The 268266-nt window shown below is 45.8% G+C and overlaps 2 protein-coding genes and 4 long non-coding RNA genes across 13 annotated transcripts; 4 read left to right on the top strand and 2 right to left on the bottom strand.

The window, feature by feature from the left end:
- The first annotated feature begins 453 nt into the window (after positions 1–453).
- On the top strand, positions 454–13629 carry LOC139074832 (uncharacterized). The gene is made up of 2 exons (XR_011524682.1): positions 454–1118; positions 11135–13629. It is a non-coding gene; the product is annotated as an uncharacterized lncRNA (long non-coding RNA).
- Positions 13630–22143: 8514 nt separating this feature from the next.
- Positions 22144–134651, bottom strand: SMURF1 (SMAD specific E3 ubiquitin protein ligase 1). Of its 6 annotated transcripts, none has more exons than XM_070567476.1 (19): positions 134191–134651; positions 53739–53777; positions 52480–52588; positions 51137–51270; positions 50921–50986; positions 49608–49683; positions 47836–48077; positions 47037–47121; positions 46341–46418; positions 45301–45447; positions 44033–44231; positions 42150–42253; positions 33977–34091; positions 32574–32752; positions 31271–31408; positions 30172–30292; positions 28930–29131; positions 27185–27269; positions 22144–25487 (listed from the first exon to the last, which is right to left on the bottom strand). In XM_070567476.1, exons 1-19 carry the CDS (start codon positions 134243–134245, stop codon positions 25388–25390), a joined length of 2274 nt encoding a protein of 757 aa, XP_070423577.1. In that variant the 5' UTR covers positions 134246–134651; the 3' UTR covers positions 22144–25387. The 6 variants fall into 6 exon arrangements, with proteins under 6 accessions (XP_070423577.1, XP_070423572.1, XP_070423573.1 ...); XM_070567471.1 differs by having other exon boundaries at positions 27185–27260; positions 134191–134385; XM_070567472.1 differs by lacking the exon at positions 134191–134651 and adding an exon at positions 132981–133038.
- LOC139074834 (uncharacterized) lies at positions 39237–42776 on the top strand. The gene is made up of 2 exons (XR_011524684.1): positions 39237–39400; positions 41770–42776. It is a non-coding gene; the product is annotated as an uncharacterized lncRNA (long non-coding RNA).
- LOC139074833 (uncharacterized) lies at positions 48989–50285 on the top strand. The gene is made up of 2 exons (XR_011524683.1): positions 48989–49116; positions 49448–50285. It is a non-coding gene; the product is annotated as an uncharacterized lncRNA (long non-coding RNA).
- A 20005-nt stretch (positions 134652–154656) lies between the features above and the next one.
- On the bottom strand, positions 154657–181363 carry KPNA7 (karyopherin subunit alpha 7). Its single transcript, XM_008516060.2, has 11 exons — positions 181301–181363; positions 179517–179649; positions 178033–178034; positions 169809–169891; positions 169111–169379; positions 167697–167779; positions 165342–165605; positions 163730–163963; positions 161778–161960; positions 157025–157171; positions 154657–154900 (listed from the first exon to the last, which is right to left on the bottom strand). Exons 1-11 carry the CDS (start codon positions 181361–181363, stop codon positions 154823–154825), a joined length of 1539 nt encoding a protein of 512 aa, XP_008514282.1. The 3' UTR covers positions 154657–154822.
- Positions 160596–165776, top strand: LOC139074698 (uncharacterized). 3 transcript variants are annotated; one of them, XR_011524341.1, is made up of 4 exons: positions 160596–160716; positions 162568–164817; positions 165117–165440; positions 165567–165776. It is a non-coding gene; the product is annotated as an uncharacterized lncRNA (long non-coding RNA). The 3 variants fall into 3 exon arrangements; XR_011524340.1 differs by having other exon boundaries at positions 165117–165776; XR_011524342.1 differs by having other exon boundaries at positions 165292–165776.
- Positions 181364–268266: the final 86903 nt, after the last annotated feature.

The raw sequence follows: 268266 nt of genomic DNA on the forward strand, positions 1-268266 counted from the left end.
GCTTTCTCAGGCCCTCGACTCTCCAAGGCCACCCCTGTCACCCCCGTTGTCCCAGGCTAGCACGGGCTGACGCCTGCAGCTGAGTTCACTCAAATCTCACGCCAAGTCCGGTCCAAGGGGCTGGAACCAAATGCACTAGAAGAGGGTGGCGCTGCATTATGGCCGGGATGCCAGCCCCTGCGCAGTGCGGGGGACTGCTGGCTACAACCTGAGGTCTTCATGCTGGTCCCCAGTCCTCAGGCCAGGGCGGCAGCCCTCCACTTTACAGAGAAGGGGTTTCCAGCTCAGAGAGGTCGAGTAGCTCGTCCCAGGTCCCAGAGCCAACTGTGGAGAAGCAGATGGAATCCTATGACTCCAGTGTGTCCACAAACCGTGCTGGAGGCCAGGGCCAGGCTTTGTCCAGCTGACTGGAACCTTCTGTTCTTTCTTTGGAGCTAATTGTAAGTTATTCTATTTCTTAGAGGGCTGTCTTTGTGAAAAAGTGCCTTGGATTCTGGAAGGACAGGAGCCATGTACCTAAATGGCAGGTGATTGCAGACTGGCAGCTAATGGGTGTTGTCATGCAGCCGACAGGCCGGAGTGTGGAGGGCGCCCCTCTGACAGTCCTGGCGCTGTGTGTGACAAGGCCTCGCAAGCCTGGGGTCACGAGTCGTTCAGAACAGAAGCCTGAAGTTGCCTTCGTGCTCTTGGCAGGTCGGCGTGGTGCGCGGTGGTTGCAGAGGCGTGTGGCTGGTGTCGGGAAAGGAACGTGTTGCTCAGCCTGGATGGTTGGCGTCCGGAGTCGGTGTACTGGTTCCACGAAGGAAGGGCCGGGGTTCACGCCGGGCTCACCCACACTCCCGATCCTGGTGTCCAGGAAAACCAGCCTTGAACAGCCAGGCAGGAGAGAGGCCCCGGGGGAGATCCAGCCTCTTCGGAGCTCCATCTGCAAGTGGAAAGATCAAGGACCTGAGTCGGAGAGCTGAGCCCGCGCCTCCGTGACCCTCAGCCTCGGCTTCCTCACCCCGATGTGACATCACCAGGCGCTGGGCCCTCCGGAGCCGAGGAAGCTCAGAGAAAGGGCTCCTTTATGGGGCCACACGCGGTATATGCCCCGAATCTCCAAACGCTATTTCAAGGTAAGTACTGTGAAGTTTATTTTCTTCTTGTGGTAAAACATACGTAACAAAATTTACCATTTTAACCATTTTTAAGTGTACGGTTCAGGGGTATTAAGTGCATTCACGTCGTCGTCTAACCATCGTCACTGTCTGTCTTGAGAACGTTTTTCATCGTCACGAACAGAAACTGTGTCCCCATTAAACGCTACTCATTCCTCGCTCCCCCAGACCCAGGCAAATGCCCTTCTCCCTTCTGTCTCTCAGTTTGCCCACTCTAGGGCTCTCGTGTAAGTTGTAAGTGGAATCACACAGTCTTTGTCCTTTTGGGAGTGGCTTCTTTCACTTCGCATAATACCCTCAAGGTCCGTCCATGTTGTAGCATGTGACAGAACATCCTTCCTTTTTTTTTTTTTGAGGAAGATTAGCCCTGAGCTAACAGCTGCCAATCCTCCTCTTTTTGCTGAGGAAGACTGGCCCTGAGCTAACATCCATGCCCATCTTCCTCTACTTTATACGTGGGACGCCTACCACAGCATGGCTTGCCATGCAGTGCCATGTCCGCACCCAGGATCCGAACTGGTGAGCCCCGGGCCACTGAATCAGAACATGTGAACCTAACCGCTGCACCACTGGGCTGGCCCCGAATTTCCTTCCTTTTTAAGGCTGAATAATATTCCATTGCATATATATACCATATTTTGTTTATGCATTCACCCATCTATAGACACTTGGGTTGCTTCCATCTTTTGGCTATTGTGAATAATGCTCCTATGAACATGGGTGCGCAAATGTCTGTTAGACTCAACTTTCATTTCTTGTTGGTTTATACACAAAAAAGAAGTGGAATTGCTGGATCCAGCAATTTTTATTCTATTTTTAATTTTCTGAAGAAGCTCCATACTTGGGGGCCGGCCTAGTGGAGTAGTGGTTGGGTTCACGTGCTCCTCTTCGGCAGCCTGGGGTTCACAGGTTCAGATCCCAGGGGTGGACCTAACACCGCTTATCAAGCCATGCTGTGACAGCAGCCCACCTAAAATAGAGGAAGATTGGCACAGATGTTAGCTCAGCAACAATCTTGAAAAAAAAAGAAACTGCCATACAGTTTTCCACAGCAGCCATGCCATTTTATGTCCCCACCTGCAGTGCATAAGGCTTTCAGTTTCTCCACATCCTTGCCAACACTTGTTTTCTGATAAAAGCACTTGTTTTTTGAGAATAATCATCTTAATGTGTGCAAAGTGGTATCTACCCATTGTGGTTTTGTTTGCATTTCCCCCATAATGAGTGAAACTGAGCATCTTTGCATGAGCTAATTGACCATTTGCGTATCTTCTTTGGAGAAATGTTCCCCATTTTTTAATTGAGTTATTTTTTTAAGTTGTGGGTGTTCTTTCTATGTTCTGGATATTAACTCCTCATGACATATATGATTTGCAGATATTTTCTCCCATTTTGGGGGGTCGCCCTTTCATTCTGTTGCAAGTGTCCTTTCTTGGACAAGTTTTAAATTTTGATGTAGTCCAATTTATCTAGTTTCTCCTTTGTTACCTGAGCTTTTTGGTGTCATACGCAAGGAATCAGTGCCCAGTCCAAAGTCGGGAAGCTTTGCCCCTGTGTTTCTTCTGAGAGTTTTGTAGTTTTAGTCCTTCTGTTTGTCTTTGATCCATTTTGAGTGATTTTTGTTATGGTTTATTTTCTTAAGGGTTTGATTTCCTTCTTTTGCACGTGGCTATTCAGTTCCCCAAGCACCATTTGTTGAAAAACTATCCTTTCCCCATTGAGTGGTCTTGGCACCCTTGTCAAAAATCATTTGGCCGCCACATGTGAGGGGGTTTATTTATGGGTTCTCTATTCTGTTCCATTGATGTCTATGTCTGTCTTTCTGACGACCACACCATGCTTATTGCTGTAGATTTGTAGAAAGTTTTGAAATCAGGAAGTGTGAGACCTCCAACGGTGTTCTTTTTCAAGGTTGTTTTGGCTAATTGGAGGTCCCTGAGAGTCCATATGAGTTTTAAGTGGATTTTTCTATTTCTGCAAGAGCGTTGTTGAGACTTTTATAGGGGTCGTGTTGAATCTGTAGATGATTTTGGGTAGTAATGAGGTCTTAACGATATTAAGTCTTTCAATCCATGAATCCGGAATGTCTTCTCGTTTATTTTTTGTCTCTTTCAATTTCTTTTTTTTTTTTTTTTAAAGATCGGCACCTGGGCTAACAACTGTTGCCAATCTTTTTTTTTTTTCTGCTTTATCTCCCCAACACCCCCCCCCCCATACACAGTTGTATATCTTAGTTGTGGGATGTGGGACGCCGCCTCAACGTGGCCTGACGAGCGGCGCCATGTCCGTGCCCAGGATCCGAACCCTGGGCCGCCGCAGCAGAGCACGCGAACTTAACCACGCAACCACCGAGCCGGCCCCATCAATTTCTTTCGTTTCATAGTTTTATAGTTTTCAGTGTACAAGTCTTTTATTTTCTCAGTTAAATTGCTTCCTATTTTATTGTTTTTGAGGCTACTGTAGATAGAATTGTTTCCTTAATTTCCTTTTCAGGCTGTTCATCGTTGGCAGATAGAAACACAACTGATTTTTGCCTGTGGATTTTGTATCCTGCAACTTTGCTGAATTCGTTTTTTAGTTCTAACAGTTTTTTGCGTGTTTGTTTTCATCAGGACGTAAACCATTTACTTTAAAATAGTGTCAGCAGAAATTTTCTTAGGGAGAAAACCATTTTACTTGTTGGAAAAACATGATTAAAAAAAGTGTGAAAAGATAGGCCTCAGTTTGGTTTCTTGAAGCAAAGGTAAGAACTAAGGGCTCTCAGAAACGCTTCACTTGAAAAGAGGATTGTGGGAGATAAAGGATAGAGTTGGGTCTCATGGAAAAGGTGGGGTTCAAGAAACCTGGAAGATGGGGGGACAAGGAGACCAACTGCAGGGGTAGTGGGCGCTTCAGGAGGGCAAAGGGTATTTTGAGGGACACTCGGCCCCCCTCTGGCTGATGAACGAGCTAATGGGGGGAAGAGGGTGAAAACCAGGGGTAGCAAACATTGGATCACGAAGCACTGGGAGCTGGTGCTGAAGTTTTCACCCATCAGGAGAAAAATGAGAAAAGTCGATGCACCAAAGGGAGGTTTTCGTAAAGGACAATCAAAACGATAGTCTTTTATTGTGAAAAGTTTTGATGTTAAAATGTCCTTTTTAAATGAAAAGCTAGTAATACAGATGACTGCTATTAATTTTTTTAATGTCATTCTTGGCAAAGTGAAAAATTAATAACTATATACCAGGCTATACAATCAGGTCAGTATATTATTGGTCTGTAACACAGAAAAGTTTGGGAAATACGAGTCTAAGCATCTCATGGTCATATGGGACTCCTTAGAATAGTGTGAGATACTTTTCATCTTTAGCTTATATTTAATTCTAAAATTTAATGAGCTTTAAGAAAAAGTATGGACCTATATCATGTCTACATATTAAAGAAAAATCTTTAATAAAATGCCGCCAAATATGGTTCAGTATTATTTTAACTCCTACGCCTTATGAATGTGGCGTGATAAAATATTTGTGTGTGATAAAACCTGGTGATGCTCTGTGATCCTTTTTATCTATTTCTGGATAACATGTGCATTCTTTTTAGTGAATTATCTAGCGTTACTTTATTCATTTCGAACTTATGAGTCCACCTTCAAATGATATTATACCACCTCACCTATGATCTAAGAATCTTACAGCAAACAGTAACTCAAATTTCTCCCCTCCCATCCTTTGTGCTGTTAATGTCATATATCTTATCTCTACGTATGTTACTTACTCCACAATACACTATTATTATTCTTGTGCTAGATCATGCTTGCTTTTTTTTTTTTTTTTAAGATTTTATTTTTCCTTTTTCTCCCAAAGCCCCCTAGTACATAGTTGTGTATTTTTAGTTGTGGATCCCTCTAGCTGTGGCATGTGGGACGCCGCCTCAGCGTGGCCTGATGAGCGGTGCCATGTCTGTGCCCAGGATCCGAACTGGTGAAACCCTGGGCTTCTTCTGCTGAAGCAGAGCCGGTGAACTTAACCACTTGGCCATGGGGCCGGCCCGCTAGACCATGATTTCTTAACAGGAATGATATTGTTCCCTTTTTGAGGGGGTAATTCGATAAAAATGCTTAAAAAGGCCCCTTAGGAATGTGGTATATATTCGTTTTGTAGTTCTAACAGTTTTTTTGCATACATTTTCTTAGGTTTTTCTATATATGAGGCCATGTTGGGTAGAGGGTTCTGGATGGGCCTGTCAGGTCCAGTTGGCTTATAGTGTTGTTCAGGCGCCCTGTTTCCTTCTTGATCTTTGGTCTGGTGGCTCTGTTCCTATTGAAAGCGGAGCACTGCAGTCTCCTGCTATTCTTGTAGGGCTGTCTGCTTCTCCTTTCAATTCTGTCAATGGTCGCTGCATGTATTTAGGAGCTCTGATATTTGGCACATGTATGTTTATAGTTGTTCTATCTTCCTGGTAAATTGACCTTTTTATCATTATATAATGCCCTTCTTTGTCTCTTTAGTAGATTTTGTCTTAAAGTCTATTTTGTCTGGGGCCGGCCCAGTGGTGCAGCAATTAAGTGCGCACGTTCCGCTTCGGCAGCCCGGGGTTCACCAGTTCAGATCCCGGGTGCGGACATGGCACCGCATGGCAAGCCATGCTGTGGCAGGCGTCCCACATATAAAGTAGAGGAAGATGGGCACGGATGTCAGCTCAGGGCCAGTCTTCCTCAGCAAAAAGAGGAGGATTGGCAGATGTTAGCTCAGGGCTAATCTTCCTCAGGAAAAAAAAAAGAGAGAGAGAAAAAAAAGTCTGTTTTGTCTTACATTAGTATAGTTACCCCTGCTCCCTTTTCATTACTATTTACACGGAATCTTTTTCTGTCCTTTCACTTTCCACCTATGTGTGTTCTTAGATTAACGTGAGTCTCTTGTAGACGGCATATAGTTAGATCCTGTTTTTTAATCCATTCTGCCAGTCTATTTCTTTGGTTATGGAGTTTGATCTATTTACATTTAAACGAACTACTGGTAGAGAAGGACTGACTTTTGCCATTTTGTTATTTCTTCTCTATGTCTTCGAGGTTTTTGCCCTTCATTTGATCTGTTACTGCCTTCCTTTGTGTTCATTTGATTTTTTTTGTAGTGACATTTTGATTTCCTTCATTTACTTTCAGGTATATTCTACATATATTTTCTTTGCGGTGCCCACGGGGATTACACTTAACATCCTAAAGTTATAAGAATCTAATTGGAATTAATACCAACTTAACTTCAATCACATATGAAAACTCTCCTCCTTTACGGCTCTGCCCACCCCCCAGTTTGTTACTGTGTCTCAGATTACAACCTTATACGTTAGGTGCCCATGAACATAGATTTATATGTTTTATGCACTTGCCTTTTAAATCATGTAGAAAATTAAAAGTGGAGTTACAGAACAAAATTACAATATTTGTCCATGTATTTACCTTTGCTGGAGAACTTTATCCTTTCATGTGGTTTTGGGTTACTCTCTAGCATCCTTTCATTTCAACCTGAACACCTACCTTTAAGCATTCCTCGTAAGGCACGTCTAGTGGTAAGGAATTCCTCCAGCTTTCATTTATCTGGAAACGTCTGAATTTCTTCTTCTTTTTTGAAGGGCGATTTTGTCAGCTATAGAAAACTTGGTTGACGGGCTTTTTTTCTTTCAGCACTTTAATTATGCCACTGCCTTCCAGTCTCCAAGGTTTCTGCTGGTAATCTTATTCAGGATCCCTATACGTGCGGAATCCTTTTCTTGCTGCTTTAAAGATTTTGTCTTTGGCTTTAGACAGTTTAATTATAATGTGTGTCAGTATGTGTCTTTGGTGTTTATCCTACTTGCAGTCCTTGAGCCTCTTGGGTTTATGGATCCATGTTTTTCCTTCTGAGAAGTTTTCAGCTATTATTTCTTCAAATAATCTCTCCGTTCCTTTTTTTTTCCTCTCTTTTCCTTCTGGGATTCTCGTAATGCATGTTTTGGTCCACTTGATGGTGTCCCATAAGTCCCTTAGTCTTTCTTCGCTTTTCTTCATTCTTTTTTCTTTTCTCTCCTCTGATTCAGTGATTTCAAATGACCTGTCTTTTTTTTCTTAATATGTAATTTTTTTTTTTTTTGGAGGAAGATTAGCCCTGAGCTAACATCTGCTGCCAATCCTCCTCTTTTTGCTGAGGAAGACTGGCCCTGAGCTAACATTTGTGCCCATCTTCCTCTACTTTATATGTGGGATGCCTGCCACAGCATAGATTGACAAGCGGTGCATAGGTCCGCACCCAGGATCCGAACTGGCGAACCCCGGGCCGCCGAAGCAGAACGTGTGAACTTAACCGCTGCACGACCGGGCTGGCCCCTCAAATGACCTGTCTTCAAGTTCACTGATTCCTTCTTCTGCCTGTTCAGGTCTGCTGTTGAACCTTCTAGGGAACTTTTCAATTCGCTTACTGTAGTTTCCATCTCCAGAATTTCTATTTGGTTCTCTTTCTTTTTTCATATAATTTCTCTCTCTTTGCTGATATTCTCCTTTTGTTCATATACCATTTCCCTGATTTCCGTTAGTTCTTTGTCCATGTCTTCCCTTAGCTCTTTGAGCATATTTAGGACAGTTGTCTTAAAGTCTTTGTCTGATAAGCCTGACGCTGATGTTTCATGGTTTCTGGAGATTTGCTTTTTTCCTTTGTGTGAACCATGTTTTCTTGTTTCTTTTTATGCCTTGTGATCTTTTGTTGAAAATTGAGCATTTGAAAAAACAGCCACCCATCCCCTTCTGCAGACTGGCTCCGTGCAGAAGACAACCTTTGCTGATCTGCCCAGTGTGAAGCTTAAGGTCTTCTCAGACATTTTCTGGGCATGTCCCCTGCATGTGTGCTTTAGTCTAATTCCCCCGTATACACAGCTGCTTTTAAATGTCTTAACTTTCCTAAGAGTGTCACCCCTGTCTTCTTGGGGCCTCAGATGTCCTATTGTCTTCCTGCCCCAGGTGTCTGCAGGTGACCCCCTTGCAGTTTTCACAAGCCGTGCCTGCAGCCTCTCACAGCCCCCTCTCCTCTGAGACTCAAGCTGTGCTGCTTTTGGCTGTTTGAGCTCCAAGTGCGGCAACACAGAGACCGGTCCCTCAGGCAGCCCCTGACAGGTTAGGACGTTGCAAATTCGAGCTGCTTTGCTCTCTCCCGTTTGTGAGAGGGATCTGGGACCAGGCTGCCACTTCCCCCAAAGCATGCTGTGCTCTGCCACAGGGAGGGTAAGTGAAAACACCTTGAAATTTCCTACGGTTCTGAATGTAGCTTTTTCTTGATTGGGTGTTTGCCTGATTGCTGTCAATGTTTGATTCCCAGAGCTCCTGGAAAGTTATTGTAGCCAGTCTTTAGTTGTTTGCTTCATGTTCCATGGGGATGAGGACCTGGAGCTCCCCAGTCCGCCATCCTGCTGATGTCACACTCTAGGCATTTCATTCAAATTTATTTTTATGTTTTATTGAGCTATAATTTTAAAAAGTGTAAATTTTTTAAATTGTAAATGAAAAATCATTTATGTAAACACATTAGTCTTAAAAACTAGACTAAATCCAGCCTTTAGTTCACAGACACGAACTCTGAGATCCTCAGGTACACTCAGTCCAGGTCACGTCGTGAGTGACATGGCACCAACCGGAAGTCTGTCCTCCCACCCTCACATTGTCCAGACACAGCAAAAGAGGAAACTGTTACTCATGAAATTCACTTTTCAATAAAGTGCAATTTTAAAGTAAGCCCCAAAGGATTGTAACTGTTGTCAGGTTTCCATTTGAGCACTTAATCACTTGACTACATCAGTGAAACTAAATGAGAGAACATTCTACATTGCCTTAGAGGAGAGATAAGAAATTGCTCTGTTTCTGGGCCAGTAGAAGAAACTTGTTAAGTAGCAGAACAAAAGTACTACTTTTATACTAGCCAGAAGCCAAATAAGATAGAAATAAATTTGTGATGTGACTCACATTTTTATAATGTACATTTATAAATCGTATCCTAAGAATTCGAGTGTTACGAAGCTTTCGTTCGAACTATTGTGTAATCACTTAACAGCAATAAAACCCAAAAGAGAAAACGGTCAAAATTATTTTAGAAGAAAGACAAAAAATTAGTGCTGTGTTTATGGATTATTTCAGCGGACTTGTCAACAACAAAAATTCTGTGTTAATACTACCTACAAATAGAATGAAGTGGCAGCAATTATAAGATTCATATTTAAATATTCTTCAATTGTTAATCATTATTCTAAGAATAATTCTGTCAACATTCTAATTTAAACCACCGTATAATCTCTGAACTAAAAGCTAAAAGAGAAAAAAAATTAGTACAGAGATGAAGGTGTCTAGCTGACATTCTGGATCTTCCAACTGGCACTTTGGCAAATGACTGCCTCAGGCTGTGTAGACAGAAGGTGGAATCTGGCACCTGGTGTAGACATTTCTGTTGATAGTGGAGTATGTGTTGGGCCAACAAAGACCACTGGAGGAGAGAATTCCAGGGGGGCGTCATCCTCATTTTCCTGAATAAAGGGGAGGACAGGTGGTGCCAGGATTGGGTCCTGGGACCTCTTGGCAACATCTGAGTCTGAGGGGAGGACCAGAGTCAGTGGTTCTGGGCAGGTGAGTGGCCCGGTGTCTGGGCTCTGCCTGGCCATCAGGAAGATGGACACAGCCAGTGGAGGGTCCCTCTCCAGAGGGCCTGGGGCTGTGCGGGACGTGGGTCGCACCCTGGCTCCCTGCACCATCACAGCTCCACGTTCCTTCTTCCTCAGGAATCTGGTTCCAGAAGCTTCCCTGACGGGCCTCCTGGGCCTCTGCCAGATGCTTTGCCTGAAACATCGGGGACATATGTTAAACCTGGCATCCCTTCTGAGTCATTTTTCTCTGAAGTCTGCGTTTTCTTTTCCTAAATTGCTGCGAGTGTTTCTCTCGTGGGAAATGAGCTGGCCTTGAGAATTGGCCATTAGGGATTTCTGATGTTTCTGGAAGAGTTTTGGCCTCTTTACCGGGTCCCAGCTCTTCACACGCATGTCGGCTCTTTCAAGTTGCTTCAGAAAGATTCTCCTCTCTTTTCACAGGGAATTCATTCTTGACTGAATATTCGGTAGAAATTCATTTCTTTATCTCAGTGCAGTTCCTGCTGGCCCGACTTCCTTTCATTTGTCACTGTGTTGTCTTTTTTTTCATTGTAGAGTCATAAAGGGAAATAGGAAATTGATAATATCCAGGTCCTATTCCTGGCACAAGCTTTCTTAGTTACGTGCTCGGGAGTCACCGATAAATAAAGATTCTTTCCCTCAGATAAAGAAGCTCCCTGACTCAGGAATTAGAACCTGATGCCCGGACAGCTGCAAGAATGACTCAGAGTCCTCCATCCCTTCGGGTAAATGCCGAGCGCAGACACAGAAGGTCCTATAACTTTCATGTGTGAATTATCATTGATACATTTCTAAATGATTTCTAACTTTTAACTTTTTTATGTTTGTGAATTTTATTTTTTCCAGTTTTACTGAGATATGATTGACTTACAGCAGGGTATTAGTCCAAGGTGTGCAACATAACGATTTGAAATGCATCTATAGGGACCGGCCCAGTGGCGCAGCAGCTAAGTTCGCACGTTCTGCTTCGGTGGCCCGGGGTTCACTGGTTCAGATCCCAGGTGCGGACATGGCACTGCTTGGCAGGCCATGCTGTGGCAGGCATCCCACGTATAAAGTAGAGGAAGATGGGCATGGATGTTAGCTCAGGGCAAGTCTTCCTCAGCAAAAAGAGGAGGATTGGCAGCAGTTAGCTCAGGGCTAATCTTCCTCAAAAAAAAAAAAAAATTAAAAAAATAAATAAAAATGAAATGCTGTTTCATTTTTATTAAACAGAAGAATGTGTATTTTTTCAAACTGTGGTGAAATGTTCCCTATTTGGAGTTTTTAATGTGATCTTTAAGGGCACTGATGATTTTTATCTTTTTTTGCTACTTCAGCATACATCTGGTTCCATCTTTCTTCCGGTGTTTTCAAACCTCAGCCACCTCAGTCCGTTTCTTCAAAAATCCTTCCAACTCGCCTTCGGAGGGATCTCCATTTCCCAAGGGAGCATCGCATCCAGGGCCGGCTCCCCCTGGCCATGTCTCCTCCACGACGTGGGCCGAGCCGCAGGACTGGCCCAGGGGCAGCTGAGCTGGGTGAGGCTTGGCCGCGTCTCACCTACAGCAGGACGGACCCCGACGCTAGGCCAAGCCTCTGGTGTCACCCAGCGTGCAGCCCCTGTGTCCCCCAGGCTTGTCTGACACTTCGCTCCGTTCCCTGTGCTGATCCACTGTCCTGCCCCGTCCTTGGCCTCTCCTGAGAAGGGCTGTAAGCTTCACTGGAGCTGAGGATTGTGCCCCAGGGCATTTGCAGTGCTACCTGGAGTTGTCCTTCGTGCTTCCGGTGCATTCCGGAGGCTATTTCAGTTGTGGTTCCTTGACACGGGCTGTGCTTCAAGGCATCGCCTACAGAGGGAGCCATTTCCTTACATCAGCCGTCAGCTCAGCTCTTTCCTTAGGTTTCGCGTTCTCTTTGCTTAGTTCATTTGTAAAACTCTCGACGTTAAGCCTGAGTCAAGAGTGGGGCTTTCCGGGTCTTTATTAATGGCCTCCAGATTTAGTTCATTTTTCTTCCAGTCTGGCTTCCATTAACGTTGTCCCAAGGCCTCCAGATTCTTTTTGTGTCAAGCTCGGGTGCATGCCACCTGTCCCCAGTAGGGCCGCCACCGCTGGCAGCTCCTTGTCTGGTCTGCACAAAGCAGCCGTTTCACGATGACAGATCGTGTATGACCCTGCCGCCATCACGGATTGTCACCAGCAACTCGTGGGCGCAGAGCCTGGTCTCAGGTCCCCTGCAGCAGTGTCACCACTTGGCACGACGTCCAGCACTGCAGCCATCAGCAGGCACCTGGGGCCCACAGCACGAGGACAGTCAGAGGCGTTCCCGCCTGTCCTCCCCTGGGTGAGGCTCCTGTCCCGTGGCCCCCAGGACTGGTGGACAGGGCCACTGGGGCCAGAGGTAGTTCTTGGGGTTCGGGTCACTGGCCCCCCCCCAACACCCAAGAGCTAAGGACACGGATGTCTAGACCCACCGTGACCCCTGGGGGCAGGGGAGCAGGCCCCAGTGCTGGTCAGCGCTCTTCCTTTCCTTGAGTCACTCTGTGCCCTGAGGCCTCGTCCACCCTGCAGAGGTCACAGCAAACCCCCTCCTCACAGGTTCTTCCCGGTGCGGGTCTGGCTGGCTTTGAGGAATTGTGGGGACAGTGGTGGGAGGAGTCATGGAGGATCCTGCACAGTGACTCAACTTCCCTCACTACCCTCCCCTCCAAAGCCAGCGGGACTTTCAGTGCCCACGTTTCGGGAATGTGTGGTCCAACTGTGAGCAAGGAGACAATCCCAAACCCTTCCTGCAGCCAGTGCCACGCTCAGGTCAGAAGCCCTTCAGGACACTGATGTCAGAACGGGGATCCTGGGGGTGGAGCACTCCTCCTGGGGCCAGGAGGGCTGGGGGCTCTGAGCCCAGGGGGAGGTGGTCCTGGGGTCCCCAGCTGGCTGGCTCCAGTGGCAGCTCCATGTGGTTAACAAGTCTCTGCAGGTCACCCGAGGTCATCTGGGCTTCCCGGCCAAGCTGCAGTGCTGGCCTTGCAGGCTGGTCCCGCATGCGCCCGTGCCCGTCTGCCCCAGGCGTCCCTCCACCCAGGGGAAGGGAGTACACGCCCCGCAGTGGCCTTCCCACCGGCCGCCTGCGACTGCTATGTGGTGAGTGGAAGAGGGGGCAAAAATGGGAGAGGGGAGCCCAGCCAGAGGGGGGACATGCGGGTGCTTGGCCTGCCCTGTGTCTGGCCTACCCCTCCCTCCCTGCGCCTAGCTCAGAGGACACTAGGGGCCAGAGAGCGAGCCTCGGGAATGGTAGCTGGGGGCTCAGCGCAGGGAAGGGCTGGGGCGAGGGGAGCAGACAGAGAGCCACAGCTGGAGAGCTTGCCCGGCCCATGCGGAAAACAGAATCTTTTCATAATCAGAGAATTGGGGGGGGGGGAGACTAACAGACAACATGGGGGTGCACAGGCTCCCCCGAGTCACTCAGCGCTGCCCAGGGTGTGAGGCAGTGCGAGGCACTGGGCAGGCGTTGGGAGCTGGGGTCCCAGCCCTCCCGTGGAACGTGGGGCAGGAGACGGCAGACGTCCCTTGGGTGGTCTCTCCTCTCGGGCTGTGGCTGCAGCTTTGAGCGTGGGCTCTGCGTCTGTTTCACCTGGGGAGCAACTTGCTGATGGTTTATATCTGTATTCACTCATTTACCACCACCCAGACCAAGGCACCACGCACTTCCAGGGCCCCGGAAGGCTCCCTTGGGCCCTTCCCGGCCATCGGAGGGTAGGACTGTTCAGACATGATGTCACTTTGTCTGATTCCTTTGTCAACATCTTTAAGAATCATCTGTGTTGCTGTGTGTATCAACGGATCGTTTTATTTTAATCTAATTTTACCTTAAGGGAATCGAGGCTCAGGAGTTAAGTAATCCCCAAGTGTCACCTGGCCGTGGACTGTGCAGCCGGATTCCAACTCAGGATTCTCCCAGCTCCTCCTAATCCTGCCCCGTCTCCCGGGAGGTCAACTAGGGCTTGTCTTTGCCCAGAGCCCCAGAAGATGGTTGGAGAGTGTGTCTGAAAAGTGCCCGCCCAGCGCGCCGGGCCGCAGGGCGCCCTCAGCCGGGTCCCCTGAACTTCCGGGCGCTGCCAACTGCCGTTTTGCAGCCAAGGCCGCTCCTGGTTCTCAGGACGGCTCCTGGCCGGATGGGGGAAGAGCAGCAGCTGGCCCCCTGTGCTCGAGGCGTGCTGAGGGGAGCAAGATGTGGAAGGTGAGCAGGGCCCCTCCGTGGGGAGGAGCGTGGTTTCACACATATGTTGCGACAGGACAGTGTGAGCCGTGATGATGCAGCGCTTCGTGTCTGCCTGGAACACATTTAAAGGCCACGATGCCACTGGGAGGAAGCTGCCGTTATCTCCAATTTACAAATGAGTAAACTGAGGCACAGGTTAGGTAATAGGCCCAAGGTCAAGTTACAAAGCCAGGATTCAGTCTCAGGTTCTGACTCGACTCTGAACGATGCCATCCTGCCTCGTGGCATTTTGTATACGTACAGTTACACATCGCTTAACGACAGGGGTATGCTCTGAGAAATGCGTTGTTGGGTGATTTTGTCATTCTGCAGACATAATAGCGTGCACTTACACACACCTGGATGGTATAGCCCACCATGCAGCTAGGCTCCATGGTACTAATCTCATGGGACCACCATCGCATATGTGGTCCCTCATTGGTCAAAGCATTGTCATATGGTGCACGACTATAACATATCTGTTTCCAGTCGCCAGGTAAATATGGAAGACAAGCGAGCTGTGAATGTGGCTACCTGAGGGAAAGCCAGTGCCTGTGTTGGTGGAGGGGAGGAAAAGGGGCAAACAAGAAAGTTTCAAAAGAGTAGAGTTTAAAAAAAAAGTCATCCCGGGGCCAGCCTGGTGGTGCAGTGGTTAAGTTCGCACATTCCGCTTTGGTGGCCTGGGGTTCGCTGGTTTGGATCCTGGGTGGGGACCTGGCACCGCTTGGCAAGCCATGCTGTGGCAGGCATCCCACATATAAAGTAGAGGAAGATGGGCAAAGATGTGAGCTCAGAGTCAGTCTTCCTCAGCAAAAAGAGGATTGGCAGCAGATGTTGGATCAGGGCTAATCTTCCTCAAAAAAAAAAAGTCATCCAGAGAGTAGGCAGTGCAGGGGTGGGACACAGGTACACTGACTTGCTTAAAGCCCCAGTTAATTACCTGGTGCTAACCTTGAGATGAGACCTGAAAGTATTCTGACGGTGACAGCAGAAAAAGCTCTGATGAACCAGACTCAGTTCCCACCCTGGGGGGCCATGCCCCTCACAGCCGGCAGAGTGCAAGGCTGCTGTGTGTGTGTGTGCCAGCCACAGACACACCCTGTGTCCAGTGACTGTGACAGGCTGGGAAATAAAGACAGTATGGCCAGCGCGATGCCAAGGAAGATGGCAGGGTAGGAAGCACTAGGGATCCTCTCTTAGACAAAAGCTGGAAGGGCAGAATCTGTCTGATGTAACTATTTTGGAATTCTGGAGGCTATTGGAACGCTGGCAATTTCCAGGGGAAATCCTGGCTGGTAAATTGTGGTTCGCGTTGGTCAATTCCAGTCAATTTCAGCTTTTCGTGTGGTAGCGGCTGCCCCTCCCGCACCCCCAGCCCTGTGGGAGGCGGCCCTGCCTGTGTTCCTGGTACCACGTGCCAGAGCCCAGGTAGGCCACAAGGGGTTTCCAGCTGTTGGGTTCTGTGTTCTGATCTGACTGCTGCTTCCGATGAAGAAGGTGCAGACACAGAAACAGGCATCCACTGTCGCACCCCACACTGGCTCAAGTGGCTTCCAGGGGAGTTAAAGGAACAGCCTCAGTTGTTTTGTTACTTTTTTCCCCTTTTGAGAGCCAAACAAACATTTAGGGATTAGGACATTCAGAAGCAACTGCATGAACAATCTCTATGGTCTCAGGATGGCCTCCAGCCAAAAACTAGTAAGCCAGGACCCGCAGTCACAAAGGTGCAAGAAAATGAATTCTGCCAACAACCAGAAGGAGGTGAAAGAGAATTCCTCCCTGGTTGAACCTTAAGAGGAGAATGCAGTCTGGTGACACCTTGATTGCAGCCTTATGAGACCCTCAGCAGAGGACCAAACTAAGTTGTGCCAGGAGTCCTGATGAATGAAAAATGTGAGTTGATAAACGTGTTTGTGTGAAAAAAAAACAGAAAAGCAACCGTGTACACTGAGGAATTTAGAAAGCCACATTCATGCCCAGGGAGAGACACAGGCTCAGGAAAGACCTGAGAAGACCTTAAACTTTCACCTCAGGCTGATCAGAGGCACCTTCAAAAGTCGGAAAAGACAAACCAACCCTGGTTCCCCAGAGGAGAATATGATTGCCAAATTTACATTATATGATCCAGATGTCTAGTTTTCAACAAAAAGCCACAAGGTATACAGAAGAAACCAGAAAGTATGGTCCATTCAAAAAAACAAATTAAGTCAACAGAAATCACCACTGAGGAAGCACAGACAGCAGACGTACTAGACAAAAGTTTAAAACAGCTGTCTGAAAGCTGCTGAAAGGGCTGAAGGCAGACACAGACAAGGACGGGAAAACAATACCTGAACAAAGTAAGAGTATCAATAGGACGGAAATCATAAAGAGGAACCAAGAAGGAGTTGTGGAGCTGAAAAGTGCAGTAACGGAAATGAAAAATTCCCTCGGGGAGCTCAAAAGTATATTTAAGTGGGCAGCAGAAAGAATCAATGAACTCACAGGACAGTTAAAATTACTGAGAACAAAGAATGAAGAAAAGTATACAGAACAAAAGGGACCTGTGGGGAAACTATCAAGCAGACACATGCATTGTGGGAGTCCCAGGAGAACGGAGAGAGGGGGGCAGAAAGAATGAAGAAGTGATGATTGCAAACTTCTCAAAATCTAATGAAAGACATGAATCTATAAATCTAAGAAGCTCAACAAACTCCAGGTAGAATAAACTCAAGGACACTCCAAGACACAAAGAATCTTGAAAGCAGCAAAAGAAGTGACTTGTCACATACAAGGGATCCTCAAGAAGATTATCAGCAGACTTCTCATCAGAAACCTTGAAGGCCAGAAAGCAGCAGGTTGACTTATTCAAATTGGCGAAAGAAAAAAACCTGTCAGAATTCCACATCCAGCAAAACTGTTCCGCAAAATGAGGAAGAAATTAAGCCATTCCCAGATAAATAAAAGCTCAGGGAGTTTGTTGCCAATAGACCTGCCTTGTAAGAAATGCTAAGGAAACTGCTTCAGTTTGAAATGAAAGGATGCTAGACAGTAACTCGAAGCTGTAAGAAGAAATCGAGATCTCCAGAAAAGGTAAATACATGGGCAATTCTAAAAGCTGGTATTATTGTAATTTTGGTTTGTAAATCCACTTTTAATTTTCTATAGGATTTAAAAGGCAAATGCATAAAAAAGCTACTAATCTATATTATTGGGCACACAGTGCATAGAGATATAATTTAGGATGTCAATAACAGAAGGGGGAGATGGAGCTGGAGAGGAGCAGAGTTTTTGTGTGTTACTGAAGTTAAGTTGGCAGAGATTCACATTAGATTGTTATAACCTTATAGTCAGGTGCAGTCGCAAATATCTATAGAATACACACAAAAGGAAATGAGAATCAAATATGTCACTATAAAAAGTCAAATAAACATAAAAGAAGGGATAGAGAAAATGAGGGGTAAAAAGCTATAAGGCATACGGAAAATGAATAATAAAATGGAAGAAACAAGTCCCTCCTTATAAGTAACTATTTTAAATGTAAATATATTAAACTCTTTAATCAAAAGACAGAAATTGGGGGCCAGCCCCATGGTGCAGTGGTTAAGATTGCACGTTCCACTTTGGCAGCCCAGGGTTTGCCAGTTTGGATCCCGGGTGTGGACATGGCACCACTTGGCAAGCCATGCTGTGGCAGGTGTCCCACGTATAAAGTAGAGGGAGATGGGCACGGATGTTAGCTCAGGGCCAGTCTTCCTAGCAAAAAGAGGAGGATTGGCAGCAGATGTTAGCTCAGGGCTAATCTTCCTCAAGTGAAAAAAAAAAAGAGACAGAGATTGAAGATGGCAGGCTAAGAAGCTCCTTATTACCCCTGTGAAAACATTTAAAAAATAAAAACAACAGCTAGAGACTGACTAAAATAACTCTACAGGACCTCTGGAAACCAGTCAAAGATGTACAGCAACCAGGTAAGTGCCTAGTCAAAAAAAGCAACATTCAAAACGGTAGGAAATTTTGTGGCATTTTAACTTCCCTTTGTCCCAACCCTTCCTGGCACAACTCTGGTTGGAAGGAAGCAGCCCACTTCCTGGTTTCCTCCCTTGGCCAGAAGAGCTCATTGGCAATGTTCTGACCTGTCTGTGGACTGCCTAAGGGGCTAGTTTCTTTCTCGCCTGACGTGGAGCTCAGACAGGGAAAGACAGTGCAGTTCAGATCTCGGGCTGGCAAAAGCCATGGAAGGCAGCGGCAGGCACCACGTGTAACAGCTGCAGGTGGAGTGCAGACCTGTGGATGCCTGGGACAAGACAGTATGGGCAGAAGAATACAACAGAACATCTAAGGCCCCAAGAAGAAGCTGGGGCGAGACTCTTTGGGAAATTAAGACTTTTTAAAATCAGTCATGTATATGGGGAAAAGCAAAAGTACATAAATAGGCCCAGGCAGGACACATGCCCAGAAAGGACTTGAGTCCTAAGCCATCACCCTGGGTCGATCACAAGTCTTAGAATGTGTTCTAATTAGTGGTCCTCCTGCCACTCTGCAAAGACTGGAAAGACACAGCTGTTTTTTCAAAGGAGTAATTTTCAACAAAGGATCTCATGGCATACAAAGAAAAAGAAAAACATGGGCCATTCAAAGGAACCAAATATATCTTCAGACACCATCCCTGAAGAAATATAGGCAGCAGACTTATTAGAAAAGACTTTAAAGTGACTGTCTTCAATATGCTCAAAGAGCTAAAGGAAAACGTGAACAGAGAACTAAAGGAAATCCAGAAAATGATCTATGAACAAAAGGAGAATATCAAAAAGAGTGAGATATATATTCATATATATATTCATTATATAATATAAGGACCAAATAGAAATTCTGGAGCTGAAAAATACAGTAACTGAATTGAAAAACTCAATAAAGGGGCTCAGCAGCATACCCAAACAGGCAAAAGAAGCCGTGAACATGAAGACAGGTCACTTGAAATCATCGAATCAGGGAAACAAAAAGAAAAAAATGAAGAAAAGTGAAGAGGGCCTGAGGGACTTCTAGGACACCAGCAAGCAGACAATATATGCATTATTGGAGTCCCAGGAGGAGAAAGAGAGAGAAAGGGGAGAGAAAGGACAAAAATTTCCCAAATTTGAGGAAAGAAATGGACATACAAATTTAAAAAACTCAATGAACTTCAACAAAGATAAATCTAAAGAGACTGCAGCAAACACTGAAACACTGAAGGGCAAAACAGACAGCTCTGTAATAACAGTAGGAGACGTCAATACCTGCCTCTCCATAGGTTAGAACAACCAGCCAGAAGATCAGTAAGGAAACAGGACTTGAGCAAACACTACAGACCAACTGGACCTAACAGAATATACAGAACCCGCCTGCCAACAACAGCAGAACATTCTCCTCAAGTGCACATGGAACATTCTCCATAATAGACCATATGTGAGGCCATAAAACAAGTCTCAAAAAATTTAAAAAGACTGAAACCATACAAAGTATTTGCTCTTGCCAGCATGGAATGCAGCTAGAAATCAATAACAGAAGGGAAATTCATAACTATGTGGAAATTAAGCAACACACCACAAGGGAAATCAGAAAATATCTTGAGACAAATGACAGTGAAAATACAGCACACCAAAACTGTGAAAGCAGTGCTAAGAAGGAAGTTTATAGCTGTAAATGCTTACATCAGAAAAGAAAATGGGGCCGGCCCCGTGGCCGCGTGGTTAAAGTTCTGCGGGCTCTGCTTCAGCGGCCCGGGTTCGTGGGTTCAGATCCCAGGAGCGGACCTACTCCACTTGTCAGCCATGCTGTGGCAGGAACCCACATACAAAATAGAGGATCATTGGCACAGATGTTAGCTCAGAGCAAATCTTCCTCACAAAAAAAATTAAGAAAAAGAAGAAAGGTCTCTAATTAACAATGTACTTTACACCTTAAGGAACTAGGGGGAAAAACAGAAAAACTAAACTCAAAGCTAGCAGTAGGAAGAAAAGAATAAATATTATAGCAGAGATAAAAAAAAAAAGATAGAGAATAGAAAAAAAATCAATGAAGCCACAAGTTGGTTCTTCAAAAAAATCAACATGATGACAAACCTTCAGCTAGGTGACTAAGGAAAAAACAAAAAAGACAATGACAATGACAACTAAAATTAGAAAAGAAAGGGGACATTTCAGCAAATTTTACAGAAATAAAAAGGATTATAAGAGAGTTCTATGAATAACCGAATGCCAACAAGATGGATAACCTAGATGAAATGGACAAATTTCCAGAAAGACATGACCCAGCAAGACTGACTCATGAAGAAACAGAAAATCTGTATAAACCTACGACTAGTATGGAGAGTGAATCAGGACTCAAAAACCTCCCAGCAAACACAAGCCCAGGATCAGATGGCTTCACTAGTGAATTCTACCAAACATTTAAAGAATTAACAGCAATCCTTCCAAACTCTTCCACAATCTTGAAGAGGAGGGAATGCTTCCTCACTCAGTCTGTGAGGCCAGCGTCACCCTGATACCAAAGTCAGATAAAGATATTACAGAAAACGGTAGGTCAATATCCCTCACGAATATTGATGCAAAAATATTAGCACACTGAATCCAATAGCATAATAAAAAGATTACACATCATGACAAAGTAGGATTTATTCCTGGAATGCAAGGATCACCCAACATACAAAAATCAATCAAGGTAATATACCACATTAACAAAGGAAAAAAAAATCAAATGATTATCTTAATTGATGCAGCAAAATCATTTGACAAAATTCAACACCTGATTTTCCTGATAAAAAACACTCAATCAACTAAGAATAGAAGGAATATACCTCAACATAATAGAAGCCGTATATAGGTCCCACATCTACGTATATGACAAGCCACCATCATACTCAATGGTGAAGGACGGAGAGCTTTTCCTGTAAGATCAGGAACAAGACAAAGCTGCCCACTCTCACCACTTAAATTCAACATAGTCCTGGAAGTCCTAGCCAGAGCAATTAGGCAAGAAAAAGAAATAAAAGGCATCAGAATTGGAAAGGAAGAAATAAAATTATGTTTGCAGATAACATGGCCTTATATGTAAAAACCCCAAAGATTGCACACACACTATTAGAATAAATGAAATCAGCAAAGTTGGAGGATACAAAACCAACACACCAAAATCAGTTGTGTTTCTATACACTAACAATGAACGATCCGAAAGGAAAACTAAGAAAACAATTCATTTAAAATAGCATTAAAAAGAATATAATACTCAGGAATCATCTCAAACAAGGAGGCAAAAGACTTATACAGTGAAAACTACAGAACACTGCCCAAAGAAATGAAAGAAGACGCAGATACTGGTCCTTGATGTCTTTTCTGGGTACTATGGCCTAGTTGACACACAAAGTTAACTGTCACATCAAGTGTCCATCAAATGAATGGGAAAACAAAATATAGTGTGTTCCTACAATGGAGTACTATTCAGTCATGTAAAGGAATGAAATGTGATATATGCTCCAGCATGGATGGCCCTTGAAAATGTTACGCTAATTGAAATAAGTCAGACACAGACGGCCAAATGTTTGATGATCACTCTTTGGTGAAGCACCTGGAGTGGACAAATTCATAGAGACAGAAAGTGGAACAGAGGTGACCGGGGTGGGAGGGAAGGAGCTATGGGGATTACTGGTGACTAGGCGGGACTTCAGTTTGGGAAGATGAAAAGGGCTGCGTACATATAGTGGTGATGGTAGCACAACACTGTGAGTGTCTCCAGTGCCACTGAACTGTACACTTACCAATGGTTAAATTAATATGTGTATTTTACCATGATAAAATATATAAAAAAGAAAAATAAAGACCCAAACCAACAAATATGACCAATGTGTGAAGAAGTCAGCAGACTCGAAACTTTCTCAATCCCCCAGTTTTTGCTGGCTAGGGCACTTCAGACTGACGGCCATGTTTCCATTCGTTCCTTCCGCAAATCTATTCTTAAGTTTGTCTGTTTCCCTCGGAAGGCCCTTGCCAGCACTTCTGACCACTGACTTCCTTTCTACTGGGGCTGTAAAAAAAACTGCAATCTCATTTCCACACCGAAATCACAGATACCAAAAATGTAAAGTCGTGAGTTTATTGCATATGTAACAAAATGAACCTGACCTCCCGGGTCCAGCCTGCTGTGCAATCACTGTTTGTTTTGTGTTTCCAGCTGGTTCCATAACCACATTAAATAGAACTAGTATTTCTTTAAATACTTTTGATTTTGACAAAACAGAACATTAGTGTACAACTTTCACAAAATAAATCAGCAATAAAAACAGTGGGAAGGCTAACAGGGATAGCAGCAATACTTGAAAACAAGACATTACAAAATAAATTAAAAAATACATTATAAAGTGGTTGAGAAACAAAAATAAACAAATTTTAAAAATTCATACTGCGTTTCGGGAAGGCTGCCGTGTGGCACCCACCTGGCTGCGGGGGGCGGGGCGGGGCATTTTCTCCGCAGAAGGCCACTCCTGCCAGCTCAGACGGGAGGACCACCTACCCTGAACTTGGGACCCTCCGGCTGTGCCAGCCGAGGGGCCACGATCCCATCAGGCGGGCAGACTCCCCCTTCATTAGTCAAGGGAGCTGCACTTGCTGTCACCAGGCAGCCCCTCTGTCCCCCGACCTGAAGCCCTGGCAGAGCGGTGATTCGCTACGTCCCTGAGGGTCGGCCGATGACCGCTGGGGAGGGCAAGCCTGACGTCGGGCCCCTGAAGCGTCTGGGCGGAGAGGCAAGGGGGACCGTGGGTGGTCTGGGACTACCAAGAAGGGCGACAACTGAGAGCACGCGTGGACGGGTCTCGCGGACCCAAGAAGAATCATCGGGAGCCTCCACCGACTGCTTGCCATCCTGTTCTTTGGGGTGGTTCCAAGGCCCCGTCCACTGTCCCTATTTAAGGTTCTAGAAGCACAGTGCCACTGACAGGCCTGTTGGCAAGAGTAAACCGGGGCTCTGGAAAGTTCTGCCCTTCCAGGCTTTGATACACTCACACAGCTGAGGCGCGTGCAAGTGTAAGTGGAGAAGCAGAGCCCCGGGCCTCAGGGACGGGTGACTCATGTCCTGAGCACGCAAGGAGCAGCCAGGACACGACCCTCTGGATCTTGCTGAGGGGACACCTGACCCGAGAGCAGCATGGGGCTGGCAGGGGCAGTCTAAGGCTCGCTCCCTCCTCCTCAGGGCAGGAAGGTGGCTTTAGAGGAGTCAAGTGCAACGTAGACCCTCGCTTCCTTCCGAACTACTGCAGATTTTGGCCAACACCACAGGAAAATCGGGTGGGTCTTCCTACTTCGAGCGTGAGGTCCCCTGAGTTCTCTGACGGGTGTCGTCTCCTCCTCCCACGGTTTAGGTCCATGGTAGGAAGCAGAGCTCTCTAGGGGGTGTCTTTCATTTTTTGTTTCCTCACTCTTCCAGAGGAAGATTATGAGGGAGGCCCGGATGGAGTCACCGGGGAGCCAGCTTCTAGAACGCCCTCAGAAGGTATCATGGTAAACGAGACACAGGAGAAGCCCAACCGGGGCAAGGCAGAACTTTTGAAAGACTAAGCCCACAGTTTGGCCTGGACTTTTTGAATGGACTCAATTTTCCTCTGCAGCCAATTGCACTTGACGTCCTTCCATCCTGGAACCTCAGTGAGTGCCCAGAAGCGTGGCTCTCTCACAGCCCTGAGAGCCCACAGCCGGCAGTCCTCGGCCACCAAACCGGGCAAAGCTCTCATTCGTGGGGAGGACACATGTCCTAGGAGGTCCGAGCTGCTCCCCATGCCAAACTGCAGACTACTTTCGGGCCAAGCCAAAGAACCCCAGCAAGATGCACAAGGGCAAGGATGCCTCCGACCCCCCCAGTCTGGAGGTACTGGTGACAAAAAGAACAGGTCAAACGGTCGGCCGAAAGCGCCACCCGGACCCACCTCAGACCCACAGCTGGATCCCAACGCTGAACGCGGAAACTTCCACAACGAAATTTCAACAGGGAAATGTCATGTTAAGGAATTGCCCTGCGTTGCCCCCGAAACAAAAACAACAACTAAAAACCAGACGGGAAAAGTTGCTTCTGCTGCCGTTTTTCACTGAAGCTTAGCTACCCGAAATCAAGCCACTTGGTTGAAATACTGTTTGAACTTCTGTGCAAATTGGAAAATGGTGGTAGAAACTCAGGGTGGAGGCTCGCTTTGGCCTTGCTCGTCATCTGAAGACATCTGGGCAAGTGCACTATGGAGCGACTGTTAGTGTCGCCATCTGACGGGGGGAAATGGGCCGAATGGGTCAGGATGGAACTGCCCTGCTGTCGGTGCTACTGCGTGTCAAGCAACCACCTGGGGTAGATTCAGGTCATCGAGGTGACCCGTCCCCCTCTCCCCTTGAACCTAGTTTGCACAAAGCCAGCAGCTGCAATAAGAGAATTTTGTCTTGTTAGTCAGCTCTTAGCAATTTCCGCATCATCGCTGTTAGTGACCAAGGGACCCAGGTGACGCTGTTCTACGCACACGTGGAGCCACCGCCTGCGACTGGCCGCGCGGATCTGCGGCTGGTTTTCGTCTGTTCTTCTATCAGTTCCGATATGTGGTGGTGTCACTGAAAAAAATATTTCGAACTGGACAGATAATGTGGCAAAAGGGACTCTTAAAAGGAAAAATCATTTTTCTCTATGCAAAATGAACTTTTCAGCCAGGATGCCCTGAAAAGAAAGACCCCAGGCCTCCAGCACCAGCTGCCCCATTCCTTTACCTCTCCAAAAGGGAAGTACGTTTGTGACTCGAGCTTCCTGCCGTGGCAGAACTCTAATAAGCATGTATCATACAGTTATTTTTCAGTTAGAAATTAATCTGCTCCCCAGAGCAGGCTGCGAGGAGGTGCGATTTGGAATTTGAGCCACTGGACTTGAAGGGGGCCTCAGGACGGCTTTGAGACAGAATAGCTGGCATCGCTACCTGTACGAACCCTCAGTCAGCCAGGCCCAGGTCCACGACTGCGGCTTGAGGCTCCTAGGAAGACACAGGGCAGAGCCACCGCCCTGTGTTACAACCGCAGCGGAATATCCTGTGTGACCGAAGCCAGTGCTAGACCTGGCTGCATTTTATTGGATGGGTGATGGAAGGGGGCGGGAGTACTGTCGTGAAGGAGGAAAATGTGGGTGGGAGCCACCGACCAAAGTCCCCCCGCCCCCCTCGCTCCCCCAATGAAAAGGAAGGGAGACAACCCTTCCCTCAGGTCATCTAGAACTCGGCGCCTCAGCCAGCTCGCGGGAGGCGCACAGAAAGCTCTGTGCTTTGGGTCTGGTGTCGTGAGCTAGAATCCGTGGCCTCTGGTTGCCGCTCACTCCACGGCAAAGCCACAGGTCTCCTCCACCGCCGTCAGCAGCTTCTCATAGAGCTTCTCATACGACTCATAAGGCGGAATGTCGATCCGGTTAAAGCTGGAGCAGGACAAGAGAGCGACAGTCACTGCTGGGGCCGCCTGGCCCTAGGACCTGCTTCGAGGAAGGGACAGGCAGGAGCAGCAACAAGCCAGTGTGTGTGTGTGTGTGTGTGTGTGTGTGTGTGTGCACGTGCACATACGCACATGTGTGCATGTGCGTGTAGGGGGGATGGGGCCAAGAGAGGGGGAAGCGCCTCGTCGCCTCGTTCTGGGGGCAAAGGAAGATGGAGGGGCGTTTTCCTCGTCCCCCTGGGGCTTTGCTGCTTCTAATGCAAAGATTTTTCAGTCAACACACAACAAAATAAATCTTAAGATCTTTAAAACCAAAATAAAACCAAATTACCATTTACTGGTTATATTAGGACAAACCTCTCAACTTGTTTTTTGTCTTTGGGAGAAATTATTTCTCTGTACCAGGAACGCCCTCTTTGCGGACCACCATAATCCAGCCTGGCCGGCAGTCAAATCACCACTAACAATTTACGGCATGCTATCTCAGCCTCTGTGACCGGATCTGAGACCAAAATGGGGCAGTCTGGAAAATTCCATTTCAAAACTAATAAAATGTCAAACCCCTGGTAGATGAAATAAATATTAAATTTCTGACTCAATATTTCCATGGGGAAATTCATTTCCAACGTTTGCACAAAGAAAAAGAAACCTTTTAAGAAGCTATTCTCTCAAAAATAAAAATAACAAAACTGTGACCCAGAGTGACCTGTTGAATTATAGGGGGCAAGCAATTAAGGATGGTTTTTGCCAAGAAAGAGTTGAAGTAAATGGCACGCTGTCTTTTTGGGGAGCTTTGGCCTCAGAGGATATTTCTCATCTCCATTTCACTCCAAGCACTGAACTATGAAAGGACACAGCCTCAGGAGGACAGAGCCACCAAGCGTCAACACGGTGCTGTTCCCATAGCGGCCATGCTGGGGGCGGGGCTCGGCCCCCTGGCCACAGTCTCAGCAACAGCTTTAGTAGCTGACTTCACAGGTGTGGAAAACCTAGTTAGCATATCAAGTAAGTTGCCCAAGGTCACAGAGGAGAAGGTGTCACAGCCCACGTTTGAACCCACATCCTCGGGTTCCACTCAGGAACCTTCCATTACATCACGATGCATCTCGACATTGGGAACTGGGTCTCCTGGACTAGACGTGGCTGTTCCTTTCAATAAGTGGTTCCGAGACAAAGGGTATGTAAGTGATTTGACTTTTAAACCACAAAGGAAGTAGTCCACTACAGATAATAGTTAAGTTAAAATTTAGGGAGGAAACATTTTTCAATACACAAGGTACGTCTGTCACAAGCAAAGTTTCCAGAAGGAAAATGGGGCCCCAGGAAGACTAATAACCCTAAGTTAAAAACTACGATTTTCCCTACTGTCGTACACACATGCACGCGCACACACACACACACACACACACACACACGTGGCAAGACCCAGTGAAGTGAACACTGGAGCCACTGGAGTAGGAGCCAACATGAACGACAAAAGGACAAAACTGGTTTCACCAGCGGGCCTTCTGACAACCCTCATGTGTGACACACTCCCAGAGCTTGTCCCCTTGACACTGCTGCCACTGTGGGGCTACCCATGACTCTGCATAAATGAAAGGCAGAGGGCGCCAGATGGGAAAGGAGCTCAGGAAGTCCCGTGCTGACCGCGCACGGGGACAGGCCCGGGGCCGGCGTCCTTACCAGGTGTGGGCCTTCGGGAGGTTGTCGGTGTTGGCGTCGATGAGGTGGATGGTGAAGAGCCGGGGCCCTGCCGCGCCTGTAGAACCTTACAGGACAACATTCTAGTTAATGCACTTCAGACGCAGAGGCCGGGCCCACTGCCCGCCACCCCCTCAGCCCCGAGGCCTCAGGCTATCCTGCCAGAAGGTCGCGAGTTCCCGGGGCAGCATGAGCCCTGCCCAGCTCAGGACAGGCCTACGGCGGCCACCAAGTGACTGAGGCCAGACAGTGCCGAACATCACAAGGGCGGAACAAAGGGCGGGGAACTTGCCTGCCGCCCTGACCGTGAGCCCACTCAGCCCCGGGGGGGGGAGGGGGGTGTGAGGGGCCAATCCTGACATCACCAGGGATGGTTTTTTGAGCAGAAATGTTTAGCAAGCAGGCCCACTGTTGGCAGAGGCCAGGAGTGTTATGAGAAAAGGCGGGACAGAGGCACGAAACCTCCTCAGGCAGAGGCATGATGGGAAAGATGACAGCCTAGGACCAGAGCCCAAGGGAACGGAAGTCACTTCTCTCACTGAAAGAGGCCCTTAAAATGAGGAAAAGTCTACAGGGAACTTTCTAGACATGAAATACATCTGCTATCACCATTGATATGCAAAGTTCAATTTACTAAATTTTAACATATTAATATTCTTTACCTTCCTCCTTCCAGTTCTCAGGGTGATCAAGAGACACAAATCTGCAATTTTACAAATCACAGGGCCAGGGGGAAGCCGGCGAGGACCTCCCTAATTGGCCATGGCTGACCAGGAGCCCCTCCGATCCCCTCATGAGGTACAGAAACTTCAGCGTCTACAGATTTCTACCTCCCCCTCTCCACCCCCCAGCTCCAGACTTGAGTGAGCCAGGGACCAGTCAGGGCTGGAAGGGACGAGAGAAAGGATGGGTACCTAACTGGACTGTGGAGCAGTTATCAGGCAGTCCACTTGTATAGATGAGGAGACTGAGGGCCAGAGAAGACCCCTGGAGCTAATGACCCACATGGTAGCGGCAGACTCAGTCTCCTGATACTTAGGCCAGGCCCCTCTCTCCCGGGTCCCAGGTCTGCAGTTAAAGAGCTGCTATCAGAAGATTCAGAAGTGAATCCATGGGACACTTTAAAAACTCTGGTTTTTGTTCCCAAAGCCTTGTTGCTGTTTCTCCCCTCCCTGTCAACCAACTCTGTAGGGGAGGCGGAGGCATCGGGCTCAGTGGGCCCTTCCTGGCTCAGGTCTTTCCAAACTCAGCCCCGACTGGCCACCAGGCCAGCCAGCAGCCGCCACTGCTGCTGCAAGGACTTGGGCCAACCCGAGGACGTCCCACCGGTGGATGCCCGTGGCCCGCAGAGTCCCTGGGAAAGGTGGGGCGGAGGGGAAGTTGGCTTTGGCTGATATTCTCGCCCACGTATTTAGAGAGATTTTCTTTTAACTTGGGTAAAGGACAGCAGAGCCTTGAGCCCCGGGAGCCGGCAGAGAGGGCAGCATCATCTTTCATGGAGGGAAGAGGGTCCCCATGGCCACCAGGAGTGAGCGCAGCCCGTCCGCCAGGGGGCGCCTCCGCAGGGCTCAGCAATTGTTAGGACAGCACATCCCCCACATCGTTTTCTAGCCGACGACATCTCAGAAGAACCCCCCAGCACATTCCAGTTCTTCCGGCCCCGGCATGGTAGAGACCAGGCCCCCTGCGGCGTGCAGTGCCACCAGCCCCGCCTCCACGTCAGTCACCTTGCAAAGCCTTGAAGCCTTGGAGAGGGACTCGAGTGGACCCGGTGACAAACTGCAGGAGCCGGGCCCTCCTCTCCTCATCGAAGGTCTCCACCGCCTGCCAGAACCAGCGCACGATGTTGCTGTCGGCCACACAGTGCTTGAGCCGAGTGTTGGACTTCCAGTCGTTCAAATCGATTTTATCCAGGCCGCCGATGATCAGCTGGGGAGGTGGTGCAAGGCATGTTATTTCTACCGGTGTCTACACCAACGTCACGACAAGCCTCCCAGGTTCCCAGTGTGTGAAGGGAGTTAACTCAGTTCCCAAAGCAAAGCCGCAGCTCTGTCTGAATAAACTAGACACGTATTTAGACGAGAAGAGGAGGACACAGGACGCCTGAGACACACGCTCTGTCTGTCTGCCCCTCGGGCTGGTCCCACCCCCGGGCCCACGGTGCACAGCGATGTGACACCCAAGTCTTACACCCAAGTGTGGGTCTGTGTGTTCGCACTGCACTGGGGAGGAAAGAACCAACGTACAGTGCTCGGAGCTGACTGGAAAATGGGGCCGCAGCCCCGTGATCTCTTGGGGACAAAGACACGTGGGGTTTAAAGTCTGACGAGAAGGGAATGCAGCAAGAGTCACGTACGTATCTCTGCAACTTGCTTACAAAGTTCCCTCCGGAGCCTCTGCTCCAAGAGGGACGCTCTGCTCGGCTCACAAGCTCTTGGCGGCTCACTGGCGGCAGAGGCTGGGAACAGTTTTAATGGCCTGAGCTATTTGGCACCAAATAGAGACGGATAAGAGATGAATGAATCACTGTGTTCAAGTACATGAAGTCTGATTAGAGAAGACAGTGACACTTTGTTCTGAGCCTAATATTAGCCAGAATGAAAACAAAAAGCTGACACTGTGGGAAAATCTGGTCATAAATGAGAGAATTTCCTTGATCTGAGGTGAAGACACAGGAGGGGCTAGAACTCTCCACTGCTGGAGATCCTGGAAAACAGGGTAAGCCACAAACACCTTGAACAATGTCTTGAGAACAATCCACATTCGCTGCTGCCAAGTGGACACCCGGCATGTCATAAACAGGCTCAAACATCCTCACTGCCTTCTCCCTCTAGCCCGGACTCTGCTCCTCGAGGGGCCCAACAAACTCCTAGGCTCGCCTCACTCTGCAGCCGGGTTGTGAATTGAGAAAACACCCATCACATTGGAGCCCGTGGATGCTGACGTGGCTTGGCATGGGGGGCACGTACCTCCAGTTCCTTCTGGTCAAAAGGCTTCAGTAAGTGTTGGGGAATGAGCTCATTAAACCCTTTCTGAAGAGCTAAGAACTGGGCTTCAATTCCTCTCATAAACCTCCAGTTTACATACAACCTGAAAGACAAATTCACAAGTTGGAAGCGACACCAAAAGGCGCGTGAAACAAAGCTTTTCTCCATCAGTAGCTTCTGGCATCTGCTGAGCCTCGCACCCTCCCCGCCTGGCCTCCCTGGAGGAAAACCCCACCAGTTGGTAGCACGTAGCCTAAGTAGCAAGTCAAAAATAAACCAGCACATCCCCTTAGACATGATTCTTTGCTAAAAATAGCCGTAGGATTTAACCTGACCTGTCCCAACAACCGACACAATTTAAAAGTATATTTGAGGGGCCAGTCTGTGGCCGAGTGGTTAAGTTCGCACGCTCCGCTTCAGCGGCCCAGGGTTTCGCAGGTTTAGATCTTGAGCGTGGACCTAGCTCCGCTCATCAGGCCACGCTGAGGCGGCGTCCCACACAGCACAGCCAGAAGGACCCACAACTAGAATATACAACTATGTGCTGGGGGGCTTTGGGGAGAAGAAGAAGAAGAAAAAAGTATATTTGAAAATAAAATGCAGGACAATGTGAGAACTACACAGCAGTGTGACAGCCTAAGCACAGGCATGCCCACGTGTTTCTAAATTTCCAATGTTAAGTGACTAGTCATTTGTTGCCCTAATGAGGTGGAAAAACAGATTATACTGGAATAGACTTCCTTGAGACTGATCTCAAGGAAGGTTCCAGGCCTCCTCCTCTCTCCTGTGCTTGCCACCTTCACAGCCAGAAGTGGGCAGTCACTTAAAGTCCTTTCCCACCCCCCTCAACAGGTCAGCCCCTGTCATATCAGGGTCCTCCACACAGAGCTCCCACCGTTGAGCCCGATGGTTTCTGGGGGTCTCTTCCGTTGATGTGATTGTGTCACAGTGCTGGCAGGGACAGGCAAGCCTCTCACAGCAGAGGAGCCTCCGCAATCTAAACAGGGACCTCGCCTTGCCCAGGACGGGGCCAAGCACCTCGTGTCCCCACTGGCGACCAGCAAGTCTCCCGGAACCTTACCGTACATATTCCTTCTTGTTATCCTCTGTGACGGGAACATTTCTGCCGTTGGGTTTCAGTTCATGCTGAAGAATCCTCCCGAAAGCATTGTGTTCCACACAGAAAGTGTGGTCCAGCACAGGGGTGATGTCGTTCTCTCTGCGGAAGTCAGGACAGAAGACGGATGGATGTCAGACCTTTCTCACCACAAGGGCAGTGAACGAAACATTAAATGGAACAATCCAGTAGAGAGAGAGACAGGATTCAGTGACTGCCAGACCCAGGGCTGCAAGAGGAAGACCCAGAGCTCATGTCGGGGCTGGACGGGGCTGGTTCTGGCAAGAGCTGGGAGAGCACAGCTCCAGATGTGTCCTCGACTCTCGGCTTTCTCACTCACAGAAGGAGGGTGACGGTAGCTGCACCATTCTGTGATTTGATGAGACACAGCAACGTGATTGCTTGGTAAACCGAGTCTCGGAGCAGAAAGGGGGGAACCATCAAGAGGAAGTGAGTCTAAGAGAATCGGCGTGCAGACAGCCGCACGATGGAAATATTGTTCCCCCTTTACGGCAGCCCTTCCAAGTGTATCCATTCAAACAGAGCAGCACTTGAAAGTTACGACTGGCTCCTTAATCGGCCACATTTCTTGAAACACAGATGGAATGGAAGATTGTCTACAGGTTGAAGGCCCTAAGCCCCACCGACCACCATTTCGAGTTGGGACGTGGGTATGAGGCCGACCAGACACGGCATACAATCGGAGGCCTGGCTCGTGGTCAGTTCATCAGCTTGTCCTCCCTGCACCAGCTCCTGGATCTGCCTGTCGCTCCCATGGAATCGGCTCATTCCCAAGGACCCGTGACACCTGCGGTTGCCATGTTACTGTGCCTGTTGCTTTTAAGAGAGTTTTAGGATAATTCTAAAACAAAAGTGACTGAACACTAACTTCGTTTTGGTACTTTCTGGGCCCCTCTAGAGACTGGCTGGAGACACCCTCGAGTGTCAGAAACCAACCACCCACCGCCAGGCCTGGGGATTAACATCCACCATCACACCGTAATAACTCAGGGAAGGAGCAAAACGACTAGTCCGTGAAGAGACAGCGGCCGAACACGATGAGGAAAACAAGCCAATTAAGTATTTTTGTGAAATCTACTTCTGTGTTTCTGGTTGTAAAACAATAGTTTATTTCTCTTCCCTAATTTCACACCCATCCCCTAAATATATACGTGTGTGCACACACACAAAACAAGTGCATCCGGCGTACACTAAGACGAGTGACGATGCATGAATTTCCAATGAACTGAGGTGAGTCAATACTTACAGAATCCACACTAAGCTCTTATGGAGCTCTGGGTCCACCGATTCCAAGTCCGAGAGCTGGATGGGCTTCCCCAGGAGCTGCTTATAGAAGGGGACCGTGAAGCCCCCGTTTATGTAGTGTCCGTGGAACACAGCGAGACCCATGATCCGACCCACAAAATGGAAGTAAGACAAGTGGTCCTGTAGGGGGCACCAGAGAACAGGAATTCATTAGAAACATGACCAGCCAAGACGGCTATCCTGTGCTTTTTCCAAGCTTCTTGGGGAACAGTCTGATGGGCAACCAAACCCTGAATCAGTCACTCACAGGGTGTGCTCATGACCCAGCAAGAGAAGGCTGCTAGGGTGGTCGAAGCTGAGAGCACGTCTTTGGGACAGATCATCTGAACGACACTTTACATGCTCTCAGTCCGAACACTTCTCAGAACTGCTAGATAATTTGCGGGACCCAGCGCAACATGAAAACGCAGCGCCCCTTATTCAAAAGTTAATTTTCTCATGGTGACAGCAGAGAAGGCAAGCAAGTGTGGGCCCTTCTGAGCGCAGGGCTTCAGGCTCCACTCAGGTAGACGGGCCAGGGAGCCACCCGCTCCGCCTTCGCAGCGCACTACACACAAAGGGCAAGCACCCCTGCTCCTCTCCAACCAGCCCTCACTCCCACAAGAAAGAAGAGAAGAAATCCAAAGAAGGAGAGAAAAAGAACACAGAGGAAAATAAGTATGAACAACCTGAGTAAAAGAACCACTCTAAACCCAGAGCTGCTGTGGTTTGTAACTAGGGAGCCCACACTTCTACTGGCAGGTTGCAATTCTATCAGAGAATGAGTCAGAGCTTTGTTTCCAGGTTGGAAAAAGGTTCTGTCCCATTTGAATGCCTGCAGAGTCCAGCTCCTCCCGACTCCGCCTCAGGGACCAGGTGCACGGCTGGCCTACGACACAGCCCCATGGGGAGACTCCTCCACTCGTCCGCTACCTGTCGCTCAAACACTCTGTGCTTACGGCCTCATCTAACGAGCAGCTAAGAGTGTCAGCACTGGTGGCCAAGAAGGCCAGTTACAGAAATATTTCAGTTGGAAGGAGGATGGACTTTGTAACCCACTTCTCAGAATGACAGTCAACAAATACGGTCGTCACACCAGAGTGTCCCCAAAGGGGAGTAAAGTGCTTTGAGTCTATGAGCAGCTCAATTTCACTCTTGTTCTCCTTGAAAACAACATACCCCATCACTAAAAGTACAGAATTGAAGTCATCCATCTTAATCCAGTTCTTACTCTACCTTTCAAAGTTTTACCATCGTCTTTGAGTAAGTCTCTAATGAATAGACCACGAAGTGAGATCGAAGCTGAAAATCCGTTTAAAAAAGTCTCCCACTGAATTCCCTACCTCTTTATGCATCAATACTTACAGGGTTGATTGAAGAATCTGGGTTGATTTGCAACATGTAAATATTGTCCGTAGAATATTGGAAGAGTCCATAATACGGATTCAACATTTCATGGCACAATAAATAAAGCCACTCCCTAGGGCCAAGGACAACAAAAAAGCATTTATATGGGCTAAAACTTCTAGTTTTAGATCTTAACAAAAGGATTGATTTGTCATACCCTCGGAGGCCAAAACAGTACAGAGTGAAGCGAGCAACTGTGAGGATTCCTGGCTCTGAGAGAACATGATTTGTACAAAGGGGGCAAATAATCTAACGAAGTAAAAGCTTGCTTCTGGGAGTATCAGAAATGGCTTTTCTGGCCCAAACGCCAATAGCTCTGAAGCTGAGAAAGAACTGGGGCTGACCAGAATTAGCGTCATCTTAGAAGTACAGTATTCTTGGCAGGTTACTCGTTGGTTTACGCGCACCCCAGCTAAGGTTTTCTTGGCTACTTCGCAAAGATCAAAATCTCAGGTGATGATGTTTATGATGTAACTGACAAAAGTGCGATCAAAAGCAGTGTGACCCTACTTTTATTCAGAAAGTGTGTGTGTACATACACACATACACAAAACAGAAAAAATATATACGTGTAGCACAGAAAAAGATGGGAAGGAGGTACGCCAACATGTTGACAGTAGTGAATGAGAATTAGCATTCTGGGGCATTTTCATTTTTCCTTTTGCTTCTTTCTAGTTTTAAAATTTCCAACCATAACATGTACTATGTTGTAAATAAGGAGAAACCATTTCACAGCCCAGGGAGGGCAGGGCTTGATCAAGAACAACTTCTGCCCTTCATCATTTCTGTCCTGTTGAATTCTTATTTTTTTACCGTAAACATTTATCATGTTTATAATATAAAAAACTTGTTTAAAACTTAAAAGTATTAACTGTAAGAGTTTTAAAATCTGGGTGAGGTACATAGTGATGAATATGTTTGAATCATTTCATTTTAAAAAGCCCCAAATCAAAAACAGCATTCTAAATAGAGTCTGTATGATTCAAATGCCACAGTCAGTTGTAAGCCCAGGTATGGGGGACCCTATGCAAATACCGGTGACAGTTATATAAATAGCCTTTTATTTTTTCTACTCAAAATTCCTTTGAAGTGAATAAAGCTCATTAATATAGCACCCCCAAATTTTATTCTGGAATTTCTTACTCTTTCAAGTAGAAAAGACAGAGAATTGAGAAAGAATACAAAAAGATAAGCACACATGGACAGCTAATCTTCGACAAAGGAGCAGAGGGCCTACAATGGAGAAAAGAAAGTCTCTTCAACAAATGCTGCTGGGAAAACTGGACAGCCACATGCAAAAGATTGAAAATTGACCATTCTTTTTCACCACACACCAAGATAAACTCAAAATGGATCAAAGACCTAAAGATTAGGCCTGAGACAATAAGTGTTTTGGAAGAGAATATAGGCAGTACACTCTTTGACATCAGTTTCAAAAGAATCTTTTCGGACACTATATCTCCTCAGTTGAGGGAAACAATAGAAAGAATAAACAAATGGGACTTCATCAGACTAAAGAGCTTCTTCAAGGCAAGGGAAAACAGGATTGAAACAAAAAACAGCTCACTAATTGGGAAAAAATATTTACAAGCCACTTATCCGACAAAGGGTTAATCTCCATAATATACAAAGAACTCACACTGCTTAACAACAAAAAAACAAACAACCCGATCAAAAAATGGGCAGAGGACATGAACAGACATTTCTCAAAAGAAGATATGAATATGGCCAATAGACACATGAAAAGATGTTCATCATCGCTAATCATCAGGGAAATGCAAATCAAAACTACACTAAGATATCACCTTACACCCGTTAGATTGGCAAAAACATCCAAAACCAAGAGCGACAAATGTTGGAGAGGTTGTGGAGAAAAAGGAACCCTCATACACTGTTGGTGGGAATGCAAACTGGTACAGCCACTATGGAAAACAGTATGGAGATTTCTCAAAAAGTTAAAAATAGAAATACCCTATGAGCCAGCCATCCCATTACTGGGTATCTATCCTAAGAACCTGAAATCAGAAATCTCAAGAGTCCGTTGCACCCCTATGTTCATCGCAGCATTATTTACAATAGCCAAGACGTGGAACCAACCTACATGCCCAGAAACTGATGATTGGATGAAGAAGATGTGGTATATATACACAATGGAATACTACTCAGCCATAAAAAAAGACAAAATTGGCCCATTCGCAGCAATGTGGATGGACCTCGAGGGCATTATGTTAAGCGAAATAAGCCAGTCAGAGAAAGACGAACTCTATATGACTCCACTCATAGGTGGAAGTTAGTATATTGATAAGGAGATCTGATCGGTGGTTACCAGGGAAAAGGGGGGGTGGGGGGAGGGCACAAAGGGGGAAGAGGTGTACCCACAACATGACTAACAAAAATGTACAACTGAAATCTCACAAGGTTGTAATCTATCATAACATTAATAAAAAAAAAAAAAGATAAGCACAAACGCAAATAATTTATCCCCCAAAATTGTGAGAACACACAATAAATGATTAGGCCCAAACACAGTTACATATCGAACTCAAAAGAACAGAAAGGAACCGCCAGAGAGATGAGACCCCGGATCTTATCAAGTCTCTTTACTCGAAAGGCAAAATTACCCAACTCCAATATAGTACTTTGATTCATCCCCAAGTTTTGGAGTTTGGATTTGAGAAGAATCATTTTCGCAAAAGCCACAGACCTGCAACTGTCTAGACGGGAAGTGACTGAAATACAAGCGAACACTGTGACCGAGCATGGACAGGGTAAACGGGCACCTCGGCACAGCCCGGAAGTGAGAAGGGAAGAGAGAACTAACTACACACAGAGAGAGCGGAAATGGTTCAGGGCCAAACACTGGGAAAGAGAAGGCAGACTGACTCTCATTGACCAGATAACAACACACTCATACACACGTGTGTAACTAAAATCTCTCCCCAGCTCTCCGAGATAAGTGTGATCCCGTTTACACAGGAGGAATAATCCAAGGGTGAAATAACAATGTGAGATCAAACCTGAGGCAGCAAGACCAGGATTCCCAGCTCTTTCCACTCCAGCATCATGTCAATCAAGGGAGCTACTCCATGTGGAAGCCTTGATAACTTGGAAAATGCAGGAGGAACAGAACTCTTACCAAACCAAGCTATTCATCTGCATGCCTAGGATATATAATACCAGTCGTGCAAAGGAATAATGGTAAATTGAAACAGTTTGCGATACTGAGCTCTTGAGATATCTTGAGACTACAAAGGAAATAGCATAGAAGAGAAAACTGACGTCGCTCGATTTGAATTGTTAGGTCAAATATGACTAAGTAGGAAGATTCTCACCTGAGAAGACAGACAGAAGCCTAAACCTCTGGCCAGGAAATGGAATTAGTGTCATCAAGGGCAAAGAGAAGTTACACTAGCCAAAAGAAAGAATTTCTAGAGGTTTCTAGAGGTTTCTAGAATCGAGATCGAGAAGATCCAGGAAGAAACTTGGGACAATCTTGAAAGGAAAACGATTTCCTGTGGAGAGGCAGTCCAACGTGAGCTCACTGTGAGGAAAATGCAGGCCTTTCCGCGGGCTTCATCCCAGAGAGGCTCAGAAGCAGCCGAGGGCCAGGAGGCGAGACAGAGGACGAGAGAGTGATGGGGAGAAGTCAGAGGAAGGAGTCTCTTCTAGGGCCAAAGGGCACACTGTGACTTCTTTCTTTCTAATTCTTTTCTTTTGACTGCTGAAAAAAAATCCCAACTCTACCCGGAAAAGGAATGAGACCACATAAAGCTCATCGGAACAGAATTTTCCTTGGGATAGCCGCTGTAGGGCGGAGAATTTGCTTGTGTTTTCTAACTGTGAAGGTCTGAGGCCCCGAGACAGGGCCACTACGACACACAGGCTCTCCTCTGGAGCGCAACCCAAGCTGTGGCCTGACAGTCACTTGTGTAATTCTTTGATTAATGTCTGTTCCTCACCGGACTGAGAACTCCTTTGCGTGGGGAGTTTGCAGGGGTGAAGGTGGCAGAGAACAATTTACTTTGCTCACGACTGCATCCCCCGAACCTAGTAGATGGCAGAGTCTCAATATTTAATGGTTAATGAACGGACATAATTCTCACAAGGGCATACAAATTATAGGGGTGTTCCCCTTTAAGAAGATGCCGTGTGTGATAGATATATTATTTATTTTCATTCTTTCATTTTACATTTTATTATAATAGAATTCAATGAACGAGTATGTTATGGCGATTTAAGAGACAAGATACAAACTATTGAAGCCTGGAAGACAAGGTGAGGAAATCCCCCAGAAGTAAAGGGAAAAAAGCGAAGATGGGAAATAAAAGAGAAAAGATGAGAGACATAAGGATCAATCCAGGGAATCCAACATCCGAGTAACAGGCGTTTCAGAAAGACTAAAGAGAGGAAATTCCCAGAGGAAAATTCACTCACTCAGCAGATATTTATCAAGATGAGCGTTCGCCATGCGTCAGGTACTCTAGGAACAAGGACTCAGCCGTGCACAAGACAGAGCTCCTGCCGGCCACAGTTCGTGTCCAGAGACGCAGATACGAGGGAGCAGCTCACACAGCCCAAGAGGCCAGCTGAGAAGGCTCCTTCAGAGCCGGCCAGGACAGGCCTCCTGGGGGCACCCGTGAGTAGGGACCTGAGCGAACGGATGGAACAAGCTACATGAGGACCTTGGGAGGAGTTCTAGCAAAGGGAACATGCAAGGCGGCTGGCAAAGCTGCTGCGGGCTGGGCAGGGCTCGGGGTAGAAACTTGGAGGGGCCGCCAGGTGGATGGGGATGGGGGCTCAGGAACAGGGGGGTGACAGAGCTGAGTTTTCAGAGAGATCACAGGGGCTGCTGCTGGGAAACGGCGTGTCAGGAAAGTGAGAAAGCAGGAAGGGAAGTGAAGCGACTACTGCAGCAGCCAGGAGCGAGAGGGGAGGGGCTGGGGGCCTGAGCCGCTGGGGTCGGAGGGGATGGGAGGTGGAGGGGATGGGAGGTGGAGGGGATGGGAGGTGGCTGGGGCGGGACTCTCTTCTGAACGTAGAGCTGTGAGGACCACGATGGACTGGCTCTGGGAGGTAAGGACCACTCCACAATCTGAGCCAGACAAGCTGAGTGGGCGGTTTAGTGAGGTGGGAAAGGCTAGGGAGGAGCTGGTATGAGAGAGGAAGTCAGAAATTTTGGACTGTTACGTTTAAGAGGCTTTAGAAATATCCAAGGAGAGATGAGAGGCAGCTGGGTAGCAAGTGTGAAGTTGCGGGGAGCAAAGGGGCAGGAGGCACACATTCAGGAGTCGCCAGCATGCAGAGTCTGACGGCCATGGGACTCGGAACCCATGCACCTAGGAAACTCCAGGACCCAGCGTGGAGGCCCGCCAATGTCCCAAGGTAAGGAGAGAGGGAAGCACCAGCAAAGGGGACCGTAGTGAGCCGGAAGGAAAACCAGGAGAGTGTAGTGTCCCAGAAACCAAGTGGACAGAGTGTTTGAGAAGCAGGGAGCGGCCAATTGTATCAAGTGCTGCTGACAGACCAGGTGAGAGAAAGACTGAGGCGGCATCACTGGGTCCAGGGAGACGTAGGTCATCAGAAACCTGGACACAAAAGGCTTCACAGGGCAGAAAGATCAGCTTGGCAGGGGTTCAAGAGAGAGCGAGGGATGTGGAAGCAGAACAGAGATGCACACCGCTCTTTTGGGGGGTTTTGCTATAGAGAGAACAAAGAAACAAAGCAACGCTGAGAGTTAAGCATTCTTGAACAAATTTTTGTTTTTCCTGGAATTTATAATTGTTTTTCTTTTTACTTTGCATTATTTGCCTTTCTTGCTTCCTTTTATCTTAGACAGGAAGAGGATATAGTGTCCAGGGCAGACTAAGGGGGGGCACGGTTGTTTCTTTAAGCGACTTGTAGCGCATTTGTACGCAGACAAGGTTGACCCAAGAGAAAGGGACATTTTACTGAAATGAGAGAGACGTGAAACAGCAGCAGAAGCAGCAGGGCCCGGGGTGCACTGTGCAAGGGGGTGCTGCTCCTCCACGTGAGCACGTGTGGGCCATCCAGGACCCCGCAGGGAAGGTGGCATGTGGGTCCAGATACTGGCAGGTGGGATATTCGGTGGTGGCGAGGAAAGACTCTTCAGATTGTTTCTGTTTCCTCCGTTAGAGAGGAAGCAAAGCCAGCAGCTAAGAGTGAGGATGGGGGCAGTGAGGCCAGAGAGCCGAGAAGGAGGACAGGTGGGGTGACGAGAGAACCAAGGAGAACCACAGCAGGTGCCACAACCCCCCTGCGGTTTGGGTTTGTGGCTGTTGACGCAGAGAAAGGCCAGCAGTGGGGAGGCGCATTTTCTTCCAGCCACAGTCAGCTGCCCAGGTGAGGCCCGGAGCAGCCTGAGGACGGGACTCTTCAGGGCTGGGCTTCTGCTGGGCAAGGACAGCAAACGGAAAGAGGAGCAGGGAGTCCAGCGGAGGTGCAAGGGGATTGTGATGGCGGGTTACAGGTAAGGAGGAAGTGGGGATAGGATGGGGGTGAAAAACAAAATAGGTGGTGGAATCTATGGATGGGTGGTTGTGGATGGCGTCAAATAAGTTCTGGTGAAGAACTGACTAAAATCAGACTGTCATCGGACCACTATTCAGTGGCACCGGGTGCTAGAAGACAGCACAGCAATGCCTTCAAAGTTCTGTCTGAATGAAAATTATTTTCTTCTTAGAGGTCTATAAAAAGCCAAACTATTAGTCAAAGTGAAAATTAAAAGATATTTTCATACACAAGATCTTGGAAAATTCACCTCCCACACACCGTTTCTAAGAAAGCTACTTGAGGATATAGTCCAGGAACACAAGGAAGTAAGCCAAGAAAGAGGAAGCTATGGGATCCACAAGAAAATGGCTCTAACCCAGGAAAGCAGTGAAGTCCCACGATGACAACTGTCCAGAAACCTAGAGAATCATCAGTCAGATGGGCAGAGTCGCCGCAAGGGAGAACACGGAGGGAAAAGGGTGGGTGGGGGATGGCAAAAGATGAAGTCTGATTGCGTAATAAAGACAGAGTATGGCTTTAAAAAGAAAAAGAAGGAATTCCTGGAAAAATTAAAATTTGCTCAAAAAGATAAAATAAATTACAGAATACCACTTAACCCCTCAGCGAACAATATTTACATTGTCATAATAATGTAAACAGTGTTGATTTTCAGCTCTTACAAATAATAAGAGACAAGCACAGGACACTCAATTTTGGTTACAGAACAGAATATAAATCTTAGTCTCGACAATATAAAAGTCATATCATAGATGACAGAAGGTAAGAGGCAGAAGGAATGCTGAAGGGAGAGTTAGGAGTGTTAATATTCTTTTCTTATGAAAAAAAGAGGTCAAGAGAGAATGTCGCTAGTTGACGAATCAAAAAATAATGGTAAAAACACATTATGTAGAGTTACAAAGACAATGATAAACGATCTAAAAATACTGATATGACTAAACTGGGACGTCAAAGTATTAAATTCGATTCTCAAAACCATTATCCAGTCTATCTGTATCTATGATCACAAATCATGAAATTAAGAGATAATAACTGAATTCAATCATATAGTGATACACAGATACCTATTAAAGAAACAGTTAAAAGAGCAAAAAAGCAGTTGTCTTGAAGGTAAAACGAGGTAGAACGGGAAATGGTAGCTTTTCATTATCATATTCTATTTCTAAAATCATTTGCATGAATTATTTTGACCACAATTTCATTTTACACAATTCCTTCGACAGAGATGCAATTTACATGCCTTCCTGCCGCCCCTGAAAGTCCTCTGATGACAAAAGCAGGCTGTCCCCCAGAGCAATTCCAGGAGCAGGTCATTCACGTTTCAGGTTCAGACACGTCAGGTGAAGAAGGGGTGAGTTTAAAAGCTGAATTCTCGCTTTACAAGAAGTAAATGAGTGGCGAAGAGCAGGGACACGTACACGAAAGGTGATGGCAAGATGCCAGGGCCACGCGCTCTGAGGAGCCTTATTCTAAGAAAGCTCGCTGAGGTCCTGACTGCTCCAGGACAAGCCCGAGAAGGGCAAACAACTTCCCTCGGACAATACTTTATTCCAGTTCTGCCGGAATCCACGCGGCAGAAAGGGCGGGTAAGTCAGCGCCTCACCTGGCCACGCCACCGTAATCCAAACCCTCCTCTCCGCGGAATTTCACCATCAGTCGCTTTTTCAAGTCTTTTGGCCGCATCTTCATTATCTGGCGATAAGACTCCTACGTATCAAAATTACAGTTTCAGAGAAAAGAACTTTTCTTATTCTTAAAGTTATAACAAGATTAAAGGTTACTGATATTGGAACCCAAATAAATAATTCATTCAAATCTGAGTTCTATCTGATTCCTATTCAGAGGGTTTATCTGGCATCTAGCACATCGCGGCCGCTGTCATCTTTTCTCCCACTGTCTCTCTCAGAAACAACAACAAAGCGAACACGCACCCGGGGATCCGGCACCTAAAGGAAACACGTGGATCTGTTTTCAGCCCAATCACTAATGATTTAAGAACAAACTGGGGTCGGCCCCGTGGCCGAGGTTAAGTTCGTGCGCTCCGCTTTGGGAGCCCAGGGTTTCACCGGTTCGGATCCTGGGCGTGGACATGGCACTGCTCATCAGGCCATGCTGAGGTGGCATCCCACATGCCACAACTAGAAGGACTCACAACTAAAATATATATACAACTATGTACTGGGGGGCTTTGGGGAGAAAAAGGAAAAATAAAATCTTAAAAAAAAAAAAACCAATGTCCTCACTAGAGTGGATTTTCTCCACACAGATTAATTTTAACGTGTCCATACTATGAACGATTTATATATTTTAACCAAAAAGAAGTTCCTAGAGAGTCTGAATATTGAAAGAATTCTGAGCCTGTTTCCATATCGGAAGCGAAAAAATCACATGATTCCCACTGAGTCAAAAAGCAAACAAGATTTTGTGTAAGACACAAAGAGCTTACCCAAAACACGGAAAACCTGTGGCCCTCAGCTTCCACATTTTCAGGGGAACTAGCTAAACGTCTCTAGATACTTCTAGTGATGAGACACTTAAGGCTCTTTTCATGCTTTAAATTTAAGGTAATTCAAACCCTACCACCCCAAGAGGGAAAGCGGATGTTGAGTGGAAATGCTCTGGCAGCAGTGTCAATAATTCAGCTCTTTCCTATCCCTGGCAACCCTTCAAACTGCTCAACGGGCCACACTGGGGACTTCAGCTGATCCAGCCACTCAGCTGGCGCCAGCGGTGCACGAGCGCCCCGCCCGGCCTGGGCTGCCTCAGTGCCCCCACTGCGAAGACGGCGCGGGGCTCACAGCCGGGCCTCGCCCTGCCCCTCCCTCAGCTGCGGGAGCCCAGTGAGAATCTGGGTTCAGTTCTCACCCAGGCTCATTCGATCACTCCTGCCAATGATTCCACAAAGGCAGGCAAGATGTGGCCCAAACAGCTGAGATTTACCTTATGAGCATATCTTCCTTGAGAAAAGGGCCACGTCTACAAGAAAGCCCTGCCTGTTGAGGGACCCTGACCCCACAGGGGAGCTGTCTAAAGGAGAGAACCCTTTCCAGGAACCATCTGATCTTCCTACTTCCAGAAGAGACACGAGGGTGGCCTCTTGGCCACTAAACTTCTCTGAGGAGGCAGCGCCATTAGATGAAATTCCGCACGAGGCGCCAGCAGAAGGGATGAATGACTGGTTCTGAGGAAGCGTGTAGACTGCAGGAACATATAATCTGCACAGTGCAGACTAGGGGATTTACAATATTAATTAGAACTAGATTCTGTACAAATTTCTAGGGTTTCACCTCAGAAGCTGTCTAATTTTCAACCTTTTACCATAGGAGGAAATAGTTCCCTGTGTCTACGTGGCCTTTGGTCCTGATAAACCCCTGCCCTTCAGTGAGTAATAAAATCGATACCTAAAATAACAGACAGAAGAACTCGCTGTCTGTTCACAGGGACGAAAAGTCTAGGCCTGACGTGCTAGTTGCGCTGGTTCCATACCTCAAATATCTCTTCTCTGGATACTTCGATGCGGCAATGGCCAGCTTGGGGCTGCTGAAGTGACAGTTCGTGTCTGAGGACCTTCAGTTTCTGGACTAAATCTCTCTCGTATCTCTGGGCGGGAAGCTCCTCGTCTTCCACGGAGCCCTCGCTGGGCAACGGCAGCGGCTGGCTGGGCTCCTTGAGTTGGCACTGGTGACTTGAGAGGAACAGAAGCACCATAGTCACTCCGAAAGCAGCGGCCAAGGGAGCTGCAAGCCATGCCCTCCCCACCCCCACCCCTTGCCAAACGACCAGACGAGAGTTCATTACACAGAACCTTCTCTGATGACATAACTGTGCGCATAGATATGTAAAAACTATAGCCTAAATATAGGCCTAGGATAAATAAAGGAAATAGCCCAGTTCCAAGCAATGGCTTACCGCATACATTATCGCTGCCATAAATAAAACCAGAAATTGCCATCATTCATCATGCACCTCGTATCTATGGATGAGACTGACCAGCGCCCTATTAGATGCACCTTGACGGTTAGCATGAAATGGAGTTAACGCGAAAAATTTTTAAAGCAGATTATCGCAGAGGCGGGCGACAGGCACAGAGCAAAGAACTCAAGTGCTATCTAATGGTAACCATTCCTCGTTTCCGTAACCACGAGATTTCCAAGCCCGCTCATTAAAAGCAGAATTCCAGTAAGATAAGGGGACTAGGAGAGGGGCAATGTGACACTGGTCTTGCTCAAGTTTTCACTAATGCCAGCGTCAATGACGAGAGCTGGGTGGGCTTCTGTGTTCTGAGAACACCACACACCTGGAACACTGAACGTGGGATCCCAGATAGTCCCCAGGTCCCAGTGATCCAGGAATGATGCAGCAAAGGCGCCGGCAGGCAGCAGTATGGACAGCCGAGCCCTTCCAGACAGCGATGACGGGCACTAAGGACAAACCTCATTTCACTGCTTCTCCCTCTAAGGGCCACACATTTCATCAGGCGCTGCGTGCGGAAGCTCGTTAAGAAGCTGCCAAACGCTGCCATCTCTGTGAATTGTCTTTAGGCTGCGAGCAAGGACAGCGTGACAACGACATGTGCTCCGGGACCGCTCACAGCTCGCTTGAGAGTTTGCAACATGCAATTGCCACCAAATATTTAGCATATTTTGCTTATGGTTTTTCTCCACTAACAAACAATACGGCAGATAAACGAAGACACATTAGAAAACATTAAATGATAAATGTAAGAGGTCAACAAAGATTTTGTAAAGTCTTACTTCATGATGTGGTGTAACCTTGGGTCGGTGAACTGGGTTGTTCGGTTATTATGATCTACAAAATATATCCGCCCAGACACTGTACTTCTGACTTCCCAACCTGGTGGCAGCGGTCCAAGTTCATCACAGTTCACACTGTTAAGGTCTCTACCAAAACGGAAGACACAGAGAGGTTTGTCCCTCTGAGTATGGAGGCATAAGACCGAAACTTCAGCGAGAGGAACCACAGGAGCCCCTTATCAATGTGGCCACGTCCCAGTTCTGCTAAAGGGACGGTCACGGTGCTACTTACGCCAAACTCCCACTGAGTCCAGGCCTCTGTGCCGCCAGTGGCGGCAAAAACCAACAGATAAAAACCGCCTTTCAGAGCCTATAACCACGACACAGAATGTGGTCTACCGGGAACATCATTTCTTACACGCAAGAGGGCCAAACTAGCAGGAAGTATAGGAATGCCTCCTGAACGGAGTTAAATGAAATGCTCAAGGTCAGAAAGGTTTCTTCATTGAAGAGCTCCCAGACAGCACAAGTGTTTTAAAGCTGAAGGGGAGGTATTAACATGCACTTGAAATCTCACATTTGCAAACAGTTGCACCGGGAAAAGGCATTCTTAATTTTAGTTGGCTTGGCGAAGCAAGTATTTCTAATTCTACCCCTTGATTAATTATTTCAATACAATCTACAGTCATATGGGAGCAGAGCATTACTGACCAAGATGCTTTTCTAATTAGCACAAAAGCCTGACAGTTCTTACAGTGGGTACTAAAGAGACACCTCATTCATTTGCAGGTACTATTTCCATTCTAATTATGGATACGGAATCGTAAATTCAACATAGACTTGGAAAATCAAAGACAGGAAGCTTGTTCTCAGATGAAACAAATTATGAATAAAAAGGTAATGAGCATTACTAAAAATGTTATTAGGTAGTAATGCTATTCTAAAACACAAAAATTGAAAGAAAAAAAAAAGGAAAGCAAAAGCAAAGAAAAAAAAGAAACTTAACTCCATTATGGGGTGGGGGTGGGGATCTCTCTGACCTGGGCTCAGATGTTTGGCCTTGTAGAAGGAATTCGTATAGAAAAGCTTCATCTCCCCCAGGAATGGTCCCCAAGGGGCTGAGGCAATAGGGACAGTAAAGTAGAAGAGAGAAAGGGTAATAGAGTCTTTATATTTCCTTTTTAACTTTTTATTATGGAAAATTGTAAGCATATAAAAAAGTAGAGAGACCACAATGAATAACCAGCTTCAGCACTCATCAACTCATCATCAACCTGTTTCAAATATACCCCATTCGCTCCCCCACCCCAATTACTTGAAGCAAATCCCAGACATCCTATCATTGTATCGATCAATACTTTTAGTTTAAAATGAGAGCAACCCATCTTGAATGGTTTATTGGCTTATCAAGTCAGAGCACATTGGATCTAATTTAGGGGTGAGGGGCTTTTGCAGTCACGTGATCTGATTTCAAGACACAGGATTGCTTCCTCAAGGACCACTTGCGTTATAGGAGCTGCCGGTTTACCAGGTGGAGAGTGTAGGGGGCAGCAGAGCTGGGACTCCGGGCAGAGGGCCTGAGGCCGAGACCCCTGGGACAGACGTGCTCTTTGCACTGCCACTCTTCCAAGCTTACAGCTTCAAACCTAAGGGGCTGTATCATCCGCAATCGGACGGGGGGGTCCAGGCAACCGCTGGAAAAACGCATTCGAGGGTGTGAGTTTTAGAAAACCTACCTTGGTATCCTGGGGTCGTGCCACGTGCTAACTCCAGTCTGCGTGTGCAAAAAGTACACTTGGCCCTGCACTGTTGTTCTTTGCTCTGCATAAGAAATCGGGGGACGCGATTAGTTCAGTTCAGTTCCCAGGAGAGTTTTCAGCCAATCCTCTAAGCACGGAATCTAAGCTTCCTTTCAACACTCTTTAAAATCACTGAAAGAAGGATTTGCAAGGGCAGCGGTTAACCTCTGCCTGACCTCCTCACCTCACAAGCCCTATGTAAACGTTTGGGCGGACTGACTTCCTCCTGTTCACTCCTGGACAGGCGGGGCTCTCCTTACTCAGCGATCTGCACCCCAGGACTGACCTCACCTTGACCTCTGTTACCTCCGTATGCTCTTTCCTCTGGTATGATCTGCCTCCGTCATTTAGGTTCTCCCTCTGTGGTTGTGAAATATTCCCTTCTTTTCACTTCTACCCCATGCTGTCCTCGCCACATTCAAATTACAGAGCGCTACAAATACCCTCAACTAGCCCACGCATCCTCTTCGCTTTCTTTGGTATTCATTTGCCCAAAATTTTCACACAATTGCTAAACTGAGAGATGGGAACAATTGCTGACAAATTCATGACAAGCAAGATTCAACACCATCTTTTTCCAGTTCCTGGTCTTTACACTGACACAACCATCATATGGCACAGCTCTGCCAACACCAGCAGTGAAGGCATGTACAAGTTACTAAAAAAAGATGTTAAAAATCAAAGCTCTCTGACACACTCCAGATAACGCTCAGGATGGCAGGGTGAATTCTCTCACCATAGCCTTCAGGCAGTTCCGGTGACTGGTGGCCATGGGGTCGGTTCTGAGGTGTCTGGAGTGACCCTCGGACCTCAGGATTCCGCAGTCGCTGTGCCTGAAGTCTTTGATCTTGACTTGGGGATTCCACAAATCTGCAGTTGCCTCCACCAGCAGCAGCACCAGTACTGTCTGTGTAAGGGGCTGGTTCCTCCATGAAGCAGCTGAGTGGCCTTCCAGGCCCTGAGTCTTCATACACGGTTCTGGAAGGGAGGAGAACACAGCACACATGGGAACACCGGCCCAAGACGAGTACCTTCAAATTCAACGCGATGCTCTCACATCTGTTTATTTGGCTTTTCTCGAACAATATAGAGCATCCCAAGTGCTTAGTCTCATAAAATTCATCCTGTCCTAATTAAATAGATAGACTTTTTCACGAGGCACAAGTGGCCAAAGGAAGCCATATGTAAAGTGCCACGGAGGCCACCTATGGTATTTCATCCTTGGGTAGAGCTGAAGGACTGGAAAAAAATCAGCTTTGCATTATAAGGAGCCTGTGAAATGAGGTTTCATTTTTCTTGATTTAAATCAAATCCAAATACTCCATTTGCCTTGTTATTTGATTCTATAACAGAACTTCTAGTTACATAAAACACTGCAATGAGTTTAAGTTCTCTTTCACACAAATCTTCACGTCCCTGAATAACTGAAGACAATTGACTAGGCTATTTTCCTTTATAAGCAAGTGCTTTTCAAAAACATTTCACACTGAAACACTTCAAATACATACACCAATTGACAGCCTGGTTCAATGAACCCCCGACTCCTCACCCAGCTACACAATGATGGTCTCGTGGCTACTCCTCCAATTTCTCCCTCCACTGGATTATTCTGAAACTAATCCCAACAATTTACCATTTCATCCTTAAATATTTCAGCATCTACCTCTAGAAGATAAGGACTTTCTCCGTTATCACGACTAAAAAAAAATGTAAATCAGTTCTTCTAATATCGTCAAATATCAGTCAGTGTACAAATTTCTCCAGTCAGTTCTCATTAATCAGGATCCAAAGGAGGTCCACACATTGCATTTAATAGGTATGGCTCCCAAGTCTCTTTTATTATTAATTTATAGGTTCTCTTCCTTCCTTTTCATTTATTTTTCTTCCAGTGTATTCACTGAAAGACACTGGGTTGTGTCTTCTACACTTTACAGAAGGCCCCCCTCCGGATGGCGCTTATTGCATTCTCTCGGGGCTGTGAACACGTTCATTCCTCTGGCCCCTGCATTTCCAAGAGGTATGTCAGTGTGAGATTCTCTCTCTTTTGTGATGTTGTTAGCAACCATTAATGGTTATCGCCCAGCTCCAATTAATCTATTGGGGATCACAAAATTGTGATAAGGACCAATGAGAGTTTTTGATGGGGTTCTTTTTTTTTTTTTTAGTGTTTTAAGTTTTTTTCCTCCCTGCATCATTATGAACTCGAAGATTTTTAATATATTTGATGTGTTTCAATCCATTGCAGTTGTAATTCTTATTGATGCTCAACGTGTCCCATCTTTGGCTAGTGGGACCCTCTTTAAGTAGGATCCTGAGTCTTTGGGGCACAAACCCACTAGTCTTTACAGCTTCCTTTAGAGACAAGGAAACCGGATCCTGGTTTTATCCCAAAGTCATCTCCTGCACCTCAAGCATTCAGCACAGAGAAAAGGCGTGAAGGACACTTTCACACAGAGCGAGAGCCCAAGGCAGCAGAGAACTCCGCCGCATCGCCACGGGGGTACGTACCCTTCATTCTCTAACAGGCCTCTGCAGTCTACCACAGACCCTCCAGTGCCTATTCTGTCTCGTGTCTGTAAACCGACTAAAAGAGAAAAGAACGCCTTGCATTAAAATCCAGTGGTATCTTACACAATTGTAACACAGTGAGCCATTGCGAATGTATAAGTTACGTACACTATTATGAAAAAAGCGAGGCATATGTATACACATACACACATATATTCCTATGCTTTCAGGTAGGAAGCGTTTTATTCCAGTAGTTGCACACCACCGCACACCGCTTGGAACATTCCTTGTGAATGTGGAGCAGAAAGAGGTGCTGCGTTTTCATGCTCTCCATAAAAATAACAGAACTCGATATTCACTTCCTCTAAGTTACCTTTTTAAGAAGCTTTTGACTTATGTTCAATAAGGACAGAGAGAGCACTTTCAGCATTTGCGAAGTCTACATGGATCTAAATATTTATTTTCTATCTCTGCCATGAACAACAAAGACATTTATGAAGTTGCTTCCAGTTATTTGTTCTTCCCTTTGACGGCCTTCCACAGAGAAAAGAAGAAATCAGAAGCAGAAGAGCATTAAGCGAGAACATTTTTTCACTCAGGAATTATGATCGTTTTCAGGATGTATATCCACTGTTCATTTATCTTGGGTCAAGTCTACATAAGACAATATCTAAAACATTTGGGGTCATGAGTCACTCTGGTGTGCCGCTGAAATAGTATGTTTTGATTCTTTGCAACACATACAATCAACGTCTGAGTTGCCCTAAAATGCTAATAAAAATGGGATGGATAATAGGATGAGCTACTTAACAGATAAATCACTTCCAATGGAACACCTCCAGTCGACACTCTGTAACATTAGCACACTTTATTTTTCATTCTAAATAATTCAATCCTCTGACTCTATATTACATGGAAGTCTTCAGAAATCATCTTTGCCTTTTACATATGTGACGGGTCTTCCTGAAGAAACTACTTCTCAACTCTTGCATATGTGGCCACTATTCTTAACACCTACACTTGGATAATACACTGACAAATTAATTGTCCATTAATGCGATGGTTAAAATTATAACCCTAAATCGTTTTGTCATTTTAACTCAACTTTGAATGACAGGATGATGGGAATTAGGTTAAAATAATAAGAACCACACAAGATGAAACGTTTTAGTACTGAAGAGATGGCCCTGTATGTGGTTTGTCCTTCCAAGTATGTCACCACTGTCAGTGCCCACTTGTGTTTTCGCAGTGCTGAGGAGTTGAATGTTAAGCTCTGTAAAAGCATCTCTTTATACAGATGAGAAAGTTCTTACCCACTATTTGGCCACGAACTGCATCAGTATCTGAGGGACTTAGTTTGCATAGATCCAAACGCTGGTCTGCAAACAAACAATTCAAAACTTAACCCAGGGAAATGTTAACTAGGGAGGAAGGCAGGAATTCTGTATTCAGCATTAAAAAAAACATAGGTGCCTCATAATAAGCCTTCTTCAGTTGCATTAGGAGGCAGCAAAGCGTTTGGTTCTTACATCCAGTATCTTTTAATCTGCTGATGGCATTGGAGAGCAGCCGCACACAGCCCAGGAAGCCAGCTCCCTGCTTCTTGTGAATTTTCTTGTGGTTCCACACGCTGATAGTTATAGAATCGGTTTTCCCAACATATCTGAAAACAATAGGCAAACTCATTTTAATCGTATTTCTGAATTACGAGAGCACACGGAGATTTTATCTGACTTGTTAGTACAGAAGAATCCTGTTAAGATAATGTTGGCTCCATATTGACATGCAACAGGTAATCCATAAATACAGGTCTACTAACTTCAGTGGGCTGGGAGAAGGACTACAACCAACCATGTAAGAAGCAAATATAGACGAGCACATGATGATGACAAGCTTGTGGCAGAGAATTACTATATTTTAATCATTCCAAACGTCGATGACATGATTCATAAATTCCCCCCAACTACACTTAATATAGAATGCTAGCTTGCAACAAGGGGCTGCTTATAAACCCAGAGATCCATCCAAAGTACACTAAAGGGTACTAACTCAGATAGTAACCCCCCACATCCTCTCCAGGCAAGTCAACCATAGTGGGGAGCTTTCAGGACAAGGACTGACAACCACTGTCCAGGTTGGAAGTGGCACAGTCCAGGCCACTTACAATACGTCAGTGTAACTGAACTTGAGTCTGAGAACCCAACTACTAAAACTCCCACCCAAACCCAGTACAATTTGTGCTGCTAAAAACCAATAATCACTCAGTATTACTTTGACGAAAATTTCTTAACAGGGACATGAAAACATAAAACAGTGGTTTTCAAAGTGCAGTCCATTTTATGAATGAATATAAGAAACTATCTGATTGTACGTCGGCTTATATACATTCAATCACACCAAACTATATTTTCTCTTGCAGAAAATATATTTGTACTAAAAGGCAAAATTTTAAAAAATCAACAGAAACACATATAATACTATATATTTGCATAATAAATATGGATAACAATAATTCATTTTTAAAGTAAAAACTCTAGAGCCAGGTTTAGGGTTTCACTGAAAAATCAGTAGCATAGCGAGGACCTGAGCTATGGCCCTTTTTTCCTGTTAAAACAGCCAGGAGATTGAAAAGTTTGAGGATGACAGTTACAGAAGCAAATCATAAAAATCTATGAAAACGTCAAATGCAAGGACTTCCAAGTAAATGAATTCTAGAATTAGGCAATAGGTCTTCATTTGGCCATCCACTTTTGTTATCAACAAGAAGTGAGTAAACCCTTTTTACATTTTTATTCTTATTGACTTCTTCTCCTAAAAACTAGATACCCACTTTCCTACCGCTCCCCAATGGCATATATAACATTCCACTCACAGATCGTAGTGCTGGTTCCACTTTGGGTCCAATGTGTTTTTCACAGTGTCCGTTGAGTGGCACTGCCCAGATCCGTCCACGACAATCTTTGCAAAAGGGTCAGGGAGTCCTAGCGGAGAGGGGACAGCCACACCTGCATGAGACTCCAGACCTATCACTGCGACACAGAACACAGTCCTGCAGGCTAAAGAGAGCTTCAACATCACCTAATTTGGTAAAGAAGATTATCCTGGTACATTTTATTCTCTAACTTAAGGTTAGTTTCGATCAGCAAAATAAGATAATTCCATTTAGGTTTCTAAGAAAGGCAAGCCAGTATGACATCACTGTCCGATTTTTAGAGGCTATAAAACAATAAAAATAGGCTTAAATTCGAATTTCCATTTCTGATGATCACTAAGTGGGGCTAATTAAGTGGAGGAAAAACTGTCTATAATTCATTGTATTTATACTTTCTACAAAAGAATAATACCTAGAAATCTTGTTTACTCATCTTTATCTAAGGAAGCGAGTATTCACCAAGTCTTAATTCGGGAAGTTCCTAAATGCTGGAGCGTGAATCAGGCAGGTTTATGAGATCAGAGGGGTAGCCTGGGGAGGGTCTGAGGGACAGACCTGGCTGTGAGCCATGGCCCGGATCTTCCTAGCTGCTGGCACAAAGCCTGTGAGACTGAGTTTCCTCATCTCGAAAGTGCGAATAATACCACTTAAGAATGAGCAGCATTCCTGCGGGGATCAGAAAGAGCATGCAGAATTCCACGCTGCAGGCACCTACTTTCCAGCGGGCAAATTTCCTAAGTCAAGGGGTGATTCCCTCCTTGAGAAAAAAATCCTCTATTTTTCACAATTCCTTCAATTATAAGACTTTTAAAATGCGATTTAATTTGTAAAATCTGACTAACAATTTTACTCAAACCCAGCTACTTGACCGAAAAATGCCTTATCTGTATTTGAGTTGAGAACACTTCGTCCAGTAGAAAGCAATATATGAATGGGTGGGAAGACAAAACACCGGGTGTGGCCAGAACAGGGGGCGAGAGAGAGCTCCTCTCGTATGAGCTCTAAATTCTGGCCCTCGAGCTAAGGAGCCTGTCTGCTGCAGTCAACTGGGAAATGAAGTTTGTCAAACCATAACTTCTATTCAGCAAAGGGCAGGACTTTCATGAGAATACACCTAGTGTTTTTTAAAAAGTTCAACATTTCAGAAAGATGTGAAGAATATTATTATTGTAAGAGAGCAAAAATGGGTGTTTACTTACTGAAGAAGTCTTTCTTTGCAAGGTTCTTGGCACATAATACTAAAACAAATAAAAAATGCTAGGGTTAGCATTTATGGACGAGATTTTCACCAGAGCTAGCTGCTAGGGACTGAATGGCGCCCTCGCCTCCCGACCCCCCCACCCCAAATTCCTATGCCAAAGCCCTAACCCCCCCACCCGCCTGCCATGGTATTTGGAGGGAGGGGCTTCGGTTTCGAGGAGGTCATGAGGGTGGGGCTCTCAGGATGGCACTGGTACCCTTAGAAGAGACCATAGAGCTTGCTCTCACTCTGCGATCCGTGTGAGGACACAGCAAGAAGGCAGCCGCCTACAAGCCAGGAAGAGGGCCCTCACCAAGAACTGAATCTGCGGGCACCTTCATCTTAGGCTTTTCCAGCCTCCAAAACGTTGAGAAATAACTGTTTGTCATTTAAGCCATCTACTCTATGGCATTTGTTATAGCAGCCCCAACGGACTGAGACACTAGTCTATATTTGCAACAGAAAAAAAAATTCTAAGTTATCTTTGCCGATGATTGTCTTTCAAATTTAGTACTGCATTAAGCAAAAATCTGACAAGTAACTAAAAAGTGTTTTCTCCTCCAACTGGGAATTGACCATAACAAATATAAAATGTGTTAGTTTCATTTGAAAGTCTCACTTAAATATAGACAGATGGATTTATCGATAGGCTTTTTTAACTGCACAGGATCACAGAAATACCAATTCAAATTAAGACCTACAGTATTTACCTTTACAGCTACTGCTAACAACAAGAACAATAAAAGGAACTGGGCATTTGTGATATTCTGATAAACAATACAGTTTTGTAAATGTAAACTTTGGTAGGTTGGAGAATAGAAAGCAAGGGGAGAGTGACAGAAGATATGGGGCCATCATGAGGTGTTGTGAAAAATAAATGACAAAACGCACGTTAAGAATTCAACACAATGTTGGCACAGAGAAGAGAGGCAATAAATGCTACTGATGATATGATTTTATCAATGAGGTGGTATCAATTACTGCTAAGAAATTTTGTCACCAGACCTGTTGCATGATTAAAACTACTATATCAAGGGAAAATTTACCAATGTCTCTTTTCCACTGCTTCACAAACTTTGCTAATTTTTAATAGGTTTATTAGGAACTTATAAATATATTATTTACAAAAATATATTCATATATGGTTCTGCAAACTTTTCACTTAGTATATTTTAATATATAACAGCTTTATCAAGATATAATTCATATATAATACAATTCATCCATTTAAAGTGTATAATTCGATGGTTTTCAGCATATGCACAGGGTTGTACAATCATCACCACAATTGATTTTAGAACATTTTCATCATCCCCCCAAAAAAATCCTGCACCCATTAGCAGTCACGCTTCATTTAACCTCACATCCCACCACTAGGCAATCATTAATCTACTCTCTGTTTCCATGTCTCTGGGGATTTGCACATTTCATATAAAGGAATCATCCAATATGTGGTATTTTGTGACTGGTTTCTTTCAATTAGCATAATGTTTTTCAAGTTCATCCATGTTGTAGCATGAACCAGTACTTCATTCCTTTTCATAACTGAGTAATATTCCATTGTATGCACATACCACATTTTCTTCATCCATTTATCAGTTGGTGGACATGTGGGTTGTTTCCACTTTTTGGCTCTTGTGAATAATGCTGTACAAGTTGTTACGTAGACACAGATTTTATTTCTTGCTGTAAACCTACGAATGGAGTTGCTAAGTTAGATGTTTAACATTTTGGGAACTGCCAGACTGTTTCCTCCAGCATCTGCGCCATTTTATATTCCCACCAGAAGCGTATGAGGGTTCTGATTTCTCCACATCCTCACTAAGACTTGTTATTGTCTGACCCTGGTTTTAATTTGCATTTCTCTGATGACTAATGATTTTGGGCATCTTTTCATGTGCTTCTAAGCCATTGGTATATCCTCTTTGGAGAAATTTCTATTTAGATTGTCTTGCCCATTTCTTAATTGGGTTATGTGCCCTTTTATTATTGAGCTGTGAGAATTCTTTTCTACTCTATATAGCCCTATCTATAGAGATCTCTCTCTATATAAATATCTACATATCTATAGACAAGATATCCTTATCAGAGACATGATTTAAAATATTCTCCCATTCTGTGGTCTTTTCACTTTTTTTTTTTTAAGATTTTATTTTTCCTTTTACTCCCCAAAGCCCCCCAGTACATAGCTGTGTATTTTTAGCTGTGGGTTGTTCTTGTCGTGGCATGTGGGACGCCGCCTCAGCGTGGCTTGACAAGCAGTGCCATGTCCACACCCAGGATTCGAACCGGCGAAACCCTGGGCCGCCGAAGCAGAGCGCACGAACTTAACCACTCGGCCACAGGGCCAGCCCCTGTCTTTTCACTTTCTTGATGGTGTTCTTTGAAGCACCAAAGTTTTTAATTTTGATGAAGTCCAATTTATCTATTTTCTTTGGTTGCTTGTGCTTTTGGTGTCATGTCTAAGAAGGCTTTGCCTAACCAAAGGTCTTAAAGATTTACTCCTATATTTTCTTCACAGAGTTTTATACTTTTAGCTTTTTTATACTTTTAGCTCTCAGATAGACATTTAGGTCTATGATCTGTTTTGAGTTCATTTTGGTGTGGGATATGAAGAAGAGGTCCAACTTCGTTCCTGTGCAGGTGGCTATTCAGTTGTACCGGCACTATTTGTTGAAGGTCTATTCTTTCCCCATTGACTTGTCTTCACACCCTTGTTGAAAATCAACTCACTGGAAACGTGAGAGCTTATCTGTGGCCTCTCAATTCTATTCTACTGATCTCTACGTCTCTCCTCACGCCACGACCACACTGTCTTGATTACTATCTTAGCCTGTTAGGGCTGTTATAACAAAATACTATAGACTAGGTGGCTTATAAACAACAAGCATTTATTTCCCACAGTTCTGGAGGCTGGAAGTCTGAGGTCATGGTGCCAGCACGGTTGGGCGAGCGCTCTCTTCCAGGTTGCAGACTTCTTCTTGTATCCTCACACAGCAGAAGGGGCTGGGGACCTCTCTGGAGTCTCTTTTATAAGACACCAGTCCAACTCATTAGGGTTCCACCTCCCAAAGATCCCAGCTACTAATACCGTCACCTTTGGGGGTTAGGATTTCAATATATGAACTTTGGGGGGACACAAACATTTAGACCATAGTAACTACCATAGCTTTGTAGTAAGTTTTGAAATTGGGAAGCACGAGTCCTCGTACTTTGTTCTTTTTCAAGATTGTTCTGGCTATTCTGGATCTGTTAAATTGTTGTATGAATTTTAGGATCAGCTGGTCAATTTCTGCCAAAGAGCCAGTCAGGATTTTGATAGGGATTTCGCCAAATCTGTAGATGAATTTGGGGAGTATTGTCATCTTAACAATATTAAATCTTCTAACCCACGGGCATGAGGTGTCCTCTCATTTATTTAGGTCTCCTTTAATTTTAACTTTGTTTTGTAATTCTCAGAGTATAAGGTTTGCATTCCTTTTATTAAAGTTATTTTATTTTTATTTTACTCTTCTTGATGCTGTTGCAAATGGAAGTTTCTCAATTTCATTTTCCGACGGTTCATTTCAGGTGTACAGAAATACAACTGATTTCTTTATATTCGACTTGAATCGTGCACCTTCGTTAAACTCATTTATTAGCTCTAATATCTTTTTTTGCATTCTTTTGAATTTTGTTACTATCATGAATGTCAGGACTGTTCCTTTCATTGCATTTTCTAATTGTCATTTGGATATAGCAAAGCTATTACTTTTCTTAAGTTAATTTAAAGTCAGCCATCTTTTTCAACGCTCTTCAAACAGGCCTGTGTTGTTCTCTTTCCTTCAACTTTGCTTTTCTTTCCCACAGCTTTGAAAGTCTCAAAGGCTCTCAGATTAAATTCAAAGTGTCCAAAACTGAAGTTAAAATCTTCCTACTCTGCTTAAGTGACCCTGGTCACTTCAGGATCATCAGCAACACCCGTCAACTGCACAAGCCAGAAATCTACATGTCATCATCCTTTTACTTCTCAGTCTCTCACGTGTTGACTTCTTACCATCTCCACCCTTGCCAAGCTCCCAACCATCAGCCATCACCAAGGAATCTGTTCAAAATTTAAATCTCCTCATGTCTCTTTCCTTTAAAAAATTCCACAGTCGCGTCCCATTGCAAAACTCTAGACCTGTCACGCTCTGCCCCCAACCAACCTCACCTCCCCAGCCTCAAAGATTATCCACCACCTCTGGGCCCTAGTTTTTCTGAAGTGCTGGTGCTAGGTTGCTCCTGACTGGAAGAATTCTGGTATCATCTCAAAAAGACTAATCTTTGTTCATATTTACAAGACTAGCGATGTTTTAATTTAAGGCTCATTCCAGTGGAATCTGCTTACATCATAAAGTGGAGAAGGTCTCAATAGTGTCAGCACAAAAAGAAATTTGCCTCAATTTTGTGCAAAGATCATTTGGGATCATACTGAATCTACTTTAGTTAATGGGATATAATTTCTCCTACTAGAATAATTTTAAGATCTTGAGATAGAATTCTCTTTGTCCACTCTAGGAGGTATAATGATAAAAGGTCATTCATTACACGCATAAAATCCAATTCTGTCTAGATCTACCATCATTTTTAAACAAACATGTGATACACCAATTATGAGTGAGGCTCTGGGAAGACCACAATGAACAAAAAAGACATTTCCAGAAAACGAAGCTTATTTTTTCAGTGTAGGCCACAGCATGGTTCCTTCAACTCCAGCTCTGAAGTGCCCTCTACTTTGGACAAATCACGTCTCTTACATCCCATAATTTCCTAAGCACATACCAGAGTTTCCTCACGTTGGGGATAAAGTAAGAGTAAATTGCATGATGTTCACTTCACATCTGAAAATACACGGAAGCGCAATGTTTTGCTCACTTGAGGTTGACGCAATCAGTAAGACAAGCTTCTTTGGCAGGACCCTGACAAAAGCACAGGGCCCGCAAGATCCCATTGGTGCTTCCACCCACTCTGTCGACACAAATTTAGTATTTTATTATATCAACTTAAGAAATTTTTGTTGTTTTTTTTTCCGCCAGTTTTAATGAGAAATAGTTGACATAGAAGAAATTTTCTAATTTGTGTCAATACTTCACTCTTTTTCTGTTCTCCAAAGCTAGAAACTTTGGCTGTAATTTTTATTCCTCCCTCCTATTTGTGTGTCAGCACATCCTACTTCTCTTTCTTCTAAATGTCTCCCTGAACTCGTCCTTTCCCCTGCTTTTCTACCCACTCTCCTCGTTTTGGCTTCACCTACTCACAGCTTAACCCCAGAGCACAGCGCCCTCCCTGACTCGAGCCTCCCCATTCACACTACCCTTAGCCACCAGAACCACCTTCTGAAATGCCATTTTCCAGTCCTGGAGCTCAAAAGACGCCAGTGGCTCTCTTGTATTTACTGCAAATCTAGGTTTCTCCCTGGGTTTTAAAGCGTTCCATCCTCTAGTATCACTTTCATCTCCCACTTGTCTTCAAAGTGTAGTTGGGTTCGCTCCCCGCTCCTCTCCGCCCCACCCAGGGCTACCGCTGGGCAGTAATTCCTGCTCCTCAACCCACTGGAGAGCCCCTCCCTCCCTCTCTCTGTGCTCCACCGTTGGGGCCGGGTGAGGCCCAGAGTCTCAGGGAAGCCTCACTTCAGCCAGTGCCTCCCAGATCTGACTCTGTGATAACATTTCTACTGGTGCCAAAATGAAAACAAAAGGACAATGCGGTGGGCTTTTCACAAAACTGAACTAATTCATTTTAAACACTCCCATGTTATGTCTTTTCTACTTTTTTCGCATTAAAATGTCCTATCTTTAATGAAATGAGGTAACAAAAAATAGTGATAGTTTCAACAGTGACTTGGCAAAATAAAAAGTGGGCAAGTTTACGTGGATAGCCTCATTTACATAAATGTGTTTTCACTCATCTGGGAATCGCTACTCTAACCGCCAGCAATCTGTTGCCTCTTTTTATTCCTATTTACTGTAAGAGTCACACAGTTCAGGGCTCGATCACCCTTCATATAGGTGGCTTCGCCCCCAAACTAAGTTCAGTTCCTCTGAAGTCCCATCTAAACAGCGTGGTGCTGGTACAAAAACAGACACACAGATCAATGGAACAGAACTGAAAGCCCAGAAATAAAACCACACTTCTGCGCAGAGCTAACCTTCAACAAAGGTGCCAAGAAGGTACAATGGAGAAAGGAAAGTCTCTTCAATAAATGGTTGGGAAAACTGGACAGCCACGTGCAAAAGAATGAAAGTAGACTATTATCTTTCACCATGCACAAAAATTAACTCAAAATAGACTAAAGACTTGAAGGTAAGACCTGAAACCATAAAACTCCTAGAAGAAAATATAGGCAGTGCACTCTGTGACATGGATCTTAGAAGGATCTTTTCAAATACCGTGTCTACTCAGGTAAGGGAAATAAAAGAAAAAATAAACAAATGGGGCTTCATCAGAGTAAAGAGCCTCTGCAAGGCAAAGGAAACCATGAACAAAATGAAAAGACAACCCACCAACTGGGAGAAAATATTTGCAAATCATATATCTGACAAAGGGTTAATCTCCAAAATACATAAAAAAACTCATACAACTCAACAACAAAAAAACAAACAACCTGATACAAAAAAAAATGGGCAGAAGAAATGAACAGACATTTTTCCAAAGAAGATATACAGATGGCCAACAGGCACATGAAAAGATGTTTGACATCACTAATCATCGAGGAGCAAATCAACACCACAATGAAATATCACCTTACATCTGTTAGAATGGCTGTAATCACCAAGACAAAAAATAACAAATGTTGGAGATGATGTGGAGAAAAGGGAACCCTCATACACCACTGATGGGAATGCAAACTGGTGCAGCCACTATGGAAAACAGTATGGAGATTTCTCAAAAAACTAAAAAAAAGAATTATCATATAACCCAGCTATCCCACTACTGTGTATTTATCCAAAGAACATGAAATCAACAATTCAAAGAGACTTATGCACCCCAATGTTCACGGTAGCATTATTCACAATAGCCAAAAAGTGGAAGCAACCCAAGTGCTCATCAACTGATAATTGGATAAAGAAGATGTGGTATATATATATATACACACAACAGAATACTACTCAGCCGTAAAAAAGACAAAATCGTCCCATTCACAACAACATGGATGGACCTTGAGGGTATTATGTTAAGCGACATAAGCCAGACAGAGAAAGACAAACACCGTATGATTTCACTCATTTGTGGAAGATTAACTAACACAATGACAAAGAGAACAGATTCATGGTTATCAGAGGGGAAGGGCGTTGGGGGGTGGGCATAAGGGGTAAAGGGGCACATATATGCGGTGACTGACAAATAATAATGTACAACTGAAATTTCACAATGTTATAAACTATTATGGCCTCAATATAACTAAAAAAAAAGAAAAGAAATGTTTGTTGAAATAAATGAATAAGTGCTTGAATGAATGAATGAATGAGACAGCTTTGCTAGCGCTCCACTGCAGTGTGTCTGACCCCCACCCCACACTCCACCAGGAGCCGGGGCCTGGCAGCTTTGCACACATCACCACCTGACAGATCTTCTTTAGAACAACTGTATGCTATTTCTTAACATATCACTAGTGACATTTGGTGGCACTAGGGAAAAAAACGTTCCCGTGAATCAAACCAGAGGTAATATCACAATGCAGGAGGAATAAGTCCACGTCAAAAAACAAGTAATAAAGTCCAGAGGGCATCTGGAACTTTTTATTTGAACAAAGCCCTCGTTAATGAACACATTCATTACATCATAAGGACGATTTCCAGGGACTGATCAGGCCATTACCTTCCAAGTCAGTCTGTAACTGAGGGACATTTTTAATTTTTAACTTTTCATCCTAAGATGCTGCTTTTCTTGACACCCTGGATTTGTCCCGCAGAAGCTACAGTAGGAGCACTTCTTGCAGATGAAGCAAGAAGACAGGCCTCCCAGGAAGCGACTTCCAAAGCTACCGCTGGCTTCGGTCTGATTTCTTCCCAAGTATTCCAGGCTAGACGCCTCTGCCTTGGAAGACAAGGAAAGTAGTATCTCATTTAAAGTCGCTGTCTTTAATTTCTACCTCCTGATCTCCTGTCTCCAGTTTCTGTCTTAAATAAACCAAACGGAATGTTTTCCAACCATGTGAGAGTGGAACAGAGGCATGAAGAGTCAGGGTGATGTTACAGGTGACGCATATTTCCTTGCCTTAGAACACAGGAAAATTCAAGTTGTCATTAGAGAAAGTTTTAGCTAAATATTTCAAGCTATATTCCAAAAGTAATCAGTTCCCAGATCAGTTACTTATAAATGTTGTCTCCTTAAACACGTTTATTTTTCCTTTCAAACCCATATGCAATGGCAATGTTTATTACTAACTCCAACACTCCAGCCGGGATGTCTAGTATCTCATCTGCTGCACAGCGAGCGCATGGTGACGGGACACCAGGAACCAAGGAGCGGCTACAACTTGAGCTTCCCAAACCGCCCTGGAAGCTGACGGTCTCCCAGGCAACCAGCCGAGCGACTGAGACATCATCAGCCAGAAACATCTGATGAAGCCCATTGATGGAATCACAGTGGACAGCCTGGAAGCCTTGTCATTATTTTGTGAAACTTTAAAACTACAATCTAATTCCGAGTGTAACTAGCAACAGCAGCCCAAAGTCAGTGAACGCCTACAAGGTCAGTGGGCACTATACCGAGGGAGTATCCGCCATTGTGATTGCGTTCATTCGACACCACACTCTGCGAGATAGTTACTGTTGTTATACTCATTTTCCTGATGAGAAAACTGAGGCTTTAAAAGGTCACATAACTTGACAAACCAAGGTCAGTGAGTAATAGCTGCTGCTTCTGAGTACTGAATGTCTTCCTCCATTTAACAAGCCTTGTTCTAAACTCAGAGGATCCATGAAGAACAACAAAAAATGGTGCTTGTCCTCAGGGTCCTTCCCATGCCGGAGGGATTTTTAAGGAAACTAAACTAAGATCATGCTTTTTTTTTTTTTTTTTTTTCTTAAACAACTGCTTCAAATTGACTTCTCCAGCTTGGACTGTCTTCCTAAGGTTATACACTATAAAATAAAACTCAACTGTGTCAGGAAGGAAATGAATTCTGACCCCCAAAAGCCAGTCATTAAGTAAATTCTATTTGATTGTCACCCTCGAAGGAACCTGAATGGACTCCATTCATGGAGGTAAGCCGGGGAGGAGATGAGAGGGAGGGGATCCCGCATAAATCCAAATGGCCTCACCCCCTGACCTCCTGAAGACCCGGTCATATAAATGAAGCTGTGTTCTTCTGATGAAGCCAGTCTAAACAAGGTGACAACTGCTGAGGGGTAAAGGGAAACTGACGGATTTGATGGGAAGAAAGCTAGAATTAAGCAAACTTGTCTGCAACGTGATAATCAGACCAGACCTACAACAATTAGGAAAGGGAAAAAGGTAATAATGAATAAATTAACGGAGTTCTGTCGGTATTTTCTCTCCTTCAGTTATTGAGCTGACAAATGAGGCCTTATTAATTTGATGCATAGAAATGTCAACAGAAAACACAAAGGTGAGGACAAAGTTTAGCAAGGTGACACACTGCAAACACCCTCACACATGGTTGTGAAAAAAAAACATAATATACAATCTTCTAGAACAAAGTCCCTTATAATTTCCTCCCTATTTGTCATTTTATAGTGCTAGGTTCTACAGCACTGAAGTATTTCAAGGTATTATTTTGCATGGTTTTATCATAAAATCTTTTATAATTATTTAGCTAATCATTATTCACATCATGGTGTAAATCAGGGTAAAATCATCATGCTCAATTTAGTCGAGAAAAACAGAAGCTGAGGAGATTGAATAACTTGCTCACGGTGACCTGGCAAAGTTAGTGATGGAGATAAGAACTTTATCCATCCATGAATGAAAAGCACAGAGTTCAATGAATTATGCTCCTTCATTAAGACAACCGAGTGTTAAGAATGAAACAATTTGTCACAACATTAAAAATTTCAAATCAATGTGGCCAGCACTGGATTCATAAGATCATTCAAATTAAAAAAAAAAATTGGTCATGATCCAGCAATTCTACCCGCAGGTGTGTAATCAACAGAAATGCACATATACATATGTTTACCACATAGTAGAATGGTTATAGCAGCACAGTTAGTAATAGCCAAAGACTAAAAACTATTGAGATGCCCGTCAACAGTACAATGAATAAAAAGGCTGTGGTATTCACAAAACGGAATATTATACAGCAATGAAAAAGCAAACTACAACTACACACAAAATTATGAATGAATCTCATTAGCATGATACTCAACAAAAGACATAATATATATTGTACAATGTCATTTATATAAAGCACAGAAACAGGAGAACAAATGTACACTGTTGAAGTCAGCTAAAATTATCCTTTAGCAGGACAAGGTATGACTGGAAGGAACCATGAGGAAGGTGTCTGGAGAACTGGTCAGGCTCTGTTTCTTGATCTGAGTGCTGATTACACATGCGCATGTTCAGTTTGTGAGAATTCAGTGAGCTATACACTTAAATATTTACAAATCAATCATAAAAATCAACAGAACAGAATAGAAAGTCCAAATATAGACCCACAGGTCTAAGGTCAATTGATTCTCATCAAAGGCACCAAGATAATTCCATGGGGGCGGGAGGAGGATAGTCTTTTCGAGACTGGAAAATGGGATGGCTATCTACTTGAGATAAACGGGATATCCTAAGGAGGAAAAATAAATAAACTTTCACCTTACCTCACACCATACACAAAAATTGACTTGAAATGGAGCACAGACTTAAACACAAATACAAGGTACCATTAAGAAAACAAAAAGGCAAGAGAAAATTCTCCCAGAGGGGAGAAAATCTCCACAATACATATATCTGAAAAAGATTTGTATGGAGGATATATAAAGAACCCTTACAACTCAATAATCAAAAGAAAAACAACCCAATTTAAAGATGGGCAAAAAAACTTGGACATTTCATTGAAGAAGACATCGAATGGCCAGGAAAGACATGAAAACATGCTCAACATCACTAATCATCAGTGAAATGCACGTGAAAGCCATAATAAGGTACCACTACACAGCCACTAGAACAGCTAAAACTAAAAAGACTGACAATACTAAGTGTTGGTGAGGATGCGGGGGAACAAGTCTCACACATCACTGCTTGACGTATAAAATGGAACAGCCACTTTGGAGAACTGTTTAGTACATATTGACCCCATGACCTAGTAATTCTACTCCTAGGTTTTGACCTGAAGAAGCGAAAACATAAATCCACAAAAAGGTGTGCATAAAAGTTGACGGCAGCTTTATTCATAAGAGCGAAAAATGATAACCCAATATCCATCGACAAGTGAATGGACAAACAAATGGTGGTGCATTCATGCAATGAATACAACACAGTAATAAAAAAGAATAAGCCACTGGTACATGCAAAAACGTGGATAAACCTCAGAAACATTAACAAACACTGAGGAGTCCAAACTATATGAATGCATGTAAATAAAACTTTAGAATAGGCAAAATTAATCAATATAAAACGAAAGTCACTAGTGGACTGGGCCCAGGAGTCAGGCAGGAAGACTGACTGGAAAAGGTCATCAGGAACTTTCTGGGGTGATGGAAATGTTCTGTATCTTGACTTGGGTATTGGTTACATGAGTGCCATACATTTGTTACAACTCATTGAACTATACACTTAAAATGAGTACATCTGAGGGTCAGCCCCACCGCATAGTGGTTAAGCTCGGCATGCTCTGCTTCCGTGGCCTGGGTTTGCAGTTTTGGATCCCAGGCACAGACCTACAACCCTGATTAGCCATGCTGTGGCAGTGACCAACATATAAAGTGGCAGAAGATTGGCACAGATATTAGCTCATTGCTAATTTTCCTCAAGCAAAAAAAAGAGGGAGATTGGCAACAGATGTTAGCTCACAGCGAGTTTTTTTTTCTTTTTGAGGAAGACTGGCCCTGAGCTAACATCTGTGCCCATCTTCCTCTACTTTCTATGTGGGACGCCTACCACAGCATGGCTTGACAAGCGGTGCCATGTCCGCACCCGGGATCCAAAGCTGCAAACCCCAGGCCGCCAAAGCAGAACATGTGCACTTAACTGTTGTGCCACCGGGCTAGCCCAGTAAGTTTATTTTAAAAGTAAAAAAAGTCATAGGGCTGTACAAGAATATATAATGACGTGAGATGATAATAGATATATATAATGAATTGGGAAAAGGTTTACATTTCTAATATCATCATCCACTAAAAGGAAAAAGGGCTCCATGGGGAAACAGATGATTCTAGGACTGGGACAGGTAATATACAAGATGAGCATCTTGTAGTCAGAGAAGGTAAGGAAATGCTAAAAAAAAGAAAAAATCCCACCACATTGATGGGGGTATGACAAAGGGGACAGGAGACAACTGATAGAGCTCGAAATGGCCAAAGCTGGCACATTTTGAGCAACAAAATAAGTCAAGTAGTACTGAGTTGTAACCCCAAGCATAAAATCAATATTCATGAGCCCATACTGATATTAACAAATAATTGAGTCAATTAACGACAGGAGAAAAGAGACAAATCTAACGTGCTGAAGAACTCCAGGTAAATGATGACACTCCACCCTGAGGAAGGGGGAGCAGAACCCCCACTCCTTCAGTGGGGGCTGCACACAGTGACCTCCTTACAAAGAGCAGACAATGGAAAGGAGGAGCGAGAGGAAGCTTACAGGGGAGAAACCTAACCAACACGACCTCAGCCAGGTGATCAAGGTCAACATCAACAGTCATAACTCATGCGATAGCGTGGACTTTCATATGATCTGATGAGAGTGGCACTTTATCTCTGTGGTCTTCCTCCCCAAATGCAGAATCCCAGCCTAGCCACGAGAAAAACATCGGACACATCCCAACTGATGGACAGTCTACAAACACCTGAGCAGTAGTCCTCAAAACTGTCAAGGCCGTCAAAAATAAGGAAAGTCTAACTGTCACAGCCAAGAGAAGCCTAAGGAGACGTGACAGTTAAATGTAATGTCATATCCTGAATGGGATCCTGGAACAGGAAAAGGCATTAGGTAAAAACTACGGAAATCTGAAAAAAGCATTCAGTTAATAATAATACATTAATATTGATTTGTTAATTATGACAAATGTACCACATTAATGTTAGATTTTAATAACTGGGGAAACCGTAGGCAGGTGTGTGGGAGGGAACTCTACTATCTTTGCAATAATTCTGTAAATCTAAAACTGTTCTAAAAAGTAAGGTCTAGGAATAAAAATATTAAAAACAGGTTACAGAACAAGTAGCATGTACAGGATGACTCTTTTGGTAAAACTGTGTGTGCAAATAATACGTATTTAAAAGTCTGGAATGATATAAACTAATATGGTATAATGTATTTTCTTCTTTTTGTTTGGCTATAAACTTTAAATTTTCTGAAAAGAATGACTATATGGACAACATTCATAAGGAAAAAATAAAATCTTACTGGTTTTTTTTTTTGAAAGATTTTCTTATTTTTCCTTTTTCTCCCCAAAGCCCCCTGGTACACAGTTGTGTATCTCTAGTTGTGGGTCCTTCTAGCTGTGGCATGTGGGACGCCGCCTCAGCGTGGCTCGATGAGCGGTGGCATGTCCGTGCCCAGATCTGAACCGGCGAAACCCCAAAGCAGAGTGTATGAACTTAGCCACTCGGCCACAGGGCTGGCCTCCTAAATTTTACTTTTTAAGTTAAAAAAAAATCAACGACTTTGTGAGAAAGACTGTAATGTCAGCAAAGATTCTTAATCCACTTCTCAGCTTAGTCAGTAACACTACTTCCACTTTCTCTTTTTTTAATTTTATTTTTATTGTCATTTTTTATTTATTTATTTATTTTGAGGAAGATTAGCCCTGAGCTAACTGTTGCCAATCCTCCTCTTTTGGCAGAGGAAGACTGGCCCTGAGCTAACATCCGTGCCTATCTTCCTCTGCTTTATATGTGGGATGCCTGCCACAGCATGGCTTAACAAGCAGTGCCATATCCACACCCGGGATTTGAACTGGTGAACCCCGGGCCACAGAAGTGGAACATGTGAACCCAAATGCTGCACCACCGGGCTGGCCCCATTCTTTCTTTCTTTAAGGTATGCTTTTTGGCAAGGAAGATTGGCCCTGAGCTAACATCTGTTGCCAATCTTCCTCTTTTTTTTTGTTGTTATGTTTTTCTCCCCAAAGCCCCAGTGCATAATAGTATATCCCAGTTGTAAGTCATTCTAGTTCTTCTCTGTGGGACACCACCACAGCAAGGCTTGATTAGCGGTGTGTAGGTCCGCATCCAGCATCCGAACCAGCAAACCCCGGGCCACCGAAGCGGAGCACACAAACTTAACCACTCAGCCCCGGGGCTGACCCCTTCTTCCACTTCCTGTTCTTCATCCAGATTATTAATCTGCCATTTATGATTTCCACCATCAGGCAACTCATAGGGCTGGAAATGGCCCATTTTTCCAGGTTGGAACACAAACATGTTAGAAGAGACAGGAGCAAATGGAAAAGGGACATCACTAAAGTTAGTAAGAACACAGAATATAAAGCTTTGAAGATTATCCTGAGGGTAAACTTTTCAAAAATTAATTCACAAACAAAATGGTTTTCACAGAGCCCTGAAAGTGGTCAATTACTCCGCTCTTTCCTATCTGAAATCGTGTAGCTTTTCATTTATTTAAAATAAAAAATAGTAGCACTACACTGATCTCACTTCCAAGTTGAATGAAGCTGACAGGTTATTAGGTTTCTAGACTCCCAGGCTGACGACCGGCTGCTGTCTGCCCCTTCCTCAAAAACCAACGGGAACGGTAAAATGGAAATTCAAGACAGATGTACACACAACTCTGCTCACAAATTAAAGGAACCCCTAGAAGATGGAGAGCAAACAAGGCGAGGGACACCTTAGCTACAAACAGACGGCACAGCCACATGCAGGCACGGGCGACTGCAGAAGGGGACACCAACACTTGCGGCGTTCCAGGTGTGGGAGCGAGGAAATGAGGCCCAGGAGAGGCCACTGGAGCAGTGAGCTGGGGTCTGAAAGAGCTATGTAGTAGGTGTGGCCACTGTCCAATGGAGGCCAGCGACCCAGGGCAAGGCTCTGCCTCCAGCTGCAAGACTGAGCATAGCAGCGTGGCTCTGGGACACAGCAGTGTCGTGGGTGGGGAACGGTTGTGAGCTCACGCACTACACAGACTAACAGCCCCTCCCCGCCCCACCCCTCTCGCACCTTGACTGAGAAACTGGAAATCCCAGCTGCAAGATTGAATACATAACTAAGAATCACCAAAGGTTCACAGGAAGCCACATCACGAGAGAGCAAAGAAACTCAATAAAACTGCTTTCCTCCCAAAGCAGAGATTTACACATTCTTTTCAAACATGCATGGAATTTAGAAAAGCTGACTACGTACTAAATGACAAAGGAAACTTAAACAAATTTCCCAAATTGATAAACAGTCCATATTCACTCATTAAATGTAATCAAAATTCTACAGCAAATATAGATCCTAAGTAAATCCACACATCTGGAAAGTTTAAAACCTATTTGTAAATAACTCATTAAAAAGAAAGTCAAAGTGGAATAAGAAACTACTTACAATCAAATGAAAACAAAATATACTATATATTAAAATGCATGGGGGGCCAGCCCAGTGGCGTAGTGGTTAAGTTCGCTCATTCTGCTTTGGTGGCCCGGGGTTCACAGCTTTGGATCCTGGATGCAGACCTACACGTTGCTCATCAAGCCATGCTGTGGAGGCGTCCCACATAGAATAGAGGAAGACTGCCACAGATGTTAGCTCAGCGACAGTCTTCCTCAAGCAAAAACAGGAAGACTGGCAACAGATGTTAGCTCAGGGCCAACGTTCCTCACCAAAAAAATAAATAAATAAAAAAGCATGGGCTTAACTTCATTCATTAAAAATCCAGAAAGATGGAAAATATATGAACTAAGCTTCCAACTCAACAGAGACAAATAAATAAAATAAGTCTGCAGAAAGAAGGGATTAATAGATAGCAAACATTTATGAAAAAGTAAATAGGAGAGTTGTCAATAAAATCCAAAGCCAGTTCTTTTAAAAGATGATTTTTAAAGAGTGAACAAATCTTTTATAAATCAGCTCAAGAAAAAAGAAAGGCAACACAAATAACCCACGCAAAGACAAAAGCAGGAGATAACACAAGAACGAATTTTACAAATTCTAAGAGTGTATCACAGGGACAACTTTAAAACAATGACCAAAATGAAAATTTGTCTAGAAACATCTAAATTGCCAAAATTGGCCCCCAAAATAGTGAAACCCTGACCAGTAACCATAGAAGATGAAATGGTAATTGAAAACCTACCCACAAAAATAAGGCACCAAGCCCAGATAGTTTTACAGGAGAATTCTACCAAGATTTCAGGGTAGAGATAATTCCCACCCTATAAAACAAATAAAATAAGGGAAGCCACTCCGACTGAGTTTATGAAGCTGACATCAAAACCAGAAACTACAGGAATAAAAAAGCAAATTACAAGCTGTGGAGGAGCTCCCTAATGCTTCCAATATCTAGTTCTCTTCTCCTTCAAGGCAAATGCAAGACTGTGCTTCTCAGCTCCCTTGAGTTTGCCGGGATCATTTGACTGTAGTACTTGGAGCAGAAGTGGTGGGTGTCATTTCTGGGCCAGAGTACAGAACACAACGTAAGAGACGTCCCTGCCTCCGTGAAGCCTGACGCCAAGGCTTGAGACGGTGGACCAGCAGAAGCCCTATCCGCCCTGATGTCTGAATGGCTTACATGGAAAACAGCCCTCCGTGACTCACAACGAGCACGTGCAAAAATTGAATACTGGTTACCTGGGGAAACGGGGGAGGCATGGAGGGGAGGGTATAGACGGAGGGTGCAGGGAGAACACCAGGCTGGGAACTGGTGGACAATGGGGACTTTAGCCTAACATTTTTGTTCTTCCACAGTGAAAATGTATTTATTTATATATTGCTTCTTAACTAAAGATAAATCTCATAGGTCCAAGACAAAAAGAGAGAAGAAAAAGAGAATGAACAGAAGAGAGGGAAAAAGGAAAACTTGAAAGAGGGAAGTCAGTTAAGGGGGAGGGAGAGAGCGAAGAGATTCATTTAAAATTTACCATCTGGAAACTGATGATTGGATAAAGAAGATATGGTATATATACACAATGGAATACTGCTCAGCCATAAAAAAAGACAAAATTGGCCCATTCACAGCAACGTGGATGGACCTCGAGGGTATTATGTTAAGCGAAATAAGCCAGTCAGAGAAAGACGAACTCTATATGACTCCACTCATAGGTGGAAGTTAACATGTAGACAAGGAGAACTGATCGGTGGTTACCAGGGAAAAGGGGGGGTGGGGGGAGGGCACAAAGGGGGAAGAGGTGTACCCACAACATGACTAACAATAATGTACAACTGAAATCTCACAAGGTTGTAATCTATCATAACATTAATAAAAAAAAAAATTTACCATCTGGAGAAAAATCTCACAGTATTTGTACAATCTTGAATTGGAAGAGCTGTTCAGACCACCCTTTTGACAGATATGAGACCATCTAAACTATTTACTGGTGCATTTTTTTTTCTGTTTATCTTCTTTTTAAACCAGGGGAAAAATAAACATAAGATTTATTTTTCAAAAAAGTTTCCAGGTTTGATTTTGTAGGAAGCAGTGGCCCCAATATGGACAGATACATCTGGAGGGAGATTTAATAATTATTAATTGTAAAGCTAACAATAGCAATTGCTAATACTTATTAAGCTTGGTCTGTGCCAAACTATTAACAGCACATTCCAGATTATATCTTATCTAGTATCACAACAGAAAAAGAAATGAAGGTTACGTGAGATTGTTACTCGCCCAAGACCACACAGCCTGTAAGAGGGAAACCTCGAGTCTGTGGGACTCCGGAGCCCACGCTCCATGCTGCGCCATACTCCAAACTGTGTTTGGAAAAGGTATAATTATGGTGACAAGTTGACATACAACATAAGGAAGCCAGAATACTCTAGAGAAACATGTATTTTTAAAAAAGCAAACAAACATGACAAAAAAAAAACAACAAAAACAGAACTCTACTAGATCCTGCTTCTAACTAGAGAATGAAAAAAAAGGGAAAATAGTGGTAACTCGTTAAGTATACATTTTAAAATACAACAACCTAAGATATAACTCACAAACCATAAAATTGAGACTTTTTAAAGTGTGAATACAATTCAATGGTTTGTAGTATATTCGGACTTGTACAACCATCACGACTAGCTAATTTCACAATTTTCATAACGCCCCAAAGAAGCCCTGTAGCCATTAGCAGCCACGCCCCATCCTCCCCTCCCCCCAACCCCTGGCATCCACTAATCTACTTTCTGTCTCTAGGTATTTGCCTATTCTGGACATTTCACATAAATGGAATCATACAATACGTGACCTTTCATGACTGGCTTCTTTCATTTAGCATAACGTTTTCAAGGTTCATTCATGTTGTAGCAAGTATGAGTACTTCATTCCTTTTCATTGCCAAATATTTAGTTATATGGATATACCATATTCTGTGTATCCATCCATCAGATAATGGATAGTTCCATTGTTACCATATTTTGGCTACTGTGAATGATGCTGCTAATGAACGCTCATGTAGCAAGGTTTTATGTAGATATACCTTTCAATTCTCTTGGTTATACTCCTAGGGGGAGAACTGCTGGGTCATATGGTAACTCCATGTTCAACATTTTGAGGAACTGCCAAATTGTTTTCCAAAGTGGCTGCACCATTTTACATTCCCACCAGCAATGCATAAAGGTTCCAATTTCTCCACGTCCTTGCCACCACTTATTATTATCTGTCCCAGCACCATTTGTTGAAAAGACTGTTCTTCCCCCCATCTAACTACCGTGACATCACTGTCAAAAATCAATTAGCTGTAAATGTGAGAGTTTATTTCTGGACTCTCAATTCTATTCCATTGATCTACGTGTCTATCCTTATTGTCAGTAACTCTGTCTGGATGACCACAGCTTAGTAGTAAGTTCTGAAATTGGCAAGTGTGAGCCTCCAACTCTGTTCTAGCTTTTCAAGACTATTTTGGCTATTCTGGATGCCTTGCATTTCCATATGAATTTTAAGATCAGCTTGTCCAATTCTGCAAATAAAACCTCCTAGGATTTTGATAGGTAGGTACTGTGCTGTATATCTGTAGAGGAGTCCAGGGAGTACCGCCATATTAACAATGTTAAGTCTTCCGATTCATGAACATGGGATGTCTTTCCATTTACTTAGGTCTTCAATTCCTTCTGACAGTGTTTCGTAGTTTTCAGTGTACAAGTCTCGCACTTCTATTGTTGAATTTATTCCTAAGTATTTTAATTTTTTGATGCTATTTTAAAAGGAACTCTCTCTCAATTTCTTTTCCAGTGGATTAGCAGTTGCATATGGAAGTGGAGGATGAGGGGATTTGGGGGTTGATAGCTAAGGGGTACAGGGTTTCTTCTTGGGGTGATGAGAATGCTCTACAATTGATTGCTGTGATGGTTGCACAACTCTGTGAATATACTAAAAAACACTGAATGGTACACTTAAAAGAGTAGATTTTACATATGTGAGTTATATTTCAATAAAAACATTACTGGAGGGCCAGCCCCAGTGGCCTAGTGGTTAAGTTCAGTGCGCTCCGCTTTGGTGGCCTGGGTTCGATTCCTGGGCACAGACATACACCAGTCTGTTAGTGGCCATGCTGTGCTGGTGGCCCACATACTAAAAAATAGAGGAAGATTGGCACACATGGTAGCTCAGGGCAAATTACCAAAGAGAGAGGGAAAGAGAATGGGGGAGGGAGACAGACAGACAGAGAATGAACCCCAACGAGTAGATGAAACAAACTCTGAGCATTTTGTACTTTTTCACTTATCTCAATAGGAAAGAGGTTCCACTTCCCCAGGCCAATGTCAAAAAGACACTGTTAAGACACGGGTGATTTATGGGAAACATTAACTCCTGTTAAATTAGTCTGAAATAAAGTTTGATATGACTGTCACAATGTTAAACGAGAGGAAGAAAAATAATCTGCTGTTACGTTTATAAAGTTGGTCAAGTACTTCTTTTTTTGAGGAAGATTAGCCCTGAGCTAACATCTGCCAATCCTCCTCTTTTTTTTGCTGAGGAAGACTGGCCCTGAGCTAACATCCATGCCCATCTTCCTCTACTTTATATGTGGGACGCCTGCCACAGCATGGCTTGCCAAGCAGTGCCATGTCCACACCTGGGATCTGAACCAGCAAACCCAGGGCTGCCGAAGTGGAACGTGTGCACTTAACTGCTGCGCCACTTGATCGGCCGGCCCCGATCAAGCACATTTTAGATTGACAAATAAATAACCTGCCCATTAAACAAACCAACTAAAGGCTGCTGCAATGATTTCAAAATTATTGAAACAGTCTCTCAGCTGAAATCTCTGCTTTCATTGATTCAAATCCAAATTACCCTTAAAACATTATCGAAATCCTTTTTGATAATATCTCAAGGTCTCCACTGCCCTACAATCTGTTTTCTTTGGAGTTCAAAATACAATTTCTCTTGATCTACTTTACCAACTATAAGTCACCCAAATATAGCTTACTTTTAACTGTTCCCATACAACAGTGTAGCAATTCTTACCTCTGGGCCTTTCCTCGTGTTCCATGTTGTCCTCTTCATTTTTTTTTTTTTTTTTTGGTGAGGAAGATTCGACCTGAGCTAACATCTGTGCCAATCTTCCTCTATTTTGTATGAGGGTCATTGCCTCAGCATGGCTAATGAGTGGTACGTCCGCGCCTGGGATCCGAACCCATGAACCCGAGTCGCTGAAGTGCAGTGTGCTGAACTTCACCATTACGCCACAGGGCAGCCCCCTGTTGTCCTCTTTCTATGACATCTAACCACTATTTCTTGAGCTAAAATGTGGGCTCAACAATAGCACATGGCACATGGTAGGTGCTCAATCAATATTCACCAAAGGGCTCTATTTCTTATTTTATGCCAGACTCTGTGCTAAGCACTTCACGTCCGTTATCTCCCGTAATCCCTCCACAAACCCTATGAAGAAACTAAGGGTCTGAGAGTTTACTCGCCCAAGGCTACACACATCCAACCACTGTCCGGTGATTGAAATTCAATTATTCTTTGGGTTACAGCTCAAATCCTATCTCTTTCCTGTTAAGCCAACTGTGATTTCTCCTTTCTCTGAACTTCTAAAGTACTTCCTGCCTCTGACACATAAATCTCTACTGCCTTGAATTATATTTTCGAAGTAGACTTTAGTTTTTAGAGCCACAGAAAAATTGAGCAGAAGGTACAGAGATTTCCCATATATACCCCCTTCCCCCACACAAGCACAGCCTCCCTTATCAACATCCCTTACCAGATACTATATTTGTTGCAATCAATGGACCTACATTGATGCAACACTGTCACCCAAAGTCTACAGGTTACATTAGGGCTCCTGAGTGCTGTACAATCTATGGGTTCTGACAAAAGTGTAACGACATGTATCCACTATTACAGTATCACACAGAATAGTTTCACCACCCTGAAAGGCCTCTGTGCTTTCCTTGTTTGTCCTTCCCTCCCCCTAACTCCTGGCAACCACTCATCTTTTTTTAATGTCTCCACAGTCTTGTCTTTCTCAGAATATCATATAGTTGGAATCACATAGTAGGGAGCTTTTTCAGATCGACTTCTTTCACTTAGTAACATGCATTTACAGTTCCTCCATATCTTTTCATGACTTGAAAGCTCATTTCTTTGTAGTACTGAATAATATTCTGTTGTCTGGATGTACCACAGTTGCCTCCAAGTTTTGGCAATTATGAATAAAGCTGGTATAAACATCTGTATGCAGGTTTTTGTGTGGACATACGTTTTCAACGCCTTTGGTTAAACACCAAGGAGTGCAATTCCTGGATCATTCGGTAAGAGTGTTTAGCGTCATAAGAAATTGCCAAACTCTCTTTTGCATTCCCATCAGCAATGAATGAGAGTTCCTACTGCTCTGTATCCTTGCCAGCATTTGGTGTTGTCAGTGTTTTGGATCTTGGCCCTTCTAATACGTAGTGTGTAGCATCTCGCTGCTGTTTTAATTTGTGTTTCCCTGATGAGATAAGATGTAGGATATCTTTTCGTATGCTTATCTGCCATCTGTATATCTTCTTTGGTGAGATGTCTGCTCAGGTCTTTTGCCCACTTTTTAACTGAATTTTTTGTTTTGTTTTCTTTTTTTGTGTATGAGGAAGATAGTCGCTGAGCTAACATCTGTGCCAGTCTTTCTCTGTTTTACGTGGGTTGCTGCCACAGCGTGGCTTGATGAGTGGTGTGGAGGTCCGTGCCCGGGATCTGAACTAGTGAACCCTGGGCCGCCGAAGTCAAATGAGTGAACTTAACCAGTATGCCACAGGGCCAGCCCCTCTGTTTTCTTATTATTGAATTTTAAGGGTTCTTTGTATATTTTGGATTAACAGTCCTCTATCAGATACATCCTTTGCAAATATTTTCTCCCTGTCTGTGGCCCTTGCATTATTTTTTATTTTTCACATTTTTCTGTCTTACAAAATTGGGCTTAAACACATCAAAGTTATTTTGAGTAGCCATACTGCTCTCCTTGGGAAGTAATACCACCTAATGTTTAAAGTAACTTTAATGAAAATTTCTTATCATCCAGATAAAAGACAAGGGTGGCCTTTCCATTTGGTGGCAGCCATCAGTTAAGCAGGTGGGTGACTCACAGTACACCAGGAGCTGCAGTGGAGAACACAGACTCATGTGCTGCACACCAGCCCCCAGTGCTCCCAAACCCCTCTAACCCCAATGTCACCCAATCAACCAAACAGCCTGGGTATGAGGCTAGCATGGCTCATGCCATTTATCAGATTTGTGTCTGCTGTGGTGGATGCAAGTACCTGGGCCCCTAAAGGTGCAACCCACGACAAACCTAGCCATCATGGGTGCCAACCAACTGCAGTTGACATGTAGCCTGAACTGGACACCACTAGGGCCCTAGGAGTCTTGAACTCTTACTAGGTGGGTGAAAATTCCATACGCAAATCCTTTGAAGTTATCCTCACTGATGCAAACCATAAAGTTATCAGAAGAACTCAGGGGTATCACTAAGCCAATTCATAAACACAGGAAGATACGTGTGGTGACATCTCCTGGCTGCAAATACTGTGGCTTTGGAAAGGACCCCAAGTTTCATGACATTATCAGTTGTTCTCACAGTGTTGCTCGAAAAAGTCCCAAAACTCTCCAAATCTACAATCAGCACTAATTTAAGCAATCTCTGTAAAATTCAGACTCAATCAACAGCAATTGTTATTTAAAGTTCATCTGTTAAAACAGTAGATGTCAGCACCTTATTTCATGAACGTGCTTTCAAACTTGTGAAAATTAAAATTTAATGGTGGTGCTGAGCCAGTTCAATCGGAAGAGAACAGTCTTTTCAACGAATGGTGCTGGGACACCTGGATATCCACAGGCAAAACAATGAAGCTGGATTCCTACCTCACGTCATAGACAAAAATTAGAAGGAATCATAGGCATAAATCTTCATGACCTGGGCCCAGGCAGTCGTTTCTTAGATGTAGCACCAAAAGCACAAGCAGCAAAAGGAAAAATAAATTGGACTTCATCACAATTAAAAACTTTTCTGCTTCAAAAGACACTATCAAGAAAGTGAAAAGACAGACTACAAAATGGAGGAAGATACTTGTAAATCAAATATTCGCAAATTCTGGTAAGCGACTTGTATACAGAATTTATAAAGAACTCTTACAAACCAACAATAAAAAGATAAATAACCTGAATAAAATATGCACAAAAGATCCAAACAGATATTTCTCCAAAGAAGATGTACAAATGGCCAATAAGTCCCTAAAAGATGCTCAACGTCTTTAGCTGTCTGGGAGAAGCAAATAAAAACTACAAGGAGATGCCACTTCACACTCACTGAGATGGCTAAAATGAAAACGATGGACAAATGCAAGTGTTGACAAGGATATGGAGAAGGCAGAACACTCATCCATTGATGGTGGGAACGTAAAATGGTAGAGTCACTTTGGAAAACAGCTTGGTAGTTCCTCAAAATGTTAAGCATAGAGTTGCCACATGAACCAGCAATTCTACTCCTGGGTATACTCGAGAGAACTGAAAACAAAATCTTATACACAAAGCAGCATTATTCATAGTAGCCAAAAAGTAGAAACAACCCAAATATCTATCATAAAGAAAATGTGGTATATCCACACAATGGAATATTATTCAGCTGTAAAAAGGAAGAAAGTACTGATATATATGCTACAGCATACATACACCTTGAACGTATTATGCTAAGTGAAAGAAGCCAGACGCAAAGAACCACATATTACATGATTCCATTTATATGAAATGTCCAGAACAGGCAAATCTGGTGCTATAGACTGAACGTTTGTGTCCCCTCAAAATTCCTATGTTAAATCCTAAGCCCCAGTGTGATGGTATTTGGAGGTGGGGCCTTTGGGAGGTGATTAGGTCATGGGGTGGAGCCCTCACGAATGGCATGAGTACCCATATAAAGGAGACCCCAGACCCCAGAGAGCTCCCTTGCCCCTTCAGCCACGTGAGGACACAGTGAGAAGACAGCATCTATGAACCAGGAAGTGGCCCCTCACTTGATCTTGGACTTCCCAGCCTTCAGAACGGTGAGAAATAAATGTCTGTTGTTTATAATCCACTCAGTCTGTGGCATTCTATTATAGTAGCCCAAACAAACTAAGGCATTTACAAAGTCAAAAAGTAGATTAGTGGTTCCCAGGGGCTGGGGATAAAGGGAAGAGGGAGTGACTGCTGAAGTATGAGGGGGTTTCTTTTGGGGGTGATGGAAATATCCTGAAATTAGACAGTGATGGTTATAGACTCTGTGAATATACTAAAAACACTGGATTGTACACTTTAAAGGCTAGACTTTATGGTATAATAGCTATATTCCAATTAAAAAATTTAAATGCAATAGTGATTTGAAGACTAATATAAGTAGTGCTTGTTTCTCACAAGACAAACCCTTCAGTATTAGCTTGATCTTATTAGCGAGTTGTAGGTCACTGTTTAAAGTGCCAGGCCGTGTGGAATAAGTGGTGCCCAATAAACTCTTTAAACAGGAATTAAGAGACAAGGGCACCTACTTCAAAAGGAGTGAAAAATGTAGTGTCTGTCCCAAAAGAGCTTACACTTTAGCTCGACAGACAAATGCACAAGAAAACCACACCACCGTGCAAAGCAGATGACTTGTGCCAACCACATTCAATTACTCATCGAGTCATGTCAATTCATCTTTTGTAGTATCTTAAATCTATTCTTTCCAGTCCCACTGCTATTGCTCAATTCCAGGCAACTCTTGTCTCATGTCTGGATTATCACAATAGGCTCTGGCATCTCCTTTCTCTCATTCATTTTCATCATGAAGTAATTAGTTGTTGGATGAATGAATAAAACACTTCATTATGTAACTCTCCTACACAGAAACCTTTGAGCTTAGCACCACTTCCAAAATGAAATATAAATTCCTCCCTGTTCCCTGAAAAAGAGAGAAAATATAAATTCTTAGCATCTAGCATCTAGAGCTTGCCATAATCCCGTCGCCCTCGCTTTCTGGTCGTAGGACCTTCCACCCCATCAGCGGTCAGACCAGGCCCTCCCTGACTCCCAGACCTCCCAGCGCCCCCCTCCTCCTCCTCGCCCACCCAGATCTCTGCTTCCAGGCCTCGTTCAAGGCTCCCTTCTTCTATCATCTGTCCCCTATCCTTGACTGCCCTGTAGAGTTAGACATTTTTTATTACTTATATAATGCTCCAAACAGATTTTAAACTCACTGAAAGCAGGATCCATGACACGTACATGGAAGACTAACATCTCCCTCAATAAACACCCCCATACGGAACTGAATTTCAAAATGAGCAGTATGGAGAGATTACAAGAGTTCAGAGAAACAGAATACTATTGTGAGGATGCCTAGAAAGCTTGTTTTTGTTTGTTTGTTTCTGAGGTGAGACAAGTTGGGTTTCAAAGGGCGGGGAGGTTTTGCACTTACCCAGAGGAAATATTGCCAGAAATCAGACAGGGGGGTGGGGGGGGGGGAGGGATATTGCCACATCCATGTGTCAATTGCTTGTATCTTGCAGGGAGGATCCAGACACAGATACAAATTGAATCTCCAAAATACAGTGATTAGTTGCTCTGCTGCCTTTCAAAATTTTATGCTATTCACCAAAATAATGTTGGAAAGTAAACTAGCGCTGATCCACTCGAGGTTTGCATGACACAGTCGGAAGTCTGTGTTTTCAGTCTGGGACTCCCCGGTAACAGATTTGGGGTTAACTTTTCTGCAAATCCACCTGCATGGATCTTTTAACCACACGATTTTCTGCTCACTCAACCTAAATCTCCAAATAGAGAGAGTGTGTGTGGTAGGAAGGGGCTCATTTTCATATTATAACATTATCACAAGTGCTTAAAGGATGTGTGGCCTTCATACGACAGCACATAAAAGAAAAGGATTGAGGTCAGCCCTGTGGCCAAGTGTTAAGTTTGCATGCTCCGCTTCAGCGGCCAGGGGTTTGCTGGATTGGATCCCAGGCGCGGACCTACACACCGTTCATCAAGCCATGCTGTGGTGGCATCCCACATAAAAGAACTAGGCTGACCTACAACTAGGATGTACAACTATGTACTGGGGCTTCGGGGTTGGGGGGTAGGAGGAAGATTGGCAACAGATGTTAGCTCAGGGCCAATCTTCTTCACTGAAAAAAGAAAAGAAAAGAAAAGAATTGACCTCCTGGGGCAAAAGAAAAACCCAACCATGAATTTACGAAGATTGGCAACTACAGGAAAACACACTTTCATGGACATGAATTAGTAGAAGTCAGTTTGGAAAGGGATAGTGGGAAACAGACGGATAATTGTTGATGCTACTTGACATGCACTATTTTTCCCAGCAGAAGCTGCACACAGACGCTGCGACTCCTCTGTGGCCTGGACCAGGTGACACAAGGTCCCGGGATAATCTCAAGTGTTTTGAGAAGAGGCATTAAAATAAAGCTCTTTAGAAACAGATCCTCCGCTAACTGGTCATGATCAAACCAGCAGGGAGGCTGAACAAGTTGACCATGGGTTGAGAGCCGTCAGCTGCCCCTTTGTTTCCCCACAGCTTACAGCTACCTCAGGGTCAGAGGCGGTGACATCTTGGGTCAGGACCCCGTTGTCTCTTCCTCCCCTAAAATCCATGTCCCCTTATAGTCACCTTCTCCAACCAATATGGAGGAGACGGGGAGAGGGAAAGAAGGAAAGGGGGAGGAGAGAGACAGAATGTGTTACATTTTAGGGGAGAAGAACAAATTAGCGATCTCTGCCTTCTACCCTGGGATGTTACATACCCCCAAATTGATCACAATACACAATTTGCAATGGAAGAAAAACTAGTATGAGGTGAGCTAGCAGTCAGAGATCTTGGTACTTAATTCCAACTTCCTTTCCTACCACCAAGGAAAAAATGTTCAACGAACTTAATACCTTGGTATTAGAATCTTTTTCTCAAAGCAAAATTCCTAAGAGATGACAAGTTTCTATACAACATTACTTTCACTGCCCAGGGTTATAACACAAACTTTAAAATGCTGCACATGCACAATTCTGCTAGGGTTTAACCGTACAAAGAAGGTAGGAAGGTCTTAAAGGAACTGCTCTGCTCTAGGTCAGGGGTTGGAAAACTGCTGCCTGTGCGCCAAATTTTGTAAACAGGCCTACTGCCTATATTTGTAAATAAAGTTTTATCGGAACGCAGCCACACTCATCAGTGTACTTAGCGTCTACGGCTAAAACGGCAGAACTAAATAGCTGGGACAGAGACCATATGGCCCACAAAGCATGAAAAATTTACTCTCTGGGCCTTTCAGCAGAAGGCTGCAGGTGCCTGCTCCCAAAGTACAGTAGAACCAACTATATAGACATAATAACCCCAGTGGACGGACTTCTTGAGGATTCATGAAATAAGAATAACACGTCGCCAACATCCTACCCTGGCGTTTGCCTACTTACTCATTTATTTATATGGATGTTAAACACAATTTGGTGAAATCCATGCAATGCATACCGGCCAAATTTGAACCAGATGTAAGGAATAACCATTCCACGAGGACAGCATGAAGCATTCCTCTCCAACTGCTATGCTGTAGTCTCCCGAAAACTATTTGCAGACACCAAGTAGGAAATGATAGAACACTGCCATGAGTCTCTCTGAGAGTCTGGGCATTCACGACACTCTGCTCAGCCGTGGCTCAGGAAAATCTCTACGCCGGTGTCGGGAGGGAAAAGGAGAAAGGGCCCTTGGGAGGCCTCTACTCGCCAAAGGGCAGACACTTCGGGCTCCGTGAGAACTGGAGGGCTCCCAATTCACTCCATCTATAGACATGTTTGTGTATGAGAAGCCCTTCTCCAAAACCACCCAAAGAAAGGACCCATCTCTAAGCTAAGACTCTGAGGGGTCTGACCACTGTCAAGCCCGTCATTGGGATACCTGAGCAACAACTTTCACAACAGCTTTGACTTGTCTTAACAACTGCTACTAATTCCGCTACCACCACTACCACAGCTCGTCAAGGACTTACCATCCGTCTGGCAATGTGACAGCGACTTTCCTCAATAAATTCGCAAACTTCTGAGTTATGTAATATTTGTCCCCGTTTTACAAAGATGGAAACAGACAGCGAGGTTAAGCAACTTGCTGAAGGTAAAGCATTTATTAAGCGGTGGGTCAGGACTCCAATCCTACTCTTTCAAGTACAGTCGATCCTCATTATTCGTGGATTCCGTATTTGTGAATTCGCCTCCTTGTTAAAATGTATTTGTAGCCCCCAAGTCAACACTCACAGCACTTTCCCAGTCATTCACAGACAAGTCAGAGTGACAAAAGACTTGAGTCATCCAACGTACACGTTCCTAGCAGTGGTCGAACGGGGCGACATTCTGCCTTCTTGTTTCAACTCTCACGCTATAAACACATGTCCTCTCTGTGGTCTATTCAGTGCCACTTTTTTCACATTTTTGTGCTTTGTTGGTGATTTTGCTATATAAAATAGCCCCAAGTGTAGTGTTGAAGATCTGTCTAGTGTTCCTAAATTCAAGAAGGCCGTGATGTGCCTTACGGAAAAGATACATGTGTTCGATAGGCTTCCTTCAGCCATGCCTTACAGAGCTGTCGGCCCCGAGTTCAATGTTAATGAATCAGCAATATATACTAAATAAGCTGTCTTTACACAGAAGCACACATAACACAAGCTTATGTCTTGATCAGCTGACAAAAATGTCACCAGAGGCTCACAGGAACAGAATCCTGTATTCCCTAGGGAGAATGGTTCAGTATCCACTAATTCAGTGTTTGTAGTGATAATAGAGAATAGCTACCGCGAATAACAAGAGTCAACCCCACATCCTCTTTCTATTGACTGTAAGGTCTGGTATTATCCACACCTCAGACACAAACACAGACTCACACCGGAAGTTTCCACTCCCACTGCCTACACCACACCATTCATCAGACACATCGATGGGGGGTGGGGAAAGAATTGGCGTAGGAAGGAACGAGAGTAAAACGAAGAAAAGATGTAGCAATATGGCATTCCAAGCATCTTATTCATCAGAAAGTGAGAGGGGAGAATGCAAGTTACACACTAAAAACATACAGTGCTAACTCTCTGCTCCTTCCTACTTCCAGAATTATAAGAAGCTTTGATAATCTCTGAACTCCCTATATTCAGAAAGCGTTTCCAAAAGCGAATTACAAATTACTCAAATTAAAAGCTGCCTTCAGGGGCCGGCCCCGTGGCCGAGTGGTTAAGTTTGCGCGCTCCGCTGCAGGCGGCCCAGTGTTTCGTCGGTTCGAATCCTGGGCGCGGACATGGCACTGCTCATCAAACCACGCTGAGGCGGCATCCCACATGCCACAGCTAGAAGGACCCACAACGAAGAATATACAACTATGTACTGGGGGGATTTGGGGAGAAAAAGGAAAAAAATTAAATCTTTAAAAAAAAAAAAAAAGCTGCCTTCAGTCTGGCATTCTTGATAATCAAATTTCCTTTCCTCTCATTTCAAAGACACACTTTTACTCTGTTTTCCGCTCGAGCTATAGAAATTAGGTGAGAATATGGACAGTATTATAGATTTATTATGTTTTGTCCCGGAAATAAAGATTCTCCTGGAATTTACTGCCAAAAATTCAATAAAAGGCACCAGAACAACCACCCCCAAATGACATGACCTTATTACCAAATTGCCAGAGCCCCACAAAATGGCACCCAAATCCTGAGGAGTTTTCGCAGTTTTGTTCCTAAAATTCTTACACAAAAATCATTTTATGCCAAGCTAAGTGTAGTTTATGATTTCTTTTCTCCTTATAGAGGGTTGCTCTTTAAGATATTTTCTTTATTTAGAAAAATTAATCTACTCCAATGTATATCGTCCTACATGTGCCCTCTTCTGTATGTACATTCCAATTTTTTTAAAAAGCCAAGTAAATATCCCCAGGTTGAATTGAGATAAACCAATTTTTCAACTATAAATTGATTATAAACAGTTTGCTAAAATAAAAGATTTGCTGTCTAACTATTAAAGTTTTGACAAATAAACAGACTTTCTACATTGTGGTACATTAATTTGAATTTTCAAAAGTAACAGATAGCAAAAACCAAATTGTAAGTTTCATTAATAGCTCAGTTGAAATTTATGCACAAGATTAAAAATAATTGAAAGAGACGTTATTTGAAAGCATATATATATAATATCTCAAAATTAAAATCCAATAACTGTTATCCAAAATTAACTTTAAATATTTCAGGACAGCAAACTAAAAATACTAGAAATACAAATGGATCAAACTGAAAAATCATAAATAATCCCTTTTGTAAGGAACTCAACAGCAACAATGAATAGCTTTGTATTTCATAAACAGATTATCTCCTATTAACTGAAAATGTTAAAACTAAACAAGTTTAGGGCAATATTTATGATCTTAATTTTTAAATAACTCCACAACTAATTTATAAAATACCTCCAGCTCTGACTAAATCTATGTCTTTTAAGTCACTTAAATTTAACATGAGCAGCTACGCAGGAGATTAACAGCTGAATTTGAAGAGTACAAAAGGGAATTCAGTTCGATCCAAATAGCATCTGTTCTGCTCTGACTTTCCGTAACACAGAGGAGCTCGTGTTTGATTGGTAAGTGGCAATGACATCATTAGACGCGGAAGTCTCACTGATTCATTTGTGAGTTTCCAAAGCGAAGAAGTGGAGGGAATGGAATTATCTGAAATCTTAGTCAAGGAAGGAAAAGGCCCTCACCTAACTTGGCCTTAACAAGAAGCTGTATTTTAAGAATGCTGTCATGGGGCCCACCCGGTGGCACAGTGGTTAAGTGTGCCCATTCCACTTTGGTGGCCCAGGGTTCACCGGTTCGGATCCCGAGTGCAGACATGGCACCGCTTGGCAAGCCATGCTGTGGCAGCGTCCCACACATAAAGTAGAGGAAGATGGGCACGCATGTTAGCTGAGGGCCAGTCTTCCTCAGCAAAAAGAGGAGATTGGCAGCAGATGTTAGCTCAGGGCTAATCTTCCTCAAAATAAATAAATAAATAAATAATGAACTATTTAAAAAAAAAAAAAAAAGAATGCTGTCAAAGAGCCTGCACCTGGGTCTCACTCCCCAGGTAGACCCAGGCTGCACCCACACCAGGCCGAGGTCTCACTCAGCTTGCTGTTGCCCTGGCTCCTTCAACGCTCACCCTAACAGCAGCCCCACTGGCTCAGAACTTCACTCCTATTTGCATTGTCTCAACACCCACCATCCATGTACCAATTCAAGCACTGCTAGAATTTCCCCTTTGCTGTTTTTGTACATTTTTAGTATCTATTTTAGCAGCATCCAGCCACACTGAGATGTCTGCGCAGGTGGCCCATGTAATCTCCTGAGGTACCAATGATTGCTTTTGCACAGATTTTCAGAGATCCGCCACAATCTTATTTTTCTCATAAGACACTATTTTTAGTGCATGATTTGCAGAATGCAAGGTTTTTTGGGAACATAAACATTTACCGAGTGCCTACCTACTGGTACAGGCAATGGGCTAGGTTCTTAAAGTTCAACTTAAGGACCTAAAAGAAGGTATTTTCTTCAAGATCTCAACTTAGAGAAATAACCCCTCTTCATTAGTTTGCTAGGGCTGCCATAACAAGGTCCCAGCTACTAGGTGGCTCAAAACCAGACATTTATTGTCTCAGTTCTGGAGACTAGAAGTCCGACATCAAGGTGTCGGCAGGGTTGGTTGCTTCTGAGGGCTGTGAGGGAGATTCTGTTCCGGGGCTCTCTCCTAGCTGCTGGTGGTTCGCTGGCCATCTCTGGGGCTCCCTGGCCGACTGATGCATCAGCGATCTCTCCCTTCACGTCCACATGGCATTTCCCCTTCATGTGTGGCTGCGTCCAAAACTGCCCTATTTGATAAGAATACCGGTCACTAGAGAAAGGGCTCACCCTATTCCAGCATGACCTCATCTTAACCAATTTCATCTGCAATGACACTATTTCCAAACGGGATTGCATTCTGAGGTACTGAAAATAAGAATTCTGGAGGGACACGATGCAACCCATCACAACCTCTAATTCACAAACTGGAAAATACCAAAAATTATCATTACTTCCAGCTCCTGGTAATGGCAGATGCAGTCAGTCAGTCAGCTGAAAACAACAAAAGCTGAAGGAAATACAACAAGCATCCTCCTAAAAGCACCAAATAGCCAACGAGGTAGTGAGGATGTACTGAGCCCAGATCTGGGTCAGCACCTAAACCTAGAGAGAACCCAGAAGTCCAGCTGCTTTTGCCATGGGGTCATTTGCTGAGAGGTGTCTCTAAAGGGCTTGGAGGATGAGGGCTGGAATCTGCTACCTGCCAAGAACGCAGTCCTGCTGAACTCTCAGTGTGGGCTAATCCTCAAGAGGCAGCACGCTGCGGGTGGGGGTTCACACGGCAGCCCAGCTTTGTATCAGCTGGGCGGCCAAGAAAATCTCAAGCCTTGATTCTGGACTACTGCGGATAACTTTCAAATATAAATGTCCAGCACATCTGCACTCTGGGGAAACCACTGACCAAGCTCCAGGGGACCACTAGTGGCACACAGATAGGTCAGATACAAATAACACTGCAAAGACTATGAAAACAGAACCGACATTGAAATCACCACCCACAGAAGGCTGGTTAGAACACACACCCTGAACCCAAGTAGGTCAATGATTGCTCGAACAAATACATCAACATTCACCAGAGGATTTAAACAAGACGCAGAGTCTCCTAACATAATATTTGAAATGTCCGGGATATAATCCAAAATTACCCAGCATACAAAGAACCAGGAAAACTGCAACTCACATGGGGAAAAAAGATAAACTACACAAACCCTAATCATAAGAAGGCTGGCATGGCTGTGTTAATATCAGGCAAAGCAGACTTCAGAAAAAAGAAAATTGTAGGGGATAAAGAAGGACACTTCATAATGAAAAAAAGGTTAATTTGCCAAGAAGACATAACAATCCTAATTGTGTATGCATCAAACAACAGAGCTTCAAAACACATGGAGTAAAACTGACAGAAGTGAAAAGAGAAACAGAAAAATCCAAAATCACAGCTGGAGACGTCAACACTCCTCTCGGTAATCGAGAGAACTAGTAAAAGCAAGGATATAGAAGGATCAAATGCCATCAACTAGCCGTACCAAACTGACACTTACAGAACCTCCACACAACCACAGCACTATACATATTCTTTTCAATACACATGAAACATTTATAAAACAAATCTTAACAAAGAACTGAAATTGTACAATGCAGGTTCTCTGATCACAATGGAATTAAACTAGAAAGCAATACAAAAAGACAACAGGAAAATCTCCAAACACCTGGATGGTAAACACACAGTTCTCAATAATCCACAGGAGAACAGGAAGATCTTCAGGGAAATTAAAGAACGTTTTGAACCGAAAGAAAATTTTTAAAGTAATATATCAAAATGGGTGGAATTCAGCTAAAGCAGTACTTAGAAGGAAATTTATAAGATAGATTTTTTTTTCTCTATTTTTCTAATGTAAAGGGCACAGTAGAGACATATCTGAAAATTAAGCTTTAGGCACTTTCTGGGAGTTGACAGCCAATACGGTGAAAGTGCGCTGAAGACCCACCAGTAGGTAACCACATTAAGACTAAGAATCAATAACCACCAACTCGGATTTAAGCTGCACTTCTATAATCTCTCAAGTCATTAATAAACCAAAGTTACTAAGAAAAACTATAACAAAATGTTTAAAGTATCTTTTTTTTGCTGAGGAAGATTGGCCCTGAGCTACATCTGTGCCCATCTTCCCCTGTTTTGTATGTGGGACACCACCAGAGCATGGCTTAATGAGCAGTGTGTAGGTTTGTGCCGAGGATCTGAACCTGTGAACCCCGGGCCACTGAAGTGGAACCCATGAACTTAACCACTACGCCACTGGGCCAGCCGCTAAAGCATCTTTTTACGTGTGCCTCAATGTCCAAAGAGTGTCCTGACCAATCTGGACTAAAATTTTCAACTCAAGTATTTAATAGGGTATGTTTCTAATTAAACTAAATAAAATTAACAGACTAAAAGTGATAGGAAAAGATGGTACAGCAGTTCTGAAAAAAAGTCTCAATTAGCTAGCTTATTTTGATAAAATGTACAAAATAACAAATTCACATCTCTTAAAATATATTAAATAATTAGCAGTCAAGATATTTATCCATAAAATGTCACATATAAGATTAAAAAATTTCGTTAGAAAAGTTGCAAATGAAAATCTAACTTTATTTCTCAAGATATTAGAAAAAGAAGAGCAAAATAAACTGTTACAGTAAGATACTCCAATTTCAGTTTAACTGGAGTTCCAGAAAGAGAAGAGAGAAAGGGGCAAAGAGATCCTGGCTGGGAATTTTCAAGAAGTGATGAAAAACATCAATCCAGGAGGCTGACCCTGTGGCCGAGTGGTTAAGTTCACTCGCTCTGCTTCAGTGGCCCAGGGTGTTGTGGGTTCAAATCCTGGGTGCAGACATGGAACTGCTCATCAAGCCATGTGTGGCGGCGTCCCACATGCCACAACTGGAGGGACCCACAACTAAAAATACACAACTATGTACCGGGGGCTTTGGGAGGAAAAGGAAAAATTTTAAAAATTTAAAAAAAAAAAATCAATCCATTAATTCAAAAAAGCCCAAGCGGAATAAATAAAATGAAACACACACCTGACTATATCACTGTGAAACTGCAGAAAATGAAAGACAAAATGAAAAATCTTAAAAGCAGACACAGAAAAAGGAAAGGTTACTTTCCAAGTACTGATGGCTAACTTCTCAAAAGCAACAACAGAAGTCAGAAGGCAGGGGGATATCTCAAAAAAATAAATACCAACCTAGAATTCTCTACCCAGCAAAAATACCTTTCAAGAATCAAGATGAAATAAAGATCTTTTCAGACAAACAAAGCTTGAGTTAGCCACCAGAGAAACTGTCATTGTTACCATCACAAGATGCTTTTATTTAAAATACACGTAAAAGAAAAAACAAAAAAGTTCCCAATCAGCGAAGTTTTTATATAAAATAATTACACATAAAGCTAAATTTACCATAAGAATAAATAATCTAAGAATAGATAATCTACCCTCTTCACCTTATATTCAGGAGTTAAATCTGATCCTCAAATTTAAAATAAAACCTTATTTTTTTTTTAGAGAGATCATTCTTTTTTTTTTTTTTCCTTTTTCTCCCCAAAGCCCCCCAGTACATAGTTGTATATTCTTCATTGTGGGTCCTTCTAGTCGTGGCATGTGGGACGCCGCCTCAGCGTGGTTTGATGAGCAGTGCCATGTCCGCGCCCAGGATTCAAACCGATGAAGCACTGGGCCGCCTGCAGCGGAGCGTGCGAACTCAACCACTCAGCCACGCGGCCAGCCCCTAACCTTATTTTTTGGTAAGGTAAAGAAACTGAAGTGGGGGTAAGGGAAACTATAATATAATATTTTAATCCCCAAATGAACATCTTCTTAGGGACATCACAAAAGGCAATGGAGACAGAGGGATCTCTGTCTATGAACTTGGTAATCAGAGAGAGAGCGCCAGCGAGACAAGAACAAGACACTGAATGCCAGGTGGCCTCACGATACAGGGAGAATACTTTTTTTTTAAATCTGACATGACTGCCTATAATGTAGAACAGTCCACTTCCTCATTTTTGTCACTAATTGACTCATATTTCTGCCCTGTGTCACCACACAGCAGCCCCCTATTCACAGGCACTCTGCCCGGAGCTTTACTGAACAAAGGTCAGCAACATAGCACCTAACACGGAGCTCGAGAAAGGCACAGAACATTAAGCCATATGGATGATTATCTATTTGTACCAGATCTGGTCAAGAGAAACTGCAGAATCTAGCTGAATAATACACTGTTTTCCATTCCACCACACACTCGTGAGTTTCAGCCCTTTGACCATCTTCCCTCCCCATTAGACTGTCAGGTCCTTTGAGCAGGTACTCAACCTCATTCATTTAAAATAGCACTTGAGAACTCTTGGCCAAGCCCTGCGCCCCTGGAGAAAGAGAGATGATTGAGTCTCTGCCTCTCATCTTTGGCAGCAGCAAAGACAAAGAAATGAATACGAACGAGGTTCTGAAGACACTGCTGTGGGAAGACTAAAAAGAGCGGCCAGCCCCTGCCAAGCAGCAAAGGCAGCGGGAGGTCAATCGACAGAGAAGAAACATGTATGAAGACATGTGCAGAGCCACGGTGCATGCAGGGGGACATATGCTTCCAGCAGATGCTTGGTTCAGGAGCAAGACGAAAGGCTAGAGCCAGACCAGGAAAGGTCTCGTGTGCAACGCTCAGGAACTGGACTTTACCCTGTGGACAAGGAGAAGCCAAACAGGACCAGACTGGCTTTTCCAGGAAGCTACAAACTCTGGCTCTGGAGTAGACAGCGCGAAGGAATGGAGAGAGGCAGGAGGCAGGAAGATGACCTATTCGGAGGTTGTTTCAACGGTTTAAGGAGGTCTCAAAGCAACTTCCTCCCCTGCAACAGCTAGCACAGTGCCTTCCGCGTACTAAGAGAACAATCATGCTGAACGAACTGAATTGATTCTAAGAGAAAATAACTAAATTTCTTACAAAGTGCTTTTCTGCTTTCTAAGGCAATTCCTTTCTCAAGATAGGGAAAAAAACTAAAAAAGAAGCCACATCATGATGACTCTGATAAGACCACCAATGTCTTTCATGCTAGGCTAACATACTGGCAAGATCCTGAAGAATCTTGGTTCTCAGGTTTCCCGTGTCTTCATTTTTTCACCTCTTCACTGATCTCCAAACATTGGTGGGAAGAGTTAAAAAACCTGCACAGCAAGTACCCTGAGCAGAGGATGCCACGTATACATTTTTTTTTAATAATGAAATCAAGGAAAAGGGTCAATAGATAGATAGTGCCCATCCAGTGTTTCCTCAAATAATCTAGTTTTGGATTTGCATCAATTTATCTCCCAAAATACAAATCTATGCATACTCCCAATCGCTGAGATGTGTTCCAGAAGTTGAAGGCAATCAACAGTAAAGATTTGGTCAAATAAGATGGCACCCACTTGACGCAGTCCCTATCAAAATTCCAGCTGGTTTTTTTTGCATAAATTGACAAGCTGAACTTAAAATCCATATGGAAATTCACAGGACCCAGAAGTCAAAACAGTCTAGAAAAACAGAACAAAGTTGGAGATTCACACTTACCAATTTCCAAACTTAGAACTAAGCTATGGTAATCAAGAGGGTATGGTACTGGCATAAGGACAGACACATATAGAGATCAATGGAATAGAAATGCAAGTCCACAAATAAACCCTTACATTTATGTCAACTGATTTTGGACAAGAGAGCCAACATAATTCAATGGGGAGAGAACAATCTTTTCAATAAACGGTGCTGGGGCAACTAAATATCCAAATGCAAAAGAAAGATGTTGGAGCCTTTCACCAACACAAAAATTAACTCAAAACAGATCACGGACCTAAATACAAGAGATAAAACTATAAAACTCTTAGAAGAGGGGCTGGCCCAGTGGTGCAGCGCTTAAGTTCGCACATTCTGCTTCGCCGGCCCGGGGTTTGCCAGTTCAGATCCCGGGTGTGGACCTACGCACCGCTTGTCAAGCCACACTGTGGCAGACGTCCCACACATAAAGTAGAGGAAGATGGACACAGATGTTAGCTCAGGGCCAGTCTTCCTCAGCAAAAAAGAGGATTGGCAGCAGATGTTAGCTCAGGGCTAATCTTTCTCAGGAAAAAAAAAAAAACTGTTAGAAGAAAATATAGGAGTGAGTCTTCATAGCCTTGGGTTTGGCAGTGCTTACTCAGACCTGATGCCAAAAGTGTAAGTGACAAAAGAAATAATATATAAATTGTACTTGATCAAAATTAAAAACTTTTGTATTTCGGGGGACACTATCAAGTAAAAAAGCCAATCCAGAGCCTACTTCAAACTATTTGAAAATATCTGAGAAGGGCCTTGTATACAAAACATGTAAAGAACTCTTACAAATCAACAATAAAAAGACAACCAATTTAAAAATGGGCAAAGGATTGGAAGAAATTTTCTCAAAAGAAAATATACAAATGGTCAATAAGTATATGAAAAGATGCTCAACATCATTACTCATCAGAGAAATGCAAATCAAAGCCACAGTTAGATCCTGCTTCATACCCATTTGTTGTTAGCGCCATCAAGTGGACTCAACTTCCAGCACCCCTGTGGACAGCAGGGCGAACCCTCCCTGGTCTTTCTGTGCCATCCTCTCACCTTCCAGGTCTTTCTGTGCCATCCTCTCACCTTCCAGCGCTTTATCAGACAATGCTCTCTTGCTATTCACAAGGTTTTCATGGCCAATTTTTTCAGAAGCGGGTGGCCAGGTCCTTCTTCCTACTCTACCTTAGTCTAGAAGCTCCACTGAAATCTGTCCACCATGGGTGACCCTGCTGGTATTTGAAATCCCGGTGGCATAGCCGTCAGCATCACAGCAACACGCAGCTGTCACAGTATGACAACTGACAGACAGGTGGTGTGGTTCCCTGACGGGGAAATTAACTCAGGCCGCAGAGGTGAGAGCCGAATCTTAACCACTAGATCATGCAGTCATACTCATTAGCATCATTAAAATAAATATGACAGTAACATGTATTGGTGAGGATGTGGAGAAATTGGAACCCTTAAACATTACCGGTGAGATTGTAAAATGGTTCATCACTTTGGAGAACAGTTTGGCAGTTCATGAAAATGTTGAACACGGTATAGTTGCAGATGACCCAGCAATTCCACACTTAAGTATATACTCAAAAGAACTGAATATATATGTCTACATAAAAACTCGGACATCAATTTCAATTAGCAGCGTTATTTAGAATAGCCCCAAAGTGGAAACAATTCAAATGTCCATCCACTGAGGAACAAATTAACAAAATATGGCATATCCATACAAGGGAATATTATTCTATTATTCAGCATTAAAAAGGAATGGAGTGCTGATACATACAACATGAATGAATCTTGAAAACATTATGCTAATTAAAGAAAGAAAAGACCACATATTGTCTGACTCTATTGATATGAAATGTCCAGAATAGGCAAATCCATAGAGACAGAAAGTGGATTAATGACTACAGGGGCTGGGGGGAGGGGATACAACTGAACTCTGAAGGGTACAGAATTTCTTTTTTAGAGCGATGAAAATGTTCTAAAATAAGAAAGAGGTGACGGTTATACAACATCGTGAATATACTAAAAGTCACTGAATTGTATACTTTTAAAAGGTGGGGGGCTGGCCTCGTGGCCGAGTGGTTAAGTTCGCGCGCTCCGCTGCAGGCGGCCCAGTGTTTCATTGGTTCGAATCCTGGGCGCGGACATGGCGCTGCTCATCAAGCCACGCTGAGGCAGCGTCCCACATGCCACAACTGGAAGGACCCACAACGAAGAATATACAACTATGTACCGGGGGGCTTTGGGGAGAAAAAGGAGAAAATAAAATCTTTAAAAAAAAATAAAAGGTGAATTTTATGGTATGTGAATTATATCTTAATAAAGCTGTTTTATATATATATATATTTTTAAAGATGGTACCCACCTATTGTGTATCAACTAAACTGTTATCTATTTTGATGGGTTATTTTTTATTCTAAAAACAATCAGCTAAAAATTATTTGGAAAAATACTGAACCAGAAAATCATCACAAAGGTGGGCTGAACATCAAAGAGACAGGACTCTATGAAAGATTTTGTAACCTTAAATAATGCCAACATGCTATACTTTTTCTAAATGTACAGGATAAGATCTACTTAAAAACTGTCACCTTAATCTCTTCAGTGCAATCAAGAGTCTCTGTTTTTACAAAGTTCAGAGCTATTCAGGCATGTGGGCTAAACACCACCAAAGGGGGAAAGGCACCTGACAAAGACACGGGCTGACACAACTTAATCGCTTGGGACAGAATGGAAGAACAGGCGTTGATTTCCTCTGTTCAGAGGGTTTGAAGCAAATTATGCTTGAAACTACAAGAGACTGTTTTGTATTTTAAATAATTGGTCTAGGATGATTAATAATAACTGAGGCTTATAAATACTCAAATGTTCACTTAAGTACACTGAGGTTAACAATAGGCCAGATGACAGGAAATCTACGAATTTAGCGCTGGAAAGACGTTGCACTCACTGTATCTAGTGAAAAAGGAAGAGAGCAACCAGCACCTCAATTTAAAGATGCAGGTGCAAGTTCTCAGCCCAACACTCTGGAACTATATATCCGCCTTCCCAGGTGATGCGTGGAAAGATGCACAGTTATACAAAGCAGTTTTATATCTTTCTTAGAACAATGATCATTAACTCAGTCATAGTTTACAAGCTGATTCTGGAAACAGTCTATCCAGATCAAACTGAGAGTGAAAACAGAAGACCAGAGAAGGAAGATTTCAGGATATGGAGAGAAGAGATGAAATTTACACCGACTCTGTGAAGCAACAAGAATATTCAAAGCCAAAGAGACACACAAAATAATCCCCATCAAATTTTAAAATCAAATTCCAAAAAACAATGGCTAGAGATAAACCTAGCAGGAAAAAGAACTCTACTTGTGATTTTGAGACTTTCTTTTTTCACTAATTAGTGGAAGAGGTAACCAGTTTTTAACCACATAATAAATTTTTCAGCCATTTATTTTCATTTTAGAACTCAGTTCAATTTTCTGAAAAGTTATCAATGAAATTGATTCCTGATAAGGAACAATGCTATTATTACGTCCTGAAGAAATGAGGGGTTGGGAGAGTAGTGGTAAGAATGTCCCATCAAGGTAACATGCAGTTTCCACTCATTTAAAAACTGAGATACTATATTCCTGGCTCATGTTTGGAGCGCAGGTTTAGCCACAAATAAATATTCTATAGGAGACATGCACAATTAAATTTCAAACTGAAACACAATACGTATATTTTATTTATTGTATGATGTGCAATCAGTTTTTGTAAATGGAGATGGGCATTCCACATCTGAAGGTCCAGACATTTCAACCTCACACTAAAGGGGAAAAAATGATATATACAAAAATACACAATAATCTAGTGTTCCTTATTTTGCATTTCCATCCCTAGCAAGCTCAAGGACAATTTTAATATGGTATTTGGGAGAGCAGGGTGTCAGGGGGAATAAAAAGTATGATATTATGGTGTGCATATGAAATTTGAAGACGAGAAGGCATCATAAGTTGGCCACCCTTTTATAGGAGCATGCCGGGATTCTGAATTTTGATCCTATTTAAATCTATACTCTGCGCAAAATATAAGCAAAATATGATCCTCTATAAAAAGCAGCTTGAAATTTTTAAAGTTTATTCTAAAATCTCACTAACATTTTCACGGAATCATCTCAGTATTTTCCTGTTCTTTGTATGTATTCCTAACATCCTATACATCTGTCTCTAAAGAGTTTCTGTACTCAATAGTCACACCAATATCCTAACAAAGGCATGGTGTATGATGAGGGAGGAGGGTATATTCCTAGATTCACTGGTTAAAGAAACCAAGGAATAGAAACAGGTCTGAGAATGGCTATAATAACAAGACAAAAATAACAAATGTCAGAGAGGATGTGGAGAAAAGGGAACCCTCACACACTGCTGGTGGGGATGCAAACTAGTGCAGCCGCTATGGAAAACAGCATGGAGATTGCTCAAAAAATTGAAAATAGAAATACCATATGACCTAGGTATCCCACTACTGGGTATTTATCCAAAGAACGTGAAATCAACAATGCAAAAGATCTATGCACCGCTATGTTCATTTCAGCATTATTCACAATAGTCAAGACAGTGGAAGCAACCCAAGTGCCCATCAACTGATGCATGGCCAAAGAAGATGTGGTCTATATACACAATGGAATACTACTCAGACATAAAAAAGACAAAATTGTCCCATTTGCAACACCACGGATGAACCTTGATATTAAGCAAAATAAGCCAGACAGAGAAAGACAAACACCATGTGATTTCACTGATATGTGGAAGATCAACAAACACATGGATAAAGAAAACAGATTAGTGGTTACCAGAGGGGAAAGGGTAGCGGGGAGGGCAAATGGGGTAAAGGGGCACATACGGATGGTGACAGAAAAAACTAGACTACTGGGGGTGAGCACGGTGCAGTCTATATGGAAACTGATATATAACAATGCACACCTGAAATTACACAACGTTATAGACCAGTAAGACCTCAATAAGATAATTTTTAAAAAAAAAGAAAAGAGAAAGATCTGAGAGAAGGTCAATAACAGAGCACGGACTCTGCCCTGGTCGAACGTGCAGGTGACACTTATGAACAAAAGTGGGTGAGGACAGTGACGCAAAAGTTAAAACGACAGATGCCAGCTCTCTTCTAACAGAATCTATGCAAACCTGGAAGTTCTCACAGCATACTTACGCTGTTCTGCAAAATTAAGGAAACGCTGGAAAGTGTATTTGTATTATCTGGAGTTACCAAAGGAACTAAAAATAGAAACTCAGGGGAGTGGAGAGAGGAAGGGAAAGAGTGTCAATTTTTCATTCTAATCTCTTCTGTACTACTTTACTTATTACCATATGCAGGTATTTAAGACGAAAATAAAAGGAAGTTGCTAGGTCTCCTTACATATAGATCTGTTTCTAAATTGAAAAAAAATTAGAAAACAATGTGAGTATGATCCCACGACAACAGAATATAATGACAATAAAATTATAGCAATAAATGTTGATAGAGGGGCCGGCCCGGTGGGACAGTGGTTAAGTGCACACACTCTGCTTTGGCGGCCCAGGGTTCACCGGTTCAGATCCCAGGTGCAGACCTATAGACCGCTTATCAAGCCATGCTGTTGCTGGCGTCCCACATATAAAGTAGAGGAGGATGGGCACGGATGTTAGCTCAGGGCCAGTCTTTCTTAGCAAAAAAAGAGGAGGATTGGCGGCAGATGTTAGCTCAGGGCTAATCTTCCTCAAAAATTAAAAAAAAAAGGTTGACAGAGGCACAAGACAAAATCTGTTCATTCATATTCCTAATTCTGTACCCAATAGTTAGTTATCTTATGGGTTAATGTGGCAGAGAAGGGGGACCAGCAAGCAGGCTGCTTTCACTTTCTATAGGAAATAATTCTGTAATTTAAAAATTGAGTGTATACTACTTTTGTCAGGGATCCTAAAGATAAAGAATATAAACTAAAACATACATGCCTGGAAAAACGACTGGAAAAAAATTCAGAGTAAAAGATTAATATTAGTATTACTGAGAAAAGGAGAATGGCAGGTTATTTTCTCCTTCCTATTTTTCTGGTTTTTTCCAAATATCATACAAAGACGATGTATTCCTTTATACCGAGAAACTTTTTTTTTTTTTAAAGATTTTATTTTTTTCCTTTTTCACCCCAAAGTCCCCCGGTACATAGTTGTGTATTCTTCGTTGTGGGTCCTTCTAGTTGTGGCATGTGGGACGCTGCCTCAGCGTGGTCTGATGAGCGGTGCCATGTCTGCGCCCAGGATTCGAACCAATGAAACACTGGGCCGCCTGCAGCGGAGCGCGAGAACTTAACCACTCAGCCACGGGACCAGCCCCAAAACTTTTATTTTTTAAAAACGATTTTTAAGAATACATTCAGATGAAAATCTCCTAATATAGGCATGCTGACTCTCTACATCCTTAAAGGTATTCAGCTTTATGGAATATAAAAATACAATATGTCACCCATTCTAAGAGCTGCATTCGAACATCTCTGAAATCGAGATGCATCTTACAGCCAGCCAGTCACAGCTGGGATGTGGTTGTCACTGCCTGTGTGTGTGTGGAGATCAAAAGTACCAGCGTTAAAACTCAGAGAGAGGACAAAAAGCTAAACACAGAATTACCACATGACCCAGAAATTCCACTCCTAGGTATATACCCAAAGGAACTGAAAGCAGGGCCTCAAAGAGATACTTGCACACCCATGTTCACTGTAGCATTAATCACATTAGCCAAAAGGTAGAACTAGCCCAAGTGTTCATGAACTGACTAGTTGATAAACAAATTATATTACTATATCCATACAATGAAATATTATTCAGTCATGCAAAACTGAAGGAAATTCTGACACATGCTACAACATGAATGAGCCTTGAAAACATTATACTAAGTGAAAGAAGCCAGACACAAAAAGACAAATACTGTATGATTCTACTTTTATGAAATATCTGGACTAGGCAAATTCACAGAAAAGTAAATTAGGGGTTCCTGGGGCTTGGGAGAGGGAAAATGGAGAGTTATTACTTAATGGTTACAGAGCTTCTGTTTGGGGCAATTAAAAAAAAGTTTTGGGGAGGCTGGCCCAGTAGCATAGTGGTTAAGTTCACATACCCGGCTTCAGCGGCCTGGGGTTCACAGGTTCGGATCCCAGGGGCAGAACTAGCACCACTCATCAAGCCATGCTGTGGCGGCATCCCACATAAAATAGAGGAAGATTGGCACAGATGTTAGCTCAGCAACAATCTTCCTCAGGCAAAAACAGGAAGATTGGCAACAGATGTTAGCTCAGGGCCAATTTTCCTCACACACACACAAAGTCTTAGAAATAGATAGTGGTGATGGTTGCACAATATTATGAATGCAATTAATGCCACTGAATTGCATATTTAAAAATGGTTAAAATGGCAAATTTTGCTATAGTTCACAATTTCTGCAAATTAATAATGTAATATACCAAAACCCACTGAATTTTACACTTAAATGGGTGAATTGTTTGGTATGTGAATTATATCTCAACAAAGTGGTTTTTAAAAACTTACAAAGAATGGACCACTCTTCTAAAAAAGTTGCATCACCAACACTTTTTATGGCATGATATGTGGAAATACACAAATATCGTTGATTCTGTGTCAAACAGTTGACTCAAGAGATGGACAGTGAATGTGAAGATATTTTAATTCTTTCATCTATTTTGCTTATACTTTCTAATGATGATGCACAAGAATACTACATGATAAAAATCTATACTTGTCACTCTCAATAGTATAAATAAAAATTATTTATAATAAGAAAGCCTTGTCATCATTTAATTCATAGCATTTTTCTCTTCTGGTGGTGCCTACAATGGCACATCTCACATTCAATGTGGTTTTAGATTTGAGTTGAGACTTAATAAAAAGGATAAGGAAATGGAGACGTGCAACTTTTAATTTGCAAACAACTATGCAGACACTACTCACAGTGCCATATATGCGGGCCTATGAGCATATACACACGGGCCCTTTTCCTAAACTTTCCATGAAGTCAGACAGCAATTTTCACTCTAATAAAGTAATTTCTGGAAAGTAATAAAAAATATTTGGAGGGATACTTAAAATGAATACCACCTCGCCAATTCAAAGTGTTTGCTATTGCAAGTACTAAAATAAATGCACTGCCTTCAGGTTAAGCTATGACAAAGCAGAAATCCGATATAGATATAACGTCTCTTACTCATTTGAATCCATGACTCAGAGTATTTTAAATATACATATGGAAACCAGAGTCTTTTCATAGTCAGACTACAAACGAGAAACGCGTGCCAAGACGTGACAAACACAAATCTTAAAAAGCTTCACAGATTTCAATCTTCCATTTAAAACACCAACTATTTGAAAATGCAGCAACACTGAGTTTAAAATCCCAATAACATTTTCTGCTTTTAACAATGGTAATCACACACTGTATGACACATACAAGTTCAAAGAGGAAATTCATATACTACAGAGATAATTACTGGGATTTCTTGTTACATATGAAAAGAAATTTGCAATGAATATCTCTGGACACGTAACTTTCAAACGGAAGAAAAGTATTCTAAAACTTTAAATTTTTACACTAACTTACAAGTTAGCCTGGTCACTAAGTAACATATGCTTATTGTAGAAATCGGAGTAAGTAACAAAAGAACCCATAATCTCACCATCTAGCTATAACTGCCACTACTGTTTTCATCTAGAACGTTCTGTCTCTGTCAGAGAGTGTGCAATGAAGTGGCTAAGGGCCCCGTTCTGGAGCCTAACTCCCAGATTTAAATCCTGCCTCTTCCACTTACTAGCCACGTGACCTTGGGCAAACTAGTCAATAGCTCTTTGTCTGTCTGTCAAATAGGAATAGTAATAGTAGCTACTCCATTGAATTTTCAAAGATAATTATCCTACTCATACAGTTTTGCTACCTGCCATTTGCACTTAATAGAATGTGTCAACAGTTGCCATGTCATTACATGTCTTTATATAAAATGTTTAAAGGCCACACTGTATTCCATTACATGGCTGGTCCACAATGTATTCTGATCCCTATTGCCAGGCATTTAAAGTGTTTCCAATTTTTTGCTCTTACAGCGGGGTCTTTACAACAGGAGACGAGGAATGGTTGGCAGGTGGATGTCCTAAATCACAGTGACGGTGACAAGGGCTACACACAGGCTACTGCCTATGAGATGGCTGGTGTGCTTCCTGGCCGCCTGAGCTATCTTAGTTCTTGCCTTTTCTCAAGCCTGGTGCCTAGCCTTCGCCATTCTAGGAGTTCCCAACAGCCTCCCAATACATTTTCTCACGCTTAAATTAGCCCAAGTCAGTTTCTGTTGCTTGTAACCAAAACACCTGACCGATATACAAGGTCTCATTCTCTTCCATAATCTTCTATTACACACACACAAACGATAAACCACACAACCAACCAACCTTCACAATCTGCTACGTCCCAGGATGCAGTCAGTAAAAGCAGACAGCTGCAATGCCAAGCACCAAGGTTCTCAGAACGAAAGACATTTGCAGTATTCCAATGAACATTCTACTATGAGAGTCTTCACGCACTTATGGGATGCCACGATTTCACTGATGCAAAACCACACAGAATAGATTATCTACAGAAAAACTAATCTAATCCTTCTCAGAAAAAAAAATCAAGTTGCACATTACACCCAAATCCTAATACTATTATTACTCCCACTACTCCTACTTCTAACACTTATATACCACTCTGCTCAATGCCACGCACTGTTGTAAATACTTAACGTATCAGCCATTTAATCCTTGCAATACACCTGTAAGTAGTTACTGTTATTATCCCATGTTATATGTAAGGAAACTGAGGAATCAGAGAGATCAAGTAACTTGCCCAATGTCACACAGCTATTCAGGATGTGAACCCAGGTGATCCAGCTTCAAAACGTGTTCTTAACCACCACATATATACTGCTTCTTGATTTTTGCCTTATGACAGAGTTTTAAATTCTGATCGCATATTACATTTCTATTATAACGTGTCACAGTTGGTATCTAAAAGGCAAGAGGATGTTTACCACACAGCTGGACTCCAATAAATACCTCGTCTTCTTCTACAGCTTCTCCCACTAAGACTACGAGCCCAGAACACAGAACAATGGACCATTCTCCTTCCCCAACACAGGCCAAGTGCTGCTCTATTTCCAAGCCTTCCCTCGAGCTAGTTCCATCATTTAAAATGCCCTCCCAACCATCACCGGTCCACCTACTTCCATCCAATAACGCAATGCGAAGGTCAACACCACATCCTCCACACACTCTCCTCACACCCTCCCAGACGGAAAGACTCTGCCTGCCCCTATATTCCTGTGATTCTGTTTACCTCCGGTGGAGCGTGCATTGCAATCTGCCAGTTTTCTCCCCCCTCCCCTCCTTCCCAATGTAAGATTCCTGAAAGCAGGGACTACATCGGATAAATTCCCTTCTTTTATTTGCTGTCGTCCGCTGTATAGAAAAAGGTTACCGCAAGAAGCAGTTGCTCAATTAATGCCCACTCAGGTGAAGGAAATGAGGGTGTTGCAGACTTCTCTTATCAAGATGGATTGCTCCAAGGAAGTAAACCGGGAAATATCAAAGGCTTAGAAAAATTCAGCCTATCATTAAACTACCCTAAGCCCCTGTAAATCTCAATCTAAAAACCTGTCATTAAGAGACACTATCATTTGTGGAATTTTAACATTTATCTCAATAGGTCCTTTTACAGCCTGAGTGCGCACACTGTGGGAAATGAGGGAGGAAATTTTTTGGAAAACTATTTAAAATATTTGGTAAACACTGGGAACCCAAGGTCACATGAACCACAAGGAAAAAGCCTCAAGTCCGGCGGCCACTACAGCAAGGAGGGAGGGTCATGACTGCAGGAAAATGGGACAGGTGGCGAGCTCTCCTTTCGGAATCCCATTGCCTTCTGCCATCTCTCTTCTTCCTTCAGTTGGTTTTCCTCCAGTGATTTAGGGATTCAGTCAAAGTTAAGAAAGCTCGTCTGACTGCCTAACACACTGACCCCTCTGCCACCAGGAGGAACCCTCACAGGCAGGAGCACCTCAAACAGCACATTCCTTTCAAAAACTAAAGCTTCACTTGGAAAAATATGAAACCTTGAGGTCTTTCTGATGGGGCTTGGTTGATTCCTATGATCGAGACTCATTAAAAGTTCCCGGAAATCCCTTGGACTTAACACAACTAACAACGAGGCAACAACTCTTCTTGGACACAGAGAAAGTTGGGTAACAACCTCCAGTAGTCCCCAGTGGAAACGATCTTTCTGTCCTATTTGCGGGCTGCCCTGTGCCAAGCAGCATGCAGTTACAGGGAGCGAGCAATGGGAAGCCGGTCCCCGCCTTCCCAAAGCCAGCCCCAGGTGGCATCAAATGGCATTCCTGGAGAAACGAGGCTACCCTTAACCAAATCTCACTCATTCTTTTGAGTATCAGTAACAACACTAGGGGAGTGAGACATTTCATTGTTCACCTCCCCAGGAAACTTCTTTGCATTTATCCACACCCGTCCCAGAAGATATGACAAATATCCCAAAGGTGTGAAAAGGATGAAAAGTGAGGTTGTTAACCTAATCTGCCTAAGTGACAACACTTTCAAAAGTCATTCTTCTTTAAAAAAACCATTCATAACAGCCATCTTCAAACTCACTCAAAAGTTTAAGAAAATCCCTTGAAAGGCACTAACAGAGCAGATCTAATCAAACCATAATGAAATTCACATCTTACTCACAACCTACAGAACACTTGGCCATTGTTGTGTGTGGAGTCTTAGCAGCTAGCCCATACCAGGCAATCCCTGTTACGTCCTTGTATCCAAGACTTTCAGTTTAAAAAAGACTAATAGGATGTCTCATCTTGAAAAGAATCATTCCTTTAATAACAACACAATGAGTTCGCATATATGAGTGTTGGCCCTATGAAAGCACATATGTTGAAGACACTGTATATTACGTCTATGTATCTACTATCCACACATGCCTTCAGTCGCGGGCCCTTTTGTAAACCCCAACCCCACACTCTAGCCTCTCTCTGTATGACTTCTTCACATGGTGACCTACGACACAGCTAAACATCTGAGAGGTTCAGTTTTAGAATTTCTAAAAATAGAACCACACCAAGAAGATGGCTTGAACAGCACTCACATAGGTAAGTTTTACATCAAGTGACCATATCAACCAAACCAGGGCACTTTTCAGAAGAAGAAAGGGTGCTATTACAGTCACCAGGACAACAGGTTTAAAACAGAATTGTTCCAGGAAGAGTGGAGAATATGGCCACTCTAGAATATGCCCACCAGATCAAACTTTTTTTCCAGTTCCAAGAGACATTTCTACTGTTCTAAAGATGCCAAAGCATGCAATAAGTCACTTCTTCTTAGGCATGCTATTTGATAATGGTGGAATAATAGGAACTGGGGGAAAAAGGAAAGATAAGATATGGCTAAGACTTGAAATACTGAAATACATTGTTCGTTCAATAAACTAATGCAGGAACTGACAGCATTCTTGCTCATCCAACATTTGAAAAGGACACAGCAGCACTGCCCATCAGATGCACAGCGCTTTCCAGAGCCATTTTTTCAATTCAGTCACTAGAGAAACAACTGCAAGCCTAAAGTAATATGCTCACCTTAAATCAAGGGAGAAGGTTAGTAAGAACCACGGATGGGATTCAGGATCTAAGGATTAACAAATCTGTGATGTGACCAGTAATATAGGAGAGATTTACTTCTCCTAATATGATATTAAGAAGTTACATTAAATTAATTTTAAGAAGCTGAAAATCAGTCTGTACATTTGGAAACATGACGTTAAGGGAATATGATGACTTCTTACGTGCAATCGTTCACCCATGTTCTCTCTCCAAGCCCAGTCCGCTAGACTCTACTCTGTGAAGCTGGGGCTAGAGCTCCACAAACTCCATTTCCCAGACCTCATGCTGGCTGGCTCCTCATTCACTTCTGCCAATGGGAAGTCTTAGAGAGAAGCTGAAAGAGGAGAGGACAGAAAAAGGGGCTTGCTCCCTATTTTCATATGCCTGTCAGCATCACTCCAGCAGCAGCTGGATTTCCAACAGTAGAAATTTATCCACAGATGTGCTAGCAGATATGTAAAACGACACATATTCAAGGACATTCACTGCAGCATCACGTCTAAAAGTGCAAGACTGGACACATCCTATGTGTCCATCAAAGAGAGCCAGTTGATTTAACACAAACAAGGCAGTAATGGAGGAATAGGATAACCAACAAAGGACGTAGGACATATAGAAAACAAACATCAAAATGGTAGAAATACTTCCCTATGAACAATTACATAAATGTAAATAGGTTAAACTCTTCAATTAAAAGGCAGAGATTGACAGAATGGATAGAAAACACGACCCAACTATATGCCATCTACTAGACATTCACTTTAGATCCAAATACACAAATAAGTTAAAAGTGAAAGGAAAGAAAAAGATATTTCATGAAAACTAACCAAAAACAGCTGGAGTGGCTATATTAATGTCAGATGAAAGAGACTTTAAGACAAAAAATTGTTAGAAGGGACAAAGAAAGACCTGATATAATGAGAAAAGAATTGATTCATCAAGAAGATCAAACAACTATAAACATATATTTACGCACCTAACAATGGAACCCCAAATACATGAAGGAAAAACTGACAGAATTGAAGGGAAAAATACAAAGTTCTGCAATAATAGTTGGAGGCGTCAATATATCTCTTTCAATAATGGATAGAACAACTAGACAGAAGATCAACAAGGAAACAAAAGATTCAACACTATAACTGAACTAGACCTAACAGACACATATAGAACACTCCGTCCCACAACAGAAGAACACACATTCTTCTCAAGTGCATGCGCAAATCTCTTCCAGGAGAGACCATATATTAGGTCACAAAACAAGACTCGATAAATTTTAAAGGACTGAAATCATTCAAAATATCTTCTCCAATGACAGTGGAATGAAATTCGGAATCAATAACAGAAGGAATTGTGGAATTCACAAATTTGTTGAAATTAAACTACACACTTTAAAAAAAAAAACAGTGGATCAAGAAAAAATACTACAAGGCAAATTAGAAAATAGTTTGAGATAAATGAAAATGAAAATACAAAATATCAAAATGAGATGCAGCAAACACTGAGTGCAAAGAGGGAAATTTATAGCTGTAAATGCCTACAGTGAAAAAGGAGGATCTCAATTAATAACCTAACCCTCCATCTAAAGGAAATAGAAAAAGAAGAGCAAATTAAACCCAAAGCAGGAAGAAGGAAAGAAATAATAAACATTAGAGCAGAGACAAGTGAAATAGAGAATAAAACAATAGAGAGAATTAACAAAACCAAAAGTTGCCTCTTTGAAAATATCAACAAAACTGACAAACCGTTAGCTAGACTGACCAAGAAAAGAAGAGATGGTTCAAATCACTAAAATAAGGAATGAAAGTGGGGTCATTCCTACCAGTCTTACAGAAATAAGGAGGATTATAAGAGAATAGTTTGAACAATTGTATGTCAACAAATTAGGTAACCTAGATGCAATGGACAAATTCTTAAAAACACATAAACCGCCAAAACTCACTCAAGAAGAAATAGCAAATCTGAATAGACCTACAATAAATAGAGATTGATTACTCCAAAAAAGAAAAGCCCAGCACCACTGGGGAGTTCTATCAAACATTTAAAAAAAAATGAACACCAGCCTTCATAAATTCTTCCAAAAACAGAAGAGGAAGGCACATGTCCCAACTCATTCTGTGAGACCAGTATCACCCTCACACTAAAGTCAGACAAAGACATCACAGACCAACATCCCTTGTGAATATAGATGCAAACAATCTTCAATGAAATACCAGCAAATTGAATACAGCTGCATATTAAAAGGATTATACACCATGACCAAGTGGGTTTTATCCCAGGAATGCATGGGTAGTTCAACAATCAAAAAATCAATCAATGTAATATACAGTCATGCATCACTTAACAATGGGGATATATTCTGAGAAATGCATTGTTAGGTGATTTTGTCATTGTGCAAACATCATAGAGTATACTTACACAAACCTAGATGGTACTACACACCTAGATTATATGGCTAATCTTATAGGACCACTCTCGTATATGCGGTCCATCGTTGACCAAAATGTTATTATGCAGCATATGAATGTATCGTATTAATAGGATAAAGGGAAAAAAACCACAATTATCATCTGAATTGATGCAGAAAAAGCATTTGAAAAATTCCAACACCCTTTCATGATAAAAAGAACCACTTAACAAACTAGGGACAGAAGGGAACTATCTCAACTGGATAAAGGTCATCTATGAAAACCCACAGCTAACATCATACTTAATGGTGACAGACTGAATGGTTTCCCCCTAACAACAGGAATAAGACTAGAACGTCTGCTCTTGTAAAATAAAAGCCATCCAGACTGGAAAAGAAGTAAAACTATCTCTATTCACAAATGGCATAACCTTATATACAGAAAACCATAGAGAATCCACATAAAAACGATTAGAGCTAACAAATGCGCTCTGCAAAACTGTAGAGTACAACGTCAACATACCAAAATCAACTGTATTTCTGTACAATAGCAATGAACGATCCAAAAACGAAATGAAGAAAACAATTCCATTTACATTAGCATCAAAAAGAATAAAATACTTAGCAGTAAATGTAATCAAAAAAGCACAAGACTTTTGCATTGAAAACTACAATACACTGTTATAAGAAATTTTAAAAGAACTAAATAAATAGAAAGGTACCCCCATGTTCATGGCTTGTAATACTTAATAATGTTAAGATGGCAACACTCCCCAAATTGATGTACAGATTCAAAGCAATTCCTATCAAAATCCCAACAGCGTTTCTACAGAAATGGACATGCTCATCTTAAAATTCATATGAAATTGCAAAGGATCCTGAAGAGCCAAAACAATCTTGAAAAAGAACAAAGTTAGAAGACTCACACTTCCTGCTTCAACTAACTACAATGCAATAGGAATCAAAATAGTGTGATTTTGGCATAAGGAGAGACATTATATGATAGATCAATAAAATACAATTGAGAGTCCAGAAATAAAGCCATACATTTATGGTCAACTGATTTTTGACAAAGTGCCCAGACCATTCAATGGGGGAAAGTCTTTTTCAACAAATGGTCCTGGGCCAACTGAATATCCACCTGCAAAAGGACACATCTGACCCCTACCTCACACCATATAAAAAATTAATTCAAAATGGATCAGACCTACATGTAAGAGCTAAAACTATAAAACTCTTAGGAAAAAATGTAGGGGCAAATTCTTCATTACTTTGGATTAGGCAATGGTTTCTTGACCATGACACCACAAGCACAAACAAATACAAAAATAAAAGATCTAATCAAAATTTAAAATTTATGTACATCAAAGGACACTATCAAGAAAGTGAAAAGACACGAGCCAGCCTGGATGGCCTAGTGGTTAAAGTTCGGCACGCTCCACTTTGGTGGCCCTGGTTCAGTTCCTGGGCACGGATCCACACCACACGCCTGTCAGTAGCCATGCCGTGGTGGCAGCTCACAGAGGAGAACCAGAGGAACTTACAACTATACCCAACTATGTATTGGGGGTTTGGGGGGAAAGAATAAGAAAAAAGGAGAAGGGTGGCAACAGATGTTAGCTTAGGGCAAATCCTTCCCTGCAAAAAAAAAAGAAAGAAAGAAAGAAGGAGGAGAGAGAGAAAAGAGAAATCAAGTCTGCATCCACCAATGCAGGTTCCAAGTCCGAAACAAAACTCAATTTGGGAATAGTGGAAAAAATTACATTTGAAAAAAAAAAGAAAGTGAAAAGAAAACCTCCAGAACAGGAGAAAATATTTGGAAAGGGCCTAGTATCCAGAATATATAAAGAACTCTTACAACTTACCAACAAAAAGACAAACAACCCAATTAATATACATTTCTCTAAAGATATCTGAATGGCCAACAAGCACCTGAAAAAATCCTCAACATCGTTAGTCATTAGGAAAATGCAAATCAAACCCACAAGATAATACTATGCCCATTAGGATAGCCATAACAGTAACTTAAAGAAAAACAACAGAAAATAACAAGTGTTGGCTAGGATGCAGGAAAACTGGAACCCTCATACACACTGCTGGTGGGATGGTAAATGATGCAGCCACTGTGGAAAACCGTTTAGTGTTCCTTAAAATTTAAACATAGAATTCCATATGACCCAGCAGTTCTTTTCTTTTCTTTTTTTTTTTTTAAAGATTGGCACCTGAGCTAACAACTGTTGCCAATCTTCTTTTTTTTTCTTTTTCTCCCCAAATCCCCCCAGTACATAGCTGTATACTTTAGTTGTGGGTCCTTCTAGTTGTGGCATGTGGGATGCCACCTCAGTGTGGCCTGACCAGTGCCATGTCTTGCACCCAGGATCCGAACCGGTGAAAACCTGGGCCACCAAAGCGGAGCACAAGAATTTGGGGCCAGCCCCTGACCCAGCATTTCTACTCCTAGGCATATACCCAAGAGCACTGAAAACACATGTTCACACAACAACTTGCACACAAACATTCACAGCATTATTTGTACTAGCCAAAAAGTGGAAACCCAAATGTTCATCTACTGACGAATGGAAAAACAAAATGTGGTATATCCATACAACGAAATATTACTCAGCCATAAAAAGGAGTGACGTATTGAAATATACTACAACATGAATGAACTTTGAAAACATTACGCCAAGTGAAAGAAGCCAGACACAAAAGGCCACATACTGTATGACTGAATTTTTATGAAATGACCAGAACACGCAACTTCATAGAGACAGAAAGCAGATCAGCAGTTGCCAGGGCTGGGATTAGGGGGATGGAAGACTGACTGCTTAATGGGTATTGGGTTCCTTTTTGGGGTGATGAAAGTGTTCTACAGTCAGATAGTGGTGATGGTTGTACAGCACTCGAATGTATTAAAAGCCACTGAAATATACATGGCGAATTTTACCTCAATTTAAAGAAGAAGAACGAAGCATCTCTCTATATGCTGATATGGGAAGCTCTCCAAGATATATTATTGAACGAAAAAAGGAAGGAACAGAACTGTGTATAATTTGTTCCCCCTTAAAAACGGGGCGGATAGAGGAAGAATGTATATGCATTTTTGTCTAACATATCGTTGCAAAAATATGCAAGAAACCGTTACCCGTGGATGGTCCCTGGGGAAGAGAACTCAAGGGCAAGGGGCAGGCGTGAAGAGATTTCCTCTTCAAAACAAGCCATCTTGTACAGTTAAACGTTGCACCGTGTATATACTACCTTTCCCCTGAAACCAAATTAACCTTTTTAAAAGTAAATATTTAAATAAAGGGGTGGTTATACACTGAAAATAGACTCACTGGAAGGTTGTTGATCCACGCTGGGGGGAAAAACACTGGCACTGAGATTCTCCATGTGTATAACAGTGGCAGACGCTGGAATCATCTTTAAGAATATAATCACACGTTTCCCAAATATAAGATAACATAAAGCATTATGTGATGCTTACACAACAGAATCTGAAAGGCTCTTTGAGTAGTGACGACAGGCTGGCCGACTCTAAACACGACCCAGCAAGTAGTCCCAGACCCCGGACTGTCGAGGGGCGGGAAAATCCGGGTACTTCCTCCCTCCACTTCCGGTCTCTCCAGTCCCTCCAGTCCGGGACCTGCAGTGCTGACAGGTAAGCGAGTTCTCCACATTGAAAGGAGCCTTAAGGCACCTTGTCTATGATCCAAGGAGAGAGGGGGAGATGGTATGAAACACCCATGATTATAGTCCAACAGCTCATTCTCCACTTAACTCTGAAGGTCTTCCAACTGTAGCGCTCTCCCTACGTGTTAAATGTACTGGTTTAGCTCACGGTTTATAAGTCTCCAGGTACATTCACAGGGGTCAGAGAAACAGAAGTCCTCTCATTATCCATTACTACCCACAACCTACAGGACACCCAAACCAAGTGACTTGTTTCACCCACACTCCCTCGGACTGGGGACTGTCTTCCATTTCTCCCAGATTACCACCAGATCTTCTCCCCTGATCTTTGAACTCATTACAGAAGCTGCTAGTGATTCTTGCTACAATGGCAGAACCTCCCAAAAGAGCTGGGAGTGACAGCCAGTCCTTCCTGACCTTTCTTCTTTATTTCTAGAGCAGAAAAAAAAACAAACCTGGAAGCCCCACACAGGAGCAGCTTCTGCAGTCTGTGACTTGATTTCAGGAAGTATTCTATGAAACCTCTGAAAAGAATCTAAATTTAGATTGAAGTCTTTCACCACCGATGCCAGCCTCTTCAGCTGGAGAACCCACGTGCACGGTGGCCTAGCAGGGGGTTGGGGGAGGCGGGGGGACAACACAACACAACAACTTTAAAATAAATATGAATGTGCCATCACTGAGGGAAGTGAAACTGGCATATTCAGGCCAAAGAAATTTTCTGCTGGCACCACCACCATCTTAATTCTCAAAAAATGACTAGTGACCACAAAAACTTTTAGGGAAAGAAGCAGTGAAATAAGGGAAACAGGTTTTCTTTATCAGATTTCTACTAAGAGAGCAAGGAACTAATCTATGTACCAAGATGTCTGTAATGATACAATTCAGCATCGAGGTACTGAAATCAACACCTTGTCTAAAGAGTTCTCTGATCCTGAGTCAGACAGGAAGGAAAAACCATCTAGTCACTTACCAGGACGATTTCCCCAACACCTCACTCTTCCCAAATGTGTCAATTTAGACCTTGAACTCTGAGATGATAAGAGACACAGCAAAAACAAAGGTGTCACTTGAGATTAATGACAACTAACCGAAAGACAACGCTCTTTGCTCTGCATTTTTTTAACCTTGAAGAATAAGGCTCATCCATTTAAAAGCTAATCTTACCCAATGTTCCATTTCCAAAATAAAATTAAAATATTATACATAATTTTTAAATTAACATTTAAGAGCCTAGCCTACTTCATATTCCAAAATGGTTCTATTTTGCACGCCCTATCTGTAGACAGATTTCAGCAGATAACTGTGTAAGAGATAAAAAGAGAGTGCGATTTTGTCTGCTCATTCCGCCTTGCACCCTCCTCTTCTCCCCAGCCCCAATCAGCTGGGAAACATTCCCAGATCCTTCTCAAGCTTAGTTTGGAAGTAAAGCTCAGCCGTGATAAACACTCAAACCCAGGAAATGCTTTGGATCGTAGACCACTTAGAATACTTAGTTCGTCCTTTCCCAAGAGGTCTTTTTGCAAACTCAGTTTGATAGGCGGTTTGGCAGTTTTATATGTTCACTGAAACCTCGGGGAACATTGCTGAGAGATAAAATCATAGCAGTCTGGAAACTATACCAATGGTGGAGGGAAACACCCCACCCAAGGACAAGCTCCTCAAACTTCAGGGGGAACTATTGTTCAAATGAGCTCCCAACAGCACTTACTCCCTGCGGGGAGCCGGGAGGGGAACAGAATCTCCACCATCTGCAGGTTTCCTTCACTGCCACCCCGGGAGCTGCTTGATGCTATTAGTGATGCGGGGTTGGTGAGCCGAGGAGTCAAAAGAAAGATTTCTTGCACTCTCAAGATCTGGCAGTAGTGCTCTTTTATTTAGAGAATAGTGTGGAATAGCATGGGGACAGGACCCATGGGCAGTCAGAGCTGCTGTGTGGGGTCAGGGCCCACGGGCAGGAGGAAGTGCTGCTGCCGCTGCTTCTGCTGCAAACATGAGTGGAGAGTTAAGGCTAAATTTAAGGCATAGGTATGTGAGCCATCTCTTTACAAGACAAAGGAAAGGACATGTAAAAAGTTAAAATGGTATCAGTGCAGGTGGGGCCTGGCTATTGGGTGATGCCATGACTTTTAGACAAGAATCAAATCGGATTAAGTAAAGGTCAGAAGCCACCACCCTAAATCAGTTACATAAGATTGCCAGATAGTAACCAACTTAAGTTCTTGCCTTCCCCATTAAGAGTTTCTAGGGACAAGGTCATCTCCCTTCCTTCACAAATGCGAATGTCTCTCAAAAGGGCAAGCAAATTCCAGTCCTCAGAGCCTGCTTCTCATCTGCAGTTTTCCTCATCATTAGGACACAATGAAAACAACTAGAATGCCCTGTTTTGACTATTTTTGAAATGTTAACGTCTTTGTCCCTGCACTCCTAAAAAGACTGACTCAATCACACTGACATCAACCACACTTTTTTTTTTTTACATAATCATCATTTCACATCATTTCTCTTATGTGTTTTGGACGACCACTGGGGTTGTATTTGGGTCCTGTTCAAATTGTCTCCAGGATCCAACAATTATCTATACTAGCAAATTCTCTCCTAAACTTGGTTCATGAGTTCAAAGCCTGATCAAGTGGGACCACAAAATGTTCCATCTCAAAGTGACAACCAGCTTCATGACACAAAGTAGAATATAAAGTTCTTCCACAGACAGAGGGGGGTGATGAGGCCTGAGGACTAAACCAGATAGAAAGCCAGCACAGGGTGAGCCCAAACTAAGAATTTTCAAACTTTTGAAATTTTTTTAAAACCAAAATTACATTTATTTTCTAGTGGAACCACAATTATAGAGTAACATTTCAGGAATACGTATGTGATAAATAATAATAAGGCACAGTTTATTCTGATTTTTTAGCAAGTAATCAATAAGGGTGTAGGCTAAGCAGGAAATAGCAATAAATAATAAATATTAGGTTCGTAAGAAGTGGTGGAAGTTTGGGGAGAACAAATATTCTCTTTCCTTTTACTTTGTTGCTCATAGGTATCACAATTTACAACACCCTTGAAGAGATGGCTTCCTGGCAAGGTTGACTGAACAGGGGAGCTCCTAACTGAGTGATGTTTAAGGAAGACTTTAATTTGGAGACAAAAGGCAAAAGAACTAGATTCAGAAACAACGTCTACGCCAATTTATAAAGAAGCAGAGTAACTTCACAGAGCAGTTAAACTTTAGACCACTTCCGAGATCCTCAGTGTAGCCTCAGGCCAGCTTTGTCGTCCTCAGTGCTGGAGATTCCAGCTCCTAGGGACCCTGTGGACAGCAGAGCGGAACCCTGCCTGGCCTTTTTGCTCCATCCTCTCACCCTCTGGCACTCTATCAGACAATGCTCAGCTGCTAGTCATAGGGTTTTCATGGCCAGCTTTTTTTCGGAAGTGGGTGGCCAGGTCCTTGTTCCTAATCTCTCAGTCTGGAAGCTCCGCTGAAACCTGTCCGCCATGGGTGACCCTGCTGGTATTTGAAATATCAGTGGCATAGCTTTCAGCACACGGCAACGCGCAGCTGTCACAGTATGACAACCGACAGACGGGCAGTGTGGTTCCCTGATTGGGAAGTGAACTCAGAAGGTGGAGATGAGCGTGCTGACTCCTAACCACTAGACCACCAGGGCAGGCTAGCTCCTACCATGCGCTGGGCAACAGCTTACTTCATTTATTCCTTGCAACAACCTTATGAGGCGGGCAGCTACCGTCTGAGACTTAAAGATGAAATGCATGACCAGCCCTAGGCCACTGGTATGCGGTGGAACTGGGTCGGCCGACTCCACTGTCTACAAAATGGGGACAAGAAGAATGCCTACCTCGTAAGTTTATTGAGAGGAGGCAATAAGATAATTCATGAAAAGTGCTCCATATAGTGCCTCCCTGGCAAGTAGGAAAAGTTTCAATAATTGACAAATATCTTATGATTACTGCCTAAAGTCACCCAGCTCTGAGCAGCAAAGTTGGAACCCGTACTCCACCCATAGTGTGCACCTTAGAATTTGACAGCATGAAGTGCACACCTGACCTGGTTCCCATCAAAAAGGCCAAAGGACAGAAGGGGCACTCCAAAAAACTACGGCCCAACACTGAAGCTTTAATGCTAGCGCTTGGCAGACTCTCATCCTAGAATATTTTTGGAGAGACTCCAGACTTTGGGCATGAAGGCTGCACAGCCCAGCAGAAGTGATCCAGGGCAGAGCTGAGGGCAGGGAAATGGGACAGAACCTTCCACGGGCTTTGCCTCTCCACCCCGAGCAATTCTCTCCCGGGCACTTTACACTTGACCTCCTTTGCCCACAAAAAGATTTTAAAGAGTACATGATTGTAAAGTGAAGTAGGCCCGGTGTCAACAAACAAGAAACCGTGCACAAGCACCAACTTACGATCAAGACTGGAGCAGCCACAGTTGGGCTCTAATTAGAACTTCGAAGAAGGTTTTAAGAAAGCATGTTGCAATGAACGAGAAAGATACTCAAGTGAATACATCCGAGAAGGGCTAACTCAACTTCCCTGATCAGCGGCTGCATTTTATCATGATGGCGAACATCACTGAGTACTTGCAACATTTAACTTGCTTTACAGACACTTCTTATCTCAGTGCGAATGGTTTTTCAAGGGCCAAATAGGGCGTGTGATGTTAACTTTGTAACAACGCACAGACTGGGTAAACAATAAGTACTTCCTTCCTCTGGTCTCTATCCCCTTCATCATGTCCCGCATGCTGCTTGCCAGACAACCTAGCACATAGTAGTTACTCAATAAATATTTGTTAGAAGAAACTTTGTAGACCATTTAGTCCAAACTTGGCCCCAGTCAAGGATTCCTTGTAAAGTACCCTAGAAAGACTATCACCCAGGACTTGCATAAACACAGTAACACAACGCTTACTACTTGCTGCAGGGCGTCACGGATTCGCTCACTAGACACTTCTCACTGTTACTAAGTTCCTTTCGCAAGGCATCACAAGTCATGTTCTCTAAGTGCTAACCCTGTGCCACCTTCCCAGCACTTTCCACGGCTGGAAAGTAGCAGAGCCAGGATTGGAACCCAGGCCTCCGGTCCCCCGGCTCTTAGCCACTACACTGCTCTATCTGCTGGATCCTGAGCTGCTCTCTGGGCGCAAAAGAGCCCCTTCGACCTGGCAGGCCTCGAAAATTAGAATTCATCGTCTCACTTCCTGATCGAATCTCTCCGACATCTAACTACGGCTACCCAGAGCCCGCAGCCTGCGGCGGAAGCCTGTGTCCTCTGTCCCTGTCCCTTTCCTTCTCGGTATCTCTCGCTTCGATCTGACCTTTGAAAGGCCACGCTCTTGCTCCACTCTGTCTTTGCATGGACTGTTACTGCATGTTCCCTCTCTCCATCCAGATCTTTCCAGAGCCACTTCCGATTTGGCCTCCCCAGAAGCTAGACTTCTCTGTTCTCTGGCCCACAAGGAGCTCCCTCTTCGACCTGGCACTTTCCTTCCTGTGCTGAACTGTTTCTAGTGAACGTCTCTTTGTCCTCTGCATGATGAAGTCCCTGGGAGAGATGCCGACATTTCTGCAACACTCCTCCCATCCTTGAGTATCACGTTCGATAACAAGTAAAGCTGGTGTCTATGGGTTTGGTGCTTACCCTCTGTTAGAAATAATCTCCGTTAGAAAATTAATGACAAATTTGAATGCAAAAATTATGAACTATAACGTTAAAGAATCAAGCCTCATTAAAATAACAAAATGTTTATTTCTCCTTTCTATTTTTCAATAGATGTCTATTTCTTTAAAAAAAAACTACCGAGATAGACAGAGATGCTACGCTCGTGTAGTAACGCACTGGGGTAAAATGTATTTCTCTGGTACTTGTTTATTTCAAATGATTATTCTTTAATTAGATGCCCTTTTGTTCTTTAACAAACTATCAGATCATCTGAACTGGGTTCCTTCAAAGTGTTATGCATTTCACAGCTGTTAAGAAGAAGCAGGCTCTATCAATTAGGAGAGGCTGATGCCATGTAGAAACAAATTAACACAACAGAGGTTTACTCCTTGCTATCACTATATATCCAGCATAGGCTGGGTCTGGGGGGCAGGCCCGGGCGCAAGGGGACCCTCTGCTCCACATCATTCAGGGACCCAGGCTGACAGAGGCTCCCATATGATACACAGCCCAGGGTGCCCCATGGCAGAGCTGGAGGCTCCTATGCCTCAGCCCCAGAGAGGGACACAGCACGTCTCACAGTTCACTAGCCAGAACCAACCACACGGTCCCACCTAACTTCAAGGCAGCCGGGACAGACTGAAGAGCACGCGGACAGTCGTGGAGCAGCGACCTTTCTGCCACAGAGGCAGCTCCGGAGACACAAAAATGGAGCAAGCCCTGATTTGTGAAAAAAGCAAGATGTACCACAGTGCACATAGGATGCTATCCCGCGTGTTAAAGAGAAAGAGAGGGACAGAGGGAGAAAGGGAAGGGAGCAGAAAGTCTCTAGAAGAACACAGGAGACACTAGGAATACCGCGGTAAGAATATTTATCTCTTGGGAGGCAAGCTGGTTGACAGGGAGGAACAGAGACTTACTTTGAATGGATACCCTTTTATATCATATGCATGCATTATCTATTTTAAAACTCTAACTAGAATAATTTTTAGGGTGTGATGTATACACTTCAAATTAATGAGTTGTTTTGGTTTTTTTCTGAATCAAGTCCAATCTTTTCTAATATAAGAAACATCAAATCCTTGATTCATACTGCCTGAAATTAAACACCTGGAGTACCATTGACATAATCGTATCCTTTTGTGAAGCCTTGTTGAGAGATCTTGGACTCGCTTCTGTCCATTCTAAATAGAAACATCACTACTACGCAGGTGATGAGAAAAGCACATACACTGATAAACTTAAGTTGATAAAAAGGGACTTAAGTTGTCTCCTTTTGAAAAAATTTCCCCATTTCAATTTAGGTACCATTTTCTAAAGTAAAAATCCTTTTCTAAAAGAAAAGCTATTGTGTTGGACTATTAAGCTGAACCTGATACAAAACCCAGCAAACAAACCCTCCTGGGTTTTCAAAAAGAAAACGACACTGCTGTGTCAGAAAGCATTAAAATACAGAATGCACTGGGATATAGTCTTCTCCAAAATCCCTCATAATCCATACCCTCAAATAATATTTAAATACTTCATGTGCCACATGTGCCAGAGGCCAGCCTCTGGGGCTTATGACAAGGTAACCCAACAGCGCATCTGCCTCACTCATGCGGTCATCTTAAACAAAAGTAGAATCCCACTGACATTCAGCTGATGAAGTAAGCCATAAATAATCCATTAAGTAAACAGGTCAGGTCTCCAAAAAGACTTCCATAATTCACTCCAAGTTTAATATCAAAAATGGGCCTAAAAAAACCCAACCAGGCGTCTACCATCCCATTCACAACACGCTGTACACCAGGCTTCAAGAGAAACAGCATTCTCTCAAGGTTATGTGATATCCTCATGGATTTTACGTCTAAATTTATGTTAAGCACATTGCATAGCAGCTTTTTACTACACCAACTTGGTACTTAAACCGCCTGCGACTAGCTCGCAAGCTTTACAATATACTGTCCGCATTTATATTTTCGTGGAAAATCAACTATCACGCATTGCTTTCAAATATCAATATTATGCTTTCTAAACTGAATGTGTTTGGGTGTATCAAAGGTGTTTTCCTCAACAGGCTTTCTGCCAACAACTTGTGCTATTCTGAAAGGTTACAGGCACTACCATTTAACCTGCCTTTCACTTCTAAATAGGTTTATTCAACCAATATTAATGATTTCCAAAAAGCCATCTCAAATTTCTTCTAAATCACTGAAGTAAAGCAAATAACCAAAGTTGCCAAGCCCATCGTGGGTCTAGTTTAATCCATTAGTAAACCTACAGAGTGAATCAGCAACTAGTCAATTGCCAATGCTGCGACACATGAGACCACATCCAATCTAAGTTTAAGACAAAAAAAAGAAAAGAAAAGGAACTTTCGATCACATTGTGTTATGTTTAAACTGAAGACAGATGGCGTTAATTTGTGGGTGTGCAAACAACGTCCAGGGCTTTCAAGTCCCAGACAGCCAGAATCTCATCTATCACTGATTCGAAGACACATTTTTTTCATATTTTAACACCTCGGAAATCTTTAAATGAATCGTATGTTATAGTGTAATTACTGGCTTCTTTTTTTAGTGGTAAATAAAACAACAGTGTGACTTTCAATCAGAGTCATCTTAGATTCGCTGAAATATGACAATGTTAATATCAGCTAACACATATTCAGTACTATGTACCAGACACTACATGTGGATTATTTCACTTAATACCCACAACGCTCTGAAGTGGTTCCGCTTATTTTCCCCATTTTTAGAGCTGAGGAAACTAAGAGACGAGGTCACTTGTCTGAAGGCACAGGCCGGCTCCAGCCTAGCTCTGAACCACTCTGCCTCCTTGACTCCACAGAAGGAAGAGCTCGGGGTCTGAGAGAGCCAGCCATTCCTTGGAGCATAGGTTCAAAGCTCAGTCAAGCCCCTTTTTTAATGAATATAGGAGGGAAAACACAGAGCTCCAAACATCAAGAACAGATATATTAACTCAAAGCCTTTATCACAGGGGAGGGTTGGTAATCATTGTCTTACAAAAAATTATACTCTTGCATAAAAACCAAATTTTTTCCCTTTTGATACATCCTGAATTCAATTTACAATTAACATGTATTTTTCTTCCTTAAAAATACCCCATTATCTCTAGAGAAATGATCTAAGAATGTATTCCTACAATGTGTATCTGAATTTTGTTTAAATCTTAGTATTAAAATAGTCCCAAATAAAACAAGACTATACAACAATCCAGAAATGTTCTGTAATACAAATCCACAACGATTACTTGTGGGCTAAGTTCGCATATAAAGACACCATTCTTAATTCTTGGCAAAAATGTCTGGAACTGTTACAAAAATACATCTTTTGCTTCACGCTACTACAAAGAAAGCATACTTCTTTTTCAGAAGTTCATTAAATGGTAGCTCTAACATCCTTACACTCAGCATATACAAAGCTAATATTATACGTTTTTTTAAAAAATTATACTGGGGGCTGGTCCCATGGCACAGTGGTTAAGTTCACACACTTCGCTTCAGTGGCCCGGGTTCATGGGTTCGGATCCCAGGTGTGGACCTACACTACTCGTCAGCCATGCTGTGGCGGCGACCCACCTATAAAGTGGAGGAAGACTGGCACAGATGTTAGCTGGGGCTGCTGTTTCTCAGCGATTAAAAAAAAAAAAAATTATACAGTCTGGTTATTTGTTGGTTGCCTTCCCAGCATCCATTTTCCTGTTCCCTCAAATGTCCCAGTTCTAGATGTTGGGTGGGACTAACAGCATTGCTGGACTCCAAGATGGACCCTAATTGTCCAACCAGCACAGCCCATCATCCCAGCCACAGGGGTTGGTTCAGAGATGGACACATGACCCCAATTGGGCCAATGAGACAAGCAGATTCAACTCCTGGACTTCCACTCCAGGAATGAGCTGTTAGGAGGTGGACTTTTAACTTTTCTCCTGGTTAAAGTGAGGAGCGAACAGGCACGGGAGCTGCTGGGAGGCACGCTTTGAACACACGCGAAAGAGACAGCCAAGGATGGTTCTGAGGCCACAGCACTGAGACATGGGGAGAAGCCAGGTCCTTGCCATGCCACTGGGACTACTTTTGGACTTTTCAGTTATTTTATTGACTAAAACTCTATTGAGCCAACTTAAGTTTTCTGCTACATACATCTGAAAGCACTGTTTTTTAAAAAAAACTAATAGCAATCAGTATCAGGAAGCGTGGTATTGCAAATACAAGATAGAAATAAAAATGCGAAATTGGCTGAAGAAAGGAGGGTGGGTAAAACTCAACAAAGCCTACCAACCCAGCCAGAGCACTTAACCGCCTTTATTATCTAGGACAGGAACAATCAGATTGTGGCCTGATGTGCCCACCAAGGCGACAAGGAGCATGAAGGGACTTAAAGGTAGGAAACCTTCAAGATAAGGAAAGGCTCTGACTACTCACAGCGTACAGTAAGGATCTGTAAGGAGACAAGTGAAAAGGGAAGAAAATATGGCTTTGCTGAAAGAGGCCCTTTCTGCTACAAATTGCAAGCAAGGGATTTGAAGAGAGAGAACAGGAGAAAGGGAGGGAGGGAAGTGGTGGACCTGGCAGGAGATGAGACTGTGGAGCAGAGTGGACAAAGAATCCTGACCCCCAGCTCTGTCCCCAACAGGTATTCTCAGCCTGAAAATGGGAAACGTCACTTAAGACGCAACTGCCAAGCATCCCATGGACAAGAGACAAATTAATGGCGTCCTTCCACTCCAACCAGTTATCACCACCAGCCCTGACGGAGAGGCTAAGGAGAAAGCTAGGAAACCAAAGGCTACAAGATGGACCAAGACACCGGCCCCACAGCTGAGCAGTTAAAGTTCTGTGCACTCCGCTTTGGTGGCTGGAGTTCGCGGGTTTGGATCCCAGGTGTGGACCTACTCCACTCATCAGCCACGCTGTGGAGGCATCCCACATACAAAGTAGAGGAAGACTGGCACAGGCGTTAGCTCAGGGTTAATCTTCCTCGAGAAAAAAAAGAGAGGAGGATTGGCAACGGATGTTAGCTCAGAGCGAATCTTCCTCTGAAAGAAGAAGAAAAAGAAGAAAAATAAAAAGATAAGCCAAATTCTAGACTTGAGAACGTTTCAGGCTTTGGTTCAAGCTCCGGGAATTGCCCAGAAGCCCAGGAGAAAGCAGACTAGGTTTTTTGAGTGTCATATGGTCTAAAAACCCCCAGCCTGGCTAACAAAAGCCTCTGATTGCCCAGTTCCCAGGCGCCCTAACTCACAACGTGGCCAAAAAGAAGAGGCTTACTAACACAATGCGGCCTCTTCCAATAGGACCGGGTGGCTGCAGCCTAGAGAACAAGGAAGAGAGTGACAGAGAGGAGGCGAGAGACACAGACGGGGCAGGATCCCAGAGGGATTTGATTTTATCCTGACTAGGAAGCCACTGGAGGACTTTAAGGAAGCGAATGATATGATCTGGTTTATGTTTTAAAAGTTGTTGAGAAGGTGAACAGATGAGTGACTGCCAGGGGTCCCAGGGATGGGGGAGAGGATGCAGGTGTGGCTATAAAGGGGTAGCTCACAGGAGCCTTGCGATGGCGGTACGGTTCCATATCTTGACTGTGGTGGTTATAAAAATTCACTCATGTGACAAAACTGCACAGAACTCTATACACACGAGAGCACGTCGAACTGCTGAAATCTGAATAAGCCCAGTGGATTGCACCAGTGTCAAGTGTCAATTTCCTGGTTTTGATATTATGGTTACGCACGAGGTTAAAAATGGGCAGCCTGATGAAGGGCGCACAGACCTCCCTGTACATTTCTTTGCAACTTCCTGTGAATTTATAATTACTTCAAATTTAAAAGTTAAAAATATATTGCATATTTGAAAGTTGTGAAGAGAGTAGATCTTACAAGTTCTCATCACAAGAAAACAATGGTTTTGGTAGCTATGTAAGGTGAGAGATGTTAACTAGACTTATTGTGGTGGTCACTTCACAATGCACACAAATGTCAAATCATTATGTTGTACACCTAAACGGTGACCTGTCAATTACACCTCAATTTAAAAATACACAAACAAAAAGGAAACTAAAAGTGTAACTAAATCATATTTAAACAAATCCTAAGATAATGCTCATAATATTTGACCCAGAAAATACAAGTTACTCTATTTGGGGCTTTAGGGAGAATAGATGTGTTCATAAAAATAAAAGATTAAATTGATAAAAGTCACATGGTGAATGTGTGAAAAGTATGCATCTATTTCTTTTTGGACCAAAAATATTAAAGTTATGTTTATAACATAGCAGTCCATATGATTCTCGGTTCATATTATTTTAACACAGTACCAGTTAATTGAAAAGAAAGAGTCTGAACCTATACAGGAGATCTCAGAAAGAAAACCTGGCACACAGACAAAATTTTATATAAGCAATAAATTAGAAACTATTCACAGAAACAAGTTTTCAAGATTTTAACTAAAATTTTTTTACATTTTTTACATTATATCCAAATACAGACCTAGATTTGTTTATATAAACATATTTGCCAGTGGCTGGGAGAGGTCAGCAATCTGAGTTTTAACCAGCCCCCCCCAGATGACTCTGACACACACTCTGATCATTCATTCTCAACAGAATGCCTAGAAGGATGTGAAAATTGCTTCTTGGGAGAGGAAAAAACCTCAGGTATTACAACGCTTACACCAAAGCTCCACCCTACCAAAAAAAAAAGTTAAAAATAAAAGATGTCTAGGGCTGCCATTTAAGGTGGTGATTAGACAAAAGTGAAAGCAGAAGCAGAACCACAAGGTGATAGCATGTCAGACTCACCAAAAGGGTTAAAATGAAAAAGAAAACACCAAGGTTGGCAAAGATACGGAGCAACGGGAACTCACATACACTGGCTGGAGGGAATGTAAATTGATGTAACCACTTTGGAAAAAGTGTTTGGCAGTTTTGTTACAGTTGAACATATGCCTACTCTGTGACCCAGCAATTCCATTCCTAAGTATACACCCAACAGAAATGCAGACATACACTCGCCAAGACGCACACGCAAATGTTCGTAGCAGCACTATTCATAATAACCCAAACTAGAAACTGCCCAACTGCCCATCAACTGCTAAGGGATAATCATGGTATATTCACATAATGGAGTACTATACCACAAAGAGGATGAACGCTACACAACCACACCTAACAATATGGACGAATCTCACAAATATAACGTTGAGTAGAAGAAGCCGGTCACAAAAGAATGCATACTGTATGATTCCATTATGATTATCTTTGGGGCTGGTGGGGAGTGGGGAGCAGAAACTGGGAAGGGAGCTTGTGGGGTTTTCCAGGCACTAGTAATATTCTATTTCTTGATCTAGATCAGTTTCTCTAGCACTATCGACATTTTGGACTGGATAATTCTTTGGTGTGGAGGTCTGTTCTGTGCACTGTAGGATGTTTAGCAGCATGCCTGGCATCTATCCACCGGGTGCCAACAGCACTCACAAAGTTGTAACAATCAAAAATGTCTCCGGACGTTACCAAACATCGTTGGGGGAGAAACTCTCCCAGCTGAGAACCACTGACCTAAGATATAGTTACACAGGTATGCTCAGTTCATCAAAGATCAACAAACCGTACACTGCCCTTCTCTGTGTGTATGGTACTTCAATATACGGAAGCAGGGAGACCATGGAGGAGAATACTGCAGGCATCTAGTGGGAGGTGACAATGCCTAGGACTCGGGTGGTAATAGCGGAGCTGGAGAGAAGTAAAAAGATTCAGGGTATGGTATACGAGGCAGAGTCGAAACTTCTGGAGTTTGAGAGAGAAAAGAATCAAGGAGGACACCAAGGGTTTGGGTCCAAGCAACCAACCAGTTGATGACGTCACTTACTAAGATGGGGCAGACTAGGGTCAGAGCATCTTGGGGAATGATTGTCTGGGTGACAAAATCACCAGCCATCCAGACACAACCTGCTCCGCTGTTGCTGTATGAGAGAACGTAACATGTGCTCTGGGCCATAAAGACTATCTATTTCCCATCCCCCACTCTTAAATGGTAGTCTTCCATTTGGTTTCCTAATGTCTCTCCACCATTGTACACAGTTAAACCTGTCATTGGCCATCCCTAAATCATCGGACCAGGAGCAGCTCCGTGTCACCTGCACAGAGACAACCGGCCACCCTCACCAATGCTCCTGGAGCTGAAGCTGGAGGCAGTGAAAACAGAAGCCAAGAGGGACGGGGCTGCCCTCGCCAGGAGAAAGGGCAATTAGTAAATCTCTTTCCTTCTCGATGTTAATTAATCTTTTAACATCTTTGAAATAAAGAAAGAACTAAGACTGTAGCAGGATAGCTTTGGTTGCGAGTAACATTTAAATAAAAAGGGGCAAGAAGCAGCGTCCAAGCAAGGGGTGATCGCAGCCTGAACTAGGATGAGGGCAACAGACATGAAGAGAAGACACATTCCAGATAAACTGTGGTGGCTGACACGAGAGGGCTCGAGGATCAGTTAGATATGAAGAACGACAATGAGTCCTGATCTTTGGTTGAGCAACAGGATAGACTTGATCAAGTGGGGAAGACCAGGGAGAGGACGGTTTCTGGGGAAGGGGAAATCAAGAAGACTGTTTTGGGCAAGTTAAGCTTCAGGCGTCTACTAGGCATGGTTGGGGGAGAAGAGGAATGAATGTCACGTTTCCAGCCTTACATAATTAAGGAGAAAAAAGGCTACCTTCCCCCCCAAAAAACTTCTTTAATTTTGTGAGTGTGAATTATCCTAAAACCTAAGAAGCGTTCAATCAATGTCCCATGAGTCCTTGCAGGCCCTCTCCTGCCCATGACTATTGATTACTGTAAAGCACGTGAATTTATTACTGTTGGATTGGGTGTGCTTCTGCGGATTTTTCTAGCTGCACATGAAATGATTATCCACTTAGGACAACAGAAACTAGCCTTTTCTCTCCTGTAAAATGTGTTTTTAAAGACCCAAACAAATTGCATGCTCTTTTTTTAAGCTAGAAATAAAAATACATACAAAAAAGCACCTTTTTAAGCTTGTCTTGATATCTCAGCTCAAGTGAGGAAACGTATATGAGGATTCTCTGGGACTATGAAATGCTGGATAAACATAATGCATTACTATTCCTGACATGTATGAACAGGCATCAAGCAATTCTCAAATCTATGATCTGTAAATAATATATGGAGAAATACAATTCAGTAAAACTTAGGATTTTTATCCCAAAGATCGAGGAGAATAAAAAGGCAATAAATTACAGATGGTTACAGCTCTTTCTACTTTTACAGAGTCACACCAATATTTCTTTTTCGGGTACCGCTAAAATTAACGAATGGGCCGTTAAAGAAGTTCAAAACAAACATATCGATTGTAAATACTTGGGAAAAAATACCAAATTATTATTACTGGCTTATTACTCCCATTTAGGGGTGAGGTTATTTTACAGAAATGGGCCAGAGATAACCCCAAATGATATTCCAAAGAAATTACGTAAACCAGCACTATTATTCAGAATCACGACCCCAGTCTTTCAAAGGACTCGCTTATAGAAAGTAGGTCTACGGAGGCCCAGATTCCTGAAGCTGGGGAGAATCGTGCGGGCTCATGTTAACATCCTGCTGGAGCAGGTGGTTCTTTTTTTTTTTTTTTTTTTTGGCAGGAGGGTGTCTCCGTATCAGAATGAACATATTCTCTGGGAAAAAAAGTTTGTTCAGACCTCCAAAGGATGCAAAGTATTTCACTCTCTGGAACCCAAGAATCTTCCTGGTAGGGAATCACACCTGAACACAGGTGATGCCCTGAAATGCCGTTTGAGTCCTTTAAAATGCATTCGGCACAATTCTTCTGAATTTTCAGAACACCTACACTTGAAAACACTTACTGTTGGCAATTAAGGTACTAGTTACTCGAAGAAACTCTTTTCTGAAGCACTGTAGGTTCTTTTTTGTTTTGTTTTTAACATTTTTAATTGTTGAAAAGCAGCATCTGCTCAAGAGAGGAGATCAAACAGTACAGACGGAATATAGCAAAAAGAACTGAGTACAGTAAAAAGAAATGAGAAAAGAATACAGTGAGAGACCTCACCTGGATCCCCCAGGTCCCAGTTCCCCACCCCAGAGGAAATCACATCAATATTTTCAACAGTATCCTTCTGGTGACAGGCTATACAAATACATCTATAAATTTCCCCTTTTATTTATTTACTTATATTTTTAGCAAGATTAGCCCTCAGCTAACGTCTGCCAATCCTCCTCTTTTTGCTGAGGAAGACTGGCCCTGAGCTAACATCCGTGCCCATCTTCTACTACTTTATATGTGGGACGCCTACCATAGCATGGCTTTGCCAAGTGGTGCCATTCCTGCACCCGGGATCCGAACCTGCGAACCCCGGGCTGCCAAAGCGGAACGTGTGCACTAAACCACTGCGCCACCGGGCCAGCCCTTATTTTTGTTCTATTTTTACTCAGATAGTATGTACAATATCCACTCTTTTGAACCAGGCTTGTTTGCCTCCTCTGAATAATACATCTTGGAGAATGTTCCATATCAGAATATAAAGTATTCTCTCTTTCTTTTAAACTGCTACAAGTCCCTGGGGATATACCATAATTTATTTAACTAGTTCTCTATTGACGCATATTTAGGTTGTTTTCAGTGTTTTATAATTTCAAACAATGCTGCAATAATTTTGTACATTAAGACTTTACATAAATGTGTGAATATATCTCTAAGAAAAATTTCTAGGGCAGAATTGTTAGCTCAAAGGGGATACACATACATTTATTATGTGACAGCACCAAACTGCTCTCCTCATTCTATTGTATCAATTTACATTCTCAACCAACAGTGGAAAACAATTTCCGCTTTTCCACACCTTTGTCATCATGACGTATTTTCCCTCTTTGGTCTCTGCCAATCTGCTAGATGAAAAACTTATCTCGCCCTTAGTTTTAACTGGTATTTTGTAAATTTAGTACAAACAGGGCTAAGAGTCTCTTCACAGGTTTGAAAGGCAATTTCATTCTTTTCTGTGAATTGTCCACATTCTCTGCCAAATAGGTCTTTGGCCTTTTTCTAATTGATTTTGAAAGCTCTTTATATATTAAAGAAGCTAGTCTTTCATTTTCATACAGATTGCAAATTGTTTTTCCTAGTTCGTCTTTGCATATCAATTTTTATCCATTTTATTTTTCCATGGAGAAATTTTCTATGCAACTACTTTACTGAAACTTTTCTTTATTGTTTATAACTGTTTTTCAGCTGATTCTTTGGGATTTTTAGAGATATAAAATCAGATCATCTAAAACTATAGCAATTTTGCTTTCTGCTTTCTGATGTCTGTCTCTAGTTACTAACAATTGTGACAGGGTCCATCCCTGTACAGTTCCTGAGTTTAATGGGAATGCTTCCAAGCTTTCACAATTAAGGACACGCTGGTTTTGGCTTTTAACACTGTTTCTCTAAGGAACTTTCTGAAGGCACAGAGAATTTCACAATTCATTCTTCTTGAGTGTTATTTGTCCATGTTTATCAACAGGTCCTGTAGATTTTCTTCAGTGTCAAAGTACATCGTCAGCTTTAGCATTTACGTGATGATTCGGGAATAAGAAATAACAGACATCTATGACTCTGTATTTACATTGTGCTACTCTATAAATAATTCCTAACTACTCATCAAAATATTTAATCCACATTAAGTCCTTGCTCGATATAAAAAGGCAGGTATCTCAATTACAGATAGGAAAACTGACTAAGGAAAAGTGAGATAGGAAAAGATTATATATAATTCCGCCCACCCCTTTCTTCATTGCGGCACTTCTGTGAGTTAGAAATAAAATTCAGACCTCTGATTCCCAATCCAGAGTTTAAGGCACAAGAAAGCACCACGGCCTTCAGAGAATTTGGCAGATGCCCAACACGCAAAAGAAGCAGGCTGCCATCTACAACCTGCAGCTTCACAACGTTGTCTTCCAGACTCCGGAGAGCAGGCTCCAAGTTGGACTCCGGAGCTTAAAACATCTGAAATGCATCACCCAGCAGCCAGCGTCATAGGTTCATGCTCAGTGATACACGCTGGTGCCGACATTCTTCAGCCAATTAGAATTCCTTTCAGCTGCAATAGAGGTGAACACAGCTGGAATGACAGAGCTGGGCGCATCCCCAGGCGCACTGATTGTCCCTTATTTAAGCCTTGTTCTAAAACAATAAAAGGGTTTTTTTTTTCCTTTAATCCAGAAATATGGAAACAACATTCCACTTAGTTTAAATATCTAAGCGGATTAAATTGCATGGGTAGACACAACTAATTGCAACATTTTTAAAAGATACGCCGATGCACATGGCTGTGAGCTTGTTCCTCCAACACAGCCCCGGCTCTTCTGTGACCAGAATGGCCTTAGGGACTTGGGTCAGCTAGAGTGAGAACGCGTGGGCAGCAAGCCAATTTAAGTCAGGGGCTTTCTCTCAATAAAATTCACTAATGAAACAACAGGCATACCAGTAATTTAAGTGATTTGGCAACCAAAACCCATATATTTTTTATTCTCTATTTGTTTAAAAATATTCAACCTCTAAAATGGTTTTGAAATTACCAAAATTTGACGCAGGTAAGAATCCTAAAAGTTCGGGTTTCTCAACCAGAAAATCAGAGCCTTGTGAGGCTATCAAATCATTTCATCTATTTCAGAAGGTTTTTTGAACTTCCCTTTTGCTCTTCTTAGCACGCAATAAAATGCACAGTTCAGCTGTTTTAACTTTCAACAAATGCCCACAAACACGTTACAAAACAGCCAGTCTGGTTAACTGGATCATTGAGCTGATGGTGAAATATTATGGGTCAGTCTTTCTTTGCTTTTTTTGATTCGTGAGGAAACACTCCTTCACAAGTGAGTCAGACCCCAGAACCTTGCCCTGCGCCCAGTGCTGCACGCGAGAACCTTACAGTTTGACCAAACTGAGAAAACGAAAATTTGTAGAAGAGAAGGAAAAACTCAAAGTGAGACACAACTTTCACAATTGCAAAAATAGGAGTTCTGACCTCCGACAAACAGACTCGAAGTGAAAAATTCTAGTTTGATAAATCACAACTACTATAAAAACACCCATAGAAATAAAGTCTATGAACTGTTTCAGTTCTCAAGTCTGTCAGGTGGGTCAAGAAGATTAAAAAGAAAAAAAATTGATTTAAAAAAGGTTCTTCTTAATACACATGAGATTAAATCACAAGTAAAATCAATAATAAAACCTGTATTTGGCAGAATGTGATTTCTTTCTTTCTTTCTTTCTTTTTTTTTTTTGGTGAGGAAGATTGTCCCTGAGCTAACATCTGTGCGAATCTTCCTCTACTCTGTATGTGGGACACCACCACAGCATGGCTTGATGAGCGGTGTGTAGGTCCCCACCTGGGATCCAAACTTGCAAACCCTGGGCACCAAAGTAGAATGTGGGAACGTAACCACTACGCCACCAGGCTGGCCCCAGAATGTGATTCCCTTTACAGTATAATTGCAGTTTAAGTTTTGCAGTAATAGTTGATTTAACCCATCCTGCACTCTCCGAGAACGCAGCTCAGAGAAGTGCCTCGACCGTACCTTCATAAGCTTGAGGCAGACCGTAAAGAAAACGTTACGAAAACTCAGGTGCAAAGCACGGCTAAAAACTGATGACTTGTTCCATCTTATGACAGTTATAGTTATTAAAGCTTCTGCCTGCCTTACGTAAGTCACATTCTTGGCTGGTAGAAATTGATGAAGGCAACACTCTTAACAGCTTTCTTAACCTTTCTTAAGAGGAACTTAAGTATTTTAGATGTATTAGGTCACCTCTTATTGGTCAATTAAAGTTATTAACAACTATTTCTCTGACTATTTCTCTCCAAGTTGCATCATCTGGATGCCAAAACACAAGTCAGCCTCACGGTACAGACGCTACAACTTTAAAAGTAGTCTCCATTGCCATTTGCTATCAAGAAAATTGTCTTCCCCACACTCTCCTTGGAATTAGAATTTCTCTCTTGACAATACGCAGTCATGCTCCGAAAGATAGAAAAACACAAGGAGGTCTGAGAGGATTTCAAGGCATAAAAGCACAGAAAGTTTAGGCACTTGGTATTTCAACTAACTGCTTCGCATCAGAATACAATTTAATGTGTTTGAAGAGTACTGTGGAACCTTCAGAGCTCAAAATTCCATTCTTTTACCCAAAGTGGCCTCAGGAACGTATCTGGGATTCATTTGTGTACCACATAAGAACAAAGTTTTTGCAAATCCTGCTTGAATTTAAAAGAAAAATGTTTCCAAAGTGTTTGAATTGCCAGCGAAGTCTCAAATGTCTGCGAGACAGTGCTCCCTAACAAAGACCACTCATTTTTGCACATACTCTGCCCGTGAACCTACCGAAACCTTTAACAACTATTTCCCTGCTAAAACAGCACAGGCATTGATTAAAATTATATTCTTTTAAATATACTCAAGTACTCTTCCACTATTTAGGCCAGGGGTCCAAAGCAGTTCAACACACTACCCAATAGTTTTCAAAACCAAAAGGGATTCCAAAGGAAGAAAAAAAAAGTCATAAGTGGAATCAATACACAAAATTAATGTTTGGCATAAATCAAACACAAGTGCTGTATTTTAACACAAATTTCTGAATATCAGGATTGACACTTAACAGAAAGGATCAGCACCTAATGATAATTTGGAATAAGTAGGCAGCCACATTGATAAATACTATAAGAAATAGAATTTGGGCCTGCCCAGTGGTGTGGTGGTTAAGTTCATGCTCTCTGCTCGGGTGGCCCAGGTTCGCAGGTTTGGATCCCAGGCACGAACATACACACCGGTCATCAAGCTGTGCTGTGGCGGCGTCCTATATACAAAATAAAGGAGGATTGGCACAGATGTTAGCTCAGGGCCAATCTTCCTCACCAAAAAAACAACAAAACTTAAAAAAAGAGACAAAGAATGTTATAATGGAGTTGAAATCTCATTTTATATTAGCAAACGGAGACCCGCAAAGGTTAAAGAATCTGTTCCTTATCATGCACTTAATGGTAAATCCGACTGGAATCAAGGCTCAACTCTAAAGCCAATATTCTACTCACCATCAAATATAGCTGTGGCCCCCAAAGTTCTAAATGCTCTCTGGCAACTCCAACGTTTTCATACTTTGCACTGAATTACACTCTGCGTGGTATTCACTGACTAGTTAGACTATCCCTTACTTTTAAAAATCATTTTTTTGAAATATCACACGTGGAAATAAACTCTGAAACCTGTAATAAAAGTGTACAACTTTTGAAAGATGGGGACCCAATGTGCCAGAAGTGAGGGGAATCCAACTTCCCCTGATGACCTTAAAGACGAGGCAGAAACCCATTCCATCTTCAACAAAATATCTACTTCCAACGTTTCCACTTAAATTAACGTTCAACAGACAAGTGGCATTACGTTCGTCCACAATCGCCACTAAACGCAACCCTTATGACCACACTCACGGATCCTTTCAGATCGTTAATAACACCAACTGAGGGAAAGGGGAGCGGTGTTTCAGAAGGAACGCTCACCACCTGATCCTTCAGTATCAAATGCCACCCCAAACTCTTGAAAGCACTCTGCATCTACGACTTCTAAATTCGTGAATCCAAAAATAATTCTGGAGGACAAACCAAGCCCTCCATTTCACGAGAAAATGGCACGCGCCCAGACCTGCCAGCCTGAATTAATACATTTACACCTGAACACAAACATTGTAATTAAAACCTATTCCTTCTAAAACATTAATCACATTTCTACTCGAACTCACAAAATCAGTTACTTCTGCTTTTAACAAGAAAACTGAAACCAATCTGATGTCAATTATAGATTACTTTGTAAATGAGAACCAAATTAAAGGTGCCAGTAATTAAAGTTTTACAAGCGTTGCAAAGTCAAAAACGTGGCTTTTATGCAACCATAAAAATAACAATGTACAGACATAGTGAGAAGCGTTTCCCACCAGCCCTGGAAGAAAGGGTTCTGGCTCTCCAGAAGCAAAGATCCCTGGGATATGCCTGTTTCTTTGCAAAACCAGGGTCTGGGTTTGAATCCAAATCATCATCTGATATGATCCTATTATCCGATCATAACCTGCTCTGACATCTTTATACCAAAAAAATTATAACACCTCTCTTGACACAAAAATTGGATCATGCAACAACTATGACTTTCAAAGGAAATTTTAGTTTGAAAACAATCACCCACTGTTGTTTTCAGAGATTTTACAATGACTTAGGGCTACGCATCTGCCATAAAAGTGTCCCCAGTGCTTATTCTCTCTTTGAAAGGATCTGACCAGACTCTGGCTTTGGAGTCCTCACCAGACCCGCCACTGAACAGAAAAATCCAGGGGGAAACCCCTGCCGGGGATTAGCCCGAACTTTGTGTTTCCTTTCCGGAGCTGGAAATATTTGAGTTTGGAAAGTCCCCCAGCAGAACCGTATTCGCAACACTACAGTCCGGCCTCAGGTACGAGTTTAAACCGGGAGACGGGGCAGCAGCAGCCCCGTGGCACTGACGACAGGGAGAAAGGGCAGACGGACGAGGGTGCAGACTGGTCCAGGCCCTCCGAAGCCCGCTAGCGAGGGCCACCTCCAGCAGACACATGAGCATCTACACACGCCCAAACCACCACGTCGCAGGCCCACGGCAGAGCTTCGCGCTCACCCTTGAAGGTGGCACTACAGAGCCACCTGGAAGACACGGGCATTTCATTGAAGACTAAACGAGAGGGAATCCAGGAGCCTGCGTTACGGCAGCTGCCAAAGCCTCCAGTGTGCAAGGGGCGGGGGTAGGGGGATCAGCGCCTAATCCTGGGGCTCAAGGATGCTGGGCGGTGGGGGTGAAAAGGGAAGAGCTGAAGCGGCACAGTCAAGAGCGAACAGCAGCCTGGCCGCAGAGGAAGGAAGTGGACCAGACTGAAGAGGTCTGGACCGGAGGGGAAGTGAGGAGAACAGGACCGGGAGAAGCTGCGAGATAGGATTGAGGAATTCGAGACTGAAGGAAAGGGTGGAGGCCGCGAGGCACAGGCGAGGGGGCGGGGCTGGGAGATAAGCGGGGGCGGGACTAGGTCGAAAATGAGGGGCGGGGCTTAAGGGGGTAAAAGTGAGAGGGCGGGGCCGGGGGAGAAGAAAGGGGCGGGGCCAGGAGGGGAGAAGCGAGGGGGCGAGGAGGGTACGGAGAGGAAAGCAGGAGAGAGGATGGGGGAGGGGTGAGAAGAGGGGGGCAGGAGGGAGAAGCGAGGGGGCGGGCAGGGAAGCGGGGGAGAGAAAGGGAAGCAGGAGAGGATGGGAAGGTGGTGAGAAGCGAGGGGCGGGGCCAGGAGCGAGGGGCGGGGCCAGGAGGGGAGAAGCGAGGGAGTGAGGAGGAGGAGGAGGAGGAGAGGGAGGGGAGCGAGAAGGATGGAGGGGGTGAAACGGAGGGGGGCCAGGAGGGGAGAAGCGAGGGGGCAAGAGGGAGGGGGGCCAGGAGGAGGATGGAGGGGAGAAGCGAGGGGGTCAGGGGGAGGAGAGGGAGGGGTGCAGGAGAAGGATGGAGGGGGTGAGACAGAGGGGCCCAGAGGGCAGAAGCGAGGGGGCGGGGCCGGGAGGGGAGAAGCGAGCGGGCAGGAGGGGGGAGAAGGAGGGAAGCGAGAATAGGGCGGATGGGGGGGGTGGTGAGAAGCGAGGGGGCGGGGCCGGGAGCAGCGAGGGGGCGGGGCCGGGAGGGAGCGGCGAGGGGCACTGGCCGAGGGGGTGACGAGGTCCTGGGACAACGGCCGGCGTGGGGGGAGGGCCACCTCCCCGGGGCGCCCTGCGGGAAATTCCGGGGCTGCCCGGGGGCCGCGCGGGGTGCGAGTGGGCGCCGGGGGGGCGCGGGGGCCCCCAGCCGGCCGTACCTGTCAGACGGATCTTGATGCTCGAGCCGTTCCTGCGCGTCCCGGGGTTCGACATCTCCCGCCAACGATCGGGCAGCCGCGGATCCAGCGCCGCCGCCCCCCGGCCCGGCCCGGCCCGGCCCCGCCGCCGCCGCCGCCGCCGCCGCCTCAAGGTTACGGCTCCGGGCTGGGCGCCGGGGTCCGAGCCGGGACACAAACTCCGCGGCCCAGGCGTCCGGGCGGCGGGCGGATGGTCGAGCCGGGGGATGGCCGCTCGCCCGGCACCCCCGACCCTCACTCGCTCCCAGCCCAGCCCAGTCCGGAGCCGCCGCCGCCGCCGCCGCTGCCGCCGCTGCCGCCTCCACCAGCACCTCAGAGCCGGACGCCCGCCGCCCTCGCTGCTTCCGCCGCCGCCGCCGCCTCCCGGAGCCGCGCGCGCGCCCGCCGCCGTGCCGGCCCGGCCCTGCGCGCGCCCTCGCCGTGCGCCCCGCGCCTTGCCCCCCGCGCCTTGCGTGCGTGCGCGCCCCCGCGGGCCACGTCGGGAGGGGGCCGCGCCGCGCCGCTGCGTCGCCCGCCCAGCCTCGGGCGCGCGGGGTCTGGAGCGTGTGGCCCGGGCTTCCCGCCTCCTCCCGGCGGAGGCGGTGCCGGGCGCGGGCGGCAGGCGGGCGGCAGGCGGGCGGGGCTGGGGCGGAGCGCGCCCGGTCGCCCTCGTCCTCGCCGCGTCCTCCGAGGGGCGCGATTTGCGGATGCGGACGCTGAGGGTCAGAGAAGGAAATGGATTTTCCAGGTCTCCCTGTGACTCAGGGCTCCGGGTTCCTGCTGCCTCCCGACGGGAGCGCTGCGAGAGCCCGTGGCCTGTTGCACACCGAGCGCCGTGCACGAATAGGCGTGCAATACCTTGTTTTTCGTGAGTGAAGAACCTTTAGGGAATTCGATTTCGAGGGAGGGACTTCTCAAAGAGACAAAGTCCCCTAAAGGTGCGTTCTGTGCAACTAGTGCGCTCGGTTGACCCCTAACGAAGTTGCCATGATCGCAGGAAGTGCCATATATGGACACGGTAAACACGATGCGAGAAAAGGATACGGTTGAGAGGTAGCTGAGACGTTTGTGATTATCCAGTCTGCATAAAATTTAACCACCCAAACAAAAAGGCAGCTTTGCGGCCTGTGTTTCCCTGCCTGCTGCTGACATTTCTCGTCTTCCCGGAGTTGCAGGGTAGAACTGAAAGCTCGTTCTGCTTTCTCCAGCAAACAAACTCCTCTCTTTGTTAACCTGTCACAGAGAGGGAAAGCGGGGGTTGTTTGTCATATTTGTTTTTGACCAACTACCCAATTCTTTGAATGCCTTTATTTGGTTTGTGTCCTAGGAAGACTAGGCTCTGAGCCATTGCAGCCGTCCGCTGCGTCTGGGGGCCTTCCCTGGGGTCGTGGTCCTCAGAATAGAGCCCTCTCCCCAGAGTCCCTTGACATGCCCGCCTGCCTCAGGCTGAGCCCAGTGAAAGCAGACTGTCTCCTGGGCTGGACTCAAGGCTGCCCCTTGGAGCCTCGACCATTTAAATCAAAGGACAGGCCTAGATCGTTTCCAGGGCCCCTTCCAGCTCAGACTTCCGATGATTCTAGTGACATATCCAAGAATACAAGCTATGTCTAAGCAACACAGCAGTAGATCCGGAATCCAGCTGTTTCTCTTCGTAGGTGACTGTCACTGAGAGTGAGTGCCTGGGTCTGAATAAATCCATTTGGAATCTCCATCACCCCCAAGTAATCTGCATTCTCCTTTCAGTCCAGTGGGTAGTTCTCTCTCCTCTTTATTCCCGTATTCAAGAAGTCTCCTCTCTAAACCAGACTAAACATCGTTATCTCTACTTACCTGAGTGCTGGCCCCGCTTCTGGTCCCCAGCTGTTTCTGACCTAACCTTTCATTTCTTTTTTTTTTTTTTTTTTGGTGAGGAAGATTTGCCCTGAGCTAACATCTGTTGCCAATCCTCCTCTTTTTTTGCTTGAGGAAGAATACTGTGAGCTAACATCTGTGCCAATCTTCCACTTTCTATGTGGGATGCCTCCCTGGCATGGCTGATGAGTGGAGTAGGTCCACACCCACTACCCGAACCCACAAACCCCACGCTGCTGAAGTGGAGCATGTGGAACTTTAACCTCTCGGCCATGGGGCCGGCCCCCAAACCTTTCATTTCTTAACCTCATTGTTTTCTTACCTGCCTAGATGTCTGGACCTTCCTTTTCTGGATTGTTTCCTCACGCCCAAGTCAGGAGGTCACTCCTGGAGGTTACTGAAAGGCATTTCGTTTACTCATTAACAACTAATTGCTGTTGTCATTTCACTGGATACACCTGACGATGTCTTGCAACACAGCCTACACAAGGAGGACCTTCCTAAATGGAAGCTAGTGTTTTATTCATCAGCAAACATCAGCCAGCTACCATGCGGCTAGGGACAAGGAGCACAAAATAAGTGACAGCTACAGCTTTTCACAGCTACAGTTAACTGGATGAAACAGACATGAACAACCGACAATGATACAGTGATGGAGAGAAATGGGGAGATCTCAGAAGAGTCACAGAAGACCTTGATCTAGGGTTCCAGTTTGTTGGGCAAAGAGATGGGGAAGGACATTGCAGACAGAGGGAACAGTGTGTGCAAAGGCATGAAAACGAATGTATTTTCTAGCACAGTTTTCAGTGTAAGTGCAGTCACATAGCTGCTCTATTTTCTGTCCTTACATCTTATTCCATTAAAAGTTGGTAAAGATGGTAAGAAGATACTTGCCCACTTAAAAGTCATCAGGCACTATTTTGTTCTAAGGCCGTGGGCCAGCCCTTATATTGAACTTAAGGTGTACCTTGATATCCCTTTCATCGTGTGTCGGATCCGTCAAAAATACTATCTTCTAAAGCGATCTGGAGCAAATAGATGGGAAATTTCAAACAACTCTGCAGAGACAAGAGATGAAATTCGGTGAATCTCTTTAAGTATCCTCTTTGCCATGACTTTACAAAGAGCAGTTTTGACCCTGCTCTCTACATAGGACCTGGCAGCTGATTTTATTTCTCCCGAATGTATCACTTCCTTGTGTCAGTGTTATTGGGCATTTGAAACATTTTTCTAGTGGGGAAAGAAAATCTCTGTTTGGATCTGACTGCAATAGTTCTTAACCTGTTTTTGAGCCCCAGACCTCTTTGGAGAATCTGATGGAAACAGTGGACCCTTTCCCCAGAAAAACTCATATGAGGAAATACACACCAAATTTTACGTCTGGTTTCAGTGGATTCGTGATCTGAAACCAATTTGTGGATCCTGTAAGGTCCCAAAGCCCCTAGCTTGAGAACTCCTGATCTAAAGGAAATGATCAAGCAAATGACATTGGGAATGTCCCCTCTGTATTTGCTGAGGAGCCAGCACAGTAGCACCCCTTCTGAAGGCAGCGGCTATGCTGCAAAGAGGGCAGCTATGACCCACACAGACCCACGCTCTACCCTGACTCCACCACATTACCTGCTGGTGCCAGAGCAAGTTAATTAAATTCTCCAAACCTCACTTTGCTCATCTGTAAAATGGAGATAATAATGCCTCTCACCCAAAGTTAGTGGTTTGAATGGAAAGTTAGAGGTTTAAATTACATCGTGGATATAGATTTAGCAGTCCAATACAGCAGGCACTCGGTAAATGGTAGTTCTTATTAGTATGTGTAAAATGCGTGTGCAAGTCTTTGCTCCAACACCTACGAGTGCTATTCCCCTAGGGAAATGTTTGGGATATTGCGCTGGGGATTTCTGGGGGGGAATGGACAGCTATAACAAATAGCCCTTGAGAGCACATTGCTCACCTGAGCTGGTGCCTCTGAGGCCAGTGGCCAGATCAGATTAACCTTTAAGGTCTCTTCTACATCTAGGATCAAGGCTTCCATTGCTTTTCACCTGAACGTGAAGTTTTTAAAACAATTGGATGTACAAAAGTGTGATTAATTAGTACATTTATTTATTCTTTTATGCCCAGAAGCCTTCAGGATCTTCCTCTGAATTACAACCTAAACAATAATACCAATATGCAAGTCTTACCATATTATTATCATTTGTGAGTTCATTGCTCGTTTTTTTAAATTGAAATTTGTATGGAGATCATTGTTGATTCACGCGCAGTTGTAAGAAATAATGCAGAGCAATCCCTTGTACACTTTGCCCACTTTCCCCCAACGGTAGCATTTTGCAAACCTGTAGTATACTATCACAACTGGGATACTGACCAGGATACAGTCCAATGATGTTCAGATGTTCCCAGTTTTACTTGTACTGATTTGTGTGTGTTTATTAAGTTCTATACAGTTTTAATTCCTGTGTTGGTTCAACTATTCACCGCCACAGTCAGAACACGGGACAGTCCCAACCCCCCATGGATCCTGCCTGTGGCTCTTTTATAACCTCACCTTTTGCCCCGCCCCCAACACCCGGTGACCACTAATCTGTCTTCTGCTTCTACAGTGTTTTCAGTTCAAAAATGTTACATAGATGGAATCAGACAGAAAGTAATCTTTTGGGATAGGCATATTTCCCTGGAGAGTCATCCAAGTTGTTACATGGATCAATAGTGTGTCCCTTTTTGTTACTAAGTAGTATTTCATAGTATCAATGCATCTCAGTTTGTTTCAAGGAAACCTGAGCTAACTCCAGTTTGGGGCTATTACAAATAAACTACTGTGAACATCTGTGTACAGCTTTTTATGTGAACACAAGTTTTCATTTCTCTGGGATAAGTGCCCAAGAGTGCAATTGCTGAGTCATATTAGAAGTTACATGTTTAGTTTTACAAGAAACTGCCAGACTATCTTCCAGAGTGGCTGTAGCATTTTACTTTCCTACCAGCAGTGTTTCTCACCATGCTTGTCAGCATTTGGTGTTGTCACTATTTTTCCTTTTAGCCATCCTGTCAGGTGTGTAGCTGTTTCATAGCTGAGGAGTTTTTTGAGATATAGATTATTTCTTGAAATATATGTAGCCAGGTAATTAGGGACAATTCTAGAAAAATAATTCTAAAGTCTTTTTTTTTTTTTCTTTCAGATTGGCACCTGGGCTAACAACAGTTGCCAATCTTCCTTTTTTTTTTTAAAGGATTGGCACCTGGGCTAACAACCGTTGCCAATCTTTTTTTTTTTTTCTGCTTTATCTCCTCCAACCCCTCCTGTACACAGTTGTATATCCTAGCTGCATGTCCTTCTAGTTGTGGGATGTGGGATGCTGCCTCAACGTGGCCTGAGGAGCAGTGCCATGTCTGCGCCCAGGATCCAAACCCTGGGCCGCCGCAGCGGAGCGCGCAAACTTAACCACTCGGCCACAGAGCTGGCCCCTAAAGTCTTTCTTTAAAGATCCTAGTTGAACCCCACAGTCTATGTCCAGATACAACTAAGGTCATCAGTGAAAATGAGGAAATTGAAGTGCTATTATTTATTTAAAATGTAATTTTGTTTATAGAGTAGTTCCCACTTTATTTATTATCCTAATTTATTATCCTAATAAAAGTAATTAAGGCACTATTAAGAATATGAGAAGCTCAACGTTAAAATGCAGACATGGGGGCTGGCCCCGTGGCCGAGTGGTTAAGTTCGCGCGCTCCGCTGCAGGCGGCCCAGTGTTTCGTTGGTTCGAATCCTGGGCGTGGACATGGCACTGCTCATCAAACCACGCTGAGGCAGCGTCCCACATGCCACAACTAGAAGGACCCACAAAGAATTATATACAACTATGTACCGGGGGGCTTTGGGGAGAAAGAGGAAAAAATAAAATCTTTAAAAAATAAATAAATAAAATAAAATGCAGACATGACAATTTTACGGCAAATAAACAAAGGAGAGGTCCAGGCCTTTGGTCTACTACTCCTTCAAGGTTTTATGATTGTCGTTGGTCCAGCAAAATAAGATAAAAAATTCTCCAAATTCTTTGTATCGCATCTATAACACATAAGCAACAATAACCGGGGAAATCAACGAGCCAAAAGAAATCCCAGGTAAGACCCCGAATCATTGTTTACCGGCTAAATATTTTTGCTAGTTTTTGGCCAGGGTTGGGGAAAGCTCCACTATCTTCTCGGCCGGTGGCTCTCAAAAGTGTGGTCACTGGAGCAGCAAAGTCACCTGGGGACTGTTAGAAATGCAAATTCTCAGGCGCCACCCCACACTTACTGCAACGGAAATTCAGGAGGCGGGCCCAAAAGCTTGTGTTTGAACAAGCCTTCCAGGCGATTCTGACACAGGCTTGTGTTTGAGAACCACTGTGAAAGGCATCTAGTTACCTTTCTATTGGCCTAACTAAAGGAAGAGAGCCGTGATGCGCAAAATCCAAAATGAAGGTGTTTTGGCCAGAATGTTAAAAACAACTCTCAATAGGGGCTGGCCCCATGGTGCAGTGGTTAAGTGCGCATGTTCCGCTTCTCGGCGGCCAGGGGTTCGCCGGTTTGGATCCCGGGTGCGGACATGGCACCGCTTGGCACACCATGCTGTGGTAGGTGTCCCACATAGAAAGTAGAGGAAGATGGGCACAGGTGTTAGCTCAGGGCCAGTCTTCCTCAGCAAAAAGAGGAGGACTGGCAATAATTAGCTCAGGGCTAATCTTCCTCAAAAAAAAAAACTCTCAATAACTTAAGCAAAAATGGGATATATTAGATGAACTTCAGGGGCTCCTAGAATCCTTGCTAGATTTTAAGCTAGACCATGGGTCGTGATCAACATATCTGAACAGCCAAGGAGCAGATTCTTTTATCAGAAACAGTATGGCCAGGGGCCGGCCCAGTGGCGTAGTGGTTAAGTTCATGTGCTCCGCCATGGCGGCCCAGGGTTTGCAGGTTCAGATCCTGTGCTTGGACCTACACACTGCATCCCACATATAAAATAGAGGAAGATTGCCACAGATGTTAGCTCAGGGACAATCTTCCTCAAGCAAAAAGAGGAAGATTGGCAATCGAGTTTAGCTTGGGGCCAATCTTCCTCACCAAAAAAAAAAAGAAAAGAAACAGTATGGCCAGGACTCAGCCCCTGCTCCCTGAGGAATTAATGCCATCTTTATTTACATTTCAAGATTGTAAGTTCTAGAAGGAGTTCCCTATTTGCTAAGTCTAGACCAGGCCTCATGCCTTGGCTGCCTGGGGACAGGGTGAAGGAAAGATGAAGCCCCTTTTACTTTTGTAGTGGGAACTGGGCCACTGCCTCCTGCCCAAACGACACACAGTAGGGCTTTCTCCCTAATAAGAAGAGAACTGAACAGCCCCCCAGTGGCTAACATCTGCCTCAGGAAGGTGACAGGGAAGGAGGGCCGCAGATCAACATTTCTTATAATTTGATTAAACCGATCCCAATAATTTAGAGTTCTGATTTTGATCCCCTGAGCGCACACTGACTCTAATGCGAAGACGGAGACAGCCTAATGAGAGGAAAGGCTGAAGGCTGTGATTTAAAACAAACTGGAAAATTCATGAATCACGCACTCTTGCATTAATTATCAGAGAAGAGCTGTAACAAGTGCCCATCTGTGGCAAGTATTAACCACAGTTTCTGCCAGCAAAGAGCTGACCCTGTTCCCCAGTCCGACAGATGCGCTGGACCCGTAACCAAATCAAGTCTCTCTGCATTCTGCACTGTGTTTAAATCAAACTCATCTTTCTGCCGACATCCGGCGAGGCTCTTATCTTACCCTGATTGTGCAAAAATAGAAACAAGTGCAGATGAATGTGCCAAAGATTCCCCTCGTCCCCAGAAAGGGGTGGGAGCTGAACCTCATTATTTAAAGGCATTAGTATAAACAAATTAAGTTAATTTGGGGTTCTGGTTTGTGTGAAGGAGGGATGCTATATAATTATTAGCTTCCATTCCTGCTTAGTGAACATTATAAAGATGTTGTAGGATGGCTATTTCAAGTCCAGGTTTGTCCCTCTTGCGGTGCTTGTCACAGCACTGTGCTGTGCTGATGGACGACACTTTGTCCATCTAGCCATCTCTCAAGCTTGCTCAATCTTCTGTCTGCTCAGGATCTCCCTGAATGAATGAGGTTTAGGCCACAGAATAGCTTTAAGACTTCCGTTTGTTTCTTCCCAGGAACCATACTTCAGAAAACACAATTTGTCATTTGTATGCACCGATTTATATTAGTTCGCTTTTCCTCTTTATTGCACGGGAGAATATTAAGCAAACATTTATTAAGAACCTTCAGTGTACCAGACAATGCACTAGGGTGCAGGAATTTTTTTTTTCTTGCTATTAAAAACCTTTTTTTGGGGGTCAGCCCCGTGGCTGAGTGGTTAAGTTCACACGCTCCGCTGTGGCAGCCTGGGGTTTCGCCAGCTCAGATGCTGGGCACGGACCTAGCACTGCTCATCAAACCATGCTGAGGTGGCGTCTCATAGATCACAACCAGAAGGACCTACAACTAGAATATACAACTACATACTGGGGGGCTTTGGGGAGAAGAAGAAGAAAAAAAAAAGCATTTTTATTGTGAAATATGACACACTTACAGAAAAATGAAACTCCAATATAGCCACCACTAAGTAAAGAAATAGGACATTGCCAGGCCCCAGAAGACCCCCGCCTTCTGCCTCCTGACTCCCCTCTCTCCCAGCCCCAGCCCAGGGTGACCTGACCACCCTCCTGAGTCAGTGTAGTCATTTCTTCGTTTTTATTCATAGTTTTATCAATTAAGTATGACTCCCTAAGCACACAGTTTTCTTTTGCCTGTTTTTGAACTTTCTATAAATGGAACCATCTGGTATGTACTATTTTGCATCTGTTATTTTTTTTTACTAAACGTTGTTTTTGAGATTCATCCATATTATTGTGTTGTGGACATAGTTCATTTATTTTTACTGTTTGTATGGTATTCTATTGTATGACTATGCCTCAATTTAGTTATCCACTCACGGACTTTCAGACTGTTCCAGTTTGGGGCTAATATGAACATTTTGTTAAATATCATTTTGACTAATATGAACATTTTGTTAAATTGCATTCCCTAATTTAGTTTTTTAGGGTATTACTTTGGCTATTTGGAATCCTCTTAGTGAAGCGCACGTTCAAGGTTTTGGGGGTTTTTTGTCCATTTTTCTATGGGATTGTCTGTCCTTCTTAATGATTTATAGGCATTCTTTATGGAGTTTGGACATGAGCTATCAGGGTTTTTTCCCTATTTTTTTTGTTGTGGCAAAATACACATAAAATGTACCATCTTAACCATTTTTAAGTGCACAGTTCCGTGGTATTAGATACATTCATAATGTTGTGCTACTGTCACCACCATCCATTGCCAGGACTCTTCATTTGTCAAACTGAAACTCTGTCTCTATTACTCACTCGCTCCCTATCCCCCCTTCCCCAGCCCCTGGCAACACCCTTCTACTTTCTGTCTCTGTGAATTTGACTGCTCTAAGTACCTCATGTAAGTGGAACCGCCCAACACGTGTCTTTTATGTCTGGCTTATTTCGCTTAGCATGTGCTCGAGGTTCATCCACCTTGGAGCATGTGTCGGAATCTCCTTCCTTTTTAAGGCTAAATAATATTCCGTTGCATGGACGGACCACACTTTGCTTCTCCATTCATCTGTCCGTGGACACTGGGTTGCCTCCACCTTTTAGCTACTGTTAATAAAGCTGCTGTGAACGTGGGTGTATGAATGTCTCTTCGAGAGCTTGCTATCAATTCTTTTGGGAATATACCCGGAAGTGGAATTCCTGGATCATACGGTAATCCTATTTTTAATTTTTGAGGAAACATCATGTTTTCCAAAGCGGTTATACCATTTGACATTCCTACTACCAGTGCACAAGAGTTCCAATTTCTGCACATCCTTGCCATCGCTTGTTATTTTCTGGTTTTTGAGAGTAGCCATCCTAATGGCTGTGAAGTGGTATCTCATTGTGTTTTCTTTTTGCTTGAGGAAGATTGGCCCTGAGCTAACATACGTGTCAATCTTCCCCTGTTTTGAATGTGGGATGCTGCCACAGCATGGCTTGATGAGCAGTGTGTGGGTCCGCACCTGGGATGGGAACTCGAGAACCCCAGGCCACTGAAGCAGAGTGCACAAACTTAACCACTATGCCAGCCCCCTCATTGTGGTTTTGATTTGTGTTTCCCTGGTGATTAATGATGTTTAGCATCTTTCCATGTGCTTTTTGGCCATTCGTATATCTTTGGAGGAATATCTATTCCAGCCCTTTGCCCATTTCTGAGTCAGGTTGTTTGGCAAGGACTTTTAAAAGGTGGGTTAGGTATGGTCCCTGCATTTTGTGGCTCACATCTAGTAGTGGAGACCATCACATAAGCAAATCATCAGAACAGCGTACAAATGAGAAGAGCTGGACCAAAGGCTTCCCTTTCTTGTGAATACCAATATAAGTGGGTTCAACTGCTTCACCTGGATGCCTATGGAAGGTGACTAGCTTGCTGAGCATTTTGGCCTCATATCTCAAGCAGCAAGTTTCTAAAGAGGTTCAAAAATTGGCTGTGATAAGGACTGGCCAGGTGGCATAGTGGTTAAGTTTGTGCACACCACTTAGGCGGCCTGGGGTTCACGGGTTCAGATCCTGGGTGTGGACCTACATACCACTCATCAAGCCATGCTGTGGCAGTGTCCCATATACAAAGTAGAGGAGAATTGACACAGATGTTAGCTCAGTGACAGTGTTCCACAAGCAAAAAGAGGAAGATTGGCAACAGATGTCAGCTCAGGGCCAATGTTCTTCACCAAAAAAAAAAAAAAAATAGCTGTGATTAATTCAGGAACATCACCAATTTAAATACACTTGGTATGTGTGCTTGATAACTTTCTCATAAGACAACACCCAACCTTTGCTTTGTAAAAGGCTTGATGAAGTAAGTCAGATGGAGAAAGACAATTCCCATATGATTTTATTCATGTGTGGAGAATAAACAAACACACAGATATAGAGGACAGATTGGTGGTTACTAGAAGGGAGCTGGGGAGGGTGGAAGGGGTAAAGGAACACACGTGTACTGTGACAGATGGCAACTAGACTTCCGGCGGTGAACACAGAGTAGTATACAGTATACAGACTTCTGTAGTATACAGAAGTCCCACCAGACGTACACCTGAAATATGTATGCTATAAACCAATGTTACCTCAATTTTAAAAAAAAGAAAAGAAAGAAATAAAAAGTTTAAGCAGTTTTTCTCGACAAGCCACATTTATTTCTGCAGTGAGTTTTCATCTTAGGTTGTCACTTAGAGGTCTCATCAATGTAGATGCTGCAATTTGCTCGGAGGGCAAAGTCCGTGATGTCTTAACTGAACCCAGGACAGGGCTGCCTGCCTCTCTTTGGCAAGGGAAGGTCCTCGCAATCAAACAGGAAAACTTTTATTTTCAGTAAGGCAAGTCCTAGCTGCAAGGAAAACTACTTACTACGGTTGAATGTACGGGTTATAGTTGGTTTCTCAACTCATTGATGAAAATTAAGAGACTTGACTGTTAATCGATATCCTGCATGGAATATTTTGATAATTACGGGCTGGTCTGAGAAGAAGGCTTCTCTTGGAAAAAGGGTGGGGCCGAGTATCATTAAAGATGTTTCGTGGAACCCATTGGACTAACGCCTCCTTCGCCTGAAGGAGTTGCCACTCCCTGAATGCCATCCTTTGTGGAATGATTCCCATATAAGTGGAAGGGAAAAAGGGCTGTCAGGGGATTGCTGCCTGTGATGAATGACTTAGGAAAGCTGTGAACCTGCCAGGTGCCTGGAATCTAGTATTTGGGTAGCACTGGGTTGTTTTGCCAAAGAGCTATTTCTCTAATTGGGAAGAATTGGCCTAGAAGTTCAAAAGAAAGAGTTACTGCCTTGACCCTAGGTCACTTAGATTAGCAAATTCCTGGGGTTTTGATAAAAGAGGAGTACCTGTAGTTAGGAAGCCAGATTTATGGTCGTGGGCAAAAAGAAAGCCTGTGTCTACAGTATCCCAGGGTTATTAGGGTGGGGATGCTTCTTGGAAATCCTTGTAGAGAAGTCCCATAAAAATCGCTTTCAAGCCTCGGGTGGATTCTGATTTCTTGATCACCCAGACATTCCTTTCCGCACCTTTCCTCAAAGCTAGACACATGCCAGGAACTGTTTAACAGTCATCAGAGTTTCCTTCCGTCAAAATGCACACAGGACTGAAAGCGCAAGGCATCTAAGGACCAGGGTGAACCCAGAGCCATTACCGCCCTGGCAATCTCCACGTTAGGGCTGCAACCTGAGCGGATCTGGCGTCAGCAGAGCGGGCTTAAATACCGCCCTATTTTCTGGCTGGGTGATCATGAGTAATTCCCTAAAATGTCTGAACTTCCCTTTCTTCATCTATAAAGTAGATATAACACATCATACTGTTATTATAAGCATTACTGCTATGTAAGATGATGTCTGTGAAAATACTTTATAAAAGTGTCACATAATGATTGCTCTTAATCCGGGGCTATTTGGATCTAAACCTGCAGCCTGCCAGAGAGAGACCTCGGTTCCTTCATGTATTTACTCAACTGAATGTGCAGGTAGTGACCAGAACTTTACAAATAATAAAAGTTCTCGTAATTTTTAATAATTGTTAAATGTTATGATCCCCCTCAAAAAAGCCACTGTAAATGTTGTCTAAACAATCACATTTCTCAAAGACGAGCACAGCGATATGGAATATTTTCCCATTTATGATTCACCCAAACTGAGTGAAGGCGTGTTTACTTTAGAGAGAAGCTCGCAGGCGGAAAAGCCTTTTTATTACTCGTATCACCCAAGTCATCTCTCATCTTTCAGTGTATGTACTCATGCTTCAGGGATGCAGGAATCAGATCTGTATGCATGTAATATACCATGAGACTACACAATTCTAATGTCTTCGAGATTTTTAAATTTTTTTAAATTTTATTTTTTAATTCGCCATTTTATTTTATTTTTTGAGGAAGATTAGCCCTGAGCTAACATCTGCTGCCAATCCTCCTCTTTTTCTTCTGAGGAAGACTGGCCCTGAGCTAACATCCATGCCCATCTTCCTCTACTTTACATGTGGCATGCCTACCATAGCATGGCTTGCCAAGCAGTGCCATGTCCGCACCCAGGATCCGAACCAGCGAATCCTGGGGCCGCCAAAGCGGAACGTGTGCACTTAACTGCTGCAACACCAGGCCAGCCCAGAGATATTTTATTTTTACTTATTACTAAAAAACTACCAGTGACAAAATTGGGATGCCCTTCTATTCTATCTCCCAGCCAGAGGTCAGCAGTTTGGTGAATATGCTCCCAGAATCTTTTTCCTTACATATATTACCAGATATATAATGTTCTTTTTTTTAATTAATTTTTTTAAAGATTTAAGTTTTTTTCCTCCCGAAAGCCCCCTGGTACATAGTTGTGTATTTTTAGTTGTGGGTCCTTCTAGTTGTGGCATGTGGGACGCCGCCACTGCATGGCCTGATGAATGGTGCCATGTCCACGCCCAGGATTTGAATCGGCAAAACCCTGGGCTGCCAAAGCAGAGCACGCAAACTTAACCACTCGGCCATGGGGCTGGCCCCAATATTCTTATAAATAATAATATATACACACTGGTATTTCTTGATTCACCAATTTAAGACATCATCTGTTGGCTCCCCATTATGAAAGGTGAGGAGTTAGGTAGCTAACACTTCGTCCTCCTACCTTCGCTTTTGTAGTTACTATTTTCAGCTCTTTTATTTGTACTTTTAAGTAATTTTTTAAACCCGTGTTTGCTCTTCTATCAGCCTGTAACCCATGATCCCCTCCACATTAGATGAAGATATTGGTACCTCTATCTTCTGTCCCACTTCTCCTCTACACTCCCACTTTCATCTTTTGTCAGCTGAACTTTGACAATGTCAAAGACAGCATTCACATTCTCTTCTGCATGCAGACTTAACTTCCCGGTTTTGTCTGTTGGTTCCACGAGTTGGTGGTTTCAGAATCAAGACCAAAATCACACCACATTTTGGTTTGCTTCACGTCCTGTCATGAGTTTCTCAATTTTTGCCCTCTTGTTTCTTTTTTTTTAAGCCTTTTTTTTCCCTTTTTCTCCCCAAAGCCCCCTGGTACATAGTTGTATATTCTTCGTTGTGGGTCCTTCTAGCTGTGGCATGTGGGACGCCGCCTCAGCGTGGCTTGATGAGCAGTGCCACGTCCGCGCCCAGGATTCGAACCAACGAAACACTGGGCCGCCTGCAGCGGAGCGCGTGAACTTAACCACTCAGCCCCTGCCCTGTTGTTTCTGATTGCCTTACTTTCTTATTGATGGAAGAAACAGATTTATGTTTATTTCATCATGTCGTTAACCACACTTGGCCTCTTAGGCATTCTATTGCTCTGATCTATTTCACTCGTCTTGTTGAAGACATTCTGCCTGGAGTTCCCTGCCTTTCTGTTCTGATATGGGACAAACAGCTTTCCAGGTTTGCTACGCAGCTCTTATCCTGGGATTGTTTTCCTTAGACTTCTAGGTTGGTTCCACCATTTCTTGTATTTTATGTCTTTTATTTTGGCAGGGCATAGATTGTTTTCATCCTTTTTTGATGGCGTGCGTTCTCAAGTTGCTTACCTAAAAAGTATCTGAAAGGTAATCCTTCTGAGTTTATATCTGACAATATTATGATTAAATATGATTATGATGTGATCGTGTGCCTTATATAGCTATAGAATTCTAGGTTCTAAATAATTTCCCTCAGAACTTTGAAGGCATTATTCCACTATCTTCTAGCATTCAGTGTCCCCAAGAGAAATCTGATGTCAGTGATCTTGTTCTATTGTAGGTAACTTATTTTTTCGCTCTGGAAATTTTTAGGATCTTCTGTTTATTCTTTGTGTTTTGAAATTTCACAGCATTAAATGTAGGTATTCACCTTTTATTCGTTTTTTCTGCTGGGCCTTCAGTCAGTCCTTCAGCCTGGAGATTCACTTCCTTCAATTCTGATAAATTTTCTTCAAGAATGTCTTTCCCTGTGTTTTCTCTTTTGTCTTTTCTAGAACTCCAGTTACACAGATAGTGGGCTCCTGAAGTGGTCCTCTTATTTTTCTTCCAACTTTTTCATCTCTTTGTAATTTTCTGGTCTATATTCTGAAAGATTTCCTTACCTTTATCTTCTAACCATTCCCTTGGTTTTTTTTTTCTGGTAATAATTTAATTTCTGAGATTATTCCTGTTTCACAGCATCCTCTTGTTTCACGGCTGCAGTATCCTCTCAAGTCTGTTGAGAGTACGGAGTTATTTAATTTCCCTAGCTTCTCTGAATTATGTCTGCTTCTTCTGAGAACAGTTGTGTTCACTTGCCTTGGTCTTTTTCTTTCATCATGCTGGTTTTCTTCTTGTGCCTAATCATATTTAAGGATGGAGCCTGGGTTGATTTTTCTGGACAATTGGTTCAGATTTCTTGTATATACACATGCATGGGAATAGATTAGTAGACAGGGTGCCCTAAGGATGCGATAAAAGTTTTCTTGACTGGCAGGTAAGGAAGAAGAAAACCATCCTGATTCTTGATCTTTTGTATGTGACTTGTTTTTACTCTCTGGAAATCTGTAGGATCTTTTCTTTTACTAGACTTTTGAAATTTCACAAGATATGCTTTGACATAGGTTAGCTTTCATCCATTTTTCTGGGCCACTCATTGGATCCTTTAAATTTGGAAACGGGTTTCCTTCTGCTTTGAGAAATGCTCTTGAATTATTTCTTTGATAATTTTCTTCCCTGTTTTGTTCATTCCCTACTTCTGGAACTCCTCTATTCAGATTTCGGACCTCCTGGTCTCCAGGATTTACATAATTTCATCTGTTCTATGTTTTTATCTTTGTCATTTTGATCTACTTTGTGGGCGATTTCCTTATCTTCCAACCCTCCTGTTGAGTTGTTCAGTTCTACTATATTTTTCATTTCCAAGAATCCTTTTCCTTTTTGGACTTTGTAAAACAGCATCTTATTTTTGCATCACAGAAGCAGTATCATCTCTTATCTCTCCAGTATGCTAGGATTGCTCTTTATCTGACTTTCATTTCTTTGTGTGGTTTTTCTTCCAAATCCCCCACCACCCTATTTGTTTTTGTCTCTATTATGTCAGAGGCCTTTCTCAAACGTCTGGTGATTCTTGGTGCTTCTTGGTCTGCTCCTAGAGTGAGGTGCTAAAAAGCTGACCAGAAGCTCTGAGAGCCTGGGGAAACTGGGCCAGGTTGTTTCCTTGTGGAACCCGCAATGTCAGTGTCTTTATGTCTTTCCTCTTGGGATGGTCAGATTTTCTAGGCAAGGATCTTCTCATCTCCTTCCTGGAGGATACACACCTGGATGGCAGCATTCCATTCACCCAGGGGGATGTAGGGGTGAGGAGGGCTCACGATTCCCAAAGTAATTTACTGAATCCCCCTGCATCCAGCGTGATAAATCTGCTTTCAACCTCGCCCAGTGGTTTCCAGTGCACACACCTTTTTCACCCAATCGAGAAAACCTTTGTTTACTGGTAGGAAGGGAAAGGGGCAGATGATCAGCTTCGTAGAATAAGAGGATATAATGGCTTCTTTTTAACTTTTAGTTATGGAGAACTTAAATAGCCACAGGAAAAAAAAAAAACCCAGAATAGTATAATAACCCCCCATGGACTATCGCTAGCCCCACAGCCATCATGACATTGTCAGTTCTGCCCCGTATCTCTCTCTTCCACTTCCCTTATCCCATATTACTTAGAAACAAATTCCAACCAACTTTTCATCTGTAATCATTCAGTACATATCTCTAAAAGGTAAGGACATTTTTAGTTAAATTAACCTTAATATGATTATTAAGCCTAAAAAAATAAACAATTCTTTAATATCAAAACTCCATCCGATGTTCAAATTGTCTCATGGCACGTGTTTTTATTTTTGCATTTGTTTGTTGCGATCAGAATACAAGTAAGGTCCACAGATTCTGGTTGGTTGATATATCTTTTAAGTCTCCCTTAATCTATAGGCTCCCCCATACATAATCTTTTAATTAGAATTTATTAGATGAAGAAACTGAGTTTTTTGTTCTGCAGAGTTTCTCACAGTCTGGATTTTGCTGATGGTAGCTCTGAAGTGTAGTTTAACATTTTTCTCTGTCTTCTGTATTTCCTGTAAGTTGGTAGTTGCATCTAGATGTTTAATTTCTTCTATCGTTCTATCTTCAAGTTCACCGATTCTTTCCTCTGTCTGCTTCCTTCTGCTGTCGAGCCCATCCAGTAAAGTTTTGTTATTGTATTTTTCAGTTCTGAAATTCCCACATGGTTCTTGTTTATCTCTATTTCTTTGCTGAGACTTCGTTGACCCTAGGCTATCATCTAAATGATGTCTTTTAAAATGCGAACATATGGGAGAGTGGCAGAGTGTGATAGTCAGCTTCCAAGGTTGCTCCCAATGATCTCATCTCCTAGTCTTCACACCCTGTGTGGCCCCTCCTACATCCTACCAGAATTAGCCTATGTAACCAGTAGCATATGGCAGGAGTGATGGTATATCACTTCTGAGATTAGGTTCTAAAGAACTATGGCTTCTGTCTTGGACACACTATTTCTCTCCCACACATACTCTCTCAGATCACTTGCTCTGGGAGAAGTGAGCTGCCCTGTGGTCAAGAGATTGAGGCAGTCTGTGGAGAGGCCCATGTGGTGGGGAGCTGAAGTCTCCAGTCAACAGCCATGGAGGAACTGAAACCTACTACCTACCACATGAGTGAGTTTAGAAGCATATTCTCCACCAGTTAAGCTTTCAGATGAGACTGCATTTCCAGTGGAAGCTCAAATGCAACCTCACGAGAGAGTTTGAGCCAGAACCACCAGCTAAGCTATCTGCAGATTCTTGGCCCACAGAAACTATACATAGTGATGTTTTTTGTTTTTGTTTTTTTAAGCTGTTAAATTTTGGGAAAACTTGTTATGTAGCAGATAATTAATACATCAGGATTTGTACCCAAGTCCCTGCTCTACCACTTGCTTAAAGATGCAGGACAAGTTGGATAACCTCATGAGCTCCTTTCTTTATTTGGAAATTGATGACCATTTTCACCTCACCTACTTTTCAGGGTTGTTATGAGTCTCATAAGATAAAATATCTGAAAACATTATACAATAATTTATCTAATCCAACTCCTTTATTTTACAGGTGAAAACCTAAAGCCCAAAGGAATGAAAAGAATTGACAGATAAGGCGCTAAGGAACAGAGGAATTACCTGACTCATCCAGGTTTCAACTATTTAGAGAAAGAGCCAAGACTGGAACCCAGAGCTGGTGACTCCAAGTGCAATTATTTTCCCCACTATGTCTAAAGTATCACCTGCTATTATCGTTAAACACGGCCACTCCGTGCGTCAGGAAAACAGACAGCAGGTAAATTATGGATTGTACGTGGGGAACCAAGAGAACTGCATTCCTTCTATGCTACATGACAAATCTAGGGTAAATGCAAGAGGATCAGAGTTGTTCCAGTTCAGCTTTTACACTGTAAAGCTGACAAAGAGCCGGTTCCTCCTTCCTTCTCTCTTTCTTGCTCTGCCAGTCATCCTAACACGATGAGTCCAAGCAATGGGCACCCAGCCAGAAAGTGAATAACACCATCTCTTTGCACCCAAACCATGTACAATAGGCAAATAGCTCCTTTTTTTAAAACCTTGCTAGACAAGTTGGTATCTGTATCTTTAAACTACGAATGCTCTTTTGTTATGCAATTTTAGTAAAGACTAGTTGACAGAGAGGAGAGAAAAGGCGGAGAGGATGTTGAACCAACAAGGTCAGACCATTTAGGCAACAATGACTAACCTCAGCGTTTCAAACTTTAACTAAAGTTTTTTTCCCCAAAGACTCTTTTTTCAAGATTGGCACCTGAGCTAACGTCTGTTGCCAGTCTTTTTTCTTCTTCATCTTCTTCTCCCCAACCCCTACCCCCAGTACATAGTTGTTCATTCTAGTTGTAGGCCCGTCTAGTTGTGGTATGTGGGACACCACCTCAGCATGGCTTGATGAGCGGTGCCATGTCCGTGCCCAGGATCCAAACCGGTGAAATCCTGGGTCACTGAAGCAGAGCGTGTGAACTTAACCACTTGGCCACAGGGCTGGCCCTCAAAGACGTATTTTTCTAAACCCCCTCACCTTCTGCCTTCCCCTCAACTTCAGTCTACTGATAGGGGAAAAAGTGACATTTCAAAATATTGAAAAAGAATCTGATCCCATTAGATAAAAAAAATATGTATACGTCAACTCAAACTGGAAGGAAAAATGCCAACATAAAAATAGTTGTGTTGGAGTGGTACAATCACCTCCTTTTCCATTCTTACATTTGCTTTTCATTTTTAAAAATATATATAATAAAACATACACCATATAGTAACATTTCATAAATATGTATTTTGACTTTATATTTTTCATATGAAATTTCAAATTTTATACAATGTCTATCTTGACAGAATAGGGTTTAATATAGCTTGGATTTAAATAACTAGTTATAGTTTAGCTTTATCACTATGTGCATCAGTTAAGATTCTTCAGTTGCAAGCAATAGAAACTAACTCTGGCTACTTAAACAAAGAGAGTATGGAAGAGTGCATAGGACCAAAAGGATGCCTTGGAGAAGCAGGCGGCCACTGAGAGCATCCACTCCACTGAGCGTCAGGCCCTGCCACTCTGGACAAATGCTCGCCAACTGTTTTTTTCTTCTGTGCTCAGTCCCTAAGATTCAGTCCTTGGAGAGTGAGATTTTGCTTGGCCAAAGGTGTGCCAAGCTAGGATGTCCTGAGCTGATGAACAAGGGAGAGACTTGAATGGGCTCTCCCAGGTCCCCCCATTTCCATGTGGGAGACCACGACACTTTGAGGATGCCATCCCGCCAACACAGCCCTCAGTTGCAGGCAGTTAAAGGAGATGAGATAGTGATTGGAAGGCCTAAGGTCCACCGAATGGTAGATTTGTTCTCACCATTGAATGAGAAGTTTGTAAGAGCATGAACTGTCTTCCAGCAATATTTTAGACAGACACGCAGACATCCTTCCTCCTCACGTATCAAGGACAAGTGAAGACATGCATTAGGCATGACATTTTGGTGTGACACTTTCGAGCCAAAATATAACGATCTAATTTCTACACTCAAATTGTACAAATCAAATCCAATCTTCCTTTAATGTATCCCACATCCATTACCACACTGCCCAGTACTGTGTTTCTAGGTCCTTCCCATCCCAGGAACTCTCCTTTTGACCATCGTCCACAAGGCTTTCCCTGAAGAAAATTCTGTATTAATAGGCATTACGTGAAGATGAAAAGGGAAGGGGACCCATGGTCAAATAAATATGTTTAAGAAATACTGGTTAAACCAAGTCTACAAGTCAAAGTTCATCTAGATAGCTATAGACCATTCTACCCTGCTCTGAAGATCTCACTTTAAGATCCTTAAAGGTAACCTCTAAACCACATGTTCTTGGCAGATGAATTCCACATGACTCTAAGACACAAGTGACTTAACTGCACTTTTTTTTATAGAAAGAGGCGAAAGTGTCGAAAATTTTATTGACATTCAGTTTTAAAAGCTTTACACCTGTGATACACCAAGATATAGGAGTGCTGCTTCTTCAAGAAATTACCATTTAGGGTTTGGGCATTGATTTAGAAGTTGGGGAGCTTTAGTCTTTTTTTGCTAAGCGCTTTAAGAATTCCGGGTCTTGGTCCAGGGCTGGTAACGTTACGCCATTTTCTTCTTCCTTCGGGGGAGAAGACACACTGTTACATCTCCAGGCTCTCAGCACATTATTACCACACAATTGACTGCTTAAGATCTTCTGTGGATTGAAATTTGCTCTAAGTTGGCCTCGAGGCTCCCTCGGAGGAAAGAAAGAAGGGGGGAAACATTGAAGTATTTCTCAGAATGAACCTTAAAGGCAGTTTTTTCGTGTGTGGTAAAACACACCATAAAATTTACCGTCTTTAATCATTTTTAAGTGGCATTAAATACATTCACTTTGCTGTGCAACCACCACCATCCCTCTCCAGAACTTTTCCATCTTTCCACACCAAAACTCTGTGGTCTTCAAACCATTTCCCATTTCCTGCCTCCCTCAACCCCTGGCACCCACCATTCTACTTCCTGTCTCTATGAATTTGACTACCCTAGGTCCGTCATGTAAGTGGCGTCATACAATATTGTCCTTTTGCGTCTGGCTTCTTTTCAAATGCAGTTTTGATGCATAGAACACTATCTTATAGTAAGGATACAATGGATGTAGCTGTTACTTCTAGATCAGAAGCCTTTAACCCAGAGCCCTTGGACAAGTCCTATGGATCTGAACCCCTTTAAGGGACAAGACCCCTAATGACAAGATGTTCATAGGAGGTTTTTAACCCAGAAGATGCTAATCACCATTCTGCGTCTTCCTTACTTTGGGAGCATCCTCTTGGTCCCAAACCAAGATTAGCTGCCTCCAGTTAGCAACAGCCACCAACCCAGTCATATTTATCGTATGGCCCTGGATTTTTCTGATGATTCAAGTTTGACACCTAACAGAGCTCATTCACTCTGTAAACCCCTGGCTCCATGTTTACCTGGCCACTTAAGAACTTTGAACGCACCTTCTTCATGTGAAAAGTATCTAACACAAATGCAAATCGAACCACAATGAGACACCACTGCACACCCATTAGGATGGCTATGATCAAAAAAGCAGAAAGTAGCAAGTATTCGTGAGGATATTAAGAAATGGGAATCCTCGTGCATTGCTGGTGGGAATGCAAAATGGTGCACCCACCATGGCTAACAGTAGGGTGGTTCCTCAAAAATTACAAACAGAATTACCATATGATCCAAGAATTCCATTTCTGGGTATTTACCCAAAACAGTTGAAAGCAGGAACTTGAACAGATATTTGTACTCCCATAATCATAGCAACATTATTCACAACAGCCAAAAGGACAACCCAAGTGTCCGTCAATGAATGAATGGATAAACAAACCGTGGTATATCTATACAATGGAATATTATTCAGCCTTAAAAAGGGAGGAAATCCTGACATATGCTATAACATAGATGAACATTGAGGACATTATGCTAAGCAAAATAAGGTAGTCACAAAAGGACAAATACTGTGTATGATTCCGCTTATATGAGGTACTTAGAATAGTCACATTTACAGAGACCAAAAGTAAAATGGTAGTTACCAGGGGCTGGGGGTGGGGGAATGGGGAGTCAGTGTTTAATGGGGACAGAGTTTCAGTTTAGAAAGAAAAAAGTTCTGGAGATGGATGGTGTCAATAGTTGCACAGTAACGTGAATGTGCTTAATGCCACTGAACATTTAAAAATGGTTAAAATGGTAAACTTTACATTACACATATTACAGAAAAGAGTTTCAAAGAAATTGTCTAATGCTATCTGATTATTCCCCTTAGAAGCCTTTTGTAGAGTTCATCCCCAAACGCTGTATTCTGGAAAGAGACAAAATGCAGTAAGGAGCAAAATGGTCTTTCACAAGCTAAGCTCGCTCTAGTTGTTTGCATTTTTCAGTAAAAAGTCACTCTGGCATCATATCTCCTCCCTTCCACATTCCCCTCTCCCAAAAAGAGGCAAGTAGAAAAAAAAAGTGAAATGCTAAACCAGAGGCAACAGGATAAGCTTCTGCGGGACTAGAGAAGTTTCCAGGAACTAGGGAGCTGCTCCTTAAAGGCGGTCCACATGCCACGGATAGAAGAGACAGTCAGAGCTGAGTCACGAGAGAAGCCTGCCTGGCCGGTCACCCGCCTCACAGCGAAAGCACAGGCACCTGCCAGGTGATCAGCTGCTGAGGTGGCCCACCAGGAGGTATGGGCACTCCTTTGCACTCTGAAGTCACTCACCTCACAAAAGTGGTTCTCGATAATGTTCAAAGCAGTCCGGGCAACCTGACGGTTCTCATGAAGCTGCAAAGCCTCGATTCTATCAAGCCCGCCAAGCTCTTCTATCAGAAGACACAGGTTTTCCTTCTCGGAAAGCACGTCTGCTGCCTGTGGACAGGAGGAGAGAACGTGAGTCTCCGGGCAAATGCCCTTCGGAGACAGAGCTTCACGTCAGTGGAACCAGACCAAAGGCTCCTGTCGATGAAAATAATCCATAACCAATCTATTAATGAAAATGTGGGTGAGTTTATTCTGAGCTGAAATCTGAGGACCATGACCCGGGGCCTTTCTTCCCGAAGGAAGAAAGGGCACCAAAGAAGTGGGGTGCACAGAGTGTTTATATACCCCCAGAGAGGATGTTTCACATAGGATTGAAATGTCCCTTTTACAATAGTCGCGAGACTGCTCTGTCGGCACAGCGATTGATGGAAATAGCAGGTAGGTCTTCTGTCTCAGTGAACACAGCAGGGTGGCAGTCTGTTGTCTCCAGCTGAGTGGTCACAGGTGAGCTGGGTGGTCAAAGGTGAGTGCAGCAATCAGTTCCTAGCCCAAGGAAAACTGCTTATCCCTAAGGAAATGCCAATGTGGGGGGAAGTTGCACCTTTATCTCAAGGGCCTTTGTTCTGGCCACAGGAAATGTCTAAGCAGATATACAGTGTGTGCTCAACAGCCACAGTCAGGCCCTTTTGGAAAAAACAAAGTCAGGCCGAATTAGGTTTATACCAAATGGCTTCCTCATATACTCCGATATATCCTATTGCTTGCCATTTTTATTTGTCACTCCCTTTCCAGAATGTGCAGTCGCAGTTCCACTTTTCCCAAATGGGTTTAAAATTGCATGATCTCCTCCCCATTGCGGTTATATTTATCTTCATTGCACAAGATACAATACTCCTTTTGCTGAATATGCTGCCATCCAAAAATATACCACTATCACTATTTAGTAGACACCCCCTTCTAATTCAAGGAAATTGTTTTAAATGCCAGTTTGAAAGAATCATCAAGTGATGCTCTGCACATGCAGATGTCCTGGCCCTGCACTCCCTGGGAACCCTTGCAAGACAAGACGGGAGACCCTGATGATACCGGCTCAAGGCAAGGTTGACATAAGGGAAGTCAATATTGTAGAAAATAAACCATATCGTAACTTTAAATGACCTCTGACTAACTAGCCCCTCCCAGCTGCTTTAAGATGGTTACTTTTGCTCTTTTGAGTTCCTTAGGAATGTGATGACGCCCAGGCAAAGAGCCTATGCTGATGGCCATTCATCAATGACAACTGAAAGATCAGGGGAGAGGGCCACTGCTCCATTCTCTGATGCATATCCAGTAAAAACAAAGGACTACCAGGAACTGGGACCAGATGTCTGCCCCACCCAGAGACCAGCCACGTCCCCCACCTGGAGACCAGCCCACATATAACTGGCCTGTAGTCTTTGTCCTGTGAGATGGTTCTTTTGGACATGAGTCGGTGGCCATCTTCCCTCTTGCTGGCAAGCTATAATAAAGTCTTTTCTCTCCTACCACCTTGCCTCCTGACTACTGGCATGTCTTGCGGCAGCCAGACAAGCCCACTTGGGCGGTAACACTTAGTCACAGAAGCCACACCCTAGCAAATACCGAAGTCCCCAGAAACAAACAACGTGAGCGGATTGAATCCAATGCTGGTCATTGGATTTATCATCCATGGCTATTTAAACATTCGTACATATACTGCGGGCCAGGCACACAAAACTCCAGACCAAGATGTGATTTAAAGGAGGCCTTTTCATAACTCATGGTATTGGAGGAGACAATTATCATATTATACTTTTTAAACTATAACAAACTACCAGAGATTTAATTTATAGAAGATGTGCGCAGAAGGCTTGGAAAATAAGATGAGTTCTTAATGAATAGTGTTTTGCCAGGGTCAATCATAGAATAACAGCATTCCCCAGGAAAAGGAAGAGCAAGGACCAAGTGGTGAAGGAGTAAGTGCTGCACAGTATGCATAATTATGCATATTTGATAAACAGCATATTTGAAGGAAGCTGTGGGAGAAGGAGGGGGACAGGGGGAGAAGGAGGGAGGGAGGGATAGAGGGAGGGGGAAAGGGGGAAGGGGGAGGGGAGAGAGGGGGAGGGGGGAGGGGGGAGAGAGGGGGAGAGAGGGGGAGAGAGGGGGGAGAGAGGGGGAGAGAGGGGGAGAGGAGGGGGAGAGGGGGAGAGGAGGGGGAGAGGGGGAGAGGGGAGAGGAGGAGAGGGGGGAGGGGGGAGAGGGGGGAGGGGGAGGGGGAGGGGGAGAAGGGGAGGGGAGAGGGGGAGGGAGAGAGGGGGAGAGGAGGGGAGAGGGGGAGAGGGGGAGAGGAGGGGAGAGGGGGAGAGGGGGGAGAGGAGGGGAGAGGGAGAGAGGGGGAGAGGGGGGAGGGGAGAGGGGGAGAGGGGGGAGGGAGAGAGGGGGAGGGGGGAGGGGGGAGGGAGAGAGGGGGAGAAGGGGAGAGGGGGAGGGAGAGAGGGGGAGAGGGGGAGGGAGAGGGGGGGAGAGAGGGGGAGAGAGGGGGGTGGGAGAGAGAGGGAGGGAGGGGGAGACGGAGGGAGACGGAGGGAGACGGAGGGAGAACTTTGGCGTCATATCCTGATGGGTCTGCTTGCTGTTTTGTGAGCAGTAATAAAAAACCTCCTATGGATCAAATTAAACATTCCTTAGGCCATATTGTTTACCTGATGCAAGTTTATACCGTGCATCTAAGTCTTGATACCCTCTAGTCCTATCTGTTGGTCCAAGATGAGTTATCAGCTTTGAGTCAAGAATGTGAGACAGGAACCAATGTGCTAGGTTAGCCTCAGACAGCAACCTGGAAAGTAGGGGATGACCCAGGGCAGTAGGAGACCTGGAGAAGGAGTTTGGACCTTGATGAAAAGCAAATGGCCCCAAAGTTACTTCAAAGAACCTCCACTGCAGTGTGCTGCCCATTTGAAGCGTTCTCCTGTCTCATCTTGATCTTTCTAACCTACTGTCCGATGTCCCTCTGATCCAGGGGCTTCACTGGTCCAGCAGAGGCAATCTGCCCAGACTCGCCAAGAAAAAAATCCCGAGTGTTTAGTTTAAATGAAGCAGATGACATTAAATTTTTATAGCCTACAAAGTGTGCTTTCCCAAGTTTGTTACGTCCAACTTTGTCGACCGGCTGCCAAGCCTGTCCTCTTTGTGCAGTTCGCTCAAAGTCTTCGTGTCTAATTGGGCTATATTTCAGATCTCTTCTTGATTCAGGTCAGTTCTTTCCAAGACAGTTACATGAAAAGGACGCTTCAAGTGGGCTTTTAAAAGGAGTTCCCTGGTGTTACTTTGAAACTTTTCAAATAGCTTAGTCGCATATGAAAGGACCTTTAAGCAAATGAATGTAGCCAGCCTCCAAAATGGCCCCAGATGATCCCTGCCTCCTCGTATTCATGCCTTTGTGTAGTCCCCTCCCATGCTGAATAGGGCTGATCAGAGTAACCAATAGGGTGTTGTTAAGATGACCTCCTTTACAGGTCATAATAGTCATTGGGGCTTCCACCTTGCCTTCTCAGGTCACCCACCCCAGAAGAAGTCAGCTGCCATGATGTGAGGACACTCAAGCTGTCCTATGGCGAGGTCCACGTGGGAAGAATAACTTGCCAGGCGTGTGGGTGAGTCACCTTGGAAGCTGATTCTCCAGCCTCCATCAAGCCTTCAGATGAGACTGCAGCCCCAGTTGACATCTTGAACTTTATGAGAGACCCTGAGCCAGAACCATCCAGCTAAGCTTCCCCTAGATTCCTAACCCAGCCGCTATTTGAAATAATGTTTAAGCCCACTGAGAGGTAATTTGTTATGCAGCAATGTAGAACTGACACAAATAGTATGGAAATATTGGCTTCACCTACCTTTATTTCAGAAATAAGACTTTTCTAGAATTCTAATTCAAGGCTTCGTCGTCCATTCTCCCAGCCACATAGTTGAATGGAAAAGGAAGTCTACTATGGCCCCTCAGGATCTATCCCTGCCAACTTCTTGCTGCTCCTTCAAGTGTGTCCTGTGTTTTAGCCTTCTAAAAGAGCCAGTCACGTGGCTCACTATTCTTTCCTACTTCAAAACTTCAGTTGGTTTCTCCATCTCACTCAGAAAAGTCAGTGTTCTCACAGACCTTACGTGGTCTGGCGCCTGGATGCCATGAGCCTGATCGCACGCCACCTTCCACCCCTTTGCTCCGCTCTGGCCACACCCTCCTCCTTGCTATTCCTTTCACCTAGAATGCTCTTCCCCAGATAGCCACACGACTCACTCACTTCTTTCAGGTCTTTGCTCAAGTGTTCTTCCTCAGAGAAGTTTCTCCTGACATATGGCATAAGCAATCACCATCCCCTCCCCACTCCGAGCCATCAGTGGCTACCCCTTCATCAGGTGTATTTTACTCACGTGTTGTGTCTGTTCCCCTCCCCACTAATACATAAGCTCTATTAAAACAAGGACTTTGCTCGTTGTATCCTGAGCATCTAAAACAGGGTTGGGAACAAGAACACTCATTTGAGAAATGAAGATAGACTTTCTTTAAAAGGCCTCTCATTGTTGTTACCCATAGGATGTGTGGACAGGGGGACGGGGTGGGAAGTGGAGAGGAAAGAGAATCCTACTTGGGTTTTAAGAACCAAATGAAACATCTTAAATTTGGAGACTGCTGTTTAGAACCAACCTGTTCAGAACAGCTCACCTGGAGGATAAAAGAGATGATGTCAAGGATGATGAGAACAATTTTGGGGTCTTGGATGGTGAGCAGATTCACCAGTGGCTCCAAGACTCCAGAGCGGACAAGCTGGATCAACTGGTCCACGGTGCCCCCAGTTGTGAAGTTAGCCACTGTCCAGACCGCCTCTTTCTGGACTTTAAATTCTCCCTGCAGAAAGAGAAATTTATGTCCTTTACAGATCCCAAAGAACTTCAATGGAGTGATGCTAACTTGGTTCAGTTTCTAGGTAGGCTGGTGACAGCCAGGATGACATGTGCAATTTACATAGAATATCTTGGCAACCTGCCTCTAGTTCTTGAGAAGATGGTATTTTTGTGTGTATGTGTGAGGAAGATTTGCCCTGAGCTAACATCTGCTGCCAATCTTCCTCTTTTTACTTGAAGAAGATTGGCCCTGAGCTAACATCTGTGCCAATCTTCCTTTATTTTATGTGGGCTGCCACCAGTGTGGTTTGGCGAGTGGTGGTAGGTCTACACTTGGGATCCAAACCTGCTAATCCCAGGCCACCAAAGCGGAGCATACAAACTTAACCAGTACGCCACCAGGCTGGCCCCAGAAGATGGCATTTTCTGAGAGGCCAAAAAACAGGCAGGCAGAGTCATATGGAGTCTTAGAGGAAAGGTTCTAAGTTCAAACAGATCCACTTCCTTAAGTCAGGTTACGGGAAAAATAGAACATAAACCAATTCAGGCACTATGCTTGGAATTTTCAATTATAGTGGCCTATGTCTACATTTCTTCTCTTTCTGGCCCAGTGAAACTTTGGACAAGCAGCTGCATAGCCACAAAGCTGAGCACACAGACGTGATCTTGGGGATGGAGCCAGGCCAGAAGTGACAGAGGAAGGCCACTGAAATATCACTCAACGGATCCCTTACGCTTATAAAAAGGTCTTGGCCCAGAAATATGGGAATAATTTATCGTGAATCCTCCCATCCCTGGGCAGGAGTTCCTCCCATCTTATGGCTGGGGAAAACTGTGACCTCGGTTTAAAATAAGATCAAAAACCCAAACCAACAACTTCTGGCTCCAAGTTATAGTGCAACAGGCATGGTTTGAAATAAGATTACTCCGTGATTCATGACTGGATGTTTCTGATTAGAATACGTACAGTCTCACAGCAGGATAGGAAGTGTTGAATAGATTGGAAGATGCTGTGATTTGGATCACACACCTGGCCTACCTTTTCATACCTCCTGCACACCTGGGAACCCACCCTCCACCCTGGGAGCAGGACCACCACCGGTAGCTTCTTTTTCCCATCCTATTCCACCTACTTCCCCACGTCCAACCTAAGGTAACCACCTCTGACTTGTTTCACATGTAGGTGGTTTAAACATAGCTTATCCACTAAAAGGTGACAAAAAGAAATGCTGACGATGGTAGGTGTCCTCAGGAAGGGAAATGGGAGTCAGGAGGAAGAAGGAAGCTTCATTGTATTTTCTACTTTTATGTCTGGATTTTCCGTGTGTATTACCACTTTAATCAATGTGATTTTTACACTGAAAAGGCCACCTTTCTTCGGTGTATATTATCACCAGAAACTGATACATTTTTCCTCCTGAAACAAAACAAAATCACCTCGCTCTTTTGGCAAGAACAGACTTGATGGCGTATTCTTTTAACACCACCTAGAGATAAGCCAATATTTCCCAGCTCAAGATTTTTCCAGATCTTTGAGTTATAGGGTCACCCCTTCATTGAGCAATGCCTATTCAGTCTTCTAGATTTTTAATGGGTTGTCCAAAATGGAATGCTCTTCCTTTTTCTCAGGGAGAACCAGCAAACTAAGGTTTTACAGCTTTGTTGAGATCTCAACTAACTTGCTCCTTAGCCTGCGTCTGGATTCCCAAAGGACTTAACGCACCGCCAGTTGGAAAGTAGCCTTTTGTCGCAGACGCCAAGTACGCCACTTACGTTTTTTAGCAGAGCCACCAGCGGAGGCAGCATGCCGCAAGCAATGAGCTGCTGGATGTGCTGGCAGGGCCCTGCGGCCACGTTGCTCAGGGCCCAGGCTGCCTCCTTCTGGATGGAGGCCTTGGGGTGCATCAGGAGCTGGGGAAGAACGCTCAGCATGCCCGCATCAATGGCCACCTGGGTCTGGTGATCCGTTCCCGTGACGACGTTCCCCACAGTGCGGAGAGAGGGCGTCTGGAAGAAGAAGGCTAGAGGTGTAACCAAGTACTGCAAATTTATCACAGTGGAGGGTGATGATCACCCCAAGCACTGCGCCCTCCCAAACGTTGGTCATGCTATACGGGTGGCTCTCCGGAAGCCTGTGAATAATGATTATATCCATGATCCTTATCATTCAGCACATCACGCCATTTATGCAGTTTAAAGGTACTTGCCAGCCTCCTGAGAGTTCCCAGCTCAAGTGAGATGGAGGTCGAGGCATGCCTTTATCAAGAAGTGATGCTGTCCTTTCATCTCCTTACAGTGGGAAAATTGCTAAGTAGATTATAGTGTTTATAATGTCATAATTTCTACGGAATTTGTATTTAGCACCAGTATCAAGCTTCTGTTGTATATTTAATTGGAGCTCATGGGAATCCCAATGGCATTTTCTGGTGTATTCACAAACCCCCTCGCTATAACTCTCAAGGTTCCCAGAATGGGTCCACAAATGGGCTCAAGACAGCAACCGTCCTAGGGGGGCTGACTGTGGATTTCTTTTGGTTTCTCTGCACTGTAGTGGCAGCCCCAGAGTCACCCATCAACAGATCCAGAGTTTTCCTAGCCTATTGTGTTAGGCATCTGTTATTCAAACGAGAAGTGGAAGTAGCCTTGCCAGGATGGCTCCAGTTGGGTCCCAGACCCCCACAATAAGCAACTTCCTGTCGATATTCTCTTCACATCCTTCATGCCCCCAGCACTACCCCTAAACTGACCTTGACCTCTGAGGAATATTATGATCATCTTGGAAGAGATGTTCATGAACATTAGGCACAGATGTCAAGAGGAGCACCTGCAAGTTTGAACTATGGTTTCAAGAGATGTCTTATGTAAGCGACACATTTCATAACGTAGCAAAGTATTTAATGTTGGTTTTACTTTTCATCTCTATCTGAAGTAGTCTAAGAGAACAAACCAGAGAGAGGATAAGAGGAAACTCTCTTTTATACTTGAGTAAGAAATTCAAATGTTACAATGAGTTTTACATTAACAAACACACACACCCGTATAAGCCAACTTGTTAATGTCTCGATGCATAGACCACTAGAAAGAAACGCCACAAAAGGACAGTTCATTGGGTGGAGGGATTATACGCAATTTTAATTTGGTGCTTTTCTGTATTTTCTAGGTATCAGACTAAGAAAAAGTAAATTACTTAATACCCACTGGAATTTTAGGAGAAAATAGATTCAAGTCCTTGGCTAGAGTGGCAGAAACCAGGGAAATGCAGAAGACGAGCTTGGTTCTAGGTAAACAGCTGGGGGTGGAGAGACAGAACTTGCTAGACTGAATCTGATTTACAGACTCTCATCTGAAGCCCCATCCAGGGACAGATGGCACCTGGGACATTTACCAAGACGTTGAGTTCCGAGCTGGTCATGAGCTCCACCAGCCTGGGCAGGACGCCGATGTCAACCACTTGGCCGATGCGATCATTGCAGCCGTCGGTGAGGTAGGACAGGGCCCAGCAGGCGTCCGAGAGAACCTCGCTGTCCTGGTGCTGAAGGAGGCGGGAGAGGACGGGCAGCATTTGCTTCACTGCTCTTTCGCAAGGGTACGGGTTCTTGTTTCGGCACAGGTTGGACAGGGTCCATGTGATGTTCCGCAGAAACGTGATCTGTAACGAGGAGACTGCCTCCAGCATCAGGTGCCAGGAAGGAAAAATGCAAATGGCCGTGTGTCCTTGCCATCTTTAATCGATATCATCGACCAGCATGAACCAAAGCGTTTGAGCTTCAAACAGGAATTTGTTCTAGGTAGTAATGTATACTAGCGATACAGAGAACGAGCTTTATGTTTCATGTTCAAATGTTAGACAGAGGTTTCCTTATATTCTCCAAAACGTCCTTCCCCACTCGAATCAATTGATGACCTAATTTCATTTTTCACTGACAAAACAAAACCAAGCAGGAGTTACCTGGTCTTCCCAGCAGTCCACCGACTTGTCATAACCACATTGCTGACCTCCTATTTGAGGATCAGCCGTCCTACCCAACATCTGGATCCCATCACTTTTTGCCTTTGAAGATTCTGGCCCCAGGATCATCTCCATCCTCTGGATCCCTCCCACCAGTATAGAAACATACTCTGCGACCTTCAACCCCAACTCTTGGCACCCCTCCAGCCATCACCCACTTCTATGTTGCAGAGTCTAGCCTCAAAGAGGCATCCGCAGGCACTGTCTACCTCACAGATTCCCATTTGTTCCCCCACCCTTCTAGTCCGGATTCTGTCCCCACTTCTTTGTAGTCAGTGTTGAAATCAGTTCCTTTCAAGTCACCAAATCCAACAGCTGCTTTCCAGTCCTAAAGTTACTGTGCCCCTCAGCTAAATTTAGTAGCCAGTCATTCCCTTTTGAGAAAGCTCTTCTTGGCATCTGTGACGCCAAACCCGGTTTTCTATTGCCAAACGGGCTGGCTGCTTCTTCTGCGTCTCCTTGGCAGGTTCTGCCTGACTTCTGAATATTGGAACCCCCAGGACTTGCTCCCAGGCTCTCCTCATACTCTAGGTCAGGGGTTGGCAAACTTTGTCTGTAAAGGGCCAGATAGTAAACATTTTCAGCTTTGTGGGCCACATGGTCTCTGTCGCGACTAGAGATCTCTGCCCTTGTGACACTGCAGAAGCCACAGACAATATGTGGGTAAATAAATGGGCATGGCTGTGCACCAGCAACACTTTATTTACAAAAGCAAGCAGCTGGCCAGGTTAGGCTGCTGACCTCAGCTCTAGCTGGCCTTGCCAAGCTGGACGACACCTGCGTGCACATATGATCAGCCAGACCCTCCTATCTGTCTACCTGCCATTGCGGCGACGGTGCCTCTCACTCGCTTCAACTTCGCACGTACAACGAAGACTCCGATTCCTTCTTCCTTTCCTCCTCCCCACTTCTCTAGGAGGAATGTCATCTAGGCGACCTAACCCCAAACCTGACAGCATCCTAGCTTCTTTCTGTCTCCCTTCCATGTCCAGCACAGCAGCATCCCAGGTCCACATGCGTCACCATGTCCCTCTGCTACAGTGCCTACAAGCAGCCTGAAGGGTCTTTCTAAAAGATCAGACCTTTACTTCCTACTTCGAAATCTTCCACAGGCCTCCCTTTGCCACCAGGATGATGTCTAAGTCCCTCGCCCTACTTGCCATCTCACACCGCTCTCTCCTTGCAAACTCCCTTAGTCATGCCAGCCTTTTCCGGGTTCAACCACGCCAGATTTTCTCCCACTTTGAGGGCTGGGCGTGTATTCCTTTGGCTTTTGGAAAGCCAACTTCTCTTCATTTTTGTTTGAGGTGAATTCTAGAGCCCAAATTTAATTCCTAATCCAGGCAGTCATCTATTGTCACCATATCAATCAACTTTGACTCTAAGATTCAGCTCTAAACCCTGTTACCCGGGAATTAGTGGTAAGCCACTAATTCTGTCTGTGCGCCTTGCATGGAGAGCTTATCCATCTACTTTTGCTGGATGGAAGCTTAGAAAAACTTTAATGGGCCTCTTCTAGTGACCCCAAAAGATCAGCACTTCTCCCCTGAAAACAAATTTGGACCAATCTCTACCCAAAGTGGTATTCAGTCCTAGGCCTTGTTTATAATTGCTGTCACAAGGGGCCAGGCAGCAACCACATGATGGAGCATTAATTCGGAAGTACTTCCCCAGTTTCCCAACTTTGGGAACTTGTTACCAAGCTAGGTTGTCTAATTTGAAGACACTCACTGGTGTGGTTGATGAAATCAGGGCCCGCAGCTGCGGGATGACATTGCTTGAGATGACAATGTCTCTGAATTCTGGGCCATCACCTGCAAACAGATAAGAACATGACATTCAAAGAGGGAACAAAGACAATCCTGGGGTGGGTGGCTAATTTTTTAAAAAATCTGTGCAAAGGCTGAGAGGTCAAAACTCATTCCTTGATTGGGCAAGTAGATGGTACAGCCATGAACCAGATCCTGGGTCTGCAACACGTCAGTTGGGTGGATAGGCCTGATGTGAAAAGCAGGCACCACGCAGCAACAATTTCTATAAGCAGAGTCTGCGGATGCATCAAGGAGGCAGCCAACTGGGCCCAGGCAGTGGGCTCTAAATGCTGGTGGCATTTCACAGCACAGTCCTCAGGAAGAGAAAGGCCACTGCAGACCAGCTTGTCCTCCCAGGAGACTTTGGCACAGGGCAGTAACTTCCAAATGCGACTCAGAACAAAGTCTGGGAGATGGATAGATACTAGCCATCAGCCGTCTGCCACTTTGGCTAGAATACCAATTTTTAGACCGTAGAAGCCTCAGTTGGCAATTCTTAAACCGTCAGGCAAGGCACATGTTACATCATACCACCCAGTTTTGCCTGTTCCTCACCGAACCAAGCCAAATGAGAAGCAAAGGCCCTCTAATAGGTGCCTTATTTCTGCAAGCACTTACAAAAAGCAGAATTACTTTATATTCTGCCTTTGCTAATCCCAATATCTCAAATCCTTGGAGGTCTAATCATACCGTTGTTTCTGCTGACTCAGTCATGGCGGGCTGTTAATTCTCTGAACTTGAAATTGCTGATATTTGGCTGAGCTTAATTTGCCAAAATCCTGAGGGGCCTAATTGAGTGCGTTTCCCCCAGAGCACTGTATTTATATTCAGCCAGGAATCCTGGAGCTTCTAATCCTGTAGCACGACCTCCCCAGCTCGTGCAAATCCACCAGGCCAGTCTTAGGACTATGTTTTAAATAGGGTGGACTTTTACCCCAACTAAGGAAACTTGTTTTGCACGTTCCCTTGGCAACCGTCACTGGAGGTAAGATCTTTTAGGGTCCTGGGTTATGTAAGGGTCTATCATAAACCCCTACATTGACCAAAGACATGTCTTTTGTTCCTCAAGCTCAACTAAGACCTGAGGCCGTAGGACCCCGGTATTAGCAGACGTCCCCAGGCCACATGTAGCTTCAGTACATACTGCATTGTCTGGCTTCAGCTTCAATCTTTGGCCTCTGAACTTGACCCTGAATTTTGGAAAAGCCTGTTGTGCTTTTCCCAGCATGTCTAGGTACTTAGAGTATCAGGCCCACAATACTACCCAAAGAACTCCCACAGCATGCCACTGCCTGGCCCGCGGTTTTCTTAGTCCTCCAAGGGGAGAGGCTCACCTGCTATATTACCGAGGGCCCACACTGCCTGTTCACACACAGTCATATGAGGGGAAGACAGAAGCTCCACCAGAGGCTGGATGGCTCCCCCTTCCACGACGGCTCGAGTCTGCTCCGAGGTCCCCGAAGCGATGTTGGTCAGAGCCCAGGCTGCCTCGAACTGCAAGCAGGGGTGAAGCGATGACTTCAGGAACTCCACCAGCCTGGGAATGAGCCCTGCTTCAATAATCAGTTTTAGAGGAGGGTTCCTTTCCCGGGACAGCATTTTCCTTTGCAAGGAAAGAGAAAGAACAAAAACAAGTCATACGAAGCAGGTAGGTATTAATAACCTCCTTTATAGATGGTCTTGGCATGCCTGACTATCAAATGAGACAAGCAGCTGGGCCACAGCTACTTAATCTCCTTGAGTTCAGCCTATAGCACTTCACTGGGATGAAGAAACCTTCTCCCCCTCAGGTGTTATCTATGAGCCAAGATTCCTGTAGGGGCCAATTTAAATTAAGCCATTCATTTCTGACAACACTTGCATATCTTACGTTGTTCTCAAGGACAGTGTAGGGGAGCAATTTCCTCTCACTTTTGGATGGACTAGGCTTTTCTTACATCGTGTGGGATTTTGCCACTGCCAAGAAACCAAATAGGCCAGTGGCGCTCGTTTCTAGCTGTGAACCTGTAAACAGAAGTCTGTTTGGCGATACCTGGCTGCCTGGGTGGCCTGGAAACATAAGTCTGGATCTGAGGCATTCACACCATTGATTATTTCTTGCAGGGTGAGGTTGATCTGCAAGGAGACACATTCAGGTCAGAGTCTCTGCCAAAAGGAACATGGAAGATCATCTAGTCCGGCCATTTATCTGATTCGAACAGGTTGGCTTGAACAGGATGTCCTAATCTGCATGCTGGTCTGTATCAGGGGAGGGAAGAAAATTTGGTGGTCTCATAGGTCTCACAGATCTGTGGGGCACTCCTCATGCTCTCGGGGAGGGGTAAATCCTATCATCGCTTGGGTCCCCAGCACCTTTTTATCCCACGCAGCAAGAACATGCTAGTGGATGTCAGCAACAATAAGGACCTCCAAAAATTCTCTCCTCCATGAGAGCAACAAGAAAGCTGACAAAAATAGTCAGAATCAACTTTTTCAGAACTCAAGAAACTGACCAAAGGCTTGCCGCAACTTGTTTTATTTAAGCCCAAAAGAGTTTATGCAAGAAAAAGGTCTAAATCTCAAGAAAAATGTCTAACTCTCAGTAAGAACAGTGAGCATTGTAGCATTTTGCCTTACCTTGTTCCCACCCATCCTCCAGCTCTACGATAGCCCTGAAAACCAACACCCCAGCAGCCACTGAAGGAGGCAGAACGAGTTAAAGCCTCATTCCCAGAGAATTATTATTTGACCTGTCTGGTGGTTTCCTGGGAGATCCTATTTGTAAGATTCTCTTTATTTGACTCAGAGTTCACACAATGTATAAAGTCTTTTCCCTGGGGATATTTGTTAAAAACAATTAGAGGCAGTTGTTTAAGTTCATAGCTGCTTGGTGGGGGGAGGCAGATAACAGTTGGGGGCAAACAATAGACTAACGAAAAAACTTAAAAGGAAAAGCCTGGGAATGAGATGTTCATTGGGGCTTTGAAAGCTCCAACATTTTCCTGAAAATCTGGAAGGTAATGTGCATGTATAGGGTTGTGCGCATGCTCACAAAATACTGAGAAGGCCCTTGAGTGCTCACCTCTGGCTGACTTTAAGGCTCTGTGCAAGTGGGAAGTGAAAGTTGAAGGCAGTGTTATCACCTACCTGGCTGAGTGTTGAAGGCATGCCCCAACAAGCACACAGCACTCCTTGGCAGACTGGATGAATTTTTGGTTCCCCAAAGTGTTCCCCAAGTGCTTAAGGAAATCTCTGTCCAATAATTAGCTGACCAGTAAGCTAACTGAGCAGAGAATTCAGTGGCCACCCATGACAAAAAATACAGACTTTGCAAAATTAGTTCTGCGAGTTACTGAACAAACAAACAACAACAACAAATCCTGGGCAAAGGGAGGAAGGATCTGATATGCAAAGTTGCCACATTATGTTAAATGACCAGTTGTCGAAGAAATTAAAAGACATGCAAAGTACAGCATGTATACAAGGAAAAAAAAAAAGCCATTGATAGAAATCGTGCCTGTGGAACCCAGACATTGGACTTACTAGACAAAGGCTTGAAATATGTTCCAAGGTAAGGAAAATCATGTCTAAATAACTAAAGGAAAGTAGAGGGTTGACGTTGCACCACATAGAGGCTATCAGTGAAGAGATAGAAACTATAAATAGGAATCAACTAGAAATTCTGGAATTGGAAAGTACAACAATTGAAATGAAAAATTCATTAAAGGGGCACGAGCAGATTTGAGCACAGAGAATAAACAACCAGTGAACTTGAAGATAGGTCCATTAAGATTACCCATTCTGAGGAAGATAAAAAAGAATGAAGATGAAAATTAACAGATGCTTATGGATCTGTGAGATACCATCAAGCATACCAACATATGCATAATAGGATGGAGAGGAAAGAGAGAAAGGTGCAGAAAGCATTTTTGAAGAAATGATTTCCAAATACATCCCAAATTTGATTAAAAAATTAATCACATCTGAGAAGCTCCACGAGCTCCTAATATGAAAAACTCCAAGAGATCTGCACCTGGACATGTCATAATCAAACTGCTGAATACCAAAAACAAAGACAGAATCTTGAAATGAGCAGAGATCAATTCATTATGCATGAGGCCTCAATACAATCAAGAGCTGATTTATCACCAGAAGCATGGAGACCAGAAAGCAGCAGGATGACATTTTCAAAATGCTGAAGGAAAGACTGTCAAAGCAAGCATTCCATATTCAGCAAACTATCATGATAAAAAAGAAATTAAGACATCCCCAGATAAACAAAAACTGAGAGAATCCATTGTTAGTAAACCTACTCTATAAGAAGAGAGTTCTTCAGATACTAGAAGCTAGCCAATAATTCCAGTCACACGAAAAAAATCAAGAACACCAGTAAAGGTAAACATATTGGTACATATAAAAGACTATAAATGTATTTTTGATTGTAACTCTCTTCTATCTGATTTAAAAGACAATTGCATATAGCAATAATCACAAATCTATATTAATGGGTACGCCATGTATAAAGAGGTAACTTGTATGACAATAATGCAAAAGGAGGTAGGGAAGGAACAAAGCTACGTAGGAGCAAAGTCTTGTTTACTATTGAAATTAAGTTGGTATTACTCCAAACTAACTGTTATAAGATGTTAATTATCCCCAGGGCAAACGCTAAGAAAATAATTCAAAAAACATAGTAAAAGAAACAACAGGGAAATTAAAATATTAAACTGGAAAATATCTGTTTAGTAGAAAAGACGTCGTAATGGAGGAATAGAGGAACAAAAAAGACATGAGACACACAGCTAACAAATAGCAAAATGGCAGACATAAAACCTATCTTAGTAATTGCATTAAATTTAAATACATTAAACACTCCCAATAAAGGGCAAGAATTGGCAGAATGGGTTTAAAAAAACATGACCCAACAATATGCTGTCTACAAGAGACACACTTTAGATTCAAAGGCATAAGTGAGTTGAAAGTAAAAGAATTGAAAACAATATACCATGCCAACAGTAACCAGAGATCTGAAGAGGATATGCTAATATTAGACAAAGCAAACTTTAAGGCAAAATTTATTATTAAAGACAAAGAAGGATATTTTATAATGAGTCAATTCATCCATCAAAAAGATATATTATAAACATATATGCACCCAACGGCCCCAACATGCAGCGAAAACTGACAGAATTGAAGGGAGAAATAGAGAACTCAACAATAACAGTTGGAGATTTCAAACCCCACACTCAGTAATGGATGGAACAACTAGACAGAATAATAAGGCAACAGAAGGCTCCAACACCACTACAAATCTACCAGACCTAACAGACATCTAGACCAACCAACAGGAGAATATGCTTCTCTTTTCCTTGGTGAAGAAGATCAGCCCTGAGCTAACATCTGTTGCCAATCTTCCTCTTTTTTTTTTTTTTGAGGTGGGGTGTGGGGTAAGATCAGCCCTGAGCTGACATCTGTGCCAATCTTCCTCTATTTTTTGTGTGTGGGATGCTGCCACAGCATGGCTTGATGAGCAGTGAGTAGGTCCACTCCTGGGATCCGAACCCGTGAACCCTGGGCGGCCAAAGCAGAGCACGTGAACTTAACCACTATGCCACCAGGCTAACCCTGAGAAAACACATTTTTCAAGGGCACATGGAATGTTCTCCACAACAGACCATATGTTAGGCCATGAAACATGTTTCAGGAAATTTAAAAAGGACTGAAATCACGCAAAGTGTGTTCTCTAACCACAATGGAATATAATTAGAAAGCAATAATAGAAAAAAATTGGGGAAATCCATAAATTTGTGGAAAGTAAACAGTATACTCCTAAATAACCGATGGGTCAAATGAGAAATCACTAGGGAAGTTAGGAACTACTTTGAGATAATGAAACAAGAACACAGCATACCAAAAACTGATGAGACGCAGCTAAGCAGAGCTTAGAAGGAAAGATATAGCCATAAACGCATGTATCAGAAAAAAGTAGAAAGATCTCAAATCTACAACCTAACTTTACACCTTGAAAATACTAGAAAAATAAAAGCAAACTTCACCCAAAGCAAGCAGAAAAAAAGGAAATATTAGATACTAGAGTGGAAATAAATGAAACAGAATCAAAAAGTAGAAGAAAAAAAAATGAATGAAACCAAAAATTGTTTCAAAAGATCAACGAAAATCACAAATCTTTGGCTAGACTGATCAAGAGAAAAATAGAGAAGGTTCAAATTATTAAAGCCAGGAATGAAAGAGGGGACATTACTACCAAACTTATAGAAATAAAAATGATTAGAGACTATATGAACAAAGTATGCCAACAGATTGAATAACCCAGATGAACTAGTTCCTAGAAACATGCCAACTACCAAAAGTGACTCAAGAAGAAATAGAAAATCTGAATAGATCTGTAACAAGAGATTGAATTATTACTTAAAAAATAATAAAATAAAACGGTCACAAAGAGAAGCCCAGGCTCAGGTAGCTTCACTGGTGAATTTCCCCAAACAGTTAAAGAAGTGTTAATAGCAATCTTTCACAAACTCTTCCAAGAAACAGAACAGGGAAATTTCTAGTTCATTCTATGAGTCAAGGGTTACCCTGATGCCAGCAGACAAAGACATTACAAGAAAGAGTACAGACCAGCACCCCTCGGGAATGTGTATGTAACAATTCTCAACAATCGCTAGGAAACAAAATCCGTCAACATCTGAACAGACTCATACATTGTAACCAGCTAGGATTTAAGCCAGGAATGCGTGGGTGGGTCAACATATGAAAATGTAGTGTACCATATTAATAGAACGCGGCGGGGGGGGCACATAATCATCTCAATAAATGCAGGAAAAGCATTTGACAAAATCCAGCACCCTTCCATGATAAAAAACATCCAACATACTAGCCATAAAAGGGACCTTCTTTAACCTGATAAAGACAGCTACAAAAAACCCATAGATAGTATCATACTAAATGACGAAAGATTGAAAGCTTTCCCTCTAAGATCAGAAATAAGTCAAGGATGCCCACTCTTGCCACTTTTATTCAACACAGCATTGGAAGTTCTAGATAGGTTAATTAGGTGAGGAAAAAAAAGAAAATGCATCAAGATCAGAAAAAGAAGTAAAAATATCCCTATTTGTGGATGACATGAACTTGTATATAGAAGATCCTAAAGAATCCACACAAAAAAAATTAGAGCTAATAAACAAGATTCAGCTAGGTTGCAAGATCAACACACAAAAAATCAATTGTTTTGGGGGGTGTTTTTTTTTTGAGGAAGATAGCCCTGAGCTAACATCTGCCAATCCTCCTCTTTTTGCTGAGGAAGCCTGGCCCTGAGCTCACATCCGTGCCCATCTTCCTCTATTTTATATGTGGGACCCCTACCATAGCATGGCGTGCCAAGTGGTGCCATGCCCATACCCGGGATCTGAACCAGCGAACCCCAGGCCACCGAAGCAGAAGGTACGAACTTAACCGCTGCACCACCGGGCCGGCCCCTCAATTGTATTTCTATAAACTAGCAATGAATAATCCAAAATTGAAATTAAGAAAATTTACAATAGCATCAAAAAGCACAAAATACTTAGGAATAAGTTTAGCAAAAGAAGTGCAAGACTTACATGCTGAAACCATAAAAAAAACTTGCGAGGACCTAAATAAATTGAAAAATACCCCATGTTCATGAATTGAAAGACTTAACATCGTAAGATGGCAATACTTTACAAATCGATCCACAGATTCAATGCAATCTTCATCAAAACCTGAGCTGCCTTTATTAAAGAAATTGACAAGCTGATTCTAAAATTCGTATGGAAATACGATGGATCCCAAATAGCTAAAACAATCTTGAAAAGGAAGAACAAAGTTGGAAGACACGCTTCCCAGTACGAAAAGCTATTACAAAGCTACAGAAAGCAAGTCTGGTCGTGCTGGCAGAAGATAAACACGTTGATCAATGGAAGAGAATTCAGAGACCACAAGTCAACCTTCAAATTTACGGTCAGTCGATGTTTGACAGGGTGTTAAGGCCATTCAGTGACGAGAGAATAGTCTTTCTAGTGCTGGGACAACTGGATACCCACACGCAAAACAATGAAGTTGGACCCCTACTCACACCATTTACAAAAATCAACTCAAAACAGATCAAAGACCTAAACGTGAAAGCTAAAACTGTAAGACACTTAGAAGGAAACCTAAGCATAAATCTTTGGGACCTTGGGTTACGCAATGGATCCTTAGATATGATACCTAAAGCACAAGCAACCAAAGAAAAAAAGAAGATAAATTGAGCTGTTTTCAAATTCAAAAGTTTGTGCTTCAAAGGATACTATCAAGAAAGTGATGGGGCCAGCCCAGTGGTGTAGTGGTTAAGTTCATGTGCTCTGCTTCAATGGCCTGGGGTTCGTGGTTCGGATCCCAGGCATGGACCTACACACTGTTCATCAAGCCATGCTGTGGCAGTGTCCCACATACAAAATAGAGGAAGATTGGCACAGATGTTAGCTCAGAGACAATCTGCCTCAAGCGAAAAAGAGGAAGACTGGCAACAGATGTTAGCTCAGGGCCAATCTTCTTCACAAGGAAAAAAAAAGAAAATTAAACATTAACTCACAGAACGGGAGAAAATATTCACAAATCATACCCAGTAAGGGTCTAGTATCCAGAACGTATAAAGAAGTGTTATAACTCAACAATAAAAAGACAAATTTTATCGTTAGTGCTGTCCTGTTGATTCTGACTCCTAGGGACCCTGTGTACAGCAGAGGTGAATGCTTCCAGCCATGTATCATTGTCTGATACGGTGGCTGCTAGGCATAGAGTTTTCCTAGCCATTTTTTCCCCCAGAAGTGGGTGGCCAGGTCCTTCTTCCTAGTCTGTCTTAGACTGGAAGCTCCGCTGAAACCTGTCCACCATGGGTGACCCTGCTGGCATTTGAAATCCCGGTGGCATAGCCATCAGCATCACAGCAACATGCAGCCACCACAGTGTGACAACTGACAGACAGTTACGTGAACCAGGGCCACAGGGGTGAGAGCACCGAATCTTAACCACTAGACCACATGGCTAGCTTAAAAAAAAGACAAATTGCTGGATTTAAAAAATGGGCAGAGGGTCTGCCTGGTGGCGCAGTGGTTAAGTTTGCACATTCCACTTCAGTGGGCTGGGGTTCACCTGTTTGGATCCAGGGTGTGGACATGGCACCGCTCAGCAAGCCATGCTGTAGCAGGCGTCCCACGTATAAAGTAGAGGAAGATGGGCATGGACGTTAGCTCAGGGCCAGTCTTCCTCAGCAAAAAAGAGGAGGATTGGCAGCAGATGTTAGCTCAGGGCTAATCTTCCTCAAAAAAAAAAAAAGAGCAAAGGTTTTGAATAGACATTTCTCCAAAGATGATATACAAATAGCTAATAAACACATGAAAAAATGCTCATTATTAGTCATTAGAAAAACATAGGAAAATCACGACAATGTAGCCCTTCGCACCCACTAGGTGGCTATAACCCAAAAATGGACAATAACAAGCGTCGATGAGAACGTCAGAATGTACAATGTCGCAGCTGCTTTGGAAGACAGCTTGGCGGCACATTTGTTTTCTATCGCTGCTGTAAAAATTACCACAAATTTAGTGCCTTAAAACAACAAAAAGGAATTCTCTTACGGTTCCGGAGGTCACTTTCATCTGTCTAAAGTCAGGGTGTGGGCAGGTCTGGCTCCTCCTGGAGGTCCTGACGGGAGAATCTGTTCCCGCGCCTTTTCCAGCTTCTAGTGGGGCCGCCGGCACTCCTTGGCCTGTGACCCCTCCCTCCATCGTCAAAGCACGTCACACTAATCTCTGCGTCCGTCAACATATCACCTTCTGCTCTGTTGTCTTTCATCCTTCTTCTAATAGGAACCATTGCGATTGCATTGGGCGCCCCCAGACAATCCAGCATGACCTCCCCATGTCAAGACCCTTAACTTAATCACATCCACAAAGTCTCTTTTGTCATATAAGTTAACATTCACAGGTTCTCAATTAGCAGACGGAGACGTGTAGGGGGCCATTACTATTTTTATTATTTATTTTTGTTTTTGAGGAAGATTAGCCCTGAGCTAACTGCTGCCAATCCTCCTCTTTTTTCTGAGGAAGACTTGCCCTGAGCTAGCATCCGTGCCCACCTTTCTCTAGTTTATACGTGGGAAGCCTACCACAGCATGGCTTGCCAAGCAGTGCCACGTCCACACCCGGCATCCGAACCAGCAAACCCCAGGCTGCCGAAGCAGAACATGCGCACTTAACCGCTGCACCACCGGGCCGGCCCCTGGGGGCCATTATTCAGCTCACCATAGGGAGTTCCTTAAAACGCTAAACATAGAATTCACATATGTTCCAGCAATTCTACTCCTGGGTATATTCTGAAGGGAACTGAAAACATGCTCTCAGAAAAACTCGTACAGAAATGTTTACAGCAACATTATGTTCATAGCTGTTATGTTAACAGCCAAAAGTGGATGCAACCCAAATGTCCACCAGCTAATGAATGGATGACGAAATGTGGTCTATTCATACAATGAAATATTACTCAGCCACAAAAGAAATAAAGTACCGATACACGTACAAAGTGGATGACCCTTGAAAACATTAGGCCAAATGAAAGAAGCCAGCCACAAAAGACCACATGTTACATGATTAATTTATATGAAATATCCAGATTGGGTAGATCCATACAGGTGGAAAGTAGATTTGTGGTCGCCAGAGGCTAGGGGCAAGGAGGACCGGGCGTGGCCGTTTAACGGGTATGAGGTTTCTATTTGAGGCGAGAAATATGTTCTGAGATTAGTATACGGTTGCACAACCTTATGCATATCCTAAAAACCATTGATTATATCCTTTAAAAGGGTGAATTCTGTCATATGTGAATTATAATTTTTTTAAAGGGAACACGCTAATATAGGAGAAAAAGGGAAATCACTCTTTTCAGAGTTTTGTTTCCTAGTTTCACTTTCCTCAGGTGGTGGGAATCCTAGCGACTCCTCTAGACACATGAAACTAAGTAGAGATATGGTTCAGAGTCCAAGGCCATTCAGAGAATTATTACAACTGTTCCGTCTGATGTCCTGTAACGCATCATGGGATCCACTTGCCCAGATTGAACCAGTCTCTTTCCTCTAAGAGCCTTAATCCTAGCCAGGTGCCATGATGCATGTGGATAGTTAAGGGGGGAAAAAGACAGTGGTGGATCATAAAAGGCGGGCAGGTTCAACGTTACTGGAGTTCTAAGAAGGGAAACCTCCTAGTCGGGGCATTCTGGAAAGGAGTCACCAAAAACAGTATTGGCCTAGAAGTCAACCCAGGCATTGCATTTAACCAGGATGGGACAGATGGAGAACGGAAGACAGAGGACAGCATTCAAGTCCTAGGTAAGACTTTACATGTCAAGTGACTCGATTCCTCTGCTGAGAGATAACCTTCAGGATCCCTCATTTCCTGTTTCCGCCCGAGGGGTGGCAAGTGAATTTTCAGTTAGAAGCAGCACCTTCTCACCCCGCCACCCCCCCCCCCCCCCGTTAGAACATAGATTCCCGCAGTCTCACAGCCACGAAGGTCACGACCCTTAGCTTTCTGACAACACCCGTTTAGCTCCAACCCTGATCTCACCACTCCTTTCCTTAAGGACCTTCGATGAGAGCTTGCAAGTTCTGAATCCAGTAAACAGTGTCAAGCCAGAGAAACCTACTAAGGATGTAATTTACACACAACTGCTCTAAACACACATCCCCAACCTACCGCTTTGGTCTGTTGTTCAGAAGCTGGGTCAGGGAAGAGAGGGGTGATATTTCTTCTCTTTAAGGCTTGCTCGTCTTTCTTGGCCTTCCGGAGCTCCAGGCTGACTGCTATGCGCTGTTGCCGCCTCACCTAGCAGGGAAAAGAAAGAGTGGAAGCATGTAGAGCTGGGAGGTCGGGCTGTCACTTGTACAGACGCAACAGGCTGGAGGAGTTAAGATCCCACAGCTAGTCAACAGTCTCAGCCCTGTTTACCTCCTCTGCTCTCTCCTTCTATCCTGCATCTAGAAAAACAGTGAATCTTCCTCCCGAAGCGAAGAAGGGCATGGATACCCTTGGTAGGCCAAGCTGTAGAGATATCTGAGCAGGGCATCCCATTGCCCCGAGTCTGAGCGCGTCTTCACTGGTGCTGATTGATTCCTGAAGAGCCGGCCTGGGCCTTCCAACTGCACAGATCCAGGTGGGGCTGGGGACCGTGAAGGGAAACCCCGGGCCCCAGAAGTCCCTGACCATTTCCGCTGTTAGGCAATCAGTCTATAGGTCCAAACGAGAGTTTTGGACACCAGACTGAGGACGATTAAAATTTAAAATAAAAACCACCTCTTCTCCCTATATCAAGCAAAACTCACAGACTTTATAGGTTTGAGAATCTTGGGAAAAGATCTAGTTTATGGATAGATGAGTTCTAGGTGGAAGATTTTTAAGTTAATTATAAGGAAATTAATACCTATTGGATACTTCCGGTTTCTTGAACAAGCCATTTAATCCTTGCTTAAAAATAGGGTCATCGTGGTGTCATCCAGCAAGGCAGGGACACCTTTGGGGTTTATGGAGCCAATTGTACTGTGGTCTCCATCACTAAGTTGGCCCCTCCTCGTGGAGGGCTCTGTAATGCTGGTTTCTCCCTTCTCATCTCCTGGCCCTTCCAGTTGCTCTCCATGGAGAGTAATTCCTTTGTTCTAACTGGTTTCCTTTAATCTGTAGTGGTCTTGGAAGCCAGTTAGCCAAGCTCATTGGAAGGGGTATAAGTAAGAGTGATTTGACTGGGTGGTGTCCTAACTGGGCAGCTGTGGCCTCATGCTTCACTCCTCCTCAGCTACCTTCCGATTCCTGAGATGGTAGGCGACCCTGTATGAAAGGCCAGTCAAGATATGCAGATGGTGGACCCAGAGCTAGAGCCAGAAAACTTTGAGACCAGAGAAGCTGAGTGAGCTAGAATCCATACACAGCATAGGCTCCCTGACCCAGGCCCTCATGCTCATTCCAGCGGTGAGAAGAACAATCTGGACTTTTCAAGTCCATTTCTACAAGGTAGGCTTATGTTGGCCACACCCGTATCGCAAATATTTTTAGCTCCGTGGGAAGCCCCCTTGACATGAGTAGCTGCAGTTAAGCATCTAGATATCCAGCACTGGATGCTGCTATCCAGTCCCTCAGGAGGGAGGTACCAGCCCTGTTTTATAGATGAAGAAACTGAAGTTCTGAAGTTAATAGTTTCCAGATCACACGGGGACCTTGATTTGAGCCCACCGTTGTCTGACTGCTATGTCCACGCACTTTTGTCCTCCCCACCCTCAATATTTTATTATGAAAATTTCAAACAGAAAAGTTGAATGAATTGTTCACCGAACACCCACGCACTTATCCACAATGAACATTTTGCTCTGTTTGCTTTGTCAGCCCCAATCTCCCCCTCCTCCGCTCCATCTTTGACGCGTTGCCGCCATGAGCTTTCCACTGCCCTAGTCCTCGGTACGGTGAAGCCCGGGTGTTTCATACTCACAGCTGTGTCTTTGCCGCGGTACTTAAATTTTCTCAGCCTCCCTTCTGGAGCTCCTGTCAGCATATTGACGGGAAGAAATAAACCACCTGTAGGTAGGAGAGTTACAAAGAGATTTTCAGTCCAGGGTGTGGGATACTATGTTAAAGTCATTTGGGCTCTAAGCCTTTAAAGGGCTCACAGTGGAATGGAGAGCGGACTCAGGAAGTCAGCTTCCATAGGCAGCACCATGCCAGCTCCACCGGTGATGAGCACGGTGGGAGCTCAGAAGGGACCAGCTCTGGGCGGCAGGAGTAAGGGAAACCTACAGCGGCAGTTTCGCTTGAAGTGGGCCTTTGATGGCTATGGTAGGCTGGAAGGAAAGCACAGAACCCTCTTATGTGGCTGTGTCCAAGGAGTGCTGTTCAGGGTATGTGTACAGGATAGCGAGAAGCCCAACCAGGCTACGACAGGAAGATGGCCCTCTCCTCCCACACCCAATCCACCAGCACATCGGATCAGGGCAGTGTCAAGTGTGGCCCACTCTTTCTAATTCTTTGGTAGACTCCATCTACCCTGGACCGGGCTGCCATCATCTATTACCCACACTCTGACAATGGCCTTCTAAGTGTTCTCCTTGCTTCTACCATTGCCTTATTCCAACCTGTTCTCTACACAGAAGCCATGTGGTCTTGAAAATAATCTGATCGTGTAACTTCCCCCACTTAAGAAGGCTCTGTGGGCTGCCCATTGAGCTCAGAAGAAAATTCAGTCTATGATGCCCACTGTGCATGAGCTGGCCCCAACCCACTTCATCTCCAACAATTCTTTCCTATCTAAGAATCTAGGCATCTTCCCAATCAATCTATTTTATTGTCTCCATAGCTTTTACTACCTTCCAATATTGTCTTGTCTGCGCATCTTCCTCTCCCTACTTCTAATGACAATGGGACCACACGTGTCTTAGGTATGATTCCTCAGCCCCTTCACCATGTGTGGCGTATAATAAGTAGGTACTCAAATATTTGTTGGATGATGGTGGTGGGTGATAAGGTCATAAAAGGAGTCAGCCCTCAATTCGAGGAGGTTATTCAAATTAGGCCAAGTTTAAACTTTCTACAAGGCAACAGGGAATGACACTTCTTATAAATGTACAATGAATAGCCATCTGTTTCCAAGTGTATAGCATGGGCTAGACTATATTACAGAAAAGAGAAAACTAGATAAAGACGCCCAGAGGCTACCGACTCCAGTCTTGAGTGTATAACAGCTGGGAATGATTCTGGCAAGAAAGACTAATTTAGACATTAATTTGGAGGGGACAGTGTAGACAAGTTGAGGAATCCCATAAGTGAAGAGAGAGCCAAGACTGATGTCTTAAGACGACAAAGGAACTCTATGTGAGAACAGAACAAGAATTGAACTTTGGTGATGCTTATTGTAGGGCCCAAGAGAAGAAAGAGCCAGCAAGGGACCAAGAGAAAGACGGGAATTTGAGAAAGAACAACAGAATGCTAGAGTTAGTGCCACTACCAGCGTCAGTGGCTCCAGGTCAGGGACCAAAGCAGCACCAGCAGCCACAAGATAGAATAAGTCCACTGAGCCTCAGGCAGAGGCTTTGCTGTGGTGACTTTGCCTGTTTTAAAGCATTAGTCTCCTTAGGAACTTGGGCAAGAATGACTTGTCTGCAAATCCAAGAAGGAGAAATGTGAATTCCTTCCTGGAATTCACCCATCTCCCCGCCCCCAGCACAGCACAATCTGAAGAGGTGGAGCGAGAGACAATGGGTCAAAGGAACATTAAGGAAGTTCTCAACTATTCTGTTAACAAAGGCATGTTGGCCACCTCCCCTTCCCCAGCCACACTCAACCCTGCCTGCAGAGCAGAGGGGCCTCGGTGACATCCACAGTCCTTCAATCTCAACGCAGGTACCAGGAGAAGCGCCTCCCTAAAGCTGGTTTAAGACACTCTCAGCCTTTAGATTAATTCAGTTGGAAGTTCAAGCTGGAGGTAGCTTTCCCACCAGCAACACATCAGAAGCCAGCACTTCAGGAGGAGCAGAGAGCTATACGGCAGGACAATCTCAGCACTGTCACCTCAGGCCAGAGAGTCACGTATCCTGTTCTTCCACTTTAAGAAATCTCCAATTCTGCCCCGTAAGGAAGCAAAGTTGCTTTTTATGACCCAAAGGTAAATCATTGCTATTAACCGTGATACCCTTTAAAAGACCATCTCAAAAGAGTTTTCTAGTTGCTGTAATAACCAGAGTCAAGAGGATTATCGGTCGGGATCCAAGATGCAGGTTTAAATGAGAAGCTGTATGCTACATCTCCAAGAGAGAAGACATATGGCATTTGTTATAAGTCTGGAGAAGACTAGTCTTAGGGACCTACTTCAGGAAGCAATGGCCAAAATGTGTTTATCACGTGCCAAGAATGTTGGACATTTAGGATTAAATGAAGCAAGATTAATACTAAGGTAGAGAGAGAAGATGGAGAAACCATCTCAGACGTCACTTCCCACAGAACCGCCGAGTTCCCACAGCTGTTAAGTATCAGAGCCAGACTTCAGCCTCTATCCGTCTCACTCCTGCGTCCACACTTTGGATCACTAAGCTTTGCAGCCAACCATCTGGAGCAAGGTCTGATTAGGATGGCACCAAGTCACCCCTGTGGGTGGCACTTGACACATGGGGTGACATGTTGGAAAATAGGACAGCACGGGTTTTAGGCAATGGAAACAACAGAGGCCACTTCTGAAATACTCTGCTACGTGTTGCCACCTCGTTGCTGTGTCTTCACCCACTGTAAGCAGCCCGACCAGCTCAGTTCATGCGACAGTCTGAAAGTGCACAAGAGGCCAGTTTGGTACAAGGGAATGAAATGCTTTCGCTTCTGGGGAGACCCAAGGCAGTGCCTAGTGCTAGCACCATTGCCATGGGAACCACTCATCCTTCTGCCACATCCCAGAAGGTATGGCCATCAGGAACGTTGGAAGTGGATCCAGGGGTTCAGATGGCCTCTGCCTTCCTTCAAATCAAATATCATGTAGAAGCCAGCACAAGACGACATAAGCAGAGAAAGCTCAACTTCAGATCAGACTGGGTCCTCCCCGCTCCCTGAGGCATCTTGAGGGAGCAATTTGAAAGTCACGGATTTGGCCAAACCACTTCATTTGGGGACAGTCTGCAAAGCCAGCTGCAAAGCAAATCCTTCTGGCTTTCACAGTCTTCTCTAGTCACAGCTCAAAAACGTGCTTCCTTCCCCTCGCATTGCTATTTGTAGCATCCAGGAGAGCCGGCACCCTGTCATCCTTAACCAGGAGCATGAAAACGCCAAGCTGGAGGCTTCGAGTTATGCACAAAATCAAATTGGGACCTTTCTTCATCCATTCTCTAAGTTTAAGATCCAGAGAAAGCCAAACTAGTTATTTAGGCAAACGCCACCAACTTCGGGGTTTTGTCTACACACACGCGCAGCCTCAGGCCAGCTCTGCTGCTCCCCACATATCATGAGACCCCTGTCTTGGGTGTCAGAGGCCCAGCCAAGGGACCCCAACCAAGCCTTAACAGCACTGTGTCACTTTGCCTGGTTGGGGCATTACAGGTCATTTTGTTTTTTTCTATATTTTTCTAGATCTAGACAAGCTTTCTGAGCCTACTACACAAACCGAGAACTGTTTTAAATTAAGACATACCATCCAAGCATTGGCTTCTATAAAGCAGTATCTTTCCGATTTTAAATTAACACATATTCACAGTTTAAGAGAATTAACTAGTTCAGAAACGTACAGAGCCTTAACTCCCAAGGACCCCATTTCTCCTTCAAGATAACCTTTAGAAACTCACACCACCCTCCACGCACCCTGGCCGCTCTGCACCAGCGCCCAGGGGCTAATTACGGAAGGGGATCTCGGCAGACACGGTTTTTTGACAAGTTTCGCCACTTCACCTGCACCGTGGACAACCTCTGATGGATGGTCCGATCTGCATGACTCCCAGCCACTTCTTCAAACAAAGTGGAATTTGAAGCTAAAACTTCACCTTGGGTTGACGTGAGTGAGGCTCACTGCCCAGGAAGGACCAAGCTGACTCTGCTCTAAGGCGTGTGGGTCAGCAAGCAGGCACTGCTGGGGCTGGGGTGAGGCCCTAGGGGGGCCCTGGGGACTGGGAGGGGAGAGTGGATGATCTTGGGGGTCACGGGCCCCAGGAGCTGGGCCCCACCTCGACATCCTCTGGCTCCTTCAGGGCTTTACCAACATGAACAAGGCCTGTCCAGACACCATGTTTGACGCAGGGAGACACACAGCCCGGTCTCCCTCTGGGGCCCACGCTGGCCCAGAGAGGTGGCAGGAGACCCCCGCCTGGAAATTCTACCTCTAAGGCTTGAGAAGCCTTCATGGGAGGGGGCGGAATCAGGTGGACAATTCCCACTGTTGAAAAAGCCCCGAGGGACATTTCAGGGAGAGGGAACCCAAGCGAAGGCGCAGGGCACACCGTTCTCCGGGCTGCTGTGTGCTTAGACACGGCTCCAGGCAGCCTGAGTAAACAGACACCCACCGTCCGCCACATCCTCCTTACCCACCCTGGAAACAAGCCAAGCGCCACGTAGCACAGTTTCTGTAACTCAAGGCTGAGTTCAACCAGGAGAGACCCAGCCTCGGCTTTTTGGGAGCCGTCCCTCTGGGCAGGCTGCCGGCTTGGCGGGGGCAAGACCACAGCAGCCTCGCTGAGGCCCCCACACAGCTTTGTGGCTCATTACCTGAACAAGAGCAAGGTGTCTGGTCAACACCCAGACAGGAGGGCTCTGGGAGGACACAGCCACACCAGGAACCCCCTGCCACCCTCACACATGAGGACAGGCCATCACTCACCCAGCAGGGAGCTGCGGCCTCTGGGCCCCTGGTCCGCCTATAAATGCCCTCAGCAGGCGGCAGGTGTTTTGAGGCGTTAGGCCCTTCCCCGCAGGGCTGGTTTCCCACCAAAGCTGAAGCCGAGGGTTCTTAGCCTTGGCTGCGCGTTGGAATCACCTGGGGCGTTCTGAATGCCCTGCCTCCTGGGCCTGGTTGAGAGACTGATGGAGCCGATCAAGGGGGAGGCCCAGGTCTCCAGGTGACTCTCATGTCCAGACGAGGTCAGAGGGGAGGCTCAGAGGCGCCCCGGACCTTCAGCCTCCGCAGCTGCCGCCGTTTGAGACCCTCAGATGAAGTATAAAAAGGGGAGAGGCGGGGGACCCTCCTTCCAGGGAAGTGTCTGCGTTCTGGGTGTTTAAGGCCTCTGGGATCCAGCTAGATGGAGTGGCTTCCTCCTGAAATTGGAGTATTAGGCTTAAGTCTGCTGTCGAAATGTTAACAAATGTTTATTCTCAAGGCAGGTGAGGAGACTGGGTGGTGGCGAGAAGGAATATGCTGCATACTGAAACAGAAATGGGAATAAAATGTCATGTGTTTATTCAACAAATATTTCCCGAGTCCCCACTGGGCCAGGCCCTGACATGCAACAGTGAGCGAGATGACCTGGTCGCTGCCCTCCCGAAAGGAGTGGAGATGGGTCCTCCCAGCGGGGTGGGAGCAGGACAGCAATTGGCACAACACAGGGCAGGGGAAGGCAGAGAGGGCTTCCTGGAGGAGGTGGTATGGGAGCCAAGTCTTCGGGAAAAGCAGGAGTTAGCAGGTGAAAAACTGTGAGAGAGACGTTCCAGGCAGAGGGAACGGCATACGAAAGGCACTGAGGCAAGAAAAATGGCGCTGGTTGCCCTGGGAACAGAGACCAGACCATTCAGGACTGCGAGAGGGATGATGGGGCCAGGCGCCAGGGAAAAGATGGGCTAGTGGACAGGGGAGGGGGCAGTGGGAGGTGTCCACCCTGGTCCAGGCAGTAATGGGTTGCACTGTCTGTAGGGGATTTTAGATCAATGATAAAACCGACTACAAGCCCATTTGCATTTTATCACCATCATGAGCCGGGAACTCTGACTAGCGCCAGTGAGCTGCATCCCACCTGTCGTTCACTCTGGAAAGTGGACTTTGTCCTGAGAGCCCCAGGCAGCCCGTGGAGGCCACAGCAGGGCCGTACTCCTGTGTACACCATGTCGCTTTTTTATTATGGGAAGGGTCAAATCGGTAAACGTAGAGAGAACGGTACAAACAAATCCTCAGGAACCTGTCACCAGGCTCAGCGATGACCGACACCATCTTACATCATCTCCTCCCACCTTTTACATTTTGTGTTTGTTGATTTTTGCTGGTGGTGTTTTAAGGGAAATCTCAGACACCATATTGTTTCCCCCATGAAGGTTTTAGAATGCGTCTCTAACAGATAAAGGCTTTAATAACTAAGACCAAAATACTACGCTCCCCTAACGAAATCCACTGTCATTCTTCGTGTGTCGTTTTAGGATGTTTAGGCTAATCTAGGGGAGGTGAGAGGAGGATTCTTCCCAGGGTGGGGCTGGAGGGAGGAGGAGCGGGAGGAAGGGACGGGGGTGAGTGGAGAGAGGAGGGCCTGACCACAGGGTGCTCTGGTTACGGGAGGGGAGGGGTGCGGAGAGCCCGGGACTTGGAGTGGGTGAAGCTGGGGTTCAGGGGACCCTCACACCCCGGGGCGTGCACGACATGGAGCTGAGGATGCAGCAAAGGCCAGTCGGCGCAGAGCTGGGGCAGGACTCAGTGACCCATGGCGGGTGGTGGTGGGTGACAATGACAGAGACACAAGCTGATGCTGTGGTTTCAAGCCGAGGTGGCTGGGGAGTGGCGATGTCAGAAGAGGGGTCCAGGATGGCTGAGAGGAGGCCTGACCCCTGCAGGATCCGAGTCTATTGGAGGGATTGCCCAGACCTCCTGGTTCTGCCCTTGCCACCTCTCTCCACCTCCCCCAGGGAGCCAGGTTCCGCGGCGTTCCTGTCACCTCATAATAGCGATCCCGGCTGCAGCCCGTGCCCCTCAGGCTTTTCCCCACACACAGCTGGAGGAATCCTTTAAAGTCAGCTTAGAACACTGGGCTGCTCAAACACTCCAGGGCTCCCCAGTATTCCCACAATCGCCCATGGGGCCCTTCATGCTCTGCCTCACCCCCCATCCTGTCCCTTCTGACCTCACTCTCCCACTCCAGCCACCTGGCCTCCTCACTGTCCTTCAAACACATGAGGCGTGCGCTGGCCTCAGGGTCTTTGCACTTGCTGTTCCCCGGACCTCCCTCACTTCCTTCAGTTCTCCGTTTTTAGAGACCATTCCTGGCCATCCTGTCTAAAATCAAACCTCGCCCCACCCCTGCCTTCTCATCTGACTGACTTCCTTTTATTGCTCTCCCTAGCAGCATGGGTCAACATTCAAAAATGCAATTCGTTTCCTTGCTTGTTTATTTTCCATCTCTCTCTCTCTCCTCAAAAGACCATGAGCTCCCTGAGGGTAGGGGCGTGGTCTGTTTTGCTCGCTGCTTTATCCCCACTGCCAAGAAGAGTCATTGCTCACTGTATTTGTGGAATGCGTAAGTGGGCATGCTGGCCCCAAAGCCAGGCTCTCCCACTGCCCCCACTGTGTTAGGGCGTCCCTCCACCATCACCCAGGATGCGCCCAGGCTGTATGGCGGGCGGTGCTCATGCCCGTCCCAAGCCAAGGATCAGGCCCGCATCCTCTGAAGAAATCTGATCAGCTTGCCACCACAGTGCCCACCGTCGCTGCTCAAAGGACTTGGAAAAGCCCCTTCGATGGAATCTGTGTCCTCACTCACCCACCAGTCTGGGGGCATTTTCCTTGAGCACCCTTCCAACAAATCTTGCGTTAAATTCTCGCGATTGAATTACCAGGAGGGGTTTCTTCAACCTACCTTGACTCTCGTGACGTAGTAGGAATCACCAACCCCATTTCACAGAGTGGGAAACTGAGGCTGCCGACATCGACATGACTCGCCCGAGGTTACATGATGGCAGAAGGCCTGGTCTGCGCAGCTCCTTCTTTGCCTCAATGCTTTACTGCCTGTGCTATCTCCGTGCCTGACTTCCTTCTTTCTACGGTGGTAAAATACACAGAAAATTGACCATTCTGACCATTTTGAGTGGCATTAAGTACATTCACACTTTAGTACGACCATCACCACTACCCACCTCCAGAACTTTTCTCACCTTGTAAAACTGAAACTCTGCACCCCTTAAACACTGACTCCCTGTTTCCTTGTCCCCCAGCCCCGGGCACCCACCCTTCTACTTCCCGTCTCTATGAATTTGACTGCTCTAGGGATCCCATAGAAGTGGAATCATACAGAATCTGTCCTTCTGTGACTGGCTTATTTCACTTAGCGCAATGTCCTCAAGCTTCCTCCATGTTGGAGCGCGTGTCAGAATTTCCTTCTGAACTCTTTCTTTAGAACAAACACATGTCATTCCATTAAGACTGTTCTTTACGGTGGCATGCCAAGGCGGGGAGGTGTGGAGGTCGGGGGAATCCTCCCCAGCACAGAGGAGTATTTATCTGTGACATCATTTACGATGGCCCACGCGGGGCGGTCATAAAAGCAGACCGATTCCCACTCAGTTTTCATTATTGTTTTAAAATTCTCGAGTCAACACATCCCTTCATGGACCGCATCCCCCGCCACCTGCTCCCGCCATCCCCCCAACTTGGTACATCGCTGGGTATTAATACATAAATGTATAAATGCCTATTCATTATATTACTAATATAAAAAGGGTTAAAAAAAAAAAAGGACCAAGCCTGGAATTGGAGAGTTGATGTCACAATTCCTCAGGGGACTCCGGGAAGGTTTTGTGCTTGAGTTCAGTCTTTGGGACTCCATTGGCTCCCGGTGAATGCAGCTGTTAACATCATTGGCCTCTGGGCATGCGAGCTTGTGTACGTGTCTGTGTGCACGCGCACATGTGTCAGAAAGTCCCCAGGGTCTGAGGGGACTTTAACTTCCCAGGATGCTGATCCTCGGGGAGCTAATTTTAGATTCTTGGTAGATGCTGTTTGGCCCAGGCCCAGGAGACGAGGAGGAAAAGGGACGTGAAGGAAAGATGAAAGACGGGCCGGAACAGCAAGAGGAAACCGAAGGCTGAAGATCTCTCTGGCTAGGGGCTCTGCGGTAAAGTCAGGACCCAAGCCCCTCCGTTCAGGGGTTATTTGCTAAAAGTGGATCCTGAGTTTGGGGCTGGTTCAGCACCATCGCTCCGAGTTTTCTCATCCACCTGATTGTCCTAAGCGTTTTCTTTTCTAGGGGTGTGGGGACATTTTACAGAAGGTTCTCCTCGGTGAGGCCTCTGAACAGCAGAAGAACAAATCATGCCCAGAGTCCAGGGTCATGTGTGGCTTCCTCCTGACACCATGTGACCTCAGGAGCTGGGCCAGGGACAAGGCTCCATCTGGGAGCAGCTACTGGCGCCTACTCTGTGCTGGCCTCTGCGAGGTGCTGGAGTGGACCAGACTGGGTCCCCGCTGCCAAGGAACTTAGAACTCACAGCTGTCACTCAAGCATCTAGGACCTAATAATCACATAGGGGCTTATTACCTATGTAACAACCTCATCTGTGTAGCAACCTGGTGAGATGGACATTATTATCATCCCAGATAAGGAAGTGAGGTAGGTATTCAAAGACAGCCCTGCATGTTCAGCATGATGCTCCCACTCCCTGTGATGGCTCCGTGGGGGACATGGTATCCTCGCAGAGTGAAGGAGAATAAGGCCAAAGTTTGCTCCAGCCTGGTCCCTGACCCCAGAGGGAGAGCCATAAAAATATGCTGGATGGATGGATGGATGGATGGATGATGGATGAGTGGATGGGTGGATGGATCATGGATGAGTGGATGGATGGATGGATAGATGGATGAAGGATGAGTGGATGGATGGATGAGTGGATGATGGAAGGATGATGGATGTATGGGTGGATGAGTGGATGATGGATAGATGGATGGATGGATGGATGGATGGATGGTATGGATGTGTGAATGAATGAGAGGTTACCCAGCTGAGTTTGGGTCTCAATACACCTGAACTTTTCAGACACTGGGCTTTATTTGACCTTGGGAGATTCACATAAAGTATAGAAAAATTTGGAAAAATAGGAATAAATACTTCTCGATGAAGAGGAATGATGCTGGGCGGCTGAAAAGTTGGAAATATTTTTGAGATATTTTCAAGATAATAAATGAAAATGGCATTTTAGTGCCAAATAAAATAAAATTGAGATATAAGTCTAAATGCTGCATGAAAAAGAAAGCAAGAAATGCAGCAGGAGAACTCTGTCTTCCGCGGCCTTGACGACCAGATTCCCGGGATCTCACAGACTTCACGATTAATTGGGAAATCTCCAGTTGGCCTGGCATCAGAGACTCTTGAAGCTGGGCAGACTTTGGAGAACCTGTCCAGGTCCCAGCTTGTTTTTGCCACAATTCCAGGGCATTGTGTTCAAAGGGACCTGTCCTAGGCCCCATCTCCCATTTCAGAGCCTGTGAGGGAGCTTCTGGCAGTGGCCTGCGGGGCCTCTCCCCTCCCTGAGATGACCCTGCAGAATTCCAAGCATCTCTGGGGCACGGGGCTATTTCTGGGCCCAGGCTCCGTGTCCATGTTTGGTCTTCAAGGAGCGCACTGTGAACTTTCCTCACCTGCCAGGGCTTCACCCTGCAGCCCTCCCGGGAAGGCACTGATCCCCTTTCCTCCAAGAAGGCAAACAACAGCTGGGAATGTGGCTCCCAGAGCTTGCCAGGAAGGACCCTCCAACCACCGCCAGGGGGTGAAAATCCCAAGGGAGCCTCTTGAGACACACTCAACTGACTTTTATTTCCTTTTTTTCCTAAAAAGTAATTTCAGATCCTAAAAATAGTCCTTGTCGTTAAAAAAACTTCAGGCAACGCTGATAAGTTTAAAAAAGGTTAAAAAAATCCAAAACTGGAATTCCACCACCCAGAGCTAACGGGTGTGGCCACCTGGCTGAGCATTCTTTCAGACAAGCTCTTGGTGCGTCTGTTCACACAGATGCCATTTTGCAAAAATGGCCTCAAGCTGCTCTATAACCTCTTTTTTTTTTAACCCAACAGTATACCGTAGGCTTTGCTCCATGCCAACAAATATGAATTTACATCATCGGTTTAAAATAGTATCCATTGTACCCTTATTTAACTTTGTTTATATTTCACTTTATTAACTAATCCCCTACTGATGGACACTTAGGTTATTTCCAACTTTTCATTCTCAAAATTTATTGGACCACCCCAATAGCAGTCTCCTTGGAATTTCCCCTTCTGCTCCCTTCAACGGAAAGCCAGCCTGGAGCTGCCTGAAGGAAGGAGAGAGGAAGGAAGAAGAGGAGAGCAGAAGGGAGGTGGGAGGAAGGACAGACTTTGGTGGCGTCTAAAGAGGTCCCCCATGGAGCTGAGGTGGGAGTCTGGGGTGGGAGGTACCTGGCGAGGGGCTGCTCTGGGCCCAAGGTAGGAGGTAGGGGCCAGTAGCCTGAGCTTGTCTCAGGTGTCCTTCTCCAGACCAGACAGTTCTGGAGTCTGAACACTCTGGAGGTGTGGGTCCAGCCTGTCCCTGCCCCAGAGGCCTAACGATAACCGCACACCCAAACCATGTGGAACGTGGAGCTGAGACGGTCGGAGAGGTGGCGAGGAGACGCTCCCATGGTGGGGGTGGATCCGGCTGCCGAGGACACGGTTTCCTCAGCTGCAGAAACCAGCTGAGGAGCACGGAGGCACGACAAATATATTCTCTGTTCCCTCCCCTCCCACTGCCAGCCCCGAGCTAAGTTATCAGCACTCATGACTCCAACCCTTGACCTTGCTCAGACGAGCCCAGCATGTGCCAGGGAATCTGCCTGGGAGAGGAGCAGAAATAGATGGAGGTGGAAATTCTTGGGGTCTCCATTCTGAGTCATTTAGGGAGACCCTTAACATGTAGGCAGCATATTACCCTTAAAAGCATTTTCAAGACGAGCCACAGACCGGGAGAAAATATTTACAAAGCACATATTCAACAATGGCCTTATATCTAGCATATATAAAGAACTCTCAAGATTCAATAATAAGAAAACTACCTGATGATAAAAAATGGGCAAAAAATCTGAACCGACACTTCAGCAAAGCAGATATGTGGATGGCAAACAAGCATGTGAAAAGGTGCTCAATAGCATTAGTTGATGACGATTAGTTAAAAATTTGAAAAAGCGTTTTCAAGTCCCTAATCCCACTGGATCATTTCATCAATTCTGTGAGGTTAGTAGTCATCATCATTATTATTATTTTTATTACTCCCATTTGATAGTGAAGAAATGGAAGGACATGGAGGTCAAGTGACTTGCCCAAGGTCAGAACTGAGACTCAAAGCCATGGAACTCTTTCTGCTTGGGAGGTTTCTGAGTTCTAAGAATGTTCTAGAAGCCAAAACTTAGTGTCCCAATTGAACAAGGCCACACTTCTCACTTGAAGCAAGGAGAGAAGGCCACACCCCACCACATCCCGCACCAACATAGCTGGACAGACCAGCCTCAGAAGCAGTAGAACCTGGCGTAGGGCTTGGTCTCTGTGGGATCCCAGTAAATGCATGGAGCGAGTGATCACGGGTTGTGAATAGCAGGGGCTCTCCAGGCAGGGCGGGGCCCGCTCTGTGGACCCCCCACGGCTGACACTTTGCTTCATAGACAGTAGCTTGTTCCAGGAGCAGCTGGTGGCCCCCCAGGGCCAGGCACACAGCAGGAAACCCAAAGCTTCAGCTTCCTCGCTCTTGATTTGGACGAGGGTCTGATTTACTTTGAACACACCTTGACTGAGAACTCTGTCCTATCTGAAGTTCTGGGCCTGGCCTGCCACTGGGGGGCCCTCTGAGGACACTGAGAGTGGGGATCCTTAGGCTGGATCATGGCGCCACTTCTCCATCTTTTCCTCTCGTATCTCCGGCCCCTCCCCGTCCATCTCCCATTATAGCGCTCAGCACGCGCCAAGAGACAACGGTGCCAACGCCTTGAAGGTGGAGAAAGTGTCGAGTTAATTGTATATCTTTGCTAGTTTCTAGCAAACCAGCTCAACAAGGAACTGGGAAAGGAGAGAAGATGGGAGCGGAGAGAGTGACATGTAAGTGCTGGCGGGCCTACTTCCCAGGCTGGCGGTCTGGGGGCAGGATCCAGCCCTGTGTATGCCAAGTCTATGGGTTTCTGGACGTGGATGCCAAGAATAATTCCCATCTCCACTACCACTCAAACAGAGCACTGTGCTTGGAGTCATTGTTCCTATCATGAGGCTCTGGCTTTCACTCATTCAACAAATATTTGTTGATCATCTAATAGATTCCAGGCACCTTCCATATATGAACTCATTTAATTCTCATAATGAGCCTATTGAGTAAGTACCATTTTTATCCCCATTTTACAGACAAGAAAATGGAGGTACAGAGCTGGTAAGGGGCCAACCCAGAGAATCCGGTTTCAGATCCAAGTATTGACCACCATACGCTACGACCTTCGAGTAAAGAGACCAGGCCAAGCCCTCAGCCTCACCACGCTTACATTCTATAAGAGAAGGAGCCCAGAAATCATCTAGTAGGTCTATAATGCATTGTTTGACAGTGACAAGTGAAGGAAAAAAAAATGAAACCATTTCTCAAACGCCAACTTGCTGTGTGTCTTTGGGCAAATTGCTTCACTCATCTGAGCCTCTGTTTGCTCAATTGCTAAAAGCAGGTCATGACTCACCCACCCCACCCACCTGCTCAGGTTGCTGGAAGGATCAAAATGAGCTAGTGGACACAGGGGCCTTTCTTTTTAGGTTATGCATTTTATTTTTTTTATTTTTATTTTTTGGTGAGGAAGATTGGCCCTGAGCTAACATCTGTTGCCAATCTTTCTCTTTTTTTAATGTGGAATACCGCCACAGCATGACTTGATGAATAGTTTGTAGGTCCATGTCCAGGATTTGAACTGGTGAACCCTGAGCTGCCAAAGCAGAGCGCACAAACTTAACCACTCGGCCACGGGGCAGGCCCCTAGGGGCCCTCTGTTTCTATTATTACACCAACACCAACCCAGGATTCCAGGGAAGACCTTTTCCCCTGATGGTTTTAAGTTGCTTTGCTTTCTACGGAAAGACACCGCTATCCTTCCCCCAATGTCTCCACAAGCCGGACGAGTCCGAGTCCAGCGCGATTCTCACTGCATTTTTAAAGGCAGAGAGCATTGCGTGCACCGACCTACTCTGGGGAGGGAGTAGTCACCTGACAGTTACTTCAAGGGCCTTCCCAAGACCAAGCACACTTAATGACATGGAACTTTCTGGAACACTGACATTAACCCCCCTCCAGCCCCACCCCCACCCCCCACCGTGAGAAGCTCCAACCATGAAAGACCAAGGGGCAGGTCCTGGATGTCCCATATTTGCTTCAGATCCATTCCCTGCCCTTCCACCCCGTCCTGTGCCCCAGGAAGCTGACCTCCTCTGGCTGCCCTCCTGGGTCCCTGCTCTCCCGCTTCCAGTTGGGTTTGACATTAGGAGATGTGGAAAGGAGATGGGCAAGCAGGTGGGGAGAGGCGAGCAAGCCCCTAGCCCTGCTGGGTCTTGTTGGCCAGTAGCCACATTGGCCTCCTGAGGGCCACACTTTTCCTACAGCCATATCCAGCTATGGTGGCTTTCTCGTCACCCGTTGCGGGTGAGGGGTGCCTCACCATCCCCTGCTGGTTTCCCTTAACCCTGCGCCACCTTAGTCAATAGTCTCGATTAAACTACACACTGACCCCGTTGGCATGTGCTCTTTGCTGCTGGTGCTCTTTAGAGGAAACCTCCTGCTGGAGGATATCCATCCCAGAATTCCCGTGGGACAGAGTCCCCCTCTCTTCTCACCAGCCCCTGCTCTCATTAGCCGGAGGATGAAGAGAAATAAGCCAGAAGCATCTCAGGGCCCACGCTTTGGGTGGGGCATCTCAGGGATGGGCTCCAGGCCCCGGCTGCCAGGGGAGAGCTCCCCCCAGCCTCCTGGGTATCTGGGCGCTGTCCTCAAAGGCCCCAGGGAGAGTGAGGCATGGAGAGGCCTCTTCCCCTCCTCCAGCCAGAGAAGCTCTACCTTCACCTCTTTATGAACCAGCTTCCCCCCCAAGGATCTGCCCATTAAACCTGCTGCAGCTGAAGAAATCTAAAACGACCCCATCAAGTGATCAGAATCTGGGGACAGCTGGTGGGTGGCAAGGGCGCCTCAGCAGGCAAAGCTCTGGGCTCCTGCAGCCCCAGGACTGACAGCAGCCGTGCTTGGAGGCATCTCAGCCAAAATCTTCTTTTCTGTTTGGGGAAACTGAGGCCCAGCATGGGAGAAGCGAGGTTCATTCTCAGCTGTGAAGTATCGAGGCAGAGCAGGGGCTCAGGAAAGCTCGGCGCCATGATTGCTTACTAATACAATTCTTCAGGGCCGATTCCAGTTGACAGGATACAGTGACACGCTGCAGGGATCGGACGACAATAGAAGCACCTGGAAAACATTTCTATGTACCAAATAAAAGGTTCTTTGGGTTTGAAGTAGCTGTTTCCCAGCGCCGAACCCAGAGAGGCCAAAAAGGAAGTTGGCTCTGGGCTCAGATGGATTCCTTCTTCCTTCAAGAGGCAATCTTATAAATAAATGCTAAAACCATGCAACTCCTAGAAGAAAGCAATCTTTATGAACTTGAATTTCTTAAATACGACACCAAAAAAATAGGCAACAGAAGAAAAAATGGCCAAGTTGGACTTCATTAAAATTAACGTTTGTGCTTCAAAGGACATCAAGAAAGTGCAAAGGCCCACAGAATGGAAGAAAATATTTGCAAATCATACATTTGATAGGGGTCTAGTATCCAAAATACATAAAATACATAAAGAACTCTTGCAAGTCAACAACAGAAAGACACATAATCCAATAAAAAATGGGCAAAGGACTTGTATATACGTTTCTCCCAAGAAGACACACGGATGACCCACAAGCACGTGAAAAGATGCTCCATAGCGCATCAGTCATCAGGGAAATATAAGTAAAAACCACAATGAGATGCCACTTCACACCTGCCAGGATGGCCCAAACCAAAAAAAAAAAAAAGCGGAAAATGGCAAGTGTTGGTGAGGATATGGAGAAAGTGGGACCCTTGTGAATTGCTGGTGGGAGTGTAAAATGATTCAGCCCATGTGGAAAACAGTTTGGTGATTCCTCAAAAAACTAAACATAGAATTACCAAGTGATACAGAAGTTCCATTCCTAGGTAAATATCCAAAAGAATCAAAAACGGGTGCTCAAACGCACACATGTACACGTACGTTCATGGCAGCACTACTCACGATAGCCCAAAGATGGGAACAACCTTAGTGTCCATCAATGGATAGATGGACAAACGAATTGTGGTATGTCCATACACTGGAATATTATTCAACCATAAAAAAAATGAAGTAGTGATACATGCTACAACATGGATGAGCTTTGAAAACAACATGCTGAATGAAAGAAGCCAGACACAAAAGGTCACATATCGTGTGATTCCATTCATATGAAATACCTGGAATAGGTAAAGCCACAGAAACAGGAAGCAGATTAGTGGTTGCTAGGGCTTAGGGGAGAAACTGTTTAACGGGCACTAGCTTTCCTTTTAGGCTGATGAAAATGTTTTGAAAATAGAGGTGGAGGTTGCACAATATCGTGAATGTACTAAATACCATTGAGTTAGTCCCTTAAAAGGGTTAATTTTATGTTATGGTAATTTTTTTCTTAATGGAAAAATAGTGGGGACCTGGGGAGGTTGAGGTAGGGGTGCTGGCAGATGCCAGGCAGAAAGTCCCCCAGGTAGTTTCTCCCTCCAGACTCAGAGGCCACCTCTGGGCTTGAGAAAAGCACAAAGGATTCCAAGGGGCCATGCCTCCCATTTTACAGATGGGAAAGGCAAGCCCAGAGAGGGCAGGGACTTGCTCAAGGCCACACAATGCATGGGAAGCCACGGAAGAGTTAGAGGCGGAGCTTTGGGACTTGAGATTGGCACTGCACCATGATACCACATGGCCTCTGCTGGCCGTGGTGGGCTGGAGGGGCCCACGGCCATGATCAGATGACTCAAGTCCAAGCTCACGTTGGCTTTCCAGCCTGAGCGTGTGAAGGGAACAAAGGCATCAACCAGTTGCTTATCCGGGCTCATCCATGCTCAAGGCTTTGACGAGTCAACACAGGTCTTCCTCCCTGAGAGTCAGCCCCCTCCAAGAGGGCAGTTATGGCTTTAGGAGGAAAAGTCATTAGCCAGCTGTTCTGTTTCTGCCCGCAGGCTCACCCCTGGGCTGAGGTCATCAGTTTCTCCACATGGGCAATGGGAGGGAGGCGAAGGTCCCCCCTCAGGGACCCGGGAGCGTCCTGTCAGGCCCTGGAAGGCCAGGCTAGCTGAGGGCTCCTCTTCTTTAAGGTTTTGCGTGCTCAGACCAGTTGGGCAGGTATAAAAGGGAATGGCCAGCCTGTGCTGGGCACCGTCTCTTCCAGTGTGGTCTCAGGTGAGAAACATGGAGGATGCTGGGGGAGATGGGAAATGAGGAGCAGGGTCCCGAGGAGGAGCCACCTGGGGAAAGTGGCTGCAATGATGAGAGATTAGCAAGGGAAGCAGGGGATGAGCATTTCGTGAGCACCCGCCTGCCCCAGGGGCTGCAGGGTGGGCATCTAGCTCTGTCCTCCCATGGAGCTGGATCTAAGGGCAAGGAGGGAGGTGCCGAGACTCATGCAGCTTCCACAGTGAGACAGGCACAGCTGGGATTCGAACCCAGATCAGCTCCATTCCACTGCCCCACCCACCTTCCACGAGGGCATGGGGTGGGTGCCGGATTCACACTGGGTTCAACCCCAGCCCATTTGTAATGCGTCTGTTCCCTCTGAGGACCATTTTATCTTTTGCATTCTGCAGGCTGAATGTTCTCTGGGTTTTTGTGGTTCATGTGGGTCTTGGTCATCAAAGATGCCTGGGAAGAGCTGTTATCCCAGGGGCAGGAGTGGTTTGGATGCAGAGCGGCCTGGGAGGTGGGGTCATGACTGAGCAGGAGGCTGGTGGCCACTGAGAGGGGTAGAACCTGGTGTCAGAGGCCTGGACAACCCTCAGGGCATTGCCTGGCCAGAGGGATCTGTGCCCCAGGCCACCAGGCCAGGACAACAGCAATGACACCTTGGTTTGTGGTTCATGGCCAAACCGCCAGTGAAAAAAACACAAACAGCCTAATTGGAATAAAGAAAGCAGAATTTTTCACCCTCTCTCTCCCATTAGAACAATGAAAAAGGAGCCCAGCCCTCAGACTGAGCAGTGGTTTTGTTTTAATGACAAGTCTAATGTATTTTAATCTGACTTTGCTCATACCAGCATCTCCTTTCCGTGTGGAGTTTGGTCCCATCTCCCTGGTGACTTCCAAGGATGGTAAACAGAACCAGGAAAATGAGACAGCAAAAAGGTAATGCAAGTGCGCCGTCAGGACCAACAAACGATAGAAGGAAGCTTATGTTGAGCAATTGTGTCTTCCAGAAGGGGGGCAGGGGGTTGAGGGGGGAGCCCCAGTGTGGCGACTGAGCTGCCCAAGGTGACTTGTGGCAGAGCTGAGTGAGACCCAAGTCTCCTGGATGCTGGACGAAAACTGCTTGAAGCCATTGGCGGAAACCAAGGACTCCCAGCCCAGTGCTCCCCAGGGATGGGACTCCGGAGGGATTAGGCAGGGTTCTTTCCCTGGGCTTGGGGATCTTCAGTGGGAAAACAATTCCTTCACTGACTTTCACTACCTGTAACTGAAATGAGCCATTTCCTCCCCTTTGTAACACAGACAACAAGTCACGGTGGTAGTAGCGGTATCTTTGGCTTTGTCTGCAACAGAAATCACCGATAGCTTCATATCATATTACAGCTATTGCAGATAGCTCAAAAGATCGTTAATTCTTCAAAGCTACAGAGTGGATTAGAACCGCCGTTAGATCATGTTCTTAGATGCGTTAGTTAAGAAGTGCATGTATTACCATATCATGCATGATTAACATTGTGTGAATTATATTTTAATGCCATTTGTTTCCTTGGTGATCCTACGTACTTTATGACCTGAATTTAAACCATTTTGTCCAACGGAACTGCAGACATCACTAAATGGCCAAAGAGGTCTGTGGCCCACGAGGGCACAGGATCCCTGCCTTCCTAGTTCATAATTTCTGGGAAATGGACCGGCGTTGAGGTCAGGAACCCAGGCTCCAAACAGAACTCTCTAAGCCAGACCCCACAGGGAGAATAGAAGAGGAGAGAGGTCTGGCTTTGCCTCCCTTGCTGCCTGTCCTGGCTCAGCCTTTTTTGGAAACACCAGGGCCCCTTGCAGGAAAAGCTGGAGCTCTCCTGCAGATAGCCGGGTGCAGCAGGGGCCCAGGGGAGACCCTCAATCTCAAGCTAGGTTATTTAAAGATGCCTCGAGAACAGTATCGCTGGCAAAGGGGCTCAGAACCACTGCGTCCCCAGACCTTCGAGAAGGTTCTTCACCCCAAGACCAGCTGGGATGCTCCTGACTTCTCTCTTTGCTACTGAGTCCTACGTCTTCTCCTTCCTGATGGTTTGTTGAAATTATCTGGGTTTGGAAACCAAGAGGCTCAGGCTTGACCCCAGGCTGGCCTCATCTTAGGAGAGGCAATCCTTAAACCCCAGCAGTCATTCTATTCCAGCCACCCACCTGGCATCTGGTGAAGCCTGTGGACCCCTGCTCAGATCAGTGTGTCTAAATGCATGAAATAACTACATAGGGTCACGGAGGAAACCAACAGTACTAAAACGCAGTTATCAAAATATTTTTAAAAATCAGCTTGTCATACAGTAATCATAAGTGGACTTCTTTGTTAATAGATTTAAATAACCACAGCTAACTGAGGGTCGGCTAAGACCGTAATTTCGAAGTTGAGACGACGGTAAATAGCATTTTGAGATGTCTGCAACCACACTAAAATGAAAGGAGAATAGCTGTGATTTCTGTTGGGGACAAACCACAGCAGTGCTGGTATGACTGTGTCTGTGGCCTGTGCTCATACCCTAAGGGAAAGTGAAAACCAAGCAGTAATTGTTTTCCTGTCCCATTTCACAGTTAAAATTTCTTGCTTTAACCTCTCCCGGCCCTCATCTTCTCCTCCTTAGAATAAGCTTCCTGATCCCTACCTCACAGCCCTTGTGTGAGATGGCAGATGCAGAAGTCTTTTGTGGTTGGTGGGGGGTATGCACTCTGAGGAGTAAGCTTATTCCTTCTTCTCAGTTCCTAACACCTAATGGCACCAAGACACCCAAAGTGACATGAGAGAAGCAACCCCCTGTCTCTCGGGACGTTTGCCCCAGCCCATACGCCAGTCTTGGTGAACCATCCTTGCTTTCCCCTATAGCACCCAGAGAAATCCTGGCTCCCACCCTCAGTTCCTTCCTGCTCCTCCCTCAGCCAAACCGTGATGCCCGGTGGATACAAAGGCGAATGTGGGGATGATGTGGATCCGATGCCCATCCTGGCACCTCCTGAAAAGGAGAGGATTGAAGCCACGAATGAGCCCTATGACATCAAGAGTTCCTCCTGGGTCGAAGATGAGAAAGAGGGCTTCGTCGCTGGGGAGACTCAGTCTGAACAGGATGACCAGGTCACAGTGAAGACAGTCACCAATCAGGTGAGTAGAGAACCACCTCTAGGATGAAACCGAGCTTTGCGAGTGGCGGACACCCAGGCTCTGCTGTCCGTGGTTCTGCTAACGAGGCAGAGCGGCAAGAGGAGCAGATGCCCCCAGTCCCATGTGCTGGGTTCAAGTCCAGACTCAACTACACTCAAGCTGTGTGGCCTCAGGCAAGACACTTCCCCTTTCTGAGCTTTGGCTCTCTCACGATAGAGTCCCACATGATAGGACACGTGACAGCACTCTGGACGCTCTGAAACGGTACACGTGCGTGAGAGACTCTCATGAGAGTTCCTTAGCTTTAAAGTCTCAAACAGCTCTCAGGCGGAATCTGTCTGTGTTCTAAGAGTGAGAGTGAGCATCCTTCCCGTCAGCAGTTGCACCGTGTGCCATGATGGCATGAGACAGGGCCCAGAACACCCTGGCCAACCTGGGTGGGCTCTTCAGCTGCACGGTCAACAGATGGCGGCTCCCGAGCCCCTTGCTGCATGGCGGTGGCGCACTGGGGCTGGGCTTGTCCTGGCTGGTGAGGACCCAATGCTAAACATTCTGGGGCTTTGCAGCCGGTTGGTAAACCTTCGACAGCTTAAGGTCAGCCATGGTGGAAGTATTTACGCCATGGGAATGGACAAAGGGTATAAACCAGGGAATTTTTTTTCCATTTCGCTGGCTTTCCAGCACACCAGTCTCTCTGCTGGTCCACACTGCGTCTGACTGTGACGGATGACTTGAGAGAGTGGATAGAAAATCTGGTTTATTCAACCCCTGCCCTGTGGCAGACTTGTGGTGAGACACTGGACGCTTTGTTTAATCCTTTTAATAACCTTATATAGTGGGATTTATTGATCCAATTTTGCAGAGGATCAAGGAGATGTAGGCAACTTGCCCACGGTCACAAAGACAGCAAATGATCAACTCACATTCAAATCCAGCTGTGTCTGGCTGCAGCACCTGTGCCCCCACCACATCAACACGCCTCCTCTGCTTGGTGGGTTGTGAAGGGGGAGTGTGAGGTTGACACTTGGTTAATTTCACAAATAGGAGAATTCGGAGAGCTTCCATGATCAGAACTTGCAATAGCTGAGCTTTACTTTCACCTCGCCTCCCTTCGAGGGGAGCGGCAGGAGAGTGATGAGGCTACAGCTGGGTTAAAGTGGGTTTGAACACGAAAGTCAAGCTGAATTCTTGGGAGAAACATGCTTTTCAGAAGGGCAGAGCATTGCAGTGTTGCAAGGAATGATGGATGACGAGAGTGGAGCGCCAGAGGCCCCAGTTTCCGTGCAATTTAAGGACAATTCTTATTTAAGGACAACACAACTTCTGTGAGCAGCCACTGTGAACACGCCACCCAGCAGGTTTGGGACAGAAAAGACTGACTCATCTGGCTTCTAAGAAACAGGCAAAGGCCTCCGTTCCTCTGCTGGAACTGAAAGAGAAGTGTTCGCCTGTGGGCGAGGCCCAGAGATCTGGAAACTACCACCAGAAATGGACTCAGAATAGAACCCAGTTTGATTTACTAGGTAACCACTACTGGGCGGATTTTCCAAGATTTCAAATCATCTGCATATTGGACTCATAAATTATTAAAAGTGCCAGAAATCCCAGTACGTGTGCAAACCACAATATCAGGCTGCAGGCAGCCCGAAGATAGTTATTTTCTGGATCACATATCTTCAGATTTGGTCCTGGATGCTGGAACTGAAGAGCTGGTGCTGGTTTCTGTTTAGGGGGGATGGGATTTGCCCCCCTTGCACGGGAGCTCTGGGCTCTTAAAGATTTTTTATTTTTTTCCTTTTTCTCCCCAAATCCCCCCAGTACATAGTTGTATATTCTTCGTTGTGGGTCCTTCTAGCTGTGCCATGTGGGACGCTGCCTCAGCGTGGTTTGATGAGCAGTGCCATGTCCGCGCCCAGGATTCGAACCAACGAAACACTGGGCCACCCGCAGCGGAGCGCTCGAACTTAACCACTTGGCCATGGGGCCAGCCCCAGCTCTGGGCTCTTAATGCCGTAGTATTTCCACCCTAACACATCCACAGCTCAACACTCATTGATGTCTTTTTTTGTCTTCTTTGCTTGCTTGCTTTCAATTTGATCCTGTAAGGTGGTTTGGTGGGAGCAGGGGAATGTCTTTTTTTAAATAGAAAAGTTCATGGATATTTAGAAACCACCACTAATCCTCAAGGCAGAGAGCTAAGAGTCACATCTCTATAAAGTGTCCCTGGGAGCAAAGGGTGAGCTCTGATTAGCTACCAGAGTGGACTTGATGGAAAGAGGAGCGTGGGCCAGAGGTGCTCTGAATGTAGAGAGGGAACTTCATAGCTCACGAGGTATCTTACACGATCCCACTTAAGTCCATATAATTCTTCCAGCAACCTGGCAAGGAAGCTATTGTCATCCTTACTTCAGAGGGGAGGCAGTTAGGGCTCATGTGGCCTCGGAAGTCCCTCTCCATCCCAAGTCTCACAGTGGGACATGGCTGGACAAGGAGTTGGGCCCATGGATGCCTGACTCCAGCTCCTTCCAGGGCACCAGAGAGTGTGTGGGACCCTGTGCCAGGTGCCACTATGGCTGTGACAGCACTGTGTCCTCATTCACGTGCTTCTACGTCTTGACACTACTCCCCTCACTGGACCCTCACCATGAAGAAGGATGATATCCAGCAGACGAACCTACTCAAATTCTACAGGCCAGCGACATGGCAGACATGACCTTCTTGAATGAGACCAGTGTTCCCGCCAACGCTACACCAACGTGAGGGTCTCTGTGAGTGCCCAGGGCTGGGCGCTGGGAAGAAGGGGCGGCTGCAGATCTTCGCCCTCTCCTGATGGGGAGGGGGCAGCTACTCTACCTTCCCCAGGAAGCAGTACACATTATGGCTCAGACGAGGGCACAGGGACCACGTTTTTGATGTGTTAGAACTTCCACCCCAAGTCTTTGGCGTCTCAGTGATGGCACCATCTCCACGGGCAGTTGAAACACCTTTTGCTGAAGTTGTCACCCAGAAGTCTTCTTCCCCGCCCCACTCCTGCAAACTCCCCAGTCAAAACATCATTTTCTCCCTAGTGACTTCAGATGGCTTTATTAGAAGGCCCTCTCTGTCTGTCTGTCCATCCATCCATCCATCCATCCATCCATCCATTTTCCATCCTCCCTCCGTTCATACATCTATCCTCCATCCATCCATTTATCTATCCTTCTTTTCTTCCTTCCTTCCTTATTTTCATCCTTCCTTCTCTCCATCCATCCAACCATTCATTCCTTCAACAAACATTGAGCACAATGCTAGGATGAACCAAGTGGGCTACCATCAGTCCCCCGACCATCTTGGAAACCCTAAGACAGAAGGATGACTTCCTGAAGGAGCTGGTGGCCAGACTCAACAGGAGACGTAAAGAAGTTTTGGTGTTTGCCTCTCTAGATGTCTTCATTGAAAAGGAAAAATGATTCTCTGGTAGGAATAGGTGAGGTTGGCTCTGACTTCAAGCTCAGGGGCCACTCCCTGGGTTTATGGTGACAGCCAAGATGGCTGCAACATGCTTCCTCCCCTGTCCTATTTCCATGCTGCCTGAGCTCCAGATTCAGGGAACTGTAGCCCCAGACCATAATGAAAGAGCTCTGGAAAGCTCGTGGGTATATTTGCTGGGCCTGAAGCTCATTGGGGGCTTCACCGGACCTCAATCTGGGAAGAACCACATCCACCCTCAGCTGAGCCTGGAGCTGGGGCTGAGAATGTCTCTGTGGGCTCAGTGGCCAAGCTCAGGGCTGCAGCTTACTTGGGGCCACTCTGCAGCCAAGAAGCTTGCTCCCCAGGGGCAGCCACACCGTGTCTTTGGGCTAAAGGACTTCCGGCTCTGTGGAGTGTGGCCTGAGGAACCGGGGCAGGGAGCCTCTGTTGAAAGCTCTTCGTTTGAACTGCTGGTTAAACAAGTCTGGCAGGCAGGGGCTGCTCGCAACCCCAACTGGTATGAGGGACCTCCCCTTTTCATTCTGACCCAAACAGGGACATAACTGGCTTCCGGGCTGCTGTTGGCCCCACCCCCAACCACGTCAGACAGGGCTGGAGGGCCAGAGTGACTCAATGGCTGGAGTCCCAGGATGAGACACTGTGCATCATACTCTCAACTCTTTGGGTTCTTTTTCTCTTCTCTTTGCTTCTCTTTCCTTGAGCTCATCTTCTATTTAATAAGATTCCTTTAAAAAACTCAATATATCGCAGCTATGCTAAGGAGAAGCTGGGGGGCGTTTATTCCCACTTGGACCAAAGTGGAAGGTTTTAAAGTTGAATTGAAAAGAGGCACAGAGTCGGGGCACCAGACGTCAATGTGAGTGTCCAGCAAGGAGAAGGGAACCTTTCATGGGGACCCATGGATTTGGCTATTTCCTGACCCTACTCATTCTCCCCTCAGATCATTTCTTTTACTACCTCACTGCTTTTTCTGATTTTTTATTTTTTAAATTTTTTTCCTTTTTCTCCCCAAAGCCCCCTGGTACATAGTTGTATATTCTTAGTTGTGGGTCCTTCTAGTTGTGGCATGTGGGATGCTGCCTCAGCGTGGTTTGATGAGCAGTGCCATGTCGGTGCCCAAGATTCGAACCAACAAAACAGTGGGCCACCTGCAGCGGAGCGTGCGAACTTAACCACTAAGCCATGGGGCCAGCCCCTTCTGATTTTTCTTTAATGGAATGATTTGATTCCAAAATGGCCTTAGGGTGAAAAGAGAAGTTAGTGTCTCTTCTTCTTTTTTTTTTTTAAAGATTTTATTTTTCCTTTTTCTCCCCAAAGCCCCCCAGTACATAGTTGTATATTTTTAGTTGTGGGTTCTTCTAGATGTGGCATGTCGGACACTGCCTCAACATGGCCTGATGAGTAGTGCCATGTCCGCCCCCAGGATTCGAACCGGCAAAACCCTGGGCCACCAAAGCAGAGTGCGAGAACTTAACCACTCCGCCACAGGGCTGGCCCCTGATCTTTTCTTAAGAGCAGAGCAAACCTAGCTGCCCAACAGTAGGGGACCATGTCTGTACAGTGATGACTCCACAGCTTTTAAAACACCCCAGGGGGCCGGCCCAGTCGCGCAGCGGTTAAGTGCGCACGTTCTGCTTCTCGGTGGCCCAGGGTTCGCCGGTTGGGATCCCAGGTGAGGACATGGCACCACTTGGCAAAAGCCATGCTGTGGTAGGCGTCCCACGTATGAAGTAGGGGAAGATGGGCATGATGTTAGCTTAGGGTCAGACTTCCTCAAAAAAAAAAAACTCAAACAAAACACCCAAAAAAAACCCAAAACAAAAACACCCCAGAAATCTCCCTGTGAACTCTCATGAAAAAATCTCCCAGATATATTAAGTGGAAAAAGCAAGACATAAAACAGCATTGTCAAAGACTATCTTTTGTTTTAAAAACAAGGCGGTGGTGGTGGGGACAGAGATAAAAATGCGTCTCTAGATTTGTTTGTATATGCACCAAAAACTGGGGAAGGGGGTATTAGAAACTAACATGACTCTTACTTGTAGGAGGAGGGGGTGGCCACTGAGCAGGTGGGGGGGACTTTTTGCTGCATATTTGTCCATATAGTCACTGTATTATTCAAATAATCCTATTGATTATTTTAATTTGATTGATTATTGCTTACTCAAGAGATACTCAGATGTAGATTTTGTCCCCAGAGAAGACACTACCGTATCTCTCCAGGCTGGCAGCAACCTCCAACCAGGCTCCTCTGTGACAGGCTGGGGCCCAGAGGGAAGAGGGAACCAGGAGAAAGGGCGAGATGACCATCCTCCTTCCTTCCCACCAGACCTGCTCAGGCTTATTCTGTGTGACAGTCAACACCTACAAGTGGCTGCCCATCTACGGGGCCCGTGTGGCCAACATGTACGAAGGCAAGAAGCGCAGGGAGATGCCGCCCCACTTCTTGTCCATCTCGGACAACGCCTACCATGACATGCTCATGAGTAAGTGGGGTGGGGCCCGTTGGGGCTCTCGTGGTGGGTGCCAAAAACTCCTTTGCCATTGTGACTCCAAAAGCATTGGAACCACCTGCTACTCTCTCCCAACACTGACCCCATGCCACCCACTGAAGTTCTTTGCTACATACACGAGCAGCAGCAGTGCGTGATATGGATACCAGGTACCAGTGCTCCGTGAGTGCACGGGGCACTTGCTGAGTACCAGCCTGACCTCGCGCCCTATCTCATTTAAGCATCACAAAAATATGGGATGCCAAGTTAAGTAACTTGCCCAGAACTCAAGTCAACACTTTCCCATTCCCTGTATGACCTCTGCCATACGGTACAGTAGCCCCGTGTAGCGATTTTTATTAACACTTCTCTTTATGTTGCTTATGACGGGGTAGCTTTATGGGATGGGGCAGGTAGAAACAGAGTGACTGGCAAATTCTTGGCCCTTTCTGCAAGGGTGTATGCTGCAGAGGTAGGGATGTGGCCACAGACCCCCCAGGATCCTGGGTTTTCAGCATCCACTGTCCGAGCTGGGTGGGATGCCAGGAGATGTGGACCGTGTGGCTAGGGTGATGTCAAATGTCTACTTTCTCACCATTTCCTAGTTACATCTTCCTGTTGCTGTTTTCTTCCCTGCAGACCGTGAAAATCAGTCTATGCTAATCACGTAAGTGTCCCTTCTGTCTCTCAGTCTATAGACACATAATTAGGTCTGCGTCTTACATATGTAATTAAGCCTTCTTAGAATGAATTGGTGGGATTTTGTACGGAAATCAGCAGGCAGGGAGTGGGCTCAGCCGATGAGTAAGGCTGCACTTGCTAAACCCTGGGGGGCCTCCACGTCCCCAAGCCCCACCCCCACCCCCGCCTGTCTCGGCTGAGGGGTGACACGTGGCCACGCTCAGCCTGCTCCTTTTATTGCTTTGCTCCTCTGCGGCCAGTCCCCTCTTTGTGCTTCACTGTCTGCTCCCATTTTCCACCTACAGTGGAGAATCTGGTTCTGGCAAGACTGAGAACATCAGGAAGGTCATCCAGTACTTTGCCAGTATGGGAGGAACTGGCAAAGAGTCCCCGGATGGGAAGGTAGGGTCCACTGGGCAGGCTCAGGGTCTGTCGTCCCCAGCCCGCCCCGTCTTCAGGCACTCACAGAAGGGCACACACAGCAGAAGCCACGTGACCCCCGCAGCTGCTGCGCTGGTTATGGCCATTTTGCACACGAGGAGATTGAGGTTAGAGAGAAGCGACTTGGGTGGGGTCACACAGGGGGACAGCAGCCGCAGATCCAGTCTCCTCCCGCAGGATGGATTCTGCTGCCCCAGGCCGCGTCTGCCCTCAGAAGGGCAGGGGCCCGAGCCACTCGTGCTTGACAGGGGAGAAATGGGGAACGAGGGCTGCTCTTGAAGCTGCTTCGGCAGGCCCTGGCAGCCCCGGGGCGCGAGGCGTCTTAGCTGGACTGGCAGCAGCTGTAAAAAGCGGAAGCCGACAGAGGAGGAGCAGGGAGGCCCACGGAGGAGTTCCCAGCTCCCTCAGGGGTCTGGGTCTCTCCACCCACAGCAAAGTGAGGCAACAGCAGCTAAGAGTCAAGGTCCGTCGTCTGCCAGGCGCTCCTCTGATGTCGGGGGCTGCAGGGGACAGTTGTGAGGTGGCGGCCCTCTTCCCAGGTTCCTTCCAGCCCCGATTTCCCTGCCTTCCCAAGGCCATTCCCCTCCTGCTTCCTGGCGCATAAGCCACTGATCTTTGAAAGCCCTTGGTCGGGGCTGGCCTGGTGGCGCAGCAAAGTGCACACGTTCTGCTCCTCGGCGGCCAGAGGTTCACTGGTTTGGATCCAGGGTGTGGGCATGGCATCACTTGGCAAAAGCCATGCTGTGGTAGGCATCCCACATATAAAGCAGAGGAAGATGGGCACGGATGTTAGCTCAGGGCCACTCTTCCTCAGCAAAAAGAGGAGGATTGGCAGTAGTTAGCTCAGGGCTAATCTTCCTCAAAAAAAAAAAAGAAAGAAAGAAAGCCCTGAGTCCCCAGGCAGCTGTGGACAGGCCACTCCCCCCCACCCCACCCCCGCCACTGTGTTTCTCCCCGTGTCAGGGGTCCCTGGAAAATCAAGTCATCCAGGTGAACCCTGTGCCAGAGGCTTTCGGGAATGCCAGGACCATGAGGAATAACAACTCCTCTCGCTTCGCTTTGTAAGTGCGAGCAGCCCCAATGGTGGCCCCTGGGGGTGGTGGGACAGGTGTCATCACCCCATTCCAGGTAAGGAAATTGGGGCTGATTTAAACAGGCGAATGGGATGAGGCAAGCCACTCATTTTCTTCCCAGAGCTTTTTAACGTGTTATCTGCCAGAGCCCGCCTTGGTATTTAAATCAAGGGACTTGAATGCAGGGAATTGGTAACATGGTGATAAGCCTTCCCTCCTTCCCCACCACTGGAGGGATCTAGGAGAGAGGCCGTCCCCAGGGCCCTGGTGGATTCGGAAGCTGACATGGCCATCTGGTGGGAGCTGGAGTCATAGAAGGCTGAGAAATGCTCTGACCTTTGTCTCCTGACTCCCAGCCTCCTGCTGGGGCCTCTCATCCCCGAGCCAGTGGGCTGGCAGGGCTCAGAGAACAGCCCGGTGGGGAGGAGGTGGGGGCAGGTGGGGACTGGAGGTGAGGGCAAATGGGCGGAGCAAAGCGAGGTGGAGATCCAGGCACTCCTGCTTCTGGGAGAATTTATCGGTGGTTCCGCTGAAGGTCAGCTAGACGGAGGCGACGTCGCTGGGTAAGGAAACTGGGTGCAGGGCTCCCCACCTTTGGCTGGCCCACCACGCCTGCCTCTAAGCGGAATTCCAAAGGGTCCCAGCCCTTCCTGCTGAGCCTTCCTCTCCCCTACAAATGCCCCAAACCTAAAGCTACCCCACAGACCCTAGATTTAGCTCTGAGACCTGTCCATCTCCTTCCCTGCCCACGTGCGTGGAAAACCCACAGCTCCACATGCAGCCACGTCTGGCCCAGTTCCCTTCTCCGCAGCACCCTTAGAATTCAGGGGGCTGTCCATGAGTGACCGTGGCCGGACCCGGGCCAAGTTGCTCTAGAGCTACACGCTTGCTCCCTCGTGACCCTCTCCTCTCCTCCCTGCTCAGGGCAAGCTCATCCGAACCCACTCCGGAACTATAGGCAAACTGGCTGGAGCTGACATCGAGAGCTGTGAGTCAGGCCCCTTCTGGAGGGTTCTTCTGGGCAGGACAAGCTACATAATTTGTGGGGCCCAGTGCAAAATGAAAATGAACGGCGCCCTGTTCAGAAAGTTTTAAGAACTTCAAAACGGCAACAGAGGAATATTAAATCAAGCGCAGGGCGCTTCTGAACACGGCCTGTCTGGTGCCCAGGAGGCTGGCTCTGCTCCTGGGCTCCCCTCTGTCGGCGGTCAGGCCCCCTGAAGCTGTGTGTCTGAGAGAGGGGGATGAATGGGCTCATGATGGCTCTGGCACTGGGCTTCATGGAGAGGGGAACCTTGCTTTCCATGGAACCCTGCACTCCAGGCAGAATGGGTCTGCACTTAGGGGCATTTTTGCTTGTTCTTTTCCAGATGTCTTAGAGAAATCTCGTGTCATCTCACAGCAAGCGGACGAGAGGAGATGCCACATTTTCTACCAGATTCTCTCCAACAGGGAGCCTGAACTTGTCGGTAAATATTTTTTTGCCTACCTGCCTGCCCCTTGACTTGCTTTTCCTCTCTTTTCCATAAGGGAAGGATTCTCGTGTGCGCAGGGTCTGGGGCCAGCCCTGTGGTTCTGTGGGAATCCCTTTAGAGTTATGTGAATGGGTCACAGAGAACTCTCTCAAGGTGCTACTGGCACAGCTCATGCTCACAGCAGCCTTACGAGGCTTAACACCATTGGGAGCCGTTTCACAGATGGGGCTTTGGGGTGCCTGTAACTCACAGCTGAGACGTGGACCTGGGATATGTGGCTTTAGACCCCTGGGTCTTGGACCTGCTGCCTCTGGGCCTGAAGCTCAGACCGCAGCAGAGAAGTCAGCCCAGGGCCACAGTTGGCCCTGCCAGTGTTTGCATGTGCCATAAGAATAGGCGCCCCTCTGGGTGGACACAGCCTGCACCGAGCGCACAGCTCGGCTAGCAGACTGCACTCACACACTCAGCTGGATGCCCTTGTGCGGGCACCAACATGCTCAACTATCCATGGCAGACCTGCTCAGGATGTAAGGTCGGGGAGGGATGAAACTTGATCATCCACGTACACATCTCCTAACCCAACCAGAGACTAGAGCATTGCGTACCACCCCCACTCACAGTTGGGCTGTATTTGTGTTGGACACAGCGTACTTTTCAATGAACGGGTGGCATTTTGAAATTGGAAGACTTCAGATAAAAACCCAGTTTCCCTGTTTCTCTGGAGTAGCAGAAGATCTGGTAGCCATGGGCCTGCCCTCCCACGTGGCAATAATCAGGGCAGCTGGGTGGTGGTGGTCCCTTTGGATGGAGCTCAAGCTCTCCTGTTTATCACACTCCCTACCAAGCCCTATTGCCTTCTCGACTCTGGAGCAGAGCGACAGTCACCATTAATCTTCCTTCTTGGGCTGTAGTTTTTCTCCACAGTAGAGGTGAAAGAGAAGGAAAATATTTCTTGCGCCCGTGTCTCTTCCAAAAGTAAAAAAACAAAGATAGACCAAGAGGGACACCCATTTGGAGAAAAACAGAAGTGCACATATTTCTTTGTAAAAGCAACAACAACCCGTGCATATTATACGCGTGTGAGTGTTATTGCCCCCTGCAGTCATCGTGTTACCTTCTGCCTTTGAGAACGACGTGCCCTCTATAGGAGAGAGGAAGGAGAAAGATATGAAATCATTTATAAAAATATCTATTGGGTGCCTACGAGGAGCCAGGTACTGGGCCAAGTGACAGAGGACACAACCGAGTTCCTGAGACCCTCTTGCCACGCCAAAGCTTCTCATGTGACCCTGTTCAAGTCCCTCTATGACTCCAGGTGATGCCAGAGGGCAGGGGCCATGACTTATTCACCCCATAACCCCTATGATGCCCACCATCATGCCTGGTACATGCGAGGCATTTAGAGATATGGGTTAAAAAGGGTTCAAAAGGAAGGAGAAGAAAACCACATGTCACCGAGCTGTTAACCTGCTTTCCCGCTCTTGACAGAGAGTCTGCTGCTGGTCCCCACGCTAAGCAGTACCACTGGGTAAGCCGGGCATCACTGTGGTGGATTATGTGGACAAGGGGGAGGAGTTTCAGATCACAGACGTGAGCAGGAGGGCGTGGCTGGCGCAACACAGGGAGGGCCAGACGGAAACGTGGGGGCCTTGCGTGGCGTGCACTGCCACCAAAATTGGGGTGGGGGCGCTACACAGAGCTGTCAGGAACAGCCAAGGTCTTTTCTGGAGATTTCTGGGGTTGCACTTGGCATGCATCACAAGCCCAGTGTAGCAAGCCATCTCTTTGCAGGGTTGAACTAGAATTCCACAGGACTTAAGGGGCCATCCACCCCACCTGACTTTCTTTCCTCCCCAGTCCAGCTACAAGTTCCCCCCGCACCCTCTCTCTCCTTCTCTGATGGCACTGAGCGCCTGTGACTTCTGTTAGGAATGTTTATGTCAGAGGCCTTCTCCCTCTTTGACAACAGAATCAATTCCTGAGGCATCTTTGCCTTCTCCTCTCCCAATATCTAGCATGAAGCCTTGACAATAATAATGATGGCAGTAATAATACGACTTCCATTTACTGAGCACTTACGATGTGTCAAGCACTGGAGTAAAGATTTACACATCATTCTGGTTTATCCTTATGACCACCTACTGTCCCCATCTTACAGATGACTCAGCAGAGGCCAGAGAGGTTAAATGAATAAAATGACAATATTGCAGAGCACCTGGTCTGGGCTCCTTGGAGGAAGACAGACCTGTCCCTGTTTAGGGCGTGTCTGACCCCCAGAGCCCACACCGGGCCGCAGTGATGCATTGGTGCCACCCCCTGGAGGCAGTGCTGTGGCCTCCGCTCTGTGGAATGAGAACCCAGGAGCGCGTGGCTTTCTCCCCGCTGCGGCCTTGCAGGCTCTGACGTGCTGGGCTTCGGCACCAAGGAGAAGACCAGCATTCATAAGCTGACCGGGGGCATCACGCGCTTTGGCAACATGAGGTTCAAGCAGAAGCCCGGAGAGGAGCAAGCTCAAGTGGACACCACTGAGGGTAGGTGTGTGGCTGGGGCATCCCTGAGCCCCGGGTCAAAGCAGGCAATGAGTTCGTGCAGAAGGGCCAGGACACGGAGCAGAGCAACACCACCATCGGGGCCCTGGGTAAAGGCCGTCTACGGCAAGAGGTTCCAGTGGCTGGTGGTCAGGATCAACAAGACCTGGGACCCCAAGATGCAGAGGCAGTTCTTTATCGGGGTGTTGGACATCGCCAGCTTCCAGATCTTTGGGGTATGCCTGCCCTCGCATTCTGTTTCTCCCTTGGGGTGGCCAGCCTCCTTTGATGAGCTACTTTTCACCATGGTTCTCTGCCTCCTCACCTTGGACGTGGGGCGGGCCAGTCTCAGTTTGCTCCTGGGTCTCTGACTTTTGGACTCCGGAAAGTTTCATCTTCATCGTGTGGCACCGAGTCATAAAGAACGCTGTGAACATGATGGATAGAATGAGTGGTGTGCTGGAGCCGGCCTGTACTGGCTCACAAGGGCTGGTTGTCAAATTTTCTGGAATTTTGTGAGCCAGTAGACATCATCGTGATACACGGCCACGACATGAATATTTACACCATGGAAATTGGCCAACACTACAAATCAGGCGTTTTTTAAGCCCAGACCCTGGGCTGAGCTGAGTCTGCTCAAAAGCCTTATAAGGCAAGAATGATCTGTGTCCCTTATCGATGGGGAAACAGAGGCACACAGCTTAGAACTGAGAGGGATCGCTGATTTACCAGCACAACACCGGTGGCCTCTCACTTCTTGCCGACACGAATGAGCCTTAGGTCTCATCACGAGGTTAGTGTCGTGGGTCAGGAAGATTTTACCTTTGTAAGTGGAAGCAGCATGATTAAGAGTCAGTAGGCCTGGTTCTGGACTCAGGCCAGCCACTAACTGCCATGTGGCCTTAGGAAAGTGGCTACCCCTCTCTGAGACTCAGTTTTCTCAACTCTAAAATGAACAGTCTGAAAGAGGTGGTCTCTAGGGTCCATTTGAGCTCCCCTATCCTATTATTGTAAGATTTCCACTAGCCACAGATGGATTTATTTATTTTTTTTTTAAAAACAGCTTAGCCGAGGGGCTGGCCCCGTGGCCGAGTGGTTAAGTTCGCACGCTCTGCTGCAGGTGGCCCAGTGTTTCATTGATTTGAGTCCTGGGCGCGGACATGGCACTGCTCATCAAACCACGCTGAGGCGGCGTCCCACACGCCACAACTAGAAGGACCCACAACAAAGAATATACAACTATGTACCGGGGGCTTTGGGGAGAAAAAGGAAAAAATAAAATCTTTAAAAAAAAAACAAAAAAAACCCAGCTTAGCCGAATTTCTTTCAGGCTCTAAAAGGCTAATTTGGCTGCTGTCTACAATAGAATCATTTCATTTCATAGGTGGAAGGAGCCTTAGGGTCCTGGGCAGCCACTGATGGCTAGCGGAATGGGACTAGAGAAGAAGGCGCCCCACGCCAGCAGCAGAGCGTGGTGCAGCAGACAAACAGGGTTCGAATCCCGGCTCAGCCGCTTCCAACCTGTGTGCCTCTGTGTCCTCATCTATAAACGGGGACACGAATCATTCTTGCCTTGTAAGGTTTTTGAGCAGATTCACCTTAGCCCGGGGTCTGGGGTGTGTCAGTGCTCCGTAAATATTGTGCTGTGACTACAATGACACCTCTGCTTTAACCTGTTTTTTGAATGAGGCTTCAGCGTGGGGTTTCATTCGGAGAAAGCAGTCTCTGACTTAAAAAAAAAGCTTGCAAACCCCTCAAATTCCTTCATCCTGCAGGTGAGGATGAGGCAAACCTCACACAGAAGAACAGCCCAAGGCACGCAGGGCGTCAGATCTGTAAAGCGTTTCAACTGATTTCCGTCCCTGGCAAGAAAACGGTTCTTCCCACGATGATTTTCGTTTAACCACACGGGGCCGGAGCCTGGCTGCCTGGGTTTCGGGTCCCGGTATCCGTGCTGTGTGGCCCGGAGCATGTGTGCAAGCTGCTCTGTGCCCTTGCATTGGAGGGTAACAGAGAACGGCTTCTCACAGGGGTGATGGAGCACGGATGGAGTGGTCAGCGTGAAGGCATTGGGGACAGTGCCAACACGGTAGGCGCTTGACACATTTTAGCTCTGCTGGTGGCTTCTCACGCGGTCCTGGGAGAGGCTGTGTCTGTGTCTGGGCTGATGCCCCTCTCTGTCCACCCGCCACAGTTCAATCGCTTCAACAGCTGTGCGTTAACGCCACCAATGAGAAGCTATGGCAGTTCTCCAGCCACCACGTGTTCGCGCTGGAGCGGGAGGCGAGAGGGTATCGAATGGGTCTTCATAGACCTCAGGCTTGACCTGCAGGCCTGCATCGACCTTCTGGAAAAGGTAACCTGCTTCTCAAAGGAGAGAGCCGGGGCCCTGACCGGGGCATGCCTCAGGAGGGGGGCCTTCAGGGAGTTGGCTCCTGGCTTCCTCCTGGATTTGGGGCAGTCAGCAATGCCACTGATGACCTTGGTTGGTCTGACCTCTAGCTTCCTCTCTAAAAAATGGGTACAAGAATGACTGGCACGGCCACAGTTAGTCAGACTGTTGTATGTCTTAACTCACTGGATTATCACAGGCTACCGTATGCAGGGGTAATTTATTATAACCGTTTCACAGATCAGAACACTGAGGCACGGAGAAGGGAAGTCACTTGTCCCAGGTCATACAACTTGTGAGTGGCAGAGTCAGGCTCTAACCCAGGCAATCTGATCACCTCCACTCTAATCACACCGCAGGGAACGTTCCAGCAAATGGCGTAGTTCCAGAATATATTGTTTGATTAAATGCAGAAAAGGGATAGAAAAAGGATGTTAATGAGACACAACAAAATCTGATCCAAGTCTGTTCGTAGTGTGGGATCAATGTTAATTTCTTGCTTTTCATCATCGGACGGGGGTTGTGTCAACAATTGGAGGAGTTGGATGAAGGATCTATAGAAATGCTTTGCGCTATTTTTGCAAGTCTGAATTGATTTCAGGGTGAAAACTTACAAAATAACAGAAAGAGGGGCTGGCCCCGTGGCCGAGTGGTTGGGTTCGCGCGCTCCGCTGCAGGCGGCCCAGTGTTTCATTGGTTCGAATCCTGGGCGCGGACATGGCACTGCTCATCAAACCACACTGAGGCAGCGTCCCACATGCCACAACTAGAAGGACCCACAACGAAGAATATACAACTATGTACCGGGGGGCTTTGGGGAGAAAAAGAAAAAAAATAAAATCTTTAAAAAAATAAATAAATAAATAACAGAAAGAAAGAACATATCTTGTCTCTGAAGCTCATCCTCGGTCCCGCCACAGATGATCTGTCATCATGGCAGCCAGTGATCTCTGATGTGGGGCCAGCCTGAGCCTCCCAAGAAAACTGTGTCCCAAAACAGGCTGCGCGCACGATCCCCCTGCCCCCCAACACCTACAATTAGCCTCCCGTCCAACCGTGACAGAGCCTGAAATGTCCTCATGCTCGAGCTTTGGGGTTAAGCATTGGCTCTTCCGGAAGTTTCTTTAGAAATCCAGCCCTTCCGTGGATGGGGGTTTATGAAGTCACTAAAAGCATTTATGAGCTCCCCTTTTTGTGAGAAGAGACCTGGAACCATACGAGGGCCCTGGTAGCCAGGAATGTCATTGAGGAGGAGGAGCGCATGAAAGAGAATGAAAGGCAGAGAAGACAAGTGTCATCGATCTCACTGTTTGCTGAGGGCCGAGCCAGCCTGGCACTGCTGTTTGGGTGGGATTAGCATTTGGGGAGCTATGTAGCCCCTGAAGACTTCAGTGTTCCCCTCTCTTGGACTCCGTAACTTCTAGCCTCTTTCAAGTCTAAATGGCAGTGGCATTTGAAGACCAGAGCATGGAGCGCTGGCACCATTAGAGGTCATTGCCTAGAGTTCTGCTTCCTTGTTGGCTACATGGGTGTCTGGGGCACCCCTCCCACCGACCCCAGGCCAACACCACAGCGGCCTTGTCTGGATCCTCTGGCCTCCTCTGACACCATCCGCTCCTCTTCCCTTCTAGGCCATGGGCACCTTCTCCATGTTGGAGGAACGGTGTGTCTTCCCCAAGGCCACTGATGCTGTGTTCAAGGCAGTCTTGTATGACAACCACCTGGGCAAGTCCAGCAACTTCCGCAAGCCCAAAGGGGGCCAGGGCGAGGGGCCCGAGGCCCACTTTGAGCTTGTCCACTACGCAGGCACTGTGAGTACTGTGTGGTGCCCCCCGTGGCCACCTGCTGGCTGCCTTCGTCTCCCATTGTAGGTCCATCCTGCCACACCCTTCCTGAGGCTTCCTCCCTCCAATAGCACAGCCACGATACGACACAGTGATCAGATCATGGAAATGAACTCCAGCTCATACTTCCTTGTCACTTCTCGCTCTGAGAATTGCAAAGCAATCCGGCCGAGGATGCCTGCCTGGGGATCAGCCAGCAGTTCATGCCCTCAGACCTGCCAGGGCCACACCATTGTCTATGGCCCTCAGTTTGATGGCTAAACTTCGATCTTGGTCAGAAATGACAACACTTGCAAAAAGAAAAAAAAAATCCATGAGCCTATCAATTCCCCAACTGATGAACCCATCCCTTTGACAAGTCGTGGGCACCAAACCAACACGGTGACATCTACGGAGTGGCTTTTTCACTCATGACAAACAGTCCTTGAGGAAGAGGGAAATTAAGTGAAGCCAGGACTCAGGTTCTATTTGAATAATTGATAGGGGAGACCGCACTCATTCAGCCAACTTATAAGGATGTGTCTGGTTTCCTTGGGATTCCAGTATTGGCGTAAATGCCAGTGCTCCTGTTAACACCAGAGTTTGTTGAGTCTCTGTGGGTTCAACTACAAGGAAACAGCAGCCTTAGGACAGAGCTGTCAGGAAAGCTGCTGCTGGATTGGGCATCGGGGCCAAGATTCTACGGTCTCATCAACCACAGCAATGCCAGTTCCTTACAAATGGACCGTGCCATACCAAGAGCAAAGAGCAGGCTTGGGGCCGAATTGTGATGCTCCACCTCACGTGCCACGGTGAAATGAGAGGAGTTTGGTATTTATAGCAATGAAATATACAAAGTCGAATGGGGCCCATGCACTTCCAAGAAGGCTCTATAATAAGGCCCAGAGGTGACGAATGGCTATACCCTAGACAGAAGAAGGAAAGCCCAAAGGTTTTCCCTTCTCGTCTGCTTCCCTCAGTTTTCTGTGCTCACTGGAAGGATCTGAAAGTCTCCTTTCTCTTTGCCTCTCCAGCTGAGGCCATGTAGCAAAATGGAAAACAAATTAGTGGATGTCCAATTGCCTGGACACCTGGAGCCCCCAGTTCTGGGTGGATGGATTCCCCCCTTCTACCAGGTAATGACCCAGGGAATGTGTGCTCCTCAGCAAGGAGAGACCAGATGCCCTTGTAGGGAGTTCTGCCCATAGCTCAGGAGTCCACTGGTCAAGGCCAGTCACTGACTGCAAGGGCTGAGCCTGGAAGGAGATCGGCCCACCTGGGCAGGAGAAGACCCAGGGGTCAGGGAGGCTCAGTGTGGCCTGCAAAGCAAGACATGCAAGAGAAGGTCACAGCCCAGCAGAGAGAGGCTGGGGAGTCCTGGTTTGTGGGCAAAGCTCAGAGAGGGTGTGTCCTAGACAGGCAAAGTACAAATGCCCAAGAAATCCGATAATGGGGCCTCCACTTTAGGCTAGGGTTCAGGCACATCCTAGGACTCCAGACAAGTCATCAGGACAAGAATGGAAGCCCCAGGGATGGGGCTGAAGGTTGGTTCTGGGAACCCAGAGCCAGGCAGAGCTGTAGGGGAGGCTGGGCCAGAAATGTAACCACCGGCATTTCCCTCTCCTAGGTGGGCTACATCACAGGCTGGCTGGAGAACAACAAAGACCCCTGAGTGAAACAGTGGCGGGCTTGTTCCAGAAATCGGCCCTGCGGATCCTGGCCCTTCTCCTCAAAGAAGAGGAGGCTCCAGGTACGGCTGACCCCGGTCTCCCTGTGCTGATGCCCTTTAGTGACCAAAATGGAAAGAAGGAAACAAGACTCTTATTCAACTCTTGTTGGGTGAATAAATCAATGACGAATGAATGAATGAATGAAAGAATGAATGACCAGTTGCTTGAGTTAGGTCATGGCTGATACTGTGATAGAGGGATATAGAGGCATCCTGGGCATTTACATCAACCGGGTTGATCCTGGGCCTGTCTCACCTCTAGGTGGAGTGATCCTCCTTTGGAAAAGTTGACACCCAAATGTTCTGTGCTTATTTTCTGCTCCCTCCTTTCTGTCTAAGGCAAATGCGGAGCCCAGCCCTGCCTCCCACACAATCAGGGTTGCGTGGCCCATAGGGGAACACCCTGGATGGAACCTCCCAAAGGGGTAGCCACTCAGTGGGGCAAGAACTGCAAATGTCCTGGGGCTCAAAGACGTTTTCACCATCAATGGGCAGTTCCTCTAGACGGTCTGTGGGCTCTTCCTTCTCCCCAGGCAATGGGAGCAGTTTGTCACCTTGTGCCAGCCCTAAATCACACTCTCCAGGGAGCACAGGACTCCTTTTGACAATTATGCCACAGTCAGCCCATTCGCCCCTTCCTGGTAGATCTCATTTTCCTGGTGGGAGGGCCCCACCTCACCGAGTCCCAAGAAAGGCCTTTTTAAAACCAGAGAATGCATGTCCTTTGACACAGAGCCTGTCATGGGGCTGCCTGCCCCCGTGCTGGTTACTGACATGAAAGAAGCAAGAAACAGAAGAGAGGCTCCTCCTTCATGACAATCTCCAACTTCTACAGGGTGAGTAGGGGCTGCCCCAGAGGCCACGTTGGGTCTAGTGCCCCCAAACCTCCCTTTCAATTATGTGGTAGTCTGGCTGCCACCTCGCAGCCAAGGACAGGATGATTTCATTTCTATGTTTGTGGTTACCTCTTTCATTCAAGGAGTCTGTTTCCTTGAAAGGGTCACAGGACCACAGGGAAGAAAAGACCCTTAGAGACAGTCTAGTCCACCCATGTCATTTCAGACTGAAACCCAGAGAGTAATGGGACTTGCCCAACATGACAAATGGAGATATCAATGCCTAAGATCTTGTGCCCCAGACTTGGCTGCTGGTCTTCTGGGCTTCCACAAAGTTTGGGCATTACTGGGGACATCTTCCAAAGTGCAGAAGTGCAGCCAGTGGGGAGATGTTGCATGAAGAAAGATTTTGATATTTCCCAAGGATCCTGCTGTCCTAAGCCAGTGTGGGACACCTCATTGGGGGTATCCAAGCAGAGGAGGAGGCACCATCCAGTAGGGAGGTTAACAGTGGGCAGGGGTTTGTCCACACAAGCGCCATGGTTCCTTCCGGTACCAAGATTCCACGATGAGCCAGCACTGAGTCAGGAGGGGCCCCGCTTCTTGTAAACCTTGTCACCTTGGGCAAGTCACTGGACCTCCAAGAGGAGCGCTATCCAACAGAACTTTCTGAGATGACGGAAATGTTCTCTTCTGTCCAACATGGCAGCCACTGTCCAATATGCTATCCAATACTGTAGCCACTAGCCACATCTGGCTAGTGAGTACTTGAAAAGTGGCTGGAGTGACTGAAGAACTGAATTTTGATTTTAATTTAATTAAGTAAACTAAGTAAATGCCTCTCCTGAGCGTGGTTGTCCTGCAACACCAACGCTGAGCTTTACTCACTCTTTCTTTTTCCTCCATCTCCAAGGGAAGTTAAACAAGCTGATGGCCACCCTTCACAGCACCACCCCCCGTTTGGTCTGCTGTATTGTCCCCAATGAGTTCAAGCAATCAGGTACATCATGGGGACATGTCTCCCTGCTGGATGTCCTCGGGATCCGTGGAGTTAGGGTTTGCTCCGAATTAAACCCACTTTTAATCATCACGGATGACTGGGGCAAAATGGGGCATTGAAAGAATTCCCAACAATGGATCATCCAAAAATTGTATTCTAGCTGTTTTATAAAGCAAAAATCGTGTTCTGGCTGGGTGGGCACCAGCCAGAAGTCACACTCAGGAGAGGCTGAATTGTGGGGGACCTGGGACCCCCTGGGCAGTGATGGGAGAGATTGGGGTTGATGACGTGGATGCTCTGTTCAACCTCCTTGAGTGGCAAGGAGTGGCCTGTCCCACCCAAGAGTGGTGACTCCCCATCCTGTCCCTGCCTCTTGGCAGGCGTGGTGGACGCCTGCCTGAGCATGCACCAGCTGGCTTGCAGCAGAGTGCTGGAAGGCATCCGTGTTTGCAGGAAGGGCTTCCCAACCAGGCTGCAGTACGCAGAGTTCAAACAGAGGTGAGTGGCGTCTTCCTGATACCTGGAGTGCAGTTTCCAGGAATTGCCTGTTGACAAATACAGTCCCATTGTAGCAGACATGATGAGTGCGATGATGGATACTGCCTCGCTGTCATGACGTTAGTACATGTTGGCCCAACTTTCAACTGCCAGCACCTGCGTTTCTTTGCCTGCGGGCTCTCTGGCTGCTGGAGCCTGCTTTGCTACTTGGCAGGCTGAAAGCATCAGGAGTTAATGCCTCCCCAGGAACAGCCCTCAACCGGTGACTAAGGACAGTTGACATATGAACACTTTAGCTCCTTCGCCCTTCTGGTGGGCTGACTCTGAGGCGCATTCTGTACTGGTTCTCAGAGAGCAACGTGCTGGTAAGTGTTTACCAACAGGCTGTCCCCGTTAAAAAAAACAACCACCCAGATTTGTAGCGTCTGCTGATTTTCATGGTGTGAAATATACCTCGGGCTGATTTCCAGCTACCAGTGTGACATCATTGATCGTGGGGCTGGGAAGAGGTGCGCACAGTTGTCTCTTGGAGCCAGTGGGGGCCATTTCAAGCACACCACCGTTCCCGGTGTCCCCCAGCAGCATTAAGCCCTAGCTGCCCGTTGTGATAACTGGCTTGATAACACGCCATTATTGGCTTCCCTTCCCCACTTCCCAACTCTGTCGCCTCCCAAAGAAACTACTTGTACTTGAATCCTGGTCTCAGGGTCTACTTCTGGGGGAACCCAAACTGAGACCTCCATCTGAGGGTTTCTTTTATTTCTACCCCCTCCCAACTTGCTAGAACATATGACCACAGACTGCTGGAGTGGGAAGGGGCACTAGAGGTCATCTTGTCCAAGGCCTCTGAAGTCTCTAACTGGGGGAGGTCTTGTCTAAGTCACAGAGAGGCTGCCACTAGGTCAAGACAAGAAGCACTTCTCTACCTGGAGGAAAAGAGCAGGAAGGAAAGATTTTGGTGTCTACATTTCTAGGAACACCGATGCACAGCGACATTGGTTCCCTGTCTGTCCCATCCCTCTGCCTGCCATGGGCACCTGTAAAACTAGTCCAACCCCTGCCTCCAAGGCCATCTCAAAGATCAGTGGGCAACTGTATGGACGTGCGCCTGTGCTGCCGGCTTGGAAATGATGACGACTGTCGTCTCTCTCCCACCGGGTACCAAGTGCTGAACCCCAGCGTGATTCCTCAGGGCTTTGTAGACAACAAGAGGGCCTCAGAGCTGCTGCTTGGGGCCATCGAGGTGAACACGAATGAATACAAAATCGGACATACCAAGGTAGGGCCTTTCGGTGGTGTTCCCTGCCTACACCACTCAGCCTTGTCCCAACAAGGTGGGCTTCAGGGGTGACTTCTGGCTCAGCCTTTGACCAGTTGTCTGCCTTGGGCAAGTGCCTCAGCTGCTAAGAGCCTCAGTTTCCTCCTCTAGAAAACCAGGGCTGATAAGGTCCATCTCATGGGATTCCAGTGTGCATAGTAGGAATGCGTGTGAGAACCCAGCTCAGACTGAGCAGTCGCAATCAACGGCAGGTTATTTCTTAGGATGGTGTGAGCCCCAGATTTCTAAGAATAAAAGGACCCAATCAGGATCAAGGTCCTGGATTTGACCAGGGCCTGGCAGCATGTGTGTGTGTGCAGGGTCTGGGAGTGAAGCACCGTATTCCCAGCCCACCCACACCGAGAGCCCCAGCCCTGAGCTGGCAGGTGAGTCGCGGTTGACTCAGATGGAGCGGCCACCTGATCCTGACTCACAGGGCCTGGGCCGCCCTGTGTCTGTCCCACTTCCTGGCCCCACAGAGTCCTGTCGGGATCGTAAGGGCCAGCCAGGCTGAGTGAAGGTGTCCATCTACAGCTCACCAGCCAGACTGCACCCCAGCATGACAGCCCGGGTGACGCAGGAGGAGTGCCGGCTTTGCAGGAGCATCAGGCTCAAAGGCTGCCTCTGTGTAGCCCAGAGCAGGTCACTTCCTTTCCAGGTCTCGTGGGTGGCACAGCTTCTCTGCAGGCCTGGTGTGGCCCGATGCACGAGGAAGCTCCAGCATACGTGGGCATACAACCTGTCTGGTAGCTTGGCAAATGCTCATGGAGTGCCCCCTGCGTGCCAGGCATGGTCCTGGGCTCCAGGGATCCACCAGTGAACAGAACAGAAGGAGTTCCTAGCTCCCTGGAGCTTGCTTTGTAACAGTGGGTGTTAGCAGAATCGTGACACTGCTCCAGAATCTGCCAGAACGTTTAGCTTTTGGCCTCTTTCACAATTAAGATGTGCTTCGTGTAGCTAAATTCACTTACAGGAACACTCCAGGATATGTCACAGAATCACTGAATACTTGAGCAGGAGAGAACCTCGGAGGCCAGCTGGCCCCGCCTTCCCCCACCCCATCTTTGTCAGACGTACTAAAGCCTGGAGGGAGGGCGGAGGTGACGTGCCCGATTTCACAGAATTAGGCAGGACAGAGCAGGCCCCAGGCCCCACAACCGCAGGTCACGAGGCCTGGGAAGACGGGGTGGACTGGACCAGAATCTGATACAGCTGCCACCTGGGCAAACGGATGGCATCTTGCTGTTGTTCAGGGGTTACGCTGGGCACGTCAGGTCCAGCAAGGCCCAGGGCTGCAGGGGACAGCTTTGCTCCCCGAGGACCAGGCGGGCTCTGGTGGCAGGGGCAGAACAGAGAACAGGATGATTCTGCCTGTAAACTGGGTCCCTATCCCGGGCGTTGGCTCGTGTGGGCCCCACCCTGCAGCCAAATGCTCACCTCACAGCTCCTTGAAGACCAAATGTCAACGCCAATTAATTTTGAAATATCAAGAAACATTTAACAGCATCAAGCCCAACGTCTCCTCTCTGTGATGGCTGGCTCCTTGGGATTTTGGGGGGAGGAGGGAATAGGATCTTCTCCATCCTTTTCCCATCAGTATCCATAGCATCCTCCCGAAGGGTTTAGTTGGGGTCTCTCCTCCCTGCCCCCACATGGGGAATTGCAGACGCTCAGAGCTGGGAGGGCTCAGGGTCCTGCTCTCCCACTGGACAGGAAGGGAGACCGAGGGCCCCAGAGGAGAGTGACTTGACCAAGGTCACAGAGCACATTGAAGGCAGGCTGAGCCAGATGCAGGTCTCCTGGCTCCTTCTCTCCTTCCAGAACTTTCTATCATGTCCCTACCAGAAGCATAAAAAAAATATTACATTAGGAAATACACTAATAAAGTGAGCTCTCATGAACCCACTTAAGAACGCAGAATTAGGGGCCGGCCCAGTGGCGCAGCTAAAGTTAAGCGTGCATGTTGTGCTTCTGCAGCCTGGGGTTCGCCGGTTCGGATCTTGGGCGTAGACATGGCACCACTCATCAAGCCATGCTGTGGTAGGCGTCCCACATATAAAACGGAGGAAGGTGGGCATGGATATTAGTTTAGGGCCAGTCTTCCTCAGCAAAAAGAGGAGGATTGGCAGTGGCAACTAGCTCAGGGCTAATGTTCCTCGAAAAAAAAAAAAAAAGAACCCAGAATTAATCTTTGCATCTTTTTCCTGTCCTTTCTGCCCACTCCCAGGAGTAGCCCTTGTCCTGAATGTCAACCATTCTCTCATCTTTTTAAAAACAGTTTGATCACATATACATATGGCCTCAGGTTTTGCCTGGCTTTGAGCTTCATGAAAATATCATACTCAACATACTCTTCTGTGACTTGTTTTTATCACTTACTCGTGTTTCTAAGATGTAGCCTTGTTGGTTGTTGTGTGACATTCGTTCATTGTCACCGCCATATCGTATTGCCTCGGATGGCCACGCCAGGCTTATCCTTTCTCCTGTCCTTGCACATTGGGATTGCTTCTTTGTTTTCTTTGCGGTTCCCAACAATGCTACTATGAACATCCTTGCTGGTGGTCCTATGTAGGAGTTTCTCTAGAACAAAGTTCTCAACCTTGGCTGTACATTCAAATCACTGGGGGGTTTAAAATAATACCAATGCCTTAAGCCTGCCCCAGAAATTGCTTGATGTCACCTGTGCCCAGGCACCAGCTTCTTTTCGAATCCTGCCAGGTGGGGCCATGTGCAGCCAGGGTTGAGATACCCTGAGGAGGACGGTTTCCTGGTGCAGGATGTGCAAACAGCCAACTTGACGAGGAAACACAAACCATTGTCCAAAACCGTTGTACCAATTCGCCCCCTCCTTGATCCACACCCTTGCCAACACTTGTCTGATCAGAAGTCTTAAATGTTGCAGGTGCGGGGAGGGGCAAATGGTATCTTGTGACCCTAATTTATGCTTCCCTGAGGTTGAGTGTTTCTGGCTCTTTCTAACGCACCTTGCAAAGCTGGCCTTATTTCTCCCGGGGACAGTCCCACTCACACGCCAGAGCTGGATGCCTGAAATTGTGCAGCACTGGTAAAACTCTGTCTCCTTTCTAGAAAGTCAACCAATACCCCCCACATATACACACACACCGATCCCATCTTTTCCACTCATTATCTAATTTAATCCTTATAGCAACCCTCTAAGGGAGGAATCACAGATGAGGAACTGAGGCCTTGAGATGTGAGCCCCAGGCTGCGTGTGCATCTGACACGTCTGGACACTCGGCAATACTCATGGAGCGCCCCCTGTGTGCCAGGCACGGTTCTAGGCTCCAGGGATCCACCAGTGAACAGACCAGGAGTCTCCAGCTCCCTGGAGCTTGCCTTGTAACAATGGGTCTTAGCAAGGCCGGGACTGGAGCCCATAGGAGAATCCAGGCTGCACCTGGGCAAGGGGAGGTAGACGCTGAGACTGGCAGTGGCCCGGCTGTCAGAGGTGTCCAGTTCGGGGCCAGCTGTTTTCAAGGGGCCTCAAATACCAGCACCAGACTGGGTCTCCTGACTTTTAAGGACCCTTCTGAACCTCTGCTTCTTTGATTTAAAACTCCCCCCAAGTGGCTGCTATTGGTGACAGCTGGGCTTTTGTCGGAGGAGCGTCTCTTTCCCCAGGGGTTCTTCCGAGCATGCATCCTGGCCAAGCTTGAGGACACGTGGGAAGAGCGTCTGGCCAAGATCATGACAATGTTGCAGTGTCGGCTCCAGGGTTTCCTCATCAGGGTCGAGTTCAAGAAGATGCTGGAACAAAGGTAGCACTCACAAACACCATAGAGGCGGGACTGCTGAAGCCACACACGTCCACACGGAGCGTCTAGGGACCTTGACACACGTACAGTGGTCAGCTCCATTAGCGACACACTGCAGTGGGAAGATGTGAGGATGCCAATGTCATTGCTGGCCCAAAGACCCCTGTTTGGGGCCTGTGTTAGCTTCCTGGCCTGTGTAACAATGCACCACAAACTGGGTGCCTTAAAACAACAGAAATTTATTTTCTCACAGTTCTGCAGGCCAGCAGTCCAAAATGAAGGGGCTGGCAGAGCCATGCTCCCTCCGAAGGCTCTAGGGGAGGATGCAGTCTTGCCTCTTCTGGTCCTGGTGGCCCCTGGCATTCCTTGGCTTGTGGCTGCATCACTCCAATCTCTGCCTCTGTCGTCACAGGGCCTTCTCTCTATGTCTGTGTCTTCACGTCATCTTCCTTCTTTTTATAAGGACACCAGTCATCTTGGATTAGGGGCCCACCCAACCCCAGCATGACTTCATCTTAACCTAACTAAGTACATCCGCAAAGCTCCTATTTCCAAATAAGATCACATTCACAGGTACTGGAGGTTAGGACTTCAGCCTATCTTTTGGGGGGGGGGGGGCGGGCAGGACACAATTCAACTCGTAACAGGGGCCAGCCAATATAAACCCTTCTCTTTACCATCTGCACGTGACTTTCACAGCCTTTTCCTTACTTGATCCATATGATGATACTGTGAGAGGGAGGTCATAGGGCCAGCACCCCCACTTTACGGATGGGGAAACTGAGGTCAGAGGGGTTAAGGGACTGGGCCGGGTTTATGCAGAGAGAGTCAGGATTAGAACCAGGAAGCCTCATTCCAAACACCTACCCTGGGAGCCACGTTTTTCAGCCACCTCCCTAACACAGTAATTAGAGAGTAGCTCGGGCTATCCCCGCTGACCTGTGGTTGACTCTGGCTCCTTGTGGTCATAGTAGTAGTAACAATAACAGTAATGAATACATAATAACAGTAACCAGCAGGCCCTCTGTGACCCCTGGCTGAAGGCAGGGGCATCAGTTAGGGGCTGAGGGGTGGGATGCCAGCCCAATCCAGCCCAATCCAGCCCAGGGCATTGGGGCACAGGAGGTCCTCAGCAAATGACACTTGAACGAAGCTGTAAAGAACAAGAAGGGGTGGATTCCAGAGTCTCTGAAGATCGATGAGATTCAGAGACTAATGGTTGATTTCCAGGGAGGGACGGACGGTGGGGAGTGCAGGAAGAAATGAGTGGTCTGTCCCAGCCTTGTGTTGTGTGAGCAGAACCGGTTCCATCGGGGAGGCCAGGCACTGACATCTGCATTTTAACCCATGTAACCCGTGCAATTCTTTTTTGCAGAATTGGCCTGAAAACCATCCAGCGGAACCTTCGCATGTTCCCACAGCTGTGTTTCTGGGGCCGGTGGAAGCTCTACAACAAGGTGAGGGCTGAGGGGCCAGGCCAGCCGGGACTGCTGTTGCCTGCGGGCTGGGGGCCTCGGTCCTGGGTGGAGGTGCTTCTTGGGGGTGCGAGGCCATGGGATGTTGTAGGGACAGTCTGAAAATGAAGGTGCCTTGGAGACAAAGGAGGAGTCTAGCCTCCTTCCAAATACGAGCTAATTTCTCCCTGAGAAAAATCACAGTATGTCTTCCCACCTTTTATCTCATCTCTCAAAATAAGATCCACTTAGGATGGACAGAGTCCCCCTCCTCCCAGAAAGTGGGCTTGGTTATCAGCGCCTCACCCCTGGGAATGCTGAGGCAGCTCCAGCTCCTTCAGTGAGGTCCTCGGCTTCAGAGCTGGAGCGACCTTAGGAAATCATGCGATCTGAACTCTCACATCCAAGGTTCTTCTGAGACAGCAGCGAGGGCAGAGTGAGTCAGCCAGGCGCGGGGCTGCAGGCACCCCAAGCATCCAGGCCACCCTCAACCAACACAGGAGGCCATGAGCCATCCTACTATGTGCAAGTCGAACCATGCTGGGTCTATGGTGTCCCACCTGGGGCCCCATGAAGAGGCAACATGGCACTGGGCACCAGAGGAGGCCGGGATGCAGGGCTGCTGTGTTCAGGAGACAGGAGGAGTGTTGTCTCCAGGAGCAGGGTGTTTGGGACAGCCATGCAAAGGGTTGAGACAGGCTCCAAGTCATCTCAGGTGGCCCTGAGCCCCCCACAGCTCACTCAGAAGCTTCTTTCCCTCCCCATAAGAAAGAACTTTCTAAGAATTAGTACTAATCATAAATTTAAAGGGAGGGATAGTAAGTTCTGCATCTCCAAAGGTACCCACACACAGGCCAGCCCCCTCGAGGGCCTGAGATTGCAGAGGGATCTAGATGAGCATTTCTCAAAGCTCAGTCATCACCGGCACTTTCCCCACCTGTTCTATGACTGACCTCCTTTATTTATATCAACTCACTTTTTTATTTCAAAATTTTCATTTTGTTTATTTTGTGAGGAAGATTGGCCCTGCGCTAATATCTGTGTCAATCTTCCTGGTTTTTTTGCTTGAGGAAGATTGGCCCTGAGCTAACATCTGTGCCAATCTTCCTCTGTTTTGTATGTGAGATGCCTCCAAAGCATGGCTTGATGAGCGGTGCGTAGATCCACACCCGGGATCCTAACCTGTGAACCCCAGGCCACTGAAACAGAGCACGCAAACCTAACCACTATGCCACCAGGCAAGGCCCCTGAAATTTTCATTTTAAAAGGAAACTGCATCCCTACCTGCTTTAATCTCATCCTAAGCAAATGTTATCCGTAAAGTTGTGGATTTAACCAGTTCTTTTTCGTTTTTAAAAATGATTAATTTTCAAAATTATTTACTAAATTATTATTTTTAGAGTAAGTATGTAACAATGAAAATCAAAGCGTTTCTGTGCAATGCTTGAGTCATCTCCCCTGCCCCCCTGGGGTACGCATTATTCTTTGGGAAGCCTCAGACCAAGAGTCTTTCAGATTCCTTCTCGGCAGTCTTTAAGACACAGTGGTCTCAGGTGACAAGGAGACAGAGCCTCAGAAATTCCCTGCTCTTTACTGGTAGTAAAATGTCACCAATTAAACATGGCAGAGCAAGGTCCTGATCCAATGAGTAAAAGAATAAAATAAAATAAAGATCTTTCACCCTTACTCTGTGAACTAAGCTCTAATCCTATTTAGCTAAGCCGGATAGGATGAGTCAACGGGAAAAACAATGCTTTCTAGGAGGCTTTCACTGAAGTGTTGTGTAGCTGCGAGTTGTGGTGCTTCCTTGAACCCTTCTATGTGAACTTTGCCCAGATCCCCACAGACCAGGCTGGCGACAAACGAGGTTTACCTGTCACCTTCAAAGAGAGGTGATGCCTTCTCCCAAACCCATTTCCGTGGCATTTGCCCTTCTGAGAACTGTATGCATCAGCTCAGGAAATAGCCCCAAGGGCCTGTCCCACCCGCTCTGTGTGGTGCTTTAGGGACACAGACAGCAGGAGGGAGATGTTCGAGGGCATCTGGGTCCAGCAGGGCAGAGGAACATGGGTGATGGGACCTGATGGACCAGGCACTCTTGCAGGGTAAGAAGTGCCAAATGCACAGAGAGGTCCAGGTAGACGCTGAGGGTGCGGAAGAGGGACCACTCCCAGCTGAAGCGTGGAGCAGGCCCAGCGGACCGAGATGGGAAGAGCAGGGGCAGAGGTCAGAGGCAGGATGTGCCAGCTGAGCTGGAACAGGAGTGAGTGGGGCTATGTCATAGAAGGCCTGGACGGCCACGTGGAGAGTTGGGACTTCATGCTGGGGAGAAGATGAAAGAAGTTGGAGAGAAACAGAGGGACTGAGACGAAGACAGACAGACAGAGAGAGACACACAGAGAGTGAAAGAGACAGAGAGAGAGAGGAAGAGAGAGACAGAGAGACACAGATTGAGAGAGAAAGACAGACAAAGAAAGAGAAAGACAGAGAGAGGGAAGACTCAGTAAGGGGGAAAGAGAAGGGAAACCTGAGGTGCGAATTTAACCAGGGCTCTTGGAGCACAGACAACTTACAGAACAGACATAAGCGCTGGGTGCACCTGGATGCTGAGGAACACCTAACTCTGTCTCTCAAGATCAAAGAGCATCCTGAGGGTTGGTCCTAAGCAAGGACCTTCTCTATGGAGCCTAGGGATGCTTCATGGCATCTGTGGAGAGGGGCTCCACCTCACAGTTGCAGCAAGAGATGCTTTCCACCCCAATGGGGGTGTGAGGTCCAGTCTGCAGCAGAGCCCCCACAGCCCACCACCTAGTCCCCTGGCAAAGCCCCTCTCCCTAACTCTATAGTGTTGCTTGCTGCCCAGATCAAGCCACTCCTGAACGTGGATCAGCAAGAGGAGGAGATGAAGACCAAGGAGGAGGAGTTGAGGAATGCCATGGCCAACACTTAGGAGCTGATGAGCAAGGTCAAGGAACTGGAAGAGAAGACAGCCTCACTCAGCTAGGAGAAGAACGACCTCACCACCCAGCTGCAGGCCTCATGTGGGGCTCTAGGGAGAGGGGTGAGAGCTGGGCTCTTTGGCAACTGCTCAGACCCCCAGGGTCACTATGAGTCAGACCCAGGGAGGAAGAAAAGGTGAGCCTTCTGGGAAGTCATGTCCCTCCAGACCATAGGGAATTCCCAGCTTTCTCTTTCCTCCATTGCAATGTCACCCTTGACCCAACTACCAAAAAGTCCCTATTGAATTCTCATTTGCCCACAGCAGCAGGCTGGGCACACACAGATATATGCTGGGCCTGCGGGGATGGCCCAGACATGGCGGCCACGAGATGCGGTGGGAGGAGCGCGCCCAGAGTGAGCCTGACCCTGCTGCGTGACCTTGGGAACATGTTCTCTTTTCTTTGCCTCCTTTTCCTTCCCAGTCAAGTGCAAACACAGTGGGGGGAACAAATGACCTCGTTTCCGTGGGGAGCCTGACTCAATGCCTCCCCACGCCACTGCATTCCAGTATGACGGCTCTGTTCCCTGCTGTGACCCTTCTGAAATACACAGGGTCCTTCTCTGATATGACCCTCACAACCACCCCTGAAGGCGCCCGAGTTTTACTTGTGTCCTCCAGGGTAGAAAACTCAGTTTGACCAACATTTAGAGACTTGATCAAAGTCCAGAGCCCAGTAGTAGAAAACCCATGGCTGGGAGGGGTCCGATTCCGTCTTCGGTCCTTCCTGCTCTGCCACAGCTGTGTCCCCGTGGTGATGAGAGTGTCAGCACCTGCTCTGCCTGCCCGTTTTCCCCAGACTGTCTCTAACATCATTTCTCTGCATCCTCTCGATTCCCCTGAGAAGTTGCTCAAGCTGAGATCTTTATTTTATGTTTGGGGAGACTGAGGCCAAGTGAGACCACAGTAATAAACGAATCTTCCGGGGCTGGCCCAGTGGCTTAGTGGGTAAGTTCGCATGCTCCGCTCGGTGGTCTGGGGTTTGCAGGTTCAGATCCCGGGTGTGGGCCTACACACCACTCATCAAGCCATGCTGTGGTGGTGTCTCACAGACAAAATAGAGGAAGACTGGCACAGATGTTAGCTCAGTGACAGTCTTCCTCAAGCAAAAAGAGGAAGATTGGCAATAGTTGTTAGCCAGGGCCAATCTTCCTCACCAAAAAAATAATAAATTAAAATAAAAAAAAAAGACTCTTCCATTTATAGAGCGAGCACCTTCATGTGCTCCAGCCCTTTACACCTCACATGATTATTTCCCTTATTTTGCAGACAAAGAACTGAATTTCAGTAAAGCTGTGCCACATACCGGAAGTCAGACAGCTGGCCCAGTCTTCTGACTCTGTGGCCAGTTGCTGTCTTCCACCACTGACCTCATCATAGGGAGACCCCAGTGGCACCCAGGTTGTCCCTCTGCCACTTATGGCCTCTGTGACTTTCAGCAACTCCACCTCCCTCTGAATATCAGTAACCTCATCTCTAAACTGGAGCTTACGGGAACACCTGCCTGGCCTGCTTCTCGGGGTTGTATAAGGAGGAGCCATGGAACGAATGGTTTATGGACACAAAGTGTTAAATCAATGCTGGGAGTTATTTGGGCAGACATCCTACTCCCCATTGACAGATGGAAGAATGGGCACACCCAGGGACAGCAGATGAGATGGCAGAGCCTGAACTAACAGTGGTGTCCTGCCTGAGCGCCCTCAACTTCTAGACCCCCACTACTAAAACCTGAGTGCATGTGATCACTGGGGTCTCACTAAAATGCAAATTCGGATGCAGCAGCTCTCCTGCAGGGCCTGAGACTTTGCATCCTAACCAGCTCGCAAGAGATGCTGCTGTTGCTATTGGCCCGGGGACCGTCCTCTTATGCTTTGTCACACACATAACAAAGGAGTTCGGAGCTAGCCCAGGCCTCTGTGTGCCCTGCAGGACACAACTCTTTGGGGCCCATCATCCCGAGGCTTGCCCGTCATCTTGGTCCCCTGCAGGGGCCTGGGCCCCTGCCTTTGACTGGGGCTCTTTCTTCCACCAGGAGCAAGAGAACCTGATAGATGCAGAGGAGCGCCTGACCCAGAGGATAAAGACCACAACGGAGCTGGAGAGCCAGATCTCAGACATGCGGGAGTGCCTGGAGGAAGGGGAGGGCACGTCAGCCTCTCTGAGCGCCACCAAGCGCAAGCTGGAGGGGGAGCTGAGCTACCTGAAGTGGGACCTGGAGGGCCTGGAGACCACATTGGCCAAGATGGAGAAGGAGAAACAGGTGAGGAGGCCCCTGGGCCTGCCACGCTCCTCTCAGGGAACCCCCAGTCACTCACCTGCAGGGGCCGCACGTGGAGCCCCCACCACAGTGCTGCCCTGTGCTCTAGCCACTGGCCACGTGGGGCTATGTTAATTCAATAGAATCTAAAGTGTGATTCCTCAGTCAACCCGGCCACATTCTGAGTGCTCATTAACCACACGTGGTGGGGGCTGCCATGTTGGACAGAGCAGACCAAGAACATGTCCATCACTACAGAAAGTTCTGCTGGACAGAACAGCTGACTAAGGGAACTGAAAGCTGTTCCCAGCAAGGTGACCTCTAGGCTCAGGCCTCCTCATGCCTGGGATTCCCAGGCATCTGGGCCAGCCTGCTGCCCCCTCAGCCCCATTGTCCTTGGGGCCCCTCACAGAATGTTCATCAGCACCATGTCCACCCTTCTTCCCTCCCAGAAGAGACAACGCTATCAGTATGTTGAGGCCACGTTTAGCTGTTGGATTTTGGCCCAAACAAGCAGTTGCTGCCCCTCCAGGGGGCGCCCCTGGCTCCTGATACCAGCTGGCTATCCCTTGGTCTCCAAGGCCCGCTTCCTGCCCTCGCAGGTGGGTAGGGTCCACAAGCAGGACACATAGACACTGCCTGAACCCATGCCTCCAGCTCTGATGTGCATATAAACCACCAGGATGTCGATAAAATGCAGTTCTTGGCGGGGGCCGGTCTGGGGGGCCCAAGGGCTTGTGTATCTAACGTGCTCCCAGGCGATGCCGCTGCTGACATCTGAGACCAGGCTTTGAGCAGCAAAGGCCTGAACTGGTGGTTCTCGCTGGCCTCCTCACCCCAAGATTCTGACTTGGTTGGTTGGGGGGTGCCCTGGGCATCGGCATTTCCCAAGCTCCCAGGTAACTCTAGGTACAGCCGAGCTGAGGACCCTTTCTTGGAGCAAGTGCCTCCGCCTCCTCTCCTCCCAGCTTTAAGGGCCCGTCTCTCTCCAGCCCTGGTTTCCAGGCCCTGGATCACAGGGTCTGCACATGTCTGGGGACCTCTCAGCCCGCAAAGACTCTGTCGCCAAGCCCCAGAAGGAGAAGAGGGTTCTGGAGGAGCCACACCAGGTGGGCGCCACCCTTCTCCCCCTGGTGGAGCAGGCGGAGCTGGGAGACTGCAGACCCGGGTTCAGATCCTGGCTTTGCTGCGCCTCAGCTGGGGGCCCTTAGGGAAGTCACAGAGTCTCTCAAATCTCAATTCCCTCATCAGTGAAGTGGCTGTGGTCACGTCTCACTGCCTTCCCTCCAGGTTTGTTGTGAGTGGGGCGACCATATAACTTACCACCCAAATTAGGACGGTTTTGAGAGTGAAAGGGGGACAGCAGGCATGAGTCAGGATGGTCTCAGGGTCATGAGGATGAGTGGGGTGTAGGCAAGTGCCCTGTGAGCTCGGAAGCACCGGTGAATCCTGACGCATCGATAACAGACACGAGCTCTTGAGGTTATGGGATACCCACGCTACTTTCCGATGGCTGCTGTTACGGGCTCAGGCTCCTGAATGCTGAGCCGGCTCTGACTGGCCGCCAGTGCTGACCAGGGTGCGGAGCACCTCCCAGCTCTGGAGACACGAGGGCAAAGAGCAAGCTGAAGCCCAGACCCGGACAGTGGACCCCCAACCCCTTTGCTGACATCATGAGTCTACAACATGTCCCCTGAGCATCTCTGGAAACGCCTCTGGAAACGTCTCCCCTTGACTCCCCTTGACTGTGATTCTCAACCATCAAACCCAGAGCCCCCTTTTATAACAAAGACAGTCAGTTCTCATTGTCTCATCGTCTCATTGTTCTATAAAGTCACCAAGAGCACTGAATTAGAAAATACTGGACCTCCGCTCCCAGGGGAAATATAGGGTTAGGTGTCTGTGAGCCTCTGGTCACATTTTCATCAGCCAGTCGATACATCATGAGTACAATTACTATCAATACGTGATTTTGGTTTGTGTGTGTTTCTGTTTAAAGACACCTTATTTAGTACATGTTGTTGATTCCTAAACATTGAACTCATGGTCAACAGCACTCCATCTCATGCCCGAACAAAGCTCCTCTAATACACACACTTTCTCTGTGAGGCACATCACAGTCTCGCATACAGGGACACTAGACAGCACCATGCACCGTGCTCGGGGCCATTTTAAACAGCGAAATCGCCAAAAAAAAGCACAAAAATGTGGAAAACGTGGTGCTAAAAAGACTGCCAAAAGGATGCTTGTTTCTGGCATGAGCTGAAACAAGAAGGCAGGGCATCACCTTGAGGGGACGTGTACCTCAGGCAATTCAAATTTTTCAGCACTTTGAGCGTGTCCGCGAATGACTGTGAAAGCACCACGAGTATTGATTTGGGGATTAGGAACAAATTTTAGCAAGTAAGTGAACTGGAAAATAGGCCATCTTCAAATAATGAGGCCAGACTGTATTTTGGAATATCCTGAAATAAAAATTATAAAGAATATAACTAATACATAACTTCACAAAAAATCAATGAGTGCCCTTTGATATGAAGAAGAAATGAATGCAAAGTAATTTGTAATAAATAATGGGGCTGTCAGTGTGTAAATACTCAGGCAGATCGACTAGAAGACACCGTAAGCAGGGGGTTCTCCACCTGAGCCCATCTATAAGGGCTGCAGATGGGCACAGGAGCGGGTGTAGATGGCTCAGATAGCAAAGAGCGGCTGCTGTCAGTGATCCGATTTTAAAAATGGTGAATAACTCTCAGGGAAATTCTGAATAACAACAAATAAATCTCTCAGTTTTCACAGTAGATCATTCTTTTTTTTTTTTTTTTTTTTTGAGGAAGACTAGCCCTGAGCTAACTACTGCCAATCCTCCTCTTTTTGCTGAGGAAGACTGGCCCTGAGCTAACATCCATGCCCATCTTCCTCTACTTTATATGTGGGATGCCTCCACAGCATGGCTTGCCAAGTGGTGCCATGTCTGCACCCGGGATCCAAACCGGTGAACCCCGGGCCACCGAGAAGCAGAACGTGTGCACTTAACCGCTGCACCACCAGGCCAGCCCCTAGATCATTTCTTTAAAAATGTAGTGTACACTAAGTGAAAAAAAAAAGTTGAGTTATATGTAAAGTGGTGCTGGGTTCTAGGCTCAGAGGAGTATATATAGTTGTTTTACTTACACAAAAGCATGGGAGGGACGTCAAGCGTGTGGACTGCAGAATTAACTCTTCATAGCGCCGGATTGTCCCCAGCAAGGCGGGATGTCCTGAATCCCTGGAACCACCCACTAAGTGCCAGTGGGGTCCCCAATCACTGTGACAAGCAGAAGACTCCCACAGATTTCCTATGTGCCCCATGAAGAAGCAGAGCCCTGAAGGACCTCCTGACGGGTGCTCGGGTCTGCCCCAGCCTCACCCAGCGCCCAGGAGCAGGCGCTCAGCAGCTGATGACTACAGCTAACTCAGCTCAGCTCAGAGGTGACGGCACAGAACTGGGTCCTGTGTACCTCACGGGACACGTGTGTATCTTTCCTTCCAGAAAACCCTTGACGACCTGCAAGCTGAGGAGGACAAGGTGAGCCAGCTGTCCAAGAGCAACAGCAAGCTTAGCACCCAGATCCACAAGGTAACGCCCCATTGCGGGGGCCGATTCTGCAACCCGAGGGCCAGGTCCGTCCGGGGCACAGGGGCCTCAGATCATGTTCTGGGAGTTGGAGTGACACACCCCCTGGGAAGTAAGGCCCGGTCTGGTTCCTTATTGCATCCTGGCTTCAGACTCCCCCCTCCTCTACTTTCTCTTGCTTTTCTTGTCTCTGCAGTTGGCGGATAACTGGGAGCAAGAAAGGAAAATCCAGGTGGAGGTGGAAAAGGCTCTTCGGAAAGCTGAGAGTGACTTGAAGATGACCATTGACAATCTCAGTGAGATGGAGCAGTGCAAGCTGGATCTCGAGGAGGTGGCGAAAAGCCCGTGTAGTCATCATTTCGTCTGTAACAATATTAGCAGTACCTAGCGCTTCCTGGATGGTGCCAGGTGCTGTGCTGGGGCCTTCATTTGTATTAATGATGCATGTCCCCAGCACCTGCTATGTTCCAGGCACTGTGCCCAGCATAGAGGAATATGGGGGGGGAGGAGTAGGTGCTGTTCTGTCCACAGGGAGCTCCCAGCCTCACACGGTGCCTGCTGGGTGCTGCAGAGAAGACTGGTACTACGCAATGCATTGGCCCCAGAGGGCAAGGAGTCTTCATAGAAACCTATAAACCGGGCTTTCAAAGATCACAGGGAGTTGAGGGGGCTATTTTATCAACAGCACTCTGGCAATGACGTGGAGAACAGGTGGGGTGGAGAAAAACTGGAAGCAAGAAGATGATTGGAAGGCTACTGCAATGGTCTGGGTGAAAACCTGAACTGGTAAGGGGCCGAGGGGATGGCGATAAGGAGGAATCAGATAAGGAAAGCTTTTAGGGGGTAGAATTGGGACAGTGCATCTTTGAAGTATATTTTGCTACGGCAGCTTCAAAGCACCACAGAGGGCTCTAGGGGCATAGGAAGCGAAATCCACATCTGGGCACACTTCTTCTGTGGCACCTTCGGAAGGGACGGTGACCCTGCCCATCCTCATCCACTCGGTCTCTGGCATCTTCGTTCCCACACGTGGCTCCTCGACACCTGGAGCTCACACATCAGGAGACAGCCTTTTGTGGCAAGTTTTTAGAGGAAAACTTCCCCTAAAAAGGCGAAGCATCAATGGGATTCTGGAGCCCCTAGAATGTGAGCTGCACCAGAACAGTGATTTCTACCCAGTTAGGTCACTGGTGTGTCCCCAGGGCCCCAATGTCCGGCATAGAGTAGGCTCTCGGTAATGTGATTATCATGTATCATGTATTATCTCGGTGTGTGATTATCATGTGTAATAAATGTGTGAATGAATGAATGAATGAAAAGCCTGCACAGCAGATTCCAGGGTCTGACTCCCCCATAGGGTGAGACCTCCTGGGCTGTCACCCCAGAAGGCCAGGGGTCGGGGGACGTGTGGGTTTCACCAGGTTCAAGGCCTCCTCAGGCAGTGCAGGCTCCGCTCCCTTGCCAGCTCGCTGTTCTCCCCTCAGAGCTTTTCCTCATGTGATCGAACTTCTCCTGCACAAGGGATAAGGGAATCGATTCTGTCAACTGTAAATGGGAGGATGAGCATTCTCTGAATTCCACCCCGCAGTGGAAACTAAAGGAACGCCAGGTATGTCCAGGACCCAGAAGACTGATCTCTCCTTGTGAAACGCACATCCCTGAGCCCTGCGCTCACATCAGCTGATGGGCTGCTAAGGTTTCCTGAGGAGCAGGGCTGCCGCACAGCCCTTGGAGACTGACCCGTGTTCACCTCGTGCACAGTTGAATTCCAAGTGAAATTTCACCCAGTGAAAGCCACGGTCCGACCATAAGCAGCAGTTCCCACTCGAGAAACCAATCGAGAGGAGGCTGACAAAGGCCTTGTCGCTTCTTGAGCACCTACTGTGTGCCAGGCACTGTGCTGTAGGTGCACATTAACTAAGCTGTGAGATGCAAAGATGCTATGTGTGGTGTGAGCCCGAGGAGAGGAGGCGAGTTCTGCCTGGGGCACGTGGAGGAAGCAACATTAACACGGGGACTTGAAGACTAAATTCGACAGCCTGATGCGGGGAGGAATTTGTAGGCAAAGGGAATGAGATAGCACCTATCTGCACAAATGACTGTGTCAAAGGAACAGCAAAGAGTGGAGAGAGGCTTGAGGGCAGGGATCCCACAGGAGATAAGGCCAGAAAGCTGGTGCGAGATGAACAATAACACACCTAAACTTCAGATTCAGCCAAACTGGGCTGGGGATAGGATGGGCACGAACACCCACCCAGTGAGAGAGAAGGACAGACAGCATCCTTCACTGAGCATGTGGGGTGGCAGGGAGAGCGCATTGCTCCCCAAGCACAGGCCCCCAGCCTCACAGACGCACTGTGGCCATCACGGTCTTTACTGGAGAAAGAGGGGTTTGTGGGTGGCTTCAGTCTCATTCAGTATCACCACAGGTGGAGAAACAATGCAGTGACCTGTCCCGGGACCTCGAGGACCTCAGTGACAGGCTGGAAGAGGCTGGGGGAGCCACGTCTGCTCAGGTACCAGCCTCGGGGGGGCCGGGAACCCCAACTCCTGCCTGCCTGCAGGAAGAAAAAAATGCTGGATAATGAGTAATGGGATAAAGACCAGTTAGTTCTTGCTGAATACCTGGGGCTACCCGGCGGAGAAACCAGTTAGTAATAAAGAGTGGGGCATGAGAAGGGCTGGTTCAGTCCACTTTCTTCCAGAGCTCCTCGGTTCAGTGGTGTAGATGGAAGCAGGATTTGGACTAGATAACAGGGCAGATGTTCTAAAATATAGTGTATTAAGAGAAAATTTGAGGTACAGTAAGGCCAATGGACTAGGAGATGATTGCCATTGAAAAGATTGTCACAGCTCCCAAGAGAAATGGGAACGCCACACCATGCAGGGCCACGTGGGGAATCATCAGGTCAGTCAGGAGGCAGAGGGAGAGGGAATTGAGGCAGGAGCCCTTATGGTGGTTTCTGCAGGAAGAGACGGGCGAGGCAGGGCGAGCAGGTTCAGGATCGGCTAGCCTGGATCTTCTCAGTGGGCTCTGGGGCATAGGGGCTGTCCCTTGTTGTCTGGCCAGTTCTGTGAAGCCCTGCTTCTCCTCCACTCCAGACTGAGCAGAACCGCAAGCGGGAGGCCGAGCTGTTGAAGCTGCAGCGGGAGCTGGAGGAGGTGGCCCTGTAGAGAGAGACCATGGCTTCCACGCTGCGTAGGAAGCACGCGGGCTCCATGGCCAAGCTGACGGAGCACATGGAGCACCTGCAGAGGGTCGAGTCCAAGCTGGAAAAGGACAAGCAGGCCGTGAAGGCGAAGACGGATGACCTCAACGCCGGCATGCAGACCATGCAGAAGTCCAAGGTGAGGGAGCCTCCCCCAGAGACACACGGAGGTGCTCCAGTATCTGGCTCCTTCGGAAATATTCCCTGAGCCCCCAGCAGGCCCAACGCATGTTCTAGACGTTGTGAAGGGAGCCAAGATGAATCCATCACAGACTCCACCCGCTGGGTGTATAACCTTGGCCAAGTGACATAACCTAATTGTGCCTCCGCTTCGTCATTTGTAAAATGAGCATCATAATGATCCCTACCTCATAGCACTGTTGTGAGGGCTACAACAGTCCGTGGCACATAAGAAAATCAACAAATAGGAGCTATTGAGATCTTTATTACGTTACTATGACTATATCCTCTAGCACTTGGAGACCAGTAGGAGTGACAAGATAAATGCATTCATTGCCATCACGAAAAGATGGTATATGGCAAGAAAGAAAATTAAGTAAACCATTCAACATGCACTTATCGAGCACCTGCCACGTGAAAAACCATCTTGTGACACAGGGGGAGGGGAGGACCCCAAAGCCAGGGTGATGCTTTGGAGGTCCCTGTCCCAGCCAACTAGTGTCCCCAAACTTCCGACACTCATGAGGCATCTTCATAGTCCTCATTTCATCTGCAGACCCCTGCACTAATGCTAGTGTTTTTCCTTAAATTGGCCCACTGCATTTTCTTCCTTTCTTTCTTTTTTTGAGGAAGATTAGCCCTGAGCTAACTGCTGCCAATCCTCCTCTCTTTTTGCTGAGGAAGACTGGCCCTGAGCTAACATCCGTATCCATCTTCCTCTACTTTACATGTGGGATGCCTACCACAGCATGGCTTGCCAAGCGGTGCCATGTCCACACCCGGGATCTGAACCGGCGAACCCCAGGCTGCGGACGCAGAACGTGTGCACTTAACCACTGCGCCACTGGGCCTGCTCCCCCACTGCATTTTCTGATCGAGTGGGGTCTGCAAAGGTCTGGAGTGGCTACAGAAGGGAGATGGGCCAGAGAGTGAGGGGGCTGTGCGCCATCCCAAAGGCTCTGGGTTTATATTGATATAAAACGGTGAGGCATTGGGGGGGGGGGGGTTTCCGACACAAGAACATTCTAGAAGGACTAGCCAGGTAGCCTGAAAGGCTGCACTGGTGGAACCCAGGAGGGAAACAGAGAAGGCCTGGCTTGGGCTTCCTTTTTTCCCCCACCGGGTTCATTCTTCCCGAGCAAATAAACGCTGAGGCCTGGGTCCGAAATCTGGAAGATAGCTTAGCAGAAGCCAACGCCAAGGTGGCTGAGCTGGAGCGAAACCAGGCAGAAAAGAACGCCATCAGGACCGACCCACATACCAACATAAAGCCAACGTGTATCACTAGAGGGAATCAGAAAAATGGGAACGCTGCCTTCGAGAAGCATTGGAGGGGCTGAGATTGACGTTGTCCGTGGGGAAAGGAACGCCAAAATAAAGTTGCTGAGTTAGATGCAAAACTGGTTGAAGTCCTCCTGGGAGAACAATACCGCAGCCTCTGGGTTTGGTTTGGTCTTTTTTCAGAAGAACTCTTTCGCATCTCTAGGACAAAACTAATCTGCCACTTATCGATATACAGGTTAACACCTAATTCTGCAGAGGCTGGGCGCTGACAGTGAGTCGGCACGTTCCCTGAGAGAGGTAGACACTCCCAGGCCGGGCCAGGGAGACAGTGCTGCAGTGTGACACGAGACGACCTGCAAGCATCCTTTGACCTTATTTCCCCCATCCTGAATACTTTTTAAAATCAATATCCCCATTTGATGGATGAGAAAAGTGAAGCTCAGTGAGATGAGGTGACTTGCCCATGGTCACAGAATGAATGCCTTACAGAGCAGAACCGGAAACCCGGAAGAGGGTCACGCACCTATTCCTGGCCTCTGGCCCCAGTCATCAGTCCACGAATGACAGGAGTGTAGGTTCTGGGACCGTGACAAATACAGTTTACAAAGTAAACATTCTCTGCCGCACTGTTTTCTTCATACCCCTTTGCTGTATCTCCTGCCGGGAGTCGGGGACCTCATTATCTGAAGCCCCTTACCCCACGCAAGTCACCTGAAGGTTGGCGACCGTGGGCCCTTCAGTTACCCCTTGTTCTTCCCGTCTTGACTGCTGACTGCCTCAATGATTCTAATGTCTATTTTATGGGAAGCAGCCTTTCCATGGGTTTCCTTTTATACACTGCAGAGCTATCCTTATACTTAAAAAAAAAGGAGAAAATTATCACTCGCCTCATGGGGGATTTGCAGAAAACCATTTAGCCCAGCTTGAGCAAAAGGTAGATTCCTCATTGTTTTCTTAAGCTCACTGTCATAAAAGAAATCTAATTCAGCATTATTGTGCTACCTTAAAGATCAACATGTTTTAAGGTCTCTTTTGGGTCCTGAGTTCTATACATAATATTTGAAGCATCTTTCAATTGGAATTATATTTTAAATCATTGGGGAGAATCTTATTATAAACCGTTTTATACTTGTATTTTAATCTCAGAAGAGTAAGTGATTGGAAAGTGATCGATTCTTGCTCTGTAGTATTGAATATATAATGAAATCATTGTTTGCCATAAACAAGGTTGGGTTTTTTAAAAGGAAACTCTAGAGCTGGGCTTTGCTCTTGGTTAATAAAGGCTGACAAACCATGTCTGATTTTATGGTGCAAAAAAAGTGTCCCGGGCTCACTTAATTTGGGCGGCTGGTGTGGTGGTTCACGTGCTCCCCGTACCAGCTCAGTCAGCCAAGCCGCCATATTTATTGGGTACTTTGGGAGTGTCGCCCAGGGGCAGCTCTTCATCCAATATTTCTCCTGTTCCTTTCTCTCCCAGCTGAAAATAGTGAAGTGAGCTGGGAATACCAGGAATCCCAGTGCCGGCTCAACCAAATCCTACAGATAAAGGCATGGCTGACATCACAGGTGGACGATTACAAGGGGCAGCTGGGATGAAGAGGCCAAGGTTCGTTTGGGGGTGGGGTTGGATTGGGGTCACAGCGCTGCCTCCTTGAAGAAAGTCAATGTACAGACGAAGATGTAGAAGGAACATAAAAAATATTTGATTCAATAGGAAGTAAAAACGTTAACTACAAAACTACAATAGTCTGTGTGTATGACTATGAAATTAACAAAATTTTATATCCTTGTGGACAATAACTGGAAGTAAACAAGGAAAACAAACCCTGATGGTTTGGGTTGTGTCTTTCCTCCCTTTACTTGCTGTGCTGTTGGTCCAACATTACATACATCTAAGTGGTGGCCCCGGGGGCCATAGAGAGACCCGTGGACCCCTGACAGGTTCATCTCATCCCCACAGTCTCGCAGCGCGGCTATGGGGAGTCTCACCAACACCAAGCACAACCTGGACCTGCTGAAGGAGCAGCTGGAGGAAGAGCAAGGAGCAAGTCAGAGCTGCAGTGCCTTGTGTCCAAACTCAATGCTGAGGTGACCACCTGGAGGACCAAGTATGAGACTGAGGCCATCCAGAGGACCAAGGAGTTGGAGGAGACTAAGAGAGCGTCACTCTGTACTGGGAGAGCTGCGAAGGCCGAGCGAGTGGGTGGGCACTTGGGGTCTCACCACTGTCAGCCACTGTTCAGGCCAAGGCCACATCCAGGAGAAGGAAATTCAGAGGCTCCACTTAAAGGGGGGACAAATGTCCGGACAGGAGAGCCCACTTTGTGCCCTCAGCAGAATATCAGTACGAGCACTGCCAGCCTTCAGGTTCCATCTTCAAGGCCTCTCTTACCTACACCCTCTGCCTTAAAGTGCTCGGGCTCCTTGCACAGAAGTCAGGAGCGAGGGCTCCTCCTCCAGACAGAGCTTCTCCACCTCTGACGTGCTCGGGAAGCCTCCACAGGCCTGGTGGGTCTGGGGTGGGGTCACTTGGCAATGCCAGGAGGACACTGACCATGCTCAGTGGTGAAGGTCTCCACTCTGACAGTTCCGCACCTCTGTGGTATATGCCCTCAACTCTTTTGAGCTTTCTTCCCCATTCACAAACTAGAGAAGTGGATGTTCTGTTTGGTGGGGCTGAGGAAATAAGCGCGGACACATGAATGCGGCTCTGAGCCACCGTCTTGCCTAAGAAAAGGCTGGCTTGGTGCCCGTGGGCGCATGCATCCAGGGAAGCCCTGCGAGTGACCCACCCTGTGCTAGGCAGGGAGGGGACCCCAGCCTGTTGCTGGCACCTTCTATCCACTGGAATTTGTGGTGACGTGATAGCAATAAGCGCAGTGCCTTCCAGCTGACACAAATCCTTTATCTAAAGCTCTTTATACACTCAGCCTATATCTGCCTTGCTGAAGCTTCCACTCCTGTCCTCCAGCCCCTTTCTGTTTTTTATTGAGAGCTGCTGGGAGCTGCCTAGTCCTACCCCAAGACTCCCAGTCTGGGGCTAAGCCTAAATTTCAATCCCTCACCTCGGGAACCTCTTCCCCCGACACCCACAGGGTCCCTGCCCTCCCCTCCCTCGGCCTTTGTTCATGTGTCCCTCCCTGCTTCATTTCTCCACAGTGCTTAGGTCTACATGTTGTGCAATGTCAATCAACCATCCAGAACAGAAGTTTCATGAGGGCTGGGATCCCAGGCTGTTTTATTCACTGCCGTTTCCCTGATACCTAGAACAATACTTGGCGTGGAGTAGAAACAATAAACATTCATGGAATGAATGAATGGACAGTGGTTGCTTTTCTCTAAGTGTTCTCCATTTTGTCAGCATCTTTTCCATCGTGACGCCAGAGCTCAGTGCCACACACCGGGCCCCCTCCGTAGGCTCCTATGCTTCCTTGATGGCCCCTCCTGTCTCCATTCCCAGGAGGAAACTAGCCACCAGGCTCCAGGAAGCGGAAGAGACAGCCAAAGCTGCCAAGGCCCCAGGCCACCTCCCTTGAGAAAAATCAACAGAGACTCCAAGCAGAAGTCGAGGACCTCACCATTGACTTGGAGAAAGTCAGAGGGTCAGATGCTCACAAGCTGCCTGTTTGCGGGGTCCAAGGCCCACAGGGAGCTGGATGAGATTATCACATGTCTGGGGTTAGCAAGAAGAAACAGGTAACCTAAGTGGGTAGGGCACTGGGTTTGTATTCAGACCCACTACACACTGGCCCCTGCTTGAACGTGTGTTTGTATACTCATAATTCTGAGATCTCAACACTCAACAAGCCACTGTTGAAATAGGTCCTTGACAAGGAAAAGGAAGTCCCAGGAAGCATGCAATGTATCATCCCTGTTCCCTTTCTCTCACACAAACCATGTCCCACACACTTTGTGTGGCTAAATATTCCTGTTTGCACCCCTGGTTCAGACCGATTTGCCAGTCTCTAGCCACATTAAATAAGACTTCCACTGGCACACACCAACCTGATCTCGGTCAAGAAGGGACCATGGCTTCATGCCAGCTGTGAGGGGCACGTAGGCAGAAGGTCTTATCCATGTGAGATAAGACCCAAAAAGTTTTTGCTCCCCCCAAATTCAGAAATTAAGTAGAAATTTACAAAATCTAATATTTCACAGCAGCAAATTCCAGGGAGTTATGCAAAAGATGAAAGGTCTGTGAAAAATATTGTCTAGGAATAATCAGCTTTGATTCACAAGGAGAATAATAGCAAACCCATCCCTGAGTTGGACCACAACATACAAAACATATTAGTACATTACAGAGAAATACATTACGGGCAGTTAGGTGCACGTCGTAAATCTGGGAAGGCCATTGTGGCTCAGATCCTCATTTTACACCTGAGAAAATCCTGGGCTGGGAAGACAAGGTGGACTGCCCAAGGTCACATGTCTAGTAGTAGAAGTTTTAGAACAGGAACATAACTCTTTCCAGACTCCCTGTTCTGTGCTTGTGCCATATGTTGAATTATATCCCAATTCCCAAGAAGTCTGTGTTCCCCAGAGTTACTGGGGAGGGGGACGCAAGGAGGGGAAAGAGGCAGGAAAGTCAGAGCCCCGGGGGACCACCCCTACCTCTCCCTAGGCCCCTGCCGCAGCTGCCGCCCTGGACAAGAAGCAGCGGGTCTTTGACGAGGTGCTGGCCGCGTGGCAGCATGAGTGCGAGGAGCTACAGGTGGAGGCGGACAGTTCGCAGAAGGAGTGCCGCGTGTACATGACAGAAAGCTTCAAGATCAAGACCGCCTACGAGGAGTTCCTGCAGCACCTCGAGTCGGTGAACAAGGAGAACAAGACTCCGCAGGGTGAGTCTGAGGGCGGGCAGGTGGGACCACAGGGACAAAGACATAGCCAAGGCCCCCTTCCTCCTGCACACATCATGGGTTTGAGCACCCGGCACGTGGTAGATGCATAATGAATGTTTGTCGACTGGCTGGCAAGAGCTTTGTCAAAGCACTTGGGCACTCGGCAATATACCTTCAGGCAGGTGAGTTACTTAGCCTTTCTGTGCCTCAGTTTCCTCATCTGTAAAATGGGGAAATAATTCTGCCTTCCTTGTAAGGTTGTTGTGTAATGAAATAAGACAAAATGTGTAAAGCCCTCACTCAGTAGAGTAGCTGCCACAGATAAGGGTTCAATAGATTTCATGTACTGAGCCCTTACATCTCTCCTATGTAAATAATATGTGTATATATTTCTTAGACATAGGAGTCTCTGGCTGGAATTTCGTTCTGTTGGAGATTGCTTGAAAAATGTTGGCTATCTGTTGAAGATTGTTTTGCCAGGCAAAGATTTGACTGCAATATTTGTTTTTGTGGCAGGCACTCATTTCTAACAAGACAGTGTGAAAGACATGTCACTTTTTTCATTTCAAAGAACTGTTTTTGGGTGCCCGATCTGCTGAGTGACAGAAAGGAAATCTCAGTCCATGCAGGGTTTCCTCAGTCCAGGTTACCCAACACTGCTCTCTCCCTAGGGTTGTATCTGAGTCCCAGGGTGCTGATGTAGGGTCACTGCAGCGGAGGGTAGAGGCAGATTGTCCCCAAATGTCCCCAAACCTGCCCAAGGTCCTACGGGTCCCTCCCTGGGGAGCTGTCTGCTAGGAGGAGATAATCTTGCAAGCTAAGTGTTTGGGGTGTGAGGCCTCTGCTGTCTTAGTCTCAAAAGCATAAGTACTGAGGGACTTGAGTACAAAGTAAATACATGAGTCAAAGACCAGGGAGGAGCAGCTGAACCAGGTAAAGGTTGCCCAGACTAGGAGAGGAAGGAAAACAGGAGGGGGTGTGATCAGGTGCTCCTGAGGCCTCTGCCAATGGCCCGGGCCCTGCCTCCTCGCCCCCACCAGCTCCTGGTACAGATGATAGAGCTCCCAGGTAAGCTGGGGGTGAAGAGCAGAGGAATAGGCACCTCACCTGGCAGGTAAAGCCCAGCTAGGAGCAAACTTGTAAAGTAGCCCCAGCCACGGAGAATGGCTGAGCAACCTGCCTGGGCTGAGAGAGTGTGAGGCAACATCACAGCGTTCCTCGTGGTCCAGGGCAGTGCAGTAGAGAATGTTCTAGAAACAGCCACTATTTCCAGGGACAGATGTTGGGAGGCCATGTGGGCCGCCGGCATGTCAGTGATGCCAGCACAGAGAGACACCAACAGCTGAGACCTAGGTGATGCCACCTAAAGCTCTCCAAAAACCCGCTGGAACTTAGAATCCCAGATAGGAAGACCCTGGATTCAACGAGATTTCTCTGAACTCAAGGAGGCTTGATGTCAAAATGGATGAATCAAGACAGTTGCATTTCTCGGACGCCTCTTGTTGCGGGCTGAGATTTGGACCTGCTCTGAGGAGCTGTGGGTCCCTGGGAGTTCCTCTGGGTAAGTAACAGAGAGGTCTCCCAACGGAGGAAGGAGATCAGAAAGGCTCTGATCCTCCGGATGGTGTTCTTGTACAGTTAGTTGTGAGAACTGGGTGGGGGCTCTCTGAGAAAGGGAGGCCTCACACGTAGGACTGACAGGCCCGGGGAGTCCTGGGCGCTGGCCCCAAAGCCGCTCTGTGCTTGCTCACTGTTCTCTGGGCCTCAGCCTCTCAGCTATAAAAAGGGAGCTAGAACCCACTTTTGTCCAATGTCCAAGGCCTAATGCTCCACGAGTCTGTGACTTGGAGTCTATCGCTTCTTTTTAGATACAATGAGGTTAGGAGTGCCTGCTTCTCACCTCGACAGAGGAATGTCTGCGCCACATGCCCTGACCCTGGGAAGGTGGTGGTCCTCATGAGCGTTATTAATGAGAATATTCCTTTCTCAGAGGAGATGAAGGAACTGATTGATCAGCGGGGTGAGGGAGGATGCAGTGTGCGTGAGCTGCAGAAGTTGAAGAAAAAATTAAAGATCAAGAGGGAAGAACTCCTCCAGGCGGCCTGAAGGAAGCTGAGTCTTCCCTGGAGGTAACCACATGGCTGTCACCTTGGGAGCTGCACCCTTGGCCAGGGGCTGCACACCTGCTTGGCCAGGAAGATTGATATTTATCTTCCTGGCAGGTTGAAGAGAGCAAGGTGATTTGAATCCAGCGGGAACTAGCTCAGGTCAAAGCTGACATTGACTGAAGAATCCACAAGAAAGAAGAGGAATTTGAAGCTACGGGGTACGGAATTGACAGGATGGGAGGGAGACTTTAGGGAGCACAATGGAGGAGAGTCCAGAGACCTGGGTCTCTGCTACCTCCTAGCCATGTAACCTGGGGCAATTTAGATGAACCTCTCTGAACCTCGATTTCCTCACCTGTGAAATGGGAATGATGATAGTACCTATACTGATGTGGCACTCTCTGGTTTACAAACATTTTGAAATACAGTACTTTAAGCGATTCATCCAAAACCTCGTGAGATAATAACCCAATTCAAAAATGGGCACAGAACTTGAATAGACATTTCCCCAAAGAAGGTATACAAATGGCCAAGAAGCACATGAAAAGATGGTCATTAACACTAATCATTAGGGAAACGCAAATCAAAACTCCAGAGATGCCAACTCATACCCTTTAGGATGGCTGCCATCCAAAAAACAGAAAATAACAAGTGTTGGCGAGGATGTGGAGAAATTAGAAACTTGTGTACTGATGGTGGGAATGTAAAATGGAACAGCTGCTGTGGAAAATAGTGTGGAGGTTCCTCAAAATACCTAAAATAGAATTACCATATGATCCAGCGATCCCATGTCTGGGTATATACCCCAAAGAATTGAAAGCAAGGTCTTTCAGAGATATTTGTACACCCATGTTCATAGCAGTATTATTCATAATAGCTAAAATGTGGAAGCAACCCAAATATCTGTTGACGAATAAATGGATAAACAAAATGTGAGATAGACACACAATGGAATATTACGCAGCCTTAAAAAGGAAAGAAATTCTGACACATACTACAACATAGATGAACCTTAAAGACATTATACTAAGTAAAATAAGCCAGTCACAAAAAAGACAAACACTGTATGTAGGAAGCACTTTAAGCGGTCAAAATCATAGAGACAGAAAGGAGAATGGTGGTAGCCAGGGGTTGGGGGAAAGGAGGAAATAAGGGAGTTATTGTCTAATGGGTATAGCGTTTCAGTTTTATAAGATGAAAAGAGTTCTGGAGATGGATGGTAGCAATGGTAACAGCACTGTGAATGTATTTAATACCACCAAATTGTACACTTAAAAATGGCCTAAGATGGTCAATTTTACCTTATGTGGATTTTACCACAATAAAAAATATTGGAAAAGACCCCCATGAGATGGGTGCAATTATCCCATCTCACAGATGAGAGTGATGACAGCTTCCACGTCACTTCTCGGGGACGCGGTGAAGGTTAGATGAGCTTGTAGATATGAAAGCACACCGTAACCCGCAAAGCCATACACATATAAGTTACTGTTACCGTTCACGAACTCTCGGAAAACATCCAACGCATTGCGGAAAGGAACTGATTTGTTGGAAGACCAAGGAGTGCTGGATTTGGAGATTTCTGTTTAATTCAGTGACCAATATTGCTGCTTGAGGTTTCAAGACGTTTTTGGATTCATCACTAGGTTTTAGTTTACAGAAATATGATTTGCTGTGATTCTGAGATCTTCACATTTGGGACTGTCCACGTTGGCATCCTGGCTAACCTGTCTGCCTGAAATCTTCCTGCACTATTGCTTCTTGAGTTTGCGACATCCCCCACAATCACTCCTTCTAAGACGGCTGTAGGCAGAGCCACTGCAAGGAGAAGCCCAACAATTCTACAGACATCGGGCTAAACCTGACCTCCACCCGAAATTTCTAGCTATGCCACTATGTGGCTTGTGCATGTGTTTGCAACAGCTTTATTGAGATATAATTCACATACCATACAATTCACCCACACTGAGGGGAAAATTCAATGGTTTTGGTTTTTAGCTGGGCAACCATCACTACAATTTTAGAACATTTTCATCACCCCCCAAAGAAACCCCATATCCTTTAGCAGTCATGCCCCATTTCTCCCTACTACCCCCACCCCCAGCCCTTGGCAACAACTAATCTACTTTCTGTTTCTTTGGATTTGCCTATTCTGGATGTATCATATGAATGGAATCATACAATATGTGGTCCTTTGTGATGGGCTTCTTTCACTTAGCATGTTTTCAAGCTTCATCCACGTTGTACCATGTATCAGTAAGTACTTCATCCCTTTTTATTCCTGAATAATATTCTATTGTTCAGATGTACCACATTTTGTTTATCCATTGCTCAGTTGATGGCCATTAGGATTGTTTCCACTTTTTGCTATTATGAATAATGCCACTATGGACATTCACATACAAGTTTTCGTGTGGACTCACGTTTATATTTCTCTTGGATATATACCTAGGAGTGGAATTTCTGGTTATGTGGTAACTCTATGTTTAACTTTTTGCAGAACTTCCAGATTTTTTTCCAAAGCAGTCGCGCCATTTTACATTCCCAGCGTATGAGGATTCCAATTTCCCCATATCTTCTCCAACGTTTATCATTATCTATCTTTTGATTATAACCATCCTAGTGGATGTGAAGTCTATCTTATTGTGCTTTAGAATTGCATTTCCATGATAGCTAATGATGCTGAGCATCTTTTATGTGCTTATTGCCCATTTGTATACCTTTTTTGGAGAAATGTCTATGTAAGTCCTTTGCCCGTTTAAAAAAATTGGGTTGTCTTTTTTTATCTTTGAGTTGTAAGAGTTCTCTATATATCCTGGATACTAGACCCTTATCAGATATATGACTTGCAAAACTTTCCTCCCTCACTGAAGGTTGTCTTTTCACCCTTTTGATAACATCCCTTGAAGCACCAAAGTTTTTAATTTTGATGAAGTCCAATTTATCTATTTTTTTCTTTGGTCGCTGGTGTTTTACGTGTCATAATAAAAACTCATTGCCTAATCTAATCACAAAGATTAGTGCCTATGTTTCCTAGATTAGGCAAGAGTTTTGTAGTTTTAACTCTTGCATTTAGGCCTTTGATGCATTTTGAGTTAATTTTTGCATATGGTGTGAGATAGAGGTTCAACTTCATTCTTTCGCACACGGATCGCCAATTGTCCCAGAACCATTTTTTGAAAAGACTATTCTCTTCCCGTTGAATGATTTTGGCGCTCTTGTGGGAAATGAATTGACTGTAAATGTGAGGATTTATTTCTGGATTCCCAATTCTATTTCATTGATCTATATGTCTCTCCTTATGCCTGGGCACATTGTCTTGATTATTGTAGCTTTGTAGGATGCTTTGAGATTGGGAAGTAGGAATCATCTACCTTTGTTCTTTTTTTTCTCAAGATTATCTTGGTTATTCTGGGTCCCTTGCATTCCTGTATAAATTTTAGACCCAGCCTGTCAATTTCTGCAGAGAAGCCCCCTGGGATTTTGATAGGGATTGCACTGAATGCCCCCTAACAACATTATGTCTTCTGATCCATGAACACAAATGTCTTTCCACTTATGTAGATCTTCTTTAACTTTTTTCAACATGTTTTGCAGTTTTGGCTTGTATTTGTGCAACTTGTATATGTGCAACGTGCCTGCACACGGTGGGTATTCAGGGATGGAGTGCAGGTGAACACAGCGTGGGGCAGGTGACAGGATCTTTACGTGCTAACCCCTTGTTTGCCTCAATGAAATAAATGTTTTTTGAACATCTAAATTACCTCCTCTGGTCCCCTCCTATAAAAGGAGATTACCACAGCTTATATGAGGACTTTATGGAAATGTTTATTACGTTGATTACAATATAATTGAATGTCTATTAAATACAATCCATTACTGTTCTTTTGAAGAGAGATAGAAACCTGACTTGTATAGCCAAAGCTCACATTTTGTAATGAAAAAAAAATAGGGAGCTTAGCATCTAGGTTTGAATCCTGACTCCATTGTGGGCTAAACGGGTGACCTTTAGCACATTTTTCGTCATCTTGGAGCCTCAGCCTCCTTGCAGGGCTGTTTTGCACGTTAATTGAATTGAGACATGTGGTAAACAGTGACCTTCTATTCCTTTTCCCAAAGCATGATGCTCCCCGACTTAAATGCTTTAAGGGGAAATACAATTTAATTTCACAACATGGTGGCCATACCCACGCTGATGCTGAGAGTTCGCTTATCTAGGGAGGTTTAGCACAGGCTGAACAGCGGGCCCAGTATGCCAAGGACTTCTGTGCCTGGACTTGCAGGAAGAACCATGGGTAGGCAATTGAGTCCTTGCAGGCCAGCCTGGAGGCGGAGGCCAAAGGCTGGGCAGAGGCACTTTGGCTGAAGAAGAAGATGGAAACGGACCTGAATGAGATGGAAATCCAGCTGGACCACGCCAAGAACAGCGAACTTGTGAAGACACCAAAAAGGCTGCAACAGCAAATCAATGTAGTGATCTGGGAGAAAGAAGAACTAAATCCCAAAGCAAGCCATCCCGAGCCTGCAGGCTCACAGGGAGCCAACTCCACGCACGTCTTCAGCTAGCATGAGAGTGAGAATGTGGGCCGGCTGGCAGTCCAGGGAGCAGGAGACTTGGGGACTGAATAAATGAGAGGCCCCAACCACCAAAGTCCACATCCTGGACCACTATGAAGAGGGAAGAAAGGAGGGCAACAGGAAGTTGGGCCTGTCTCGATTTTTAAAATCACTTTTGACTTTTATAAATGATTTCAGACATAGAAAAATGAACACAACAAAAAGCCATGTACCCACCACTCACCTTAAGAAATACACATGAATAGAGTTGAAGTCCCCCTTTCTTCGTTTCTGCCATCGGGCGGTCTTTGAAGCACACGTAGTTGGATCCATGCATTCAACACTTGTTTACTGGAGACCTGCCCTGTCCAGTCACTGTATTAGGAGCTAGTGGTACGAGAATGGACAAAACCAACAAAAATCCCTGCAGACAGACAATAAGCAACAAATAAATAAAACTGTAGTATTAAAAATGGTGATAAATGCTATGGAGAAATAACAAGACAGGAGAAGAGAGGTGGGGATTAGCTGGCAGGCCTGTAACTGTCAAAGATCACTGAGGAAGGCCTCCTTGAGAAGGCCCTGCTGGAAACACCAGGTGCTCCGTTATCAGGAAAGCCTTGACTTCATGCTGACCGCCCACTGTGGACACATGGGATGTGGCCCAGCTAGGCCTCAACAGACTGTGAACTCTCCAAGGGCAGTCTATACCTCGCTCTCTTCCTCTGTGGCCTCGACCTCCCCACTCCCACCCAGCTCCCTGCTGTGCCTGGTTTATGAAGGTCACAGCACTCTCAAGCCTGGCCAGTCCCAGGCCATGCCAGGGCCCAGGAGACGGGCTCAAGCTGGATCCCTTTGCCCCCCAGGACCTGCAGGTCCAGATGGACGAGGATGCCTGGCAGCATGAGGAGCTGCGGGAGCAGGACGACCTGTAGGAGTGGCGCCTGAGCCTGCTGCAAACAGAACTGGAGGAGGTGCGCTCGGCCCTAGAGGGCAGTGAGCGCTCCCGCGAGCTGCTGGAGCAGGAGGTGGTGGAGATCACCGAGCAGCACAACGAGATCAATGTCCAGGTAGGATGGTGGCTCCCTGGGCAGTGCCACATGGACTCACACTCGGGGCCCTGGGACGAGGCCAGGACGGTGCTCAAACCTTGAGGGCTCCTGTCAAAACTCAGAGGCAGGTAGTGTCCCCACTTGGAAAATCCTCAGAACTCACCTGCAGAGCTGTTTTTTATATGGTAAAAAACTTGTAACGTACGCTATACCATCTTAACCATTTTTCAGTGCACAGCACAGCAATATTAACTACGTGCACATTTTGTGCAGAGCTTTTAAAGACAGACACCCAGACTGTCCTCTGGAGATTCTGATCTAGTGGGTCTGCGGTGGGACCCCAGAAATCTAAACTTTAGAAACTCCTCAGGAGATTCTGATGATTTAGCCAATTTTAAGAACCACCATTACCCCCAGTATAGCTGAGGAGGGAACTTTCGAACTGGAAGGGATCTAGAATATTCCAAAGTCTGACATTCATTTTATGACTGAAAAACCGTGGCCCAGAGAGTTGAGTGGCTTCTCCGTGGTCAACATCAGGGACCCTGTCTTCCGCCAGCAGTAAGACCAGTCCTGTTTACTGCTCACAGCACAGTCCTTTACCAGCACAGCTTCATCCTTACTTATCATCTCACGAGAATTCTCCAAAAGGAAAAACGTGTGTGAGACACCTAATGATTATAAGCCCATTTTACAGATAAGAAGACCAAAGCCTGGAGGTAGAGAATCCATCCATGTAGGAGGAAGTGCTGGGGCCTGAACCTAGGTTTTCCCAGCTCTGAGTTCAGGATTGTCCCAGAGCTGCCACCCCCCACAAGCCCAAATGATGTCGTTCCTGGGATACTCATGTTGCAAGTTCTGCTCCAAAACCCAGAGGGGAGCACAGTGGGAGTCCCTTGCCCAAGCAGGAGGCCATTTTTGGTTGGGGGATGTGGCAAGAGCTTTCTTTCCTGGACACGGGCAGGGCTGTGCAGACTCCTGGCTCGCGGTGATATCTCCATTTCTTCCTCCAGAACCAAAGCCTGCTCGTGGTCAAGCTCAAGCTGCAGTCAGTTGTCCAGCGCATCTCCAATGAGCATGAGGAGCTCATCAGTGAGTTCCACTTGGCCGACAAGAGGGCCACCCTAGGCAGGGATGGCCACCTCCTCCCCTCATGGATCACTGTGGAGTCCCCGCGCCTTGCCAGTGGGGACGTGGTCTCTGCTGAGGAGTCCGGAGACTTTTCTGAAAGGCCAAACACAGGAAAGTAAGGAATAATTACAAGCTATACATTATCATGTGAAAGGTTAGAGTGTGAGACCTAGGGTTGCAGATCAAAGGAGCCATCAAGGTGGGCTCATCTGGGCAGGGTTTCTGGCAAGGAGCAGTGTTAAACCAGCCTTGAGGACAGGGCTAGTGAAAGGAAGATGGGTTCGTACCCAGAGAGTCAGGGGTGGATGTAGGCAAGAGAAGCCACCAAGTATTTTCACCCCAGTATCCCTTTGGGTGCTCACATGAGCAGTGGGTATCCTGTACTCCCACTTTGAAGTCGAGGACTCCTTGCACTTGACTGAAATGTCAGAAGCTCAGGAACGTTGTTGTCTTATTTGGTGCTATGTCCCAAGAGTGTAGACCCATGCCTGGCACACAGTAGACCCTGCATGAATATTTGTAAAATGAATGCAAGAATGAGTGGGTAAAACAGTGTGCTGAAGGCTGCAGAGGGGCTGGACACAGGCCTAGGTCATTCAACTCCAGATCTGTGCTTTTCCCACCCTCCATGCTCTGCCCCTTGGGGAGGCGAGAGCAGAGTTTGGCTGGAGAGCACCAGGCTGGTGGGAGTTCATGGCATTGCGGGGCCTGCTTGTGCATGCGTGAGCCTGCCTCCTCCCTTTCACTTGGAGGAACACAGGAGTGTGGGGCACCCCATCCACCAAAACCCAGCACCGTGTCAGCAAGGTTCCTTTCATCAATCACTTGGTTTCCCAGAGACTAGGAGATGAGGTCCCTTGTCTCTCAAAGGTGCTATGAGCCTGGATGGGAGCCCAGCTCCACCTCATGCTCTTCACTTCTTCTCGTCCCCCACAAAGGCCACCCGCATGGCAGAGGAACTCCAGCAAGAGCAGGACCACTGCAGGCACCTGCAGAAAATCAAGGACTATGAGATCACCATCAAAGACTTGCAGGCCAAGATGGAGGGGACCAAGCAACTGGCTGTGAAAAGGCAGAGGCACACGATGGTGGAGCTGTAGGCCAGGGTGAGCTGAGCCAGGAAAGAGAAAGGGAGATATGGCTGGGGTTGGGAGTGGATGTGGGGTATATTTTGCCAAAAAACAAGCCCAGGGCTTGATGAGGAATTGGGTTATGCAGGTGCTAGGAAAGAAAAGGAATTTGAGACAATAGCACTAATTTATTTATGCAAAGGTCTCCTCTGTTCCTCCTCCTTTCTCCTTGTCACCTTTCCCCCAACAATGTCTTTAGCCCCCAAGAAGAGCAGTTCCCAATATTCTTCCCCTGTCTCTGTTCCAAGTCTTGGTTCCCAACATTATTCCTCTCTTATTACTTACTTAAAACACACCTTAGCCTTTACCTCATGGAATGTCAAAGCTGGAAGGGCCCAGGAGGTTTGGTCACCTTACGTGACCCCTTCCTTCCTCCATTTCCCAGAGGAGGAAACTTGAGGACCATTTGACAAGCACAGTGTGGCCCACGAAAGGCAGAGCCCAACCAGCCCTCCCGTCCAGGGCTTGCCTGCTCCCCTCTGGGTAGGAAGTGGACATTGTAGCCACGACACCTCTACCTGAGGCCACTGAGCTCTGAAGTTCAAAAACATGCATTCCCTCTGCCACATTCCTCTCTTCTGCAGATCAAGGAACTAGAGATGGAGCTGGACAGCAGGCAGAAATGGCACATGGAGATGGTAAGACACTGCGGAAGAACGAGTGCCACCTCAAAGAGCTGGTCTCCCAGACGGAGGAGGACCACGAGACCACCCAGCGCACGCAGGACCTGGTGGAGAAGCTGCAGGACAAGCTGAAGGCCTACAAGTGGCAGATTGAAGAGGCAGATTGAAGATTGCTCCCGCGTGTCCCTAACCTGCCTCTCTCTCCAGCCCCGGTGGAGAGCCTTAGAATTGACCACAGGGAAGGAATCAAGTATTGGCCAAAAGATGACTCCCAGGAGCTTCGTGTCCACGGCACTTCATCCTCGCTATTGTGTGGGAAGTGGAGTGGACACTACACGCTGGAGATAAGAGCATGTGAACAATGGAAATGTCCCCTAAGAACATCCATGCTAGCTAAGCACACCCTGCAGGGTGTGATCTAAAACGGGGAAGGGTCTTGACTGCCTTTGTCTTGCTTCCACGACCCCTTGTGGCCTCTGCTGGGATAACCTCTCCTTCCTGGTCATACTGTTGAACACAAGGATTGATCCTCCCAAAGTGAGGCAGGAAGGCTGATATTCTTAGTCCATTTCACAGGTGAGGAATCAGCCCAGAGTGAGATATTTATGTTATGCTAGTGATCGTTAAAGTCAAATGGTTAGCAGATGGTAGCTTCAAGTCTCAACTCTACACCACACGTCCACCCCACCCCACGACTCCAGGACATAGATATTTGATTCTGTTGTCATTTGATGCCAGTTCTGGGGCCACCGCATTGAATCCATCAGCCACCCACGCACCCAACACCCTTCCCAAAAAGCTCGATAAGGGCCACACTTACAGCAAATATGGTTCTAACCAAAATGACATTATGAGTCTACTGGGCAGACACGCAGATAGGAAATGTGTGGTGGGGGCTGGGAAAAGTGCTAAATCCACATCTTCCATGTGGGGTAACAATAGCTAGTGTCTAAAACCACAAGTTATAGAAGCGGCAACAGAGCATATTTTATTTAGAAATATGAACACCAAGGCCAAAAAGAATCAGCTGAATGCGTTGATGGTGGTTGTCCATGGTGGGCTGTAGGATGCCCGTGACCCGGGACTGCTGTTTTGTAACAAGCCTTACAGAATGACTGGACTCTTAGATGTCCATGTAGACCGATAACAATGCACATCTAACCAGAACAAGCCCAGTTTACACCCCTGTGCCTTTGCCTCAGGAGGAGCAGGCCAACCAGACCTTGGCTCTCTACAGGAAGACAGTGCACCAGCTGGATGATGCCAGGGAGCTGGCCGGCATGGCGGAGACTGCCCTGAACAAGCTGTGCACCAGACACCACGTGGCTGGCAAAGGCATCACCTCTGAGGAGATCATCCAGGCGTCTGAGATAGGCTCCAGCAAAACCCTTTCTGAAGAGTGAGCTTCTTCATGTCCCAGCCCACGGCCGGTAGGCGTGGACTCCACTCTCAATGCTCTTGCTCCAAGCTCACCTTCCCTGCTCCTGCTTTGCTGTTTCCAACTTCTGTGCTTCCTGGCTTCCCATCTGTCATGCTGTGATCTCATGGAAGGGGAACCCTGAAGTTTCCCGTGTTCCTTCAGCTACAACACTCCCTCTCCAGATTCTCAAAGCTCTCGGGCATGGTGCTGTCCACCTGGATCACAGGTGCTGGTGGTCACGTGCTCCCCCTTCTGATTGGAAGCTCTTTGAAGGCAGGTTCTGTGTCTGATGCCACTTGACACTAGGCCTGGCAGATAGGAGCTGAGTTTTCACTGGAGAACCATAGGCACATTTGCAAGCTTACAGGCAGTGTGTATGCATCTTTCACATCCCCCACAATATCATTAGTCCTGAGGATTTCATTAATACTGGTTGAATTTAGGTTTCTAACATTAAGGAAATAATCATCGCAGCTGCCATTTCTTGAGCACTGAGTGCAGGTAGGATTTTAGGGGGACAATTTAAAATAGTCTTTTCTTATTTTCCTTAGTTCAGAACCAATTGAGAAAAAATACAGGAGACAAATATATAAGTCAAAATGCTAGTTTTATTATGCTGTAATTCTAGATTGAGAATTTAATGGGTGTCCACCATGGGCATCCATGTACTTCACCCCAGAATTAAAGGAACCTGCAGAACTGAACAACCACAGCCCTGCTCCCTGGGGAGCATCCCCTTTTCCAAGTGGAGGAATGACCGGAACTCATCGCCCCTGCAGGTAGACCCAAAAGGAAAGGCCAGATGCCTTCCTGGCTCCTCCTTTCAAACACAGGATAAATGATTCCTCTTCCCATGAGAGGAACAACAGAAGGGTGAGGAGAGAGGCAAAGAACATTATTCTAGAGCAGTGGCTCCCAAAACATCATCCTTTGGAACAGCGGCAACCTCAGCATCACCTGCGAACTTGTTAGAAATGCAAATTCCTAGGCTTCCCTCCAGAACCACTGACTCAGAAGCTTTGGAGTAGGGCCCAGCATCTGTGGTTTAACCAGCCCTCCAGGTGATGCAGATGGATGATCAAGTTTGAGAACCGATGCTGTAGCAGAAATCTCCGCTTACAGAAGCCCAGAGCCGTGGAGCAGAGGTTTCTCCTACCTTTACAGGAGCAAGGCACATGGTCAATGATTTTCTCTACCTTATTCATCTTATGAGGTAGGTATAAATATGTTTGTCAGATGAGGAAAACGAGCTCAGAGAAGTTCAGTGACTTGCCCATCGTCATACAAGCCCCGTGCTATGGAAAGGCAAGCTGTGGTTTACAGTCATGGCGCTGAACGACAGGGATATGTTCTGAGAAATGCGTCCTTAGGCGATTTTGTCATTGCACGAACATCACAGAGTGCACTTACACAAACCTAGATGGGATAGCCCACTACATGCACAGGCTATGGTACTAATTTGTGGGACCACCGTTGCACATGCGGTCCGTCGTTGACCGTAATGTCATTATGCAGCACGTGACTGTATTTTAGTTACTGTGGATACTGATGAGGCTGCCGTCCATTTAGGATTAACCAGGACAACTCGAGATCAAGGCCTTGGTTTAGGTTGGAGGAGCAGAGATCAGGAGCCTCAGTGTTGATGTACAATCTCCACGGATTCTGGGAAATTTTTTCTGGCTGCGTTCAAACATCTGGTTGAGTCAGCCCTTGGCGAGGGGAAGGTCCCTGCTGTCCATCTCTCAGGACTGGGTCAGTTTGGGTTTTAGCCAAAAGTGATAACCCCATTGACCTTTGAATTCAAGTTGAGCCTTTTCTTACCATTTCCTTAGGGAGGAAACAAAAAATAGGACACAGAGTCTTTTTCTTAATTCTCTCATAAATAATGGTTAGCTCAGGAAGTCAAGGAAACCAGAGGCTTGCCTCTGGATCAGTCCTATGATTAATGTGTAACCACCTCCTTTCAGGGCAAAAACCTGAAACTGGTCCCTTCTGTTGAGCTCTACCTGGGTAGGGGTTACTCAGGAGGCTTCCTGCCCGACCCGGACTCAGGAGGCATTTCAGCTCCTCCCTCCTGCTGAGTCGTAGCCTCTAGGATTAGACACCATGTAAAGCAGATCCCCTGCCCTGGCTTGGCAACTGTTTATTCCTGGGGTCTGCTGGCCCTGGTCCAATTGCTCTGTCTCCACACCACCGGGCCACAGTCCTGCCAACGGCACCCACAGGTGACGAGGCTGCGCCCCAGGGGTCTGCTCTCTATGTCCTGATCCATCCTCACTCCTCTATCTCATTTCCCCTTGGTCACAGGGCTAGATACGCCATCAGGAGCCGTGACATGTCTTAAGCAAACTGGTACATGGGTCAGCACTGAGCCAAGACCCCACAGAGTTTAGTTTTCCAAAGTGGCATTATATTTAGTCTCACAAATATCGACCAAGCTCTGATATGAGCCAGGCCTGTACTCTGGGATATAGAGATGATTAAGAAAGGACGTCCTCCCTTGTGGAATTCAGAATCTGGTGGCGGTAGACGCAAACATCAATTACCACAAGGCTGTGAGTGACTGTTTTGGGATGCAGTGTTTGCATCTCATGGGAGAGGATCACAGAGGAAGACCCACTGGGTCAACCTGAGGTGGCTGGGTGGACTAGCCGCAAAGAGGACACAACGGTACAAGAGTCTAGAGCCGTGCTACTCAATGGGTGGCCCCCCCTTTGTTACCTGCCTGAGACAAGAGAAGTACAGAAACTGAGGAAGTTTTTAGAAATTTTGATAGCAAATGATACTGCCATGACAACCAAGTGCACGGTCGGTGTATTTTACAAAAGTATTAGTCTCTGAAATTAATTAAAATAAAAGAAAAAAATGTAATGGAAATTACAAAGAATAAATAAAACTGATGCCTCACCAGGTAGAGAAGGAAAGAAGGGAATTCCAGATAGAAGGCCCAACACATGCAAAAGTGCGGAGGTGGGATTTGCACAAAGGTACAGCAGGACTGGAGAAGAGGGGCCCAGGATGAAGTGAGAGTGCTGGATGGGGTGGGAGGCGAAGCTGGTGGGATAAGCATGGGTAAGGCTGTGAAGGGCCCTGCTGAGTGCAAGCATTCCATAATCTCCATGAGGAAACCTTGTTAATTTAAAAAATCTGTTTGTGGGATATAATGAGCAATAGCTATTCCTTCTCGGGAAGACACATCACAACAGGAAAGCAAGCCTCTGGCCCCTCAGGAGACACCACAGGCAGGCAGGTGAGCACTGCATCATGGGGCATTGTACTCTGGCCCTCTCAATGGCCTGTGTAGGGTTCAGGCCTACTTGGGCAAGCCAAGCCCAAACAAGGTGTCTCTAAACCCTCACAGCCTCATGCAGAATGAGCCAGGTATACCAAAGGTGTCCATTTCAAGGAAAGAACCCTGTGCAGAAGCAGCCCAGGCATCTTGGGGTGCTGTCTTTTCCAGCAAGAAGGGGGCACAGATGTCAGAACTCCCAGCTCTGGCCCATGAGGATGTTCTCACCCTCTCTTTTCCCTTCCAGGGTGATACAGATCTTAACAGCAGACCATTGAGAGGAAAAATATACGAAAATGGAAAACTGGGTCTATCCTGAGAATGTTTACTATGCAAAGGAAAGTGCAAGCCAGAAAGAGACAGGTGCTAAAGAACAAAGATAGCTGTGGGGGAAATGGGTTTGGGGATGTAAATAGCCAGCCATTAGAGGAGTTAAAATTAGCCTGGCTTCTCTGAGCCTGCATCATGCTGTGTAAGCACTTAGCTAACAGTGACTGGGTCTGTTTTAGTTGAGATGCTACATGTTCATGTCAAGGACGGAATATGTAATGTCTGTGTGACCTGGCTGTTCTCTAGAAATAATTCCTCACATGGACAATTTTAATACCTTGTCCCAATGCAGCTTAAATAAAGGAAACACAAAAAATAGACTGACTGGAGATTGTTTTTATGTGAAGAAACTTTTTTTTTTTAAGATTGACACCTGAGCCAACAACTGTTGCCAATATTTTTTTTTTTTTGCTTTTTCTCCCCAAATCCCCCCAGGACATAGTTGTATATTTTAGTTGTGGGTCCTTCTAGTTGTGGCGCATGGGACGCCACCTCAGAGTGGCCTAATGAGTGGTGCCATGTCCATGCCCAGGATCCGAACCAGCGAATCCCTGGGCCACCAAAGCAGAGCACGCGAACTTAACCACTCAGCCATGGGGCGAGTCCTTATGTGAAGAAATTTTATTTTCCTAAGACTTCCAAATCAGAAGGCAATTTTTACAATATAGCAGAGTTCTGTTATGTCCCTATATCCTAATTCACAGGCTTGTTTCTATTGGAAACAGTGAAATCTATGTAGTCTTAATGAGGTGCTTTGCAAATTTTGGAAGTGTATATCAGAGATATGAAGACAAACTAGATTTCATAAAGCAGAGAAAGTTATGGGATCCCTTGAAGGATGTTAAGATCAGCAGGCTAACCATCCACAAGGCTTCTGCATGCTCTGCCTCAGCAGCTCCCAGGATGCTCAGACACGGGCATGTCCGTTCTGGAAGGGCAGGCAGTTTTGTGTGTTTCATTCAGAGCTGTATCCTCAGCAACTAGAGAGTGCCAGGCTTGAAATGGGTGCAAGGTAAATACACGTGGAGTCAGTGAATGATGGAGAGTGAGTTGCCTCCTAAGGTAGTCCTTCCTGATGTTGCCAGAAAGTTCTCCCTTAAATCAAGCTAAGGCCTGCCCCCTGGTGGTATCCCCTTTTCTAATCCTGGTTTTGATACCCAGGACCCTGCAGAACAACCTTAAGGGAAGACAGTTCTCATGGTCCCTCCAAGTTTTCTCTTCTCCAGAATCATTATTGAAATCATTGTTGATTTCATTGTTGGCTGGAGTGGGAAAGGATATTAATATTCCGTTGGTGGATCCCTCTCCATCTTCACACAGGCCCATATCTCCCCTGTGATGGTTCTAAACTTGGTGCTCTCCAGGGAGCTCCACAGGGAACCGCGTTCGGTTCCTTCTGTGCAAATGAGCCAAATGTGAAGACACCGCCCTCTGGTGGTGGGGTCCCCTACTGCTGTGTGTGAATTTCCTGGGGGACGCCAAATCATGGAATCTTAGAATTATACTAGAATTTTAGGGCTCGAAGAGGCATTCAGAGTGTCTATTCCAATTCTCAGCCATAACATCTCTGAAAAAACGGTAATCCAACGTGTACCGTTTTTCCAGGGAAAAAAGGCTGCTCATGGCAGTTTTGACTGACAATTGTGGTTCAAAAGTCCCACCTAATATCGAACCAGAACATGTCTCCCTCTATTTTGCCCTTATTTGGATCTGGTCTTCACCTTTATAATTATATAAAATAAGTCTAATTCTTATACTTTGAAGTCAGACAGATATGGGTTCCATTTTCCCAGCAGTGTGACCTTGGGCAACTTAACCTATCTCACGTCCTGTTTTCTCAACTATTAAATGAGGAATGATAACAGCATCCGCCTCGTGGGGCTGTGTAGTTTAAACAAGACAACTCAGCACAGAGCCTATTATGCATGACACTTGCCAAGTTTCTTCGAGCATTCCGTAGGACTTCAACACTTGACCTCCCCAGGGAGGCTTGGCGGGGCCTGTCAGTCTAGTAGCTGACAGGAACAGGCCTCTTGCTGGAAAAATGCAAGCGGCGTTCCATGAGGTTTTAAGACCTCATCACTGTTTCCTGGAGGAGAGTCCACCTTTGGTCTCGCCACACTCAGAGAAGTCCAGAGCAGCTCCTCACTTTGCTGGACGGGGCGGGGAATGTAGAAGGCTAACTGACTTGCCCACCACCATTCAGTTAGCGGCAGAGCCAGAAATTCTTTGTAGCATGAGATGAGGTGAGGTTTCTGACCCAGTATTTACAGGAAAATAGACCTTAACTTAGGCACATATATATATGCTGTTTTTGCCTAGGGACATGTAATTTCAGAACGGCCTGAAGGCCTAAAAGGATATAATCTATAGCCTTGCAATATAATAACATTAATTAGTATTCACGATGATTGAAATCAGGGCACTGGCACCATGTTCTGCAGAGTAAATGGAGCGAAGACTATCTGAATGGTTTTGCTAAATGTTTTGTGCTAGCTTTTAAGGCTGCTAAATTTTGTATTAACTGTATTTTCTTATTTTCTGTATTCTTGGCGCTCCAGCACCTGGGGCTTCCCTGACTGAGGAGACACTGCCTCTCCCAGGGCTAGCCAATTCTTAGAGATGGCAGACAGCTTTCATACACAGACTAACCAATCCAGAACCCCCACTCCAAACCACCTCCTCCGTCTAGCTCTTATATTCTAGGAGGCAATATCCCCTTGCCCTAATCATCCCAGGGCCAGGTACCAGACAACTGGGAACAGCTCCTATGCCCCAGAGCCCACTGAAATTATTCAAACTAGCCAATCCTAAACCTGCGTACCCTGCCTTGCCCAGTCCTTCCCATGGAAACCACAACAAAGCCTTGTCCCCTCACTCCTCTGCCTCCTGACCGGCCCTGGTGCTTCCCCACGTGGCCCTGAGAGGCAGGCCATGCTGTGCCTCCTGCTTCTAATGGTGAATCTGAGTATAAAAACGTCTTCCTTCATGACTATCATTTCCATGTCTGTGTGTCTTATCACACTCGATTAAAAAAAATCCTGGGTACATTTAAAACTACCAATCATCTTCCTCCTCCTTTCCCATGGGAATCAATCCTGGGTCTTCCGATGGAGCACACCCTTGGGTGTTTCCAGAAATCACTAAATCGTCACAAAGACCCCTGACCCTTCCACCCACAAGCTACCAGGAATGGGGGCTGGAGATCTGTTGTGGAAAGGCCAACCTTGAGTTACGGTAGAATCACAACATTGGAAGGGAACCTGCTGGCTGTTAGAAGGGACCAGTCTTTCCTCTACTTCCTGAACCCTGGCTTAGGCTAACGAAAAATGTACCCTGCTGCTTTGGAGTAGTCATTCTACAAAACTTTTCTCTACAGGCATTTAAAAAACCCACCTTTAAATATAGGTAGCAAAATAGTAACCAGACATTTAGACCAGGGGGAAAACTGTATTATAAGAATTAGGTTTAGTAATTAGGAAGGCTACGGTGGGGGTAGGTGCAGGATGCTACAGGAGAGGCACTCAGCCCAGTCTTGGAAGACAAAGGAAGGCGATCTGGAGGAAATCATATCTTTGCCGAAGTCTAAGGATGAGTAGGAGTTAGGCATCAAGGGGAGGGAGGGCATGCGGGAACGGAAGGTGGAAGTGGGGAGGACCAGCTAAGTGTGTGCTTGGTGGCAAGTAGCAGCACCCAAGCCAACAATGGCGCAAACAAGAGACATTCAATGATCTCACACACCAACCCCTGCAGTCACAGGTGGTTTCAGAATCAGTGCCATGGGAAGCATGCAGGTCTTCCCTTTCCACTCTGCTTTACCCTTGGGTCTGTCAAGACAGTTGCCCCAGCTCTAACCGTCGTATCTTCCCACAACCACGTTCAAGATAGGAAAAGCATAAAGACTTCCTCACCATCCTTGTTATCAAGGAGCAAAAAGCTCCCCAGAGACTTCCTCTTGAGTCATTGGCAGAAATGGGTCACACGCCCATCCCTAAACGGACCAGCAGCAATGGTAATGGGGTTGCCACATAAGATATGGACCAATTGTGGTTCATTCCCTGGACTGGCGAAGGGCCCAACCTCCCCGAGAGCCACCTCAACAAAAGTGGGAAGCCAAGGGGGGAAAGGGGAAATGTGGATAGCTAGAGTGTCTGCCACACAGAGGACATGGTGAGAGATGAAGGTGACAGAGCACGAGAGATCTTGGTGACATTATGGAGTATGGATTTTATTCGGAGGGCAAGGGAGGTTTGTCATGATTTGATTCAGGTTATGCATTTTTGGCAGGAATACCACATAAGCAAAGTTGTGTCCCATCCACTGCATCACACCAGAAGACATATGATGTCAATGTGTGCCACTGTGTTGTTAACTTTGATCACTTGATTAAGGCAGTGTCCACCCCAACTAAGAATATTCTATAAAATAATTGGTGTGGGCTCTTAAAGACTGTCAGTGCTGTGAAAGGCAATGAGAAAAAAGGGCTGAGGAACTACTTCAGATTAGACTAAAGAAACATGACAACCAGCTGCAACAAATGATCTTGGGTTGGCTTTGGGATCAAGGAAAAAAATTGCTAGAAAGGATATTATTGGAATAACTTGAAATCTGAAGACGAACTTATATATTATGTTATATAATTAAGTCTGTAATTAACTTATATTATTATTATAGTAAATAATATTGAATTACTGTCAAATGTCCTGAATTTGATCATTGTATTATAGTTATGTAAGAGAAGGTCCTTGTTCTTCAGAGGTGCACCCTGAAGTATTTAGGGATGAAGAGTGATGATGTCTGTGACTTACAAATGGTTCAACAAATAATAATGATAATAACCATTTTTATTATTACTTATATATATATAAAGAGATAAAGCAAACGTGACAAAATGTTAACAGCTGGTGAATCGAAGTAAATAGGGATATCGATATGCCATATACTATTCTTGTAACTTTTCTGTAGGTTTGCAAGTTTTACTGTGGGAAAAAAAAAGAAATACATAGGTGATAGATTTGATATGACTTGGCAACTGCCTGCGTGTCAGTAATCAGTGTATGGTAGAAGATGACAAAGTGAGAGGTAGAGAGGACAGTAGAATCTCATGAGAGGAAGGGAAGAGAAATAACAGGTTGTAGGTATTGAATCGGAGCGGGAGCCGATGAGAAACCAGGTGGAGAAGCTCAGTAATAGTCAGAACAATCAGGGGTCAGGAACGAAGTGAGACACACCTCTGAGGGTCGGCGACCTGTGGGTGCTAACTGAAGCCAAGAGCTTGGGAGATCACTTAGGGAGTGTGTGCAGACGGAGGCAGACACTTGGGTTCATCACCATCTAAGCGTCAGGCCCAGAAGCAGGATTCAAACAAGGACA

This window comes from Equus przewalskii, chromosome 12 (assembly GCF_037783145.1).
Source record: "Equus przewalskii isolate Varuska chromosome 12, EquPr2, whole genome shotgun sequence".
NCBI lineage: Eukaryota > Metazoa > Chordata > Mammalia > Perissodactyla > Equidae > Equus > Equus przewalskii.

Coding starts and splice junctions, on each gene's coding strand:
- SMURF1 (XM_070567476.1), bottom strand. CDS start 134,245: ATGTCGAACCCCGGGACGCGCAGGAACGGCTCGAGCATCAAGATCCGT. Junction 53,778..134,190: donor CATCAAGATCCGTCTGACAG/GTACGGCCGGCT, acceptor TATTTGTTTTAG/TATTATGTGCCAAGAACCTT. Junction 52,589..53,738: donor TGCAAAGAAAGACTTCTTCA/GTAAGTAAACAC, acceptor CCTCTCCGCTAG/GACTCCCTGACCCTTTTGCA.
- KPNA7 (XM_008516060.2), bottom strand. CDS start 181,363: ATGCTGACAGGAGCTCCAGAAGGGAGGCTGAGAAAATTTAAGTACCGC. Junction 161,961..163,729: donor TGGTGGCTCTGCTAAAAAAC/GTAAGTGGCGTA, acceptor CTCTTTCTGCAG/GGAGAATTTAAAGTCCAGAA. Junction 157,172..161,777: donor TCATCTCTTTTATCCTCCAG/GTGAGCTGTTCT, acceptor TCCTGTCCACAG/GCAGCAGACGTGCTTTCCGA.